The sequence below is a fragment of the Balaenoptera musculus genome, chromosome 16 (genome assembly GCF_009873245.2).
Source record: "Balaenoptera musculus isolate JJ_BM4_2016_0621 chromosome 16, mBalMus1.pri.v3, whole genome shotgun sequence".
NCBI lineage: Eukaryota > Metazoa > Chordata > Mammalia > Artiodactyla > Balaenopteridae > Balaenoptera > Balaenoptera musculus.
In genome coordinates, this window is record NC_045800.1 from 19,319,970 (window position 1) to 19,561,269 (window position 241,300).

A 241,300-nucleotide genomic window follows, 5' to 3' on the forward strand; every position below is an offset into this window, starting at 1 on the left:
AGCAGAGTCAAATGGAACATAGTTTGAAAAGCTATGGCTCTTAGGACCACTGGGTATGACCATGTAGGGTGTGCACTGAACAGCTTCAGTGGGACCACTCACATAGACTACCAATCCATGGGGCCCTGGAGTTTTATGACAGTGGACCTGATCTCTGTAACCATAGGGCAAAGCATGGGTAACACAGGGTTCATATGGCTATCACTCAGCTACCTGCCACTTGGCTCTTTCTCATAAAACAGGCCAAGCACAGTACCCAGGAGCTGGGAAAACTGACCTAGCTGCAGAGATAGCCTTAGGGAAGGTCGAAGCACAACATTCATGTGAGTCTCTGGGTAGAAAGCAACCAGCAGAATGAATTTTTTTAAAAAAGGACCACACCAAGGTACAATACAGTGATGTGTAAAACTCTGAGGATATAAAGAAGACCCCAAAAACTTCCAGAGGAGAAAGAAAAATCAGGTCACAAAGAAACAATTATAAGAATGGTATGGGAGTTCTCAAAAGCAACACTGGAAACTAGAAGACAATGCAGCAATGTTTTTAGTATTCTAAATGAAAATGATTTTCCACCCAGAAATCTCTACCTGGCCAGGCTCCAAATCAATTTTGAGAGTGGAATAAAGACATTTCAAGAGCTGAAAAATCTCAAAACTATTACTTCCCATGCTTTTCAGGAATTATTTGAATATATGCTCTACTGAAAACAAAAGTAAATAAAGAGAAAGGTATGGGCTCCAGGAAGTAAGACATACAACACAGGAGAGATGCAAAGGGCATCTAGGATGATGGCAGTGACAGTCTAAGGACAACAGCTGCATGGTAAGTCTGGAGGGTAACTGGTTCCTCCTGAAACTGGGTGACAGACAGAAGTGGGGAAAGAGTCCTACAGAGAAGATCCAGGCAAAAAAAAAAAAAAAAGAAGAAGAAAAGAAAAGAAAGGAACCAAAAGATTACTCACCCTATGGTTAACTCTATTTACAGAACTGGGTTCAAAGGACACTAACGACAACAACAAAAAGAGGTAATTATTAACCAAAAAAAAAAAGTGTAAGAAAGACAGTGTGATCACAGCTTTCTACTTGGCTCGGGAGTGATTCATATTTAGCTATAATAATAAAAACACAAATATCAATTTAGAATGGGAGGGAGGGAGGTTGGGAAGGGGTAGTGTAAGCAAGCTAAAATTCTCCTCTACCATACCAAGAAGTCAGTGGAGAGTGTCTAAAACTCATTTATCAAGAGCGAATGCATTGTATGCATATTATTTAGAAACATGGAGGACTTCCCTGGTGGTGCAGTGGTTAAGAATCTGACTGCCAATGCAGGGGACATGGGTTCAAGCCCTGGTCTGGGAAGATCCCACATGCCGCAGAGCAACTAAGCCCGTGCACCACAACTACTGAGCCTGTGCTCTAGAGCCCACGAGTCACAACTACTGAGCCCCCATGCCGCAACTACTGAAGCCCATGCGCCTAGAGCCCGTGCTCCGCAACAAGAGAAGCCACCACAAGGAGATGCCCGTGCACCGTAACGAAGAGTAGCCCCCGCTCGCCGCAACTAGAGAAAGCCCGTGTGCAGCAACAGAGACCCAACGCAGCAAGAAAGAAGGAAGGAAAGAAAGAAAGGAAGAAAGAGAAAGAGAGAAAGATGGAGGAAAATAGAAGAAATAGCTGAAACAGTGGGGAGTGGTTAGAAGCTGGTTGTAGGTTGTGGATGGGTAAGCAGGCAACACAGGGAACTGCCATTTCTTTAATAAGCCTTTTAGTGCAATTTGATTTTTTTGTGTTAAGTGTATACATTACTTTGGTTTTTTAAAATGCAGTTGGTAGGCTGTTAACCAGGTTGTCACTGGCTAAGCAGCTTATACTATTTGTCAGTTTCAAAGCTTGCCTAATTAAAGTTCATGGATTAATAAAATGACAAATCACTGCACATTCTGGACCTTTGAGACTTCCAGGGAAGAGTACAAATTCTGAATGTCAAACCTGAGAATAATAAGCGTTTATTGCCTCAGTACTTCAAGTGCTACCCACGGACCAGAAGTATGGGTATCACCTAGGAACTTGTTAAAAATGAACAATCTCAGGTACCATCCCAGACCTATCGCATTTTAAAAGATCCCTAAGTGATTCATATGCACATTAAAGTTTGTACTGGGATGAGGATGGTGTCAGGGCAAATGGAGTGGGGGGCAAGTATACAGGCCCATGAGAAAGTCAATGGTGATAGATCAAGAGGATCATTTGGTGGATGTTTTAAGGGTTCCCTGGCTTTAGAGGTCCTAATCCACATTCTAACAATTCCACATTGAAACAAAATGTATATATCTACATACAAGGTGGGTTGAATTATAGGAGACTGGTTGACATATGTCACATTTTGTAGGCATTTAAAAATTAAACATTTATCAATTAAAATCAACAAAAAGTACAATGTCCAGAGGGCGTCCAGTTTAGGCATAAGCCAAGGACAGAGAACCCTGGGCCAGCTCATCTGGCAGATGGGGCTATTGTCAGAACCCTTGTTTGCAAGTGACAGAACCCCAACTCAACTGGGCTGAAGAAAAGAAGAAAATTTAAGTCAGTGGAAGTCATATCCTGTAAGACATCGCAGTTCTAAAATGGCATTTGCTCAAATGCAATTCTACCTGTCTAGGCTGTTTCACATTTACCATTTCATACTCTGCCTCTTCTACTTGTTTATGCTCAGAGGCACTCATCTAATATAATCTATCAGGGTTATAGATTATCAATTCAACCATTCAGCTCTGGTGACCAGTACTTCCCTTTTGAAAGACTTTCTTACTTGGGTCTCCTTGATGTCATATTCTCCCAGGTTTCCTCCTAATTCTACGGCTGCTTTTTCTCAGACTCCTTTGCACATCCCTTCAATGATGGTAGTCTTTTGGGGCACTGCCATAAAACCTCCTTTCTTCTCTGTAGGCAACGTGATCTGTCCCTGTGCTCTCAATTACTGCCACATTTCTTTCTTAAAACCACTGTAAAACCACCCCCTCCTCCCTTCAGCAGGCACAAACACATTCTTTGTGTGCTAAGCCCCCATCTATACTTTCCTCAAGAGCCTGGGATAATCAGAGCAATTGGTACGCTGCTGGCACCAAGGCCATATCATAAACCCACACATACAAAGGAGGACTGAAATCAGGTCACCTGGTCATCCAGATGTTCAGACTGTGGTGTGTGTGTGTGTATGTGTCTGTCTATCCAGCTCTCAGATTGTCACTTAAGTGAAAAATATGTATAGGAGAGGAACTAACTGCAGCCCCCTGGGAATATATGATTGCTCCATAAAATTTAATTGAGTAAATGGGTTCCTATGATGTGCCAGGTGCACGTAGTAAATGTTGTGAAGGTTATAGGGTGAAAGAGTCAGTGTCCCTCCAAGGGATGGGCTAGCGTTGGGGGGACTAACAAATGCAGGACTGTAGTCAGAATAAATTTAACAGCCTGGCACTGCCTAGCCCCAACATGTTGCTGCATTTTAAAGAAGCTAAAGTAAAAGTACTGTATTCATGTATTTTAATACACACAGTTTTTCACATTTTAACATTCCTTAAAGTCAGGTTGCATCTAACAAACGATTTGATAAGAATACATGTGTTAGAATTTAATTGGCAGTGTTTTTTCTTTCTTAGTTGTACAAAAAATAAAGATAAAATTTATAATTGATGCTGTCTTAGATAAGATGAAAAATATTATTTGGGTCTCTCAAAGAACTTTAAGATCAAATTTGTAATCCACGGCAACGTGTCCTGAAATCCCTGCTATCTTTTGGTTTCCAACTCTCAAATACCTACAGCTGCCCAGAAGCCTCTCTTTCCACCCCAAACTCTTTACTCTCCACCAAAACATGATGAAACCACCCTGACATCTTCCCCAGAGAGTGCATCCTCTTTCCTCCTCTCCCTCCTGCTCTCTCTCCCTCCCTCCCTCCCCTCTTCTGAGAGTCAGCCTCAGGCATCTTCAAAGGACATCACCCCAGGCCCACTCCTGTTTCTTCCCCAGCCTGGCAGATTGACCTGTTTTAGCTAATAAGAAAGAGAGGGAGGGGCAAACGCTTGGCAGTTAAAATTTTCTTTAGCAAGGAAGGGGAAAGGCAAAGAGGCTTTAACTAATCCCACAGAAATAATTCTTGGGCCAGGAGCGAGAGAACAGGCAGATCTCAGCGTGGGTTAAAACAGAGGTCGGTGCCCTGGGCCGCAGCAAGGGGCAGGCTTGGAGTGCTACCTAAGGTGGGGCAACCTGGGAAGGCTCAGATTTTAAGACCTCCAACTGTGAGCACTGTTCTTCAGAAGCTTCACATACATGTATCACACTTGCATGCAGGGAGGCACAAACACATGTGCACATACGCACGTGTGCTTAAATAACAGACCGAGGCCTTTCTGTCCCACCTCACAAAGCACCAGGAGGGAGGAAGGTGGGGTGAGGATGACTGCCTGCTTTCCTGGGTTGAGGAGGCCCAAAGAGAGAGGTTAGGCTGGCTGGCTTAAGGCCAGGGCACCACGGCGGCTGGAAAGCCCACTCCTCCCCACCCAGTCCAAATAAAAACTAACCACAAAAGGCTGGACAATGTACTAAAAGAGTGGCCTCCACTGGGTGGGAAAGGCCTCTTAGCTCTGGGGAGATGCGGAGCAGGAAGGAGGAAGGGTGGGGAGGGAAGGTGGCCTCTGGGGAGGAGATCATGCTTCCTTAGGATCTTGGAAAAAATAGGGGACAAGCTAGAAGGATGATCTGCAGCAGGGGAGGGAATGAGGGGGCCCCACTTTGGCCACCTAGCTGAGCCCTGGTGTGTGGGTCCTCAGCTTCCAAGTTGCCCAGCAGGCACGCAGAGTCTTGGGGTTCTTGTGGCCAGAAAAAGGACTGTTGGGAGAACTCAGGAGGCCCCCAGTGATAAGGGCAGAATGCAACCCGGCTGACTGGCTCCCACCTCCCTGAGCTGAATGCTTTTCCCGTGCCAGGATCAGACAAAGTGCCTAGTGTACCCTGCCCTTCATAGAGCTCTGGGCAGCGGGAGTATAAATAAGAAAGGGGAGAGGCTGCAGAAGTCAAGATGGAGTTGAGGAAATCAAGTGTCAACACAGGTGGAGCCCAAGTCCAATCTGATCTGCAAATTCCACCCCTGGACAGAGCCACCCAGGCTGGCTGCAGTCTAGGAATTGCCCAAGGGCCTGCCTGGAGCTCAGAGCCTGTGGGAAAAGTCAGGAAATATTTATTTAGGAGGTGGACTTGTAGGACCTTAGGTAGGTGAGAAGGAGGAGCCCTAAGACTCTCCCAAACCCCCGGGGGGTTGGAGCTGGGCCCATGCTGAGCTTCCAGGCCTCCTTCTCTGCCCCTGATCTCTGCTGATTCCTGGCTCGGGTGTGTGTTAGCTGGGAACAGGTCACGTTTAATTATTAATCATCAGACCAGCCTAATCAGCCTAGACCAAGGTCTCTCTCTTCCAGAGCTGTGAAATCCCCACTCACTTGCTCTCCTAGCTTTCCAGATGCTAGGAGAGGAGGGTGTGAAGAGCCTCCCTGCAGCCCCTGGGTCTTTAGGAGGCATTGATTAGGTGTGGGCAGCAGGCAGCAGGCAGTTTCCCAGATGCAGGATGAACTGAGGCCATCTACCCAGTGTTGACACAACTGTCATAAACCGTGCTTTGTTCCCAGCTCTTCCTGGGAAGGTCCCTGAGAACTGGGTGGGCCTGAGTAGGTGGGGATGCGGAGTGAGAACAGATGGGTTTGGAGAGGGGATGCCCCTGGGGGCACAGAGAAATGAAGCTGGCACAGGAAGCCCAGCTCTGTGGCTGTAGAAGAATCTGTTAAAAGGACAAGCTTTGGGCAACACAAGCAGGGTTTGTGTCACCAACTGTCAGAGCCACCTCCAAGTCCTCGGTAAGTGGGAACCCGGAAGGAAAGGATGCACAGGGCCAGGGCGGGGAGGTGGGAGGTGGGTGCTCCCTGGCACCACTCCAAGGACACACCCTGTTCCTACAGCGCAGCTGGCGGCTGGGCAGAGATCCGGGGCTCAGGCACCTGTTGCTGCAGCCTGCCCCAGGGATGCGCGAGGGGGCTGCTTAGCCCTTCAACTAACAGTCACTGGTGCCTGTTCTGTGGTGGGCACAGGGCAGCAGAGTGCACTCCCTGCCCTTGTAGACTCAATGGCTCATGCAGAGACAAACCTATAAACAGATCACAAGGCAACCTGATAAGGGCTATCAAAGCAAGGTGTGCGTGTGCGTGCGTGTGCGTGTGTGTGTGTGTGTGTGTGTGTGGTGCGGGACTGTGTCCTGGGACACAGTGCAGGAGAAGTAACACCTGTGGGGAGAAAAAAGAGGGTCAAAGAAGGCTTCATAAAGGAGGTAACGCTTATTTAGAATGAATGCTAAAGAAAGTCATAGTTTCCAAATAGAGAGAAAGGAGAAGGGCATCCACGCAGTGGGAGGGCCAGGCGCAAAACTGAGGGGCTGAGAAGGGGCCTATTTGGGGACTGATGTGGCACTGAGCATGGCCGGACCACAAGTGGAGGCTGTGGCGGTGAGACAGCAGGTGGAGATGAGGCAGGCGGTGTGTAGGTTCAGCTGATGCCAGCGGAGGCACACGAGGAGCCAGAGCCCAGAGGCCAGGATGGCACAGGAGTCAGCCTGCCCCACAGACGCACCCGTGTTTGCTCCTGAGAGGGACCTGTCCCCCGCAGACGGTGGACCGCCCCAGCGGGGATGGGAAGATGGTAACAGGACCAGATCTCCCGGCAGGCCTGTGGCACGCAGCGCTGGGGCTGCGGGAAGTGCAGGACAGAGACGACCATCTCCCCCTCGTGACCGACCTCGAGTCCCGCTCAAGTCCCACTTTCCCTTCAACAACCTCGGGCAAGCTCAAGACACACATCAAGTGCAGATGGGAAGACTGAGGTGGCGGGAGGTCCACATTTGCCCAAGCTTGAGTGAGTTCATTGTGGATGTGACACAGGGGCTCAAGGCCCTGAGACCCGGCACAGGGAGTGGCCCCTGAACCAGAAAGTTCCCTCCCTCCCGGCCTTGTAGACGGCAGCAAGCATGAGAGAGCTCACAGGCGGGTCCTCTGCGCCCCTCCTCCCCAGGGCTAGTCCTTATCAGGCAGGTTTGAGGTGGTTTCCAGGCTCAGCCTGAGGGGGTCAGTGCTTCCCAGTATGGCTGGGTTCCCTTTTGGCTGAGGTCAGCCCATGGGGGAGCCCCAAAGAGTAAACGCCCTCGAGATTTTCCCGGAACCCAGACTGGCAGGGTCCCCACCCAGAGTGCTCTGTTCTCAGGTGGGTGTGCTGAGCAGTCAGATGGTAGCAATGACAGTGGCCCCCTTGTCCTGTGGACACGGCTCCTGGAAGCTCAGCCAAATAACAAGAGAAATGTGAAAAAGTTTGGAAAAAAAGCTGAAACACACCAACTCAAACCAGCACACTGGCTCACGTGGGCTAGGCAGGCATGAGCAAAGGTCAGGCATTTGGACACTTGGGAGGCCTAACTGTGACATCAGGAACCACTTCACACAGAGCAGGGACCATCCTAATGTCCCCTCCAGAGTGGCCGCCACTGTGTTCTTTTCCAACTTTGGGCTGCCAGCTACCTAAGGATATTCTCCAAGCCTCTTAGTGCCTCTGCCCATACCACGTACAGTCTCAAAGGAGAATTCTTCTAGAGTCTGGAATCGAGTAGAACAATTTTCCCAGATTAACTGGCATGCTCTCTCTATTCTAAGAAGGAGCGCCAAGTAAGGGAGCATGCTTCCCCTTTTTGCCTTGGCTCCCAGGAGGCTCCCAATCACATTTCATGCTTCTTCACCACCACCACATCAGCCTTTACCGCTCACACACTTGCTGCCTCCAGGTTTCCTCAATCCTCACTTAAATCCTCGGCTTAATCTGGTCACACATGGCCTGTGTTGTATATTATCTCAGCTCCTTGCTGTTAAGAGGCTGTGGGTAAATAAACAATGAAGTTCCCCTCAGGAAAGAAGGGTTGAAAGTGCAAAGCCTGGCCCGCATTTTGGGGCAGTGGGAAATCCCCTTCTGATCACGCCCTTATACCCCTGAATTCCCCAGGAACACAAAACAAGGCACTTTCCTCCCCGCCCTGAAGCAGAAGCAGCACCCCCAGCACCCGGCCCTCACCCACTGGACCCAGCTCCCCGGGGTGAAAGCTCCTGGGTAGGGAGAAGGAAGAAACAGTGTTTCTCTGGCACCTTCAGCCTTCCTGCCTGTTTTCCTGCCATGCGTGGGTGGAGGCCTTTCTTTAGCTACATTCTAAGGAGGGGAAGAAGTGTTGAGGAGATCAGTTTCAGGAATTTAACAATCAGGAGGTCAGTCATAAGCACCTGAGTCTAGCTAAATTTGGCTCTGTAATCCTCCCAAGCTGGCTATTCCTGGCCCACCCAGGGTCTAGAGGTTTCAGCAAGAAGCAGGAACAAGAGAAGACCCCAGCCCTGAGATGGGCGGTAGAGAATAGTGGTTAAAAGCATTGTTTGAGAGTCACGTGGACCTGGGTTTGAATCCCAACTCTGCCACTTACTGGCTGCCTGTCCCTGGGCAAACCGCTTTGTGTTTCTGAGCCTCATTTTCCCCATCTGTGAGATGGGAGAATAATGGTGCCTGTCTCTCAACGTTGTAAAGAGGCTAAGAGACAGTGTCCCTACAGAGTGCACACTGAGTGTGGCGTGCAGACAGGCTTAATAATCTGCAGGGCTAATACTGGTATTCGTGGTGGCTCATGGAGTGTGGGAGAGAGTGGGTGTGACCCCAGGGTTCCCCGCTGGCAGTGACAAGGCCCTGGGGAATTCCCCTGCTGCCTGTGACTCCAAAAGGCCTGCTGACTGCACAATGCTCTGCCCTGAGGGGGCCAGCCTATCACCAGGAGTCTTCTTAATAATCACAATGCGTTTGGCCATTAACCAGGGTAAAGAGGCCATTGGAAGACTTTTGCCTAACCACGGTAAGTATGAATTCAACTGAAAAAAATCCTGACACATGCTCCAAACCCAGTCTGATGACCACCCCCTACCACCACCAGCTCCCACCATCTCCATCTGCCATGGCCAGACCGTCGCTCCTCCCCGCTCTGTCCCCCATCTTGAAGCCTTTTCCACACTGGAGTCTTCCCTACCTTGAATGGTTTCCATTCACATCTGTTCTGTCCTTCCCCTCGGCAAAATAAACGTCCCTTCTATTCCAGGAGCTGCTGGGGAAGTCCCCAGTTGACATCTAGGGCAGCGTTTGCGAGCGGTGTACTCCACCTGCACTGAATCACCCACGAGGCTTGCTAAGATGCACATGCCTCACCCCCAGCCCCCATGACCTAGTGAGGCAGAATCTCCACGCAGGGGGCCGGGAATCTCTAGTTCTAACAAGATTCCCCAGGTGATCCAGATCCATGCAAAGCACAAAAACCAATGGTTTGTTTTGAGTCCTTGCTGATTGCTGGAGTCCAGCTAGGGCTAGACCTAGAAAATTCATGAAATAATTTAGCTGAAAAAATCCAGACTCCCCATGTGTTCCCAGTAGGACCACCCAGGAGATCTCGATTCCATTCTTACCTTATACCAATAAGTGCTGTTACCTTAAGCAAGTCACTTCCCCTCTCTGGGCCTGTTTTCTCACCTGTAAAAGGAAGGGCCAGGACTTGGGGGTCTCTGGGGCCATCCTGCTCTAACATGTTTGGAAATCCACTTGGGTTAGGCTGCTTTGTAGGGTCGGTGTGGTGGGGAAGGAGAATGGGGAGCTGTTGAGGGTGAACCCAGGTGTCCCATGACTGCCTTGGGGGACAGTCAACAGTTGCTGTTGATGTTCAGAGGGGCACAGAGATCTCAGGCCAGATGAGGGCCAAGGTCAGTACCTAAGCGGCCTGGCCTGCGAGGGCTTTGAGGAGCAACTCAAGTGTCTGGGGCCGTGGCGGAGTCAGGCTGGGGCAGTCTGGTGCTGATCCTTGGGGAAAGGAGGGAGCCTGGAGAGTGGGTCTGAATGTCAGGGCTCCGGCCTGGTAGACTGGCTCAGAACCTGGCTCTCAGGCCCTTAGGAACACGAGACAGCAAACGGGAGCCCCCAGGCATGGCAAGGAACGGCAATTCAGGGGGCCCCCTGGCAGGACGGCTCCACTGCACAGCTCCGGGGGGCGGGGGCATCTCACAGAATACAACGTGCGTGGTGCCCCCAAGAGTTGTGCCACATGGAGGGACGCACTGGGACTAGGCACCAAGGGTACCGCCAGCCATTCTGGATCCTGAACTTAGGGCAGCAGGACGAGCTCCAGGCCCACCCACTGCCTTGGCCTGCTAGGGCGCAGCCAGCACTTGCGGGGAAGGATGTTTCTCCACCCGTCCTGGTTGGGAACTGGAGGCCTGAGCTCAGCCCTCCCATGGCCACAATAGGTGGGGGGGCAGGGGGCGGGCAGCAGCAGGCTTGACGGGAACTTACCTCAGATGGACAAAGCTGCTCCCACTAATTACAGGCAGCCCCACTCACTATGCCCTCTGGGGCCAGACTGCCCAGCCCCTCCCCATTGACTCAGGAGCACTGCCAACAGGAGGGGAAGGCCCAGAGAAGGTTCCAGGCCATTCAAAGGACTTGCTAACTGGTCCCAGGAGATTGGCATTGTTTTGCTAGAAGAAATGGTTGAGAAGGAATTTAAGAACCACTGAAAATTGGAGGGTTGTTGTCCTGAGCACAGACTCCCGAAACAAAAAAGATTCAGGGCCATGCAGCATAGCAAGTGCTTTCACCAGCAATCATCTTAACCCTGAAACAACCAGGGAGGTGATTAATACCATTACCCGCCCTCACACCCAAGGAAGCGGGACTTCAGAAGCCACAGAGCTAACAAGTGCCCAAGCTAGGCGCTGACCACCTCACAATGATGGAACCTCTAGAAACAGCCTGACCCTGGTGCAGGACAACAAAGTTTGGCCACTAGAAGATCCGAGAGTACTGGGTAGAAGGGCCGGGGGGTATAAGAGGCCAAGAGATTTTTCTATCTGACCCTTCTGGCATGGAGAACAGCAGCTCCCCACTTTCCCGGACTCAACCCTCCTGGAGGTTCACCCCTGAGAAGCTCTGATCCCCGCAGAGGCCTGAGTGTAACCTCTTGTGTCCTCTTTTCTCAACTCTTCAGAAACATTCCAGATTCAGAGAGGGACCAACTCCCAACTTCCGTGCTCGCTGAGCATCCCCCAGCCAAAGGTTGAGGGATCCCTGTGTGACAGATGGCTACTCACTCAAGAGCTTTCAAATTCTCTTTATTAAAAATCTTTTTTTTTCCTTTTGTAAAAACAAACACTTGCTGTCAGTTATACAGATCGGGAAAAGTGGTGACGATTTATGAGACACTCAACAAATTCCAATACTTTACAAGTTCAAACTTAAACGAACTAATGTTTTTTTTTCATAAGCTCAAAAGTCAAACTCTGGTCCAGTTCAAGTATAATCTAACAGATCACAGCCTCAGAGTGTCAAGGGAAACCCTGATACTAACAGCTGCTGCTCACACCAACATCAAATTTACCAAATTCTTTGGGAATACTCTGTGGATACACTTTATTTCAGGTGTTTACGATAAAGAGAAAGTATACAGGCCTTTTGTTATGTTAACCCGGGGTACAAATAAATTTGTTGCTCAAGGCAGCATTTGCTCTTGAACAACCTTTTCGGGGAGACATTTTGAAATGGTTAACAAACATTGAAGAAAAGCTTTAAAAAAAAAAATCAATATTTTCCTGGTTGCTTTTAATACTGCGTTGTGTATGACACACGTAGGAATAAAAAGTGCAAATTATAGAGTGGGTGAAACTATGCCAATGGAATTGTATAAAAATAAATAAAAATAAATACATATATACACACAAAAAAAGGATCTTAGATGATTTTTTAAACTACAGGTTCTGATTGAATGCAAAGAGCCTCTTCTCTCTCCTTCACAGGGCCATTCTCCAGCTTTAAAATATGGGGAAGGTCAGTCTATCAGCAAGGGAGCCATTACGTTACTAGGGAATTCAGCTGTTGGAACAGCCATCCAGATTTCCATGGAAACGCTGCTTGGGGGTATGAGCGGGCAGGGTCAGCTTCCACTTTGCTGGGAGAAAAGACTGCCAGCATCTCTGAAAATGCAGTTTTAGCCTTTAGGTTTTTTCCCAGCAAGGTTCAGTAAGGAGGCCAGAGAGCTGTCCCCTGACTTCCCACCAGTGGGAAGGAAGACACACAGGGTCAAAGGTTTCCAAAAAATGGAGGAGGTGGGTTTCCAGAGCACCAGGTAAAAAAAACAGAGGAGTCAGCCAGGGGACCAGGTCTGGGCTGAGTCACCACTTTCAAACTCTACTCTCTCTGAGACGCTCACCTTGCTGAGGCCCCCAGCTGCTTGACGCCAAGTTCAGGCTCCCTGCTGCCTCCAGCCTCTCCCTACACCTGTCCAAGCTGGTCTGTTTGCCTCTGGTGCTCGCCTGAACTCTTCCCTCTCACAGGTCCCCAACAGTTGTCTCCTTGCCAGCGACCACTTGCCCCAAGGTTTACACGTGATCCTCTTATGTTCTGTTTTTCCTTCCTTTCTGTGCCTCAGTTTCCTCACTGATAAAACGTCAGTGTCGAACTCAGATAATCTCTCTACCCTTCTGCCTTTAGTGCAGAGGACAGAATGCGCAGTATAGTCTTATCTACCGTTGAAAGAAAAAAAGCAAAAAATTAAAATAAAACACACAATCTCAACCTAGTCTACCTGCCTGTGGTCAGGAATAGAACTAACAGGAACCGTCTTCCAGGGGCTGAGCTGGGGCGGCCGCCTCCAGGCGAGTGTCTCAGCTTGAGGAAGTAGCACCAGGCTCCCCTCTGACCTTCTCAAGGGTTTCTCCAGGGCTGCAGCTGAGCCTCATTTCCCCCCAGCACCTTTTCCCAGACCCTTCCAATGGATGGCAGACCTTGCAGCCTGTTCTGTCTGGGGCCTGAAGCCACTGACCTTTCAGTATCGCAGAGCCTGGTGGGAAGGAGCTCTGTGCTGCATAACATTTAATATCAAAGTCTGCACACGGGGTCAACTCTGAGATGCCCTTGACCTTCTGCCCAGTTGGAAAGGGTCCACCTACAAACACCTGGCAACCCTCAAATGCTCCTCAGTCCTGCAGTCTTCTCTCTCATTTGTGTCCCCTGCCTCCAAGAGACCATTTAAAAACCATTCTGCTATGAGGCTGCTGGAGCCCAGAGTGTAGGCCCCAAAGGGCGAGTCAAGGGCAGATGCCACTTCCTCGTTTTGGTGTCTCTCAAGCCAACCATTTACAGCTGGGAGGCCAACCTTCAACGGAAGCCCTGACCTTCTGCTGTTTTAACTGGAGGGGGAAGACGCTTCTGTTTTCATTTTTACTTAAAGTGAGTCTAGACCAAATTCAATGTCCAGAGTAGAACAAACCCTGGCATCTCCTGAAATCAAGAGGAAGGAGATACATTTGGGGGGAACTTAGCAGAGCTTCCAAAATGAAGGGCTCTTTTCCTCCTCAAATTTTATTTTAAGGCATGAATCTGGTGGGCTTCTAGAACGATGGAGAGGATGAAAGAGTTATGAAAATCAGGGCTTTTCAGAAAGGTGGTCCAGCTGGAGGAACTCCCAGCTTCTGCCCACTGACTGTCTGGGGTTCCCCCCTCCAGGACTGCAGGACCCATCTCAGCTCCCCACACACAGGATGCCAGGCAGAGAAACTGCTCCAGGTTCACTGGCATGGTTCTCAGCCCAGGAGTCTCCGTGAAATCTTTTTTTTTTTGGAAGACTCAGCCTGGCTTGACCTGTCCTATCCCATCAAGAATCGGAACACTGTGAAAATCCCTGAGAAGTTGGATTTTATGAAAAGAAAATGACCCTGGGCACAGGAGGGAGAGGGGGATGGGGAGGGAGAAAGAGAGAGAAGCAAACTGAAAGACTGTTTGAAGGCAACAGGAGTCAACAGGAAGAGAGTGGGTGCCCCTCAGCAGACTGGACACACCGCGGTGAGGACTCCGGCAGACGCTTCAGGGGCATTTCATGAGTCTCTGAGGACAAACCCAGGCCACGTGGCCTGCCTGGTCTTCCTTCCTCTCTGGCCTTAGTTCCTGTCCCCGAGGGCAGGAAGGCCCCACCTCTCATGCCCTCCTCTCCCCTCTTGCAGCAGTGGCAGGGATGTCAGAGCTTTTTCCTTTCAAAGTGTGGCACGATTCCGCTGTCCTCGGGCCGAGGGCTGCCTGCCCCCTCGGTCTCCATCAGGCCCTCCTTGGCCAGCTGGGACAAGTACTTCTGTGGGACAAAGACGGGGATGGGGGGGGCGGAGAGAGAGTGGTGAGCTGCCGGGAGAGGAAGGGGGTGTGTGCCTTGGCCCCCTCTCCTATCACCTTGCCCAGTGGGTGGGACCCCTCTTCTTCCTCCCCAGATCCTTCCAGGGCTCCAGGACCCATGCTAAGTGATGAGCTCTGCCCCCTTTATGTTAGTTTACAAATGACCCATAGAGAAGGTAGAAAGTACAGATCCTAACCATAGCAAACGCATCCATAGGCCGTATCCCAGACCAAGTGCTATTCTAACTGCTTTTCTTCCGTAAACTCATTTAATGCTCACAACAACTCTACTTGTTTTCCAGAAAGGTTTCTAGTATCCAGGCAGCACATCACGTGTAAAAGGCAGAGGGACGAGAGGGAGGCTGGAAGGGTGGGGAGGGGAGCAGCTCTGTCCTATAGTGACTGTGAAAGACGAACCGCAGCCTGACGTTGGAGACTCCAGCAGACAGGCTGGCAGCCTCTGTGTCTCGGAGGTTCCGTGGTGGGGGGCTACCTCCGCCCTGCCCCAGAGCACTCACTGCTCCCGCTGGCCCCCAGCCCAACTCGGCGAGCCTGTCGGGCTGCTCCTGGGATTCTGGATTCACCGCAGTGAGGTGGAACCGGAAAATGCCTGGCGCCCCAGCTGCATATCCTCTGATGGCTGGGGCAGCCAAGGGCAGTGCAGAGAGCACAGCATTACGAGCCAGCAGGGTTAAGTCCCCTGCGGTGGTCAGGCGTGTGGGCTTTGCCATCAGATGGCCCGGGTTCAAATGCTCGCTCTCAGCAGGCAAGTTCTCCGATATCTTCGACTGTAAAGTGTGAGTAATATAGTAACTACTGCGTAAGGTTGCGGTGAAGTCCAAGAGAGGTACCATAAAGGACTGAGCACACTGCCTGGCATGGAATAAACACTCAGCAATGTTGCCCTTTATCATTAGTGGCACCAGCTGTCTGATTTGGGGAAAGTCACTCATCTTTTCCCAGCTTCAGACCCGAAACTGTTAAATGGGAGAAATGATATCTTCCTCCTTCCTCCTCCAGGGTTGATTCTGAGGGTCAGACAGGATGATGTGCTTGAGGTGACGGGGTCGACCTGCTCTCTCTAGGAGAGACTGTGGTTGGCTTTGAGTGGTGGGTGAGCCTGACGGGGAGAAGGGCAGACCGTGGATCTCTCCAGGCTAGGCTGCTGATGGAGGGCCGGGTTTCTCCTCCACCTCGTCTCAGGGAAGGCAAGCGGGTGGGTGTACCACCAACTGGACCGAGCAGGCGTCTAGTTTTCCCATCTAGCACTGACTCCACCTGCTATTCCGATCACTCTGGTGGGTTCTCTCAGAGCATGACCAGCAGTGGGCACAGCCAGGATTGCAGAGAGAAAATGAAGGTTCCTTCTACCCTGCCTCAAAGAACAACCCGACTCCTACCTCAAGGCCTCCTGGGGGTGCTAGGTTTACAAGTTGCCTGACTTAGGTGTCACTCAGCACCTGCTACTTGGGGCTGAATTCCTCCCTTTTCACACGTGTAACATGGAGTGTGGTGCGGTGGGTGTGACTGTGTGGACAGAGACATTCTGTCAAGGCCATTTCCCAGATAGGCAGAAACACTATCTGGGTAGCCTGCGATGGAGGCTCCCATCTTCAGGACAGGTGCGCCAGGGCAACCTGAACTGCAGTTGGTGGGCGTAAGGGGCTTAGCCAGCATCTGGTCCTGACATGCCTGGGACCACAGGAATGGTCTGCTGTGGGGAGGCGAGTCTGCCTGGGGGTTTGGCCCGGAGGCCCAGAACACAGTGCAGTCGGCTGCCCTGCAAAAAACACAGGGTTTAGAATTCAAGGCCCTGGCAAGTCTGCACTCACTCTTCCTACCTTCCTGGGTGACCTTGAGCTGTGTGTCTCCTTGGGGGCTACACAATCCAGCCGAGAATGCCGGATGAGATCACAGGTTCTCATGTTGAAGTATCATAATCTGCTGGAAAGACTTTTTAAAATGCAGATTCTCAGGCCCCAAGCTAGAGAGAGAATGAATAAGCACGTATAGGGTAGGTCCAAGAAGCTACATTTTTAAAAGATTCCAGCTGGTGTGAAGACCAAGGTTTGGGAAAATCAGGACCGGATGATCTTCAAGACCCCATCCAGCCGTGCCATTCTAGAGGTTTAATCTTGTTGGGGGTGAGGGACGATGATGTCTTCAGGGTAGACAGCTGCCCTCGGCTGGCGCCGGGTAGCCCAATCTGAACCCTTGGCCTGGCCAAGTCACTGCCCGCCCCCAGGAGAGGCTGGGACCTGGGCCCCAGACCTCGTGGCTTCCTTGGTCATGGAACAGCTGCTTTCCAGAGGGAAATGAGAGGCTTAAATGACCTGAGTTTGGGCATAGCCAAGGACAGTCCCTTGCAGATGGTGACCCAGGCCATGACAAGGGTCTCAGTTTGCAAGACTAGCTTAGTAGAGTGAAAAGAGGAAAGGGATTAAGAATCAGGCAATCTGGCGCCAGGCCTAGTAACTCACCGTCTACATGGCCTTGGACAAATCCAAGGCTTGGACAAATCCTTGGCTTCTCTGGGCCCCAGTTTCCTCAATTATAAAACGAGAGAACTGGCCCATATCTGAGTTTTCTTAACTGGGGTACACATTCAGATCATTTGGAGAACTTTCTCAAATTACATATTTGAGAAAGTTCTCAAATTCTAATGAACACCTGGCCTAAGTAGTATAAATACTTTTGAAACACTGTCTAGGGGATTTTGGTTCACATCCCTGGTTAAGAACCACCAGAGCGGCCATTCTTTAACAATTAAAGTGATGGTAATGCCTGCTCTGGCATTAGGTCATGCTGCTACCACAAGGGTCTTCTAATGTCAAGGCCTTGTGCCTCAAAAACGTAGTTTGATTCCTTATAGTAAAAACAGGAGGTGCCTTGATATACTTACCCCTGAGTGTCTGATCTTCCATGATTTTTATTACATTACTAATCCCCAGCTTATACCAGAAGTTATATGAAAATCACATTCTAATATGCTATATATTATATAGGTATATATTATAGGATATATTGCTATATCTTGTGATTTTAAGAAGTGTTTTTTCCACACATTAACAGTTCTGAAATTGAGATGCATTTTACAGTTGATGGAGTCTCACCGTTTAATTTGTAACATTTTTTTCCTTGTTGATATCAAAAAATAGTGGTGTGTCCTACCACTGATGGCACCTTAGATTAGATAAAATATGGTATATAGGGTATTTTTTATATGCCACAGTTAATATACTATGAAACGTACTTATTTTATTTTTTGCTTATCTCCTACGTTAGAATGGAAGGTCCATGAGGGCAGGGATTGCTGTCTGCTTTTTTTGTTGTTGTCTACCCAGTGCCTAGAATAGTGTCTGGTCCATGCCTGGTATGCCTGTGATAATAGCTGCAGTATGGACGGACATTTCAATAGAACATAATAGTGGGTTTTATTCTAGCAAACAAGGATAGTGCACAGGGGAAGAGAAACATAGAGAAATATCTGCATCTGGAACATCCAGGTGAAAAGGGACGAGACCCAACCAGGGGCCAGGTGAACGCTAACGAGTCATTCGGTCTAGAGGGAGAGGCAGTTACAAAAAAACCCAAGCCAAACAGAATGCTTTGTACCAAGGTGGAGACAGATGTTCTGAGAGCACGTGGGAAGCCGCTACCATACGGAGCCACCTGGTAGAGTCAGGACTGAGAGAACAGGAGGAGTTTCCCATGAGATGGAAGGAGACAGCAACGCACAGAAACTGAGACCAGGGTGCACTCCCCACACCCTCCCCGGGCGCTAGGCAAGGAAGGCCGACGGTTACCTGTAAGTTCCGGTAGTGGATGGCACTGCGACAGTGGGTCATCTTTGCCATCTCCTCGCTCGTGTAGAACAGCCCACACAGTTTGCAATAAAAGCCGGTCCTGGGCACCACGAACTCCACCCCTGCAGAAGGATTGGAGGTGGATAGGTAGGCAATTAGGAAGGTGGAGGGAGGCCCCCGGGGTCCAGACAGCAGTCAGGTGGTAACAGGAGCAATGCACTCCAGCCCTCGATTACTGTTGACTTTGGCTGGTTACCCAGTTTCTTCAGGCCTCAGTTTCCTCATTTGAGAAACAGGCACGAAGAAAATAGCATCAACTTCATTCACAGGCAGCTGTGAATGTGAGGGATGTACTCCCTGAAGTGTGATGGAGGGCTTAGCAATTATATGCTCTGCAACTGCCTTTGGGAAGTAGGTCCAGGCTCTACTACAATCAGCCTATTTCCAGGGAAAGGAGGAGGAAGGAGGTTTCTTACATTTCCCTGGGTGGATTTTGTTTCTCCACACTGTACCCCTCTCTGCACCTGTTGTGGCCAGGACTCTGGAAGAATGCTCTTTTTTTTTTTTATAAAGTGAATGTTTTTTTAAAAATTTATTTAATTAATTTATTTTTGGCTGTGTTGTGTCTTCGTTGCGGTGTACGAGCTTCTCATTGCGGTGGCTTCTCTTGTTGCGGAGCATGGGCTCTAGGCGCGTGGGCTTCAGTAGTTGCGGCACGCGGGCTCAGTAGCTGTGGCTCGTGGGCTCTAGAGCGCAGGCTCAGTAGTTGTGGCGCACGGGCTTAGCTGCTCCGCGGCACGTGGGATCTTCCCGGACCAGGGCTTGAACCCATGTCCCCTGCATTGGCAGGAGGATTCTTAACCACTGTGGCACCAGGGAAGCCCAAGAATGCTCTCATTTTTGTTTGCTTATTTTAGAATTATGTTCATTAAAGAAAAATTTTAAAGATAAACGTGAGGAAAAATCACCCAGAGTCATTCCAATCAAAATATTTTCTTCCACACTATCTATATAGAGAGCCTTTTTTGGGGGGAGGGGGACATTTTTAATCACACCCTAAGTGTAATTCTATCTCCTCCTTTTTTCATGTGATGATCTATCATAAACATTTTTCCATCTTTCTCCAGTCTTTACACCTGAATCATTAATTAGTAACATTTTATTTATGATGCGTTAAATAAAAGTGCCAGGATTCTGGGAGGCGTTCTGATTCTGAGGAAGGGAAATGGTGGCCCAACAGCCAGACAAGTGACAGTGTCACAGCCCAGAGGATTCATCTCTGAAGTGGGACGGTGGCCGCTCCAGCCTCCACCAAGGTGTTTGAGGGTCACAGTTCTCCTCTTGAAGACACGGACGGCAGACTGGAAAGAGCCCAGGTCTGAGAAGGCACAGACCAGAGGCTAAGAATCTGTGTAGCCTGGGGAGAGCTGGCTGAACCCCTCCTGGGTCTCAGTTTCCTCAGGCACCTGATCGTGAAGCACCAGCTAAAGAACAGGGTGTGAGGGCCATGATGAGCAGGGCCCACTGCGGAACTAAAGGAAAGGGGCTAGCCGCTCAGGACACCCAGATCCCGCCTTCAGACGGGGGCCGCTCCCTGTGTGCTGACACACTTCAGCTGGGCTTTGCTGCTGCCCGTCTGGTTGGTTCTGCTGGGGGCGGGGGAAGGTTGGAGATCTGGCCCCAAGGGGCGGCAGGGAGAGCGGGGCTGGGAGCGGCACACCAGGGCCAGAGCAGCTTCTTGCAGAGAGGGGGACAGGCCAAGGCACTGCGTGTGACCACAACCCTGGGCCTCGCTTCACTTTCCTTCTCCTGCCTCCTGACAGACAGAGCTAAGTGCACAGGAGACCCTGTCATAGAGGAGCAGCTTAGACTTGTAATTATAACTTTTTTTTTTTCCACTTCAAAAGAGCCACTTATCAGTGTGGAGGGGCAGGCCTGGAGGGAGGAGGGAGCCTGGGAGGCCTGCCTTGACTGACGGCTCCTCTGTGGTCTGGGGCCTGGGCGGCCTCAGCCGGTTCTAACTGCCACACAGCAAGCCCGCTGCCGTGCCCTCAGCAGTCTCCAGCGGTCCCCGGGGCGGGGGTGCCCAGCTGCCCAAGGGGAGGCCGAGTGTCCTTCCCCTCCCCACCATCCTCCCACCCTCACTGCAAAGGATGGGAAAGCGTTGGCTTTGCCTGTGTGTGGCCAGCCCACCCCTCCACCTCCCCCGGGCCCTGGCTCCTGGCTGTGGCTGGCAAACGAGCATTAAGCAAGGCCTGCCTTTGTCCTCTGTTCCTGCAAAATACTTCTCCCCTTTGCTGCTGCTCTATGGGGAGCAGAGGCCCACACAAGACAAGAGAGAGGCAACCAGAAATGGAGAAGCACCACCCGAGGCCACGTGGAGCAGCGCAGGCCTGTGATCAGAGCCTCTCCCTGTGTCCCGTCCCAGACCCTGCAGGATCGGCCAGTTGGGTAAAACCAGGAAAGAAGCCTTGAGGTTTTCACTGCAGACCCTGCTGAGGCCTCCAGAATCTTCCAGGTTTCCCAAGAGGCCTCCTAGTCCCTGTCCTTGGCCCCCCAAAAAGGGTGCAGCTGCCTCAGAAGCCACCACAGAGGGTGAAGCAGGGTCTCAGCAGTGCCCCTTTCGACCCCAGCAGCACAGCTACCATCTGTAGTGAGATTTCACTTGAACAAAGGCTTCCACTGGGGAAAACAAAACAAAACAAAAAAGCTCGGAAGCCACAGTATACTGGAGAGAAAATGGAATATGGAATTTAGAGTCAGATAGACCTAGCTCTTTGACTCACATTGTGTGATCTCAGGTATGTTATTTAACCTCTCTGAGATCAGTTTCTTCATCTATGAAACAGGAATAATCATACCACAAATGGTGTTATGGGGAAGCACCTATCATTTTGCCTGGTGCTCAAAAAATATTAGTTTCCATGGGGGCTTCCCTGGTGGCACAGTGGCCGCCTGCCAATGCAAGGGACACAGGTTTAATCCCTGGTCTGGGAAGATCCCATATGCCGCGGAGCAACTAAGCCCATGTGCCACAACTACCGAGCCTGCGCTCTAGAGCCTGTGAGCCACAACTACTGAGCCCACGTGCTGCAACTACTGAAGCCCGCGTGCCTAGAGCCCATGCTCTGCAACAAGAGAAGCCACTGTAGTGAGAAGCCCGCGTACTGCAACAAAGGGTAGCCCCCGCTCGTCGCCATTAGAGAAAGCCCACGTGCAGTAATGAAGACCCAATGTGGCCAAAAATAAATAAATAAAAATAAATTTTAAAAAAAAGCATTAAAAGAATATTAGTTTCCAGACACGTGTTGAACCTTTCTGCACAGAGGCCAGAAGGCCCTCCAGCCTTTCACCAGAGCCGCCTGGAGAACCCAGACTCCATGGCTGCCAGCAACTCTCCTCCCTGCCTCCACTGGCCTCTGGGGCTCGTTGGGCAGGTGGTCAGAGACAGCTCTGAGGAAGGAGAAGCTGGGGCAGGATCCCCAAACGCCTGGGAACTCACCCTTGAGTAACCGGCGGTTGCACGGGCACTAGGATACCAACACTGCCTCAGGATGCCTCTGGAATGTGAGGGCCAGGGGAAGCAGCAGCGTCAAGAAAAAACTGCCACAGCCCCAGTGAGTTCTGGAGCAACCTGGTCCTCCCATTTTTCAGCCTCTCCTAAGTACAATAACTAAAGCTACATCTGCCTTCTAATAATAGCTCCTGGCACTGGTAATTACAACTCTGTCATCCCAGCAAAGCCTGGGATGGGTGGCGGGGGAGCTTGCATTTTGCAGGCAGTGCCCTTTGGTTCTGGGAAGAGCAGGCCTTGTCAGGCTCACACTGGCTGGGGTCACCCAGAGCTGGCCTGAAACACATAGGGTGCCCTTCCACACCCCCATGCCCAGTCCAGCCCCTAAGCAGCAGGACTCTGCCCCCCTCTCCTCCTCATTCTGCCTCTCTGCTCTCCACAGGGACCAAGCCTGAGTTGTTCCTCCACCCCCAGAACTCTCTCTGCTAGGAACAGACCATGGAGGGTGAAGGGTTATGTAGCCCCCAGTGAGAGGAAGCATAGTAGGTCTCAATAACTATTTCATAAATGAATAATAACAATAGACAACCTGTATTAAGTACCTTCTACTGGAAGACACTGAGACCTTACCAGTACTCATTCAACTAATCCTCAAAATAACCCTACATGGTAGGCATCTATTACCAGCCCTTATTTAGAGATGAAGAAAGCCAAGGAGAGAGGTTAAATAAGCAGCTTTTTGTCCCACAGCCAGCTGGGATTTGAACCCAGGAAGTCAGATTCCAGAGTCTGTGCTCTTAACCACTCCACCCAATTGCCTTTCCTCCACTGTGCTGCCTGAACTGTAGGAACAAGAGGGTCTCCAATTAGGAATCCTCAGTTCTGACATGAGCCTGCTGTGTGATCTCAGGTAAGAAAGTCTCTGGGCTTCAGTTTCCTCACCGTCAAATGCAGAAAATAGTACCGTATGCCCCCTACTGAGATGGATGAGACAATAGGTCTCAAAGCTAATCAGAGGGGAGACCTTCAAGATGGGGGAGGAGTAAGACGTGAAGATCACCTTCCTCCCCACAAATACATCTACATGTGGAACAACTCCTATAGAACACCTACTGAAAGCTGGCAGAAGACCTCAGACTTCCCAAAAGGGAACAGACACCTGAGGGCGGCCTACATGCAGAGGCGGGGCCAAACCAAAGCTGAACCCCAGGTGCTGTGGGAACAAAGAAGAGAAAGGGAAATTTCTCGGTGCAGCCTCAGGAGCAGCGGATTAAATCCCCACAATCAACTTGATGAAACCTGCATCTGCGGAATACCTGAATGGACAACAAATGTTCCCAAAATTGAGGCGGTGGACTTTGGGAGCAACTGTAGACTTGGGGTTTGCTTTCTGCGTCCGATTTGTTTCTGGTTTTTATGTTCATCTTAGTTTAGTTTTTAGTGCTTGTCAGCACTGGTGGATTTGTTCATTGGTTTGGTGGCTCTCTTCTTTTTTAAAAAATTATTATTATTTTTTCCCTTTTTTCTCTTTTTGTGAGTGTGTATGTATATGTTTCTTTGTGTTATTTTGTCTGTTTAGATTTGCTCTTACCATTTGTCCTAGGGTTCTAACTGTTTGGGTTTTTTTGTTGTTGTTTGTTTGTTTTCTTTTTATGAGTGTGTGTGTATATGATTCTTTGTGTGATTTTGTCTGTTTAGTTTTGCTTTTACCATTTTGTTTCGGGTTCTATCTGTTCATTTTTTTTTCTTCCTATTTTTTCTTCCTTTTATTCCGAGCTGTGCAGCTGGCAGGGTCTTGGTGTTCCAGCTGGGTGTCAGGACTGAGCCTCAGAGATGGGAGAGCCGAGCCCAGGAGGTTGGACCACCAGAGACCTCCCAGCCCCATGTAATATCAATCAGCGAGAGCTCTCCCAGAGATCTCTGTCTCAACACTAAGACCCAGCTCCACCCAATGGCCAGCAAGCTCCCATGCTGGACGCCCCATGCCAAACAACTAGCAAGACGGGAACACAACCCCACCCATTAGCAGAGAGGCTGCCTGAAGTCATACTAAGTTCACAGACACCCCAAAACACGCCACTGGACATGGTCCTGCCCACCAGAAGGACAAGATCCAGCCCCACCCACCAGAACACAGGCACCCGTCCCCTCCACCAGGAAGCCTACACAACCCACTGAACCAACCTTACCCACTGGGGGCAGACACCAAAAACAACGGGAACTATGAACCTGCAGCCTGCAAAAAAGGAGACCCCAAACACAGTAAGTTAAACAAAAAGAGAAGACAGAGAAATACGCAGCACATGAAGGAGCAATGTAAAAACACACCAGACCAAACAAAAGAGGAGGAAATATGCAGTCTACCTGAAAAAGAATTCAGAGTAATGATAGTAAAGATGATCCAAAATCTTGGAAATAGAATGGATAAAATACAAGAAATGTTTAACAAGGACCTAGAAGAACTAAAGAGCAAACAAACAATGATGAACAACACAATAAATGAAATTAAAAATTCTCTAGAAGGAATCAATAGCAGAATAACTGAGGCAGAAGAATGGATAAGTGACCTGGAAGATAAACTAGTGGAAATAACTGCCACAGAGCAAAATAAAGAAAAAAGAATGAAAAGAATTGAGGACAGTCTTAGAGGCCTATGGGACAACACTAAATGTACCAACATTCGAATAATAGGGGTCCCAGAAGAAGAAGAGAAAAGAAAGGGTCTGAGAAAATATTGGAAGAGATTATAGCTGAAAGCTTCCCTAACGTAAGAAAGGAAACACTCAAGTCCAGGAAGCACAGAGTCCCATGCAGGATTAATCCAAGGAGAAACACGCCAAGACACATATTAATCAATCTATCAAAAATTAAATACAAAGAAAAAATATTAAAAGCAGCAAGGGAAAAACAACAAATAACATACAAGGGAATCCCCATAAGATTAACAGCTGATCTTTCAGCAGAAACTCTGCAAGCCAAAAGGGAGTGGCAGGACACATTTAAAGTGATGAAAGGGAAAAACCTACAACCAAGGTTACTCCACCCAGCAAGCATCTCATTCAGATTCAACAGAGAAATTAAAACCTTTACAGACAAGTAAAAGTTAAGAGAATTCAGCACGACCAAACCTGCTTTACAACAAATGCTACAGGAACATCTCTAGGCAGGAAACACAAGAGAAGGAAAAGACCTACAAAAACAAACCCAAAACAATTAAGAAAATGTTAATAAGAACATACATATCGATAATTACCTTAAATGTAAATGGATTAAATGCTCCAACCAAAAGACATAGACTGGCTGAATGGATACAAAAACAAGACCCATATATATGCTGTCTACAAGAGACCCACTTCAGACCTAGGGACATGTACAGACTGAAAGTGAGGGGATGGAAAAAGACATTCCATGCAAATGGAAATCAAAAGAAAGCTGGAGTAGCAATACTCATACCAGACAAAACAGACTTTAAAATAAAGACTATTATAAGAGACAAAGAAGGACACTACATAATGATCAAGGGATCAATCCAAGAAGATATAACAATTGTAAATATTTACGCACCCAACATAGGAGCACCTCAATACATAAGGCAAATGCTAACAGCCATAAAAGGAGAAATCGACAGTAACACAGTAAGAGTAGGGACTTTAACACTTCACTTTCACCAATGGACAGATGATACAGAATGAAAATAAATAAGGAAACACAAGCTTTAAATGACACATTAGACCAGATAGACTTAATTGATATTTATAGTACATTCCATCCAAAAACAACAGAGTACACTTTCTTCTCAAGTGCACATGGAACATTCTCCAGGATAGATTATATCTTGCGTCACAAATCAAGCCTTGGTAAATTTAGGAAAATTGAAATCATATCAAGTATCTTTTCTGACCGCTACACTATGAGACTAGATATCAATTACAGGAAAAAAACTGTAAAAAATACAAACATATGGAGGCTGAACAATACGCTACTAAATAACCAAGAGATCACTGAAGAAATCAAAGAGGAAATCAAAAAATACCTAGAAACAAATGACAGTGAAAACACAACGACCCAAAATCTATGGGATACAGCAAAAGCAGTTCTAAGAGGGAAGTTTATAGCAATAAAATCCGACCTCAAGAAACAAGAAAAATCTCAAATAAACAACCTAAACTCACACTGAAAGCAATTAGAGAAAGAAGAACAAAAAAAAAGCCAAAGTTAGCAGAAGGAAAGAAATCATAAAGATCAGATCAAAAATAAATGAAAAAGAACTGAAGGAAATGATAGCAAAGATCAATAAAACTAAAAGCTGGTTCTTTGAGAAGATAAACAAAATTGATAAACCATTAGCCAGACTCATCAAGAAAAAAATGGAGAAGACTCAAATCAACAGAATTAGAAATGAAAAAGAAATAACAACTGACACTGCAAAATTACAAAGGATCATGAGAGATTACTACAAGCAACTATATGCCAATAAAATGGACAACCTGGAAGAAATGGACAAATTCTTAGAAAAGTACAACCTTCCAAGGCTGAACCACGAAGCAATAGAAAATATGAACAGACCAATCATAAGCACTGAAATTGAAACTGTGATTAAAAATCTTCCAACAAACAAAAGCCCAGGAAGAGATGGCTTCACAGGTGAATTTTATCAAACATTTAGAGAAAAGCTAACACCTATCCTTCTCAAACTCTTCCAAAATAGAGCAGAGGGAGGAACATTCTGAAACTCATTCTACGAGGCCACCATCACCCTGATACCAAAACTGGAGAAATATGTCACAAAAAAAGAAAACTACAGGCCAATATCACTGATGAACGTAGATGCAAAAATCCTCAACAAAATACTAGCAAACAGAATCCAATAGCACATTAAAAGGATCACACACAATGATCAAGTGCAGTTTATCCCAGGAATGCAAGGATTCTTCAATATACATAATTCAATCAATGTGATACACCATATTAACAAATTGAAGGATAAAATCCATATGATAATCTCAATAGATGCAGAAAAAGCTTTTGACAAAATTCAACACCCATTTATGATAAAAACTCTACAGAAAGTAGGCATAGAGGGAACCTACCTCAACATAATACAGGCCATATATGATAAACCCACAGCCAACATCATTCTCAATGGTGAAAAATTGAAACCATTTCCACTAAGATCAGGAACAAGACAACGTTGCCCACTCTCGTTGCTATTATTCAACATAGTTTTGGAAGCTTTAGCCATGGCAATCAGAGAAAAAAAAGAAATAAAAGGAATCCAAATCAGAAAAGAAGAAGTAAAACTGTCACTGTTTGCAGATGACATGATGCTATACATACAGAATCCTAAAGATGCTACCAGAAAACTACTAGAGCTAATCAATGAATTTGGTAAAGTAGCAGGATAGAAAATTAATGCACAGAAATCTCTTGCATTCCTATACACTAATGATGAAATATCTGAAAGAGAAATTAAGGGAACACTCCCATTTACCACTGCAACAAAAGGAATAAAATACCTAGGAATAAACCTACCTAAGGAGACAAAAGACCTGTCTGCAGAAAACTATAAGACACTGATGAAAGAAATTAAAAACGATACAAACAGATGGAGAGATATACCATGTTCTTGGATTGGAAGAATCAACATTGTGAAAATGACTATACTACCCAAAGCAATCTACAGACTCTATGCAATCCCTATCAAACTACCAATGGCATTTTTAACAGAACTAGAACAAAACATTTTACAATTTGTATGGAAACACAAAAGACCCTGAATAGCCAAAGAAAAAGAAAAGAGAAAGGGAAAGAAAAACGGAGCAGGAGAAATCAGGTTCCTGGGCTTCAGACTATACTACAAAGCTACAGTAATCAAGATAGTATGGTACTGGCACAAAAATAGAAATATAGATCAATGGAACAGGATAGAAAGCCCAGAGATAAACCCACGCACACATGGTCACCTTATCTTTGATAAAGGAGGCAAGAATATACAATGGAGAAAAGACAGCCTCTTCAATAAGTGGTGCTGGGAAACTGGACAGCTACATGTAAAAGAATGAAATTAGAACACTCCCTAACACCATCCACAAAAATAAACTCAGAATGGATTAAAGATCTAAATGTTAAGGCCAGACAGCATAAAACTCTTAGAGGAAAACATAGGCAGAACACTCTATGACATAAATCACAGCAAGATCCTTTCCGACCCACCTCCTAGAGAAATGGGAATAAAAACAAAAATTAATGAATGGGACCTAATGAAACTTAAAAGCTTTTGCAGAGCAAAGGAAACCATAAACGAGACAAAAAGACAACCCTCAGAATGGGAGAAAATATTTGCAAACGAAGCAACTGACAAAGGATGAATCTCCCAAATATACAAGCAGCTCATGCAGCTCAATATCAAAAAAAAAAAACCCAATCCAAAAATGGTCAGAAGACCTAAATAGACATTTCTCCAAAGAAGACATACAGATTGCCAACAAACACATGAAAAGATGCTCAACATCACCCATCATTAGAGAAATGCAAATCAAAACTACAATGAGGTATCACCTCACACCGGTCAGAATGGCCATCACCAAAAAATCGACAAACAATAAATGCTGGAGAGGGTGTGGAGAAAAGGGAACCCTCTTGCATTGTTGGTGGGAATGTAAATTGGTACAGCCACTATGGAGAACAGTATGGAGGTTCCTTAAAAAACTAAAAATAGAACTACCATAGGACCCAGCAATCCCACTACTGGGCATATACCGTGAGAAAACCGTAATTCAAAAAGAGTTGTGTACCACAATGTTCATTGCAGCATTATTTACACTAGCCAGGACATGGAAGCAACCTAAGTGTCCTTCAACAGATGAATGGATAAAGAAGATGTGGCATATATATACAATGGGATATTAGCCATAAATAGAAACGAAATTGAGTTATTTGTAGTGAGGTGGATGGACCTAGAGTCTGTCATACAGAGAGAAGTAAGTCAGAAAGAGAAAAACAAATACTGTATGCTAAGACATATATATGGAATCTAAAAAAAAATGGTTCTGATGAACCTAGGGGTAGGACAGGAATAAAGACGTAGACGTAGAGAATGGACTTGAGGACTCGGGGAGGGGGAAGGGTAAGCTGGGACGAAGTAAGAGTAGCATTGACATATATACACTCCCAAATGTAAAATAGATCGCTAGTGGGAAGGAGCTGCATAGCACAGGGAGATCAGCTCGGTGCTTTGTGACCACCTAGAGGGGTCAGATAGGGAGGGTGGGAGGGAGACTCAAGAGGGAGGGGATATGGGGATATATGTATATGTATAGCTGATTCACTTTGTTATAAAGCAGAAACTAACACAACATTGTAAAGCAATTATACTCCAATAAAGATGTTAAAAAAATTCTAATCGGACACTACAATCAAGAATAAAAGTACAATATGTAATAGCCCCACACCAGAAACAACCCAAATGCCCATCAACAGCTGAATGAATAAACAAAATGTGATCTACCCATAACCACAATGCAATACTCCTCAACAATAAATAGAAACCAACTATCCATACACCCAACAGTTCGGATGAATCTCAGAATAATTATTGAGTTGAAAAAAGCCAGGTGACAAGAGTACATACTGTATAATTCCCTTTATATAAAATTCTAGAATGCAAACTAATATTTAGTGAAAGGAAGGAGGGCAGTGGTTACTTGGGGACTGAGGGTGGGAGCGAGGGATTACAAAGGAGTATCAGGAAATATGGGGGGTGAAGAATATGTTCACTACGTTGGTTGTGGTGATGGTCTCACAGGTGTGTACATGTGTCAAAATTCATCAAATTGTGTGCCTTATGTGAACTTCATTATCATCAATTATACCTCAATAGAACTGTGTTTTAAAAAATAAAATGAGCTACCATTTTCCTCCTAACAGGTTGGTAAAGATTAAAAACTGATAAGATCCAAAGTTGGCGAGGATGTGGAGAATGAGTACTCTCACTTGAGGTAGCGCTGAAAACTGGTATAATCTTTTTGGGGAGCAATTCAGTGGCAATTATGAAAATATGAAATACAAATATATATGGACATCCCCCCTCCCCCGGGCCAGGACGTTATCCTCCAGAAACCCTGATTCACACACAAAGGTGACAGTGCGTTTGGAAGGCAACAAAGCTCAGAGGCAGCATGGCACAGGGAGTCAAAGTGTTGGGGTTTGAATCCTGACTCCAGTCTGGGCTGTTCGTTAGCTTTGTAACCCTGCATCTCATTTCTTATCTGTGATATAGGGATAAAAATATTACTTACCTCACAGGTGTTTTGAGAGTTCAATGAGAAAAATACTAGAAGTGGTGCCTACATGGTAAATGATAAAAGCCTAACTATTATAGCATTTTAATAATGGAACACAAAATGAAAACATAATGTTCACCAGTAGAGGAATGGATCGATAACGTATGGTACAGCTTTTAAGATGGAATATTTGCGGTGGTTAAGAAGAATGCATTCTCTATGTACTGATGTGAAGAGCTCTCTAAGACCCACTGTTACGTTATAAAAGCAAATTGCACAACATTATGTGTATAGTTTGATCCTGTTTTTGTGGGAGAAAAACTATCTGTGGGTATGACAGTGGCTACCTCTGGCGAGGGGGAGAGACTGGAGGGAAGAGATACAACATTTAATATTTACTTCATATGGTTTTAAAAATTCGTTATAATAATCTTTCACACCTTTTATAATAAAAAATAAAATAAAACATGAATTATAAGGTAGCAGAATTTATTCTTAATTTTTGCCTGTGTGTGTCATATAGATTTCTAAGTTCCTAGATGCCAAGAGACTTGTGTTCCATTTCTCAGTTCCCCCTGAGCGTCTCACAGAGTGCCACGTTATCCAGGAGGGGTTGCTGACTAAGTGAATGCATAAATGAACTGTCTGGCACCTTTTTCCTGAAAGGCAGACTTTGCAACTATTTTCCAGCATTAAAAAACCCAGGGCCTTCTGGCAATCATCTTAGTTCATTCTAAGGTCAGTGTGTATTTGCTTTTTTTAGTTTTTGTCCTGGAGCATACTGGACGCTATGCAGCAAACTCATCCTTTAAAAAAAAAGAAAGTTTGCTCTTCGATCTGACTAAATGGCACACTTGGAGGACAGGAAACAGTACGAAATTTTTAAAAGCAGATGAAAAGGAAAAAAGGAAACCTGATGGAAAGGGTGAGCCTCCATGTTGACTCGCCCCTCTGGGGCTAATTGACTTGTTAATAAAGGACTTGCAGTGACTGGGAAAAAAACCCCCAAAACATTCCTGGGTATGACTTGTTTGAGGACGTGCAGTTACCCAGCATGGGAAGGACAGGGGCCCACGTCTCTGTTCAGTGCTCTTCTATCAACTATATAGGGTCTGCCCCAGACGCAGTCTATTCGGCGTCAATGGCTCAGAGAAGCTGGTCTCTCAAAGAGAAAACAATGCAGCGTTGTTTTGAGAAGGGCTGGGGCCAGGAGGGCAGGGAAGACATTAGCAGAAGAGGTGCATTTCTTTCTTCTTTTTTTTTTTTAACATCTTTATTGGAGTATAATTGCTTTACAATGTTGTGTTAGTTTCTGCTATATAACAAAGTGAATCAGCTAGTGGCTTTATGGCAGCTGTTGGCCTCTGCTTCCCTGGCTGAATAAGGGCTGTGTGGTCAGGAAAAAAGCACTTCCTGACAGGGAAAACAAGTCTCTGCTCTGGCTCCCAGGGCAGTGCCGTTCAAAGTCTGGCCCCATGAGGTATCTGGTCTACTATGGGAGACTGAAATTTCAAGAAACTTTAAGGCAGCACACACATCTAGGTAACTGCATCAGACACGAAAGACGACAAAATGACAAAAAGCCCTCTCAAGCTCTTAGATGTTATTACAGGACTATCGTTTCCTGGAGCCAGATTCTCAGGAAGGACTGTGTATTTCACCCACCTAGAGGAATGCTAAGTTCTCTGAACACATCCTCAGGTTCCCAGGAAGGCAAAGAAAGGGGCTGTTTCAGCTCCACTTCAGCATATTCCAGTGACCTCAAGTCCAGAGATTTCATTTCCATGTACCTGGAGTTATCTGCAAAACATGAGCCAGGGCAAAGTGATAATGAAACACAACATGCCTCAAAGAATCCCTGCAACTGTATTCCTTGCACTGTGTGATGGGAAACAGTCCCTTGTGCTGCTTAATAACATGAGACTAGGCCAGGGCTGCTAATTAGAACCAAAGTGCTATAACAAAGAGCCCTTTCCGCTGCCAAAAGAATGCCACACGCAAGAAAACTTGGCAAGCAGCTGCATCAGGTCCGTGGGGGGATGGGCTGCTGACGCCTTCGGTTGGGATGATCCATCCCCGTGTCCCCGGTTCAGTAACAACTCCATCTCTGCAGGCAGAAGAATTATTGAAGTGCAAAAATTGTGCTGATGTCCCCAGAAGCACTGAGGCGGGCAGAAAAGGCAATGCCATTCTCACCCCAAGCCTGTCGAGCAGTGTTATTAAATATGAACTCCAAACACTGGCTAAGCTAACAAGCCATTAACACCAGTGCATGTCGAGACCTATACCGCAAAATACAAGGGGTTCAATCAGAGCAAGGTGAACACCACTTCGCTCCTTTATTCTTGCCTTCTCTAGACACAGCCCAGGCCTCAGCGTTTCTCTGGCAACAAGGCAGCTCACAGCAGAGTTTCCATGGAGACTCAGATCCACGCAGGTGAAAAACAGCTCAGGTCAGCTTGACATGGAGGGAAGTCCAAGCCGCCAGCTCACCTACCAGCTCGTGCCAACCACAGAGCACTGGGTTGACATGTTTATTTTTAAGCCTTTCCTCTGTGTTTTCTGCCCTCGACTCTTATCCCCCTTACTTCAAACTCTGGAATACTGCAGGCTTTCTGCAAAATGAATTTCTAGCTATTTTCATTGAGAGAAAAATGAGGACTACTCTTCCCTCCCCCACAGTCCTTGATGGATCTTTAGTTTCCACTTGGCACAGAAAACAGGGCTTAGCCTATTTTAAACTCTTTCATGATGTCATAGTGCCAGGCACAGACACACATCACCTCCAATGGAGGTGGAGGAGCTCCCGGGACAAGTCTTGCTTCACTGTCAGACGCTGGAGAAAAGTGGGTCTGAGGTGGTGAGAATGGGAACCGGCCATGCCCCTTCGTGAGCCCCTCATTCTTCCCTCTGCCCGTTCCCTTCTCGGCCTCCCACGCTCCCGCCCCCTCACTCAGGCCTCACAGAAACAACGGCCTGGGTGGTCCTCGGTGGTGCAGACAAGAGAGGCTGCTTGCTGATCCTTAGGAAGCAAAGCTCCTTTGATAACTCCAAACATTTGCTAATTTAGTTGGCAGAGTCCATCTGGGATCCTGTAAATTCAGAGAAGTCCTCCTATCTGAGTCTGCTTCTCAGAAACGTGTGGCCTCCCATCCGACTTCCTTTACACCAATTGCCTAAAAGCTCTAACGATTTAGCTAGGCTGTTAAGCTTGCCTTCTGCACCAGCTTTCAGGCTGGCTGAAACCTTACTTCTGTCCGGTCCAGCCTGCACATGCCCATACACTGCTCTAGGGAAGCAGTGGTCCGGTCAACCCAACCGCACAGGAGAAAAAGGAGGTAGTTACCCTGGGTCGACGCTCCTTGGCAGGCCTGGCTTTGGAGGTCTGTTTCGGTGAAGGGGCTGGCTTTCTCCTCCAAGGGGCTGCCTTCACCAGCCCCATCTTCCAGGGTCCCTCTGGCCTTACAGTCATCAAGAAGGGGGCCAGGCTGCCAGGCCCTCTCCTCTGCTGGCGTGGGGGAAGACATTTGCTGGAGTGTGGGGGCCAGACGAACATCTGAGCTCTCTGCTCCCTCTGCCTGCTTCTCGCAGCGATCTGAGCCCTCCAGTGAGAGGCCCGTCTCGCGTTCAGTTGGCTTCCGCTCAACATCCAGATTTAGGCCAGGCGTTTCCACGTCCATGTCACTGGGACAGCTCATGGAAGCAGAAGGCAGTGCTTTGGGCGACCTGAGGCTGATTTCCGCAGCCTCATTACCTATGGTCTTGACTCCCTCCTTGGCGAACTCTTTGGCTAAGTCCAGGTCTAAGGTGGTCGTCACACAGGGACATATTTCTGGACAGATTCTGTCCTTCTGTTCGATGGGCACAATTTCCTCCAGTTCTGGGATGTCCGGTTCCATGATAAAATCTTCCTCCTCCCCCACCTCGTCCACTGTAACCAGCTCCTCCATGTTCGTGGGGTACCAGCTCTCCCCCTCTGCCTCACTTCCACTTTCCGAATCTTGCTCCTGAATACAAATGAGGAATGGAGGTCAGAGGGTGGCTGAGGAGTGGGTCTTGGTATTTAAGCAGAAGAGGGTGCAAACCTTGACCACAGGACCCCTCAAACCAGAAAGATGCTGAGCAATCTTACTCCTACCTGGGAACATTTACTGGGTAATTAGGAGCTGTAAACCACTGAAGTCTCTCATCACTGATTTATCCCTAGGATGAGGCTCCAAACAGCACAGGAGTTGGAATAAGCCCTTAATGTTTAACCCACCAAGTGGACAAAGAATTTCAACTCCTGGTATATAGTAGGTGCTCAATAAATAGTTTTTTTCCTTTTGTTTTGTTTTGTTGTTTTTTTAGTTGTGGGCAACACATTTTTATTCAGTAATGTGGCTTAGAGGTGTTTCTATATCATCGGATCTACATCTACACCTTAACTGTTAATGCCCATGTAGGATTCCAATCAAAGTTATTTAGCCTGCTTCCTATTAATAGATATCAATCTCTGCTCATCTTTTTCTGATCAATTTCTGGAAATTTTATGTTTTTTTAATTCTGAAAACTAAATAGTTTTTGAACAAATGAATGATTGAGTTGTAAGCGCTAAATGCATCAACTTGCTGGAGCTATTTCCTTGCATGTAGGGCATCACTAAATGTTAACTGCAGCAAAGTCCCTACAAAATTCCCCCAAACACCCTCTCCCAGCAAGGGTGCAACCCTCCGTAGCCATGGCTCAAACTTGGCCCCTCCCGAAACTTTCCCGTTGCGTCCCCAGCAGCCCAGGGACCCAGCAGCCAGCTTTAGGAGATCAGCTTCCCTGCCAGCGATACTCATCTCTCCGCCTCTCCTGGCCGGAAAGTCACGAAGCTGGCCAAGTTCCAAGGACACTTCTTTTTGCTGTGGCAGCCCCAGCCCTGTAACTGGGTTTTTCATTTTAATTAAGTAAAATAATCTTTACAAGCACGGTAGATGTTTTGTTAATCCCAGGGTCAGGGCCTGCTGAGGTCAGGGCCCCAGCTTGAGTACCCAAAGCCTCCTTCCTCCTCCAGCCCCTCCCAAGGCAGCTGCCTATTTTGGGAGCCTGGCTCTGAAGCCTGAGTCTTTTTTGGGCACATGTTTTCTCTTATGAGTGCAGCCAAGTTACTGAAGACTGAGGCAGAGCCCAGGCATGTGGTAAAGATTTCCTCAATAAAGACTGTGCAAAGATCCCAGGCAAAGCCATTCCTCCAAGAAGTGCTGGCTTCATTCACAGACCCGCTGGTGGGGTCTCAGACACATCCCATGCAGCAAGCAGGTCATCACCCGGCAGGATGGGGATGCCTGTGACTTGGGGCCCAATGGCTGTTGTGTTGATGTGGCTACGCTGCCAGCATCTGGGACAAAGTTTACCCTCCTTGCCTTTGTGTTCTCTGCATCAAAGGACTCTGTTTCTTTCTCCTGCCTGCCCAGATGCAGGGGGCTCTCTTCCACGCTGTCCTGTTCCTCTTTTTCAGCCTTACCAAAGGAAGAGCAGAACAAATCAAGTCAACAGTGAGAAGTGGCAGAGGGCACGCCAAGAGGAAAACAACACTATTGAGCACAGCTAATGCTGTCGGATGTGTTTCACACACATCACTTCCTTCATCCTCACAAAACCCCTCAGAGGCAGGTGCTATTATCATCTTCATTATATAGATGGGGAAACTGAGGCTCAGAGAGGTTAAGTAACTTGCCCAAGGTCATACAAACGGAGGCACAGATATGTCTTCACGGCTGGCCTCAGGGCTTTAGGGAGACAGACATCCCTGGCAAACTGGGTACTTTTTGCAGCTGTAAAATCTGTAGACAGTGAGGGTGAGTAAAGGGGCCAAGGGGGAACTGACCCTGGGGTTCACAACCATCATGGTGACATCTCACCAACAGATCAGTCTTAGCCATAAAAAATATCACCTCCAGGCCACTTATGGGTAGGAAGGGTGTTGTCACCCAATCAGGGCCCCTCTCACCTCTCTTTTGCCTTATGTCTGTCCTAGAGCTATAGCCCCAACTAGCAATGCTGCCCCGTCTTCCTTCCTCCTATTCCCTCCCTCAGATTAAGTCCCTCACGCTAGTGCTCATGTCTGGGAAATTGAACAACTGAAAGCAGATATTTGCTTTGAGAATTAGGGTCTCTGACCAGCCTTGAAAACAGGGGTCAGCCAACGATAGTCCTCAAGCCAAATCTGATCCAGTTCCTCTTTTTTGTACAGTCTGCGAATTAACAATGCTTCTCATGTCTCTAAATGGCTGCATGTTAAATGCTTATATTATATTACCTACATAATATCCTCAATTTTGCCTCTTGGCCCATATGCCTAAAATAGTTACTCTCTGGTGTTTTGTAGAAAAAGTTTGCCAATCCCCATTTCAGAAGTTTGAGGAGGACATTCTCCCATGACAAACTTTGGCCACCAAATCAATCACTGTTCCTGGGCATTCTTGGGAGCAAGTTGCATTTTCTCGACAATTTTGGCCGAGGTTGGCTCAAAGTAAACCACTCTCGCTCTGATTTCTTATGAGCAGACACACCCGTCTTTGCCAACAAGGAGGCAGCCGGGGCAGGAGCTCAGGGCTGACGGGTTTAACCAGTTGTTATGGGACAGGGAAAGACAGTTTAAATCCTCGAGTCTTTGCTCTTTCCGGCGTTCGGAGCGGAAGCTCTGCTCCAGCCTTCTGAGCTGACCTGAGCTCAAAGCAGCTCCAAATGCCTTTTTAGCCCTCAGAACCCAGAGCTTCTACCAACAGGGGACCCCTTTTCTTTATTTTTGTCTTCCTGAATAAATTATCCACGGCCCTCCCTTGTCAAAATAAATAGCCCTTACCCTTCCCAGGCAGTTCCTGCAGCACACGCCCAGGTCAACACAGTAGAGAGACTCCCTCCAGTTCAAGCTGGGAGAGGCAGGGACGGCCTGGCCGCCGAAAGCCCCCCGCCAGGCGGACCTGCTCTCCCTCCCTGCAGGCAAAGGAGACAGAGCGGTGCCCTTCAGTGCACCCCTGGCCCTGGGATCCTTTCCAGGTGACAGCAGCTTACAGGGAACAGACAAATGCAACCAAGGCACTCGTCCCACCCTGCCACCAACCAGCTCAGGGACCGATGTGTTAGGTCCCAGCTGCTGCAAGCAGGGCTGCCACCACAGGGCCGGGGTTACTGCTAAACCACCTCCTAACTGGTCTTCCACTTCTGCTCTGTAGCCTCCTCTCAAGTGTATTCTCCCTGAGGCGATGAGGAATGATGACTCCAAAATGCAAAATCTATCATATCCTCACTGCACCTTCTTGCTTGAACATTTCGTTCGCTTCCCCTTTGCTTCACCCAGTAAATACCCACCTTTCCTTTCAACCCCAGCAGCCACATCCTAACCAAGGAGAGCCTCTGATTCGTGACAGGCAGTGGTCCCCAACCTTTTTGGCACCAGGGACTGGTTTCGTGGAAGACAATTTTTCCATGGACGGGGAGGGATGGGGGGGGGCGGGGGATGGCTCAGGCGGTAACGCCAGTGACGGGGAGCGATGGGGAGCGGCAGGTGAAGCTTTGCTCGCCTGCCCGCCGCTCACCTCCTGCTGTGCAGCCCGGTTCCTAACCGGAGGTTAGGGGACCCCTGGTTACTGGCACTAACAGCACTGTATCCTCCATCTCCTTAGCACTTCACACTCACACTCGGGTACCCATTTAAGGAATTATTTGATTAGCATGTTTTTCATTAGACCATGAGCTCTACAAGATCAAGAGTCATTTTAGCTTTGACTCACAACTGCAGCCCCAGCGCCAGGTGCTCCACGAACACTGGTCAGTACAAGAATGGAGACTGGTAGGAGAGGGTGGAGTGAATGACAAGTACACACCTGCCTCCCAGCATGCTTGGGTCTCTGTCTGGGCTTTGAACTGAACATAAGTGGGTTTGCTATTTCTGTCTCCTATGGATTGTTTATACTGGGGGCTGCGTTCTGGGGACGCCTGGGGCTCCATCTGGCCCACAGACATGTTTTGTTCTATACAGTTTCTAAAACGTGGGAAATTTCATACAGATACCTGCATCTGGACTTTGGTCTTGCTCTAAGAAGTGGGAAATCTGACGACACAGGGCAGCTGTGGCTGAATGGCAGCCACAGAATGGAGCTGAGCAGTGGCTGCCCCAACAGACAGGTACCTCCTGCTTGGTCCACCACGGTCCCAGCTCTCCACCTCGGCTTCAATCATGCTGTCTGGTCTGTGTCAGCTGCCTGGCTTCCCTTCTCTAGGCACCTGGTTCTATAAACTCTGATGCCCCTTCCAGGAAAGTGGGGGAGCGCTTCTTTTCCAAGACTCCCTATTCAGTGACTTGACTTCTTTTTTTTTACCTCTGGTCTCATGGTCAGGGCTGGGCCTCATGTCTGGCTGTGGCCACCCAGAAACACTGAGCAGTGCACACACTGGCTTCCCCAGCACTGGGCACTCTCTCCAGAACCTCCCAGGGTTTCCCGTGAGCACAAGCTTGTTAAAGTCCTACAGCAGCCTTGTGATCACACCCATTTCACAAACAAGAAAACTGAGGCTGAGAAGAACAGGGTGTGACTTGGTTCTAAGAAGCCAGGCCTCTACCTCCAGAGTCTGGGTTCAGTCATTCATTCCTTCAACAAATACTTATTGAATGTCCACTCTGGGCCAAGCCCTAATCTAGGAGCTGGGGGCAGGGCAGTGAGCACAGCAGACAAAAATTCCTGCCCTCATGGGGGTTACATGGGGGATGGGGGTAGGGGAGGGTTGGGAGGGAGAACAGACTCTAAATAAAATAAATAAAGACATTAGGGGATAGGTCGGAAGGAGACAGATGCCACCGAGAAAAAGAAAGCAGGGAAGGAAAAGAAGTGGGTTAGGATGTTGTGATTTTATGTGGTGGCCAGGAATAAACTTGGGAGACTGTGACAGTGAGCAGGGAGCCACATGGACTTTGGTGGGGGAGGGACTCCCAGGCAGGGGAACACGTGCAAAGGCCCTGTGGTGGGAGGTGCCTGGTATATCATAAGAAAGGCAGGGACCCTGTCCTCAGCCCTGCTGCCTTCATTCCCCAAGTTTAGTTGCCGCCTGTTCTCGGACTCCTGGGGCAACCCTGTGGGTTCTAGGCTGTTCTCAAGATTGTGATGAGATCAGTGAGGAAATCTCTTTGTTCTGCTGTTATTCCAACAAATGGTATTGGGCTGCCTGGCTCCAAATCCACAGAAACAATCTGTTGGGGACCCCAACAAGTCCCTACTGACCCCGCTCTAGGGCTATTAGAGGCAGAACCTACGAGAAGGGCAGAATTGTGGGGAAACCCACGGGGCCTTTCTGGGAAGCTTTTTTTTGCAGCAGGGGCTCTTGGGATGATCCACAGCGTGCGTCACCGTGAATGAGCAATGTTGTGCAAACCAGTGAAAGCAGGGTGGGTACAATAGGAGAAGTTACCAAAGAAGAGTCTCAAAAGTGTGGGTAGGAGGGCAACGGGACAGCTCCGCCCCTTTGCCATGGGGGACAGAGGGTTCCAGACTGGTGGTATGTGTATGAGGCCTTGAGGCCCTGCTAACTCTTGCTCTCTTTCCTTCTTTTCTCAAGGTACTGACCCATCACCAGCCCCTTGGACACCTCTGAGCATAGACACTCTTCTTAAAAACATCCACTGGTTCACAGGTCCTCTGGATCCAGTTCAAGTACACACAAGAGGTCCTTCATGGGCCCACCCCACCCACTTCCCTAATCTTGTCTCCTGTGCTTCCCTTGCTCTGCCAGGGGAAGTTGTGGCAGACTTTGAGATGGGCAAAAAAGACTGCTGGGAGTCCTTCCAGTGTAAGGCTGGGCATTTGTCTAGCACCCTTCCAGGGTACCTGATTCTATCGGAGTCTGCACCTTTCATTAGCTTGAACTGAGCTATTTCACAACTTTGTAAATTGCCGAAATAGGATAATAGTACAAATGATTCTTGTTCATAGAGATGCGAAGGAACTTTATCTGCTGGAAGTGCCACTGATTCCCACAGAAGAGGCCAGTTTCACATCTATTAGCAAATTCATCTCAGCATTACTGAGTGCCTCTATATGCCTGCTCTTTGGATTCTCCTCTGAACAGCCTTTTACATCTTACTGGTTCCCTCATTAATTGAGTTAAGCAATACCTTTGACAGGTATTCATTTTATGTTTGTATGAGAGCCATGATTTTACTTCTTAAAAACATTACCCTTTAATATGCCCTAAAGATGCAGCCACGTTGAGTATCTCCAGGTTCTTCAAAACAGTCTTCCCTGTTATGAAGAACCTGGAGTATTACTCGGCCGTAAAAAAGAATGAAATAACGCCATTTGCAACAACATAGATAGACCTGGAGGGAATTATGTTTAGTGAAATAAGTCAGACAGAGAAAGACAAGTACTGTATGTTATCACTTATGTGTGGAATCTAAAAAATAAAACAAATGAATGAATATAACAAAACAGAAAAGAGCTCACAGATACAGAGAACAAAAGAGTAGTTACCAGTGGGGACTGGGAAGGTGGGAGGGGCAAGATAGGGGTAGGGGATTAAGGGGTATAAACTGCTATGTATAAAATAAGTAAGCAACAAGGATATATTGTAAAGCACGGGGAATATAGCCAATATTTTATAATAACTTTAAATGGAGTGTAATCTATAAAATAGCAAATCACTACATTGTAAACCTGAAACTAATGTATTATAAATCAGCAATAAAAAAAGTCTTCCTTTCTCACTTTTGCCCTTGCTGCTTCCCAAATTGCTTTTTTCCCCACTTTCGATGTCCAGCTCAAATGTCACCTCCTCTGTGCAGCTTTCCTTCTCTCCTGTGCAGAGCTGACTGTCCACTCAACTCCAGCAGGGGCCCCACTGTATGTAAATTATTTTTGTAGGTTGGCTTCCACCACTAGAACTTAATCTCTGCCATAACATGACTACTTCCTACTCATCTTTGAACCCCTGTGCCTAGCACACCCCCCGGCAATGCATGTAGGAATAAAGTCGTGGCCAAAGCACGGCCCTTCAGTGTTCATGGAGTTGAGGCCTGGGATTCTTATTTGGACTTAGTCACTGTCAACAGCTCCTGGGTCAGACGAGAAAATATGCATGCAGGATTTTTTAACTGGATTCTTTATGCAGGCCACCCCCACCTCCTCGCCAACCTCCACCACCCCATTCCTACTTAAGTGCAGGCGGCTCTGGCAAGAAGGAACTGCAAGCCAAACTAGAGTATAAACCTGGTACCCAGAGTCCTCCTTGTGACCCACTGTGTGAACTGAAGTCGTGCAGCACGCTGTGAGCCCTGGATGAAGCACTTGGATAAAAGGTGCCAGCCAGCTGCTGAGCACTTTTATTCCAGCGGAAGGAAGACACTGTGGACTGGGTCTAGAGAAATACATCAAGCCCTGGGTGCCCAGTATCACTGAATGGGTGGTGGCTGCTTCTCCTTTACCACCTCTCATCAAAGCCCCAACACTGGTAGACGCTTTTGGCAGGAGAGAGGATGGAGCGAACCAAAGGTCTAATCTCCCCCGGCACAGTCTGTGGGTGCAAATACCTCAGGGCCGTTCCACTCTAGACAAACAGACAAAATAGAAGGACTTTGCATCACGTCCCTGCCTAATTTCTAGTAAAGGTAGCCGGGTGCTGTGGGATTTGGAGCCAGATCACCATTCCAGCTCCACCATTTCCTGACTGTGTGTCCTTGGGCAACTAACTTAAACTCTCTGTGCCTCGGTTTCCTCATCTATAGCAGTGATAGTATTATTACTAGTATTACCTCATAGGCTTGCCGTGAGAATTAAATTGAGATAAAGTGTTTAGCACAGTGCCTGGTACAGAGTAAACGTTCAGTAGACGTCTCATTCACTCAATAAACGTTCATCACCATTCTATTAATAGTATTCTCCCGTGGGACCTGCCTCTCCTTACCTGGCGGAAGGGATTACATCATTACCTCATTCTCTGCCATTCTGCTTTCTTTCCTATCAGCTCCTTCTTGGTCTCTATCAGGTCTCTTGGTTCTGGTTTTCTCACTCTGCTTCGACTTGGTGCCCTTCGGTTCCAGCCCGTCTTCCCTGCCCGAGTCGTCAGGCGGCGGGTGTCTGCCTTCCCGCAGCCTGGCCTCATTTTTCCTCCTGGACCTCCCAGGGACATCCTGCTGCTGCTTCAGATACTTGTCCGATTTGCCCTTGGACTCTTTGCGGTAGTAGCCGTCTTCTCGGCTTTTGTATCCCGACGTGGAGTGGAGCGGGTTGGGGGACCCAGACCTCGGGTGCCTTTCTCGGTAGCCCCTCCCTCCTTCCAGTCGCTCATCTAACTCGGCCTTGTCCAGCTGCCGGGGGTACTGTTTGCGGTCATGCGCCCACGTGTCCGTCCTCTCCCTCTTGTCCTCCCCGTTCTCCCTCCAGGGGACCGGGCCTCGCTCTTCCTCCCTCCTGGCGTAGGGAGAGTGCTCCCACGAGTCCCGGCCGTTGCCCCAGTCGGCCCGAGAGGGGCCCAGGGGGCTGTGAGAAGAGCTGCAGGAGGTGAAGCTCGGCGTGTGGGACCTCGGGGACAATGAACGGCTCACCGGACTTCGAGATCTTGGCCTTTCTGGGCCGTATCTGTGAGGGAGCAAAGGAGCCGTTTTAGAATCTGCACCTCCCTCAGCCTCCATCCCCAGATACACCCCGTCTCTGCAACAGACATACTGTGCACGTGACCCCACCTGGCCATGCACGTGACCCCACCTGGCCATACACGCTTCACCACAACCGCGAGGAGTGCACAGAGAGGTCCAGGAGCAAGCTCGTCCTCCCTCCAGGCTTCTGGGAGGGATTTTCCCTGAGCACGGTCCTGGGGGCTTTCTGCCCCTTTACTCATGCTGCTCCTAGGAACTGGGATGAAAACTTGGGCTGTTTTGGCTCACCCCAGCTCTCCTCCTCTTGGAAATGAGCTACACTCAGGGAGCAGGAGACTCTCCTGGGGGTGGGGCGGCTGTGGGCCAGGTTGCCCTGGTCCAGCCTGGTGGGCAAGACTGCCTAACCCCGGGGTTCAATCAGCTGACCTCTTGACTATGAGACGGAAGCCGCCCCTCCACCTGGCCTCTACCGAAATAAAGGCCACCTCTTGGGCTCCATTTCCCTAGGAAGGCATTTTGGGGTTGGAAGAATCCTTAGAGCTCTGACCTGCTCATATATCAGACGAAGAAACAGAAACCCAGAAAGAGACCCCAGCCCGTATAGCGTTCAGAGCAAGACCTCTTGGTCATTTGCCCCCCGACTCTACCACAGAACTGCAGGGTCACGGTGTGCTTCACACGTCTTTTAAAAACCCAAACAACCATAATATTAAAAACAAACAAACGAACAAAAATCCCAAACCTGAACAGCTACATACGATACACATACATACACACACACACACACACACACACACACACAGGTTGTTATTAAGCAGGTCAACTGAGTCATCCACCTGACATTCTAAAAGGACAGGCAACTTTCATTTGGTTCCCAAATACAGGAAAATCACGCAGTCCTCACTGACCAGGGGACAAGAGACATGGCTCACTGGGACCAGCCTTGACCTCCACTGGGGAAGCAGCCTGGGCTGGGCCCTCTGCAGCGAGGTTAGAGTGCCATCTGCGGCAGCCCTGGGTAAGAACTACAGAATGTGCCGGCCAGGTGCCGCTTCTGCTGTTTTCCACAGTGGCCTCTGCAGGGACTGTCTCCATAGGGCAGTGACAGTGGTGAACTTGTAGCCTGGGCTTGGCAGGGTCACAACTTCAGCTGGGAGAAATGAGTTGGAAATGTGACTGCACTCAATGTTCAGAGTAAATGACTGGTCAGGTCATGGATGTTTCTACACCTACATTCAGCTCAAGAAAAATCAAGGGCTGGCTGTAAACAGAAGACACCCACACCACACACCACACACACACCCACACCACACATATACACCCACACACGTACCACATACACATATACCACACACACACAACACAACACACACCAAACACACACAACACACAATACAACCACACAACACACCAACACACACAACACAAAATGCAACCACACAACACACACCAAACACACACAACACACCACACACACCAAACACAACACACCACACACCACACATACACTCACACCACACACACATACACACCACACACATACACCCACACATGTACCACATACACCACAGACACACTACAACACAACACACACCACACCACACAAACACACAACACACAATACACATACCACACACACACAAAACACAACACACAGTACAACCACACAACACACCAAACACACATAACACACACACCACACTACACACACCACACACACAATACAACCACACAACACACCAAACACACACCACACACACACACAAAACACACCACACACAATACAGCCAAACAACACACACAGAACACACCACACACACAATACAACCACACAACACAAACACATACCACACACACACAAAACACAACACACGCAGTACAACCATACAACACACACCAAACACACACACACAGAACACACCACACACACATACAACACACCACAAACACAATACAACCACACAACACACAATACAAACACATACCACACACACACAAAACACAACACGCACAGTACAACCACACAACACACACCATACACACAACACACATACATACAAGACACCACACACACAATACAACCACAACACACACCAAACACACATGCACAACACACACAACACACAGGCACACTTTCAGGCTGTTTTAAGAGCGTGTACATTTGCCCCTGAGAGCCATATATCAGCAGATCCCCTCCTATACTCCTTGACAACAAAGGAGGAGCAGCTGAGGGGAAGCTTAGCATCCTGAACTTTTCTGAGGTTTAACCTGAGCACTGGACTGGACTGATGCGTTCCATCAGGCACGTGGAAATATAGGGCCCAGAGAGGCTGATGGACAGGGCAGAGGCAAGGGCAGAGCACAGAGTGACTCAAATACCCCTAAGAAAGAGAAAGGGCAGAATGTTCCAATGACCCAGAATCTGCCCTGAGACCTAAGACCGGGCCTCACCTGTCTGCTTCCCGGAACATGTCCCTCTCCCTCTGGGAATGGATGTCCTGGATGATGGCAGCCACGGTTTTCCCAGGTTTCTAGGCAAAGTCAGAGGGGTCACCATCAGACCAGAGACGGCCTTGCAAACACCAGAAGGAAGCAGCTAGGACTTGGGTTCATTGCCCTGTCCACCAAAGGGGGGAAAGTGCCTTTTTAGGGGAAGAAAAAGTTTAATGCAGAGGCTGAGGAGTATGAGAATAATGCTGAATGGTGGTGGGGCTGAGTGGTCCAGGGCACGTGGCATCCACTGAGCTGGGAAGGAAGGAGCCTGAGGCTCACCATCCACACGCTGGGAAAAAGCAGCATTTGTTAATACCCACCTCCCACCTCCTTCCGAATAAAAGAAAATATCTAAAATGTGAAAGGAAGGAAGGGAAAGAGGGCGGGAGGGAGGCAGGCATTATAACTTGGAAAGAGACTTGAAGATCACTAATATGCAGCCTCCACATTTTACACCTGAGGAAACTGAGACCCAGAGAGGTCGCTGAGGCAGAGTTCTGCCTGGCACAGCTCCAGTCACCAGCCTCATTGTGTTCTAGGGTGACTCCTGGGGTTGTGCTGTGTTAAGGAACACATTCAACGTCACAGAGATCATTAGAAAATCAGGACTTGACAACAGGCATTTTAACTCCAAGGTCCTTTCTATGCCCCACGCTTCCTGCAACTCCTGACTTCAGTGCGGTGCTCCGCAGGGGTCATTTGGTGCTCAACGTAAATCTGCAAGGTGGGCAGTGCAGGCTGTGAGCCAGGTTTCACAGCTGAGGATGCCAGGCACCCAAAGGCTCTGCCCTTCCCAGAAGTTACCACGGAATGACTGTGCCAGGACAGGACCAAGCCAGCTCCCAAATCCCAACCAAAGCCCTTTCCTAAACCCAGAATGGCCAAACGTTAACAAAACAATAAAAAATAAATGATTAAAATAAGAAATTCATGAGCACAGAAGAAAGGATGGAAGCATTTTCCAAAAGACTACACAAAATTCATCCATTCAATTAAAATATACGGAACAGGCTGAATTTATGGTATGTAAATTATATCTCAATAATACTGATGTTAAAACAAGACCTAAAAACCCTCAGTCTATGATGTCAACTTTTGACAAAGAATTATTTTAAGAAACTTAATCAACTGCTCTTTTTATCCTCAATTTTTTTCCTACGTACTTAACAAAGGATAATGAAATCTTAGAGCTATACAAATGTTAGGTCTCATCAAATATCTCATTTTATAGGTGTGAAACCCAGGACCAGAGATATGAAATGAGCTCTGTGATTAGGTGGGACTAGAATTCTGTGAGTCCTCTGAGTGCGCAGCTGCTTATCTGTGTTATTGTTAAGATTGAAGCTTGGGCTGGGAAAACAGTTCAGGAGAGGATAAAGGAGGAGCTGCCTGTGGTTTCAGGGGAGACGTCAGAGCTCGGACTTAGGGAAAGGATGTAAAATGTTCAAGCAAGGGAGGGATCTCTTGTCAACTCGAAATGCAAGAGGAGAGAACATCAAAGAGAAGGAAGTGGTCGTGAAGAAGGAGGAGGTCAAGAAGGCAGTCAATCCCCGTTCAAGAAAAGGCCCAGGAACTGAGCACTGGTCAGGATACCCACCTGAAAGGAGCCTCACACTTTTGGCAAATGGTCCCTTTCGTCTGACTGTAGCTATAAAGGTTGACCCTCTGTAAGCATATGGAAGTGTCACCTACAAGTAACCAGATCACCCAAGCCCTGCGCTGTCAACTGGCACCTGAGCTGCTTAAACTGGGCCAGAAGCAGAGACTGAAGGCCAAGCAAGAAAAGAGCTGGGGCTGTGGGCCTGGGCGGAGAAGAAGGCTACTGCCCAGGATGCTTCCTTCCACCCCACCCGAGACCATCTGTCCTCCCGCCAGCGTTGTTGGTCACCACCTGTGGGTAGAACGAGAAGGTTCACGTGGAGGTGATTCCACTGAGTGGGTCTTCCTCCTGCCTCCCCCCCTTGGGCCACAAGGTGGAAGTTGCCTACTGCACCATCATGGAAGAGGCCCGCCTGGGATGGCTGGTCCCCAGGAGACCCACTGCAGCACTGCCTCCATGCCGGCCAGCTTGGGGAAGCCGGCGGGAGCCATCAGGATCAAGTGCAGGGACATGTGATGAGACCTCCTGGCACCGGGGAGGCCACATCCCAAGTCCCAAATCTGTCCTCACCCTACCAAGCTGGAATAGGCGAAGGCTAAAGAATGTGCCCCCAAACCGGGTACAATATACCATGGTGACTTTTCAGAACACACAAATTCCCTGAGGGGGTTGGATCAGGGACTTTCTGTGGCAAAAAAGAGTCCCCAAAGTCCCCAACACTTTTCTTCTGCTCTCTGGAATCTCAAACCCTCGTGATTGTTCCTTCCGGTCCAGATCCAGGAGAGCCTGGTGTGAGAGCAGGGGGCCTGGTCAGGGAGCAGCTGAGGTTTTGCCGGTTACCCAGGGGTAGCATGGGTGGTGGGGTTGAGACCTGCAGGGACGGGCAGGGCAGGCCAACGTCAGAGCCAGAGGTGTTCTAGGAGCTCATGGTGCCTTCTGCACCTCCATCACCACAGACAGCAGCCCCTCGGGCCCTTCCCCTCTGGGTGCCCCCTGATGAGGGCAGAGCAGCCAATCAAGCACCACAGATGGAAACATCCTCTAGTGGCCTAATGTGGTCCCCCGGGGGTCAAAGAGATGCATCCAGAGTTCTTTGGGGGCTAGAAGAGCGTCTTCTGGGCTTAACTATTTCCTTGCCCCTTATTTTCCCAATCACAGAACAGCCTCCTGGGGCCACTGTCAGCCCAGTGCCCCCTGAAGTTCCTTCTGTTCAGGTAGCACGGCCCCGGTGAGGCAGGGAATAGGGTTATCGATCACAGCCGTTAGTGGCACAGGGCCCCGCATGGAATGAGCGCTCCACGATGACTGGCTGGAGAGATGGAGGGATGGGCTGACGAGAAAGATCATGACAATCTGCAAATACTATACGCTGGGGCTGGCGGTCACAGGCACTATGACCCCCCTCTGAGGACCAGAGGTCAGTTTCTCTCTTTTAAGTGATAATTCCAAATTGTTGGCACTCTCTGGCCCAAACACCCTGCCAGCTGCCATCTGAGAAGGAGTCAGAAGTGGCCAAAGACTTTCAAATAACAGAGTCAACTTTTCACTCTAAGAAAATCCTCTCAATCTTCCTCTTCAGGCCTGGCCTCGTTATCCTGTGGTTAAAGGTATAAAGGAGGCAGGTACAATAAAGCTGTAATCGCTGCAGGGGAATGGAAATGGAAGAGAACAGAGTAGGTCTGCGATGATGTTTGGAGGTACCTTTTTATTGCAGAACATTTCAAACACACACAAAAGTAGACAGAATGGTATACTGAACCCCCCCCCACGGTAAATCCATTTCCACTGTCAACAAGCCCCCAGGGGACCATCCACAGTGCTCTTGGTCAACACATCTTGCTACTTTAGGACAAGGGTGAGCTTCCAAGCCCCATACAGTCCCAGGGAAGTGTGCCCTCAGAGGGAGGCAGATGCTGGGCCAGCATAAAAGAAGCTGCTAGAGAGCTTCGTGCCTTCGGACCCCTCCGTGGCTGTTTTACATGTCTCCAGAGTCCCAGGAAGATGCTGAAACCTTCCAGATGAGCCCTGAACTTGTCAGAGCCAGATCCTGTCCCAGCAGCCCTGACTGTTTCTGACATGAGTGTGCTTTCCAGGCTCTACATCTCTTCTCACCCGACTGCTGCCCAGAAACCCCCTCTCTGTTTCGTTAAGTTGCCTCATCCTTCAAGGCCCTACTCAGGAATCTCTCCCTTTACACAAGCAAGTCACACTGCCTTTTGCCACTGAACTTCTAGGAGCTCCGTACGTATGCACTCAGGTTGAAATCACGAGAATTGTTTATCTGCCCAGTTTAACTCCGCCAGCCCCAGCGTATAATATTTGCAGATTGTCATGATCTTTCCCGTCAGCCCATCCCTCCATCTCTCCAGCCAGTCATCGTGGAGCGCTCATTCCATGCGGGGCCCTGTGCCACTAACGGCTGTGATCAATAACCCCATTCCCTGCCTTACCGGGGCCGTGCGACCTGAACAGAAGGAACTTCAGGGGGCGCTGGGCTGACAGTGGCCCCAGGAGGCTGTTTTGTGATTGGGAAAATAATCACAAGTGAGACAGCAAACTTTCCCCAAGTGAGGACCATTCTCATATTCATTGTAGCTCTCGGCACCACATCTTATATGGAAAAGACCCTCAATCATCATTTGCTGATTTATTCTTCCTAGCCAAGAGCATCATGGACCACTCACAAGACTGCTTCCCAGGGCCAGGGACCATCTCTGTGGCTAGGAGGCTGCCAATTTACCAGTGGCTCTGAAACCAGGCCCGCTGTCCCCAAACCACCTGGGAGCTTCAGTCCCACCCCAATCCACTAAATGAAAACATCTGGGCAAGAGGACTTGAAAACTCCCCTGACAGTTCTCTGATGGAGTGACTGGAACACACAGGTTCAAACTATTCCAAGTTCCCTTCTGCCGGTAAGACACTGTGACTCTGGGGAAGTCTCTATAGAATAACCAATCTTGTCACGCAGGTCTGCAGGCAGGAAAACACTCACTTTTTATTGTTCCTTCAGATTTTCTTTCTCATTCATTTCACACATTTGTTGGACACCTATTATGTGAAAGTTTCTGCCCCAAACGCCCTGAGGAATAAAATCTCTGCCACAAAGAGTGAGACAAGATTACTGGCATGAGGAAATATTCAAGAGAGGAGAGGAGAAAATGCCTTAAAATCTCTCCTTCTTCTCCCTCCACTTTGCCTGGTGAGCAAAAGGTAAAGTTACAGGACAGAGACCCATCAAAATTTCCCCCACCTCTGCAAGCCCTGGCGGGACCCCATGTGATAGCCCTTTGGCCCAGAGACACACGTGGATACAGTGCTTTGCTGTCTGCCTCCCCAGGAACCATCCTCTCTTCTGCAGCCTGCTCCCAGGACGTAGCAGGTGACACAGGCCTGGCCAGTCACAGCACGGCCCCAGAGACTGGCTCAGGGAAGAGCACGTGTCCAAAGCTAGCCTGATTGGAATGACTCTCGGGACTTCTGTGGGAGCTACTAGGAAAAACTCTGGCTTTCTCTTGGTGGAGGAGATGGGAGGCTGAGGAGCCAAAGCTGCTGGAATCACTGAAGCCATCTCGCCACCTAGAGGAGAGAGCCGGGGGCTGTCAGGGGCCATCGCAGGGAGACCCCAATGACAAAGCCAAGCGAACAGAAAGCAGAGTGGAGAGAAACCAAGTCCTAATGATAGCATACGGGCCCTGAATCCAGCCATGCCTGCAGCCAGGGCTACTCCTTGGTCTTTTCAGTTACATGAGTGAAAAAATTCCTTTTTTTACTTTAGCCATTATGCTAAAGTTCTAGCTGATTCAGGTCAACATAGGGACCACAATGCACATATTTCTATGCAGTGGAAATATGCCTTGAGATGCCTTCACATAGAGGCAGTGTGACTGCTTGGGAAGCAGAAAATCCTTACTAAAGGCCAGGAACAGTGTTTTCTAGCTGCTCAAAGTGTGCTCTGAGGACCACAAGCTTCAGCATCTCCTGGGAGCTTGTGAGAAACGCAGAATCACCACCCCGCCTCAGACCTACTGAATCCGAAATTTTAACGAGATCCATAAGCGATTTGTTTGCACACTGAAGTTTGATAAGCTCTATTAGAATACCATCTCTGCTGCTTACTGACTGGATGACTGTAAGCAAATTACCTGATTTCTCTGTTTTTCACATGGACAATAGAGATTATAAAAACACAATATAGAGATGCAAATACAGTGCAAAACCAAAACAGTCCTAGGTTTTAATCACGGCTCTTCCAGTAACTATGATCTTGGGCAAGTTACTGAACTTCTATGAGCCTCAGTTTCCTCATCTGTAAAACTGAGATAATAATACCTGTCTGACAGGACTGACGCCAGGATCGCAGTAGATAATGTATTAAAGTGCTTGGCACATTACTTGACCCAGGACTCAATTAAAGGTACATATTCTTGTTATTATTGTTGGTACTATTTTAATTACTGTTATTATCCACCCTATACACCTCATAGGGGAGGGTGATTGTGAGCCTCAAAGAGACCATGTATGAAAAAAAAAATGCTTAAAATCAAAGAACACAAGGTATAGTCCTTTACTGATCTGGAAACTGAGGTTCACAGAGGTTAAGCAATTTGCCCAAGGTCATCAAAGAGGGAAGGCATAGAGGCTAGGCTGGCGCTACCACTCTGCAATCTAGTGTAGGTCACATGGCTGTTGATGGTTCTATGTTTATGCGTTCTGCCTCCCCAGACTTGCTACCACCAAATGCGTGGGGCCTGGCCCAGTTCCCACCCATGGTGAGCACTCACTGAACATTTGCTGAATGCAAACTTTGACCATCTGACCTCTTTAACCCACAGTTTTTGCACCACCCCAAAGGACCTCTCTTGATAAGGGACTACAAACGCCTTGGTACTTTAAGAAGCAGAGTACTGCAGTTAATCCTAATTAGAACCTTATGACAACATCTCATTTGGAGACCAAAGCTTCCCTGGGAATTCAGTGCAGTAATTCAATGCTAAGCCCCCAGGGCAGAATCCAGCGGAACAAGAACTTTGGGTACAGAATGGGGTGGGATCGTTGACTTGTCTGAGAAAAGCAACAGGCTTTCGTGAGTTGGAAAAAAAGTGCCAGGTTCTGCCTGAAGCAGAACTGTTGGCAAAGGAACTTCAGAAGCAATAATGCAAGCAAAGCAGAATCAGGACTTTGACAACTGGTTGACACGTTACCGATCTACATATGTAGACTTGTCAGAATGCTAGTCCTAGCTAGAAACAACCACTGAGCCTTTGTCTTCCGACTTGAACCTTGAAGGCAGATTAAGGGCTGTGAGCCTTGAACAAAATGGACCCTAACTAAATATGGAATGAGCTGAACTCAACAGGAAAATCCCATTAAATAGGACAGTAGAAAGCACAAAATAAGAAGTTAGATTTAACCACAAATATGGCATTAAATACAATAAATCCAAACGGACTAATGACTCCAGCCAAGAGAACTCCTGCAAACCAATAGGAAGATACAATCGAAAAGAAAAGCATGGGCAAATGGCTTAAAAAGAAATTTCCCACTGGAGAAGACCTAGATGGAATAACCAACAAACACATGAAAAACTGCTCAACCTCAATTAATATAGAAAATAAAAAATAAAATCATAATAAACCATTACACTCTCCCCAGAGAGGCAAAAATTAAAAAGTTGGACAAGACTAAGTGTTAGCAAGAAGGCGAGCTATTGAAAACTCTCAGACATTACTAGTAGGAATGCTATCATCTAGTACAGTTGAGGGTAAGCATGCCTTGTGATCCAGCAATTCTACTTCTAGTTATGTACATTTCCCTGGTTATACGCACATGTACATGGGTACTGGGATAACATGTTTGAAAATGTTCATAGTAGCAGTGTCTCTAATACCCTAAAACTGGAACCCAAATGTCCATCAACAGTGGAATGGCTAAACAAATTTATAGTCATACAATGGAAATTTATATAACAATGAAAATAAAGATGCACCCAACATAGATGGCATAACGTTGAATGAAAGAACACAGTATGATTCCATTCACATAAAGTTCAAAAATAGGTAAAACTAAACTATAATGTTAAAAAAGGCATAGAGAGGGGGTAGAATAATAAGGAAAAGCAAGGAAATGGTTATCTCAGGGTCAGGAGAGCGGAGAGGGAGGGGTTGAGCACAAGAAGGGACTTACAAAGTCTTCTTGGTGCTGTCCGTGTCCTATTTCTTGACTTTGGTGGTGGTTTTGTGGGATTTATGGGAGTTCACCCATTATTACTTTTTCAACTGTGCAATACAAAATTAGTCACTTTTCTGTCTGTATGTTATACTTCACGATAAAACAAAAAAGAAAGAAAAAAAGAAGAGAATGGTAGAGCAAGCTGAAACAAAAAACAAAAGCCCTGTTTGGAATTACCTCAATTCAATCCTGAGTTCGGACAATGGCCAACTCAGTCATGTGCTGCTTAGAAGGCTTTCTACGGGGCTTAAGACAATAAACGTAGAGAGGATGGAGGAGAGAATAAAAGATCAAGGGGGCGACAGATGAAGAAACAGTTACTGAAGACCTGTCTGGGTTTCATTCAGGGGTTTATGCTTGGAACTCTCACCTCTGAAAAGCAACCATCTTTCCCTTCTTTCTTCATCTTTCAAGACTTCTCTTAAAATCCTCCTTGGGTCCCAGGTAGGTAGTCATCTTGCCCCAAGCATCCCTTTGCATCTTGTACTTACCTCAATGAGCACTTTTCTTGCCATGTTATAATGGGTTTGCCTTTCCATGTGATATCCTCAAAGGCAGTGGGTAATTTTTGGATCTTTTCCTGTGCTCTCCTTCCCACCAGCACTTAGGCCAGTGGCTGACAAGGAGGAGACACTTAGCTGTTGCTTGTTGAATGACTGAATGAAGGAGAGAATGCTTTACCTTCAGCTGCAATTCCTTGTATCTCTTGGACATCCGAATGAGCAACTTCTCACCATTGATCATCGCAGATTTTTCTTGGTAATACTGGACCATGGCCTGGGCAGCCTCTGTGTAAGCCATCTCTAAAAAGGCCTAGGAAAGAAAGGAAGGACAGACATTGGACTTGACTTTAATGGTCTTAAAGAAAATTCTGTTCAAGGTATGACTCCATGTATATGAAGTTCAAGAATTAGGCAAAACAAACTGATGGTGGTAAAAGTCAGAGCTGAGCTTCCCTCGGGCTTGGGGGTGGGATATTGACTGGGAAGGGAAATGAGGAAACCTTCTGGAGTTCTGGAAATGTTCTATATCTTGACCCGCATAGCAAATACATAGGTGTGCACATGTAAAAAATTAATGGAGTACACTTAAGACTAGTGCATTTTAGAGTATGTGTTTTATACCTCAATAAAAAGGAAAAAATTCAGTACAAGGAAGAGCTTTCTTTGATCCCATCTGTTCATAGAGATATTTATTAACTTCAGCAAAAGAGCTCATTATAAGATGGCCCCTCTCCTGATCCCCATGGTTACCAAACATTATTCTTACTTACATATGTCCATCCTGGGCTACACCATGCCACAGGAGTCCCTCTGGATGGGAGGGTCCATTAACCCACAGTTCCCCCGAGGGAAGGGGGTGGGGGGGAGTGAGTCTGCTGCACAAGTGACCTTGGGCTTATCCCTGAAAAACTTGCTATTTGGTGGTGGCGATGACAGGAGACAGACACAAGCCCTGGGTATCTGAGCTCTCAATTTCTTTGCAAAGAAAGAAATACACTAAAAAACTCGGGGGCTCCCCAGGCTTGAAGGAAGGCCATGTCTTTGTGAGCTGGAGAGAGAGGAGACCCTCAGTTATGTTTCCACAGCACCTCTCCTCTTTAACTTTTCTGATAAAAACCCTTACATAGAAACGGGGTTTCCACTCAATCGGTGCCTACAGGGAGTTTCTAAATAGCCTGTTTTGACTGACCTGTCAGTTGACCCCAGGAGCTGCTGTGGCAGATTCATCACTGTTATTGTCTTAGATTTGTTGGATTTGTACTATACTGACGCTGCACTGATCTGGTCCCTCAGTGTTGAAAAGGAAACATGGCCTGTGGCAAGGGAGCCCTTGCTGTGGGCCCTCATCTCCCATTTCCTTGAACTGCACGGGCTTAACAAGCTCATCCTCCCTCCTTCCCTCACATCTGCTTTTGAATTTCAGACATGCCTTTCTCCGTGCTGTCACAGTCTACGGCAGAAGCATGGGAAACCAAAAAGTCAGGGTTCTTTTACTCTAAGATCAGGAACAAGACAAGGTTGCCCACTCTCACTGCTATTATTCAACATAGTTTTGGAAGTTTTAGCCACAGCAATCAGAGAAGAAAAAGAAATAAAAGGAATCCAAACCAGAAAAGAAGAAGTAAAACGGTCACTGTTTGCAGATGACATGATACTATACATAGAGGATCCTAAAGATGCTACCAGAAAACTACTAGAGCTAATCAATGAATTTGGTAAAGTAGCAGGATACAAAATTAATGCACAGAAGTCTCTTGCATTCCTATATACTAATGATGAAAAATCTGAAAGAGAAATTAAGGAAACACTCCCATTTACCATTGCAACAAAAAGAATAAAATACCTAGGAATAAACCTACCTAAGGAGACAAAGACCTGTATGCAGAAAACTATAAGACACTGATGAAAGAAATTAAAGACCATACAAACAGATGGAGAGATATACCATGTTCTTGGATTGAAAGAATCAACATTGTGAAAATGACTATACTACCCAAAGCAATCTACAGATTCAATGCAATCCCTATCAAACTACCAATGGCATTTTTCACAGAACTAGAACAAAAAATTTCACAATTTGTATGGAAACACAAAAGACCCTGAATAGCCAAAGAAAAAGAAAAGAGAAAGAGAAAGAAAAACGGAGCAGGAGAAATCAGGTTCCTGGGCTTCAGACTATACTACAAAGCTACAGTAATCAAGATAGTATGGTACTGGCACAAAAATAGAAATATAGATCAATGGAACAGGATAGAAAGCCCAGAGATAAACCCACACACATATGGTCACCTTATCTTTGATAAAGGAGGCAAGAATATACAATGGAGAAAAGACAGCCTCTTCAATAAGTGGTGCTGGGAAAACTGGACAGCTACATGTAAAAGAATAATATTAGAACACTCCCTAACACCATACACAAAAATAAACTCAAAATGGATTAAAGACCAAAGTGTAAAGCCAGACACTATAAAACTCTTAGAGGCAAACATAGGCAGAACACTCTATGACATACATCACAGCAAGATCCTTTTTGGCCCACCTCCTAGAGAAATGGAAATAAAAACAAAAATAAACAAATGGGACCTAATGAAACTTAAAAGGTTTTGCACAGCAAAGGAAACCATAAATAAGACGAAAAGACAACCCTCAGAATGGGAGAAAATATTTGCAAACGAAGCAACTGACAAAGGATTAATCTCCCAAATACACAAGCAGCTCATGCAGCTCAATATCAAAAAAAAAAAAACAGCCCAATCCAAAAATGGGCAGAAGACCTAAATAGACATTTCTCCAAAGAAGATATACAGATTGCCAACAAACACATTAAAGAATGCTCAACATCATTAATCATTAGAGAAATGCAAATCAAAACTACAGTGAGGTATCACCTCACACCGGTCAGAATGGTCATCATCAAAAAGTCTACAAACAATAAATGCTGGAGAGGGTGTGGAGTAAAGGGAACCCTCCTGCACTGTTGGTGGGAATGTAAATTGATACAGCCACTATGGAGAACAGTATGGAGGTTCCTTAAAAAACTAAAAATAGAACTACCATACAACCCAGCAATCCCACTACTGGGCATATACCCTGAGAAAACCATAATTCAAAAAAGAGTCATGTACCACAATGTTCATTGCAGCTCTATTTACAATAGCCAGGACATGGAAGCAACCTAAGTGTCCATCGACAGATGAATGGATAAAGGAGATGTGGCACATATATACAATGGAATATTACTCAGCCATAAAAAGAAACGAAATTGAGTTATTTGTAGTGAGGTGGATGGGCCTAGAGTCTGTCATACAGAGAGAAGTAAGTCAGGAAGAGAAAAACAAATACCGTATGCTAACACATATATATGGAATCTAAAAAAAAAAAAAAATGGTTCTCACGAACCTAGGGGCTGGACAGCAATAAAGACACAGATGTAGAGAATGGACTTGAGGACATGGGGAGGGGGAAGGGTAAGCTGGGATGAAGTGAGAGAGTAGCATTGACATATATACCAAATGTAAAACAGATAGCTAGTGGGAAGCAGCCGAATAGCACAGGGAGATCAGCTCGGTGCTTTGTGACCACCTAGAGGGGTCGGATAGGGAGGGTGGGAGGGAGACTCAAGAGGGAGGGGATATGGGGATATATGTATATGTATAGCTAATTCACTTTGTTATACAGCAGAAACTAACACAATATTGTAAAGCAATTATACTCCAATAAAGATGTTAAAAAAAAAAAGTCAGGGTTCTTTCAAATTCCGCCACTCAGCTTTCTAAGTGCCTCTTTCTTTTTTTAAAAATTCTTAAATTTTTTATTTTTATACAATTTTTAAAGGTTACTTTCCATTTATATTTATTACAAAATATTGGGTATATTTCCCGTGTTGTACAATACATCCTTGAGCCTATCGTACACCCAGTAGTTTGTACCTCCCACTTGCCCATCCCTATATTGCCCCTTCCCCGCCCCACTTGTAACCACTAGTTTTTTCTCTATATCTGTGAGTCTGCTTCTTTTATGTTATATTCATTAGTTTGTTGTATATTTTAGATTCCACAATATAAGTGGTATCATACAGTATTTATCTTTCTCTGTCTGACTCTAAGTGCCTGTTTCTTCATGCAAACATTTTAGCACCTCGAGCTCTCACCGGTCACATGGGAATAAAACGAATTCAGTGAATCTCACTGCATTCATGTTGCAAGCTGAATTTTGGAAATTTGCCCAAAATAGAATTCTGAGAAGGAGGAATGAAGAGACTAAATGAGTAGTCTAAGCCCAGGTTGACAGAGGAAGACCACTGATGATCCAAGGTGGCTTTGAGTCTCCAGAATTCATGCCTTAATTAAGAAAAGAATTTCTCCTATGCCTGTTCCTCTGATTCCTAAAGTTAAAATAGTTATTAAAAATAAAAGACTAAATATTCTTACTTCTGACTAGTCACTGTATAAACTACCCGCTTTAACTTTAGAAATGAAGACAAACATATTAACCCCCAAAGACTCAGTCAATCCTCATAGGTTAAGGGTTCTTAGTTCCGTAGATTCACCAGGCATCCATTAATTCCCACCTACTCTTCTGCTCTGAGAACCAAGAGCCTCAGTTGCTAAAACCAAGGATCAGTGAAAATAACCTGTTCCCTGTCAGTTGTTGGCTGGCTCAAAAATCCATGCCCTCAAGAGATGAGAAACTTAGAAAGTAAAAAAGACAGTAGCATTAGCTCAAGGGGTGGGTAACACGGTGAAAAGACTCAAGTCCATGGATTTCTGTTTTAGGGACCTGCTAGCTTTTCTGTGATAATGAGTACCTCATTCCAAAGCACATCCTCACCTCTAGGTAACTCACAAAGGCCTGGATCCATCACAAGAAGGGTAAGGTGAAACAGGAGGAAACAAAACACCACCATCAATGAAAACCTCTGTGCTGTACCAGCTGGAGGCCAGCTGTGTACTACCCCTTTATGTTATGAACAGCTGCTTTTTAAAAAAATTACGTAGTTCCCCTCCACCAATGTGTGGTCTATCTGGTACATACCAGTGTGAAAGTGCCCAGACCTACCTGATTAGTAGACTTCATGAGGATGTAATTAGTGACCTTTCCAAAGGGCAGCCCCAGGTTAATGACGTCATTCTCGGTGCAGCTTCCCTCCGGCAGATTGCAGATGTGTACCACGCGGCCAGCACCCGTTTTCCGCTGCGCAAACTAACGGGAACAGAGAGCAGTGGTTTGGTCTTCAAAAGACATTTCCTTCTTGCCCTCTATCTATTCCAGATGCTCCTACTGGCTATGTTCCCCCAAATAATGATCAAAAAACTATAATTTACAAAATGAATGCAGAAAAAGAATCCATTTGCAGAGAGATATAAAACATTGATTTTATGCCATCTCTTTACAAAAAAGATTCGTAACAATTTTAACGAGATATCACATCCAGGGCTGTCAAAGAGATAAGGAAAAGGGCATATCCATATGTTGCTGGTGGGAGGTTGTGTATCTACAATCTTCTGAGAAGATACTTTAGCATACTGAATAAAACTTAAAATATATATAGCACAGGATCCTGCCATCCCACTTTTGGAAATCTAGCCTACAGAAATAAATACACCAATATGTAAATACTTATGTACAAGGACATTTATTGCAGTTAATTTATTATAATAAATTTATAATTTATTGCAAAAATTTTTGGAAACAGCCTGAATGTCCAAGAATAGGATAATGATTGAGTAATTGATGGTTCACACCTACAATGGAAAACTATGTAGCCATTGAAAGAAGGTGGTAAATGAGCTGATCAGGAAAAAATGTTTAAGATAAAGTAAAAAGCAGGTTGCCAAGTACAGGTGTAATATGATGATATTCTTGTAAAACAAAGCAAAAACCCAAAAATATATAAGAAAAAGATGAAGCAAATGTAAAATTTTGATAATTATTGGAATTGGGGGATGAGTACACAGGGGTTAATTACACTTGTCTCTACTGTTCTGTATGTTTGAAATTTTTCACAATGAAAACATTTTAAGGGATATCAGCACAGACACAGAAAGGTATGGGACAGTACATATCAACCTATCAGTACTGGTTATCTTCAAAGAGCAGAATTGGAAGGGAGTAAGGGGGAGATGTTTAACCTACTTCTTATATGTCTCATATTGTTTGACTTATAATTTTTTAAAAACCCAATAAAGAAAAAAGAACATAGAAAGGATTTGTGAACTTAATACATAGACATAGACATTCACAGCAACAACCTTTGGTTTAGGGCAGTGGCTTCCAAAATTTTGTTAGCCTTGAAATCCTTTCTTCAAACAAAAGCTTGCCCACCAGCCCAACATATTCAACAAATAAAGAGGTGCTGCTCTAGACAAACCTTGCGATCCAACACCCTGCTGCCACCCCCCATCCAGCAGTCCCAAAGGCATCTCTAAGGAACACAGTTTAGAAACGAAGACCCGGGCCTAATCAAAGCTCCTGGAGGGAGGAAGTGTGTCTGTTTGGTCTGTGCAAACCTTAATCAGACTGGAGTCTCCAGGAGGTTCAAGAATTAGTAGCCATAAGCCAACCCAATGTGGAAGAGAAGGATGCAATTTTCTAAACCCGTACTAATAGCATAGCCCACATTTGCATGATCACCATCTGCTTTCTATGATAAAGTGAACTTCAGCATCTAATTACATTTGATGTGGGTCCTACTCTACTATAGTAATACAGTGGGAAAGTCTGAGGTCTCATCCCTAACAAGGGCTAATACTTGGGTAATTCTACCATGAAAAGCCCTCGTTTGTCTCATCTGGGCTGAGGACAATAATAGTCAATAAGAATTTCCTTGGACGGTTCAGCCCTGAATTGGAGAAACCCAAGTGGCCCTTTCAGACCTCCCTCTCTGCAGTGTCCAGAGGTCAAGCACTTTCCCAAAGGGAAACAGTCTTCAGTGTGTGGCCCAGGCAGCTCCCAGAGCATGCCCACACCTCCCTAAAGTGCAAACAGTGCTCTCCATAAGCTGGGAGACTTTGAGTATGAGCCTGGCTAAGGAGGACCGAGCCCTTCTCCAGGGAAGACAGGAGGAGGGCTAAGAGGCAGGATCTTTGCCTCTCATTAGGGTGAGGGGCCACACAAAAATGCAGACCCAACTAAGCTCTCGGGCTGGGCAAAGTGGCCAGTCCTCTGAGTTTATCAACGGGAGGGCTGAGGCTGGGTGCTCTGCTGGCTCCTCTTAGCCAGGCACGTTTCTGCCCATGTGACTCTGCTGTGGCCGGCCCGGGCTCATGTGTGCTTGGACAACAGAGCAGACACGCAGGGCAGTTCTGGACCGATCCTGCTCCTTGCCTGTCCCGTTGCCTAGTGACTGGGCACGAGGGCCAGCGCCTCTCTCATCGTCTCCTCCAGACTGAAAGAGCAACTCAAGAGGCTTTTATCCAAGCATAAGTGTGGCAACTACTGCTGAGAGCAGAGCATGTCCCCCGAGGAATAAACACCCTCACCGCTGCTGGTCACCAAAGAACCATATGAAGTCACACCGCGGACAAGGTAGAAAGGCGCTAAAATGAGTGAGTCTCAATTAAGATTTTCATTTAAATTTAAAAAGTACACTGCAGCAACATGGATGGACCTAGAGGATTGTGACACTAAGTGAAGTAAGTCAGAGAAAGACAAATATCATATGATATCACCTATATGTGCAATCTAAAAAAAATGATACAAATGAACTTATTTACAAAACAGAAATAGACTCACAGACATAGAAAACAAATTTATGGTGACTAAAGGGGAAAGGGGGGAGGGGGATAAATTAGGAGTTTGGGATTAATAGATACACACTACTATATATATAAAACAAATAAACAACAAGGACCTACTCTATGGCAGAGGGAACTATATTCAATATCTTGTAATAACCTATAATGGAAAAGAATCTGAAAAAGAATAGACATATATATGTATAACTGAATCATTTTGCTGTACACCTGAAACTAATACAACATGTAAATCAACTCTACTTCAATAGGAAGTTGTTTGTTTTGAAAAACTAAAAAAAAAAAGTATCTATTTTTAAAAAATTTTTTTTAAAAGTATCTATTTACATAGGAAAAAAAAGTACATTTCATTGGCTCTATTTCCTCCCAAGATTTTAATCAGCAATAGAAATTGGATTTTATTGACACCCTTGTCATCACTTAAAATACTCATGAGATTTTTAGTAATCTTCCAATTAATCATATTAATCTGGAGTTTCTCCACTGGTGAACTGCAGATGGGTTACAGGTATGCCAAGATACTGGCCCCTTGGGGCAAAGCACCTCCAGTGGCCACAAGCAGCTTCTTCACTTTAACCAGTTCCCTTCAGTGTATCATTTTCTAAGGGACCCATGAAATGAAAATCTTGCCCATCAGAAATCTGTGTTGTGTCTGGTGTCAGGGCATGTGAGAAATCTTAACCAGTTAGAAACATTTTTTATGTGTGGTATTCTTTTGCAAATATTTGATTTAGGATAGTTCAGTCTACTTTCCTTTCTGTCATTGACCTAAAGTATCTTTTTGCTAAACTCAACTAGGTTCAAAATCATATTTGATTCATAAAGGGTGTGGGGTTATATGTATAATCACTCTATCCTTGAACAGTTCATATAAACATGGCTATTATTTGCCTTACGTCCTATGGGAACTCTGGACGATGGGGGAGGAAGGCAGAATACGGTCTAGGTGGTACTCTTGTAGAGTAAAATCTGTCCACTGGGGTCACAGACAATCCTGAGTGCCTTGGAGCAGGCAGCATGATGCCTTATGCTAATTCCCAACCTGGGTTCTCTAAGAAGTCCAAGTCCTGAAGGGTCTTTGAAGGTAATAATATATCAAGGAAGGATTGTTATTTTTGACATTTAAAAAACCGGAGTTGAGGGACTTCCCTGGCAGTCCAGTGGTTCAGATTTCACCTTCCAATGCAGGGGGTGTGGGTTTGATCCCTGGGCAGGGAGCTAAGATCCCACATGCCCGGCAGCCAAAACACCAAAGCATAAAACAGAAGCAATATTGTAACAAATTCAATAAAGACTTTAAAAAATTTAAAAACAAACAAACAAACAAAAAAACCTGAGTTGAGATCATACTTTGAGTTTCTTTACTGAGATGCTAATCTTGGTTAGATCCTTACCCTGATGAGAAAGTCTGGTGTATCTGTGTTTTTCGATTCATAGAAATGGGGAGCTAGTTAATTACTCACTAATGTAAGTGCTTTGGCAGATACAGTACTTTTGCCAAACATGAAATGCAGGACAGGTGCTGCTTGAGGTAGGAGTAATAACTGAAAACAGTTTGGGCTGTAAAAAGCACAAGACTTCCTGACGTAGTGAAAGAACCTGATCTTGGAAGACAGAGGACTGGGTTTCAGTTCCAGCTCAGCAACCGATTAGGTACATGACAAGGACAAACTAATTTTCCTTTCCTTAGTTCTCCAGTGTCTGAAATGAGGAAGTTAGTCTATACGTCTTAAGTCCTCTCCAGACGTAAAATATCCATGCTTATGTGGCTCAAAGTTCTAAAATTCCACTCCTCTCAGAAGCCTTGCCAAGCTAAACCCTAAGATCCAGGTTAATGATAAGCTTCCCCAACTGTGTTGGGCAGAAACAGGAAGTCTGTGTTTTTCCCACTCCCTGTCCCAATGAATGTAATGTTTGTCCTCCCGCTCTGCGTGATCAGCCGTTTCAGCAAGCATGCATATGTGCACAAGCATGGCCATCGTTCAGACAGGCCTGTATGTGTTGTTGCTGGTTTCATCTTTACAGGGCTGAAGATAAGCTCCAAGCAGTGAACACCTTGCCAACGTGCTCTGCCCTGAGAAAGACGCTGCTCCCTGAATGAACGAGAGGAGTTGAGATCATATACTGAGATAAACGAAAGACAGGTGGGACCGCTGCCTCTCTGAGGACAGACACACATCAGGTGTGTGCCTCACGGTCTTCAGGCACCAGTGCCAGGCCAGTGGGAATATCAGACAGACCTGGGTCTGTGTCCCTGCTCCCCAGTGACTACCGTGGGCAAGTTACGGAATTTCTCCAAGCCTGAGTTTGTTTGTCTATAAACCAGGGAAAATAAACATTGATTCCACAGGACCGTTTAGAAGACAAAAATGCCACAATGTATGTAAAGTGCCTTTGTGCAAGGCCTGGCATCAGCAGGCTTCTATAAATAAATATTTGTCTCCTTCTTTCCTCCAACAGTTAAAGGATGTGCTATGATGCTCCTGGACTGGGAAAAAATGTAACTGTACTGTGATTATGTAAGAGAAAGTCTGTGTTCTTAGGAAATTCATGCTGATGTAGTTAGGAGTGAAGAGGTACCATGTCTCCAATGGTTCAGGAGAAATATGCATAGATCATTAGATGGATGGATGGATGGATGAATGGATGGATGGATGAACAGATAAAGATAGAGATGGATGGATAGACAGATGATAAAGAGACAGAGACAGAAGAGACACAGAGAGAGAATGATGAAGTAAATGGGCCAAAATGTAAAAAAAGTAGTAAATCTAGGCAAAAGGTATATGGGTGGGGAGTGTTCCTTATACCTTTCTTGCAACTTTTCTGTAAGTCTAAATTATATTAAAATTAAAAGTTACTAAAATAAATTTTAAAAGATGTGCTCTGCGGCAGAAGAGCAGCTGGGTTTAGAGAGAATTGTGAGACCTGGTGTTGATGGGCTCCGCTAACATCCCACCTGATGGTCTGCCTGCTGAGCTCTCGGGAGGCACACGTGCGACAGTGCATTTGGAACTTCCCAGTCCAAGGTCAAATCTCTAAGAGAGCTAAGGCATCTGGGCTGTAACTGAAGCCCTCATTACTAACCTAAGGGGACAATCATCCTTCACCAGCCCGGGGGACGCTTCAGTCAGCTCATAGACTGGCATGACCCGAATGCCCCGATGTGCAATCAGGCGCCTGGGCTGTACATTTTCACAGGCTGGGGTCACTCATTTAAAACCAGATGCTGCTTCTAATGGTTCATGCAGCCGAGTCCAAGACCTCTCAAGTCACCCACAAATCTTTTATAGATGGGTGGAAATGTGAAAAGAGCAGACTTGTGTAGGAAGATTCTGAGACCTTTCAATGCCCTCCAATGCAGGTGGGAACAGGCTTCGCGGATGAGTTCAAAGAACAGCCCCAGTTCAAATAACTCACAGAGTTGCAATACAAATGTGGCTCAGGGCAAGAGGCCTGCGGGGTGAGAGAAGTCTCTCAAAGTGCTTCTTAGAGCTACGAAATGTAGATTCGATCTTCAATAAACAATTTTCTCTGCTCCAGCCTGATCTCCTTTAGATGTGACCTAATTTACTCTGGCACACAGTCTGTGGGCCTCTGCTGGGTTTGTGCTAAACAAACCTGAGGACAGACACAGGGCAAATGTTTATTTCTCATGGTGTTGATTTCGAACATACTATGCAGAGAGTGAATGGGTATGAGTTCCAAAGCTATGGATCTTGGTGTAACTTGGAGGATAGAAACAGATGTCTTTATTGATACTTTCAAATATTTTATAAAGCATATTAGCTTTGACTTAGAGAAAATCTACTTTTATTGGTGCCGGATTGCCTACGGGTCTTGGGTGGCTCATGTGCCGAGCAACTTCAACATTACTGTAAACTTTAGAGTCACGGAACCTTAAAACCAGGAGGTCATCTGGTCCACACTCATCAATGTGTATGAAGACACTGATGCCTGGGAGAAGGTAAGGAACTTAATCTGTGGGCAATGAAGCAGGGGTAGATGTGTGATAACAACTCTCCCTGAAAAACCAATAAATCGCAGACTTGATAAATTACGGTAAACGTATACAATAGATGGTGTTACAACATCTGATAGTGTTTTATGTTCAGATGTGAAAAGATGTCTATAAATCAATTAAAATGTCTTGAGAGTTTATGTTAAGTGAAAAAAAACCAAGTTGCACAACAGATGATATGGGGTAATCTGACTTTCCCCCAAATATATACGTTTAGTAAATAAACATGCACACATACACTAGCTAGAGATAGATAGCTATAGGCAAAGACATTTACCTTTGGCTTTCTCTGCAGGGTTAGATTTTCTATTTTTTATATCTCTGTTACTGTTTAAAATTTTTTACATCAGTTTACTGTTTTTGCAACAAGAAAAAATAATTCGGATTTGTAAAAAGAAAAGGAAAAAACCCAGAAAACAAAACCCACCCAGGTCTCCTGTTTCCCCACTCTCTGCTCTCTTCGAAAATGTACAAGGTGACCCCTGCCCAGGGGACAAGAGCGAGGACAGAGTTGGAATGGTGAGGGAGGGTGCCACATCAGTTAAGAACTCTCCATGCTCTTTGGTGGTCAGGAGACCAGAGTGCTCTGAGCCATGGACCCAGAAGGCCAAGGTGGACAGATAGATGTTCAAGAAACAGCCAGCAATCTGAGGGACAACCTGTGACTTAAACCTTTCACAAACACTTCTATTTTCCTGTGCCTCGGTTTCCTTATTTATACACGTTTTCTGGTGTGCAGGGTCCTGGTGAGAAAGAAACCATAAAAACAATGTGTATCGTCCCAGGCCAGGGAGTCCCCATCTGAGGCACCAGCACTAAATAACTCCAAGGTGGCTGTGAAAACTACAAGGTGGTTTTACGGGGACAGCCAGCAGGCAAAGTGCATCTCAGGCAGGCGCAAGAAAACTATTTACAGCCTGAGAAGGCCCCTATGGCCCCTTCTAGAAACCTGATTACTCTGTTTATGACAACTCAGGCAGCAAAGGATAAAGTGCCTCTGCTCTGTCAAACAGCAGAAGCTTAAGTGAAAGTGAACGCTCCTCTCCCAGGACCCTGGGGCTGGAGGACCCTGGGGCTGGAGGACCCTGGGGCTGGAGGGGAGGGGGTGGGGACAGACACAAAGCACCCACCCTCAGCAAACGCAGCACACGACTGTCACTTCAGTGCCCCATCTCTGTCAGAAATAAACATGGAAACGAAGGGCTCGCATTCCCACCGAGTTGAGACAAATGTAAATTCAGCCAAGCCTGGGCTTGGGGGAGGTGGTAGATAGGTCATGTGGTCGTTATAGATTTCGTGGCAGTTCAGATACCCTCTGAAGCCACAGTCATGACACGGAGCCCCTTGTCACTGTGTTCCCCTGCTTAGAAACAGAGGGCTTTAGAAGGAAGCACTGCTCTTTGCTCCACAAACAATAGTGATATGACAATGGCTGAGTCCTGGCTGTTCCGGCTTTTACTCAACAGAATGTGTTTCTGAAAAGACGCATGTAAGCGGAATCAGGCAGAAAAAGCCCTGGCACTGGACTGGAACACACTTCTGGGGAAAAGGCATCAAAGCCTTTATGGGTTCTCTACGGTAGCTGGAAGGGGGGAAGTGGGAGGAATTTCACTGTCCTCCTTAAATATTTCTTTTCTGTTTGAATTTTCACAAAAAGCATAAATATGTAAGCAGAAAGAACCAATAGAATGCAAAAGGAGCTCACTGGGCACTCATGGAGCCCAGAAAAGCATCCTCTGGTAACACAGTAACCACCCCTTGATGTATCTGCTTATCTTGGGAGGTCAGCATTTGTAGGCAGAAAAAACCCCAATAATTTCTCTGAGGAACTCTCCTGCTACTTAAAAGAGCCTTGCAGAGCATCGTGGCAGATTCATCAGCTCTTCATTTCTTGGCTTTTCTCCAGGGGTCAGTATTTTTGGATTTCAGGTTTTTCTAAAGAGACATACCCACGTTCAATAGCATTTGCCAGAAACGGCAACAAGAGGACCAGAAGCCGACAGAAGCCTGTGACCATCCAGGCACTAATGATGCAGGGAGTGGCTGGGGCAAACTGTGTCCTTGGCCCCCAGATTATCCTTGGGAAGCGCACGTGACCAGCAAGGCTTCGCAGAGCTTGTAACGATAAAACCAGTCAGATGAGAGCTCTTCACCTCCAATGGGTGTACAGCAATGCCTCCAAATGTTGGGTTCATCTTGGGAGACGCTGTCACGGTACACAGAAGAATTCGGCCGCTGGGTCTGATGGCCTTTTCACCTTTTGCTCCACGGTTGCTGCTGGCCAAAGCCTGAGAAGTCCTCATCACCCCCAAGGCAGCCTCAGAGCCTGCTAAGCAGCTTGTGGAGTGGGAGTGGGGGAGCGGGGGACTCACTAACGAGAGAATCATCACGAGGGAGAGAACTCAGAGACCCTCAGAGACGCGCAGCAGCACTTAGTGGTTGAAAATGAGGCTTCTAGATAGAGCCGGGTCCCCTGGGTTCAAATCCCAGTGCTGCCACTTACCAGCTGTGTGACCTTAGGCAGGTTACTTAGTCTCTCTGTGCCTCAGTTTCCTCCCCTCACAGAGTTGTCTGGAGGATTAAATGAGCTAATACATTCAAAAAATGCTAAGAATGTGTTGAGCACTATGTAAAGGTGCTATTATGATCACCATCCGACAGTGTCTGGGCTCTCCATCACCTTCCTGCTGCTGCCAATGCTGAAAGCAAAATGTTTCTTGTGTTGCTTCTCGGGCTCAAGCCAGATGAATGCCCATCTCTAGGCGTCTGGAGGAAACTGTATTCATGAATGGTCACGAGTCAGCAGATTGCTCGTGCCTGCCCCTCACCTAAGTAAAGCCCTTCCGTGGGAGCCTCTCTCAGCCTCTCTCGGGGTGGGGAGGGCAGATACGACTACAGGGATTCCCAGACAGATTCGCACAGGAGGAATCCTGACACTGAGACCGGCCCCAAATCACATGACCGGCAGACAGAGCTGGCCTTAGCATAGGTTTCCCCACAGCAGGCTAAACGGACTCGTTACTCAATAACAGCCATTATTACTTCTTACAGACTGCACGGTTCACAAAGCGTTGTCACCTACACGGTCTCATTTGACCCTCACAAGGGCATCGAATCAGGAGACTGTGCTCAAATGGCCACATGAGATGTTCCAAGATTAGAGGCATAATCAGAAGGATCACAAGCCAAGTGAGAACCTAACTTCAAAAGTCATTATTACGGGAGTATTTTCCCCGTTTAAGGAAACGGAGCCTCAGAGAAGTAAAGCCATTTGCCCGAGGCCACTCAGTTTCAGGATCCAGAACTGGGACTTGAACTTAGGGCCTCTTGCCTCCACATCCACAGCAAAGGGCCTCTGGTTCACTGGTCAGCGCCGGAGGACGCAGCTGAGGCACAGACAGACACACAGTCCTCCTGCCCTTGCCTCTCCTCGCCCCCTCAGCCCCTGCCCCTTCATAAAGGGACTTAGTTGACACGGGCTCTCTCTCCTGTGCCCGGACCCCTGGCCCATCTGGCACCCACCCCTGCCTCCCCTGTCTGGGTCACAGCCCCTTTCCGCTCAGTGCTGGGGTCTCAGAGCTGGCTCCGCGGTCCACAGTGTGGGAAACAGGCCCTGGGGGGTTGGGGTGGTGCTGGAGCAGCCAGTGCCCCCATCGGACACGAGGTCAAGTAATCGGGCGTCTGACTCCAAGACAAACGCCAGGTTCACTGAACCCAGCCATTCTGCTCTCCTGGGACTGACCCCAAGCTGTCCCTGACCAGCCGTGGCTCTCAGCCTGAAGACTGCAGAGGGAAACCACAACATTCCTTCACACACGGGCTTGCAGACAGGGGCTCCCCCTTGAAGCACGTCTCCCCGAAACACAACTAAACAGACACAAACAAAGGGAAATCTCAGCCCAGACAGGCCTCACTTCTTATCACGAGCCTCTTCACCTCCCCACTCACTCAGCCCCCAGGGTCTAAAACCTACACTTCTCTGCTTGCTCTTCCTAAGTTTTGCTCAAATGCCCCGACAGACACGTGGAGGGGACGGCACGTGGAGACCCGCTCTGCTGAGCACAAGAAGAAAGAGCCTGCAGCTGCTCACATCACGAATTGGAAAAATGCAGGCACACACATATTGAATGATTCCATTTCTATGAAATGACCCAGAGAGGTAAATCCATGGAGAGAGAAAGCAGAGCAGTGGTGACCAGGGACTGGGGTGACAGGAGTGAGGAGTGACTGCTTACCAGGGGGCGGGATTATCTCTTGTGTTGATGAAAATGTTCTAAAACTGGTTCTGGTGTTGGTTGCACAAGTCTGTGAATATACTAAAAACCATTAAAAAAAAAAAAATGCAGGCACAGGCAAAACCACACAGACACACGCCCTCGAGCAGGGTTCAGCCAAACACAGTTTGCTTTACAGGGGGCTCTGCAGCTCCCACCCCCTTCCCCGCATTTCCCAGGGAGGAAGAGAAGCTGGGCAGCTCCTGGGGGACCAGGCTACACGCAGGGGGAAAACTGAGGGGGGAGAGCAAGTTGTCACAATTGCTGGAAAAAGGAGGAATGAATCTTTAGAGCTATGGGGGACGAAAGTGCCCGTTGTAGAGAGGAAGGAACACAAACACAACTAAAAACGAAGTATTGATATTATGCAGATGTCACCATTTCCCCAAGGGGACAAAAATACCATTACTGTACGGTCCTTAGTTTTCAAACACATTTTCTCTTTCTGTTCAAGTTTCAGAATTACCCACTCACAGGAAATGGTCCACTTCAATAAAATGTCCAAGTCTTAGAAAACACACAGCACACACACACACACACACACACACACACACACACAACCCTCATACTTATTTTTTTCTAAACCAGTGTTGAATGCTAGAAAATCTTTGCATGCTTTCAATTTTAAGAAATTATGTCAGCTTTTTAATCTATGTGTTTCAACACCAGCTGGAATGAATTAAACAACTCGTTTTTTAAAAAAATATTCATCCATTTATTTATTTATTTGGCTGTGCCGGGTCCCAGTTGTGGCATGTGGGATCTCCAGTTGCGGCATGCAAACTCCCAGTTGTGGCACACAGGATCCAGTTCCCTGACCAGGGTCCGAACCCGGGCCCCCTGCACTAGGAGTGCGGAGCCCCAGCCTCTGGGCTACCAGGGAAAACCCTGAATTAAACAACTCTTGACCTCTGCTTTCCTGCACTGCACTAAGTCCCATCTGTGCCAGCTTCACCCCAGCCCCTTCTGTATCTCTACACCCAGGCAGAGCAGGTGATACAAATGCGTTGATGATGACAAATGACAGCGGAGAAAATGCTTCTGTACTCACATTTGTCCCTGGGGAAGCTGAAGGGAATGCGGGATTTGACAGAGTAAATGACCTCACAGGAATGGCCGCATATGATGTTCCAAGATTTGAGGAGTAATCTAAATGGTAAATTACACAAAACTGGGTGAAAACCTAGTCATTTCCTTGACCTTCAAAAGCCATTATTTATGGATATGTGCAAGAGTAATGTTCCTCCTATTTAAAACTAAAAATGACTTTTTTACCAAATGTTCTTTTAAAAAAATATTAAATTTAGCTTTTCTTTCTTGAAATAAATCATTCTTTTTCATAAATGCTTAAAAGTCGTAAGGCAAACGTAATAAAATAACTGGTTTAAGCCCCCAAAAAAGTCATTATTAGGACAGAAGTGGGAAGAGAAAAGTGAAAATTCCATTTTAACACAGTGATTAGTGATTGGCCTGATTATACTTCTGGGCATGTTGATAACCAGCAAAGCTTTACGTCTAAAGCACGTAGAAAACACTGAGGAGCCCAGAGAGCAGGCCCAGTGCATTTTAGCATCTTGGGATCTGTTTGCTTTATAGATGTGTCCACAAGGGCACATTGGGGACATTTGGTTATTAAAGATGGGGAGTAAATGTAAAATAGATAGCTAGTGGGAAGCAGCCGCATAGCACAGGGAGATCAGCTCAGTGCTGTGTGACCACCTAGAGGGGTGGGATAGGGAGGGTGGGAGAGAGACGCAAGAGGCAGGAGATATGGGGATATATGTATACGTATAGCTGATTCACTTTGTTATAAAGCAGAAGCTAACACACCATTGTAAAGCAATTATACTCCAATAAAGATGTTAAATAAATAAATAAATAAAGGTTGGGAGTAAGAAGGCTTTGGAAAACTGATTTCTGCTTCAAGCTGCTGATCTGTGGGCCCTTTCTCACCTTCGTTCCCAGCAGGGTTATAAACGGCTGTGCTGTTGGGAGAGGCACACAGTGTTCCCTCTGCCGAACCGAGTACACACTGGACAGCGGGGCTGGAGAGGGGTGAAAAAGGGGAACCAGTTACTGAATAAGTTAAACAAAGAATTGCCATGTGACCCAGAGATTCCACTCCAAGGCTTAGACCCCAAATAGTAGAAAATACATGTTCAAACAGAGATGTTCACAGCAGCCCTATTCATAATAACCAAAAGGTAGAAACACCCCAAATATAGATCAAAAGATGAATGGATAAACAAAATGTTATATATATATATATGAATATTATTCAGCCATAAAAAGGCTACAATGTGGGTGGACCTTGAAAATATTATGCTAAGTGAAAAGGCCAGTCACAGAAGGTCACATGTTATATGATTCTATTCATATTAAATGTTCAGAAGAAGCAAATCCATGAAGATAGAAAGCACATTAGTGGTTGCCAGGGGCTGGGGGTAGGGAGGGGGAATGGGGAGTGACTGCCTAATGGGTATAAGTTTCCTCTGGGGGTGATGAAAATGTTCTGGAACTAGAGACTGGTAGTATTTGCAAAACCTTGTGAATGTGCTAAATACCATTGAATTGTACACCTTAAAATGGTTAAAATGGTGAGTCTTATGTGAGTTTTATCACAATAAAAGAATGGGAAGCCAGAAAAGAAATGTCTTTTTAAAATCACTTTTTAAAATTGTGGTAAAATACACATAACATAAAACTTACCATCTTAACCATTTTTAAGTGTACGGTTCGGTGGCATTAAGTACATTCACACTGTTTGGCAACTGTCACTACCCTCCATCTCCCGAAGAACTCTTCCCATCTTGCAAAACTGAAAGTCTGTACTACCTCCCCAGCCCCTTCTCCCAGCCCCTGGCAGCCACCCTTCCACTTTCTGTCTCTATGAATCTGACTACTCTCAGTACTTCCTGTAAGTGGAATCACACAGCATTTGTCCTTTTGTGACTGGCTTATCTCACTTAGAGTAACGTCCTCAAGGTTCACCCATGTTGTTGCCTGTGTCAGAAATTCCTTCCTTTTGAAGGCTGAATAATATTCCACTGTAAACACAGACCACATGTGTTTATCTGTTTATCTGGCCTGGACATTTGAGTTGCTTCTACCTTTTGGTTACTGTAAATAAGGAAGGGAGGCCTTTTGGGTGAGCTCATTTCAAAACACTTAACCCTGTCCTCTGTTCTACATCCCTGGGCCCAGGCTCCTCTCTTCTGTGCGGATATCTGGAACCCCCTCCTCACTGGTCTCCCCGAGTCTGCCTTTGCCCCCACCACCTATTCTCAGCATGGCAGCCAGGGTCCCAGTCAGTGAAGCCAGAGCACATTCCTTCTCTGCTCAGCCCTCCAGGGCTCCAGTCCCATTCAAATCAAAAGTGAAAGTCCTCTCCACAAGCCCGAGTGCTCAGCATGGGGCCCCACTACTTCCCGGCTCCTCCCCCCAGGTACTCCGCACCGCTCACACTGATGCTGCCTGAGCATCCTTGGACCATGCCAGGGCCCTCAAACTTGCTGTTCCTTCTGCTGGGACTGCATGTTTCCCAGATGGCCACGGCTCATTCCATGCCCTCCTGGGGTGTCCTCAGTAAGGCCTTCCCACCACCAGCCCCTCTGAGTGCGCACACACACACACACACACACACTTCCTGCCCCTGCCCTGATGCCGTTTTCTGCTTAGCGTTTACCACCAGAGATGCTATAGAGTTCACTAGTTTATCATCTGACACCGCCCCCCCCAACCCCACCATTAAGTGTAAAGCTCCTTGAGAACAGGGATTTGCTTGTTTTGTCCTCTGCTTTTTCCCCAGCAAGAACAAAGCAAGGCACACAGTAAGTGCTCAGTGAATGTTCGCTGAGTGCATGCATGAACCTGTCCTCCTGGACAGCACTTACTTTTCAGAGAAGAGCAGGCGTTTCTGAGCATGTAGTTTCCCTTTTACATGCAGCTCCCAGTCCTAGGCCAGAAGGAAAGAAAAATGACCGAAGGAGAACTGAGCCCCCGGGAAGGCAGTGGACGAGTACAGGCTTCCTCCTAAAGGCAGGGAGCGCAGAGTGCCCAGATGCTGGACCAGCCCTGCTGATGCCTCTCCCTCCCCTGCTCCCCTCCCATCCAGGCTCCTCCCCCGTTCCTGCCTCCCGAACCAGCCGTCGTCGTCGTCATCATCATCATCATCATCATCATCGTCGGCCTCCACCTGCCCATCCCATGCCTATCTTGGACAGGAGCCCAGATTCACAAGTCCGATTTCCTCTTCCCCTTTCAGGGGGCCCCTGGTCCCACCACACCTCCGATGTACTTCCATATGAGAGTCTGGCAGGTGGACTCCCAGGGTGTTGCAAAGCCTTAGAAAAGACTATGAGAGACAAAGTCCTCCATCACCTCCCACGTTAGCCGGCCCCCTCCTGAGACAGGAGGTGAGAGGGTATGGCCCACCCAAGTGACAGGGATGCGTTTGCATGACATAACCCAAGCAGAGGTGAATGACACACTGTGGTGTGTTGCCCGCTAAACAAGGATTACTGTGCTCTGCAGACAAGATGAGAGACAAGAGGCCGTACAGCTCAGTGATAAGAGGCACAGGCTCTGGGAGGGTCAGACCCACGTTCGAATCTCCACTCCACCACTTTCTGGCTATGGGGCCCTGGACAAGTCATTTCATCTCTCTGGGCCTCAGTTTTTGCATCTGCAAAATGAGTATAATAATAGTATCTACCTTGGAGAGTTACCGCTGACACAGAGAAAGGGTTTAATATATGCTAACTGCAATTATTATTGCTTTGGAATACTCCACTGCATCATCAATACATCTTGGGGGAAAATTTATACTACCATGGACTTTTGTTTGCAGGGGCCCAAAGCACTTTACAACCACTGAAAAGGTGTAATAAGGCTCTACCTCCATTTTGCAGATGCAGAAGCTGAGGCCCCTCTATAATAATTTGTCTAGGTCCCACCTGAGAATTACTCCCTTGCCCCACTCAAAATTCTGCTAACACTTTCCCCCTTTTGTACTCAGTACAGTATACATTCTCAAGGAATGTAGACAAGGAGGCAGAGGCTAATTCCTGAGTCCCTTTCCCATAACCCAAGTGGGGTCACTTGATCCTCCACTCACCCTCATCTCTCACCTATAACCATGGGTAAGAATCTCTTACTTGCCTTAAAGCAAGGGACTGGCCCTGATACATTTCTGAAATTCCTTCTGGTTCTAATACCTAGGCTTTTCGTCAAGGGTACCGATGGCAAAATTCTGTTACCCAGTCCCCAAATGTCATAGTTCCTGGCCAGTGAGCAGCAAGGGTTGGGCTGTGGTGGCGAGCCCACAAGGCTCCAGCTGTGGCCCCCAGCCGGTCCTGGATGACTCACCTTCAAATCAAACACCTTCTTGTCGCAGATGCTACAGACGTGGGGCAGGTGGAGGGGGGCCACACCGTGAAAGTCATTCAGCTGGTGCGCCTGCAAGGGCCGCACGGACAGCGTCGCCTTCTCCTCCGTGGCCCGCCGCCAGGCTCCGCTGAAACCCTGTTTGCTGTTGTTGAGCCGACCCCCGAAAGAAGGAGGGGTCCTGTCTGGGGTGGGTTCCTCGGGGTCATACAGCTCATAGGGCTGGCTGGGGGCTGGAGGCCACACGTTGGGGACTGCTGTAAGATCGGGCTTGCTTTGGCCAGAGAATCCATGGGGGCTCTCCCACTGGCTGTTTGGACCCTGCAGCAGCGGACCTACCTCGCCTTTCAAGCCCCCGGCCGGCTCAGCCGCAAATCCACCTGCCACCTGCGATCCTTGGGCGTTGGGTCCGTAGAAGTCCTTGGGAAAGGCGGCTTGGCCATCTTGCCCCGAGTGGCTGTAGTGTCCTTCATAGGTCACGCTGCCCGAGGTAGAGGCCGAGGCTGGCAGGAAACTGGGCTGACCATCAGTTTCAGAGCCATATGCCTGGCCGGAGTCGGCTTTGCCATACTCATAGAATCCCGCTGCAGCTGGGGCGGGCGCAGTCTTGCCAATGCCCAAGATGACTGCTGGCTGGGCAGGGGTCTGAGGCATGACCCCGCTGAAAGGGTGCATCACGATGGCATTGGGGGGCTGGCTGGGAAGGCTCACAGAGGGCCCTGGGCCTCGTGTCTGGCCCGGGGGCGAGAAGGCAATTGCATTAGAGGGAAACCGGGCACTGGGCAAGGTTGCTGCATGTTGGGGCACCCCGGTGTGGCCATGGGGGGAGCTGATCATGGACGGATGCCTCAACTGGTTGAAGAGAGGCTGGGACATGGCCACTTTGGAGAGGACTTGGTTCAGCACCGTGGCGGCCGCGGTGTTGTTGGTGACGGCGGTCTGTGCCAGCTTTAGCCGGTGGAGGGTGAGCTGAGCTTGCAGCTGAGCCAGCTGGAGGCTCGCGGGCGAAGGAAGCAGCGGGTTTGGGTTACTGACCGAGAACGGGGTCTTGTCCAGGAGCTTGGCGGCACTGCAGGGAGACAAAGGTCTAGATGCACAGCTGCTTTCCACCCAGGGGGACAACAGGCTGTTTGTTTGCTCATCTGTGGTCGCCCCTCCCATACAAACAAGACCCTCCCACACAGGCCCCACATATAATCGAGTCCGCAAAAACCTATGCTCATACACATCAATTAAACAATTATTTTAAAACTCCAACAGAAAAATTCTTATATAGCATAATGTTCAATCTCACTGGTAATCAAAGAGATACCAGTTAATCCATTAGAAATAAATATCTGCCTAGCAAAGTAGCAAATATATATGTATATATATAAAACTATATATATATATAAAAATATATAAATATATATATATAACTATATAACCATATATATATCTCACAGCACTCAGTGCTGGTGAGATAAAGCAGAATGGATACGACATCAATGATAGTCTAAACTCGTGCAACTTTGTCCAAAGGTAGTCTGGCGACATGCATTCATTACAGCCATACTCTTTGACCCAATAATTCAGTTCTGTAAATCTATCCTAAGAAAATGAGCTAAAATGCAGACAAAACTTGATACCCAAAGATGTTTAATGATACTACATTATTTAAGAGTCCAACATTGAAAGTTACAAATAACTGATAACAGTAGGGAAGGGAGTTTTAAAGTGAGTAAATTATAATACATTTATAGAATGAAATGTTCAGTAACCATTCACTACTGGTGCATAAATTTCTATTGTATTATGTAATATTTAAGACATTCAAAAAAGTGTTCCCATCACCAAGCTTAAGACAGAAAACATTCCACCACACTAAGTCCTCCTTGGGTATCTGCTCTCCCCATCCTCATCCCACACTCGTCCTTGCCAGTGATAGGCTCCATTTTGAATTTGGTAAGGTCATCGTTTACAAAGAAAAAAAAAATTAGTGACATGAGAAAAATCCATATACTCTAATGTTAAATGAAAAAAGTAGTCTTCAAAATTGCACACAGAATGAATTGTGTGTGTATATTTGTGCCGAACACATTTTCATCCTTGTCCTCATTTCACATCCAAAAGCAACAAGAATCATGTGCCCTTCAGTTCACTCTCAAACCCAACTAGCATAGGAAACAATCACAAAATTACAAGTGAAGAATCTGAATTTGAGATCATAGGCAGTGGTGGGCTCTCACAGAATCTTATTTCGGGGGTGTTCTGTCTGACATGTGCCTTTCACGTGACCCCTGTTGGTTGGTTACGGTGTTTTCTAGACCAAAAATCAGGACCCGTGGACTGGAAAGGGAACAGACTTTCCCAGAAAATCTGGGATACGTGGTTACCATTGTCAGGGCTCTTTTGTAAGACCCTATATTTCCTGGTCTTAAAGTCCCCTTCCGAGGAGTGGGTGCAATCAGGAAATGTGTTCGGGATGTTGATAAACTGGAATTCTCAGAACATTTTAATGGGAAGAATGGGACCTTGCAATTGAGATTGGGATTGCCATGGACAGCCCAGGCTGCACGTTCAGCATGTCTACAGCAGCGTGGGATAGAAACTGCAAAGCTGGGACACTTTAGACAAGGTGTCCACTGTCACATGCTCTGTACCGTACAAGTCTGATGATAATGAAACAAAGGAGAAGGGCCAGAGGCAGGGACACGAGAGGGAAAAAAGGGAGGTGTGTGGCATGTCACTCCTCTCCCACTTTGGGTTGGCGCTTTGCATTGGTCCGAGAGAATGAGGGGAGGCGGGTGGGGGAGGCAGGTGAGTGGGAGAGATTCTCACATTTACTGCGACACTGTGTGACCAGTGCTTTGCCTATGTTATCTCATGGGATCTCGCCATTAGTCCTATGGGCTATGGGTAACTTCACCCCAATTTTGCAGGGCAAGAACCTAAAGCTCAGAGAGATTAGGTGATCTACTTAATGAATACCCATTGTTGGTGAGTACAGACCAGGGAGTCAAACCCCAGCCAAGCTTTGCAAAGAAGAGGAGGGGCGCAAGTGGTTAAGTACACAGCTCCTCAGCCCTCTTTGAGTACTTCTTCATGGGCTGCTTCACTGTTTTGCCTGAAGTGAGTTCTCAGAACATTAGGCACACCCACATTCAAATTCAAGTACAAAACACATTTCGCAGCCAGACAAAAACGACTTTGTCTTACTCTTTCTCATTCTATGAGAGATCAAGAATTTGCTGTAAGTCATTAAAGAGACAGGACCTTCACCCAACCAGCAGCCCTGCTGTGCTCCAAGGACAGAAGAGGATGGCTGCATTTTAAGATACTGGAGCATTGGTTAAAGGTGGTGACAGACCCTTTCTCCTCTGGGTAGTTGTGCTGGTTGCAGCCAAGCCTTGGTGGCCCCAGTGTGGCCCGGGCACAAATCGCGGCAGCAGCAGAGTTGCGGAGGTGTTAACTGTCCACGCAGGCAAGAATATGAAAGAAAAAGGGGGATGGTCTAGAGTCTGGTGATAGATTTCTACTTGTGTAGTATTAAGTAGCTGAGCTTTGGAGGAGTAATTAAGCTTAACTCAAAACCCTGCCCACACAGGGCCAACCCTTCCTACCAGGGCTGTCCGCAACGCGGCCTGTCCTTGCTAACAAGGCGATAATGAGGTGCCAACTTGGTTTCCATGAGAGAGTAAGACAAGGTTGGTTCTGTTTTTCCCAGAGAAGTCAACTGTATTTTCTAAAACTGTGCTCTGGGCTGGAGGGAGCTCTTGCTGGAGATTCCCCTTTGCCTCTGAAAGGACACGCAAGAAAGAGCTGTCTTTCCAACTAGGAGAGCCAGCCTCGCTGGGTATTTGTAGGTCAGCCACGGGAAACGAGTGCTTTTCTGAGGACAGTCCAGGTTACAGAAGTTTACTCATTCACATGCAGCATGAATTAAGAAGACTGGCTAGATTTTCTTCCCAACTTCCGCTTTGCCTAGCAAATTCCTATTGTCCCTAACTTGAATCAACCTTGAATGGAAGTGATTTCACATGAATCATCAGAGTTAGAGAACTTTTTGAACCAAAGACCCTTAGATAAAAAAGAAAAGACACTTTATCCTACTTTTAAAAAGCGTTAAAATTCTTAGCCTATCAGCATTAATAACTTAAAATTCAGGTGCATATAACAATCATACTTCTGAGCCAAAAATTGGGGCATGTGGTCTGACACCCTAAAGGACAGAACGGAGGTCACCCTCCTGTCTTCCTTGGTTTTTCACTGTCGCATCACGGCCTTATACTGAAAATAACTGCTTATGTGCCTCTCTCCCTCCACTAAACGTAAGCTCCACCAGGGCAGGGAGCACGTCTTGGAGATTCTCGCATTTTCCGGGCACACTGCCTTGCACTTGGTGGGTACTTGGTAACCGCCATGAACAGAATGAAGAAGATAATGGATGCATTATAGGAAGGAGAATCTAAATATATGCAGAAAGCAAATGGATTTTGCTGTTGTATACAGCTTAAACTTCACTCAGGTACAGAGTCACTGGCCTAGGGAGCTGTCTACAATTCCCCATTCGAAAGCAAGAGTTCCAATACTCTCACTCCCTGTCCAAATCTAGGTTTTGAAATCAAATGGATAATCCCTGTGGTAGGCTGAATAATGAACACACACCCCCCAAAAAATATCTCTACATCCTGATCCCCAGAACCTGTGAATCTTACCTAAAATGGTAAAGGGGACTGTGCAGATGTAATCAAATTAAGGATCTTGAGATGGAGAGATTATCCTGGATTATCTGAGTTGACCCAATGTAAACACAAAAGTCCTTATAAAACAGAGGCAGGGGGATCAGAGTCAGAGAGAGAAGATATAAGGATGGAAGCAGAGTCAGAGAGGAGAAAAGATGCTATGCTGCTGGCTTGGAAGATGGGGGGAGGGGCCATGAGCCAAGGAAATGCAAGTGGTCTCTAGAAACTGGAAAAGGCAAGGAAAACAAAATTTCCCCTAGAGCCTCCAGAAGGAACCAGCCTTGCTGACACCTTGACTTTGGCCCCGTGAGACTGATTTTGGACTTCTGATCCCCAGAATTATAAGAAATTTAAATTTTAAATTTAACTGTAAATTACTAAATTTGTGGTAACATGTTACAGAAGCAATAGGAAACTAATAAAATCCACCAAGAAAATTAGATGCAAAAGAGGCTTCCACTCAGAGAGGCAGCAGTGGGTGTGGGGACATTGGCTGGATCTTTCTGGTATGAACTCTTGCCCCCAGAGATCCTGGGGAGCACAGACCATCTGACCCAGGATCTGAACACCCTCTGGGAATTTAGCCAAGAGCCAGAAAAACCCAGAGGTCTCTTCCTTTTCCGAGTCATATTTCTCTAAGCAGCTGGAGCAATGGCACCCTGGGAAAGCTTAGAATTACAGACCCTTAGGGATCAACTCATCCACCCCTCTCATTAACAAAGAAAGTGACTCGCCCAAAGGCACACAGTTGGGTGGCAGTAAAACCTTAATGAAAATCCAGAGCTTTCAAACCAGCTTCTAGTGCCTGACAGAATAGCCTTGCCTCCAAAAGCCTTAAGTTCCAGAACTTATCTATTTCATCACCAAATTATCATCTCCACCCGTATTTCCCTGTGGTCCTCCCCTCTGTTCAGTGAGATGCTGACTACCTTCCATATGCAAGGCACTTGCTGAGCACTGGGGAGATGCAGAGATACAGGCCCTTTCTGGAACCCCTGTCAGCTCCAGAAGTGAGAGCAGGGATGCCCACTTGTCTGGGGAACAGGTGGGGGGCACGGTTCTGTGCACCTGCCACATCCTCTCTTCTTCTAGGTTTTGGTGCAGCAGCTCTGTTTGCAGTCACATGGTCAAACCTCATCTCTGGGCAGGAGGGAGTGCAGCCCAGCCAGGCACATGACCTGGGCATCCGGCACAGAGCTAGAATACCTACCACACAACCCCACAGAGGGCTGGTCCACATTCGCAGAAGAAACAGCACAGCCACTCTGATTCATCCAGGCCTCCACGAGGCTCACTTCCCCCAGGGCTGAGGTTTCAGTTTCCTTTCCTGAGCCGTGAATTGTAACAAAGAATTCACAGTGCAAAAAAAAAAAAAAAGAATTCACAGTGCGTAATTACATTAAAAACTTTGGTTCCCTGCTCACTTAGAAAGTTGGTTTTTTTGTTTGTTTGTTTGTTTTTTGGTTTTGTTTTTCAATTAAAGCAGAATTTCTCTCAAGAGTTTTAGAAATAAAATACAACATAAAGGAGAACGAGTTGCCTTTATAATACTGGGAGATTTACGAGCTCCAGATGAAAACTGTTCTAATGGTTTAATCCCATAGTGTCAAAAGGATGTGTGACATATTGCACCCCCTGGGACAGCCAACATCTGTCTCTAACCCTCACTCTTTGTCCCAAAGCTCTTTCACATTTTATTCTGAGTCCCCAGCAGGATGTCATGATGGATTAGTATTTGGGCACAAGAAATGAGGCACTGTCCTTCTTCAGTTTGAGTCGGGGTGCTGGAAATTCAGCAAGATTTTTGTGACGTAATCCATCCTGTTCCGAAAGGAAGGGAGAGTACCCACGACACAGACAGGGGCCGCGGGGCCTCTGCTCTGAAACAGACTCCAGCAAAGGGGCCAACGGGGCTTCACGAGTTTGATTCAGCCCACAGGGACTGAGCATCTATTATGTGGCAGGCAAAGTTGCTAGAGATGGAAAAAGAGAAATCTTCCCGAAACCACAGGGGAGACAGGTCAACACAGAGCGGATGAATGTTCCGAGGTAGGCACAAAACAGCAAGGTACACGAGGAAGTGGTTCAAGCCTCAGACATTTCAGAGAAATGTAACAAGCGAAAGAAAAGGCCAACTCAAGGGCCGTCCCTGAACTCTGAACAAAAACTTACAAACATTCTGGGTTTATTAATCAACCTACAGATGCAAAGATGCATCAGCTGTTGGTGAAAGGCAGCTATAGGGTGAGTTGTGGTCAGAGACCCGGCTTCCGTCTGCCTGTTACTGGTAGTATGATGGGGGAAAGTCGCTTAATTTTTCCAACCCTTAGAATTTTCTCATCTATACAACAAGAATAGTAATGTCCACCCAATGTGACCCAGTCCCGGCCAGTCAGAGCCCCTGGCCACAGTGACTGGCTCAGGAACGGACACTCCTGGATACTGCTGGAGCTGTCAAGAGAGAGACACTTGTCTTCTTGTCAGGCCATGGCCAGGTTGCTAAACTGGCAGAATTTAAGCCACCACTTAAGGATGCCTGAGAACAAAGCCCACCCAAAGACACTGGCCTGGAGACAGGGGCACAGGCTACTCCTGAATGTCTGCACAGGGATGCCTCATGCCGGCTTCCCCTGGATCTGCTTGGACTTTTCTTTCCATGAACCAGTGCATTTCCTTTATGTGCTTAGTAAAAATAACAATGTAAAAAGAAAGCCAACCTACTTGAACCACCTGCATGGAATTCAGACGGTTCCCTCCATGGCCTCACGTTGACTCAGGAGCTCCCTGTCACGCCCCAGCTCCTTCTGCAGAGCAGACTGACCGTACGGACCCAGCGGCTGGAGGCGAGGGGTTACTCAGGGGACGCTCGGGCAGGCACTCTGGTGTATCTGCTGACCAGAGAGACCTGCTTGCTGGAGGTTCGGGAAACAGAATGCTCCTCCATCCTCGGGGGACTAAGACCCCGCACCGTGGTCACGAGGCCACGTATGCATAGGGTGCCAGGGGAGAGGCCCCGCAAGGGTGTGGGCTGCACAACTTTCTACAGGTTTGGAGATCCGGCTGTGGCCACACAGGTGCTCCTGTGCGAGGGGACATAATGCCTCGGCCCTCACCTGGGAGCAGTTTCTAAGCCACGCCTTTCATTCCTCAGCACCTAACAAGCCATTTTTTGTTGTACTAAGAACTGGCTTTATTATGCAAGGCATTCATTTATCCCCCAGGAGGAAAAGTTCTTTATTACAGATATGATGGTTCTCTGGTCTTCTTTCACTTGGAGGAGAGGTGAGTGTACATATTGGGCTGTGGGCTGCCCTGTACGAACCAGGATAGGAAATCAGGCATCCTGGGTTCCAGTCTTAACTCAGCGCTTGTCAACTGAGTCACAGTGGACAACAGACCTTACCTCTCTGAGTCTCCGTGTCCTCATCTATTAAAAGAGAAGTCACAGTCTTTCCTCATTTACATTATGAGGGTTGATGCGGGATTCACTAAGGAGTTGTCAGAACGCTCTGGAAACTGTGCTGTACAGACGTAAGGATGTGGCACTGGCCGAAGATTACTGGAAAGAGAACATCTTCTGTGTGATCACAGCACACTCACCCCTTTCAGAAAACATTCCTCTACAGAGGAAGTGATATTTGTCACTCACGTCCTTGGAGATAATCTCATTGCCACTAGGATTCAGAGTAGAAAGAGGTAAAATCGATTCAGCCATATTAATGGAATACCAACCATACCGATGTGATTGAGCTCTGCATCACACATGGGGGGGGGTGGCGGGGATGGGAAGGGGCATTGCCCAGAGGCTAAGGGCACAGGTTTCAGAGTTTGTATCAACCTGGGTATGAATTCTAGTTTGCCACATATCAGCTGGCGACTGTGGGCAAATACTTATTCTCTCTCAGCCTCAGTCCTCATTATTAAAGCAAAGACGGTTATATCTGAGCTATAACCTAAGCTATAGGTTTGTTCTGAGAGTTAAATGACAGGGTAGGCATAAACTGTTCCACACAGCTCCTACACACAGTAAGCAGTCGCTAAACCAATGCAGCAGCAAGCGGCACTACTACTAGACTTCTTACCACTATCGTTACCATTACTATTACTATCATCACCGCCATCGTGGTCATCATCAGGGCAAAGGGCAGGTGAGCTCTGTCAAGGCAGAGAGACGAATCTTCCTTAGAGACAGACAGAGATGGATGACAGAGAACACAGAGAGATGTAAACACAGAGAGAAAGGAAGCAAAAAAAAATAAGAGTGGACATGTGCTGGGAGAGGAGGGAGCAGGAGTGGGGACTGGCACTTGGGGGGAACACGGAGCGTCAGCACCGCTGCTTGGTGAACTGGGTAAGTAGTCAACAGTAGATCTAAAGGCCATGGAATAACACAAGGACGCAGCTGAAGTTCAGCACTCGCAGCAAGCTTTTCCCTGGTAACGTTTGGCCATCCAGAAGCAGAAGCCAAGAACCGCAGCTCAGAGCATGGTGGCACCTACCCCAACGGGACCGGTCACATTTTCAGTAAGCACCATAACTTCCAAGATAAACAATCAGGAATTTAAATTCACTTCCAGTTCAACACAGTCCCCTTTCCAGGCCAAGCAATGAATATGCCATTTCTTCTCACATGGTAAGATACAAAATACAATCCGGATGAGAGAGCTCATGACCAGGCAAGAGAGTGTTTTCCAGGTTTGTTCACACTTTACGGAGCAACCAAATCAAATCAAGTGCAATGGTCAGGGTCAGGGTCAGGCCTTTGCTGGGTCCTGCCCTTCCATTGCCTCCTCGGAGCTGAACCTCAAATCATAAATTCTCAACTCGCTGTAACACTCTTAGAAGCTAGGTCAGGATATGAACCCCAGGGAACATCCCTAAGTGTCAGGTTACAAAGATGACAATGATGATACCACAGTAATATTGGGGCTGAAGTTTAAACTGTAGCTAATTATCACAAATGTTAAGAGCAAGAAGAGATCTCAGAGACTATTTAGTTTAACACACTCATTCTACAGAGGAAAAAAGGGAAGCCCAAAGAAGTTGCCATAATATGTGAATCAACCCAATCACACAGCTAGATAGAGGAGGGCTGGGACTGAGAGCCAGTCCTCATCCTCGTTCCTCGGGGCTCATGCAGCCACTAGGGTGTACCGTCCCCATCAGCATGCACCAGGTGAGTCTTCTTTGTGGGAGAAGAGTGAGATCACACACTTTTTTGACAGTGCTGTCTTCCTGGTAACAAGAGAGCTCCTGGATTATCACTTGAGAGGCCTCTGTGACTAATTTTTGAGATGACTGGGTTCATGCTGGCATTACCCCGTGTTTTGGTTTTAGCCTGACATTATCATATGATGATTCATATCACCATGATACCTCTTGGAATGATTCATAACAGCAATGATAATCCTATCATCTCTCTTTTGTTTCACATTTTTTAGTTGGAGCATTAGTGTTTTCACCTCATTAGCTATCTGACCTCTAGGACAACCATATGGGTAGGTAAATCAAATATGAACATTTCCAGTTTATATTAAGAAGACTGAGTGAGACCAAGAAAGGTCAGATGAATCACCAAAGGGCATCCAGCAAATAAGGGACTAGGCTGGGACTTCAATGAGGGTCTCTTTACCATAAGGCCAGTTTTCTATCCTCGGTTTCCACATTCATTAAAGGGAGCTTCTAAAACCACATTCCTGTACCTACTTCCTTGGGTGCAGTTTTTTTGCTTGGGGGGGAGTTGTTTGTTTAAAGGTACTAAATATAAAGCTATTTCCTTTATTTTGTGTTTTTTCTCCCGATTTATCATTTTCCAGCTTTATGAGTATATAATTAACATATAACATTGTATAAGTTTAAGGTATACATGTAATGATTTGATACATGTATATACTGCAAAATGATCACCACAATAAGTTTAATTAACACATCTCGGATGTGATGTTAAATAACACATTTGATATCAAATCACCAGCCTTTTGGTCCATTGCACTCTGTACCACTTTAATCAGTCAGAATAAGATTCTAGGAACCTGGGGGACGTGCAGTCACAAAGGGGCAGCTAGTGATTTTATAACTGACAAGAGAGGGCCTGCCTTTCCTGCCGGAGTTATTAGAAGTGCTCAAAATGTGCAAAAGAGACCTGATAATGCAGCAACTGCAGAGAAAAGAATACACATCCTGCTAGTGTCATAACAGGAAAAGACTTAAAGCAGAGAATTAATGTCAACTTAACCACCAAGAGCCAGATACTAGCTTTGTTTTTTCTTTTCCTTCCTTCTGTACCAATTTTCTTTCTTTAAAATATCCTTTATTTTATAAAATGATGGTATTGTAGGTGGTAATTTATTTTTCATATTCATATTTGTTTTGTTTTGAATTATAAAACTACAGAAATCTAAAGAATATAACAAATACTTATTAATTAATTGCTCATCACTCCAAATTAACAAATGTTACCATTATGGGCATTTGGGGCCCAATGTTTTTTATCAAAAAAATAAAATGATACAGATAAAGCTGACATCCCCTTTGAGGCACTGCCTAATTCCACCTTCATCTCACCAATAACATCTACGTATGTGTGTATATCTATTTATCTATATATCTGTCAGTTTACCCATCTATATATAGAAAAATTATAAAAGTAAGAGACTTTTTCTGTACCTGCATGAGCTCATAAAACAGCGTGCAAGACTGGTTTCAACATTTCCCTTAAAGAAACAAATGCATATTCTTCCAAGTTTCTTTTCACACACTGAAGATGGAAAGCAGTGTGGTAAAGTGAAGAAATTGGCGAGCTAGAACTCAGAAGACCCAGGCCAGGTCCCACAGCCACCATTTACTCCCAGTGGGATTACATGTCAGTCAACTTCCCTTTTTTTGTAACATGAGAAAGCTGGATGAGAGGATCTCCAAGGCCTCTTCCACCTTTGAAATCTGATGACTCTAAGGTTTAACTTCCTCATCTGTCAAACGGAGATAATAATGTCCACCCTGCTAGCTGTTACAAAGATCAAACATAACGTACAGGTGTTCTGCAAAGCACAGTGATGATAATAATAACAGTTGAATAATACTGAATTATTATTATTATTATTACTCACAAATTGAGCTATTTTTAAGCTCCCGGGAATGCTTTTAAAGAAACTATTGTATACTGTAATTGTTATATATATCTTGGTTCAGATAGATGTGCTGCAGTCCAGCCGGCATGAAATAATTTAATTTCTTCTAACCCTCCTTTCTTGGGCAGGCAGTTCTACACAAGGAGAGGCTCTCAACTCTGTCCATGAAGACTAAGTGAATGAAATACCAAAAGAGCCTCGCCATAAGACGCTCTCCTCCACGAAGCATGCCACAGACAGAACCAGCTTTCACAGTAAAATGCAGCGCAGAGCCATTCGGGACTGGAGTTGGTTTGCCTGAGATACAATTCTTCAGGAAATTCACGCAGACTTTCACTCATTTTGTGCAGGCTGAAATCAAGGGGGGTGATTTCACTTCCAGGGGTTAGGAGAGATCTTTCTGTTTTCTCAGTGACATAAGTTACGGTGACCTCTCAACCCACAAACTTTTCTAGGGAACATCAGGGTCTTTTGAGACGGAAAAAGAAGCTGTTTGAAATGTATATTTAAGGGAATTCCTTGGTGGTCCAGTGTATAGGACTTGGTGCTTTCACTGCAGCACTTTCACTGCTGTGGTTCAAGTGCAATCCCTGATTGGGAACTAAGACCCCGCAAGCCGTGGGCGTGGCCAAAAAAAAGTTGAAATGTATATTTTAAAACTACTATATAAGTTCTCTATGAAGCCAAATGTTAATGCTTATAAAAGCAAATGAAATATTTAGGGGTTTATAGGCCACTACAGCCCCAGGGAAGAACAATGGGCACACGAACACCTTTGCAATAAACTGCTCCTTCCAGCTGGACAACCTCCCCACTACTCCCCCTCACCTGGGTAACTACCATCCTTCAACATGCAGCTTAGATGGCACCTCCTCCAGGCAGCCTCCTCTGACTCCTGCCCCCATCTAGTGTGTGCTCATGCCCCTTCGGTGAGCCCCCATAATGCCCCGCTGTTCTGCTAAGCCTCAGTTACACTCTAACCCCTACCACCCTCGCTACTAATTGTCTACTCCATCACTCATCTGATGTCCTCACACCCCACGGTCATTTTGAAGGCAGAAACTACATGGACATTTCATGTCACAGTGCCTGGCACACAGTACGTGTGTGGAGTCAATAAACACATCTATACATGTACACACCTGCTCCGTGTGTGTGTGTGTGTGGACATAATAGCTGTGTATCACATTCTCAATTTGTTTTCCTAGCTAAATGTGCCATGTGTACGCTGCTAAAAGGCTTTGAAGATGAAGCTCCGTGGAGAATGTAGATTAGACTCCGTCTTTGAACACTGTCAAAATTATGTAAATACCACCAACCACATCAAGGATAAAATTCTAAAATATTCAACAAACAGACTTGTTGCCACATTTTTCCTTTTAACTAAATCTGAAGAAAATGCAATTTCAGTGTGTGATCTGAGGAGATATGTGCCTAATCTACATGATTCTGAAATGAAACACATGTTCCAGGAATGGTCCCTATGTTTTCTAAACTTTATTTTCAGTAGTTTATACCACTGAGATTTTTCTGGTAAATGTACAAGGATGATTATAAGACTCAAGCCAATTTTAAATCAAAATAAAAATTCAGATTAATTTTAAAGAATTTAAATTCTCACTCAATAAAACTGGTCTTTTCCTAGAGTTACCTGATTATTACCTGGACATATTAATCAATGTGATTTAAGCCAAATACTAGGAGTCCATATGAAACTGAAGAGGCAGAGTGGGGTATTTGGGGAGGAGGCCAGGAGAGACACTACTTTGGTTGTAAGTAGACCCCCTTCTTAGACAGGCTCTGCCACCAATAATCGTACATCTTATTGCAGTCAATTTACCCTGCAGACCTTAGTTTTCTCATCTGTGAAACGGGAGGGTCAGATGAGACAACATTTAAGGTTCCTTTATGCCTTGTGATTTCAGGATGGTGGGTGTTTTCCTAAAGCTGTTATTTATGGACACATGGAAAAGCAAGGATGATCTGGCCACAGTGTAGAGACAGATTTCAGCCCGAGAGATCTGAGTTTCTAGCCTCTGTTGCTCCTCTAGTCCTGGGTGACTTCAGAGGCACTTAATCTCCACTTAGATCTGTCTGTGAAATAACAAGGTGAAACCAGAGCAGTGATTTTCGAGTGTTGAAAATCAGAACATCAGGAAAATCAGGGGCATCAGGAAAGTTTCAAAACACAGATGCTGAGCTCACCCCAGTCTCTATCTTAGGAGGTCTGGGTTGGGACCTGAGAATTTGCATTTCTAACAAGTCCAGGTGATACTGATGCTGCACTTTGAGAACCACTGAACTAGACCATCTTGAACCAATCTTCCAACTCTAAGAATCTATGGTGAGTTATAAGGAATTTAGTAACAGCTGTATTTTTTAGGAGCCACCTCTATCTACTAGTCGTGCAGTACCCCAGGAAGGGGCTTCCTTTTCCATGCAAAGGAAAAATGTGATTATTCTTATACCTACCTTCCTTTAAGAGACTCAGCCGACATGTTCAACAACATTTGGCCTCCTGGAATCAAAACACTCAAGGTTCACAAACCTCAGGTAATTTAGTTGGTAGATTGATTGGCTCAGTGTCATGTTATCTTTGTTGAATAGGAAGAAAACATACCTCCATTTACACTGAGTTCACTAACACAGAGAACAGAAGAATCAGACCCCAGAATGTCAAAAGTTCTTTAGTCAAGCAACATCATCATGAGAAAGTCCACCTTCCAACTCACCTTAGGCTTAAAAAAAAAACAGTCTTTGATAAAATCATCTATGTCACTAGACTTCAATGGCACTGCAATTACTTGAGGTGTTTTTTAATGTACTGATGCTTGGGTCCCATTTCCGGAGATTCCTTTTCACCCTAGGCATTGGAATTTTTAATAGCTCCCCGGGAGACGTATTGTGAAACGAAGTTTGAGATTCACCAATTTCTAAAGGAATAGAATCAATCTGTTCTTCATTACTCTGATTCCCACAAGCCATTTTTGTCACTACAAACAGCATGACCATTTGTCTTAAATTACACTTAAGAATAAACACTGAAATTTTTATATGCCCACAAAGGGTCACAAACACGGTGGGCAATCAGTCAATATTTCTTAGCTACACTGAAGCGTCTTTCACACAGTTCAAAGAATATTTTTTGTGGCAAGACTGCCCCAGAGTACATATACAGTTTCTGCTGTAGGAAGCCGGGTGAGGTTTGCTGGGGGATGACTGTTGCCTTCTAAATTATAAGCACCTTGAAGACATCATCCACATCCTAAAATCTTTCCAATTCCTGAGTGTCTGTCTGGCTCAGGGCCGGGCAAATTAGAGGCACTGAACAAATACTTATTCAACTCACTTGAATTTACGACTGTCTCTAGGCCTATGGGAACAGAGACCTTGGCAGAATATGCTAAGTGATTCATTGTGGAATATGAGGTATATGTTTCGGTGCATGTGCTGGGAATGTGCCCTGTTTAATTCTTTTAAATTCCTTAGAGTAAATGAGAATATTACGGTTGGGACTTTTTAAAATACCATATAACTATTTATTTGAGAAAGCAGATGGAAGTTTCTGGTGCCTTAAGAAACATACCTTTATGACTACAGCCAACAAAACACAGGTGCCACCCAAGGCAGAGAATATTCTATGTAGGTGACTTCTGACTTTTGCCTCTGTTTTGCAAAGCGGTGGTCGTATGAAAGGTACTGTGGAGAGGAAACAAAAAGCAGCAACAGAGGGGCAGGCCCATCTCGGTTACACGTGCACATGCCCTTGTAGGTATTTTCTCAAATCGCCACAAATTAAACCTGTGGTTCAGATCCAAGCAGATTGAGAACTGCCTTGGCTGAGGCAGAAAAGAATGGTTAAAACCCGATGGCTGGCTTTTCACTCAAAACTGCTCTCCAGCCCTTTCCCCTGCTACCCCCATTGCTAATTAGGGGCAGCCGAGGCTTGACATGTACACAGTTGTCTATAGTGAAATTGATTATTATATTACTATGGAAAATAAGGAAGTCATTTTGTTCAAAATATCAAATTCCACAAAATCATAACGTGGCAGCTGTTAGTGTATGCATGTGGGGGAGGGGTGAGTGTGTGAAAGTATTAACCTCTCCCCTTCAGTTTTCTGACATCTTGGCAAAAACGTGCAAAAAAGAAAGAAAGGAAAAAAAAAAAAGATTCCAACACATGTAAGGCAGAAACCAATGGCAAAGCTACATATGGATTTTTTTAAGGTTAAAAAAATTCCCATGATGTAAGATACATCATATGCACCATTTTACGAGAGTGTGGATTTACTTTGACACGCTTGCAAGCAGAGAACCAGTATTCCTTTCCCGAATGTGTCAAAGCGACTTTTAATTGCATCAGATAAAGAAACGAGGTGAGTCATGTTTGGTTGTGCTTGAGCCTGCTAACAGATCATCACATCCATGTCCAAATATGTCCCCTGAACCTCATGACAGAAGTTTATATACCTGCTTGTTTGCTTGCTTGGGGACTATTAAAATAGTTGTGTTTTGAAATGTAATTTACTTAAAGATACCTAAAGTTGCTGAAATGCATATCACGGCTCCTTCAGAGGTGCTCAGAAGCAACTTTCATGCATTCTTTTCTGGCAAAATATCCCTGCTCATGAATCCTAACACAGCACTCCCCTCCGGTTCATGAGTCTGACTCTACACTCAACAGATACGAGACATTTCAAATGCCTTAAGGTTCATTTTCCATCATAGACAAATTCCAGCAATTAACACAAAACACCTCAACCTTAGGAAACCCCCATTATTCACAAGGTTTCAGGATTTCGAAAATGTCCCCTTACATTCCCTCCGATCTGGTGATAATGCGATCTGGTGTTAATGCAATCTGTTTTCCCGTAGCCATGCGACTTTTCTTTATAAAAGAGTTTAGTAACCAGCATAAAAAAAGCATCTACACTTCCTTCATATTGGGATCGCTGATTTCACTGGGGTCATGAGGAGAAGTTTTAGGTCACATGTTACCCTGCTGCTGTGAATCATTTATTGCAACTTTTTTAAACAGGAGGGGGTGGGGATACAGACAAATAGCATACTCATGCACAAACGCTTAGCGCCAAGAACATGGTCAGAAGTGCTGCCCGGACTAAAGAATTAAACAAAACAAAACAAAAGAGAAAACAAAAAACCCCACCAAACCCTTGATTTCCTGCTTGGGCTGGGGAAAGGTAGGATGACGTCATGCAACCTTACCTTTTCGAAAAAGATCAGGGCTCCTGGCATGGAGCGCTCACCTGAGGCCCCTGAAGCCGGGAATCATTTTGGGTGTCGCGCATGTGCCTCCCTAGAAAATTCCAATGACATTCTACCAGCTTTCCGCATGCCAGTCATGACAAGCGTCCACTTAGACTCTCCCTCCCGAGTCTGGGAAGGGGCAGAGGAGGGGGAATATGAGGGAGGGAGCCAGCGAAAGAGAAACAGCGGTCCCAGGCACCGCGCACCCGGCTGGAAGGGCAGTCACATGCCGCCAGGAGCCATTCCTGCTGCATTACACATGCTGAGTGTAAATGGCAAACAATATCAGTCAATGTTTATGCCACATGTTCTCAGCCTCTTCACATATCAACACCCAGGCCAGCTCTATGCAGACAGGACTCCTGAGACCGCTTCTGAAGGAGGGAGTCTGGTGCTAACCATGAGTCCATCTTTAATAAAACTCCAAAGCCTTTGGTCCTGGTTTACTTTCCTGTTTTTTGTGGGTGGTGGTGGTGATGGTGGTTTGTCTGCTTGTTTGTTTACTTGCTTGTTTTTGACTCTGGGTTTTCACGTGTGACGATTTAGTCCTGAAGGTCCCCAGAAGGACCCCATAAGGACCCTTAGTGATGTAGCCACCTCAGACAGCACGGTCACACTGACTCCCAACCCACAAAACTGCTGAACAGCTGGCCCCTCTTTTTTAAATTTTTGTGGAACAGGAGGAGATGGAGTGAGGTGACCCACCATTTCACCTTCCCAAGTAGTAACTGCAACACTTTTCAGCAGGAGAAACTGGCTGTCTTCTGCTCTAAGCAGGGGCCCTTAACTGGGGGAGAATTTCCCCCAGGGTGTGCTGCAGACGTTTTGTTTCAGAATTGGGGGCGCTACTGGTGTCTACTGGGCAGAGGCCAGTGGTGTTACTAAAATCCTAAACGCTCAGGACAGACCCATAAGCAAGGATTACCAGCCCAAGATGTCAATAGTGCTGCAGCTGAGAAAACATCCTACAGCTAAGTACTTCTAAAAGTCTTGCAAAAAATATGACACCAAAAAAAAAAAAAAAAAAAAAGGAAGGAAGAAGGAAAGAAAGAAAGAAAGGAAGAAAGAGAAGAAAACAAAGCCAAGAAGCCCCTCTCTGTGAGGCACTGACTGAAGGTCATGGGTCCCGTGATGGGCTTGGCCTGACTTACCGGTTTAATTACTTAGGAACTTGCTCACTTTTCTCTCCCGGAGCCATCATTCTCCTGCCACTTTTCTTCCTCTTTTCTTTCCAAATCTCACACTGTAATACTTAATCAAACCATCTAAACCTTCACGTGATTTTCTAAGTCAAAAGCTGCTGTCTGCAGGTACCTCACTGCCAGGTTACACAGAGCAGCCATGGCCCCTCTGTGCCCTGTCTGGACCATCTGATGTTCATCTGTGATGGCCACAATCCAGTATAACACCCTCTCAAAACTATTCAGGAGGGTGCACTTTCTACAGGGTAAAACCTCCCCAGAAGAGCTTAGAAAGGACTAGAGGTTAAAGCTCACGGCATTCTCCTATTTGACTGAGACTCCTTGGGTGGGTGGGTGGGGGGGGGAGGCGGGGATGGTCACCAGCGTCAGGGAGGCTCCCCTCCTTTTAGGACTCAGCTTGTGACGTTCCTGCAGCCACTGAGAAGCCTGTCTGAACAGACGGCTCCCAGCTGCCCACCAAAAGCCAGTCCACTGCCCACTTGCCCACTGAGCTGCTGGAGAGCCCGAGGGCTCTTTCTTCCTAATTTAGTCACAGCCCACAGGCTGCCCCAGGCACCCTGGCTCTCTGCCGCTCACTAAGTCACAGACACCTAAAAGTGCCAGTCCCAGATCCTGACCCACGGGATCCAGCCAACCTGGCCACAGCCGCACTTCTGCTCAGGCCTTGGGCCCCTCCCACGATCTACTAGGTCTCCCCAAGGCACGAGGCTAGGCTCCAACCAACCATTGCACATTCTGCCCTTCCTCTGTCTCTGTCTCATTTCATTATACTTGGGACTTTCTTAGAATAAGAGTTTACTAAAAGGCACTCCACCACACACATCTCCCGAAACCCGTATCTAAGCCTCTGCCCTCACTTGTCCCGAAGGAGAAGCAGTGGTGTGTGGTGGTGAAGAACGCAAGTCCTGGAGCCAGACAGCGCAGGCGGCCACGGGAAATGGGACGAGGACTGTGCCTGCCTCCAGGATTATGGAAGAAGGTGTGTGTCCAACAGCCCAGGGCCCGGTGCGAGCGGCGCCGGCTGAGGATGTGCAATCGTGAGCTCCACGGCATGACACACTGATGGTGAACTTAACTATTAAGGAAAAAAGTGCCCGATACAGGGCCTGGAATGCAATTCCCAGGAGAAGAAAAGTCAGTCCTTAGAATGAGCCCCTGTGATTGTGCAGTCCTAGCTCTTACCCAGAGATTAGGACACAAACCCTGGCCCCACTTGGAAATGAAGAGGCACAAACTGACCATCACAAACTGAAATGTAGTAAGCATATGTTGAGCACCTACTGTATACCAGCACTGTGCCAGGCAAGGAGGGAAGGGGGGACAAGAGGTAATACTGAGGGTGGATATGCAAGACATTACACTACCCACACATTCTCTTGATCTTCACAAGTCTTAAAAGATCAAGATCACTATCCCCACTTTATAGATGAGAATACTGAGGCTGCAAGCGACTGGGTAACTTACCCGAAGTCCCAAAGTCAGTATGCGGTGTTTTGAAAAAGGTCTGCTTGATTCTAAAGGCCTTGTCCTTCCACTAAAACACCTTCCGGTGTGCAAGGTGAGTTGTAAGTGTGAATAATAGAGTAAAATAAGATGAATGCTGCAGGTAAGGTGTGTTCCAAATGTCATAAGAGCAGGACGGGCTCATAATTTGTGGGGCCCAGTGAAAAATGAAAATACAGGATCACTGTTCAAAAATTATTAAGAATTTCAAGATGGCAGCAGAGGAGCATTAAACCTTCTAAGCAAAGGGCCCTATGTGAACCCATACCCACGAAGCCTGTCCTGAAAGGGAGGAAAGAGCTCAGAGAGGGAAGAGGAGGGGTGGGAGATCATCATCCACCCACCTTGATGGCAGCGATTCCCAGAGCACCACAGCCCAAGGCCGTTTGCTGGACATCCAAGCCTGTCCTTGTTTTCTCGGCTAATCCTTTCTCCTGCTACACAGCCAGCATTAACACAGGGGATGGGAAGGGTTCAGTGGTGGGCCTTGGGCTGGGAGAAGCAGAAGGCAAATCTGGCCCAGATGAATGCTGCTATTTATTATGAGACTATGAGTTCCTTGAGGTGACACGATGGAAGGGGATAATTTGGCCTCTACTCCTGCGGCGACGTCCCAAAGCGGGTGGTGTAGTGACCCTCAGTGGAAGGTGGGCGAGGGGTTACACACAGTAACATAACAAGAGACACACCTGACAGGGGTATACAACCCATGGGTGAGGGATGAAGGCAGTGGAAGGTTGAGAATCGAGTATAAGGAACTCTCACCTGGGAGGAGGGAAACGTGGGGTCTGCACCTGGCTTCAGTGCGTGATCTCCACCCCATTACAGAGTCCTTGTGGCTCAAAACACCCAAAGTGCCAAGCACACAGGAACTTAAGGGCATACCATGTGGCCGTGAAACGTGAAGTCTACGGTCCACTTGCTATTTAATGTTAAATTAAAAACCAGTGCTGTTGGGAAAGCTAGACAGATGCATGTAAATCAATGAAGTTAAAACACTCCCTCACACCATACACAAAAATAAACTCAAAATGGCTGAAAGACTTAAATATAAGACAGGACACCATAAAACTCCTAGAAGAGGACCTAGGCAAAACATTCTCTGACATAAATCACAGCAATGTTTTTTTAGGTCAGTCTCCCAAGGATATAGAAATAAAAGCAAAAATAAACAAATGGGACCTAATCAAACTTATAAGCTTTTGCACAGCAAAGGAAACCATATATAAAATGAAATGACGACCTATGGACTGGGAGAAAATATTTGCAAATGATGCCACTAACAAGGGCTTAATTTCCAAAATAACAAACAGTTCATACAACTCAATAACAAAAAAACAAACAAACAACCCAATCAAAAATGGGCAGAAGACCTAAATAGACATTTCTCCAAAGAAGACATACAAATGGCCAACAGGCACGTGAAAAGATGCTCAACATCGCTAATTATCAGAGAAATACAAATAAAAACTACAATGAGGTATCACCTGACACCGATCAGAATGGCCATCATCAAAAAGTCTACAAATAGTAAGTGCTGGAGAGAGTATGGGAAAAAAGGAACCCTCCTACACTGTTGGTGGGAATGTAAATTGGTGTAACCACTATGGAAAACAGTATGGAGGTTCCTTAAAAAACTAAAAATAGAGCTACCATATGATCCTGCAATCCCACTCCTGGGCATGTATCCGGAGAAAACTCTATTCAAAAAGATACATGCACCCCAATGTTCACAGTAGCACTATTTACAAAAGTCAAGACATGGAAGCAACCTAAGTGTCCATCAACAGATGCACAGATAAAGATGTGGTACATATATGCAATGGAATACTACTCAGTCATAAAAAAAAGAATGAAATAATGCCATTTGCAGAAATATGGATGGACCTAGAAATTATCATATTAAGTGAAGTAAGTTAGCCAGAGAAAGACAAGAATCATATGATATCACTTATATGTGGAATCTAAAATATGATACAAATGAACTTATTTACAAAACAAACAGACTCACAGACGTAGAAAACAAACTTATGGTTACCAAAGCGGAAAGGGCAGAGGAGAGATATTGATAAATTAGCAGTTTGGGATTAGTAGTACAAACTACTCTATGTAAAATAGATAAACAGCAAGGTCCTACTGTATAGCACAGGGAACTATATTAAATATCTTGTAACAACCTATAATGGAAAAGAATATGAAAAAGAATATTTACGTATAACTGAATCACTTTGCTGTACATCAGAAACTAACACATTATAAATCAACTGTACTTCAATAAAAATAAATAAATAAATTTTTTTAAAAATTAAAAAAATTAAAAGCCAGCACACAAAATTGCATATATGTTATGGTTCCGGACATGTAAAGGGCAAAATAACCCTTAGGTAGGAAGAAAAAATATTAAAGAACACACCAAAATGTTAACAGGAGTGGCTGTGTTTAGATGGTAGAATCTCAGGTAACTGTTTCCTCCTTTCTCCTTTTGTAAATGTTCCAATTTTTCTCTAACAAACATGCTTATTTTTCAGGGCCAAAAAGTAATTTTTTAGAGACAAATGAATTCAGTTGGGCAGATACTGCCCCATCTAACTTACAAGGACCTTCTAATGAGTTCCCGCATATTAAGTTGTCTATCACGGCCTCTCTCCTGGAGAACCAAATGCCAAAAAGTAAGGGCAAGACACCTGGAGAAGCAAGGCATCCGCATTTGTCCTCTCACGAAGGCCCAAGCGCACAATCCAGGTGCGTTTTCACACTTGGACCGGGAAGGCACTTGTACAAAGCAGCCAGAGCACGTTGCTCAGGGGTCAACAATGGGGCATTTTATGACCTCAGACTTCTCACTAGAGAGATCAAGGTTGCCAGCATCGAGACAGCTTCATGGTACCTGCTGCAGTTCAAAGTCCGCAGCCTCTTTCCCTTTCCCACTGCTGGCTTGGGGGTGGGGGGGGGGGAGCTCTGAGTTCACTGCAGATGGTCAGGCAGGACCGAGGGGAAAAGGCAGGGTCACAGCTCAACCCCCGGAAGCTGGCTGGGGCCCACGGCCTCAGTCCTATGTACCCGTCAGGGTGGTACTAAGTAACTGTACCTCCTTTGGGGTGTGCAAGTGCAGAGAGAGTGGTAACCAATGGGCCTCCTCTAATCTTCAGCACACTGACCCTGGAGCGGCCACCTCATCTCTGTTTTCAGCTGAGAATCTTGCTGGAGACGAATCTCCACCCGCACTGGAGGGGCAGAGCTGGTCCCTGCCACTCCCCGCCCCCCAGCCCCCCCAGCCCCGGGATAAGCCAAGAGCTGCTTGGAATAGCCCAGTGCTTGGCCAAGCGGTGCAGAGGTTTCCATGGCCTAGGAGATCCCAGTGCATGTGCGGCATGTGAGAAAACCACTGCAAACATTCCTGGAGCCTTTCTTTGTCACTCCTCTCCTCTCCTCTTTTCTTTCTTAACCCTTTCAACAGAAGTGGAAATTCATGGTGAAACTCTCTCCAAAGACCAGTTTCTCTTTATAAGCAGGGCTGACTATGCCATCTTCAGCAATAGGGTTGGGGAGGGGGGAGCTAAGCCAGAAAATATTCAGCAATAGGGTTGGGGGAGCGGGGAGCTAAGCCAGAAAAGATGGGGCCTCAGGCCCCTGGGATGAATGGAAGGCAGTAAGAAGAATGCACAGGGACCCCTTAAAAGAGCAATAGTAGAGGTTCCAGCCTCTGGTTACAAAAAGATGCAAGGAAAGAACAAAGACAGGATTCATTCCCAGAATGAACAAGCGAGGCCTACGTAACAGCTACATCCTGCACAGACAAAGGCCAGCCCCAGGCCGTGAGTCGAGGAAACCAGTTAAGAGTTGTGAGTCAGACAATGTCGGAATGAGCTCTTCTTAAGAAAGGAAACGGGTTCTTTGTTGGGCAGGGGTTTTTAATTCCCATCTGGTTAACTGCTGTTCCTCTGTGGGTTCTCCAGGGACCCACAAAACACAGGCAGGAAGCAATTTTAAGTTTACCAGATTTGCTCTTTGAAGACTGAGCCCAGCTTCCAGACATAGATCCCATGCTGGGTTCTCAGGGGGACCATGTCCTCAGGACCTTTGCACAATCTGTTCCCTCTCCTTGAAAGTCCTTCCTCTAGATCTGCACTGTTCATGAGGATAGCTATTAACACACGAAGCTGTTTAAGTTATTAATATTAAATACAACTTAAAACTCAGTTCCTCAGTTGTACTAGCCACATTTCAAGCATTCAATAGCCACATGGGACGAGCAGGTACCACACTGGACGGTATGTAACATCGCCAGCACTCAGAAAGTTCTACAGGACAGCACTGCTTCAGATCTTCATGTGACTGGTCCCTTCTCAACCTCAGGTTCCTGTGCTACTGTCCCCTTCCCAAAGAGGCCACCTCAGACCTGGAAACCTAAAGGACATATGGTCACTCTGTCCCCTTATCCTACCTTTGTCAATATCTGAAATTATCTTGTTTATTTTGTGCTTTATTGCTTGTCCTTCCCCTGGAATATAAGCTCCATGAGAACAGGGAGCTTATCTGCCTCTTCTATTGCTGCCTGCCCAACGCCCGTACCTGGCACAAGCAGAAGCTCAGTAAATACTGCTGTATAAATGACCCACAGTAGGGTTTACCCCAACACTCAGGGGCCAGAGGACGCCAGCCATCCAACAAAGCTGCAGCTTACCTTCCCATGGGCCAAGATAATGTCCAAGCATGGGCCCATAAGAGCACCTGGGGAGACTGAGTGTTGCAGGGTGCCCAGGTAGTAGCAGAGAAGCCAAAACCCAACCTTGTCCTGATTCTCCTCCAAGAACACTGGTTACCTTGTGTCGCCGCTATCGACCCGTCAACAGTGCTGTGCCCAACACACTTGCACTGCCTTCCTTCTCTGCTTTTGTAAAAGATCAAAATAACCTCTAACATAGTATTAGATACTCCCCAACACGTGATCACTTTTCCTCCACATGTACATACAAAAGCAAGTAATAGAACGAGATTTATCCTAAGTTTAAGGAGTTGGTATTTTAAGACTCTGCATACTCTATGAGTGCTTTCTGATGTCTCCTCCGGGAGAAGAGAAGAAGGAAAGGGAGGAGGAGGAGAGGGAGGAGAAGAGGGAGAAGGAGAGGGAAGAGGAGGAGAGGGAGGCGGGGGGGAGAGGAGGAGGGGGAGGTAGAGGGTCCAGTCTACTACAATTGTGTTTTACTATTTACATCAATTAAAATTTAAATGGCAAGAGTATTACATTCAGCAAAACATGATCCCCATGGCCAAACGCCAGAGGAGTATAAAGATATAAAAGTTGGACAACATACCATGTGTCACACGTTACTGAATTTTCACAACAAGTTGAGTACAGAAGTCGCCCTTGTTTGGGATCAAAAAACTCAGCAAGACAATCAGAGGAGCAGGACATGGAAAAAGAGCAAGTGCAATGAAAGAAGAGTAACGAGCAAACAGAAAACAAAAAGAAAAGCAAGCGGAATCTGTGCTCAGAATCAAACTAGGAAGGAATTCCCGTAGTCAAGGAAGTTGGGGGCTGGAAACTAACAGCCTGATGACTGCTTGCCAAGAAAGAGAGGGGCAGCTTGGTGAAGCTTTCGAGTGTATCCTCTAATTCTTGCTGAAGAAACAAATCTGATTTTAAGCTGGTTTCTCCTTAAAGGCACATGTGGCATTTGTCTACTGAAGTTCTACCTGCTCTCTTAGTGGCATTAATTAAAAAGTGCATCAAACTCATCTGTGTAGAACAATGCAGAACAGTGATTTTTGAGCGAGCTGGTGAAGAGAACACATCTTTCACTCCAGCCATGTTTTATTAATCAAATTCCAATATCCATTCTAAGATGATTTCCAGGAAATTGAGTCTATTCTGACGCATAAATCATGAATTAATTTTTGTTTCTTTGCGTGAAGCTTGGTGATAGGCAGCAAGATTGGTTTCCAGCTTTCTCCACTTTGTCTTTTGCTAAGTCTTAAAAAGAGAAGCACAGTCACCTTTATACTTGACCAAAGGATGGGCCTCCTCCAGGTGGAAAGGTCACACTCACAGATATGAACCCAGATTGGGGAGGGGTGCTCACTGAAGTGTGGGGAAGGAAAAGAACCCCAGCAACCAGACCAGCCAAATCAAACCTCATGAGCAATGGGATGACAAACATCACAGATGGCTCTCACAGTCAGCCTCAGGGCCCCCCCCCCCCAAATCTCAGTTTCTTTCTTAGGTGACCATTCTTACTTAATTCTTTGCAAGATTTTAAGCATCCTGGGGGCAAGGATACCACAATACCCAGCATGATGCTTTCCAGACAGTAGAAGTCCGTTAAATGTTTTATGAATCAACAAATGACTTACAAGCTTTTCCTCATGTTGACTGTCATTTCAGAGGCTTCCATCCAAATCTGGGATTGGAGGACCAAGGGGTCAAAAATTCATTCTTGACATTTGGGATTTAAAGTTTTGAAAGCTTGATCCAAGACCAACTGGCCAAAGCGTGATGCCGAGGGTTGGCCAAAGATTGGACTCACAAACCTGGCCCAGGCATATCTACTTGTCCACGGCCAGAGTCAGGAGTCCACCTTCACCGTCACAGACACACGTTGCAGTGCTAAGGCATCAGGCCATGAGAGAGGAGGCTGCTGACTAATGCTGTCTCTACCATCTGAATCAAAGCCAGCTGCCCTCACAGCTGCCCCGGATTTGAAAAAGCTGGACCTTGGCCATTACAGGGCAGCTCAGGACCAGGCTGAGGTGTCAGGGAAACCAGCTAAGAGTGGTGTTCCTTTGGTGGTTATTTTTTCAAGGCAAGGATGCAACTTATTAGCCAACCAACTGAAGTTACCCCTTGAGGAAAGAACAAGTGGTGTCAAGCAAGATGAGCTCTTCAATTTCATAATGTCACTGGAACAATCCATCAAAGTCTCACACCTTTTTTCCCCAAAACTCTACACCAGATCAGTCTTCCACAGGATGACTACTAATCTCTTAACACACACACACACACACACACACACACACAAAACTTGTGGGTGCACATCCCCTTGATCTTTTTGCACTATAAATTTCCTAAAGGTAAATATAGTGCATAATTGTACACAATAAACATGGAACAGCTGTTTCCCATAGGGCAGGTTAGGTAGGGGGTTATTCAGATAAATCCTCTGGCTGAAAAAAACTCTGGATAATCACCTTTAAGCACTCAGGAGTTGAAAAGATAGTGCAGCCCTACCAGGCCAATTTGGGGGGGGAAGCTTGAACTCGAAGAAACTAGAGAACTATTTGAGTGCCCAAGTTGCTTTCACCTTGAAAACACTGGAGGGGTAAGGGCGACAGGCAACCAGGCAAAGAGCACATTCAATGGAAAGACTTATAGGATACTTTTTCCTGCATGAAGCAGGGTCCCAGAGTACACTCTCAGAATTAGGGTAAACCTGAACTAATGTGTTACTTCCTATTCCTCCCCAACCCCACAGGCCAAGAGAAGGTTGCTCTGTACTTAAGTAGAGCAGGAGAAGGAAAAGGAAGGGGGATAAAATAATCTTGAGAAGATGTGACCATAGACCTGTCCTCACGCACATATCGCCCCAGGAATGTACAGCATAGATGGGCAATGAATTTGGTTTGATGTGGTCCCCAACTTGTAGTGCCCCTAAAAGCCAGCCATAAGGAGGAAAGTACACTTATTCCAAGCCTCAGAAAATCTCCACAAATAATGTTTTAAGGGCAATGACTAGCAAAACAGTTAATGATAATCGGATGCATAGGGAAATAAGGCAACATGAGTGAGAACCAGTATAAACAGCTGAAAGCAGAAACACACCTGGACAGGCTTCAGATACAGACTTATTAAGTTTAAACATGCTTACCACATGAAAAAAAGGAAACAACAAGTTTGCAAATATCTGCAGGGAAAAAAGCTGTAGAAGATGACTTAGCAGATCTGGAAGAGGATCAAACAAAACTTCTGGAAAGGAAAAATACAGTAACAAATTAAAATTTCTATAGAAGCGTTTGGCAGCAAATTAAAAACAACAGAAGAGAGAATTATAAACCAGAGGTTAGATCAGAGGAAAATGTCCAGAATATAGCAGAGAAGAGTAAAAGTATGGAAAACAGAGAAGAGTGAGTTTACAACATGAAGGATACAGTAAAAAGGTCCAACATACATTTCACTGGAGTCCCAGAAGAGGAAGAGAGTGAGGTCGGGCTGAGATAATTCTGAGGAGATAACAGCTAAGGATTTTCCTGAACTATTGAAAGACACCACGGATTCAAAAGACCCACGGACTCCCAGACAGAATAAATACAAAGAAATGTATACCTAGACGCATCATGGCGATCAGTAGTCACAGCTATCAAAACCAAGATTAAAATATAGATTACCTTAAAACAAATGATGGTTAGACTGAGAGATGATGTCTCAACATCAAAAATGGAAGCCAGCAAGAATATACAATGGAGAAAAGACAGTCTCTTCAATAAGTGGTGCTAGGAAAACAGGACAGCTACATGTAAAAGAATGAAATTAGAACATTCTCTAACACCGTATACAAAAATAAACTCGAGATGGATTAAAGGCCTAAATGTAAGATGGATACTATAAAACTCCTAGAGGAAAACATAGGCAGAACAGTCTTTAACATAAATTGAAGCAATATTTTTTTGGATCTGTCTCCTAGAATAATGGAAATAAAAACAAAAATCAACAAATGGAACCTAATTAAACTTAAAAGCTTTTGCACAGCAAAGGAAATGATAAGTGAAACGAAAAGACAACTTACAGAATGGGAGAAAATATTTGCAAATGATGCTACCAACAAGGACTTCATTTCCAAAATATACAAACAGCTCATACAGCGTAATACAAAAAAAAAAAACCCAATCAAAAAATGGGCAAAAGACCTAAATAGACATTTCTCCAAAGAAGACAAACAGATGGTCAATGGACACTAGAAAAGATGCTCAACGTCACTAATTATTAGAGAAATGCAAATCAAAACTACAATGAGGTATCACCTCACACCGGTCAGAATGGCCATCATCAAAAAGTCTACAAATAATAAATGCTGGAGAGGGTATGGATAAAAAGGAACCCTCCTACACTGTTGGTGGGAATGTAAATTGGTGTAGTCACTATGGAAAACAGTATGGAGGTTCCTTACAAAACTAAAAATAGAGCTACCATACGATCCTGCAATCCCACTCCTGGGCATATATCTGGAGAAAACTCTAATTTGAAAAGATATATGCACCCCAGTGTTCATATCACCACTATTTATAATAGCCAAGACATGGAAGCAACCTAAATGTCCATCAACAGATGCATGGATAAAGATGTGGTACATATATGCAATGGAATACTACTCAGTCATAAAAAAAGAATGAAATAATGCCATATGCAGAAATATGGATGGACCTAGAAATGATCATATTAAGTGAAGTAAGTCAGCCAGAGAAAGACAAAAATCATATGATATCACTTATATGTGGAATCTTAAAAAATGACATAAATGAACTTATTTGCAAAATAGAAATAGACTCACAGACATAGAAAACAAACTTATGGTTACCAAAGGGGAAAGGGGGAGGTAAATTAGGAGTTTGGGATTAACATATATACATTACTATATTAAAAACAGGTAAACAACAAGGGCCTAGTGTATAGCACAGGGGACTATATTCAACCTCTTGTAATAACCTATAATGGAAAAGAACTTGAGAAAGAACTGAATCACTTTGCTGTACACCTGAAATTAACACAACATTGTAAACTAACTATACTTCAATTTTTTTTAATGGTTAAAAAAAGTGGAAGCCAGAAGACAGTTGAATCATATCTTTAATGTAGAAAATAATTATCAACCTATAGTTTTATACAGTCCTGTGCAAAGATGAATAATGGCCTGCAAAGATGGTGAGGTCATAGTCCCTGGAACCTGTTGCCTTATATGGCAAAAAAGACTTTGCAGATATGATTAAGTTAAGCATCTCCAGATGGGTGGATTATCCTGGATTATCTGGGAAGGCCCTCAATGCAATCACAGGTGTCACTACAAGAGAGAGGCAGGGGGAGACTCAACACAGAGAAGGTGATGTGAAAGAAGGTGGAGATGTGAAGATGCTACAATGCTCGCATTGAAGATTCGGGAGGGAGTCATGAACCAAAGTATGCAAGGAATGCAGCTCTAGAAGCTGGAAAAGGCAAGGAAACAGATTCTCCCCTAGAGCCTCTGGAAGAAGCACAGCTCTGCTAACACCTAGACTTTAGCCCAGCGACATGGGGTTCGGGTGTCTGGCCTCCAGAACTATACAAGAATAAACTCTTATTGTTTTAAGTCACCAAGTTTGCACAGCAGCCATAGGAAACTAATATAACTGCCAAGACTACCCTTCCACAGTGAAGGTGAAATTCAGGAGTTTTCAGGCATATAAGACCTGAGAGAGTTCATTACCAGCAGAAGAAATTCTAAAGGTTGTACATCAGGCAGATGGAAGACTGGAAACGCAAAAAGGAATGAAAAGCAAAGACAGTAACAAATGCATGAATAAATCTAATTGAACGCTGACTGTGTAGAACAATTTGTTTTGCAATGTTCTTAAAAATGCACAGGATTAAAACACACAGCAATGAGAGAAAATAAGTGAGAAGGGGGTAAATGTTTTAGAGTGTTCCAAGGACCTGGTATTACCCAATGGGAAATGAAAGTTTTGATCAACTTTAAACTCCAAGTACAAATATTGTAATTTTTAGAATACAAAGAGCATATAACTTTCAAAGCAGTAGAGGGAAACACGGGCGGTAAAACTATAGAGAAAAGTAGGAATTTACCATAAAAGCATAAGTGAGGGAGGAGGCTGGGATGGGTCAGGGCCCCTCAGAGACTCCGGGAGACAGCAGCATCCCGTTCATCGACCTGGTGATAGTTACACAGGTGTTTAATTTATTTGTCGAATTCTGCATATATGTTTTAATTATTTTTTTGGTATATACACAATATTTTACAATGGAAAATAACTGCAAACAACAATCACAGATGTATCCCTTTCAACTATACTCTATGTCCAGACTCTTCTATCCCAGCTCAGTGTTTAGCAAGTCAAAAATCCATAGGTGACTTCTCCAGAGACCATCTCATCCAGCCTCCTGTCTATAGACAAGTATACTCTTATTTTACCTAGGTTATAGGTGAGCAACTGAAGTCTAATGAAGTTGAACGATTTGTCCAAGGCAAATGAAAAAAAAAGTGATTTTATCCGGACAGTTAACCGAGAATAACTTTTACGTCTGCTTTTCAAAAACAAGCAGATTCTATTTTTCACTTGCCTCCCCCCAGACACACACTCCATTTGTCACAAACACATCTGAAGATTTCCCAGGGTTGTATCTGTTGCACTGAGAGAGCCCCAGAACTGAGTCTGCATCCTCTTGCCTCTAACTATTCTGCATATTTAAGAAAGACATGCTAGTGGTCAGAAATGTGAGAGCGCTTGTAATTAACAGTGCTTTTGCAAGACTCTCCCTTAATATTGATGCAACAGTGCAAGACCAGGGATTAAAAAAACAGGACACATAATCAAGCCTGGACTTGAGGTGGATTCCCAGTGAGATGCTCGCCAAAACCAACACTGCTAAAACCGCAAGTCATGCATCAAACCGAAGGAAAACAGCACCATAGTAGGAGGAAGCTGCCACTGCCCCAGAACAAGGCATTCACTCAGGGAGGAAGTATCACACAGCCCTGGGAGGTGGGTGGGGAGAGGTGGGCAGGGAGGGTGGTGGAGAAGGAGAAGCACAAATAGTAGCAGTGGCTTAAGAAATAAATCCGGGGACTGCCCTGGTGGCGCAGTGGTTAGGAATCCACCTGCCAATGCAGGGGACATGGGTTCGAGCCCTGGTCCAGGAAGATCCCACATGCCACAGAGCAACTAAACCCGTGAGCCACAACTACTTAGCCTGTGCTCTAGAGCCCGCGAGCCACAACTACTGAGCCCGTGTGCCACAACTACTGAATCCCGCGCGCCTAGAGCCCACGCTCTTCAGTGAACTCACTCAAATAAGGCCGCTCTCCTCACTGATGTCAACAAGCTAGTGATGAAGCTTAAAAGCTACAAAGTCAAATCACAGCCAGTACTTTGGGAACCATGGGTTTCAAAACGCATGGCCATTTTCACTCCAATCGTTCAGGTCACAGAAAGCCACAGTGGATTTGTTTTAGGGCATCTCTAGAGCCTACCCTACAAAACACTGTTGTGACGACAGAATGAAGCCTCTGAAGGATTTCTCAAACCACCTCGCAAGGAAAGAACCTCGAAGATGCAAAGAGGAGATGGCTAAATGAAGTAAAGAGTGTAAGAAACAGAGGAGAGAGGAAAAGATAGGAGTTAGGCTGTGGTAGAAAATGAATTTCTTTAGTACTTGCAGCGGAAAGATCAAGAGGAATGTAGGGAGAATGTGTGCCTACACTCCCAATCCGATCCTGCTACAACCAGCTCTCCATTTAGATCAACCGAGTCTCTTAAAATTCATTCCTGTTGCAAAGAGGGGCCATTAGAGGATGCCCTGCCTTTCCACTCTGATTTTCTTGTCATTAAGCACCCAGACCGGTTTTACAAGGACATCATGTGAAGTCTGAAGAATGTGTCCACACACGGAAATTATTTAAGATGACTGAGATCTTGGTTACACTCCCTGCAGGGATTGAGAGCAGCGATAACTGTAATTATAAATACTCAGCCCGTGAAAAACTGTTCCCCATCCCGTCCCCCGCCCCCCCGCCTTCTTCTTGTTTGCAAAGCCCTCTCTCTCTTTGCAGGTAAAAAGGAAATGATCCCCTCCATCACTCTGGTCTCATTTGGTCAGCTCCATTTCACAGGTGAGAAAACTGAGGCTGACAGGCCAGCAGATCCATAGGTGAGAGCTAGGATTCCAAGACTCCTGTTTCTAAATGACCAGCCCACAGACAACCACCTTGATCAAAGCACTGGTACCTCCTTGGAGACCCCTGACATTCTTTCTTGCTCCACCCCACCATACCCGGGTGAATTTCTTGGTTCTTTTTCAGGCTCTGACTCCAGAGCAATAATGGAGACCAATTAAGCTGAGACATCCATGTCAGCAGCATGCCGCTCCGATTCAGTCCCAGCTAATTAAGAATCTCTGCCACTTGATAGGGAACACACTTATCACTACAGGGCACCCAGATCCACCCTGTCGAGGAAACCAGCAAGGTCAAGGGTTTAACAGAAATCAGGCGGGGCCCATGAATTAAGAGGTCAGGCAAACAGGAACTGAATGCGGTGATAATCACCTCCCTGAGCTCATACAGAACTTATGCTTGTGAAAATGCTCTTCCCTGTGCATTCTTCCTTTTCTGCTCCTCCAGCAGTTGTAACCTCTCCCAAGAAAAGAAGAAAAAATGTTAGAGCTGGTAAGGGAGAGGACATGAGCAGACTTTTGTTTTCCAGAGTGAAAAGCCCTGGAGACAGAAGGTCTTACCCATGGACACAGCTTGCTGATGGCAGTGCCAGGATCAGAGTCAGACTTTTGGGTCCAGGCAACTTCCCTAATACAACTGTACCTTCCACACTGCTTGCTGATTTGGGTTGGGAGTTGCTATGTGTTTTCTTGGAAACAATTTTAAATACAAAAATACTTATAAATAGGTGGATAGGGAGGGTGAACTGGAAGACGGCAGTCAAAAGGTACAAACTTCCAGTTATACGGTAAGTAAGTACTAGGGATGTAACGTACAACTCTGCTGTATGTTATATACGAAAGTCGTTAGAGTAAATCACAAGCAGAAGCTTTTTTTCTATTTCTTTTATTTTGCACCTATTTGAGACAATAGATGCTTACTAAACTTACTGTGACAATCATTTCACAATGCATGTAAGTCAAATCATTAGGCTGTACACCTTAAACTTAAACTTATACAGCGCGGTATGTCAATTTATCTCAATAAAACTGAAAGAAAAAATAAAATTTTAAAACTTTATAAAAAATATTTATAAATATAATAAGCTTTATGTTCCCACCATCCAAAAGTAACCAATGTTATCATTTCCTCGCTTTTAACATTATGGATAAAGTTGAGTTCCCTGTCTCATCCTCCCCCCTCCCTCACTGTCCAGAGACAACATCTGTGTATATACTTCTAAGCCATATCCTTATACTACACATCAGTAAATAATAATACTTTAACATAGTCAAATTTATCAACCTTTTTACTTCTGAGTTGTGTGTTTTGGGTCTTTTCTAAGAAATTCTTTTTAACCCCTGAGGTCATAAAGAAATTCCCCTGGGGTTATCTTCTAACAATGACTTTTAAAGTTTTAATTTTCACATTTAGGCTTGGCTAAAATTTATCTTTGTACATGTTGTGTGATAAGGATCTAATATTCTTCTATAGAAAGCCAGTTATCTCAGCATGAGTCACTGAAGGACGCAGACTTTCCCACTGATTTATAATGCACTGCTACCCCACGCCAAGTTACAGGGATCCTTAGGTCTGGTTTTTTGCTCTCTAATCTGTTTTATTCATCTCCTTGTTCCTTTTTTTCCCAAAAAAATCAGACCTATTTATGTACCTTACTTTTCCAAAAAAATTTTAGAATTGGTTTTTGTAGTACTAAGAGAAATTCTGTTGGGATTTTTATTAGAATTGTCTTAAATGAGATGCTTTTATGCTAATAAGTTGTCCTGTCTATGAACATATCATTGTTCATTTATTTTATACTCTAATAATGTTTTATAATTTCTCCACTAAAGCCTTATACATGTTTTATTTAATTGATTCCTAGGCACCATACAGTTTACTTGTTATTATGAATAATATCTTTTTTCCTACAGCATTTCCTATAGGTTATTGCTATACTGAAATGCTATTGCTGTTTGTATGTTGATACTGTACTCTGAAACTATGTTTACGTCTTTTGTTATATATAATGTTTTCAAAATTCTTGAATTTTGAAGGTAAGAAATCATGTAATCTTCACATAACAAAAACTTTGTCTCTTATTTTCCATCCTTATGCTTCATTTACCTTTCTCGTCTTGTTGCATTGGCTAGGTCCTCCAGCACAATGCTGAACAGTGGTGATATCTAGTATCCTTATCTTTGACTTTAGTTGGGAAGGTAACTAAGGTTACCCTAGTAAGCATGATGTTGGCCATAGGATGGCAGTTGCCTTTTTTATGTTCTCAGATGGCATCTTCTCAACTAGTAAGCTCCTTCAGAGCAAGGCCTAAATCGCATACATCTTTCCACCCATTATAGCACAGTGCTTGTCACAGAGTAAGTGCACAGTAAATGTTTGCTGTTGTCTATATGCTTTTAAACTCTATTAATTGGTGTTTATTTTGACACTTCCTGCTTCTCTAACCCTAGTGAATGTGGTAGACACTGCAGCAACATTTGGCTAGATGGTTATACGATGAGTGTTCTTCGTGTGTGTGTGTGTGTGTGTGTGTACTTAACTTTATGAAGATGATAGCTTTAGTAGTGAGGCTCTGAGTGTTCATGAAGAAAACAAAGGATTCTGGTTTTTAAAAAGTGAATTCTTCCAAGGATTTGGGATTTGATTACCCTCTGGAGACTGTTTATCTGCTCGTTCCTTGTTCATCCCATACAAGACAGGATTAATTGAAGAGACTAACTGTCCCCTGAATGGGTCACTGACTTTTTCGGATACACAAGGACCTATTCCTTTGTGTAGAGCAGCAACTCCACAGGCAGGAGGGAGCTGCCCTCACGGTTCAGTTGGAGTGATGCCACACACCTCTGGCTTCTCAGCAAAAATGCAATTCCTGGGAATGTGGCCAGCATAGTCCCCCTGAGGCTATGCACACAAAACCACCAGGAACTCCATTCAGTCCTGACGAGAAAATGCCTATGGTGAGGAAGAGAGAAACAGAACTGCAGTCTGTGCTTCCTTCTCACGCTCAAGTTCCTGCTCCCTTTGCCCCCGGCTGAGCCACTGGCTGCATCCCCGAGTCATTTCCCCAGCGATAAGCTCATTTGCCTGACATACATGGAGGAACGTGAATGTCGGGAGATGAGATGACTATCACCGCCAGCCCAAACTCTCCTTAGCCTTGTCCAAGCAAACAGCTGGAAAGGGAAAACGGGAGTGACGCTGCACATCCGGGGCAAAGTGAGAAAGGCTGAAGGCAGTGACCCGCTCCGCGGCAGCAGGGTGCGAAGGCGGGAGCAGGCACAGGTGGTGAACAGAGGACCGTGCTCCTCTGCAGGCAGGGAGCCTGGGCTCAGGTCTTGGCCTGACCACTTACTTGTCATATCACCATAGGCAAACTTTCAGTCTCTAAGTACCTCATCCGTAAAACGGGGACAGGCACTATGGTCCCAAGTTCAACTGCAGCATGGGCCAGGGTTGAAGGACAGTCTGCTTAGTCCCTGAAACATCCGAAGCCCCTGAAGGAAGCTTGCACTGAGGCTAGAGATTGAAAACAGATTGAAAATCCCTGAATGGTTGGCTTGAGGGACCAGGGCAAGCTGAGAAGACTGGGGATAAGTTATTAGCTGGGCTCCGCCAGAAAGACCCATAAAGCCTTCCCTCACAGTGTCATGAAAACTCCTTTATTACTTAGCAACCTGTCTCAGGATACGTCCGGCTCAATGTGGAACAAAGCAGAAATGAGAGAAGCTGAACAGGATGGCTGGGCCGCAGGGCCTCCTACAGGATCCCCTTGGGCCCACCTTCACCTCCTTACCTCCCTCAGACCCCAGAGCCACGCAGAGGCCAAATCCTTTTGAATCCACCTCCACTACAAATGGCTAATTCACCTGTTCCTCGCTGTTCCCACTGCCAATTCACCGTTCGGTATTCTTGCCTGAATGATTCTAATACCCCTTCCCATCACTCCCAGCCCCACACGGAGCTCCATAATGCCGCCATGCTGTCCTCCTAAAGAGCAGGGTGGAGCACGTCACTCCTCTGCTCAAAACCTTCAATGGCTCCTACTTGACACTGAATGAATCCAGACATTCCAGAAAGGCATTCAGCTCTGAGCTGGGTTCATCTCCCACCTTGTTTCCCTATAGGCCTCATGCGTCAGCCACCCAGGCCGTCAGCAGTTACCCAAACACACCTATACCTTTCACCCCTGAACTTGAGTGCTCTTTCCTGTATCACTAGTGTCACCACTTAGTGACAGAATGAACCAGACACACGCCTCTCTTCTCCAGCAGACAAGCACCCTTAAGGGCATGAACTATGTTTCATTCTTCTAGTCATACCCCACAGTGCCCTTTACATGGTGACCTTTCAGGAAGTAAAACTAAGGTTAAACAACATGGATGACCTTTGAACACACTATGCAGAGTGAAAGAAGCCAGACACAAAAGGCCACATACAGTATATGATCCCATATATGAAATATCCACAGTAGGCAAATCCATAGGGACAGAAATCAGATCAGTCGTTATTGGGGCTGAGGCAGGAGGGAGTGATTGTTAAATGGGTGCAGGGTCGCCTTTGTGGGTGATGAAAAGGTTCTGGAACTAGACAGTAGTGATGTTACACAACATTATAACACTGAAATGTATACCTTAAAATGGTTAAAATAGTAAATGTATGCTACGGATATTTTACCACACACACAAAACTGAGTCTGAAAGATGAAAACTCTAAAGATACGTGCACCCCAATGTTCAGAGCAACACTATTGACAATAGCCAAGATATGGAAGCAACCTAAGTGCCAATCAACAGATGGATGGATAAGGAAGATGTGGTATATATACACAATGGAATATTACTCAGCCATAAAAAAGAATGAAATTTTGCCATTTGCAGCAACATGGATGGACCTAGAGATCATCATACTAAGTGAAGTAAGTCAGAGAAAGACAAATATTATATGATATCACTTATATGTGGAATCTAAAAAATAATACAATGAATTTATTTACAAAATAGAAACAGACTCACAGATAAAGAAAACAAACTTATGGTTACCAAAGGGGAAAGCCAGTGGAGAGGGGTGGTAAATTAGGAGTATGGAATGAACAGATACACACTATTATATATAAAACAGATAAACAACAAGGATTTATGGTATAACACAAGGAACAATATTCAATATCTTGTAATAACCTACGATGGAATAGAATTGGAAAAAAATATATATATATATATACACATAACTGAATCACTTTGCTATACACCTGAAACTAACACAATATTGTAAGTCGACTATACTTCAATTTTTAAAAACTGAGGCTGAAAAGATATAAATTATTCTGAGGGCACAGAGCCAGTGAATATGACTGTAAGAGTTGATTTTAAGAGCCTAGTTTTTCACTGCAATTTTAAGAGTCAACAGAGGGCTATCCCCCTACATCTCCACATCCTGCCCAAATCCAGGGCATTCTCTCTGACGCCCCCTCTGAGTGATCCAGGCCTCAGGAGCCTTTGTTTCCAGAATCGCCCATGGTACACAGCTCAGCACAAAGGCATCACTGCTCCGTGTTACTCTCTGGCGGCTTCATGCACACTGGTCTGGGTCTCCACAGCTAAACCCTGAGGTCTTTGAGGGCAGGACCCGCGGCACAGCCTTCCCACCCAGCTTACTGACCTCACTGGTGTGGCGGATACTGACAAGCATGCTGGGCACTGTTATATTTTTTCAAGGTTTTGACTTGCATTTGAACGGAAAAGTTCCCATGCTCTTTGGTCAGCAAAACATCACAGTCTCCTTTTGCCAGTGAGTCAATCTCAGGAAATACCTTTTTGCCACAGATCTACTAAGCCAATTGCTACCTATTGTTTTCTCATTGGTGGGAAAAACAAAAGTTAACACCACTTTCTCCACTTATTCATAAGAGAAAGTTTCATTTCTCTACTTCAAACACTGGGTGAACATCATAGGTTGCATTTTTGTAGAGCAAGCCAATAAATAAAAACATGTAAAATAATGGCTTAGAGTTTAAACATGGAAACTTCAAAACAAGTTTTATTACTTCACTTGAAAAAGTTTTTTCTCGTTTTACTCTATTTAGGAATTGGCAAGGAAAACCTAGGTTAAAGTTTAAGGCTCGCATGTTAGCCTCGGATCCGTCTCTTATGACCTAGGGCAAGTCCCTCACCCATCACAGTTAGTTTTCCTATCCACAAAACGGGACTAAAAGTGCCTTCCTATGAGCCTTGGAGGAGTGTTGTAAGACACTATTAATACTCCAAATGGGAAAGTGCTTAATAAAAGGCAGAGCCCTGAATGTAGGAGGCACCCGGAACAGGACCTCAGTCCAGAGGGGAAGAAGGAAGGTGAAAGCACCTCCACGTCCTTGGCTCTCGCCCCTGTGCACAGCTGGTCAGCTGGTCTAGCAGGTGCTCTGCGGAAATGGCCAGTGGATCTGAGGGGGGAGGAGAGGATGCTACTCTGGCAGAACAAGCAAAAAAAGTTTTTTTAAATCGAGGCTCAACTCTCTTCTCTCAAACAATAATGCAAATACGAGTAAAACACAAGCAGGTGGGGGTTATTTATAGAGAGGATTTTTTTTCTCACTTTCTATTCTGAAATAATTATAGGCTTACAAGAAGTTGCAAAAATAGCACAGAGAGGTCTCTGTCCCCATTACTCAGCTTCCCCCAGTGGTAACATCTTATGTAACTGTATTACATTATCAAAGCCAGGACCTGACCTTGGCTCAATACGATGAACTAGACTACAGATCTCAATCAGATGTCATCAGTTTTTGCTCACACTGTCGCTTTTTTTTTTAATAGATCTTTACTGGAGTATAATTGCTTCACAATACTGCGTTAGTTTCTGTTGCACAACAAAGCAAATCAGCCATATGCATACTCACGTCCCCATATCCCCTCCCTCTTGAGCCTCCCTCCCATCCTCCCTATCCCACCCTTCTAGGTCATCGCAAAGCACCGAGCCGATCTCCCTGTGCTATGCTGCTGCTTCCCACCAGCCAACTATTTTACATTCGGTAGTGTATATATGTTGATGCTACTCTTACTTCACCCCAGCTTCGCCCTCCCACCCCAAGTTCTCAAGTCCATTCTCTATGTCTACCTCATTTATTCCTGCCCTGCAACTAGGTTCATCAGTGCCATTTTTTTTTTTTTTTTTAGATTCCATATATATGTGTTCGCATACGGTATTTGTTTTTCTCTTTCTGACTTACTTCACTCTGTATGACAGACTCTAGGTCCATCCACCTCACTACAAATAAGTTTACAAACAGCTATAATGGTACAGGATAGAGAAAACACTGCTATAGAATAATTTGCAGTAATTATTGTAATGAAATTACTGTAATGAAATCAATAAATGTAATTTTGATGGGTAGCTCATGAGTACGCAATTACAAACAATATTCCTTCGTGTTGTGCCCATTGTGATGGGATGATATTTGAAGCATCTTATTTGCTTATATTTACAGAATCTCCCATCCTAGGAGGTAAAGAGGCTTCACTGATCTTTGTTCCCTCAACAGTTCTGTAAGAATAAGGAAGAGCTGGTGTTTCCTTTTCCAAAGGGGTAGCCAACGCCTATTAGGGTCCTCATTCCAGGTCCCCTCTGCAATCAGCACCACCCAGCCCTGATCCACCCAGCCCAATTACAGGAGTCCTCAGCTTTAAGGGCATGTCCAGGTGGAATTTGGTGCTGACCTTGAAAACTCCAGGTTGATTTAGCAATGCCGCCATCTGGTGGTCAAAGAACTAAGAAAATCGGTGATAATGGGTAGCTCTTTGTAGACTTTGAGTTACCTACTCACTTTTTAAATCTACTCCAGAAAGCTCTAATTAAGGCACGGAATATTCTAATAAGGAATGTTTTGTAATGAGAAATACCTACTCTGCTGTAGATTAAATATGGCCACAAATTCTTTGAAGCCCTTTCCATGAAGAGGTGGCATCTGTCTCTTGACTCTGGGCTTGGCTGGTGACTTGCTATGGAACAGGATGCACAGGAAGTGACGCTGCTTGACTTCCAAGCCGCTGCTTCAAGAGGCGTCAGAGCTTCCCACCTCCTTCTCTTGGAACACTGCCACTTTTTGAACAAGCCCAGGCTAGCTTCCTTAAGGATGGGACTCCACGCGGGGAGAGAGAGAGAGGAACGGCTATCTCAATCATTTCTTCTAAGGTCCCAGACATGTGAATGAGGCCATCCAAGACCAGGCAGCTCCAGCCGAACCACTACCAAGTGTAGTGATGAATAAGCGCAGGCAAGACCAGCTGAAGCCAACGCAATCATGAGAAATAGTAAATTGTTGTTCTAAGCCACTAAATTCTGGGGTGGCTTGTAAAAGAGCAGTAGATAACTAACACACACTCTCAAATTTATGTTTTAAAAATATGTATTCTGAACTATAAGCTTAAGATTTCTTATTACTATTTTAAACTGGGGGAGGGAGCATACATCAGTATTTTCACATGATGAATCTTGACTCGCACAAATTTTGAATGTTGTATACTTTGATTTTCTTATGCATTTTTCAGACCCTGCCATGTGTTATCATTCATTCACTCATCAAATATTAACTGAGCATGTCACAAGTAATAGCTACAGGGGAGGCATGAAAGACTTGGCATTGAATTAGACATGATGCCTACCCTTAAGGTCACGGCTATTGGAGAACACACATATACAAATGCATCATAACATTGTGGTATGTGTTAGGTTAGAACAGAGGAGCAACTACCCAAACAGGGGTAGGGAGGGGGTGGTTGGATGGATATATTAGTCAAAACCCAATTAGGAAAAGAGAAACCACTCCAAGTATTTAGAACAAAGAGGATTTAATCCAGGGAATTTGTTATACAGGTGAGAAGGCAAACAAAAGATGGTGGGACAGGAAGAGGTGGGTAGAGCCCTGGAAGATAGTCAGTTACTGCCAAAGATGCCACCAGCCATAGTGAAGGAAAGGCAGAAATGCCTGGGTATCTCCCCTTCTCCACCCTCCAATCTCCCACCAGTGCCTGTCACTGGTCAAACCCAGCAGGAGCCAAGGAGATGCTACCCGCAGGGATCACCGTCCTGCGATGTGGAACACAGCACTGGAAGAACAAGGGAAGAATGCCAGCAAACAGGCTTAGGATTTGCCACGTGAGGTGCTGTGGGCTAGAAAGGCTTTACAACTGAGGAGATGATCAGATTATTTCATGCCATCCATCCATTTCTCTACCTGCCTCTCCCCCACCCTCGGAGCAGCATCACGGTCTCTGATGATCTTTCATCCTGGTGCAATTCTAGCTCTGCCATGAAAGATGGTCAAAGGCCACCACAGTAGAGATGACACGATTCCTTTTGTGTCTACATGGGCCCTTTTCAAAGGAAAATCTCAATGAACATTTGAATAACAAGCATTAAACTATGTGGGATAAAGGACAGAGTACTTGGCTGAGTCAAGGTCTCAGCCAGAAGAGAAACCTTGGGGAAACATGGGCAGCTCCCTGAACGATGGCAGGCTGGGCTAAGAAGGGTTAAGGGCTCTTTTGGGTCTCACGGTCTTAGACAAACCTGGAAGAGAACCCTGAGCACCTCCACAGCCCATGCAACTTGTGAGATCTGGGAGACACTGTGGCTTGATGGTGGACAGCGGCTACCGGGGCTGTGGGTTCAAATCCTAGCTCTGCCGCTCACTAACCATGACCTGCAGCAAGTTGTTCTCTCTCATAGCCTTTGTTTTCTTGTCTGTAAAATGGGGCAATAATTCCTGACTTACAGGGTGTTGTGAGGATGAAGTTAATCCCCTGAGCACCTGTCAGATGATCTAGGGCTGTGGCTTTCAGAGTGGGGTCCCTGGACCAAAAGCATCAGCATCACCTGGGAACTTGTTAGAACTGAAACTTCTGGGGCTCCCGCCCAAACATACTGAATCAGAAACTCTGGGGTGAGCCCAGCGATCTGTGTCTGATTCTACCCTCTAGGGATTCTGATGCCTGCTAAAGTTTGAAAACAAATGACCTAGCTAGAACATAATGGGTCCTCAATAAATGGTAGCTGTTACTGTTATTTTACAGCTTTAAGGAATGATTTTGGAAAAGGAACATCTGGATGTATCAGCAACTGCTGGAGTCATTTGGGAGGAGCTGGAACATGAGGAAAAGCCTTTAAGCTCCAACACCAACTGTGAGTGGCATGAGGAATCCCCCTGCCACCCCACAGACTGGCCCCGCTGCCCAGATAACCTCAGAGCCACCCTTCCCAGGCTCCAGCTGTAACAGGCCTGCCCAGGGCTGTTACTGATCCGACCTGCTCAAGATGAGATATTCTTTCACATCCCGGAGGAGTCTGGGAATATCTCAAATCAGGGAGAGGGAAAGGGAGAGAGGCTTTCTGAGGGAGGGAGAAGATACGAAAGAAAAAAAAGAAGAAATATTCAGCCCTAATAAAGTAGAAGAAAATCTGAGCAGAGAAGATCTCAGGCCCAGAGATTTGGGGGGTAGAAACGTTGATAGAAGAGGAAGAAGAAAAAGGGAACAAGTAGCCTAAAAGATTCATGACAACCCAAAGAAAGTATAAGAGGGTGATGTGATGGCTTCAGAGGAGCAGGAAGCAACAGAGACAACATACAAGGAGTTAAAGAAAATATGTTCCATTCCTTATCGCCCCTTCCTTGCAGATCTTGTATTAGGAGGTCTTATCTTCCTGTGGAGAGCATTGTGATATTTGTTCTGTCACAGATACAGCCTGATTCCACCAATTATTGTACAAGCTACACTCATGTAGCTCAGACGACTCCACTGCCACTAGATGGGGGTATTTTGCTGAAGTGGGTGGGAGACGCTGAGATAAATATGACTATTTTGAGATGTTCTGCAGTCACCATTTGGGCTTGCCCAGGAAGAACAAAGATGACAAGGCAGAAGGTCTGTAATTGAGCAACTGCTTACAACACTGACCCCAAGAACAACAGTGACAGAGAGGGTGCAGAAGGAAGATGCTGGCGCACCGAAGAAGCAGAAAGAACCTCTCACCCCGGGCTCTCGTTGGCGCTGGGAACAGGCGAGTTTTGAGGCCACTGTTTTCGATGTCCCGACTGCGGCTTCTCTGTCCACATGCCGGCCACTGTGTTTCACCACAAGACAAGCAAGGATGGACTCAACTGCCTTTGCTAGAAACAGAGCTGAGCCCCCTATCCAGAGATTCCTTTCTTTTCTCTTCTTGGTACAAGTGAACGTATCTTTAGATTTCTTCCTCAATTGCTACATGTACATCTAAACTTATTTGAAATGAAATAAGGGATTGGCTCAATTCTAAGGCACGGCTGACAAATTTCAGCAGCATCAGAATCACCTGGAGGGTGCGTTAAGCACAGTATTGCTAGCATCCACCCCCAAGAGTTTGTGAGTCAGTAAGTCTGGAATAAGGTCCAAGAATCTGCATTCTATCAAGTTCCCAGGTGATGATGCTGCTGGTCCAGGACCACACTTTGAAAAAGAATGTTCTAAGGTAATAGCTTTCCTCCAAGTTCTTTTACTTTATATATCAAGTCACCTTCATATTCTCATCCCATTGGTAGCCACCCCCATCATCCAGATAATAAGCATCAGCTGGCTGCTTGTGAAACTACACTTTCCTTGCCACTTTCTCCCCACGACAGGACGTGAGAGTCTGGAATGCCCTCCTCATGGGCTCCTGGTTAGCTGCATCAGGACCACTGGCGTCCTGCAAGCCTACCGTGTGCCAGGCATTTGCTAAGGGACTGACAGGCGCTACTTCATTTACTCCTCCTCGTACTCCTACTTGCATTTCCTCTTAATGGATGAGGTATCTGAGACTCACAGAGGTGAAGTAACTTGCCCAAAGTCACACAGTTGGCAAGTAGAGAAGCTGGGGTTCAAACTCAGGATGTGTGGCACCACGGCACCAAAGTCCCAAGATCTTGATAATTCTGTTCTATTTCCTCCACATTAAAAGGGGTCTGGTTCTCCTCCTGCCCATCTCTACTCCTCCTGCTCAGAGCCACCTTGTCTTCTTCCAGCTGACTTTACATTTTTGAAGTTGAGAGAGAAGGCATCATAGTGTCTGCTAGATTCATGCATGTTGTTGCATGCTTCAGCAGTTTGTTCCTTTTTATGAAAATCCCAGATTAGAGGAGGCTCTTCAAGATGGCGGGGGAGTAAGACGTGGAGATCACCTTCCTCCCCACAAATACATCAAAAATACATCTACATGTGGAACAACTCCTACAGAACACCAAATGAATGCTGGCAGAAGACCTCAGACTTCCCAAAAGGCAAGAAACCCCCCACGTACCTGGCCGTGTGGCTGACAGGGTCTTGGTGCTCCAGCCAGGTGTCAGGCCTGAGCCTCTGAGGTGGGAGAGCCAAGTTCAGGACATTGGACCACCACAGACTTCCCAGCCCCACATAATATCAATCAGCGAGAGCTCTCCCAGAGATCTCCATCTCAACACTAAGACCCAGCTCCACTCAACAACCAGCAAGCTCCAGTGCTGGACACCCCATGCCAAACAACTAGAAAGACAGGGAACACAACCCACCCATTAGCAGAGAGGCTGCCTAAAATCATAATAAGTTCACAGACACGCCAAAACACACCACCAGAACGCACTCCTGCCCACCAGAAAGAAAAGAATCCAGCCTCATCCACCAGAACCCAGGCACCAGTCCCCTCCACCAGGCAGCCTACACACCCACTGACCAACCTTACCCACTTGGGGCAGACAACCAAAACAATGGGAACTACAAACATGCAGCCTGCGAAAAGGAGACCCCAAACACAGTAAGTTAGAGCAAATGAGAAGACAGAGAAATATGCAGCACATAAAGGAGCAATGTAAAAACACACCAGACCAAACAAATGAAGAGGAAATAGGCAGTCTACCTGAAAAATAATTCACAGTAATGATAGTAAAGATGATCCAAAATCTTGGGAACAGAATGGAGAAAATACGAGAAACATTTAACAAGGACCTAGAAGAACTAAAGAACAAACAAACAATGATGAACAGCACAATAAATGAAATTAAAAGGAATCAATAGCAGAATAACTGAGGCAGAAGAATGGATAAGTGACCTGGAAGATAAAATAGTGGAAATAACTACCCCAGAGCAGACTAAAGAAAAAAAATGAAAAGAATTGAGGACAGTCTCAGACCTCTGGGACAACATTAAACACACCAACATTCCAATTACAGGGGTCCCAGAAGACGAAGAGAAAAACAAAGGGACTGAGAAAATATTTCAAGAGATTATAGTTGAAAACTTCCCTAATATGGGAAAGGAAATAGTCAAGTCCAAGAAGCACAGAGAGTTCCATACAGGATAAATCCAAGGAGAAACACGCCAAGCCATATATTAATCAAACTATCAAAAATTAAATACAAAGAAAAAATATTAAAAGCAGCAAGGGAAAAGCAACAAATAACATACAAGGGACAGATAGCCTCATCCACCAGAGGGCAGACAGCAGAAGCAAGAAGAACTACAATCCTGCAGCCTGTGAAACTAAAACCACATTCACAGGAAGAAAGATGAGATGAAAAGGCAGAGGGCTATGTACCAGATGAAGGAACAAGATAAAACCCCAGAAAAACAACTAAATGAAGTGGAGATAGGAAACCTTCCAGAAAAAGAATTCAGAATAATGATAGTGAAGATGATCCAGGACCTCAGAAAAAGAATGGAGGCAAAGATCGAGAAGATGCAAGAAATGTTTAACAAAGACCTAGAAGAATTAAAGAACAAACAAACAGAGATGAACAATACAATAACTGAAATGAAAAATACACTGGAAGGAATCAATAGCAGAATAACGGAGGCAGAAGAATGGATAAGTGACCTGGAAGACAGAATGGTAGAATTCACTGCTGCAGAACAGAATAAAGAAAAAAGAATGGAAAGAAATGAAGACAGCCTAAGAGACCTCTGGGACAACATTAAACGCAACAACATTCACATCATAGGGATCCCAGCAGAAGAAGAGAGAGAGAAAGGACCCGAGAAAATATTTGAAGAGATTATAGTCGAAAACTTCCCTAACATGGGAAAGGAAATAGCCACCCAAGTCCAGGAAGCACAGAGAGCCCCATACAGGATAAATCCAAGTAGAAACACGCTGAGACACATAGTAATCAAACTGGCAAAAATTAAAGACAAAGAAAAATTATTGAAAGCAGCAAGGGAAAAATGACAAATAACATACAAGGGAACTCCCATAAGGTTAACAGCTGATTTCTCGGCAGAAACTCTACAAGCCAGAAGGGACTGGCATGACATATTTAAAGTGATGAAAGGGAAGAACCCACAACCAAGATTACTCTACCTGGCAAGGATCTCATTCAGATTCAATGGAGAAATCAAAAGCTTTAGAGACAAGCAAAAGCTAAGAGAATTCAGCACCACCAAACTAGCTCTACGACAAATGCTAAAGGAACTTCTCTAAGTGGGAAACACAAGAGAAGAAAAGGACCTACAAAAACAAACCCAAAACAATTAAGAAAATGGTAATAGGAACATACATATTGATAATTACCTTAAACGTGAATGGATTAAATGCTCCAACCAAAAGACACAGGCTCGTTGAATGGATACAAAAACAAGACCCATACATATGCTGTCTAAAAGAGACCCACTTCAGACCTATGGGCACATACAGACTGAAAGTGAGGGGATGGAAAAAAGATATTCCATGCAAATGGAAATCAAAAGAAAGCTGGAGTAGCTATACTCATATCAGATAAAATAGATTAAATTAAAGAATGTTACAAGAGACAAGGAAGGACACTATATGATGATCAAGGGATCAATCCAAGAAGAAGATATAACAATTATAAATATATATGCACCCAACATTGGAGCACATCAATATATAAGGCAACTAACTGCTAACAACTATAAAAGAGGAAATCGACAGTAACACAGTAATAGTGGGGTACTTTGACACCTCACTAACACCAACGGACAGATCATCCAAACAGAAAATTAATAAGGAAACACAAGCTTTAAATGACACAATAGACCACATAGATTTAATTGATATTTATAGGACATTCCATCCAAAAACAGCAGATTACACTTTCTTCTCAAGTGTGCATGGAACATTCTCCAGGATAGATCACATCTTGCGTCACAAATCAAGCCTCAGTAAACTTAAGAAAACTGAAATCATATCAAGCATCTTTTCTGACCACAACGCTATGAGATTAGAAATCAATTACAGGGAAAAAAACGTAAAAAACACAAACACATGGAGGCTAAACAATACTTTACTAAATAACCAAGAGATCACTGAAGAAATCAAAGAGGAAACCAAAAAATACCTAGAGACAAATGACAAAGAAAACACGACGATCCAAAACCTATGGGATGTAGCAAAAGCAGTTCTAAGAGGGAAGTTTATAGCAATACAATCTTACCTCAAGAAACAACAAACATCTCAAATAAACAATCTTTGTTTCTATTGCAATCTAACCTTACACCTAAAGGAACCAGAGAAACAAGAACAAACAAAACCCAAAGTTAGCAGAAGGAAAAAAATCATAAAGATCCATAAAACTAAAAGCTGGTTCTTTGAGAAGATAAACAAAATTGATAAACCATTAGCCAGACTCAGCAAGAAAAAAAGGGAGAAGACTCAAATCAACAGAATTAGAAATGAAAAAGGAGAAGTAACAACTGATGCTGCAGAAATACAAAGGCTCATGAGGGATTACTACAAGCAACTATATGCCAATAAAATGGACAACCTGGAGGAAATGGACAAATTCTTAGAAAAGCACAACCTCCCGAAACTGAACCAGGAAGAAATAGAAAATATAAACAGACCAATAATAAGCACTGAAATTGAAACTGTGATTAAAAATCTTCCGACAAACGAAAGCCCAGGACCAGATAGCTTCACAGGCGGATTCTATCAAACATTTAGAGAAGAGCTAACAACTATCCTTCTCAAACTCTTCCAAAATATAGCAGAGGGAGGAACTTTCCGAAACTCATTCTATGAGGCCACCATCACCCTGATACCAAAACCATACAAAGATGTCACAAAAAAAGAAAACTACAGGCCAATATCACTGATGCACATAGATGCAAAACCTCAACAAAATACTAGCAAACAGAATCTGACAGCACATTAAATGGATCATACACCATGATCAAGTGGGGTTTATCTCAGGAATGCAAGAATTCTTCAATATATGCAAACCAATCAATGTGATACACCATATTAACAAATTGAAGGATAAAAACCATATGATAATTTCAATAGATGCAGAAAAAGCTTTGGACAAAATTCAACACCAATTTATGATAAAAACTCTACAGAAAGTAGGCATAGAGGCAACTTAACTCAACATAATAAAGGCCATATATGACAAACCCACAGCCAACATCATTCTCAATGGTGAAAAACTGAAACCATTTCCACTAAGATCAGGCACAAGACAAGGTTGCCCACTCTCATTGCTATTATTCAACACAGTTTTGGAAGTTTTAGCCACAGCAATCAGAGAAGAAAAAGAAATAAAAGGAATCCGAATCAGAAAAGAAGAAGTAAAACTGTCACTGTTTGCAGATGACATGATACTATACAGAGAGAATCCTAAAGATGCTACCAGAAAACTACTAGAGCTAATCAATGAATTTGGTAAAGTAGCAGGACACAAAATTAATGCACAGAAGTCTCTTGCATTCCTATACACTAATGATGAAAAATCTGAAAGAGAAATTAAGGAAAGACTCCCATTTACCATTGCAACAAAAAGAATAAAATACCTAGGGATAAACCTACCTAAGGAGACAAAAGACCTGTATGCAGAAAACTATAAAACACTGATGAAAGAAATTAAAGACGATACAAACAGATGGAGAGATATACCATGTTCTTGGATTGGAAGAATCAACATTGTGAAAATGACTCTACTACCCAAAGCAATCTACAAATTCAATGCAATCCCTATCAAACTACCAATGGCATTTTTCACAGAACTAGAACAAAAAATTTCACAATTTGTATGGAAACACAAAAGACCCCAAATAGCCAAAGCAATCTTGAGAAAGAAAAACGGAGTTGGAGGAATCAGGCTCCCTGACTTCAGACTATACTACAAAGCTACAGTAATCAAGACAGTATAGTACTGGCACAAAAACAGAAATATAGATCAATGGAACAGGATAGAAAGCCCAGAGGTAAACCCACGCACCTATGGTCACCTTATTTTTGATAAAGGAGGCAAGAACATACAATGGAGAAAAGACAGCCTCTTCAATAAGTGGTGCTGGGAAAACTGGACAGCTACATGTAAAAGAATGAAATTAGAACACTCCCTAACACCATACACAAAAATAAACTCAAAATGGATTAAGGACCTAAATATAAGGCCAGACAGTATAAAACTCTTAGAGGAAACCATAGACAGAACACTCTATGACATAAATCACAGCAAGATCCTTTTTGATCCACCTCCTAGAGAAATGGAAATAAAAACAAAAATAAACAAATGGGACCTAATAAAACTTAAAGCTTTTGCATAGCAAAGGAAACCATAAACAAGACAAAAAGACAACTCTCAGAATGGGAGAAAATATTTGCAAATGAAGCAACTGACAAAGGATTAATCTCCAAAATATATAAGCAGCTCATGCAGCTCGATATCAATAAAACAAACTTAAAAATGGGCAGATGACCTAAACAGACATTCTCCAAAGAAGATATACAGATTGCCAACAAACAAATGAAAAGATGCTCAACATCACCAATCATTAGAGAAATGCAAATCAAAACTACAATGAGGTATCACCTCACACTGATCAGAATGGCCATCACCAAAAAATCTACAAACAATAAATTCTGGAGAGGGTGTTGAGAAAAGGGAACCCTCTTGCACTGTTGGTGGGAATGTAAATTGATACAGCCACTATGGAAAACAGTACGGAGATTCCTTAAAAAACTAAAAATAGAACAACCATATGACCCAGCAATCCCACTATTGGGCATATACCCTGAGAAAACCATAACTCAAAAAGAGTCATGTACCACAATGTTCATTGCAGGTCTATTTACAACAGCCAGGACATGGGAGCAACCTAAGTGTCCATCGACAGATGAATGGATAAAGAAGATGTGGCACATATATACAATGGAATATTACTCCGCCATAAAAAGAAATGAAATTGAGTTATTTGTAGTGAGGTGAATGGACCTAGAGTCTATCATACAGAGTGAAGTAAGTCAGAAAGAGAAAAACAAATACTGTATGCTAACAGATATATAGGGAATCTTAAAAAGAAAAAAGGTTCTGAAGAACCTAGGGGCAGGGCAGGAATAAAGAGGCAGACATAGAGAATGGACTTGAGGACATGGGGAGGGGGAAGGGTAAGCTGGGACGAAGTGAGAGAGTGACATTGACATATATACACTACCAAATGTAAAATAGCTAGTGGGAAGCAGCCGCATAGCACAGGGAGATCAGCTAGGTGCTTTGTGACCACCTAGAGGGGTGGGATAGGGAGGATGGGAGGGAGATGCAAGAGGGAGGAGATATGGGGATATATGTATATGTACAGATGATTCACTTTGTTATAAAGCAGAAACTAACACACCATTGTAAAGCAATTATAATCCAATAAAGATGTTAAAAAAACCAAAAAACCAAAAAAAAAGGGCTTCCCTGGTGGCGCAGTGGTTAAGAGTCTGCCTGCTAATGCAGGGGACACGGGTTCGGGCCCTGGTCTGGGAGGATCCCGCGTGCCGTGGAGCGGCTGGGCCCGTGAGCCACAGCTACTGAGCCTGCGTGTCTGGAGCTTGTGCTCCGCAACAGGAGAGGCCGCGATAGTGAGAGGCCCGCGCACCGCGGTGAAGAGTGGTCCCCGCTTGCCGCGACTGGAGAGGGCCCTCGCACAGAAACGAAGACCCAACACAGCCATAAATAAATAAATAAATAAAATAAAAAAAAAAACAAAAAAAAAAAACAAAAAAAAAAAGACGATTAAATACTTAGGAATAAATTTAACCAAGTAAGCAAAAGATGTACACTGAAAACTATGAGGCACTGATGAAAAAAACTGAAGAAGACACAAATAAATGGGAAAAGATTCTGTGCTCATGGATCAGAATAATTAATATTGTTAAAATATCCATACTACCCAAAGTGATCTGCACATTCAAGGTAATCCCTATCGAAATTCCAATGGCACTTTTCACAGAAATAGGAAAACAATCCGAAAATGTGTATGGCACCAAAAAAGACCCCAAATAGCCAAAGCAATCTGGAGAAAGAAGAACAAAGCTGGAGGTATCATACTTCCTGATTTCCAACTATGTTACAAAACTGTAGTAAAAAAAACTGTTCCCAGCTAACAGGTCTTTCCTTGGATCTGGGGGATCCAAGCCCCCCAGAAAGCAGATCTTACATGGGGGGAGACGGAGGCAAAGAATGTGGTTGAAGAAGATGGAAATGAATGTTTTTGTGTTTCTGGTATCAGCCCTGTGCTCAATAATCAGAGGAGTCTCTACTTTCTGCACATGCAGCTTGGGGCAGGGGGTGGTAACACATTAACAGAGCCTCCCAGCTACCACCAGGTGCTTTTAAAACAGAAAATGCTAAGAAGAGTTACTAAAATATAGTTACTGGACCAGCTGTGCCTGAGTAGTGGAAGACTACACTACTTGGATTTCCGTCTAAAGTTGGGGTTCATTTTCTTTCAATATGTCCTTTGTAAAAGAAAGAAATAGTGTTATGAGAAACTAGAACTTTTATACAAGGAAGTTTGTGGATGAAGGAAAAACGCTGGTTCAGCTTTTTTCTTTTTTTTTTTTTTTTGCCTTAACAGATCCAGAAAAAGTCCAGATGCGCGTACTGCAAAGGAACTGGGAACTGGCCCAGGCCGCACCCTCTAGACAAAGGTCCAGGGGTCCACCTTGCTAAGGTTCCAGAGACTTCAGTTGCTCAAGCAGCAACGCTATCCATGTCCTCTGTCTTGGAGGCTTGTATATGGGGGACCTGGGGAAGGGCCTCCAGGCTGGGAGCTAAGGAAGGAACGGCTCAGGAAGCTAATGAAAGGCCAAGGTCTCCCCTCTCCCCAGCCCCTGATCTGGGAGAGGGTGGTGCAGAAGGCTTCTCTGACGAGGAAAAGCAGATGGAAGAGTCCAACTGGCAGCAGTGGACACCCGCTGGCACAATCTCAGAACATGAGGGCAGGAAGGGACTTTGGAGCTGCTCCTTGGTCTATCTGGTCAACCAAAATGGACAGGCATTCTCCAGGTGGCTCCAGGGTCCAGGCAGCACCTGGTGTCCCAACTTTCCATCCACTGGTGTTTCCTCTATGTTCCCCTGCCTCCCTTGAATCAGGCAAAGACAACTTTAGCCACTTCTGGGCTCTGCCCTGGAGGAGTGGCTGATCTGGGGGGAGGCAGGTATGTAAACTGACCATTCCCACAGCAGTGGGCATCTAGAGGAGCAGGAGCCTGGAAGAGGGTCCCACTGGATGCTCCTGGGGAGAGAGCGGGGAACATGGGCTTTTAGTCCAGGAGGGCTCCCTAGAGGAGGTAAGGTCTGAGCTGAGGCTTGGTGAAAGAATAGGACAAAGACAGGCAAGAAGCAGGGTTTGGGCATCTGGGGAAAGGAAGGGAAGTGGTGGGGGTGGGGCAGGTGGATAGTGCAGGCACGGGGAGCAGCACCTGCACAGCTGCAGGGAATTGAAAACAACTTCAGCCTGCTGCAGAGCTGTGAGTCCGTGAATGCCAGGGGGCTGGGGGGGTGGGCAGTCCTGCTGAAGAGACAGATTCATGAAAAATTTAGGACAAAAAGCTTGCAGAACTTGGACGTGGAGGAGTGGGGTACAGGTAAAGAGATAAAGGGTAAAGAGATAAAGGAAGGAGTCCAGGATGACTTGTAGAGCCCTAGCCTTCTGAGTTGGCGGTGGTATCGTGTAGAATAGGAGGAGAGGGGCCAAGAGCATGATGAGTTCAAGTTCAGACACGTGAAGTTTTTGGTGCCAGGGGACATAAGATGGAAATGGCTGCAGGCCCCTGGATGCCCAAATCAGAAGGTCGGGAAGATCACAGAGCCAGAGACCCATGTTTCCTTAATAGTTGTGCTTTCTGTGGTACCTCTGTAGACAGTTTCTTCTCATTTGTATCCGCTCTAAGGTAACTTAAATACCTGTGCTATACGATCTAGCAAATCCACTTCTGGGTATATACCCAAAGGAAGTGAAAACAGGACAGTGAAGAGATAGCTGCACTCCAATGCTGATTGCACCATTATTCATAAATAGCCAAGATAAGGAAACAACCTAAGTACCTATCAACGGATGAATGGTTAAAGATGTGGTGTGTGTATATATATACATATATTATATATGTGTGTGTGTGTGTATATATATATAAAATATTATTCAGCCATAATAAGAAAAACGATACGCCCTTTGTGACAACATGGATGGACCTTGAGCACATTATGTTAATGAGCACATTATGTTAAGTCAGACAGAGAAAAGCGAGTACAGTGTGATATCACTTATATGTGAATCTAAGGAAGCCAAACATAAAAACAGAGAGTAAAACGGTGGTTGGGGTTGAAGGCTAGGACAGATGCTGTTTAAAGGTACAAACTTACAACGAGTAGTAAATACGCTCTAGAGATCTAATAAGCAGTACGGTGAATACGGACAACGATATTGTATTATAATCATCAAACGTGGTAAGAGACTAGAGCTTGATGATTCTAATCACTAAAAAGAAAGGATAATTATGTAACATGATAGAGGTGCTAATTATCACTACAATGGTCATCATATTACAATATATAAATGCAGCAAATTAACAAGTTGTACACCTTAGATTTACACAATGTTATAGTCCAATATATTTCAATTAAAAATTTTTTTTAATGTGTGTGCTTTTCAGCTTATTCACAGGAGCCTCTGGCATGGGGAGGGGTGGAAGAGGCCCCAGATGAAAAATGGTATGGAAGGCAAAGACAAAGAATGCACTGAGGGGGATGGGAGACACTGGAGAAGCAAGACAAGCTGGAGGACGTGCCGGGGAGCTACTGAGGGAAGCACAGCCTACCCAGAGGAGGAAGTTAAGGAAAGCCCAGCTGAATACCACAGAATCAAAGGAAAAGACAGGTGCAGATAGTAAGGTAGAGAAGGACCTGGACTTCAGATATGAGAGCCACGTTACCTGAGACACAAGCTCCCAACACGGGGACCACAGAGGATCCAGCTGGCTTCTGAATCCTCTCTCTGAACTCACAAGAGCTATCGTGCATGCCCTGTGCATCTGCTGAGCACCGTCTGCTGGGTTCACTGTGTTACAGGTTTTCACACGAATAAGGATATCATACCTGCTGCCGTTCTCCTGACTAAGGTGAAGAAACCAAGTCATCTTAGCCCAGGAAGGAGCCCCCCGTCCATTCCCAGTGGAGGTCAGGTTGGCCACAAATTGCCCTCCAACACTCCCCACCGAGTCCCACGGGAGGGGAAGCTGTGGAGGGGAGAGGAGGGAGGGTGGGCTCCATCTCTCTGGCAGATGCTTATCCTGGCTCTGCAGAAGGCAGCCTCCACCCTGGGCTCCCACCAGCCCCCCTGCAGCCTTCCTCTCCAGCTGGACCTTGGCCGACCTCCTCTCCCCAGACCCCACCCTCACCCATGAAACACTCACACCGGCTGGTACCAACTCAGGGGCCCGGGTCTGCCCGGCCCATTCAGGTTTGGCTGGCTCAAAAACACCCAAGCTCAGAAAAAACATTCGTTTTCTCTCCAGCACACAAGCCTGGTGACCTACACTGGGCAATTCCATCAGAGACAAAAGCATCCTCACCTTCCAAGGTCAACATTATTCCATGCCAAGGCCATCAAACACACACCCAAGCAACAGATTTTTACAAAATCCTGAACAGCAATCTTTCCAGAACTCTGAGGCGAGCAGCCCTGGGGCCGCCGACCAGACTTCCTTCCTTGGCCACGGCATTGACTGCAAACCTTGTCTCAGCTCAGCAGTTGGCCGAAATGCCAAGCTGCTTTAGCGCCCAAGTTCCCAGACAAGCCCGCATTGCTGAGGATCAGGGGAGGCTGGAGCAGGCCTGGGCGCTGGAGCAGGGAGCAGTGGAGGGCAGCCCAGCCTGGGCTGAGAACAGCAAGAACAGGTGGGGCCACTGGGTGAGGTTTTCTTGTTGCTGTGAGGGGTGCATTTGCAAAGCCTTGACGGCCAAGACAGCCGCCCACCAGTCCTCAGGCCAGAGTCTTGACCTACCTCCGCAATCTCAGTTCATCTTCATAACAATCCTGCCAGTGGGGATTACTTTGTCTTTTATAGACCAAAGATGCCCTAAACCATACCTCCAGGAAGTCACCCCCTGAAGTTTAAACTGACGCTAATGTTCTTTCCTCTACTCTGCCTTCCCAAACAGATGGGTCCTCTGAGTTCTATCTGGAAGGCTTTCTAATTTCTTCCCTTCTTTCTTTCTTCCTTATGCATATACATAAGCACTTTTTCCTAATGTAAAGTTGTCTGAGATGTTAAGAAATCAGGCAGTTCAACAAAACACCCCTATTTTGAGAGAAGACTATGGATGAATGCTGCATCACAAGGATGGGAATTTTGTGTTTTCTCCACTTCGGAATGTCTAGCGTCTGAGACAGCGCCCAGCACATACTGACATAGAGAAGGCAAGAAGGCACCCAATCAACGTTTGCTGAACAAACACCCTCCTAGATCGCAGATTCTTGCAAAGTTATCATGGTTCCTGGCCAATCCCCTTCCTGAAAACAAGGCAAGGTTTCAAGCACCCTCAGCTGGGCTAAAGCAGTCACGTGCCAGCCTAACTCAGATGTGTGCAGATACCAGTCCTCATGAGGCCAGCCTACACTCAACAAACAGAAAGACATCTATCTGACTTCCCTCGTCCAGCCAGAAATGCCCCCTGCAACAGTGGGATCCTGGGAGGAAACTGACAAGCCCCACCCCCTTTCAGTTCTGTGTCAGCTCCTGAAGGATTCTGAGCAGTTGTGGAACACTTCAAACACTTCCCACTAATTCTGCAGCAAATGGGCTCTTCCCATGCAGTCAGTGCTGCCGGCCTGGGCTCCCAACACAGGTCTCCTGAGTCCCACCGGGAAATGACAGACAGATGGGCCCCTCACATCTCACAAAGTCCCTGAGCCAGATTCCCTGTAGCGCTGCTGTGGCTGAAGACCCTCCAACACCACTTATTTCCTTTAGGAGAAGAGCAGCCTGATTGCTCCGAACCTCCTGAAACTGAGCAAGCTGCCCCGGCCCCCACGTTATTTCTGCTGACCTGCAGGAAAACCACAGCTAAGGAGCTGGGCCACCCGTCAGCTTGGGAACGGGCCCCCAGATAGGAATAAACCAAGGTCCTGGTGTCAAGCAGCTTGCAACTAGTGTGAAGACCAAGACAATTTTTAAATCGGTTTACAAATGTTTTAAATTTAATTAAAACTTTTAAAAATATTTTTAAAATAATTTTAAATTTTTAATAAAATAATGCTTAATTTTTTATTGTGAAATAATAAATGTACAATAAAGTACATAAAAGGCACTAATTTTGTTAACATACATGTATATCCATCTAACCACCATGCTCAAGCTCACCATGCTGGAACTATAAAATAGTTCCAGTACCTCAAAAGATTCTCTCATATACCTCCCTCCTGCTTTAAACCTCCCCAACAAGGTAACCATTTTTCTAATGTCAGGTATTAGTTTTGCCTGATTTTTTTTTTTTTTTTTTTTGGCTGTGTTGGGTCTTCCTTTCTGTGCGAGGGCTTTCTCCAGTTGCGGGGCGCGGGGGCCACTCTTCATCGCGGTGCGCGGGCCTCTCACTGTCGCGGCCTCTCTTGTTGCGGAGCACAGGCTCCAGACGCGCAGGCTCAGTAGTTGTGGTTCAAGGGCTTAGTTGCTTCGCGGCACGTGGGATCTTCCCAGACCAGGGCTCGAACCCGTGTCCCCTGCATTAGCAGGCAGATTCTCAACCACTGCGCCACCAGGGAAGCCCTATAATAAGAAATATGTATTGGGTCTTTACCCAGTTTCTGGCACAGAGCTCCTAAAACTCTTGGAATTCCCTGCGATGAGAGTGATAACGATCTCTTCTGTTATGCTAATGAGGTGGGTTTTGGTGGCGGTGCCTATGCAGGGCGACTGGTTGCTAGGAGAACTAACCATGTGATTGGAGGGTTGGGACCTCCAGGGAGGGGAGAAGGGCTGGAGGTTGAATCAATCACCTATGGCCAGTGATTTAATCCATTGGGCCTATGTAATGAAGCCTTGATCCAAAAAGGATAGGGTTTGGAGAGCTTCCAGGCTGGTGAACACGCAGAGATTCAGTGAAAGTGGCGGCCTGGAAAGGGCATGGAAGCTCCCCAATCTTTCCCTGTGCCTTGCTCTATGCATCTCTTCCATCAGGTCTGTGAGCTGCTGGAGCTAATTAATCAAACCCAAGCAGGGGGTCGTTGGAACCTCCAATCTATAGCCAGTCGGTTAGAAGCACAGGTGACAGCATGGCATCTAAAGGTGGGCGACGTTGTGAGGGGACAGTCTTGTGGGACTAAGCCCTTCACCTGTGGGATCTGACACTATCTCCAAGTACAAAGTGTCAGAATTGAGTTGAAATTGTAAGGCACCCAGCTGGTACCAGAGAACCATACACACACACATACCTATTGTGCTGAACCTTTAACAGCCTAAGCTTGTGGTTAAATTCCGAAGTCTCACTCCCTGGGCTGAATGCTCAAGCCATGAAATTGGCAATCCTAGGCAATCATGCCAAACTCCTACTAAGATGCATGTTAATTAGCAACTTTGCTTATATACCTTTTGTATGTGGGTCAGTGTCCTGGGTTCTATATGTGGTAGCAGGTGTTTAGAAGGCATAAAATCTAGAGACAGTGGCAGACTGGGGGGCAGACAGGCACTCTCATACCTTGGATAGTTATTTTTATCAAACTAGAGAAGCATATTCCTTCCACCCAGCAATCCTACTTATAGAAATGTATCCTCCGAGTAGACTCACACAAAAATGCATGTGCTAGCATGCTCACTGCAGCCCCGTCAGTAACAGCAAAATATTAGAAACAACCTAAATCAACAGGGACTCTGCAAATAAATTATGGTAACTCCTACAGTGGAACATGATTCAATCAAGACAAAAGCACAATGTGCCCACAGGCAAACTCTTCAGAGACATATTGTTAAAGCAAAGTGAAATAAGGTGGCTAAATAGTGTGCATATGTTACTTTTTGCATAAAAAAGATATGCACGCAGATACATGTTTTTATAAGTAGAGAAGAATATCTCGAGAAAGAGACCCAAGAAACCAAAGAGGGGAAACAGAGAAATGAACAATGTCTCAGAAAGAAGGAAGATTTACTGATTATTATTTATACCTTTGCACCATTTGCATTTTTATCATATGTATGCAAGTTTTTCAAATAATAAATTTAGTTTAGTTTTATTCACTGGAAAAATATACATAACAGAAGACAGAAACTTGATTTTTGCCCAAATCAATATGAGCCAAATAATAACTTAGATACACAGCTTGCGAGGAGACATAAAAGCAAGTGGAGTTATTTGGGGTGTTTGGGGATGACTCCAGAAGCAAGTCAGCTCTGAGCAGGGGCCAGAAGGATACAACAAAATTAGATGCCCCTCCCTCCCCAAAATATATAATAAATCTCTGAAATGTTTTATACCTTTGGTCTGCCTGTGAAAGAGCTCAACCCACTTTCCCTCCTGGCCTCAGGTATCTTGGTGTTATTATTATATTCATTAAATATACATTTCTCTAGGGACTAGTAAAGATCACACGTTTAAAGCCAAATGGGCTTGGGTTGAAATCCTGGCTTGGCCCCTTACTCGCCATGTGTCATCAGGCAGATGACGCTTTCTGTTTCCTCATCTGTAAAGTGCAGACAGTAACACTTCCTTGTAGGGTCCTCTGTGAAGGTTAAATGAGGTCCTGGAGGTAAACTTGCTTAGCCCAGTGCCCCGATCACCGGGGCAAAGTGAGCGCTTAGTAAATGGTAGGGAGTGATCACCATCACTTTCCCCATTTTGCCTCTCACTGAACCAGCCACTCGTGAGGACAGTGGCGGTTAACGTGGAAGCATGCCTGGCTTCCAACGCTTTTCCATTTGGCTTTCCAGTGAGGTAGGCAAGTGGAGTCTGAGTGCTGTCCCAGGGACCTGGGAAGAGGTAAGGCACATCACTGCCCCAACCTCACCAAGGAGCCTCTGAGGCAGCTGGGCACCCAGTTCTGACACTCAAGCTTCAGAGAGGCAGGAAGGGACAACTGTGCCCTGCCATGGATGTGCCTCAAGGGCCACCTGAGGCCAGCCCAATGCCCACAGGGCAGACAGCCTGGCCTGGACTTCCCTCGCTATAATGGCTGAGCTGGGCTGAGCAGGGGCCGCTGTGGGGAAGACGATAATGACAGAGCTACGTGAGAGGTGTGCGGCACATGCATAACCTCACCCCATCCTCTCAGCAACCCTTTTCACAGATGAGAAAATATCCACCATTAAGATTAAGAGCACTACTCATCTCAGTGGGTTGGGGTCTAGGTATATTTAGGACCTGCCTGAAATGGGAATATGAGGGAATTTTTATATAGGATCCATGCCAAAGTTTTAACGTCTTGGCTTATAGGATAAAATGAATTCACCCACAGGATTGAATAAAGTAAGCTAAAATGTAAAAAAAAATTTTTTAATCTCCATACTTTGGTTTATTTTAGAAAATAGTTTTCTTACATGTATGTAAACTAGTTTTAAGGAAGAAGATTACACTGGTAAATATTTTAAAGACTCGAGATTAATACAAAGTTTAGGGAATTAATGGAATGTAGTATCTGCTGAAAATGTCCTCTATTGAGGTACATTCCCTCCTATTTGAGGAGTTGTCAATTTGGGGTTTATTTCTCTCTCCCTTTAGCTTTCAATTTCTTCCCATACTTTTTGCCCCAACAACTGTCTTCCCACCAACAGTGCACAAGGGTTCCCTATTCTCTGCATCCTAGCCAATATTTGTTATCTCTTGTCTTTTTGATGACAGCCATTCTAACAGGTGTGAGGTGATATCTCACTGTGGTTTTGATTTGCATTTCACTGATGATTAGTGATGTTGAGCATCTTTTCATGTACCTGTTGGCCATCTGTATGCTTTGTTTGGAAAAATGTCTATTCAGGTCCTCTGCCCATTTTTAGATCGTATTATTTGGTTTTTGTTTGTTTGTTTTTGTTTTGTATTTTATTTTTTTTGCTATTGAGTTGTATGAGTTCTTTATGTATTTTAGATATCAACCCCTTATCAGATACATAATTTGCAAATATTTTCTCCCATTTCACAGGCTGCCTTTTCATTTTGTGGATTGTTTCTTTTGCTGTGCAGAAGTTTTAGTTTGATGTAGTTCCAATTGTTGATTTTTGCTTTTGCTGCTTGTGCTTTTGGTGTCATATCCAAAAATCATTGCCAAGACCAATGTCAAGGAGATTTTTCCCTATGTTTTCTTCTAGGAGTTTTATGGTTCGAGGTCTTACATTTGTCCTTAATGCATTACAAATAATTTTTTGTGAGAGGTGTAAGATAGGTGTCCAATTTCATTTTTTTGTATGTGAGTATCCAGTTTTCCCAGCACTATTTATTGAAGAGACTATCCTTTCCCCACTGAGTATCCTTGGCTTCCTTGTCAAATATTAGTTGACTATGTGTGTGGATTTATTTCTGGGCTCTCGATTCTGTTCCATTGGTCTACGTATCTGTTTTTGTCCTGGCATTATATTGTTCTGATTACTACAGTTTTGTAACATAGTTGGAAATCAGGAAGTATGATGCTTCCAGCTTTGTTCTTCTTTCTCCAGATTGCTTTGGCTATTTGGGGTCTTTTGTGGTGCCATACACATTTTCGGATTGTTTTCCTATTTCTGTGAAAAGTGCCATTGGAATTTCGATAGGGATTACCTTGAATGTGCAGATCACTTTGGGTAGTATGGATATTTTAACAATATTAATTATTCTGAGCCATGAGCACAGAATCTTTTCCCATTTATTTGTGTCTTCTTCAGTTTTTTTCATCAGTGCCTCATAGTTTTCAGTGTACATCTTTTACTTACTTGGTTAAATTTATTCCTAAGTATTTAATCGGTATTTTTTTTTGTTTTTTGGGTTTTTTTAAACATCTTTATTGGATTATAATTGCTTTACAATGGTGTGTTAGTTTCTGCTTTATAACAAAGTGAATCATCTATACATATACATATATCCTCATATCTCCTCCCTCTTGCGTCTCCCTCCCATCCTCCCTATCCCACCCCTCTAGGTGGTCACAAAGCACCGAGCTGATCTCCCTGTGCTATGCAGCTGCTTCCCACTAGCTATTTTACATTTGGTAGTGTATATATGTCAATGTCACTCTCTCACTTCGTCCCAGCTTACCCTTCCCCCTCCCCATGTCTTCAAGTCCATTCTCTATGTCTGCCTCTTTATTCCTGCCCTGCCCCTAGGTTCTTCAGAACCTTTTTTTTTTTTTTTTTTAGATTCCACATATATGTGTTAGCATATGGTATTTGTTTTTCTCTTTCTGACTTACTTCACTCTGTATGACAGACTCTAGGTCCATTCACCTCACTACAAATAACTCAATTTCATTTCTTTTTATGGCTGAGTAATATTCCATTGTATATATGTGCCACATCTTCTTTATCCATTCATCTGTCGATGGACACTTAGGTTGCTTCCATGTCCTGGCTATTGTAAATAGAGCTGCAATGAGCATTGTGGTACATGACTCTTTTTGAATTATGGTTTTCTCAGGGTATATGCCCAGTGGTGGAATTGCTGGGTAGTTAAAATGTAAAATTTGATGCAGATGCAAATCCAGTTTTAATGGGGGGAAAGATTAAACAGAGGGAATCATTCCCAATGACCCGTGAAGTTCAAAAAATACTCAAAACCATACCTGAAAGTAAATTACTTAAAAATTACAAATACGTATGAGCTCCTTGAGCCAAGTCTTGAGTTCATTTCTAAACTGATAAGGTAGTATCTCTGGACCTAATTTTCCCTGTTCCAGTCTCTTCTCCCTTCCTCTTTCTTCTCCCACAATCTCACCATCCTTTTTGCTCAATATCTCAAGAGTAGGTCAGCATCAAAGGAAACACACATCAATTTCTTCAGGGACATAGATGAGACCTTCTTATCACACTCTATGACATTATAAAACCTAAATCAATCAAGAAGAGATTTTTGAGTTAGCATGCTTCTTTCAAGTCCTTGCCCAAAGACCAATAATTCAAGACAGAATGAAGACTTTCAGTAAACCATGAAAATGATCTCTTCATCCAATAGAAGGAAGGGGTTGGTTTTACTTTTATGAAAAAAGGGAAGGAATGAATCTAGTGAATGTGGTTTAACAGACAGTCCCAGGTACACTGAAAAGACAAGGAAGACAGGTATGGCTAAACATCACACCCACACAAGCTGCTTAGCTGAAGTCACGTGTGAGACCGCTTTTTTGAGAAAGCACTCCAGAAGGGAAAACCGAATTACTGAGAATAAAATATGTCCATTACCTTGCTTTAGAGGTGATAATCTTTAATGTGAGAGTGAAGGTAGCTGAGCGAGCAGTTCTTGGTCATTCTTGGGCATCAGGTGGCCAGAAAGTGCTGAGTCACAAAAGTGTGGGCAAAGTGTAGCCAGAGCAAAGCCAGTATTTCTAGGGCTAAACAGAAACCCCAGACAAGATCCCCAGGGAGCATACAAGGGGCTGCACCCCTGATTTGCCATGACCTTAATCAAGGCGCACACACCAAAGAGCTTGCCGTGCATGGGCAACTCTACTCATAGTAACCACAAATCACGGTGTTTGCCTCCTCAGTGTATCTGGAGATCTTTGCCCAGAGGCAGCTTCCTCCAAAAGACACCCACCTGGGTAGACATTTGGAAGCCACATGGACAATCCTCTCATCCATACGCCTGGCTCTGTGCTTTGTGGTTTCATTTCATAATTCTGCTCATCCCTACACAAGAAGCATCCCCAGCAAGGGGTGAAGGATGTGAGGGGGTCACTGATTCTGCCCTAGAAGAAATGTCAGGGTGGGACAGGGATGGATGGAATTGAGACACCATGAACCAGCTGTGGAGCTAAAAGGCTGGAAAGAGGCCCCAAGAATGGCTTCAAAAAGAACTCCATTTGCTGCAAGCAAATGGCCTGGTCAAGGCACATCTCACGAACAGGTAGTCAGCAGAAAGGGGAATCAAACTTCGGTCTTTGATGGTAGCAGTAGTAGCAGTAGCAGTGGTAGCAAGTTTCGGAGCAAATAACATTTGGGTGAATAGTTGTGGAATCCTCTGATCTTAAGAAAGTACATCTGATTCAATCTTTATTAGTAATAAAGTATTAGAAGTCACAAAAACCAAATCCCTGCACATGAGTAAGTACCTCCTGATATTGTTGGATTTTGCAGGTGATTGAGAACCCCAGGGAACCCTCAGGCTTCCCTGCCACTTTGGATAGAAATGCACTCTGGGGTTGTTATTGTAGAGTGACATTGTTTATTCCCCAAACTAGTATGGATGACACTACAATTCCTCTATCATCATCATCATCCCTTAACCATTACCATCATCGTTATCCTCATAATTGCTTTGTGAGAAGAGTAAATTCGCATTATTTTACTGAGACATTATCGGGTATTGACATTTTAAAGACTTAGTGAAGACAATAACAAAATATCTTATTATAATAAATTGGCCCTTTATTTATGTTGTTTCAAAAGAAAAAACCACTCCATTTGCCAAAAGGGCATTGTTTGTCCAGGGTGCATCACTTTAGAGCCTTACCGGCTTCTCTATTGCTGTATTTTTAAGTGGTGATGTTGCTAAGACAGAGACAGGAAGGGAGCAAAGACTCTTGACTGAGGTAGGATATCCAGCAGGGATTCTGGTACCCACAAAAATTGATTCCATAAAGGAAGTACTGACTTAAAGGAAGTTTTCTGAGCCTGGTGAATAGACCTGGTAATACAGGGAACTGAGATAGGTCATCACTGATTTCAGGCCAGATCCTGCTGCCTGGGAAGGTTTACTAGGGCTTCCTGGGGTCTGTTTTAGGGAACTAGGTACTGCGGGGGAAGGGGCTGCTGATGGTTCCAAGGGTGAGAGATTTCCAGCAAGTTCCTCAAGTCTCCTAGGCTCAGAAGGCCAGGTTCCCACCCTTACCACCAGCTCAGTCTTCTTGGGGCAAGAAAAAGAGCAAGCCTCTCCCACAGAATTTCTGCTCCAGAATCCAACAATGGGGTGTCAGCAACCGGCAAGGACAGACCTCAGTGTCAGGGATTCACACTCAGCCCAGAAGGCCCCTGGGCCCCAGGAGGGAAAACTGGCATTTGGGAAATAAAATAAATTTAGGGAATGATTTCAGAACCTATCAAAGGATGAACCCCAACTCTTGGGGACAAACAGTGAACTGAATGTGCCTTTGAAAACCCAGTGTTACCTCTGTCAGAAGTCGGTGGCCAAGTGACATTGCTTATACCTGGTGGAGAAATGAAAGCTTCCCCCAAATTCTTAACAGAAATCTGAGAGAGGAGACTAAGGGCAGAGATGCCTGTCAACACAAGAAATGCTTCTTGCAGAAGCAAGTACAGACTAACGGTGGGTCAGGGAAAGAAAGTCGACGTTAACTTCCCAAAAAGCAACGGCAGGGAAGAATAGGAAAAGGCAGACATAACAACCATTAAAAAGATAAGTAAACAAAATTACAATATAGAAATGCTGGAGGCTGCTGCGTAAAAGAAATACCCTGGAGAAAAGACAGAAAGGGGAGGAAAAGACCCTCAGAATCAGAAATAAAGCATGATTATTAACTCATCAGAAGTGGCAGTTATTTGAGATACATTGTCCTTTTAGAAAAAAAAATAGGTGGGAAGATTAAGAAGACAAGAAATGGCTCTCGAGGTGATGAAGGTAAACCCATGGCGTGAGATCCATCTTCCTGTGAGATTAAAAGGCATCAAATGCCAAGGGCAATGAGTGAGCATGCACTGGATGAAAGAAGACCAGATTTATACCTCAAATCTTACATTTTGCAAATTCAGCTGAAGAGAACACTATACTCAGTATGAAACTAAGGAAAATCCCTGCAGAAGCCCAAACCCTAAGGAAAGCAATTTGAGGTGGACAAAGAAAGGTAGCTTTTGCCTTTGGAAGCCACTCTACCATAAAGATTTCTATCTTCATTAGCACATTCTCAGAAAAGTCTAAGTTGAGTCAGCCTAGACAACAAAACAAAGGGGGAAAAAGGTACTATCTACAGGGACTTCCCTGGCAGTCCAGTGGTTAAGACTTTGCCTGCCAATGCAGGGGGTATGGGTTCAATCCCTGGTTGGGGAGCTAAGATTCCACCTGCCTTGGGGCCAAAAAAACAAAACATAAAACAGAAGCAATATTGTAACAAATTCAATAAAGACTTTAAAAAAATGGTCCACATCAAAGAAAGATCTATGAAAAAAAAGATATTACCTACAAATGTGTAAGATAAAGGGCTGCTGAAACATTATTTTAAGGATCAGGATGGCAGCACATATAAAAATGACAGAACTGTAACTAAAGCAGATTTATAAATTCAGCTAAAAAGCACGGATTCCTGGATTTTTCAGAAAGATATGGGATATGACAAAGGAAATCTGTGGCCTCGTGAACAAGTGTAAGATAATATGGAGGGGACATCACTGCTCTAACTGAAATTCCAAACACGGTTTCAACTTTTTCCCTCATCCATCCCATCCTTTCATTGTTAGCTGAGAAATCAAATGAGATGCCCCCTCTTCCTTCTTTCCTTCTCTCAAGGAAAGGAATAAAGCAGGGACACTAGCAGCTTCTTGGCTTGCTTGCCTGTGTTGTGTCTGAGTTTGAGGACAGGCATGGGGAAGGCGAGAGGAAAGCAGGAAGGAGCCTGGCTATTTTCCAACAGGGTTAATAACCAGCTCCCGAATATTGAGAACTGGCCGCGCTCAGAGTAACTGAGAGGATGATGACCTTTCATACCAAGAAAGGCTAAAACAAAACAATTTCATGCCTAAAACTTAACTTAGTCATTGAATGAAATACTAGGAGGCTTAGAGACCACTCAACACAAAGCATGTACGCTACACATTGAAGGACAGATCTAGCACACTGGTTTACTAGGACAGTACGGGGTGACTAAGCCTACATGCCCACCCTAAGCAGGAGGGGACTGCAGGGGAAAGGCAGGTGGCACTTCAAGTACAAGTGTGGGGAGGGAGGAAGAAACCAAAAAGGATGCCTCCCTTCTTGCCTCCTGTTTTCCCTGCCTGCCGGCCTCTGACACATGATTTTGCCCTTGCATTGTTGTTAAATAGGAAGAAGAGAGAAGAAAGAGGAAGCAGGTACTGAGCACAGGGTCCCAGGGCTCTTTGTCCTGGCTCAGGAAACGGAGAAAGACTGGAGGGGGCGGTCTCCATCCCACTGTGACGAGCTTCGTAGGGGAGGATATGGTGACATGGCCCGAGGGCCAGCCACAGGCCGGACACTGTGCATTTTACAGATGAAGCTCTGAGCAGCTTAGAGCTTATTCAAAGCGCGGATGTACCAGCACAGCCAGAAGGGAACCCCAGCTTGTCTGAATCCAAGGTCTGCACAGCACTGCCGCCCCTTCCGAGGCTGGAGAAGGAGCTCTCAGGACCAAGCTATGTTCATTCTGCCAGAGGACTTGCAGAAGGGGTGGAGGTGTTAACGGAGTTAAGACGCCCAGGGTAGGGAGTGGGGTGGACAAGCCAGGACTCACGAGGTTAAAATTGGGAGCCTTCAATTTGGATGTTCTTAAATCTTTGCGTAGAGACTTTGCCTGGGCGCTGTCGTGTGAATGCACAACAGGGAGGACACCAGTGGTAGGAAACCATGTCAAATGCGGTACAAGCTACCACCTAGCTGCTGTCTCCCATCCAGGAAGCTGCTCCTCCCGGGCAGCATGCAGAGCTAAGAGCCAGCACAGGCGAGCACCTGGCACTTGGGGCTCCTCGAAAAGGAAAGGAAATGATGATAACATTCCCCAGAAAGAGGGGGTCAGCGGAGCGTTCCAACATCCTACATGGGGCGCAGTCCCCCTAGGGCTGTGGGCACTGCAGCCAGGGCGCCAAGGCCAGTGTCTCCAAAGTGGGAATCAAGCCCTGGAGCCCGGAAGAGATGCCTCCTACCCCGGCCGTTATGACTGCGGCACATCACGATGGATCTGGGAGATCACATCCCAGCTTCCTCCCGCGAGGGGCTCAGAGCCTAGCAGAAGAGATAGATATTAATCAAACTGTCAAAGAAATGTGAAACTGTGACTGGATAAATGCTTCAAAGGAAAGTGTAAAATGTCGGGGTGTGAGCCTCCACTGGGGTCAGAGTTGGGCTGAGGAGGAAGCGGTGGGGCTTCCCAGGAGAGAGGAGAGGCCAGGTGCCTGGAGCTGAAGGTAGACACACCTGGTAGCAGGACGGAGGTTTGGGAGCAACAAATATTGTTTTATAGACTATTTAGCTAATTACCTGGTAAATATCTAAAAAGGAGGAATGATTGTGCCATGAGCTGCCTTCTTTGTATTCAAGGTACCTTCTCATACAGAATTCCTTACACACCTAGCAAAACGCTTAAGTTATTCCTGTCATTGTGACAGTAGCAATAATAGTGCCAAGTGTTAACTGTGAGTATCGATGTTCCACATCAGCTACCAGTATTATGAGTCTACCCTTTACCTGCTTGACCTCATGTGATTCTGACAACAATCCTACTGGGCAGGGGAGCAATGAAGGAATCTGCCCAAGATCACGCAGCCTGGGTGTGGCAGGGAGCAGATCTGAACCCAGGCCCATCTGGTTTGCGGCTGTGTAACTGAACCAGAGAGGCACTGCTCTGGGGTTTGGCAGGAGAAGCTGACAGATACCCCGGACTGCTACCCTTGTCCCTACGGTCTGTCCTGAGTCCTGGAAACTCAGCAAGCCTCCTATGACCTCACTGCTTCACCTGTAAAGTCAGGATAATAACACCTATCTACCCACCTCATCGGGTTATTGTGAGGTTCAAACAAGCACAGGTGAACCTCACAGGTTTCAAAGCACCACATGAACAAGAGGCCTGATTATTTGGCAAAAACATACCCCATATTAACTTCAAATAGGCAAGGTGAGTGACACCCTCGCAAGACCACAGACACAATCAAAGAGAAGGGAGAAAGAAGGAGAATTGAGGCCACTCCCCCTCACCTTGACCCTGGGGCATAAAAATGAGAGCCAACAGCAATTTGCTGAAGTCTACCCCATAGCAGGCGCTGTCTCTGTGTAGTAAAGAATCAAGCTTCACAAAGAGAGGTTTGGCCTTCATCTTGCTCTTGGTTCTGAGAGGCGATCTTTAAGCCCTTGCATTGTCCTGCCTAATAAGAGTGTCTGTTACCTGGGCGCCCGGGGCCTCACTGGACAGTCTAACAACGTGACTTACGGTGGGGGCTCTGGCCCATATGGTATCAGCTTGACCTTCAAGAGGCTGGAGACTTGAGGTCAGCCTCGCGGGCAGACGACTGCGTCTACAGCAGGAGACGACAATCAGAAGCTCCACGCCTGGAATTTTCCTGGACTCTGCCCTGTGTTTCTCTTCCCTTGGCTTATTTTAATCTGTAACCTTTCAATATAACTGTAATTATCACAGCTTCCAGTAAGTTCTGTAAGTCTTTCTAATGAATTATTGCACCTGAGGGTAGTCTTGGGCTCCGCTGAACTTGCAGTTGGTGTCAGAAGTAAGGGTAGGGTCTTGGGGACCTCCAAACTTTGGAGTCCCTCTGCATTGTCATTTCATTTGCACATAAACCTAAAGAAATAGGTGTTATCATTCCCACCTCACAGACAAGGAGGATGAGTAGCTGAGGCCATCACTTGCCCACAATCCCATATCCAGCAGGTGGGGGACCTGGGGTTAATCACTCAGCTGCAGCATTAGTGAAACTCTCACCTGGGCACGAGTGGTCCTGCCGCCACCTGCCAGACCACATCTCAGGCTACCGCGAGAGCTGCAGACCAGTGAATAGAGGGCCTCTCTTTGAACAGCAGGCCACACCGTGGGAGGATAAGGGGAGAACTTAGAAAGTGTTAGTAGGAAAAATAAAATACTGTGCTGTTTATAGATGCTGGGTGGTATTGTGACCTTACCATTGCAACCTTGAGACATGCCACCTAGGACAGAGACACCACAGCAGCCCTGAAACCCAAACCTCAGCCCTTTCATGGTCAGAGTCACACCAGCCCTGGGAAGCAGGAGCCTGGACAGAGTGATGCAATGCCTCCCAGGACAGGACATTCTACCAAGAGGCCGGTGGAGGGGCTGCGTCAGGGGAGCAGAGAGGAGGGTGTGCGGAGGGAGGACTCCGGCAGGAGGGGGCGGATAGGGTGGCCAGCAGGGGGAGGGGCAGGAAGGAGGCTGCACACACAGCAGATTCCCCCCCAGCACCGAGACCAAGCTGTGCCTGTCAATCCTGCCCCCGCGTCTCCGGAAGCCTGGCATGGCCAATGCCCTTGGCCTCCTACATACACGCCACCCCAGCTCAGTGCCATACGATCAGTTTGACAAGAGCAGTAGATTTAACACTGTCCCCTCCAGAAACACTTCTGTGGGCTCTGCAGCCCCCAAAATACACAACCAAGCAGGATGTCATACCTAAAATCCAGATTTATGTGCTTTGTATGTATTCTTTTTTAAAGTCTGCTCCTATGCCATTGTCTTCTACTTTATTTTATACATGTATACAAGGACAGAAGAAAACTCTAGTCAATCACGTTACCCTGCTTTTGCTTTATCCTTGGGGTTCAAGAATCTACAATAAGTAATATCTCGTCATAAGCAACATTTAGAAAATGGTATTTTGAAGAAGAAAGGTTTTTGACAAAGAAATAACTGGGCATCAGTATTCTAAATAACAGTAATATGAATTATCACCTGGGATTTTAAAAACACCCTTCAGGAAATAAGCTCTGAAACAGGTGTTAGCCTCATGGGGGTCCATGGATGGGTTTCAAGATATGCATAAAAGCCATGAAATTGAAATTGTCTGCAAAATCACATGGGTGTGTGCCCCAGAGTAATTTTTCTGAGGTGAAAGTCCAAAGTTTTCATCATCTCTTTAAACGGATCTCTGACCCCAAAATGTGAGCGCTACTAGCACATTCAGGGCTGGCACATCCTTGGTCTCATTTGCTCTCAAGACATCCCTGTGAATTAAACAGGGAAAGAATGAGCAGGAGGGAAAGGGCAGTGATGGTCCAAGTTCACAAGGTTATGTCTGTCACTTTATCAGCAGCTCAGGACCTCTTTATCACAGCGGTGGTCCACAGACGTTTCTCCAAACCAAAGACTTAACACTTTTTGAAAACAGAGACTGGGCCTCAGTCACCAAACACCCAGCACATGCTAGGTGTGCGATCAAGGGCCGACAGGTCAAGTTCCTGGCGGTGGGGAGAAGCCGGGCACAGCCATACTAAACCAGGCGCACACACGCAGGGTGCTGGATAAATGCTTTTCTGTGATCATGGTGATCCTGTCTTCCTTGCCTGCTGTTCCGACTCCTCACACGCAGCAAAAATATCTGCTTTGGCTACAGAAAAAGAATGTACCCTCTCTTAGTCTCCAAGTGCCAGGCTGCCCGCAGGGCGACAATATGACCCAGCATGCCAGTGGCGGCAGGGACGTCACCAGGCATTGCACGGCAAACATTTGGGAGGAAGAGCCCAAGAGTCAATGGAAGGGTGCTGCGCAGCCTGAATACTGACCACTCTCTCCACTCACAACGGTAAAGTGAGTCAGTGATCGAATGACCCAACCATCTGTCTTCTGCCCTAGAAACAGAACTGAGGACATCCTGACAAAGCACTCCTGCAGAGCAGCAAGGAAACACCTTCACACTCCCTCCCCTTCAACAAAGAAGTGGTGACCGGCTGTAAAGCCACCTCTGCGCTACAGCTCCCAGCTTTGAGCTATTTCAGCTGGAGCAGGCTGCAACCTGTGGGAACAACTTACACGCCACAATGTCCTTCTGGGTATGAAAATGTTTGGGAATGAGACAGCGGTGATGGATGTAGAACTCGGTGAATATACAAAAAACAAACAAACAAACAAAACACTGAATGGCAAACTTTAAAAGGGCGAATTTTATAGTATAGAGTGTGACACATATTCCAGTAGAGCTGTTACCAACTGTAGGGTACACACCTCCTACCTCCCAGGGTTGCTGGGAGAATTACCGAGCCTGTTGCTGCATCGCCCCTGGAACCCAGGTCCTGGGGCTCCTTTGTCAACAGTACTCAAGGTGGAATTAGTACTATCGCCCTGTGCTCCAGGCTCCCTGCGGAGCAAAGCAAAGGATACACAGGGGTAAGAGGATTGGTACTGGGACAGGTTCTGAGATTGTGGGTGGTGGTGAAAAAAAAGCACCTTAGCTTTATATGTAATGTTTTAATATTTTAAAGCAGAATGTATTCACATACTACTTGAGTAATTAAAATTAAATTTTAAAATGCCCGCTACTATGCTTAAAATACCTTTTTCTATTAATCATTTCAAATCGTCTGTCCTAACAGTCATTTAAGCACTAATAGCAACTAAGAGCCAGGAAGGCTCTATAGAGGAAACACTGCCACTGAAAGAAATACAACTAAATTCATTGCTCCGAACTACTGACAACAGTCCTCCCCAGCCACCAAAATTAACCAAAGGCAGACAAGAGGAAGTGGTCAGAGGTAGGGGCAGGAGCAGGTGCCCAATGGGAAGCCCTCCTCTCCCCACATGGGAGGGTAGACAAGACCCTGCCCCCCCACATGCCTCATTCTGACCTCTGAGATCTTGGGATGCACTGAACTGAGAAGGTGTGGGAGATCCAAATACCTGGCTACATTAACATGTCTCATGAGAAGCAGTGAGACGCTTTCACAAGCAAAACCAGAGTCGGATGCCACAGGGTGTTTTTGAAGATGACACCAATTAGGGAGGCTGCTGAAGAGCTTGCTGATTTGCCCTTTGGTCATGTGCGCAGGCATGGTCTGGGCAGCGATGATTTACTGCTGGGAGGACTCTGCCTGCACAGACCCAAACATGGGCACACACAGGCAAACGCCAACCCCTTCTGTCCTGGCCGAGCCTACCTGAGCCCAGAGCCCGCGGGAAACGGCGTTACCAAGAGCAAGCGTTCCCATAGCCCGCATCCTCTAGCTGACCAATGAGAAGGCAGCCAAGCTTCTAACAGCAGCCTTGGCCCTCATCAGGAAGAGCCCAGGTTGGACATTTCTATGTTCATTCAGCAAATAAGTGAGGGACTTGGATATGCCAGGCATTGCTCTGTGTGCTGGAGATTCATTCGACAGAAAACAAAATCTCTCTTCTCATGGAAATTACACTGCAGTACAGAAAGAGAGAAAAATTGATAAATGCATAATGTGTCAGGCATTGGTAAACGATAAGAGAAAAACCGAAAACGGAAAAAGGGCCTCTGGATAAGGTGACAGTTGAGCAGATGCCCACATGAAACAAGGGAGTGAGCGCATCAGGCATCCGGAAGGAGAGGGCTCCGGACAGCAGGCACAAAGGCCCTGGGGCACCGGAGGAAGAGCAAGACACCCAGTGGAGAGTGTCAGAGAGAAGACAGGAATGAAAGAAGAGGACCGTAGGTAAAAACCATGGAAGGCCTCCAGGCAAGACCGCTGGATTCTATTCTGAGTCACCTGGGGAGGGGCTGGAGGGTTTTCAGCAGAGGAAGGAAGTGACTGGACTTGCATTTTAAATGGTCCCTCTGGCTGCTATTGGAGAGCAGACTGCAGGTAAGAGGTCATGATGGCCTGGCCCCAGTGGTGGCAGAGGAGGTGGTGAGAAGTGGTAGGTTCTGACTGTGTTTTAAGGTAAAGCTAATGGGATCCGCTGATGGATTGGATGTGGGGGAGAAAGATGAAAGTCCCAGATGACTTTAAGGTCTGGGGTCTGAGAATATGTTTGAGTCTCAAAGTTAGGGTGCAATCTGTGCACTAAGAGAGAGGACATGAGAAGAGGTTTGCTTTTCGAGGATAGCAAGTGAGGTCTTGGGTACTCCCTGGAAGCAGCTAGTCACCCACTAGTGGCAGGATGGACACAGGATTCCCAAACATTGTGCCCAAACTCCGTGGCATCAGAGAAACAACTCTGACAACACCATTATGAAGGAAGGAGGCTTCAATGCAGTGCTTGGAAAAGTAGGAGGTTGGAGGAGGAGACAGGAGCCTTTGCACATTATCTCATTCAACCCTCAGGAGGTACATATGTCTTCATCTATAGATGACAATGACAGTGCTGGATGAAATATCTGAAGTTTTAAAAAATACCCATAGGAGAAACTCTTTGTAATCCGGGATAGGAAAGGCCTTCCCAAGCAAGATGCAAAACTCTGAAGCCATAAAGAAAAAGATTGACAAATTTGAATGCATAAAAATGTAACAGGTCTGCCTGATCAAAGATTAAAAAAAAAAAAGACAAAACTTAAGGCTACACACATACCCAATAGACAAAAACAAACACAAACTCAAACCCATTTGTAAACAAAACTAAAAGCAATACCTACGAGAAAATATTTACAACGTCAATAACATAGGGTTGGTTATCTATAATATGCAAAGAATTTATTCAAATCAATAAGAAAAAGACAAAGAACCACATTTTTAACAAGCAAAAACTATGGATATCAACTAACACAAAGGAAAAATTCAGAACTTCTGTGAAAGGATGCTCACCTTGCCAGCATTCAGAGGAATTCATGAGAACAAGGACCTCATGTTTTCACTTTGGGGATTAGGAAAACAGAAGGGTTCTCACCTTCAGTGTTGGGAAGGGGGTGGGAAACACTCTGAGTAATCAGTCTTCCCTTTTTGGAACATGATTTGGCAGAATCTGTCCAAACATTTCACGTGTATGTCCTATAACTCAGCCATTTTACTAGAAGGCTCTACCTACAGATATATCTCCGTTATGTATGCAAGAAAACACGCCAAATTATTCACTGCAGCAGTGCTGTAACAGAAAGAAAAAGGCATGACAGTAACAATTAAATGTCCATCAACATGGGATTATTTAAGCAAATTATCCATGCTATCAAATACAATGAAATCTTTTAAAAAGAATGAAGTAGAACTATGCGTAGTAGCATTAAAGACTTCCTAAAAAAGGTGAAAAAAGTTACAGAACAATATACATAGTATGTACTCTACATGTTAAAAAATAAAACACAAAGTATATATGTGTGCATACATGTATACGGATGTAAATGCAAAGACAAAAGGCTAGAAGTATATACCCCAAACTGTTCCCAGCAGTTAGACTTTGGGAGAGGGGGTTCATATCAGGCAGGGGTGAGGAAGAACGGAGCCCCCCACTTATTACTCAATGCCTCTAAGGAAACACTAAGCTGTTTGAATGTTTCTAATTAGGAATTCATACTGCTTACACATTTTTAAAAAAACTAGAGGATGATGATACTTGTTCAAACTCTTTTAATTGCACATAACAGAAACCCAGCGCAAAGTCACTGAAACAAAAAGAGGAGGTGATGGAACTTGGGAAGCTGGGGTAGCACCGACCCCAGGCCCCCTTCGTGCAGGGGCTGAAACAGTGTGGCCAAGCCTCTATCTCCTGCCCCAGCTCTCACTCTCCTCCTCTCAGTTCCTCATCATCCTCAGAGGATATGACCACATGACAAACAAGAGGGCTGCCTAAGCCCCAAACACACATCCTCTCTGCAGAGCAGCCCTAGTGCAAAAGGAACTGTTTCTCTCCATCGATAAGTCCCAGGGGAAACTTGACAATGGAGTACTTTGGGTCACCTGCCCACTTCAGTGAGTGAGGAAGCCCCTCTTCCAGATTCCATGATTGACAGCCCCCAGGACCATGTGGAATGAATGGGTGAGGCATGTCCCCAAAGGAACCCCAACCAGAGGAAGAGGGTTGGGGAAGTGTGACAGGCAGACCAAGCAACAGACAACACAATCCACGACAGACTAGAAATGAACAAGATCTGAAATTACTGCCCAATGTTGCACAGCTAGTCAATGGCCAAGGGACGTCACTCTCAGTAAGCCCTGTGTGTGTGAAGGGGATGCTGGGAGCCTGTCATCCAAGAACTCAAGTAAACCTATCACATTCCTTAAAGTTCCCTCAAGATTATTACCCTTAGAACAAAATGAAATTTGCACAGATAGAATTTTGCTGGAAAAAGAGAAGTAAAGGGCGAGAGAGGGCAGTAGAATATTTATGAGCTATGAGGGAAAAAGATGAGATGGGTCCCAAAATTCTTTGAAAGAATACGAAAGTATGAGGGTGTAGTGAATTAAATATAAAGACCATTCCTCAAGACCACCTCACCACCTTCATCATTTATTAAACACTGCGTTTTGCATTGCAGAAGTAGCTGTGTAAAGAGAATGGAGCAGGTATATCAATGCTCTGTCTCCAGAAGCTTGCACTGAAGATGGTCACATGGATGCAAGTGACCATCACGGGATACCCAGACAAGATAAGCATGACATCAATATAGCCAACCAGCTTTTCTTTATACAGAATCCAAATGCAAAAGGAAGAAAGCCCAGCCAACAGATAATTTCAAATACACTTACAGGAAGGATAACAGGCACAGTTGCAAATTCAAGTTTTCCATATTGTTTAATCCTTTTACTCCCATACTCCAGACATTTATTTAACAGATATTTGCTTACTCAAATACTCATTGCCTTCTGAAATCCTGACCACTTTTATGCTTCATTCTAAATTAGGACATAATCTACTTCTTGTATTATTGAATCAACCAGATTACCCCAAACCCAAACCACACTCTTTCAGTGGCGGTTGAATGTATAAAGGTAAACAATGCATTTTTTAATTATGTTGGCTGCCACGTAATTAAGATTGGTTTCACCCAGGCCTGGCGAGCAAGAGAAGCCAGCACTCTGGTGTCCAGGCATGTGGTGATGCTGCAGTTCCTGCCCTTGTTCCATGGTAGGAAATGAGGTCAAACCTTGCCTTGGATCAAGGGATCTGGGCCTGCTCTAACCACCCTCCTCTCTGTTAGTAGGAAAAATACCATCACGCAGAGGATGCCTAAACTACTTGTTACTAGTCTTTTCCAAACTGGGCAATTAGCAATCTATACTTCATTCTTCTTACTTCTTCTTCTTACTTACTTACCCTTTTGCAAATTGTACAATATATTAAATATATTATTATATTTTAAATATAATAATATATTTAATATATTTAGCAATATATTAAATATATTTAATTTTTAAAATTCTTTATCAATGTCATAATTACTCAGATTAAGGTACTAAATTATTAAATAACTATTCCGGCCCTTAAGTATGCAAAGTATCACAAGGGACCCAGAGAGGTTTAAGGCCTGGTCCTTGTTCTTTAGTGACTTATCCTCATCAGGGTTATAATCTAATTTAAAATATGAGTGGAGAAGACTCAGGATATCATCCCAGCCATGTTCCTTGCTTAACAGGGAGGGAAACTGAGGCCCAGAATGGTTAACTAATAACCAACAGCAGCTATAATGCTAACACTGCATGTTACTCTGTGTCAGAGACTTGCTTAGGATGGCGCAGCAGGACTGAGGCCCAGCCTGGAACCCGAGTGTCCAGACTGCTTGGCCGGGACTACTCCCATGTACCTATAAATCCACTTCTGTGCCTCTGCCCTGTTAGGCCAGCCTCTATGTTCACTACTTATCTTTTGTGATTCTCATATTGAAAGTCCCAAAGGGGCTTCCCTGGTGGCGTAGTGGTTGAGAATCTGCCTGCCAATGCAGGGGACACGGGTTCGAGCCCTGGTTTGGGAAGATCCCACATGCCGCGGAGCAACTAGGCCCGTGAGCCACAACTACTGAGCCTGTGCATCTGGAGCCTGTGCTCCGCAACAAGAGAGGCCGCGATAGTGAGAGGCCCGCGCACCGCGATGAAGAGTGGCCCCCGCTTGCCGCAACTAGAGAAAGCCCTCGCACAGAAACGAAGACCCAACACAGCCATAAATAAATAAATAAATAAATAAATAAATACAATACAATACAATACAATAAAATAAAATAAAATAAAATAAAAAAGAAAGTCCCAAAGAACAGAGAAGAAAAAAGCAAGAACTGAGATAGTGGGCAGAACAAAAGAAGATTACAGGAGGTAGCCCAGAGGAACCAAGGCACTCAAAGAGGATGAAAGAAACACTCAAAATAGGGAAGCCGAAGTGCAGATGACCAAAACGACTGAAAATCATTTTAAGATACTCTACAGAGAGTATAATAGATGTGCTGGGGAATTACAGAAAAGCCAAAAAACTGTTTCTGCCAAAGAGAAACATATATTTGAGTCCAGGTGATAAAGTATACACCTATGACATAACAGAAGAGTAATTTATTGGGGCCTCCAGAACAATTTATTAGCCTCAATCAGTAAAGGCTGAAAAATTCTAAGAAGTCTTCTCATGCCATGATTGGACTATTATAGTAGCTGCTCAATTGCAGTAGCCTTTAGTTTAAAAGGACTCAGCTCTGTTCACAATTACAACTACTACTACTATACACACACACACACACACACACACACACACACACACACACACACACACACACACAACGAACTCATCTGTGGTCTCTGGCCTCAGGAACACTGACAAAAGCCTCCCTCCCAAGCCACTCCCCTAGAGGAACCTTGGGAAATCTGGATGCCCCCTTCCAGGGGTGACATCTCATGACAACATGTCCATGTGGGAGCCTCCTTGTTTCTCAAGCAATGTCAGTCCCACAGACTGTGGTCCCAACGTCACCTGCCCGCCTCCACATTCTAGGGTCTGGGGCTCATGTGGGACCTGTCCTGGAGCTGGGGGACCTGTCCTATCCCCGCTTCTCCCCCTGGGCCAGGAGCCCAGAGCAGGTAGCAGTTCCTGAGGAAGCAGATATCCAACTGCGAAGCCAGCCTCTGGGGTGCCTGGTCTCCATGAGAGACTTTGGGAAAAGGAAGCCCCGCCCCTTCTCCCCCAACCCAGAGAGGGAGGGAGGGGCCAGCCTCTCTTCAAGAAAACCTGCACTCCCCCAAATGTGAGCTTCTCTCTCCCTCCTCAGCCCTCTCCCTACTGGTGAGGTAGGCTCCAATGGGGCTGGGGGCTGGGCTGGGAGGCAGAGAACTGAAAGTGGAAAGCAGCTCTCAGGAGCCCCAATATTCAGTTATGCTCTAAACTCAGAACCAGAGGTGCTGTGAAATGGGGATAAAAACACTATTTACCTCGTGGGGTTGTCGTGAGGATTAAGTGAGTGAAATGGGAAGTGCTTAGGCCAGTGCCGAGCACACAGTGTCTGCTACAGAAGTGTTCGCATTATTTTCCTCCTCACTGGAGTCCTGGCTACATTTCCAGACTATTGGGGAATAATATCCTGCTCAGCTTGACCACCAACCTGCTGTGCTAAAAACCACCTCAAATACAAAGCACAGTGTTCAATATGGTCACAGCCCAACTGTTGGTATCTGCTTTCACTCATCAGCACAAATGTCAGTGCTAAAGAGATGGCAGATGTTACTAAGGGTCAAACAGCATCGTTAAGAGATGGGTCAAATTCTGTAGTTTTCACACTTCCTGCTTTTTAGCAATGAACACTTTCGTCATGTGAAATAGTAGGTGGAAGACTAAAATATAATGCTGATGTGATTGAAGGAGTTCTGGGAAATGTGAGGGGCAAGAACCTAGAGGGGACCCTTACCCTACCCTGTCCCTTTGCAGCAGCCCCCGGGGCTCCAGGGGACACAAGTTAAAAAACAAACTAGCTGAATGGATCGAACATTACATTCTCTTAACCTCAGATGGGTTTTCATTCTGCTCTACTTTGAGTCTTATAATTTTTGAAATTATAATTTATCTTTAAAAAGCACAGCAAAATGTCCATTGGCAGTTGAATGGGTAAAGAAGATGTGACACATATATACAATAGAATATTACTCAGCCATAAAAAGCAACGGAATTGAGTTATTTGTAGTGAGGTGGAGGGACCTAGAGTCTGTCATACAGAGTGAAGTAAGTCAGAAAGAGAAAAACAAATACAGTATGCTAACACATATATATGGAATCTAAGGAAAAAAAAAAAAAAGGTCATGAAGAACCTAGTGGCAAGACGGGAATAAAGACACAGACCTACTAGAGAATGGACTTGAATATATGGGGAGGGGGAGGGGTAAGATGTGACAGGGTGAGAGAGTGTCATGGACATATATACACTACCAAATGTAAAATAGATAGCTAGTGGGAAGCAGCCGCATAGCACAGGAAGATCAGCTCGGTGCTTTGTGACCACCTAGAGGAGTGGGATAGGGAGTGTGGGAGGGAGGGAGACGCAAGAGGGAAGAGATATGGGAACATATGTATATGTATAACTGATTCACTTTGTTATAAAGCAGAAACTAACACACCATTGTAAAGCAATTATACTCCAATAAAGATGTTAAAAAAAAAAAAAGAGATGGGTCAAATTCTGTAGTTTTCACACTTCCTGCTTTTTAGTAATGAACATTTTTCTCATGTGAAATAGTAGGTGGAAGACTAAAATATAATGCTGATGTGATTGAAGGAGTTCTGGGAAATGTGAGGGGCAAGAACCTAGAGGGGACCCTTACCCTACCCTGTCCCTTTGCAGCAGCCCCCGGGGCTCCAGGGGACACAAGTTAAAAAACAAACTAGCTGAATGGATCGAACATTACATTCTCTTAACCACAGATGGGTTTTCATTCTGCTCTACTTTGAGTCTTATAATTTTTGAAATTATAATTTATCTTTAAAAAGCACAGCAAAATGTCCATTGGCAGTTGAATGGGTAAAGAAGGTGTGACACATATATACAATAGAATATTACTCAGCCATAAAAAGCAACGGAATTGAGTTATTTGTAGTGAGGTGGAGGGACCTAGAGTCTGTCATACAGAGTGAAGTAAGTCAGAAAGAGAAAAACAAATACCGTATGCTAACACATATATATGGAATCTAAAAAGAAAAAAAAAATGGTACTGATGAACCTAGTTGCAGGGCAGGAATAAAGACATAGAAAATGGACTTGAGGACATGGGTTGGGAGGGCAAAGCTGGGGCGAAGTGAGAGTAGCATCAACATATATACACTACCAAATGTAAAATAGTTGGCTGGTGGGAAGCAGCAGCATAACACAGGGAGATCGACTTGGTGCTTTGCGATGACCTAGAGGGGTGGGATAGGGAGGGTGGGAGGGAGGCTCAAGAGGGAGGGGATATGGGGACGTGTATGCATACGGCTGATTCGCTTTGTTGTGCAACAGAAACTAACACAGTATTGTGAAGCAATTATACTCCAATAAAGATCTATTTTTTAAAAAATCAAAAATAGAGAAATAAAAAAGAAAGAAAAAAAAGAAAAGCACAGCATAGGGCTTCCCTGGTGGCGCAGGGGTTAAGAATCCGCCTGCCAATGCAGGGGACACGCGTTCGAGCCCTGGTCCGGGAAGATTCCACAGGCCGCGGAGCAACTAAGCCTGTGCGCCACAACTACTGAGCCTTGCGCTCTAGAGCCTGTGAGCCACAACTCCTGAGCCCACGTGCCACAACTACTGAAGCCCACGTGCCTAGAGCCTGTGCTCTGCAACAAGAGAAGCCACAGCAGTGAGAAGCCCGCACACCACAACGAAGAGTAGCCCCCACTCGCTGCAACTAGAGAAAGCCCGTGCGCAGCAATGAAGACCCAACGCAGCCAAAAATAAATAAATGAATAAAATAAATTTATTTAAAAAAAAAAAAAAAGCACAGCATAGACCAAAGCATTTCTGCCCACAGACAAAAAATAAAAGATGACCCCCTAAGGTCAGGGCAGAACTTCCCTTTAGTAAAGGGACTGGACAGAGGCTGGCTGGAGTGGGGGTTATCCCAGACTGGCCTGGTGTCTGGTCCAGTGTTCCCAGCACGCCCGCAGAGTTGCCCTCTCGCAGGCAGGCGTCCAGCAGAAGAACGACCCGGTTACCCCCTAGTTCTTTTACTCTCAACCCGGCATTTAATTCCTGGCCATTTCACAAGCAGCAGGAGGGCTTTAGGGGTGCCACCATGCATAGCAGTGGGGTGAGATGTCAACAAGAATTTTGAAGCCAAAGCTGTTTATCTCACACTGAATCTGACCGCACATCACAAGAAGGACAGCCCTGCCCTGGTACAAAGGCCAGCTGCAGCTCTGGCCAAAAGCGATGCATTTCTGGCCTACTATTAAACTGTGAGAGGAGCATTTAAAACAAGAAAAACATATACAAGACTATAGTTGATACATACACACACACACACACGAAAAACCAAGAAACACAAGAGTTGATAGCCAAGGACTTAAAATGAAATAAGATTCCATCAGTGCCTCATGTAAAATTGGATACCAGGTCCAGATTATCCCCAAGTTTACTAACACGCACTGAACATTTCTGCCAAAATAGTACCACCCACTCTCAGCCATACTCAATCCAAGCCATCTCTTGACCCCCCGCTAACATTTCTGTGACTTCTGTGACTGCCCTGCAGGAATGGGAACCCCAGCACCCCAACTCTGCAAGGTTGCCTGCCAGAATCAAAAGGAGCTGCTCTTCTTTTTAAAGCTACAACGAATGAATCCGGTTGGGTTTTTTTTTTAGCTTTATTGTTTCTCCCCCCCTTCCCACATTACAAAAATAATTCCTGCTGGTCACAGAAACTTGAATTCAGAGCCATAAAACAGAAAAAGTGAAAATCCTCTAAAATCTCAGCCTCCAGAAACAGCCACTATTAATAATTTGAGAAACAAGAGTGTCACTTCACTTTTTTTAATCTAGCAAAAATATATGGAACCTACGTATTTTAATAGATATTAATCAAGAAATGGGATTTTGGTTTTATATCATATATAACAAAATTAAAATGTTCAAAAACACAGCCTTATCCATTACTTAGAACTTTGAAAATAGTTGAAAAGAAATATATCTAAATGAAAGGTCATTAGTCCTTTATGGTCCTGGTCCTTACAAATTCATATTTAGGGTAAAAAAGCTGGTAAACATCTGGTTAGGATTAAGGTGGCAATTCAAAACCCCAAAACTAGTTTAAGGTGAGTTACCAGGTGGCTGATTCATGGGACCAGCTACCTAATTTGCAGAGCTCAGTGCAAAATAAAAACGTGGAGTCCCTTGTTCAAAAATGATGAAGAATTTCCAAACAGTGACAAAGGAGCATAAAGAAGCATAGGACCCTTCTAAGCATGGGGCCCTGTGTGACTGCACATGTCACATGCCAGTGAAGCCGGCCCGGCCTACGCACGTTAATTTAACCATATGATTACCAAATGTTTACCTTTCTTTGTATTTTTAAGGCTTCAGATCTATCATGTTTGCCTTTAAGACCATTCATTCTGTTTTCTAAAAATGTTTACCATTCTCTAAAGAATGAATAAGATGAGAATAAGGCCAGGAAGAATGTTGAAAAAAACAAACCAAAAAAAAACCAGTATATTTTTAGCTTGACCTTGATTAAGTTACATGTTTTCTGACATATTTTCCAGTCAAAAGGCATTTGGCTATGCAGCTAATATTGGAGAAACACAAAACATTCTGGAATATCAAGTTAGCAAAAATAAAATCTTAAGCTCCATTTCACATTCAAAAATCTACATTTGAGATTATTTACAACATGAGATAATTTTCTAGGATAAATTTTGTAATATGCTTTCAGCTTTTTTAAAACAACAAGATATGTACTTCCTTTCCTATACTCCAATAAGCCATCACTAAACAGACTTCCCCTAAAAGCAAAGGAAAAGAAAACCTTATCACTTGGCAGATTAAACTGTATAAAATTAAGAATTCTCTTTAGTCCCTTTAAAGTGCAACAGGTTCATGTTACAACAAAAAAAATTGCTACATAAAATAGTCATCCTAGCGCCTCCCTGGGTCATTTAAAGGTATTTCCATGTTTAACATCAGCTGGGTCATGAATAAAAATAGCTTGATCTTTAATACATGATAAGAATACCAAAAATTCTTTCTAAACTTCTATAAAAGGCTCACAAAAGCCAACCAAAGGCCTGGACCACATTCCTTGGCAATTATCAGTATGAGGAGGTGGCAGACAAAGAGGGGGAAAGTAGTTTGTAAAAGGCCCCGACTATACCCAAGCCTCTTCATTTAAGAGAAACAGCTGCAGAACCTCTTCTCTCCCCAGCAAAGGAGAATCACTTGTGTTCCTGAGGGTTACCCTTCAGATAGACAAGCTGGACACATTGTCCTGAGATTCCCCACCTTTCAGCCCAGGAGAGACCAGAATAGCTGTCCACACCCAAACCCGCATTCTGATGGACTCATCTGGGAATCCCAGGGTGTGTGTTCAAGCTTCTCCTGGGCTTCAACAGAGTCGCTCAATGAACACTGCTTAACCAGAACAGCGGCTTTTCCTGGGGGAACGTCAGAAAGAGGACGAGAAGGGAGGCAGGTCTGTGACTGGCCAGCCTCAGCTCCCTTCTCAGGGTCCAGGGCTAGCCCCAGAGACACACAGATGTTGCCCATTCCAGATGGAGGAGGGAAGACAACTCACATTTCTTAAGAACGTACTGTGCCCCAGAGCCTACTTCAGGTGCTCTATGCAGATTACAGTATCAATATTAACCTGCACAAAACCTTACCATTTTGCAGATAAGCAAGCTGACTATGGCTAGTAAAGTAACTTGCTCTAAGTCACAGGGCTACAAACAGGCAAAGCCGGGCTTCAAGATCTGTTCAACCGAACTCGAAAAGCCCCCGCTTTTCATCAGTGCTGAAACCCAATGTGGGGCTTGCCCGGTGCAGGCAATAAGGCAGGGCTTTGTCTCTAGAGAATTTAAAACAAAAACCATGAAAAGTCACCTGCTTTTTTTATCACCAAGCATCAGCAATTCTAAACAATGTCAGTAAGAAGCTATTCCTCCTGGAAAGCATATTTTGCTGGCTTAAGTTCTAAAATACCCCTGCAGTTACTGCTGAGTTTGAGTAATATATTTGTAAGCTTCAAATGAGCATATTTGTATTATTTATCCTTTGATAAACATTGTATTTACATGAAAGGTAATTTGGAGCATCCCTAGCTTTGCAGTTGGCCCCCATCCATGCAAACCAGACTCCTACTGATTTCAAAAATAAATTCATAATAGGTCAGAATCTTTTGATTCCAATTCCGACACAGTCCATGTCTCCAATCCCTGCAGTACTATATATTCCTGTGTTTAAGCCGATTTAAAATAAACAGCGATAGCAGTGCTTGTAAAAACGAAGAAACAGAACTTGAGTTACTTCAATTCAGTCACACTACGGGACCACTTGGAGCTTTTGTTCGTGTTTAAAATTCAAAACAGTAAAACAGCAAACTGCAAGATGTGATAATTTTGCTTGGAAGCATAAACTTTAATTCAGATGTGAAATATCTTATTAAATTTGAGTAGTATCTTTAAGCCTTAAATGTATTCTTTTTCAATCTTTCATTGTTTACAAACTAAAGAAAACAATCAAGAAAATAATGACTACTGATTACATGGTTTTTACTGGAAATAATTTTGTCATTCAGAGGACAGGAATGTGAAAAATTATCTGCTCCAGATGTCAGACATGCTAGGTGAGCTTTCACTGCACTCCACTGAACTGACCCCCCTCCACAGGAAGAACCAGCATCCTTCTAGGGCCTGGGAAAACCAGCGTGTGACCTGGCCAGGAGTCCAGCTCTTTGTCCACAACGGTGAAATGTGAAATCCAGCTGGTTTTCCAGCAATGCCATGCTTCTATTCTCTCTTGTAAGTAAAGAATGCCCTTATGAAGGAAGTTGTGATTCTACAATGATCCTATCTTTGACCAAAGCAAATATTTCATGCAAAATTGATGCTTTTCCTCAAATTCAAATATTTCCAAATTTTTCTCAAATACAAAAGACCATGAAATTCCTGATTTCAAGCACTGGTGGCACCGACATTGACAACCCTTTCCCAAACCTCCACTCTCTCCCCATCCTGCACTTCCCACCTCTGCACTGTCCACTGGGCTTTTCCAAACTGTCTATAGTCAGGCAGCACACAATTTTTATATTTGGGCTCTTATTTGCAACTACTCAATTCCCACACCCAAGATGAAACATTTCCTAAAGACAAGAACCAGTCACCATACCCTTGCCTGCCTCTTACACAGTCTTGGATACACTGTAAAAGTCAGTGGCCCATTTTTACTTATTTAACACATACTAATACAGTGCTTACTATAAGTCAAAGAATTGAACATAAATTTATTGTTGGAGGTGCAAATTTAAATAACAAAGTGTTATACCTATTACAGTAGCAAACCTAACATATACCATACAATCCAACAACTGCACTCTTGGGCATTCCTCCCAGAGAAATGAAAACTTATGTTCACACAACAACCTCTACACAGATGTTCACAGCAGCTCTACTTGTAATAGCCAAAAATTGAGAAAAGCCTAGATGTCCTTCATTGGGTGAATGGTTAAGCATCTATGCCATGGAATTCTATTCAGCAAGAAAAAGGAATGAACTATTGATATACTCAAGAACTTGGGTCAGTCTCCAGGAAATTAATGCTGAGTGAATAAAGCTAATCCCAAAAGGTTGCAGACTGTATGATTCCATTTATATGACTTATATGACATTCTTTTTTTTTTTTTTAAGGCTGCACCACACGTCTTACAGGATCTCAGTTCCCCGATCAGGAATCGAACCCATGCCCCCTGCAGTGGAAGCCTGGAGTCTTAACCACTGGACCACAAGGGAAGTCTCTAACATTCTTAAAATGACAAAATTTTAGAAATGGAGAACAGATTAGTCTTTGCCAGGGGTTGCTGGAAAAGGAGGGATGTGGGTGTAGTTACAAAAGGGCAACATGAAGAATCCTTTTGATGATGGAGCTGTTCAGTATCTTGACTGTGGTGGGCAAACATGAGCCTACACATGTGATAAAACTGTACAGAACTAAATGCATACACACATACAAATGAGTACACATAACAGTGGGGAAATCTGAATAAGAGAAGTGGATTGCATCAATGTTAATTTTCTGGTTGTGATACTGTATCACAGTTTTGCAAAATGTTACCATTGGGGGAAACACGATAAATGGAACATGTAACATGATGACTCTGTATTATTTCTTACAACTGCATCTGAATTTACAATCATCTCAGAAAAGTAGTAAGCCAACAAAAATATCTCAAACTAATAAGATTTATTTATTTAACACTTATAAGGAGCTTACTAATTGCCAGGTAACATTATAAGCGCTTAAATGTTAACTCCTTGACTCCTCCTAACCACCATAGGGTGTCATGACTATTATTATTCCCATTTTACAGACAGAAAAACTAAAGTACAGAGGAGTTAAATAGCTTGTCCAAAAGACACGTAGCAAGTAGGTCAACTGATTGAATTGATCCCAAGGCAGGCAATTAAGATCCAAAACTCTGGGACTTCCCTGGTGGTGAAGTGGCTAAGAGTCCGCCTGCCAATGCAGGGGACACGGGTTTGATCCCTGGTCCGGGAAGAGCTCACATACCGCAGAGCAACTAAGCCCGTGCGTACAACTACTGAAGCCTGCCTGCCTAGGGCCCGTGCTCCCCAACAAGAGAAGACACCGCAACGAGAAGCCCACGCACCGCACGAAGAGTTGTCCCCGCTCGCAGCAACTAGAGAAAGCCTGTGCGCAGCAACAAAGACCCAACGCAGCCAAAAATAAATAAATAAAAAATAAAATGTTTTTTTTAAAAAAAAAGATCCAGAACTCTCCCCTCAGAGATATTTGCATTTCACCCTAGAAGTCTGGGGACCACCAAGCAAACTCGATCCTGAATGCTGACAGTGGCTCTTCTGGAGGATTCCCCAAATCCAAGCCGAAAGTTTGACAAATCCTTCTGAGCATAAAGCCAATCATAAACTTCACATGCTGTCAACTTTAAAGGCAGTAAACAGAATTACCAGATTCTAGTGTAAAAATCTTCCACCGGGTGAGAGGATGAAAACTTTTAACACAAGAACAACTTGCCACAGAGTAAAATCTACTCTTCGCTTTGTCACTTTTGCCAGCAGAGGTAGGAAAATGGAGAGAAGAGTTGGGCACATGTGGGAGCACATTTCAGGGAAAGAGTGAGGAGCTATAAAAAGCAAAATGTACCTGGGAGTAGATGAAAGAGGAAAGCTGAAACAAGACCATGTGATTGAGTCAAGCTCCACACACCCTGGCCCCAGTTCGCAGCCCTGCTGCCCTATCTCTGGCACCGTGTCTTTCCTGGCACTCTGGGAATGGCCCTCCGTGAGCTCCCCACCTTATCAGCTTCAAGCCCACCAGCTCTTACAAATGCGAGCCAATGAGGACCCTGGCGATTGAAACCCAGAACCTATGTGGCATTCCAGAGTTGCAGGTCTATAGCAAGGCAATCTGTCTTGGAAGATTTTCAGATTATCAAGTGGGGAAAGCAGGAATGTCACGGCCTCTGTGGGTGGACATGGGGACATCCATCAAAAAGATAGCTACCATGAAACCGCAGTCTCCCTTTCCCACTGGAGCGGCTCAGAGCTGGGGTATGTGAATGTGCGTGTGGGTGTGGACATGCACGCATGCATACAAACCAAAGTTATTTTAGCACAGAAATCATTTCCCAAGACTCAGTGCTAGAAAGGGCAAAGGGAGGGCTAGACCCAAACTTTTCAAAAGACAGACTCCCAACCAGAGGGCACTCTAACTTAACACTAATCGTGAGAGCTCTGGCTCAGAGTTCCCACTGGGTAAATGATGTGAACAGTATGTTACCCGTGGTCCAGGCTGATACGATGCACCATTCAGAAAAGGGGGAATGGGTACCAGACCGTAGGGGCCAGACTTTATTGGTTTCTAAGGCAAGGGCTCATAGACATTCTCGGGTGAGCCTTGGCTCATCAGTTGACGAAAATTAAGCCCAACTGTGAATTCTGGGCTGGAAGAAACTAGGAGAAAATAAAGTTCTTCTCAACCTGTGATTCTGAGAAAGAACAATTGGGAATGGAGTTGGAAAGGGGCACGGGAAAACGGAGTCTCAGCTCACTCTGCCACAGATAGCCCCAAATGACTCAGATCCACGTCAGTTTTCACATTTAAACAGCATTTCCTTTGCAATAAGGATCCAAAATTTTCTGCTCCCAATTAAGAGAGAGGTAAACAAAGAGATCATTCTGTTGCCCACCCTCCATCCCCACTTCCTGCTTTGGTTGCTGGCATAAAAGTACTGTACATGATACTTGGAATCTGTGTCAGCCACCCTGGGAAGAGGAGGCCACGGACATGAGAACAAAAACACCATTGCACACGGAGAGGTGGAGGGATGGAAAGACCCTGGGGTCCCTGAAGACCCTGTTGAACCACTAAAGCAACCCTGGGCCACCTGTCTCCAGGCTTCTTGTTAAGAAGATGATAAATGTCCCTCTGGTTTAACCCAGTGTTTGCTGGGTTTTCTGTTGTCAGTCAAACATTTGTTAATTGGCATAAAGCTCCCATAATGACTTTGCTCAACAACTGTATTATAGCTTCCAATGTCACATTCCCTAATTGGCCCATGGCTGAAACTTGGATGAAACCTGTAGATCTCTTGATCCTTGTATCTAAATCTGAAGCTCCCAAGTAACAGAATGTAGCACCTATAAACCTAGTCAGCATTGTCACCTGGACATCGGGGGTTAGTGTCAAAGGCACAACAAATTAACACAAAGACATGGAAAGGAGGGGGAAAAGGAGAGTGGAGAGAGGGGAAAAACAGGAAGGGGGAAGTATAAGGGAAGAAAGAGAGACAGGAAACAAGTGCCCTTTAAGGATGTGCATTAATTTTTTTTGAGGGATGCCCTCACACTTTCAAAATCAGCACACTCTAAGTAAACAACCACTGTGTGCCTGATCTCCATCATCACAGAGCTCTGGAAAGGCCAGATCCCATCAGTGGAGCCCCTTGGCCACATGGTGCAGACATGTGAATGACCGATGGGTTTCTTGCACTGCCTGTGCATGACTTGGCGGGGCAAAACATATTTTACATTAGCTTAGGTCCTGACATTCTATCATGTTCCCTGTCAAGAGGCCAAGTAGTTCTTGGAACCCTTCACACCAAGTGACATATAACAGAACCTTAGCAAATGAGATGGCTATTTGCCAAGCACCCTTAAATTAAAGGCTCCTCTTACCTCTCCCACCTCCACTGCAGTGGTCTGGCTGGCTGAGCTGGGCACAGAAGTCCACTAAGGAAAGGTCATCATCCTTTGCCAACATCTAAGGTACTTTTCAAGGAGGCAGTGTTACAAGGTGTGGGGCTATTTGCCATTAGGTTGCCATTAGCGATTGGTATCACCAAGTTAGGAACTAAAAGTGGGACAGAGTGAGGTACCCAGGCTCTCGATGGAGCACAGCTGGGGGTACAGCCATCAAAATGCTACTTTCCCTTTCTAGCCACAGGCCGTCTTCAGTGAACCTTGTCCTGCCACCCCCAGGGACACTCTGTCAGGCTGTAAGGGGAGAACCTCAAAGGCCACCTCACATGACACTGCTCGGAATGCCTGCAGCCTGACGGCCAGCTGGAGTGTGTGTCTCTCCATGTGTGTGTCAACGCTCTCACAAGGACAAGCGGTCCTCAGGCTGGATTCCTACCAGGCGGCTGCCAGTGAGGGCATCTCCTAGTGCTTTCCCCTCTGCCCCCTCACCCCAGGTGCTGCCATCTGCAGCCTCTTCTTTTGGGGCTCCACTTACTTTCCCAGACCATCTCCTGTATTTACTGAGCACCTTCTGTATGCTCAGAACCACGCAGGGCATTATGCAGCCATGTCAGGAATTATGAGGCAAAGCCATTGCCCACAGGGCATACCACCTATAGTTTAAGAAAAAAGGCCTTTCTTTTTTAATTTGAGGGAATCAATGACACAGTCCATTGTTTGGTGGTGTAAGAAATACACTGATGAGGAATTCAGAGGAGGAAAATGTCCCAGGACAAAGGGATGGCCAGCGAAGACTTCTTGGAAGAGACAGGACTTGAGCAAATGCTTGAAGGATGGGTGAGGGCCAGACAGGGAAGAAAGAGAGAGGGGGATGGTGATGGCAGAAGTGGGACAGTTATAAGTCCCTGGGCTCAGGGACCAGGACACAGCCAGCATGGGTGGCACCCAAGGGGGTAGTGAGAAGTGAACTCACAAAGATGGGACATGCCACACATCTGGTGAGCTTCACCGCAAGCTAACAAACAATGCATCATCTTTCTGCCCATGAACACCTCTGTACTCCCAACACCTGGCATGTGCCTGACTCACAGTCTGTGCTTAATAAATGCTGATGAATCAACGAATAAAAATTATTAAGTACCCTCAGCCATGCTAGAGGCCCCAAACCAAGAAACCAAACAATACCTAATGGCAGGGACCACAAAGTCAAATGCCCACAGGACCAGGCAGGCAACAAGGGTAGCCAGCTAGGAGTGAGCATTGGGGGCAGTGGGAGTTACTAAGGAGGGGACACCCATCTTCTGGGGGGACAGTCCCCACCCAACTGCAGCCCAGCATCACTGCCAAGGTACGTGAGCCCTGTGTTACCAGATCTTTTGATTGCTATGAGAAATCCCCCATTTTGGGGCAGTAAATTTTTTTTAAAAAACTGTGCAGTCCAAACAAAACATAATTTGGAGCCATATCCAGCCTGTCAGTGACCTTTGACTATCCAGGATACATTTTCTGTTCAAGAAGTTTATAATCTAAAAAAGTCCCCAATAGAAATTAATCTATGGTGACAGAGGCGAGAATGGGGTTTCCTTTGGTAGCAGGGGCCTATGGGCTAGAATGAGTACAGGGAGGCTAGAAATGTCCCATGTTTTGATCTGGGTGGTGGGTTATAAGAGTGAGGACACATTTAAAAATTCATCAAGCTGCAAATCAAAGAGCTGTACCCTTTATTATATGTACGTTTTAACTCGATTTAAATATAGAGTCCCCAAAATCTGAGTAAAGCACTCTCTAGAGTGTGCTGCTCCTTCCATCTAAAATGCCCTTCTGCCCCTCCCTCTTTGCACCCTGCTGTCACCCTACCTACCCAATAAGCGGTGGCCCAGGCAGAACTTCTTCCAGGAAGGCTCTCCTATCCCAGGCTCGCCCCGGTCTGAGCTGGGCTCATCTGGCTACTCCCAGACACAGCCCAGTGACTGTCATCTTCACACCCCACCCCCAGCACCTGTCACCTCCTTGTCTGCCTCCTGGGGAGCTCCCAAGGTCGTGTCGACAGAGGCTGTGTACTGTTCACTGGGGTCCAGGCCTAGCACACAGTGGGCGTTCAGCAAGTGTCTGACATTATAGCTCATCCTCCATCTGGCAATCGGCAAATAGAAGGATGCCTCCCAGCTCACCCCATCTCTATGTTCCTAAGGAGACTGAACACAGAATCTGGAAACGTGAGATCTGCAGAAAAAAGCCAGGAGACTAGCTGCATCCTGGGTGGGAAGCTGTGGGGGTGAAGAAACACATGCATGTAAGGATTTTAAACGTGATTCTCTTGCAACCAGCTGTGGTGACTTCCTACTGAGAGAGGAAGTGGGTATGTGTAAGATTATTAAGTCGCCTCTCTGGTTGAAGCACCTCTAGGCCAGGGGTGCTCAAACTTTAGCGGGCATCAGAATCTCTGGAGGGTTTGTTAACAATAGATTACTGGGCTCACCCCAGAGATACGGATCAGTAGGTCTGAAACACGGTCTGAGAATTTTGACTCCTAACTAGCTCCCAGGTGATGCTAGTGCTGTGGCCCAGGGAGCTCCCTGGGAGCGGCACCAGACAAGACCACAGCTGGGAAGTGTGAAACATCACGATGCATCAGTGTTCTTTCCTTTGCATATTTAACAAACTTTCATTAAGTCTCTACCAGGAGCAAAGCCATATAAAAGATGCAGACATAATTAGAACGAGTGGCTGTCTTCTCACCTTTGGTCACCAGAAAATGGATTGCTACTCCCCTGTGCCCTTCACAAGATTTGCTGTTGAAGCAGAAAATGACACCAACTTTTTTTTTTTTCAGCCACTCCCCAGTGCTCAAATGGTCTCAGGTTCAAACTCCTGACTCTGAGAATAAAGTTTTCAAGGTCCACTCCTATCAGTGAACTCATCTGCTTCTCCAAATGTCTCCAATTAAAGAAGCGATTTTCCTGGGTCTCCCTTCAATATATCACCTCCTTCATTTAACCAGCTGAGGAGTTGGTTATAGATTTTGTACTCAGGGCTAGACGCAGGGAAGATGAATTTCCCTGGAGACCAAGCCAGCAAAGGGTCTCCAGAAGAGTCAGAGGGTAGAGGCAGTCTTCCAGCAGACAGGCAAGCACACTTCTCTGAAATAGCACCCTCTCCCTGTCCCAGGCGGGAGCCACGTTCTGACATATTCAGTCACGAGTGAGTGCCTGGGCATTAAATCGAAATGGCCCACGGTATGGAATGCCTGGGCAGCACGCGGTTGGATTATTTATGCCCTCTGCACTTGTGGAAGCCGAGATTTAATTATTTATCTCGTGTTAGATTTCCAATCCTGGGCTTCCAGTCTGCAGATGAATAAAGCACCTCAGTTAAACTGCAGGGGGACTCTGGGTCACCACTCAGCAGGGGCCAGAAAACTTAGCAATTTCAGCACCCTGGGATATCATCTCACTCTCCAAGGATGTCCTCACGAAATTCGATCATGTGTGGAACAGTTTTAAGAGTGCTTTGAAGTGACAACCCTGAAAAATTCAATTCTGTTCTCTCAATGACAATGTAACTCAGGAGGTAAAGCACAATGTTTGAACCGTGGACATGGTACTCTTGCTGAAATGTCTTTCCTGACACTCTCCTGACTCGTGGTAGGAGGCCACTGGCCAGAAGTACTCAGATTCCTTGGGTAGAAGGTATTTCAAAATTGCAGGAATTCTCAAATTAAACGCCAGTCAGCTTCTCATGCACTGTGATTAAAATGCAAAACCAAGGTCTGTTCTAACAGAACGAGTTCTCTTAGGGTAAGATCCAGTTCGCCGTTGTTGAAAGGCCTATGGCTTGGAAATTACTTTATAACCCAAACCATCCCCGGCTCTTCACTTCAAGCAGAGCAACTCAGAATTCAAACCTCAACTCTTCTCCATCTGTCTGCCCCTGCATTTGTAGCTTGAATCCAATCTTCTGTTTCAGTGAAATGGTTAGATTCCCATTTTGCCATATTTCGCTCTGCGGCGACAATATCACTTTTCACATATAATTCTGGAAGGCTTCCAAGGCCCTGCACAAATTTACCTACTGCTTCATCACAGTCTCCTTCCCCTTCAAGGGGCTACTCAAGCTTCCAACACAAGGGCCAACCCAGCACCAACCAAGATGACAGCCAAGATGACAGCACCTGGGGATGGAGTCAGTTCATTAATAGGAACAGGACGAAAAGGTTCTAGACTTTACTGTTTGCACGGCAGAATCATCTTCTTTTTGAGGACCAACCCTGCCTTTTGGTTTTGGTTTTATCCCTTGGTTCTCCCAAGACACAGGAAGTTGCCCTTTTTGTGTGCTTCTGTGTTTTGCATCATCAGGAGAACTATGGTTACAAAAGTGTGTGGCACACAGCAGGTCCTCAGTAAATAACTCTGAATGAATGACTTTCTACCGGAAAACACCCAGCCTGAGGACCAGATGGAAGCACAGGGGAAAGTCACAAGCTCTCATGCCACACAGATGGGGGCTGCTTCTCTTGGCTCTGTCAGACCCAGTTACTGAAAAGAAACTTAAGAAATTGAAACTTGAGCCAAATATATAACTGGTTCATTCTGTTGTACCAATTATATGGGATAAAAAAAACTACACGAAAACAGTTTATAAGAGTAAGAATAATTTTTAGTCTATTCTGATATTGTACCAAAAACTCCACAGAAACCCCGTAATCTAAACTATAAGTAATTAGTCTGTTGGAAATAGTTTTATATACCCTGATAATCTTATGTATACTTTTTCACCTTTAATGAGTCACAAAACACAGAGTAAAGTATTTTATTAAATATCTGACAAAAATAGAATACACATCAACAATAATATATACAACCAAAACTCTCATATTCCTTTGGTACTTTACTTTGTAAAGAAACAACATGTCATTTAAAATGAGAGTTTCACCCAGGCAAGAAAGTAATAAAATCAAACAGACAGAAATAATCTGCCAAAAGTTCAATTTTTAAATGGTCATAACTGAGATGGACAAATACCTAGCAACATACAATTTGCCAAAACTGACCCATGAAGAAATAGAAAATCTGAGAAGACCTATAAAAAGTAGGAGATTGAATCATTAATCTAAAACCTCCCAACAAAGAAAATCCCAGGACAAAATAACTTTATTGGTGAATTCTATCAAACATTTTAAGAATTAACACCAATCTTTCTCAAATTCTTCCCAGAAAAATGATGATGAGGGAACACTTCCTAACTCATTCAATGAGGCCAGCATAACCCTGATACCATAGCCAGACAAAGACACTACAAGAAAAGAAAACTACAGGCCAATATCCCTTATGAATATTGATGCAAAATCTTCAATAAAATACTAGCAAAGTAAATTCAGCGGCATAATCAAAAAACTCTACACCATGAGCAAATGGGATTTATTCCCAGAATATAAGAATGGTGCACCATAAAATATCAATCAGTGTAATACATGGCATTAAAAATATGAAAGAAAAAAACCATATGATCACCTCAATTGATGCAGAAAAGCATTTGACAAAATTCAACACTCTTTAATGATAAAAACATTCAGTAAACTACTAATAAAAGAAAACTTCCTCAACATGATAAAGGCATTTCTGAAAAACCCATAGCATGGGACTTCCCTGGTGGCACAGTGGTTGGGAATCCACCTGTCAATGCAGGGGACACAGGTTCAGGCCCTGGTCAGGGAAGATCCCATATGCCACAGAGCAACTAAGCCCATGCGCCACGACTACTGAGCCCGCGTGCCGCAACTACTGAAGCCCGCGTGCCTAGAGCCCATGCTCCACACCACCACAATGAGAAGCCCGCGCACCGCAATGAAGAGTAGCCCCTGCTCAGCGCAACTAGAAAAAGCCCACGCGCAGCAACGAAGACCTGATGCAAAGAAAAATAAATAAATAAATAAATAAATCTTTTAAAAAACAAAAAAACCCATAGCTAACATCATACTCAATGGTGAAAGGCTGAAAGCTTTTTCCCTAAGATCAGGAACAAGACAAAGATGCCTGCTTTCACCATTTCTGTTTAACACAGTACTGGAAGTTCTAGTCTGAGCAATCAGACAAGAAAAAAAAATAAGAAGCACTCTAATTGGAAAGGAAAAAGTAAAATTATTTCTGTTTGCAGATAGCATGATCTTATATGTAGAAAATACTAAGTAACATCGTCCATGAATAAAACTGTTAATGCTAATCAACAAGTCTGCAAAGTTGCATGATACAAAACCAACAAAATCATTTGCAGTAGCAATGAACAAACCATAAAGGAAATTATTAAAATAATTCAATTTACAGTAGCATCAAAAAGAATAAGATACTTTGGAATAAACTTAACAGAGAAGGTAAAAGATTTGTACACTGAAAACTACAAAGTATTGCTGAAAGAAATTAAAGAAGACAGAAATAAACAGAAAAACATTCCATGCTCATGGATTGGAAAACTTAATAAAATTGTTAAGATGTTAATACTACCCAAAGTGATCTACAGATTCAATGCAATTTCTATCAAAATCCCAATAAAATTTTTGGTAGAAATAGAAAAATCCATCACAAAATTCATATGGAACCTCAAGGGACCTTGAATAGCAAAAAAAGGGCAGACTAACACTTCCTGATTGCAAAACTTACTACAAAGCTATAGTAATCAAAATAATACTGGCATAAGGACAGACATATATACCAAAGGAACAAAACAGAGAGTCCAGGGAAAAACTCTCACATCTATGGGGGAAAGGCCATCTTTTCAACAAATGGTGCTGGGAAAACTGGATATCCACATGAAAAAGAATGAAGTTGGACCCTTACGTTATACAACATACAAAAATTAACTCAAAATGGATCAAAGATCTAAACTTAAGAGCTAAAACTATAAAACTCTTAGAAGAAAACATAGGGGAAAGCTTCATGACACTTGGCAATGATTTTGTGGATATGACACCAAAAGCACAATCAACAGAGAAAAAAAATGGATAGACAGGACTCCAAAATTTAACTGTTTTGTGCACTGAAGGACATCATCAAGAGAGTGAAGAGAAAACCCACAGAATGGGAGAAAATATATGCAAATCATATCTCTGATAAGTGGTTAACATGCAGAATATATAAAGAAATCCTACAATTCAACAACAAAAAACAAACAACCCAATTCAAAAATGGGCAAAGGACAAAGGACCTGAATAGACATTTCTCCAAAGAAGATATGCGTGTGGCCAATAAGCATATGAAAAGATGCTCAACATCATTAGTCATTAGAGAAATGCACATCAAAACCATAATGAGGTATCACTTCACACCCACTAGGACGGCCATAATAAAAACAAACAAACAAGCAAAACAGCAAGCATTTTTTGAGGATGTGGAGAAGTCAGAACCCTTGTTCATTGCTAGTGGGAATGTACAATGGTACAGCCACTGCAGAAAACAATTCAGCAATTCCTCAAAAACCTTACCATAGAACTGTTATATGATCCAGCAATTCCATTCCTAGGTATATACCCAAAAGAACTGAAAGCAGGAACCCAAACAGATGCTTTTACACCAATGGTCATGGCAGCATTATTCACAATAACCAAAAGATGGAAACAACCCACGTGTCCACCAACAGATGAATGGATAAACAAAATACATACAATGCACGTACAATGGAATATTATCCAGCCGAAAAATGGAATGAAATTCTGACACATGCTACAATATGGATGAACCCTGAAAACATTATGCTAGGTAAAATAAGCCAGACACAAAAGGACAATACTGTATGATTCCACTTATACAAGATACCTAAAATAGGCAAATTCACAGAGACAGAAAGTAGACTAGAGCTTACCAGAGGTTGGGGGAAGGAAGGAATGGAGAGTTATTGTTTAATGGATTCAAAGTTCCTATTAGGGATGATGAAAAAGTCCAGGAAATAGATAGTGTGGATAGTTATACAACATTACAAACGTATGTAATGCCACTGAATTGTACACTTAAAAATGGTTATGTAAAAAAATGCTTATGTTATGTATATCTTACCACAATAAAAAAAAATGGCTTGAGTGCATTTGAAATCACTCATTTCCAGGGCTGTAAAATAACTGACATCATTCAGTATACTGAGCTGAAAACCCTTTTTCAGTATTTTTTAATACTCATGATGTGGAAGCGCTTAAAATGACAAAATCACTTTTAGAGAGTGACACAATTTGACAATCAGATGAAAAGCCCATCCTAAATATTTGCAATCCAAAACCTTCCCCCTCCCTTTGATCGTGCCACAACCTCCTTAGGTACCAAGAATACTAAGAAGTAAAAACACTGTAACAGGCTTTTTACACTTTGTCTGTTGTCACTAAATGCACAAAACGCCATCACTGTGAAGCCAGACCCTACACTGTGGGACGAGAAGCAATGGAAACAAGGCTCTCCCTGGAGTTTCACTTAAAGATTTTTAAAGACCCATTACCCCCACAGAACACCAAGGATTTCCAACAAATGGGGTGTAAAATAGTTATACATGATTTTAATGAGAAACACAGATTAAACAGTTACCCTGTCAAAAGCAAGCAGCTGCTCTGAGGCTCCCGCCCCATGTGACCAGGGCTCTGGATTCTCACAGGAAGCTGGAATTCTGGATGTCCTCCTCTCTCTCAGTCCACAGTCTCTTGATTTTTCTTCATGGCACTGATTAGCTGCCATCCTATTATCTCTGCATGTGTTTCCTTGTTCATGTCTGTGTCCCGGAAGCTAAGCCCCAAGAGGGTGGGTTTGTCTCTCTTTTCAGCCCTGTCGCCCCAGCACTCCAGCAGGGCCTGACCCACAGGAGACCTCAGTCAACATGCACTGAACCAAGAGGGTCCAAGAGTTGGGCTGGATGACAGATACTTGTACGGGTGGGAATGTTCTGTAACTTGACTGTATCCACATCCTGGTTGTGATATCAGACTGTGGTTTTCAAGGTGTTGCCATTGAGGAAAACTGGGCAAAGGGTCTCTCTGTATTATGTCATACAACTGCATGTGAATCTACAATGATTTCAAAATAAAAAGTTTAATTTTAAGAAGCTTACCAAAATTTAAGCAAATAACACAAATGCCTAAAAGACATCCTATAAAATACCTGGCCAGTATTCTTCAAAGATATCAAGGGTATGAAAAATAAGGAGAGACTGAGAAACCGTCACTGGAGGAGACCAGAGACATGATGACTAACTGTCATGTGGGATCCTGGACTGGATCCTGGAACAGAAAAAGGACATTAGTGCAAAAACTGGGGAAATTTGAATACTGTCTATAATCTAGTCAATAGGATTGTACCCAACGTTATTTTCTTAGTTTTGACTAATGTAAGCTGGTAACATTAGGGGAAGCTGGGTGAAGGCCATATGACAACTCTCTGTAGTATCTTTGCAACTTTTTATTAAATCTAAAACTATTCCAAAAGAAAAGTTTATTTTTAAAAAATGTAGTGTGATAAAAAAAAAAATGTAGTGTTGTAAGAGAAACATCTGATAATGCACCAGGTAGTTAACTAGAAATGCACCTGCTTACTTTTCAGATAAAATCATGTAAATTTAAGCAATAAAAATGTCGAGGTGTCCACTCTTATAAACAATTATGCTGTGGTTTGAATCCACAGTCCTTCACCCCAAATCCTTGGGGCCAGATTTGCTTTGGAATTTAGAATCTATCTGATTTCAAAGAAGAAACATGACACATGTGCTGTACGTCAAACCCCCAGCAGAGTCCAGGCAGCAGTTTATTATCAAACACATGAAGAGTTCTTCAGCAAGATGCATGAACAGTCACACCATGCAGGGTAAATGAAGACCACAAACAGCCACCATTCTTCAGGTAAGATTTTGTTGCCAAAAAATTTTGCTAAAAACTTTCAGTTTTCAGAGCTATTTGGATTTCAAAATAGCAGATAGGGGATTATGGATTGCATTAATAGGATTCCAAATGAAAAAAGTTTTGACTTTTAATGTTAGACTTACAAATTTCTAAAAATTATTACCACCTCAATTCTTTTTTCTCCCTCTCTCTCCCTCTCTCTCTCTTTTTTCCTACATTTAGGAGTCGCACTCAAGCCCCAGGGTGGCTTCTAGAATGCTGATAACATCAACATTTTATCTCATAATCCATGGCTGGTTAGAAGTGTGAAAATTCAACGAGCTATGCATGTATGATTTGGCCACTTTTCTGTGTGTACGTTAAATGTTGACAATATTTTCTTTTTCAAAAGCAGCAGTCACAGAATTAAATTCAAAGTCACAAAATGTTAACACTGCAAGAAATCTTCTCTCATTTACGATATGTAGTCCCATTTCCTGCATTCCACAGCTCCGCAGTGGTGATGTGAGCTGCCCAAGGTCACAAAGCAATGCAGTGAGAGAGCTAAGACTCCCAGCTCGACTCCTAGTGCAGAGTTCTTCCCGTTTTGCAAAAACATGAGATTTCTGTTTCAAACATTTGTTCTACAATATTTGTTACTAATTAACTGGGAAAACTGGTAATATCATCACATTGGAGTTAATACCAAAACATTTTTAGCTCATTTAGATTTATTTTTTCCCACGGAATTACTGAACTGATGTTTAGATCAGATGTCCCCGTCTAATTTGGTGTAACTATGCTTCTCTCTAATAATGTGTAAAACCATCAATGACCATAAATACAATTTAAGTGTTTTGTCACGTCCTCCAACTTAATCATTCGGCTATAAATATATCATGGATGACTTAAATCACATTGATTGGGCTTGTCACTAAAAAAAACAAAAATAAAAAACCCTCTGGTTAACTATGACATTTTAAGGATGGAGAGGGAAACATGATTTGGGGGCCTTTGATTGATATACTTTTAATATCATACTACTTTCCTGGTCAGCACCATGACTCAGCTTTTCCTTTCGTTGCATTTATAATCTTGCTCTTGATAGTTTATAATCTTGCTGCATGCAGCTGAACTGCGGCAGTCCTGGAAAAAGCACTGAGCTTGTAAGGACACAATTTAATGATTTCTTCCCCAAGAGAAATAAATGATCTAGAAAGATGCAGAAAATTCCAAATGCCAGGCATCTGTAAAAACCTAGTTCTCTCAGATGGAATTATAATTTCCATAAAAGAAAAGCACAGTCACATCAGAGGTTCTCAACTGGGCTTCAAACTATGAACCCTTGACATCAATGCTAAATTGTGTGTGTGTGTGTATGTGTGTGTGTTTCTGGAAAGGAGGCCCATATGTCAGAATCTCAAAGGGAGCCACAACCTTAAATAAAGGAGGGGTGAGGGAAGACTCACTAGCTACTATAAATAGCAGAAAATGAGGTCTGGGCATGAGACCCCTAGGTTCTATTGCAGGTTTTACGAAATACCTAAAGAGCCTTGACAACGTAGTATAGCACTGTACTGTGGACCCTCTTGCAGCTCTGTGAGGCAGGTAGGAAGACCTGGCTCTGCTTCACAGATGAGGAAAGCAAAGAACTTTGATTAGCTCCATGGCTAATAATTGTGGATGCAAGATGATGGGAATTCATAGAGCATTTAAACCGATCCCCATCAGAGCGACATGCACATTTATGTTAAAGTACAGCTGAGGAGTTAAAAGTGTTCCCATCACATCAACCCGCACCACCATTTTTGAAACAAAATCTTACATTATGTAAAAGAATTACAGAAATGCAATTTTCAGTGCATGAGTTTTAATTTTGTCTTATACAGCACGCAAAAAAAAAAAAAAAAAAAAAGCCCTGCTTTCTCATCACCTCTATCCCCTCTCCGTCCCCTTCCACTACCCAAGGCTACCTCAAATCCAACCTTTATTTTCCATTTTCCTTCCAGTCATCCCCTTTCCAGGTGCTAAATCCACCAATGGTAGAAATGTCTCTCTCTCTGTGCTTTCCAAACCAGGAGTGGGGTGTCTTTTCCTGCCCACCCTCCTGGAGGTCTCCCCCTCACCTCTTTACCTCTCGTTATGGATGACTAGGGACTTGCTAACCAAAATAGAAAAGAAAAATACATTCCATCGCTCCTTCCTATCTAGGTGTTTAAATGCCAGAGCTATCTTCCAGCTACCCTATGACCATCCTGCACACAGACACAGCTGTCAACAGAAGAACAGAAAACAAGAAAGTCCGTGTGAGTTTGACCTGACAGAAGACAGGTTTGTCACCAGTCTCTAAGTTGAAAATAGATCACCCACCGCTCAGAAGGGCACAAGGCACTTTTCCACTCTTATCTCAGTGGCCTCCAGCAGTTAGGTGAAATGCGCTGAGCGCTTGATGGAATGAAATGTACAATCAGCGATATGCTTTCAAAATAACTTCTCTTTGACAGGCCTGCCAAGGACAAGAGGACAATGAATCCATAATGTCGCAAGTAAAAGCGCTGAGCTTCCACTGTGATCACAAACCCCAGAAAGGCCAGGAGTGGCCCACACAACGTCTTTCCCAAATCTACAGCTGGTCCAATCACCTCATTTTACAAACAGCATCCCCAGTCTGCACTTCATTTCAGACAGAGAGGCAGATCCAGGAACCCGTGCTAGAGCTTTTGTGAATCAACTCACTTCCCAAGATGTTAGGAGCTACCACGATCACCCACAGATGTCATCAGCAGTTCTCTTTCCTTGTCTCCTTCACAGTATTTTTTGGGAGTAATTGTTTGGGGGGCTCTAAGTTTCAAGAGATCTACATCTGACTCACGTGTGTGACTTTATTAGGCTGCTTCACAGACATTGATAAGGATACCTGGTGACAAAGTCTATGATTCCCTTTTGTAAATTTTTTAAAGTATTAATATCTTGGCTTTTCATTCAATCCTACAATCAGGCAAGATGACCAACTTATGGAGAAATGGCATGCCAGCGTTTTGGATGCATTTTCTCAGTACTAGTGGGAACCTGCCTAAACTTCCCCAAGACTTGGAGCACACATGTTTCTACCCTAAAGAAGGCAGGAATTAAGCTGCAGTTTTTGAGGCTCTGTCTCTTAGTGAATTCTGTCCAGGACAAGATCAGAAGCTCCCATATTTCTTGACTCTAACAATGTCTTGGGCAAATGAAAATTCTTTTCTTTCTGTTTTGTTTTTTTTTCAAGTGATACTGTAGGAGAATTCTTTCTATGAATTTCTTTAAAATCTGAGTTAATTTAACTCTTTCCCCCAAAATCAGTTAGTTAAAAAATCTTTCAAAGTGAGGAATACAACCCCGTTCCTCGTTACAGGACGTACCTCGATTTTTCTCTCTTCTTTCCATCATCACTGACTGAAGAGTCCTAAGTAAAGACCATTTTCTGAAATCATCTAAAAGACTAACAAAAATGGAAGAGCCACACTCACCACTGTTCACTTAATCTTTCATATGGTGCTAAAGGAATAAGTTTTACAGGGAAAAACAGAAGTTTCTCCTATTTTAGAAAGCTGACTCAACATACTCATTTTGCGTTTAAAAGCAGATCAGACTGCTTACATTTTGGAAGCCTGTTTAACTTTCTAACTGAGGCAAAATCATTTAAAATGACATTTTACTTTAATCTAGTAACGTGCATGCAAAAGCAATGAAACTCTATTTACTTTAAACTCTGTTCCTAAGCCAGCTTTTTCACCCTTAAAGTTTCCCAACAAGTAGAATAAAAAGAAAGCTCTTAGTGAACAAGGAGGAGGAGCTAGTAACTTGGACCACACTCACAATTCAAACCCGATCTAGAATGTACCAGAAAATACTACAAACTCCTCCTCCACCCAACAAGATTAATGAAAACCAAGTGCCAGCTCCCAACCAGCTCCAATTGCCCTAAGGCTGACACTCCCACTGCAACTCAACCAGCTGTGTGGTAGACTCAGCGTGTAAACTTGGCCAGTGCTTTGGGCTGAAAAGTAAAATCGCCTCTGCCATTAAAAAGTTAATGAGGGCTTCCCTGGTGGCGCAGTGGTTGAGAATCTGCCTGCCAATGCAGGGGACACGGGTTCGAGCCCTGGTCTGGGAAGATCCCACATGCCGCGGAGCAACTAGGCCCGTGAGCCACAACTACTGAGCCTGCACGTCTGGAGCCTGTGCTCCGCAACAACAGAGGCCGCGATAATGAGAGGCCCGCGCACCGCGATGAAGAGTGGTCCCCGCTCGCCGCAACTACAGAAAGCCCTCGTACAGAAACGAAGACCCAACACGGCCAAAAATAAATAAATAAATAAATAATAATAAAAAAAAAACCCAACAAACAAACAAAAAAACCTACACCTTTAACATTAAAAAAAAAAAGTTAATGAAATGCAAACCTATTAGGTCTGAGTACACCAGATGCCCACAAAGTGGAAATTAGATAGAATAAAGCCAGCTATGAAATCAAGAGGGTGGTCAAGAGTTAGATGAGACCAAAGAAGTCCGAAAGAGGAGATTTTGCAGCCACCTCAAAAATCATGATCACCGTAATCCAAAAGATAAAAGAAATATCTATGAGTCCATACTGATATAAAAGAGCAGCTCTTCCTTACAGAAGAATTCCAATCAATAAAGGTAGAAGAAATGAGTGAAACAGAAACTCATCATTAGAATACCACAGTGATAACTGTTACAGGCAAGATCCGCTCATGGAAGCTAAAATGAACAGGTGAAACTTTAAGGAGAAACAGGACATCTGCATAATCTTAGAGTATCTGGCTTGAGAGTCTTAACTACATAGTGGGGGAAAAACACTTTTAACTTGACAGTTAATGCCACCTTAACCAAGTGATTAAGAGGTCACTGAGACGGTCACATCCCTTCTGTGGGGTCCTATTTAAAAATGTGTAACCTCACTCTGATTATGAAAACACATCCAACAAACTCAGAGGGTCCTTCTACAACAGGGGTTGCAAACTTCAACCTGAGGGCCAAATTGAGGCCTCTGCCTATTTTCATAAATGAAGTTATATTGGACCACAGCTGAGCTCATTCATTTACACAGTGTCTAAAGCTGCTTTGGGGTTACAACCGTAAAGCTGAAGATTTACAACAGAGACCATACAGCCTGCAAAGCCAAAAATATTTACTATCTATCTGACCCTTGACAGAAAACCTCGGCTGATCCTTGTTTTTAAAAAATAACTGACACTTCAAAAGTGTCGAGGTCATGAAAGGCAAGGCAAGAGTGAGGATTTGTCACACACTGCAGTAGACTACGGAGACATCACAACTAAATGCCATGTGGGACCCTGGATGGTCTCCTGGAATAGAAATAACATTCGTGGGAAAGCTGCTAAAATCTTAAAGAAACTCTACAACTTGATTTCAAATATTGTACCAATATTCCTTTCTCAGTTTTAATAAATGGATTGTGCTTATGTAAGATATTAACATTAGGGGAAGCTAGGTGAAAAGTATACAGGAATTCTCTGTATAGCTACTTGCTATTTTTGCAAATTTTCTGTAAGTCTAAAATCATTTCAAAATAAAAAGTTAAGAAAGAATTGTGATGAACTCTTCAGCCTTGGTCTGAGGCCGAGGGAGCAGCAGGCAGCAGCCGTCTCGAGACCAGCATCACCTCCCAAAGTCTGTCCTTTTGGGGCTTAAAGGCAACTGTGAAAATAATTCCAATGTCACTGACACTTCATGCCAGTGGCCTGAAGGCAGACGGGATTAGCAGAGAGTATTATCGATACTGCCTTTAAAAGTATATTATAGCTTGGGGATTCCTGCACTTAAATACAAAGTACTTAATAAAAGGATGAACTTAGACATCTAAATCTCTCCCATGAGGTCTGTCAAAGGCCAAAGCAACTCTAAGAGGTAGGTAGACAGGAAGATCGTCTTGGAAGAGTCACAGGGAAAGGTTCGGAGCGGACCCCACCGCAGAGGACACTGGTCTGACAGCAGGGGGAGATAGTGTGTTCCTAGGATGCAGGGCCAGTTCTGTCACCAGCTCCTCATGCAGCCCTGATGAGGGAGGGAAATGACTCCAGCAGAGATGTCCCTCTTCATTTACTCAAGGGCTTATCCCTGCAGGGTCAGTGAGGAGCGTGAGGGTAGGGACCCCTGTTTCTCGCCCATCAAGCAACTGCCCCCGGACAGAAACAAGCCAAAGAGTCAGGATTTTCCATGAATTTTAACAAATCACATCTTATGATTTGCCACAAATTATGCCACGATAGAGAATCGGAGACAGAGATTACAAGAAAGAGGAGGCAAAAAGAAGCAAAGGGGAGCAGGTGTGAGGTCAGGGGGAGCACACGTGAGGAGCAGGAAGGAGAAGTGTGGGTGCAGCTCTTCCCTGCAAGTAGCAGACAGACAAACGGACCCTCAAGGACCACCTGTCTGCCCCCAGCCTTAGGATCAGCCCCTGAGCAAGTGGACCAAGCTGGGCGGAGGGGAAGGTCCAGACAAACCGGGCCAGGTGGGTCTGGCCTCCCCCAGGGGCCCACTGCCCCGGGCCCCCGTGTGAGCTGCCTCTGTGACAAGCACCACGGGACAGAGTCCCGGAGCCCAGGCTGGGGCACCGTGTGTGTCCGTCCTGGAGCTGGCCAGGCCCCCTGGGCAGGTGCTGGCTCCCAGCTGACCCCGCGCCCCGCGAGGAGGCCAGGCCATCTATCACCACGAGTCTGCTGAGAGCGACCCGGCAGAGCCTGGAGAACCAGGCTCTGAGTGCCTTTTCAGCTGACAGCGTTCCTCCTCCCCCCTTGAGAGAAATGAACCCTTGAGGTGGGGAAAACCAGGCTGTGGCCAGGGCCATGTGGAAAGGAAGAGGAGGCGTTTTATGAATGGGCCATCTGGACAGGAAAACAGCCCTTCGGGCCCTCCCCGGGTGAGGCCGTCCCTCCTCCCTCTGGAAATTCTTTGAGTCCCATCTGCTCGTAAGGAGGCAACACACCCAGGGAGCAAACCCACCACCCACTCCCCAGCTTCCGCCCCCACCAGGAACATTCCAGTGGTTCTGCCAAACAAACTAATTGCTGTCTGCCCCGGGCCAGGCGGCGTGACAACAGGTGCCCAGCTCCAGGGCCACCACTCACAGTTTCTGGATTTTATTGTTGTTAACTAGCCTACATAATTGTTTTCAAAGTCACTTAAAAACAGCACTGTCCTACTATGTCCTTCTCTGGAAGCTTCAGACAAAGAGGCTGGAGGGGGCAGGGTCAGTCTGGAGATGAAATTGAGATGGAGGTGTCCTCCGACTGCCTCTGGCCTGAGACGGCAGGAGCCGTGAATGACAATCACCAAGTGAATGACTCGGTGGCCATCTGTGGGCTGGGCCTGTCTGTCTGGATGGGAAGTGTGTCTGCATGTGCCCCAGTCCATCAGGGCGGGGGGAAGACAGACCTGCTTTCCAGCCTCAGCCAAGCCCTCCCTCAGAAAACAGCCACCCTGCAGACAGACAGACCTCCAGCCTTCTGCTTTTACCTGCCCAGTCCTACCAACTGGCCCTCGGAGAAGATCTCAGCGTTCACAAAGCACGTTCACATAATCACATTTGACTTTCCAAACAATCCCAAGAGACAGGCACCACAGGCAGGACACCAAGACAATGGGGGTTATGTGACGTGCCCAACTGGAGAGCTACAATAACTGAAGCCATAATAATTATTAATAAGAAAAATGACAGCAGTAATGGACATTTATCGGGAGGAACATTATGAGGAAGAGAGGAGGACTTATAGATGAAAAAAGGAGGCTCCATTTCACTGATGCAAAAGCCAAGGCTCAAGAAGGCCAAGTTTCCCACCCAGGTCCACACGGCTGCTTAGTGCAGTGTTCTGGATTTGAACCCAGAGCCTGCAAGCATACCCACTATGGAGCCCCCTTGTCTCGGAACGTGGGCTGCAGCTGACCACAAGCTCATCTATGCTCTGGGCCTGAATGAGCACAAACTAAGTCATTCCAGGAGTCCGTGGTACTGTTGAGCCCGGAACTTTCACACTTCTGGTCCAGGGCTCCCTCTACTGCATCGCACCATGAAAACGTCTTAAGTATGAAGTGATTCTACACAAACATTCTCCTACTGCCCATTTCTTCTAAAATAAAATTTGGACCTAGAAAGATCCTTTAAGGACATCAAGTTCAACCCCTTCATATTCCAACTCCCCTAGTCTCAGGGAAGCCAAGCTCCTTGAATAAAGGAGATGCAGCAGAATGGAGAGTAGACCCCCATACCCCCCTGGCCTTGCATGCTCAAGGGTGCTTTCCAGAACCAAAATGCACTTTACCAGAAATAAACAATGAGGGGGAGTCACCCAATCAGATGTTTTCCATGATGGCCCTGACTCCAGTGGGGGACATTCTCCAATGACACTGCAGTAGGTATGATGCTGCTTTAACTAAAATGAACCAAACTATGAGAAAATTCACTGCTAACGGTCTCAGCATGGCCATGGACTCAAATGCGTCTTCAATTCATTTAGTGACACCTTCGTGGTCAATTAATGGCAACTTGATGTATTTAAACACCTTGACGCTCACATTTTTTGCATAATCATTCTTAATCTTTGTTCTTTTTTTTTTTTTTTTTTAAAAGAGGGACACAGAGTGTTTTTTTTTTTTTAAAGTATTTATTTATTTATTTATGGCTGTGTTGGGTGGGTCTTCGTTTCTGTGCGAGGGCTTTCTCTAGTTGTGGCAAGTGGGGGCCACTCTTCATCGCGGTGAGCGGGCCTCTCACTACCGTGGACTCTCCTGTTGCGGAGCACAGGCTCCAGACGCGCAGGCTCAGTAATTGTGGCTCACGGGCCTAGTTGCTCCGCGGCATGTGGGATCCTCCCAGACCAGGGCTCGAACCCGTGTGCCCTGCATTGGCAGGCAGACTCTCAACAACTGCGCCACCAGGGAAGCCCTTAATCTTTGTTCTTTGTTTAGGTTTTTATAGGAAACTTTTTTTATACGAATAAACTTTTTAGGTTTAGTTCCCATAGCTCTATTTTCCCACCGTGGGTAGAAAGAACTCCTTTCTTTTCCTTCCTATTACTTATCTCAATTAATGCTTTTATAGTTATCTGTATTTTTTTTTTTTTGGTTTATATTTGTTTTCTCCATTAGACTGTCGTTTCCACCCACAAAGACCACACCTGTTCTGTTCATCACTCAGCACCTATGACAGCACCTAGCACTGGTAGGTGTTCAATAAATACTTCTCTTAGTTGAATGAAGTGTCCCATGTGTTAGATGGGGAAGCAGCAGGCTCTGGAGGATGTGAACCCCCTTTTTTTAAAGTAAAACAATTCAGAAAGCCATTATTTTACCAACCGGGTTGACATTATTACCTTTGGACAGTCATCCATTACATGAAGAAAAGCAATGTGAGATACATGCCCATCAAAATAACCAACTATTTAAGACCGCCTGTTTTAAAATGCACCTATCAGGAATTTTGGAAAATGAAACAGTGGGCAACACTCTGGTTTTTCCAAAATACCCCTTAGCACCAAATAGATCTAGCACGTAGCAATCTGACTCTAGCTGTATTCGAAAACTTAAAAATTCTACAGTGACTCTGGAATTTTAATAACTTTTCACATTTTCAGAAACACTACATATTTTTTAACACTTATTTCCCCTTTATACCTTCTTGCATTCCCAAATTTCAAAACCAATAGTGGATTAAGAGCAACAAAGAACATTTGATAGTTCCAAAGAAACCAAATTGGATTATATCAAGGATACAGGCAAGAACAAATAGACTTATCACAACCAAGGAGACTGAAAATCAGAAAAAAACTAGAAACTGTTCTTTTTTTGTAGCCCCTTGCATTGAGGCTTTTGCAATTCTTTGAAGAAGTAATGTTAAGAAAAACTACAGCCACAGAATATCACAGAGAAAAACTACCATGTGAACAGTTTGAAATGTGCAGGGATTCAAGTATGAGAAGCACGAAGTGCTGTTTCTTCATTAGTTCTGAGAGTCATATTTCTAAACAGCATTTCATCTTAGTGCACGGTTTTTTTTCTACTGTTCCTTTTAAATATTTTGTTCAAATGTCCCTGTCTTAGTTATAATTATTCCATGCATCATTTAACTTTATAGACAATTAAATATGCAACTTTCACATATTTATGGTTCTTTCTAAGATGAAACCCAATTATCTGCGGTCAGCACCATCAAGAAGCAGGAAGCAGCAGAGCAAGGACTCCCATAATTTCAGCAGATCCCAATTTCAGCCCCTGGAATGTACAACTGGCACTTTCTGGGTGCCAAATTTCAGTACAATGGCAATGTCCTGGTTTTACCCTCCAAGTTTTGGAGGACAAAGAGAAATGCAGTCTGTTCACAGAGCAATGCAGAACCACCTTTGGAATTTATAGTCCATTCCTGGAATGCTCCAGAAGGAATCCAGCATCTGGTATCTGTGTTGGCTAATTATGATTGCAAGTGACACTAAATAAATTCTACCTGAATCATGTCTTACCCTCATTCCTTCTCCTTCTCAGAGGCCTCTTTATAGCCCAAGGTATATCTGAGAAATATAAGCCTGTAGTATCTATCATTTCCCGCCTGCTTACTCCTTGCTGGGTATTCTGCTAGGTGATATGTATATTTATTATCTCATTTAATCCTCCCAACAACCCTGAAGTAAATATTATTATCCCTCCTTCATAAATGATGAAATCCAGGTTCAGAGAAATGACTTGCAAGGTTATAGCTACTAAGTAGTAGAGCTAGAATGTAAGCCCAGGACTGTCTGACTTGAAAGGCTGGGATCCTCCAAAACCTAAGGGGAAGCGGGGACCATGTTAATCTCATCAAGAGCTCTTAACTATTACTAAGAGGTAGTAACACACTGTGGTGAAAACACAGACTCTAAAATCAGGCTGCCTGATTCAGTCCATTGGAATCCCAACTCTATCATATACGAGCTGGAAGTTACTTAACTTCTTTACATCTCAGTTCCTCTGCTGTAAAGTGGACATATTAGTAATTGTTTCATAAGGTTGTCTGAGGGTTAAATAAGACAACATATGTGAAGTCCTTAGAATTATGTAGTAAGCACACAATGAAGGCTAGCTGCTAACACTACGCTGTTGATGATGATGGCGACGGGGGTTTCAAGGATCAGCCTCTTTTCCTGACCTTGGGCTCCTCCCAAACCTAGACCCACCATCCTATCGAACCTTTCCCCAAAAATATTAACAAAAATCTTACTCTCCTGACCAGGCTCTCATCTCCTTTATTCCACAACAGTCTCCTCTGGGTATAAATTCAGTAACTTCACTTCCACTATCCAAAACCTGCTCATTCCTTCAAGGCCCCTCAAAATTCCTCCTCCTCCAGGAAGTCTTCCCCAAACACTGAGACCCCACTGGTCTTCTCCTTAGAGACAATTTGCACCCCGTTAACACTGGCACTTAGAAATCATCATCAATCAGCAATGCCCCATGAATACAAAATTATATCCTGTCTTGAAGCATTCATTTAATATTTCAGCTTTATTTGCCTTATTCCCACAACCTGGTTGCAAGCTCCTTGAGGACAATACGTGAGATACTTCTATATCTTCTACAAGTAATGACACAGAGAGCTAGTGTACACACACACAAACACACACACATACCCACAGCAATATAAAATGGGCATATCCCCTGGTGGGGGAATCCTAAAACTATTGGCTTAAATTATTTTAAGATACTTAATATACTTACTTGAGATAATTATCTCCAAGAGTGGAGAATGAACTCAAGAAAGAGTCTAAAGAATATCGTTCATTGACAGCCTCAAAAATACCAGACCCTATGTTTGATCTCGAAGCCTTAAGCAGTATCAATCTTAATGCCTACTCTTACTATCGTCTTGTTAATATGCTGGCTTCCTTTATGCAATTGAAATTATGTGCATTAAAAAGCTTCATTGGGCTTCCCTGGTGGCGCAGTGGTTGAGAATCTGCCTGCCAATGCAGGGGACACGGGTTCGAGCCCTGGTCTGGGAAGATCCCACATGCCGCGGAGCAACTAGGCCCGTGAGCCACAATTACTGAGCCTGCGCATCTGGAGCCTGTGCTCTGCAACAAGAGAGGCTGCAATAATGAGAGGCCCGCGCACCGCGATGAAGAGTGGCCCCCACTTGCCGCAACTAGAGAAAGCCCTCGCACAGAAACGAAGACCCAACACAGCCATAAATAAATAAATAAATAAATAAACCCAAAGTTAAAAAAAAAAAAAAAAGTAACACTCAAGATTCCAGCTTTTCTTGAGCAATCACTAAGGATTTAATATGTGGCCATTTCTAATGGGAAAATAATAACTATCTCATGGAGTTGATTTGAGGATTAAATTAGATAATGAACATGAAAATGCTTTGTAAGGTTTAAAAAAAAAAAAAAAAGCTTCATTAATCCAGTGAGTTTCTAAGTGTTCCACAAAGAATTGGGAGACACTGTTGAGCTTGTATAATCATGACACAAACATCCAGCTACAGGTTACATAATTCAAGTCTGCCCATCATCTGGACACGTGCTGGGAATTGAGAATAACTCTAAGAAGATACTCGCAACTTGTTTAAAATGCAGAACATTGAACCCCAGCTCTAACTCAAAAGCGGTAGGGCAAATACAGCAGCCTTGGATTTAAGAGCTCACAGTTGTAAGCAAAGTCCCAGGAACATGAGAGCCAGGCACAGAATATGTGAACTGCTGATACAGTTACAGGTTTTCTAGTGGATTTTACAGAAAATAAGAATTGACCATGAACAATTCAAACAAGAATACCATCCTACACAGTTCACTTGTTATTAAACCCAGCCCTTCTGAGACAGGCTGGGACCTGGGACCTGGGACCCTTTGCTGCAGGGCTTGCACCTGGACAAACATCTCCTCCAGCAACAAAATACAAAGAAACTATAAGGGACTAAAAAGTACTGCGTGCATGGGCAGTTGGGGAAAATTATGAACAAGATACAAAAAACCCCAAAAACCCCAACTGCCACTTCTGAGGTACTGGGAGCAAAAGCAGGGTACTGCGCACGCCCCCTGCACACACCACCACCAGAGGGGTGGGCAAACTACCTAAGCCACCCTTCCAGCAGGACCCCTGGACCTGCCCTTACCCTTACCCCACATAAAGAACCAACTCGCCCCCCACTCAGAGAACAAGCAAGGGAAACTGTTACTTGTTTTCGCTCCCCACTGCTGCAGCAGGAGGCCCAGTAAAGCCTTGCCTGAATTTCTCATCTGGCCTCTTATCAACTTCTACTGGTGAAGGAAGGCTAAGCACCCTGGTTGGTAACACTTCCAAGACATTTGCAGACTGATGGCTGTAAGTGATTTCTGCATGTCTTCCCATCGACCTGACGCACAAAAGGACTGACGTGCACCCTTGAAGAGAGACCCTCTCTCTCCAGGCAACAGTTATAACAAACAACTGCAGTATAAACCTCTGGGGCTGGTTAGGGTTGGGAGAGCACACATAACGATGTCAGATCCAGCCCCTGCTCCAAGAAGACACATCCTCAAACTGCCGAGGGAAAGCCAAGCCCCCAGAGGTGTGTCACACACAGAAAATGGTGTTCCCTTTATATGTGACTCAAGCTCCTGCCTTACCAAGCCATGACAATTTTAGATGGTGCCCTATTTTAAACACATCAATCCAAGAAAACCTCTAGAACCACTTCAATCCCTGACACACAACTAAACTTCATTTCCTCGGGTTCAGTAGAGGCTGATGTCCTCAAAAGGCAGGGAGTTGGAAATAAGTGGGTTACAGAAGGCAGGCTTCCACAGTCAGTACTTCCTAATACTCTCTGCCTGTGGCCTTGGCCTCAGTATCTGATGAGGATTCTCATAATACTCAGGGCTGGTGAGGCTGGCACAGAACATACATTCAGGCATAGCTAGCAGGAGTGAAAATTGGTACAAACTTTTTGGAAAGCCACTTGAAATACACACACACACACACACACAGAGAGAGAGAAAGGCTTAAAAATATCCCCACACTTTGCTCCAAAAAATTACAGTAATGAGACTACAACCTAATACAGAGAAAGCTTTAGGCAAAAAGATGTTTACCACAGAATTATTTTTTTTTAAATAAAAAGAAAACCCCAACCATATAAATATCCAACAGAGGAATGGCAGTTACACAGCCAATATGCATGTTTGTAAGATAATGTTAAGTGCAAAAAAGCAGACTTCAAAATTCAACATTATAGTACAATTAAAACCAGGAAAAAAGGAAAAACTAATCTACGGATAGAAAAGGCAGGCAAAGGGACTATCCCAAACAGCAGCTGATATTGGAGAGTGGACCCATAAGAGTTTTTTTTGCCTTCTTTTCTACTGTCCTATATACTAAGCACCTGTTAAGCCCTATTTGAAAAACTGGTAAGGTACAGGTCCATGGTATGTCCCAGCATGACGGGGGCATTGGCGCCCCAAACGAAAGAAGCTGCTTTCCCAATCCTGGAGGAAAGACCATCTCTCTGGGGCCACTATGCCCCTTCCAGGCCTGGAAAGGTCTCCAAGCAGGGGGCAGAAGCTGCGGATGCAGCAGCTTCGGGGGCGATGGCGAACCGTGCGGGAGTGCGCGCACACCTCCCGGCGCCCTCCCAGGAAGATGTCAGGGGCCCAGACCACCATCCGGGGCTTTCGACCGACGACCCCCGCAAAAGCTCCGCGGGTCCGAGAGAGGGCGGCCGCCAGCCGGTAGAGGCAGTCTCGGCGGAGCGAGGACGCAGGGTCCCCGCACAAATGACACACGGTGCACGGGAAGTCTCGCCTTCGACCGGCTCGCGGAGATTTCTCAGGCTTCTAGAGCTTTTAAACACACACAAGGATTGAATTATTCGGAGAGCTCAGCAGAAACAATCAGGATTAAGGAGAGGAAAGCTGATGGAGCCATAAAGTGACAAGTGCTGCCACTTCTCCCGCCCTCCAACCCTGGCCGCCCAGTTCGAGCTGAAACCCCACCACCGCCGGCACCCGCATGGTCCAGGGCATCGCCACCAGGCGCGGAAGAACCCGCTCCACGTGCGCCAAGAAACGCGGAAGCAGCAACGAGGGTCCCCTGCATTTTCCCAGGTAAAAGCAATCTTGGACACCCAAACCCGGATTCTACATTAACAGCCATCCATCCAACAAGAGAGGAAGAAGATTCCCTAATACAGGCCCTAAAATACACATGTGTTTGCCCACTCCACTCCACTCCCAGCGTGGCGGAAGGAGAGGCAGAGGTTCCATTTAAGCATTCCAATTCCTCCGAGACGGGTGGCTGACCTTCAGCCTCGGCACCTCTCCCACCCAGCTGACATCTGACCTTCAGACGGGAACCTAAAGGGACACAGGATCTCTGTTTTAAAAGTTTAAGGACTCCTGGGACTCCCCTGGTGACGCAGTGGTTAAGAATCTGCCTGCCAATTCAGGGGACATGGGTTTGAGCTCTGGTCCAGGAAGATCCCACATGCCCGGGAGCAACTAAGCCCATGCTCAGCAACTACTGAGCCTGCGCTCTAGAGCCCGCGAGCCAAAACTACCGAAGCCCATGCGCCTAGAGCCCATGCTCTGCAACAAAGACAAGCCACCGCAATGAGAAGCCCGCACACCACAACGAAGAGTAGCCCCCGCTCGCCACAACTAGAGAAAGCCCGCCAGCAGCAATGAAGACCCAACGCAGCCAAAACTAAATAAATAAATAAATTTATTTAAAAAAAAAAATTTAAGAACTCCTAAATAATGTGAATAATCCCACCAGAATGGGTCTGTTCTGTAAATTAACATTATAAAATCTACCTTTTCCAAAAAAGAGATTTTAAAGGGGGTGTTACTTAGAAATACTGTTAATAAACACGTTTAAATATAAAAAGAAAGTGTTAACATTATTTCTATTAATTTTTAAAATCTTGAACTAGAGAGATGTGTTTTACAAACAAGCAGTGCATAATACTTTGAATACTCTTCTAGGCACTATACAAATATTAACTCATTCTTAATAATAGCCCCATGAGGTAGGTACTATGGTTATCCCCACACATGGTTATACAGAAGATGTAACTGAGGCACAGAGAGGTTAAATAACTTGCCCAAGGACACACAGCTGGTAAGTGGCAAGTGGAAAAGCTGGGATTCAACCCCAGGCAAAGTGGTTCTCCTACCTCCTCATGAAAATCATGAGTTTCATATGCAATTCATACCCTTGTAAGTTACTGCTGACTTTGTAAACTGGTAAAACTTCATTGTAAAGCAATATGGCAAATATATCAAGAGCAAGGAAAATACTCATACCCTCTGACCTAGTAATCCCATTCCTGGGAAATATTCCAAGGCTCCATGCATGAAGATATCCATTACTATAGTATTAAGAGTGAAAAAGTGAAACCATAATTATCTATCATTTGGTGAATAATTAGATACAATTTTGGTAGATCAGCTCAGTGGGATATCAAGCAGTCATGGCAAATTAAATTATGAAGATGATGCAGCTGCAAAAAAAAAATACTTTTACAATATATTGTTAAGTAGAAAAAAATAAAGTTGCATGTACTATTTCAAAATATATGCACATGACCGAACATTAAAGGAATGAAGACAAAACAGGCAAATAAATGAGACTGACAGATCACTGGTAATTGTTTTCTTTCAAAAATTTCCCTTTATATTGTTACAGTAGAGCTGTTATAAATAAAATCTGGAGAAAGGGAAGTATGTCTTAAAGTATTTATGAGAATAAGCCAGATTTGCACAAGCCTTGAGCATTCAGAAGGAAACTTCTGAATCCTCAGAAGCTTCAAAGGGATGGTTCGATTGTATTTAAATGGTCCCTGAGCCTGGCTCCCCCTAGCTAGGGAAGGAGGAGGATCCTGCTGGCAGCTGGAATTAGCACCGCTCTCAGCCGCTGTGCTAGGGAACTCCAGCTGAGACAACACTGTGGGGATTCCAGGCCTAGCCTCAATCCCACAAATCATGATAACAGTGAAAGAAGCAAAGGCTAATGCCAGAGGCTTTTCACATACAAGCACACGATCTAAAGACGTGAGAAATTTCGGACAACTTCAGAATGTGCCACATTCTTCACTTCCTGATCTATCTGTGATCTATCTGCCAGGTACCACCCAACAGTCCCTGGGAAAGAGATAAGAGTGATCCTGACCATTTCTTGGATCCACCCTGAAACTCCAAGATGTGAAATCCTTAGCTTCTCTAAGGGGTCAAGTTGAGGCAAAGAAAAAACAAGACAAAAATGCTCTCCTTAACAAGAACAACCAAAGTGATACTGAAAGGTTTCATAGTATGAATCATTAAATTCACTAAAGAATAATGTTGAGTCAAGGTCAAAAGTAAGACAAATATCTGGAACAATTGAATAGGGTAAAATTGAATGGTTTCAAAGAAATGGCAGGGAATTCCCTGGAGGTCCAGTGGTTAGGACTCCAAGCTTTCTCTGCCAGGACCCGGGTTCAATCCCTGGTCTGGGAACTAAGATCCAACGAGCTGCGCAGTGTGGCCGAAAAAAAGGAAAGAAAGAAAGAAAGAAAAGAAATGGCATGTTATTTTGAATTCAGGAAGTCTGTTTATGAGGGGTTTGTCCGTTCACCAAATCCCAAGCAACTGCCTTATTCAGACCAGAAGAGCATCTTTCAGTCATTGTACTTAAAGACTGAGGCAATGTATACCTCTTCCCACCCCTGCCCCTACCTTCTTTCACTAAATGGACAGACCCAAAAATATCAGTCTGGCTGGGAGAGCCTGTCCCTTAAAATTTACTGCAACCAGGTGAAGGTACAAAGTTTTCAGAATTGAAAACAACCTTCTGAGCCTAAAAGTGTTGTAATTTAATCCAAAATTTTATTGAAAAGATCATTAAAGCATGCAAATGGCTTGCTGCAGGCAACAACTGCAGGCAAAAACCCATTAAGAGATTTTCTCTGACAGACGGTAGTGGCCTATAAACACATCATACTTCATTTTGATTGCTTTTAACAGAAAATGCAAATAACATATGGAAGGAGCTCATTGGTCAAATATCTTTCCAATTCCCCAAAGTAAAATGACCACACACACACACACACACACCCCCACACACCTCTTCCCCATGCTCCCCTCTCAGACTCTCTCTGGAAACATTTTCAAAGTTCTCTAGCCATAAACAACCTCACCATCAGCAGATTAGCAAAAGTAACTGGTATTTTAAATTAATCTTCTGCTTATCCTCAACGATGGCTTTGCTGCCATACCAAAAAAAGAGAAGGAAGTTTTCCCTCTGCTTAAAAATGACAACACCTTAAAAGGGGTTCAGGACAACAGGAGTTGAATTCGTGTAAAACTGCAAAGAGAAATGACACAACCTGTACAAACTGTCAATGTTTTTTCACATAAAATCACCATTTAAAAAATCGCTTTTTGTGAATTCTCTGGCGGTCCAGTGGTTAGGACTCGGCGCTTTCACTGTCGAGGGCACGGGTTCAATCCCTGGTCCAGATCTAAGATCCCGCAAACCTCGCGGCACGGCCAAAAAAAAGAAAAAAAAAATCACTTTTCAAAAAAAAAAACAAACAAACAAGGGCCAGGATTTATCATGATAAACAGGCTTCTCTTCCAAAAAATGTCCACAGAGAACTGCCCTAGGAGGAAGTTCAAAAGAGAGCCTTTGTCAGTCCCTGCCTTCCAGTGAAACTTTAGGCCAAAGAAAAGTTAGGATCAACCCTGACCTCTGCCCTCCCTTCCCTTCACAGTGCTCAAAGAGCAGACATTAAAAAGATTTCAAAGAGAGAATTTAAGAGGGTTTCTGACAGTTTTCCCTAGCATTCTCATTACTCATCATGAACTCTCTGCACAGGAATGACACTTGTTAAGTTTTTTTCCCTCTCCCTCCCTCCACCTGTCGTCCCAAGTCTCTGTTGGTATGCTGGGGCCCATCGCACTTTCTGCTTGAATGACAAAGTCTCCCCTGCAATCCCATGTCTCCCCTTCCACCACCCAAGTGGCTGCTTCTAAATTGGGGGCCCTAGAAAAATATGTACCAATCAGGGGCTACGTGATAGCTAAGCATCACAGAATGGCCACAGGTTGGCTGGTGGGTTTTTCCCTTTGTTTTATTTTTTTCAGTATAATGACTAGCTCCACCTTGACCTTCCCTAATAACTTTCTGTGGAGTTGGGATGGACAAAGACAGGCAAACTCAGACAGCTGGGGATCAGCAAGGTGCCCCTAATTTCCCTTTGGGCCTCCCCCTGTAGGTAGACCCAGCCACAGCTCAGGAATTCCAGGCGGGATGCTTGGCATAAGTAAGTAATTGAGTTAAGGGAGATCTAAAGAAAGACTTCACGTTCACATTCATATGCTAAACTTGGTTAAAAATAGGCTCAAGAAGGACCTGACTTCACTTTTAATTTTAGCCTGGTGATGCGAACATGCCCTAAAGACAGAAAGTCACCAGGCATTTTCCTGAGGGCAGCGATCTTCATGTTTTTATAAAAAGGAAATGCAGCATGTTCTATTAATAAAAGTGCTGTAGCCTCAGTTAAATCTGGACAGTTTGTAAATCAGGGCTCCCTCTGGCTGAGCTTCCCCAGGCCAGCAGCTCCCTCACACCCAAGCCCCCAGCAAGGGGGCCGGTCACATGCAGTGGCGGAAAGTGAGCCCGACACCCAGGGATCAGAGGCCACACTCGATCAAAAACCACAAGGTATGGCTCCTGGACACTTCACAGGGGACCAAGTGCCTCAACCAAGAGCATTCGCCAGGAACTCTTTTAAAAAGGGCTCCTGAAAAGATCCTCATTGCCAGGATGGAGCCCGGTGTGTTATGAGATTTAGTGAGGCAAGGGGGACAGGTTGTGATTGTAGGAGGTGCACAGGGTAGAAGGTAGAGAATATGTGATGCTTCCTTCAGAAAGGACAAGCAATTTCACCTTTTCCTTCCAATCTCAAAGATGGCGAAGTTAAAACCGGCCTCTGGCTATCCGGCTGGACCTTTCCATGGACCCACCGAAGAAGGATCCTCTCCAGCTGCCCTTGGCTATCAAGCCGCATAACAAAATAAAATGTGGCCAGGTGGGAAAATTACCACCCCTAGAGCACTGAGCCTCCTCACCCAGGCTAACTGGTAATTCCAAACTTGGGCAAGGCTGCCCCAGGTCCTGGAGAAAGTGCTAGGGCTGGGGTGTGTGTGCGTGTCCAGGTCACAAGGCACTTCCAAACACACAATCCCCAGCCCAGCTTAGGGATTCTTAGGATCTCAGTGAATTGCTCTTCTGCTTTCTTGTCTGAGTAAACATTTGAGGCCTTACAAACTCACATAATCCTCCCAACAACCAGATGAGATTGGTTGAAGAAACCGAGGCACAGAACAGTAAGGTCACACAGTTAGAAAGGGATGGGCCATGCTTTAACCAGGTCTCTCTCAATCCAAAACCCAGGGTAGTGCAACAGGAAAGGCCCAACAAAGTCAAGGTGGAAGGTATGCAGTCTTCTTCCACCTTCTTGCCTTTCACTTGGGTAAATTTCCCTCCCTCAAAGGAAGACAACTCTAATGTTTTGGTTCCGATTTTTGGTTCTTATTTTGCTTTCGCCCCCATTTTTCCACGTTTATATTTTGGCCACTTGTAAAATCCTATAAACCCTCAACCTAAACAATGCCACGATAGCCTGAGCCATAGAAGGTCATAACATACAGGGAAAAATGGAGAGACCTTGATTTGAGCTTTGTGGCCAGACAGATGTGAGTTCGCACCCCAGCCCTTCTTCTTGCTAGCCAAGTGACTTCAACAAGGGTGTACTCCACAGCCCCAAATTAAATTCAGGAGCAGCTGAAATCAGAATTGGCCAAATGACTGAGCTGGCAGCTTTTTTTTTTTTTTAACTTTTATTATGGAAATTTTCTAACTATACAAAGGTAGAGAAAACAGTATAATGAAGTCCCATGTACCCATCACCCAGCTTCAACAATTACTAACTTCTGGTCCGCCTTGTTTATTACTCTGTACCCCTACCCATTCCCACCCTCCACACTATTATTTTGAAGCCAATTCCAGATACATCATTTCATCTATAAATACTTCGGTATCTAGCTCTAAAATATAATATCATTTCAATTTTAACATAATTTCAGTATCTTTATCACAACTATAAATAAATAAATAAATCTTTAGCATCAATATCCAGTCTGTTCAAACGTCCTAAGTGATTTTTGTTTTGGATACTACTTTATTCATATGTGCATACTACACTTGATTTCCACCCCATAGCAAGCACCAGCCAGAATGAAAAACTGTAGAAATCAAAGTCAATTCTATAACCTGTAAAAAATAAAGGCCTTTATTTAATCAAACCTAACCAGTAGCTTTCATGGGAGCTTTTGATACTTTAGAATTTTTACCTTTAGATCTTGTGTTTCTCTGGTATAGCAATTTTTAAAATATTTATTTAACACCTACTATGTGTTAGGTATTCTAGACCTGGGGCATAGTTTGTTTTTTAATAGTTGGTTTGTTACAGCTAAGATCCAAAGATTATAGGCCCCATAGATAAAACCACCTGCAGTTCTTATTCTTGTAATTTATTTGTTGAAGAAAACAGGTCTCCTGGCCTAAAGAATGTCCACGTTCCAATTGGTGGATTATTACCTCCATGGTGTTGTTTTAACATGTTCCTCTGTCCCCCGTATTTCCTATAAACGGATAGTTAGATCTCAAGCCTGGCGTAGATTCAGGTTCTATTTTTGATGGCGCTGTGTACTTCCTGCTGCATCAGTAGGCACATGATGCCTGGAAGTCTTTCTTTTTTGTGACATTAAGGTTGATCAGTAGGTTTAAATGTCATCAGCCTGATCCATCCATTATAAAGTTTCCCATCAGCTTCACCTAATGTTTTAGCAGCCATTTAATAACCATGTTCTCTAAATTCATTGTTTCACTAAGGGTTACAAAATAGTGATGTTCCAATTCTATAATTCCTTCTGCATTTATTAGATAGAATTCGTCTACAAAAAAGAACTTTTCCTCATCTACAGTTTGGATACCCTAAGGTAACCAATAAGAAAGGACAGAATGAATGTCTGATTCTTTCCCTTTCTTGGCCAGTGTTCAGAATGAGTTGGTTTCCCAACCTCCTCCAGTGAAACATCATTGAATTTTTAACTCATGAATTTTACACTTTGGAGCAGGTTTGGTATATGTGAATCCACTATAGTTATTTGTTTTAATGCTCAAATTATTCCATATTTGGGCACCAGGAGGCCCTTCAACTTGTCTCCAAAGTGCTTCTGACATGACACAAGTGGTCTTTGATAGCTTCTTTGCTTTCTGATGCAAGATATGCCAACTCATTTTGTACATTTCCTGTCCCAGACCTGGAATCAGCCATTTTTCTCAGGATTCTTAGTCCCTTTTAGTGGGGAATTGTATTTAGAGGCCACAATCCGGATGTTACAGGTGCTCATTGCTACTGAGTTGGTCCTTATTTCTAGGCTTTTCAGTGGACAAAGTTAGGAAATACTTTTGCATTTGTTAAAGAGAAAAATACATCAGGAGTTCATACCAAAATTTTCAATTCAAATTTAAGATTACAGGATTTTTACTTAACATCTTTGATTATAAAATTGCTGTCTCTTTTCTATTATGCTAAAAATATTGCTTTCTGATTTTAACATAATTACTATATATATATATATACACACACACACACACACACATATAAGTGATCGAGTCCAAATAGTAATACCAATATTATTACTAACAGTATTACTGAAAACAGCTTAAGATTTATTTGAATTTGTTTTGCCCTTAAGATATATTCCACTAGAGATGTATAATCAAATTACTGTGTTTTAAAGTTGTGTGGAATAATTCTTTGTGTGATTAAGCTACCAACTTGACACATAAATTTGTTTCATTTTAATCTTGATTTGGGGGGGTTATTTTTTCTATTTTAATTAAATTTTGTTTATAGTTAAGGAAAACATCTATAGGGTTCCAAAGTCAAATCTATAAAACAAAATACATTTTAAAGAGTCTAGATTCTATCCCTGACCCATCCATCCATTTCCTCCCTCCCTCTATTTTATTGGTTTACTCTTTCATTTCTTTTAATTACAAGCAAATATATATGTATTTCTCAGATAAGAGGTAACATGCTATCTATTATTTCTGCACCCTGCTTTTTACACTTAACAATATACCCAGGAGATCATCCCACAGCTGTAGCTGGATACAGAGATCATTCTCCTTCCTTTCTATAGCTCTATAGAAACCCACTGTATGGATGTCCCATAGCTGACTTAACCCATTCCCTATTGATGGACATTTGGGTTGTTTCCAGTCTTCTGCCATTACAAATAATGCCACCACAGAAAGCCTTCTGCATACGTCTTTTCCTATTTTTGCCTGTGTATTTTGGGGACATATCTTATAAACAGGATTGTGTGGTCAAAAGAAAATGCACATGTAATTTTGCTAAATATATTGCCAAATTCCCCTCCTTAGAAGTGGTACCATTTTTATATACCCACCATGAGGTGATAATTTTTACATGCTGACTTTAATATTAAAAAATCTCTGAAATCTCAGGGGCCTTAATTAAAAATCCCTGAAAGGGGTTTTAATGAAGCCCATCTAATTCAATTCTCCACGTTCTGGACAAAGGAAATTTCTTTTGAGAAAGGGCAATGACATGCTCAAGGAACTGCCTTCATCCCTTGCCTTTCTGACTTAAATACACAGTTTACACATAATTCTTTCTATGTCAGGGAAGTTAGGCACAGTATTAAATATTCGGATTGAAAATATCATAGGTTAGTTTAGGTCTTTGTGAACTACAAGTAGTTCCCTGAACTGAAAACTCGAAGTTCATGGGTGGGGAGCAGGGGGTTTCTCAGTGCTCTCTCCTTTCCTGGTCCCCTTTCCTCCTTTTAACAAATCACAGATTTGATGAGGATTGCGATGGTACCACAGGCGGGTGCTGGCTCCTATCTGCACCCACACCACTGAAGAGCATCTCCCCTGAGCGTCCCTTTCCCTACAGTATCCTCCCAGCGTCTGAGATTAGGCACTTATCTCATTCACTCCTCACAATACCAGTATGAGGTGGATGCCCTATCGGCCCCATTTTACACCTGAAGAAATGAAAGAGCAGAGAGGTTAAGTAATTAGTTCAAGGTCACACAGCTAGCAAGCTAGCCAGGATGCACACCAGGCATTCCAACTCCAATACCTACCTTTAACGGTTGTGCTGCAGTGCTTCTATGTTTCAGACCCTCAACACCTGTCACCCAACTAGTGCAGGGATCTCCCAACTGACATTCCCCATCTCTAGGGGCACGCGTACACACACACACACACACACACACGTGCACACATGCACACAACTCTGCCAATTATCCTCCCTTCTCCAATACCCATGTAATATTTCCAGAACACCAGTTGCATTACATCAGACCCCTGCTTACAAATGACTACTCAAAAGATAACATCCAAACTCCTTAACTTGAGAAACACAGTTCTGTATCACCAGCATCCTGCCTTTTTTTACATCCTTAGCTCTCGCCATTCCCAGCCACTCCATCCCATATCCGTGCCCATTAGTTAAAAACACACTCTGACCTCCAGTCAAGTGGAATTACTCTGAGGCTCCCAGTTCACCATGTTTTTTCTCATCTCTGAAAATGCATCTCTTCTCCCACCTCCATCTAGACCCCACCCTCCCCCATCCACTTGACAAGCCCTTAGGCACAGACTCAGAATCAGCTCAGGATGACCTCCTCAGACATCTGGGCTGGTCTTTCCTGGACCCTCCTCCTCCACCCTCCATCCCCACTACAGTACCTGCTACAACAGAGTCTCACTCTCACACCCTCTACCCACTCAACCCTCTTCTCCACCTGCACTCAGAGGTAATCATTTTATCAGGTCTTCTTTTTGTTTATTCTTCCAGTAATTTTTATGCAACAAAGGAAGATGTGAATATATATTTATATATTTAAGAATATATAAATGTTAGACATAATATATACATATATTTTACATAATAATATTATATATGTTCCTATTCTCCCCTTTTCTTACACAAAAGCTAGCCAACTATGCACACTTTCTGCACCCTGCTTTTTTCTCTTGATATATCTTTGGGATTTCTCTGTTACAGCACACAGAGATGATCCTCATAGTATGGGAGGATACAGCCATATTTATTGATTAATCCCCTGTTGCTGGACATGGAATAGAGTACATCCCCTGTTTCAAGGGACTGAGTGAGACCTCGTCCTGCTGCTCTTTGTCTAACATCAAGATTCCACCAAGTGCACAGCTCTGATCTCTGCCAAAGAGAGTCCAGTGGGACTGGCCACTGCTGGAGCCAAGCCATGATAAGAGCACCAAGTCATGGTGCCAGGTCCAGGGGGAGCAGCCCAGGTTCTGCACCTTCTTTTACTTCCAAGAACCACACAGGAGCAGAGGTTATGATCCTCTAACTTCTTGCACCTTCATTTCAGTTTCCTGAATCACAAAACTCAGATCCTGCAGCCCACAGAGTTCACATCTTAGGTGGGCTCAGACAGGAAACAGATGCCACCATGTGTCAATGACTAAGCTTGGCATTTCATCTAGTCATTCAACAAATATTTGGTGAGCTGCTTCTAGGAACCAGGTATTGTTCTTGGGGGCTGGGGGTGTAAATCACTGGATAAAACTCCCCAGCACAGGCAGGATGGGAGGAAATGTAACAGACAATAAAAACATAATAAATAAGTAAAATAAGTAAATGATAGTTTGTTTGAAGATAACAAGTGCTATGGAAAAAAACAGAACAAAGTAAGGGAGTTTGGACTGGAAATGCAGGATGCAATTTAAATAGTGGTCAGAGTGGATCTCAGTGGCAAATCATGGCACATAACTTATTTTCTGGGCAACTCCTTTTTGCAGCTGCCACAGGTCAACTGTCATTACCATTGCCACAATTAAACTGTTGTAATCACAATGTCAAGGTAATAATAAAGTATCCGAATGCTGCAGTTGTCTTGAGTTGTGTTGTTCTAGAAATTGCTTGAAATAAGGAGAGTGTTCACTTAGGGCTTAAAAACCTTTTTTGTCATAAGAATTTCTGTTGTTGAAAACTTTGATGCCATGGGGCTTAAGGGGTGTCCCAGGTGGTCACGTCCACCATCTCCCCTATTTGAACTGAATCTCACAAAAGAAATTCAGCCTGGAAATTGCCTGTACCTTTAAAGGCACAATTAGACCCCTGGCTGGAGATGGCTGAGTGACACAGAAAGCCAGGTTACGCTATGACAAACATGTATTCAGCATGTCCTTCCTACATTCCTGTCCCTGTGTCATGTCACTGACTGTTACACTCAACCCCACTTCCTGTAAGAAGCCCACACCCCCTCAGAAGCCCCGCACCTCGGCTCACGTGTGCCTTGAAGGTGGAGCCCAGACCAGAGCTTGGGCTTCTTGCTGCCTGAGTTTGTGGCTCCCACACACACCACCACTTATCCCACCTCTCCAAACACAAAGGCAGACTAGCTGTATCTCTCTAGCCCTTTCAGACTGGCAGCCCAAACAAAGCGTAAGTTGGAGAAAACCAAGCTTTGGTCTCACATCAATTCTCAGCCATGAGACCCTCCTGAGTGGATTTTCTCATTACAGAGTCACTGAGATCAAAAGTTAGGTTGCAGATAACTTGCTCCTTTTCTCAGGTGTTCAACAAACTATGTGCCAGGGACCCTGCCAGATGCTGAGGACACCAAGATGAACAACAGTGGCCCTGCCTGCAAGGACGTGGCAGGGTCTTTAGAGGAGATCAACAAGAGGTGAGCACGGGGTAAATGCTACAGTGGAGGCCATGGGGCATGAGAGGAAACAGGCACCCAACGCCCCCTTCCTGCCTGGGGCCAGGGAAATCTCCCTAGAAGAGGGGAGTCGGCAGAATCCATGAAGACAAAAGGAATGTTCCAGTTGAGGACAGGGAAGGTGGTTCAGGTGGACGAAGCAGGAGGGCAGCCAAGACAGAACAGCAAGTCCAGACTGGAGAGCTAGTGGGGGCAGGGCCAGAAGGGGCTTCTCAGCATCTGAATCTCGAGCTACAGGCAATGAGAAGGTACCGCAGGGCTTTAAGTAAGCAGATGACAAGGCGAAGGCTGTGCTGGTATGGAGAAAAGAACAGTCGGAGGACAGGCTCCATTGGAGGCAGGGGAGAAGCTGAGAGGCCTGAGGCCGTGGCAGTGGGCAAGAAATGTGGGTAGGGAGTTCTGAAGGAAGGGGAACAGCGCAAGTTGGAATGGGTCAGAGGGCCTGGCTCTGAGCCTGGGCTCTCCAGTCGCTGGCTTGAGGACCCTGAGCTACTAGTACTTATGTAATCCCTACCTACTTCACAGGGTTGCTGGAGGATTAACAGTGCCTTGTGAACCGTACAGCATGGCAGGAAAGCAGGGCTGTCCACTCACCCCCTGCACTGTTGCATCTGTAGACCCCTCGTCGCTAGGAGACTTAAAGTTACCCTCACAGGCACATATGTTTTCTCTGCTCACTTAACTTCTCTGACAGCTGAGTGGTCTTTGGTAAATCTGGTCTTCCTTCTGGACCTGGCTTCCTTTTCTACAAAACAAGATCATTGAATTAGAGGATCTCTAGGGTGCCTTTCAGCTTGAAGTTTTGTTTTCTTATTCATCTTGTATCCCAATTTCCAGGGTAATAATTATTTGTAAAATGAAAAATTATTGAAGGAAGAGTCACCAATAGAAGGAAAATAAACTAAGCTAATGAGTAACTGACACTGAAAACTTAGATGATAAAGTGTGTGTTCTTTAAAAGCCTTGAAGGCTCATATTAATAAGTTCCATTCAAAGACACAGTCATGGGACTTCCCTGGTGGCGCAGTGGATAAGAATCTGCCTGCCAATGCAGGGGACACGGGTTCGATTCCTGGTCCGGGAAGATCCCACATGCCACGGAGCAACTAAGCCTGTGCGCCACAACTACTGAGCTTGTGCTCTGGAGCCCGCAAGCCACAAGTACTGAGCCCGCGTGCCACATCTACTGAAGCCCGCGTGCCTAGAGCCCATGCTCTGCAACAAGAGAAGCCACTGCAATGAAGACCCTATGCAGCCAAAAATAAATAGAATTAAATCTTTAAAAAAAAAAAAAAAAAAAAGACACAGTCATAAAAATTCAAAGGTGTTTTCAACCAAAAGAATGATTCTTATGTATAACATCTGTGCTCCCAAAAGGTTAAATTATCATTGGCCTAGATGTTTACCCAAGAAAACTAAAAGACATGTCCACATTAAAACTTGCAAAGGAATATTCATATAGCTTTATTTGTAATAGCCAAAAAATTAGAAACATCCTAAATGTCCATCAACAGGTGAGTGGATAAATAATTTATAACATATCCGTAAAATAGAATACCACTCAGCAATAAAAAGGACCAAACTTTTGATATATGCAAAAGAACAGATGAACCTTAAAATCGTTATGCCGAAAGAAAACCCACAGAATGGGAGAAAGTACTTGCAAATCATCTATCTGAAAAGGGTCTCATATCCAGAATTTATAAAGGACACACAATTTCACATCAAAAAGACAAACATCTCAATTTAAAAAGAGACAAAGGACTTGAATAGACATTTCTCTAAAGAAGATATAAATACAACAAGCACATGAAAAGATGCTCAACATCATTAGTCATTAGGGAAATGCAAATCAAAACCACCATGAGATACTACTTCATACCCACTAGGATGGCCATAATTTTTTTAAAAAACAGAAAATAACAAGTGTTGGCAAGGTTGTGGAGAAACTGGAACCCTCATTCACTGCTGGTGGGAATGTAAAATGGTGCAGCCACTTAGAAAACAGTTTGGAAGTTCCTCAATAAATTAAACACAGAATTACCATATGACTCAGCAACTCCACTTCGAGATACATACCCAAAAGTATTGGAAACAGATGTTCAAGCAAACACTTGCACACAAAATTCATAGCAGCATTACTCACAATAGTCAAAAGGTGGAAACAGCCCAAATCCATCAACTGATGGATGGAAAAACAAAACACTGTCTATCCATACAATGTAATTTTACTCAGCAATAAAAAGGAATGAAGTACTGATACATGTTACAACGTGGATGAACCTTGAAAACATTATGCTAAGTGAAAGAAAGCCTGATACAAAAGGCCACATATTGTATGATTCCATTTATATGAACTGTCTAGAATAGGCAAGTCCACAGAGACAGTAAAAAGCAGACTAGTGGTTGCCAAAGGCCTGGGAGAGGAGGGAATGGGGAATAACTGCTTAATGGGGACAGGGCTTCCCTTCGGGGTGATGCAAATGTTCTGGAACTAGATAGTAGTAGCTGTTAAACAACATTGTGAATGTACTTAAAACCACTAAATTACACTTTAAAATAGTTAAAATGGTTAATGTTACATGTATTTTATCACAGTTTTAAAAAGTATTATTTCCCCAGAAATCATTATGCTGAGTGAAAGAGCCAGGCAACAAAAGGAGTGCATACTGTGATTTCATTTGTATGAAATTCTAGAAAATGCAAACTCATCTATAGTGCTAGAAAGCAGGTCACTAGTAGCCTGAGAGGAAGGGGCTTAAGGGAAAGAGAGAAAGATAAATTATAAAAGGCATGAAGAAACTCTTACTATCTTTATTGTTTGATTGATGCTTTAAACATGTACAGCTTAGGGTACTTCCATTATACCTCTGTAAAATTGAAAAAAAAAGACCAAAAAATGTTTTAAAAATTATCACTGGATGTCTAAATTCTTAGACTTATTAAATTTCTAAATACACTGAGGAATTCACTGTTTAAAGGATCTTTGCTATAACCCCTTTCAAAGGTCAAAAGCAAACAGTCTTTCCCTGATTTATTGATTCTATTAAGTCTGCTTTTTACATTCTACGGTTTATTAAAGCAAAAGAACACCTGTAACAATGTCTGCTAAAACCGTTCAAGAGTATGTCTGGTGAAGGCTAAGCGAGCTTGATGTGGCCAGGTTTCAAGTCAGAAATTCCTTTTGCTATTAATAGGAGCCTAGGACACTTTAATCACTGCTGAATCCTGGTTTTCTGAATTGGTTCAAAAATGGTCTGGCAGAGGCTCACTTTGCAAATCAAACGATCATATGTTATTATTTTAGCACATGCTGAGTGGATTATTAGTGTTTATATACTCTCCGTAAGCATCAAATTCAGATCTTGCCTAACATGTATAACAAGCAGAATAAGACAGTGAATCAAATGCCAGAGTCAGATTTGCTCATGGAATTTAAATTGGGATGTGGATTTCAAAACCAAAAAGGAATACTTAAAGCTACAAGAAACGGAAAAAGGGGGTTTTTAATTGGACTGCTTAGTTTGTCTCAAATTAAATTCAGCAGTTCAAATTTATTTCAGCAGTTTCTTCCATAATATTTTCTTTGCAAATAATGGGTTTTCTATAAATTATTTTGAGGATGTAGATATTTACATAGAGATGACATGATCACCTGTATTATATAACATCCTCCCATCCCAGCCCCACCCCACCAGTTCTTTCATAAATACTATTTTTCTTACTTTGTTGAGTGCTTTTAAGTTTGTGACTTGATTTCTTCATCTGTAAAATGGGGAGAATAACAGCACTAGCCTCACAGGATTATTGTTGGATTACATGATTAAATAGATTATACATATATAAAGTGCTTATTAGACTAGTAGCTGACACACAGGAATCACTCAATGAGTGTTAGTTGTTATTCATGTTATTATTACTATTCCCTTTTACAGATGAGAACACTGAGGCTCAGGGTTAGTGGTGGCAAAGCTGAATGTAGAACATACAGCATGCCTGCTCCTGATTCTTTTCATTACTCCACACCACTTTCCCCACCCATACATATTTTGTGCATGAAAATAAGAGTACCAATCTGGAAAAGGCAAAAATAGCTGTGTAATTTAAATCTGAAAAGCATGAACAAACTGGTAGTCACAGACCAGCTCCAGGACTCATCCAGTTTAGGTTCCAGGGCAAGTCATCAGTCATTTTTAAAATCGTCTTCACATAGTGATTTCGAAAAGGGGGATAAAAGGTTTCTGCAAAGAGTCAACAGACCTTTGAGGATGCCCCCAAAATTGTGCGAGCTAGCAAAAATTACATACTGCCCATTCACTGCCTTCAGCATTAAAACAGATTTATATATTCACTTTGTATGGACATTAAAAAGTATGGCAGCCCGGGATAGAATGTCTGCTGGAGGGGTTAAATGGAAAGTGGCAGGCCCATCAATTAAGTTCCTATCAAGTCGAGAAAAAAACCAGAGGATCCAAATCATATCTACGGGCTGGTACAATGCAAACATATTTGCAAGGCTGTCTGATTTAACCTACATATCCAAACTAATCCATTCTAAAGTGATATGTAGTTATTGTTCCAGTTCCACAGATTTCACTGAGGAGTGTTTTTTTTAAATATGGTCAAATTAAAAGATAACACCACTAGCTGAAAGTTTGTTGGGAAACAGGATATTCAGAGGGTCTCACGGTATCACTCCCAAAGACAACTTACTAATCACAAAGAGAAAAATGTCCCATAGTGATAGAGAGATCTGGCGGTGACCACGTTAACCAAGGGATCAAACTTAGCGGAACACACATTACCCCGTTGTATGTGGATCCTTGCCAAAGTGCTTAACCTGAATCTGGTCATGAGGAAACAACAGACACATCCAGATCATGGTTCATTCTACAAGACAAATAGCATGGAATCTTTGGACACGAAGAGTAGAAAAGAGCAGGTAACACTTGCTACATTAAAAGAGACATCATAAACAAACAAATGCACTGTGAACTTGAACCAGGGGAGTTTAAAAATCGCTATATAAGACATTTTTCTGACAACTGGAAAAAGTTAAAAATCAAGTGTTTATCAGAAAACTCATTTAAGTAAGCCTAATTTTCTTAGATATGATAACAGAATTATGGTGATGCAATTTACTTTCAAATGCTCAGGAGAAAAATATGTGATGCTCTGCTTCTGTTTGGAAGGATGGAACAGAGCATGAGACGCCCCAGAGAGACCCAGTCTACCCCCACGTGCAGAAAGACCTTTGGGGGAGATATGGGAGGAGATAACATACCCAAAAATGCTTTTCAAAATTCTCTTTCAGGGGCTGAGCAGACTAGAGCCGGCAGATAAAAGGTCAGTTTATGAATGTTCTCCATTTCTCTCTCTCCCATTTCCAGGCAGTAAAAAGGGCAAATAGCAGAAAACACCGTAGACGGAAATATGAGGATTCTTATCCCAGCCTGCCCATTACCTTGCTGTGTGACCTCAAACAATTCTCTTGACTTCTCCCATGCTCACTTGCCTTACCTAGAAAAACAGGAGGGCTGGGCTAAAGCAACTTTCAGATGCCTCCCAGGTCTAATATCTAAGATGCTAATGGCTCATTCAGTCTTTAAAGACAATGTGCAATGCCAACGTGAAAAGTCTATTCCTATTTTTGTTTTTAAAAATTCTAAGTAGTGGGCTTCCCTGGTGGCGCAGTGGTTAAGAATCCACCTGCCAATGCAGGGGACACGGGTTCGAGCCCTGGTCTGGGAAGACCCCACATGCCACGGAGCAACTAAGCCCATGCGCCACAACTACTGAGCCTGCGCTCTAGAGCCCACGAGCCACAACTATTGAAGCCCGCACGCCTAAAGCCTGTGCTCCACAACAAGAGAAACCACCACAGTGAGAAGACCACGTAGCACAACGAAGAGTAGCCCCCGCTCACCGCAACTAGAGAAAGCCCGCGTGCAGCAACGAAGACCCAATGCAGCCAAAAATAAATAAATAAAATAAATAAATTTATATAAAAAAAGAAAGAGTTTTAGAAGAATAATTAGAGAGCTCATTTAAATAAATAAATAAATAAATAAATAAATAAATAAATAAATAAAATGCAAGTAGTTTTTTTCCTCTGATTAGAAAATTAATACATGCTCACCAAAAAAAAAAAAAAGTACAAAAAGAAGGGATTCCCTGGTGGCACAGTGGTTAAGAATCCACCTGCCAATGCAGAGGGACACAGGTTCAAGCCCTGGTCCAGAAAGATCCCACATGCTGCAGAGCAACTGGGCCTGTGAGCCACGACTACTGAGCCTGCGCTCTAGAGCCCACAAGCCACAACTACTGAGCCCGCAAGCCACAACTACTGAAGCCTGCGTGCCTAGAGTCCGTGCTCTGCAACAAGAGAAGCTACCACAATGAGAAGCCTGCGCACCTCAACAAAGAGTAGCCCCCGCTCCCCGCAACTAGAGAAAGCCCGCGTGCAGCAACGAAGACCCAACGCAGCCAAAAAATTAAATTAATTAATTAATTAAAAAGAAAAAAAATGGAAAAAAAAAAAGCACTATAATTACGCCACCTAGAGTTAGCACCACTGTTACTGTCTTTATATTTGTTCTTTAGATGCTTTTCCAGGCTTGCAGGCCCTGGCACAGGCTCATACAAGTTTTTTAAAAAACATGAGATCCCTGTATGCATGCTGCTTCTAATTTTTTTTAGTTAACAATATTATATGGTTTATATTCCATATTCATAAATATAGAATAATGGCACCATTCTAATGGCTGAATGGTACATGATATTATACATGCACATGATTTATTTTCTCAGTGAGAAACATGTGGGTGGTTTCTAATTTTCTGCTCTTCTAGACAATGCTGCAATAAATATCTTATGTTCATCCTCATTATGTAAAGTCTCTAAATCAAGATTTAATCACACAACCCCTCTCCCTTTTCATACAGAAAGTAAAAAAATCTCTTTTCAAGTATCAAATAAAGGTTCTCCATAACTCCAGACTGTCAGCAACCCTGCCAGCCCAGGAGGACGTAGGGGCCCGAGGAGACCCGGTCTTTAGAAGGCTCTGGAAACAATATTTGGTCTCTTCGATTCAAGGAGGCCACACGGAAACCTGAGGCCCAGCTTTTGGATAACCGTGATCTCTTTGCAAAGTGTTTTTTGGCTGTGAGCTCTGGGTGCAGCCCATGCTGTGGTAACTGAGCACACAGCATCGTTTACCAAGTCCTACTTGGGGCAGCTGGTAGGCTCTTAGAAACATCTGTCAGCCTATGCTTATGTTCTCTGCCTCTAAAAATAATAATGTCACCAAACACACTCCCACCTGCCTGTGTTTAATACAATCAAATTTAGACACGTGAAAATTACTGGATCTTTCTCCTGAATTGAGAACAGTACTCTTTTTGCAAACTCAACTATTCACTTTAAGATTCCAAAATAATTAACATTCCAAAATAATTGTTTTTATTTTTTAAAGTTTGTAATAATTAGAAAACAGTATGAAACGCCCTCCTTTTCACTGACATTAGTGTCTACTTTTCCGTCTTAAAATTATGTCACTGATCCAAATATACTTTGCAAGTGTTGCAGAAAGCTTTTAATTCTCTTTTTGTGGTTATTGTTGTTTCTGTGAGTGATCAATCTCACAAACATGTACCTATGCCCTTGATTAAAATGTAACTCATTCTCCATCAGATGTCTAGGAGGCGAGGGGAGGCATTCTACAGTGATAATCACTCAGCAATATTCCCGGGGATTCACATAATTTTATTCTTGGAAGGAACTGACACCAATCATTTCCAATCCCTGGGGAAGCAGGATTAGGAAGGTTAATTGGCTTGTCCAGATCACCTCCTCCCAATCCAGGGTTTCCTTTTCCTCTCTGACCCTCTTTGTCAGAAACCCAAAAATTAATTTAAAACAAAGACGCTCATTTTACACTTGACAACACTGGGAAGATCCTACCTATCATTCTATTCAATAATGAATTCAAAATAAAGCAAAAGAAGTAACCGTGAAATGAATACATCTTTAAAATATATATTACCTTGTCTACTCTTTCAGCATCATGACACTGGAGGTCAGGTTTAAAGGCGGGTCCAATAAGAACCAAAAACATATCTGGAAGACAGTCTATAGACAAGCTGCACAATTGAAAAGCATTTAAGATGTTCAGACAGCTGTGAATGGAGGTTTCTAGGTTCGGACCAGAGTGGAAGTGGCAACTGAGAACTGGTGGGTCATTACTGTGATGGAGGGAAAGCAGGTGCAAACAAAGGGCAGTAGCAAATGGCCCTGGTGCATCCCTGAAGCAAATATCCACGTTAAAGAAGGGAAAAGTGGCGTGAAAACTATCTTCATGGGGTGAAAACCACCCCCAAACATAGGCACGACCCCGGGCCTTTTGTTTCTGAACACATGGAAAGATTTATTTGGCAAACTGAGCTACAAGTTATTAACACATCCTCATACAACTTGCTTAACAGCTCCCTTTTTGCTCATAAAGTACATTCACATCAATATGTACCATCCCCCTGACGGAGCTGCTGTCAGCAAGTTGGAAAAGTTGCCTTGTAAACCGTCAGGGGACTTATTTATCTTATAAAATCCAGCAGGAATTGTAGGAAAGGGGAGGATGAATTAACTTGGCTGTCACTTCTGCCACTGTAAAGACTTTATCCTATTAGATGGACATACGCATTAAATCCAAAATACCCCAAACTTGCTGTCCTGTAAATGTCGAAGACTGAAACCTTAGTTGGGTGGAATTTAAACAGTGACCACCCGCTGAGCCAGGCAAAATACCAGCCCACCGCCAATACCCCCTTGGTGGTGGCGGGAAACCAAATTCACATTCCTGATGGAAAAATGTGCCTTCTTAATTAAAGTCAGGATTTCCCAGTCTTCTCACTGGTGGGAACAAGAAATATGAGGCTTCCAGAACAACACACACATCACCAAGACCTAGCCAGGTTCATTAACCAGAAAGGGAATTGCCATGTGCTCCTTTCTACAAGCCACTAATTACGGTCTTTTGCCCCGATTCTGGAATAAGGACCACTTTCCTTTCTGCAAAACTTTTCAACACGCTATTCTAAACCCAGCTACCAGTCACTCACACCAGCTGTGGATCCACAGCAACTTCCCCTGTTAAAATACACGAAATTGTATCAGCTAGACCATCCCAAACAAAATAATTACTGTGGCAGGAAAACAAAAAATCAGATTAAGTGGGATTTTTGTGGCACAGGAGACCCCTTCAAGCTTTTGCCTAACAGGGGGACCAAGGAGGATGAAGGGAGGGGGAGCCCTACCTCTGAATTTGTCTTTGGAGTTTTAACTCCACCATCTCAAGCTTCTTCCATTCTTGCTTTCCAAGGTTAGTTCAGTCTGTTTTGAATTCTATCCCTTGGTTAGATCTCAGTTCCTAACATTTTGTAGACTCTTGTTTATCAAAGCTTTGAATTGAGCTATATTGGTTTGTTTACTTGAGGACTAGCTGTTGTGGGCGGGGAAGAAATATTAGTTTAGTTGGAGTCAAGAACCTACAGCCTCAAGAAAAATAAATCAGAGAGAGAGAGAGAAACTGGATGATGGGGGATCATTTCACTGTGAGTCAATCCTGGTGGGGTTTTTTTTTTCCCCCCTGGTGACTTACATGCATAGGCAAAGAGATCTTAACAGATCAAGAGTCCACATTCCAAATGACAGATATGGGCTTTTTAAATAATTAATTTGATAAACGGCTAAACCGGTAACAAAAGAATAAATGGATAGAAGAATAAAATAGGTAACAAAATTTGACTTCTTTTTTTCCTCCTGCAGCACTGGCATTAGAACAGCTCTTTGTACACCATATGTATAGTCATTTACTGTGACTAATGGGAATAATGTACTACATTTCATAATACTGATCTCTTTGGCAATTTGAGAAAAACTCATAACTGGATGGCTACACTTACTATCTAAAAATACTTATCACAACAACCCCTCAAGCAAAATTTCTTAAAAAAAAAAACAAAAAACCCTTAATAGGCTTTCTAATGAAGCAAAGAAACTTTTCAGAATGCTAAGAAAAGAACCCACCCTCTCTCCTTCCCTGTTTTGTGTAAACGCTTAATCTTCTCAGATGTTTTCTCCTGCTGAATGCTTGTCTTACGTGCAGTTTAAGACGGTGTTTAAAATTTTCAAAATTCCTTCTAAAAGTGTATCCTTGTTTCCCCTAAAAACGGACTCAAACTAATGTTAGAAAGTGGCACTGATGTTAGAAATTCCATCCTTTTTCCAGAAAAGGACCAACTATGAGTTGAGATAATGTCCCTTTTTGGCAAATTCTTATTTCCTCTCCGATTCTGGATGTAACTGTCAGCATGGCCATCACAGTGGGTGGACATCACACACAACTTGCCTGTGTATCGCTCTCTAAGAGTTACATGGAGATCCTTCCAAATGCAAAATGTCTGTAGAGGGCTTCCCTGGTGGCGCAGTGGTTGAGAATCTGCCTGCCAATGCAGGGGACACGGGTTCGAGCCCTGGTCTGGGAAGATCCCACATGCCGCGGAGCAACTAGGCCCGTGAGCCACAATTACTGAGCCTGCGCGTCTGGAGCCTGTGCTCCGCAACAAGAGAGGCCGCGATGGTGAGAGGCCCGCGCACCGCGATGAAGAGTGGCCCCTGCTTGCCACAACTAGAGAAAGCCCTCGCACAGAAACGAAGACCCAACACAGCCATAAATAAATAAATAAATATTGAAAAAAAAAAAAATGTCTGTAGAATTATCTGCGATCAGAGTGACTACTTGTAACATTTTCGAGACTGACTTAAGGAGCACTTTGCTCTGAAAACACAGTTGGCCGGTGTCCTAACACGGATGCAGAAGACTATAAACTTCAGCAATCGAAGCTGGATTTATATCTTCGTAGTCACAAACACATGCAGGTGATGCTAACTATCAAATGCTAAACCAAAACTTCTTCTATTTTCATAATTGATTTTTTTATTCATTTCATACCAAAATAATCTGTAAAGGAAAAAATAAGTCATCTATATGCAAATTAAATATGCAACCCGATATCAAGCATTAGCCAGGAGTATTTCACTGCAAATCAAATAATTTAGGAAAATCACCTGTGTGCTCACCTCATAGATGTGTGTGCTTGTTTGCTTAATTTTCACCATGATTAGTACCACACTTTCTAACTGCATCTGACAAATGAATTCAACACAGCACACAGAACTAATGGCTCTGTTTTCATTCTGAAGAGAGTTTTAAAACTTACAACCTAAAATTGTAATTTCTGATGTTCATCATGGTTAATAAATAACTTGTTATAAATCAAGAATTAGGTTTGATTAAAATTAGAATATAAAATACTTTTGGAAATAAAATATTGTGAATATTTGAGGAGATAAATCCTCGTAAAATGTTCACCAACAACATCAATGTCTTACTTCTGCTTATATGAAGATATTTTTTTAAGCTTTCAAGTTATTCTGATTTCCTAAACTCATCCCAAATCTCTTCTTAAGGTGTTATTTATATTAGTTGTTGCCCAAATGGCTTACATAATGCTTCACATTTTATCCAATAATGTCTCCACATTGACCATCTTAGAGAATGCACGTTTAAAACAAAGATCTTACAAGATATTAGTTATATGTGTCTAACATGGCTGATAATCTTCATAGGTAATGCGAATATTGGCCTGGAGTCAGAGGTTAACAAGAGCAGAGAGGTCATGGACCATGCTTGACTGAAGCTAACAATGTAACAATGAGAAAACTAAATATACCTGAACAGGCCAAAGGAACTCCACAGTAGTTAACTTTTGGCACGATATTCGTAAATACCGAGACTGGATTCCAAAAGACAAACATCAAAGTCAGTCACATTATTCACTGTCACACCTCATTCTCTTAAGACCAAATATAACATAGGTGAATAGGATTCTGTTTTTATTATGATTATGACTATTATGATCATGACTTTACCCAAAATGAAAACCGTGATTAATGAAGATCAGTAAATAGAGACATTAAGCAGTGAAAAAGGGACTTCCCTGGTGGCACAGTGGTTAAGAATCCTCCTGCCGATGCAGGGGACACGGGTTCGAGCCCTGGTCTGGGAAGATCCCACATGCCGCGGAGCAACTAAGCCCATGCGCCACAACTACTGAGCCTGAGCTCTAGAGCCCACGAGCCACAACTACTGAGCCCACGTGCCACAACTACTGAAGCCTGTGGGCCTAGAGCCCGTGCTCCACAACAAGAGAAGCCACCGCAATGAGAAGCCCACGCACCGTAACGAAGAGTAGTCCCCAGTCACCACAACTAGAGAAAGCCACATGCAGCAACGAAGACCCAATGCAGCAAAAAATAATTAATTAATTAATTAATTAATTTAAAAAACACAAAACTTCTCCTCTTATGAATTACATAATAACCTTACTCAAGTAACTAGAAAAAGTGCAGGTTCCCCAATACAATGTAGTTAACATGCCATCCACTAGAGGAGAATTTCACCCAAAGCTCTAGCTCACACAATTCTCAAATCAAGAGGAGGACAACTCATTTCACGGCTGAGGGCAATCTCCCCGCTACATTTCTCAAAGATGGCTGATACAAACAGCACCTCATAACTACATAAAATGGTTGCTCAGATTAAATTATGCAAACGCAGTTTCAAAATAACCTGCTCAAGTTTCAGCCCATTAAAGATGGACCTGCAAGGCGTTTGCCATGTTATGTCTGCTTCCAATGGAATTTCAGTGGTTACTGAGGGGAGTGCAAACCCCAAATCATCCTTATAAATAAAGACGTTGAAACATAAGTGCAAGGACACGGGGAGGGGTAAGGGTAAACTGGTACAAAGTGAGAGAGTGGCACTGACATATATACACTACCAAACGTAAAATAGATAGCTAGTGAGAAACAGCCGCATAGCACAGGGAGATCAGCTCAGGGAGATCAGCTCGGTGCTTTGTGTCCACCTAAAAGGGTGGGATAGGGAGGGTGGGAGGGAGACACAAGAGGGAGGGGATATGGGGATACAAGTATATGTATAGCTGATTCACTTTGTTATACAGCAGAAACTAACACAACAATGTAAAGCAATTATACTCCAATAAAGATGTTAAAAAAAAAAAAAGAAAGAAAGAAACATAAGTGCACAAACATCAAATCCCATGAGCACATTCACCAGCCTTGGACCTGGTGCCTGAACACTGATCTGTCACCAATGCAAAACAAGGCAGAGCCATCAGGCACCTCTTTGAGGTCTCCATCCTGGACTGCTAGCCGAAGGGGCCATCTTTGAAGAGCTCAGGCTTATCTACTAAAGTAAAATATTCCAGGAGTGGAATTTTCAAAATGGGGGTGAATTTACAGGGTAAATTATTTATTACATGAGGTAACTGAAACACACTTGAAATGATCCATCTCCCACAAAAACGGCCTGTATTTTCAACCTGGCAACATTTCAAAATCAGTCACCCTTCTACAAAGATTTTTCTATGAACATAAAATTCTTAGTTTTTTCCTAATTAAAAGTAAATGATAAGAAAATGCAGGGTGACTACAATACCAAAGCAAACTCAATGTGCACCTTCAAGTCACAAGACACTGGCCAGTAAGAAGCACATGAGATGTTTCCCAGTTAATAATCAGTCAATTAGGTTTCTTTTTTCTCTTTTACTAAATAAACCTTAGGTTTTAAACATTTTTTTTTCTGTTAGTTTATATTTATGTTAAGGACTAAAGACAAATTTTAAGCAATGATGTACTTAAACTGTCCATCATATTTAGTAAATCTTAGCTGAAATTTGCAAAACAAAGGGAACAGAATAACAATATAAAATATTTTCAGTTTCAAATAGTTAGCTACTTGTAAGTAGTTGAAAGTTATATAAAATCAAACTAAAGCAAAAAGTTGTCATAAGTGGAGCTTTTAATATTCTACCAGTCAAAAAAAAGGGAACCATTTTGTTCTGAAATACGATACCAGCGTTCTTTGATGTCAAACTTAAATTTTCACTATTCTATTACATAAGTCAGTCTTAAAAACAATATTTACTTCCATTTATGCCCCATCACTGGTTATTTCTCTTACATTTTAATAAGTTTATGTAACTCAAAGCAGTGCCGAAAAACCCCTGCTTGGTTCCATAGGACTGATTTTGCTGTGCTTGTATTTCTTTAATTTTCTCCAGTTTCGCCCAAACACTCATCATTCCGACTTTCCAACACTAATTACACTAGTTTTGAGGACTTCATTACAAGCTGAGGGAAACTTTTCGCAGAATAAAGATCCTTCAAACAAACCAACATTCTAGGCCTTAAACTGTCAAACAAAATCTCGAAAGAATGAACGAAGCCTCACCGTTTTACTTTTATGTCTCCCAAATGGGCTGAAAGAGCTTCTCAGAGCCTACTGACCACCCCCAAACTACTCGACGCATTGGGACGGCCGGCCCGGAAAACTCGCGACCCACGTCGCACAGTTTCAACCAAATCACAAGATGGTAACGTTAATGGAAAACGGTTCCGCGGCTAAAAACTCTTCGCAAGGGCCTTCTTGGAAAGTGTAAACACTTCTTGCAGGACAAAGCAAAAATACGTTGTCTACAAACCCTCACCACCCTTTTCACCCAACATCACTGTTTGACTTCATGGGCACCATTAACGGTGGTTTCTTCGGGCGGCGTTTTACTCACACGCCCTCCAGCACGCGCGCGCAGACACTCACGCACGGTTCTCCATACGTTCCAGCGGCCTCTTGGGACTAGAAAGATGAAATATAGTCCCTGGGCCATTTCCCCCCAGTTTGAGTTAATTTAGTTCAAAATACCCGGTAGCGTCCCCGAAGAGAAGAGACAGGGGATGAGGAAGAACAAAATTATTTTCCCCAAATAGCTTGGCTTCCCTCTCCCCAAACTCACAAACAGCCAGAATGACACCGACCCTGCCGAGAGGGCGGGCAAGAAAACTTCAAACGCAAGGCGGCCGAGCGAAGTTTAGCAGGAACGGGAGAGAGGAAGCCACAAAAGGGGGCGCCCGGGGCATGTCCCCCAAGCGCACCCGGGTCCCCGCTCCCCCTTTCCTCCTCTTACTTTTGGATGATCTGGGGTAGGCCGGCTTGGGGCGGAGGCGGTGGCGGCGGCTGCATCCCTCTCGGGCCTGGGGGCGCCGGGGGCGCCGGGGCACCGGGCACGCTGCGGGCATCTCTGTCCGGTTGCTCGGGGCCGCTGGGCTCGGCGTCCTGGCTCATGGCTGCGGCCAGCACCTTGCGAAACGAGACCGGCCCGGGCTCGCGGCGGGAGAGCGCGCGCGAGGGGCGGCCCCGGGGCGCGGGCGCTCACTGGCCGGGGTCCCCGTGCCCAGTCCCCTTGTCCTTCCCGGTGGCGCGGGGAGGAGACGCGAGGGGCGGGGAGGAGGCAGTCCCGGCGGCGCCTCCTCCTCCTCCTCCTCCTCCCGCCGGTCCCGCTTGCCCGGCCGGGCCAAACAGAGGTAGGGGCCAGGGGGCGTCTCCCAGCCAGCAGGAACCCCTGGGCGCCCGGGTGGTCGGGGGAGCTCTGCCCGCCGCTCCTGGGCCCGGCGTTCGCCGTCCGCCACCGCGCGCCCCCTGGGTCCCCGGTCCGGCGCCCCGCAGCTCAGCGCAACCGCGTGAGGCGGCGAGACGCACGCCAGTCCGCCGCCGGACGCCGAGTTCTCGCCTCTCCCGCTAGCCGGGCGGCCTCCGGACTATCCCCGGGGACCGCGCGCGCGAGTTGGCGCGCTCCTGACAAGCGGGGCGGACCCAGCGCGCCCCGGGCGTCTGCGCTCTTCGCCAGCGCAAAGTGCGCGGGGCTTGGCACCTTCCCGCGACTGGAGCCGGGCCAGCGCCACTGGTGGCTGAGGGGCCCGACCCCGCGGGGGAAAAGCCCGGAATTCCCGCATGTCGGTGGGACTGGTAACCCCAGGTCTTAGATGACCGGACCCGAGGGCTCTCCAAACTGGCCATTCCAGCTGCTGATTTCAGGGGTCCCCAGAAGCAGCGGGCGAGGCCGCCGTGATTTCTCTTCATTTATTTCCTCACTTCTCTAAAGGACCTGCCACGATCCCGCGAGCGCAAAGACAAAACCACGTATATGTTTTATTCTTGTTATTTATTGCCCAGATCTCAGTAGGAATGTAAAGGCTGGAAAGGAGTTCGGTGACATCGCACCCCCAAGATCACCGCCTCTGAAGCTCTGTTGGTTGCTGGGAAGCCAGTGTGCGCCAGTTCACCTGCACACACCGGTTCACAGTTGTGGACGCAGGCATCCTGCGCTGAGGAGTCACCCCGCAAAGTGGTAGCACGGGTAGAGGTCTGGGGAGGCACCTGGTGCCGCAGAAACATCTAGAAGCTGGGCAAAGACCTCGGAGAGTGGTTACCCTGGAGATCCTTACCCTCCGTCGGGCACACGGCTTTTTAAATCCTGACAGGGGCAGCACCGAAAAGCGTCCCTTGGGTGCGTTGGAAGCCAGAGCGCACGTCAGGGTGCCCCACGGCCTGGAAAGAAGTTTGCTGAAGGTCTCAAGCCAACCCATCCTCCTCCCGCAGCCACGTGAAGGAAAATTCTGGAGATGGGTTCTCCGGGACTGGCAACTAATTGAATTCCCTGAAAGATGCTTTCTTCTCTCCCTAGACTGTGAGTTTCTGTCAACTTCCCTGCCAGTTTCAGGAAGGTAAGCCTCCCTTGATTGCTGTCATCCTACTTAGATCTTTGCCGCTCCCTCCCTCTCTCTCTCCTATACATAAAATGCCCTGTCCACTCTCACCCTTCCTTCTTCTCTCTCTCTCTCTCCCTCCTTCACCTACAGATAAAATGGTACATCAGTTCCTTGTATTCATAAAAGTAATCACAATTCGCAAAATTGAATCTCACCAGAAAACCCAGGTAAAGAGGTACTGATTGTTTATTCATTTCACAAATGAGGCAAGTCAGGGTGATTTTTCCAACTATATATGGCTAGTAAGAGGCCGTCCCAAAAAGAGTCTTCTCGGGCTCTGGGAGTGGTTAGTTCATCATCTTTAGTTTCTATCACTGAAGTCCTGACTATGGTTTCCATAAAACTTCACCTTGCACTGCTCCCCTACCTCCTTGGTTGAGGGAGATTATCTGAAATTAACATTGCAACTGTCCCAGAAACTAAAACTTTCCATATGCTTGCATTAAAATATCACTCTGAGAATCCCCCAAAACCTTTGTGAAAAAAGCTTTGTAGTCAAAAAAAGACAGATCAGCAGTTTTTACTAGAGAGGTTGAGTGACTCAGTCTCTCTGAGTGTCAGTTACCAAATATGTAAACTGGCAGGGATGAGACCCGGACTTGCACAGTGTTAGGATTAGAGATAATGTATCTTGCACATTTGGTGCAAGAGGTATTCAATCTGGCAGGTCTCACAAACATGATTCCTTATATTCCAAACTTGTAGCCAAATGGAACAACAGATCTCAAACTCCAGGAAGCTGAATGCCTGGAAGTCACAATATTAATATAACTTAATCCATTCTCATAACATTTTTACTGGCATAAAAAACAAAGGAAGAAAGGAAGGAAAGAAGGGAGGGAGGAAGGAAAAAAAAGAAGGAAGGGAGGGAGGGAAGGAAATTCATATTATACGAGTGCACCTCTCTACATCTCAAAAATGATGTATTAGTTTTGTGACAAAATAATAACAGTGGGTAAATCTTGGTTATTCATTAGACTTTTCTCTCATCCTTTCTGTAAATTGAAATTTTCAAAAAAAAAAAAAAGGTAAAAAATAATAATTCACAAGGTGTTTTTAAGAAGCCCCATTTCCATGAGTATAGCTTAATGTTTGCAGTTTATGTATTATGTAAGAACTGAAATTTGAATTGAAGCAGATGTGAAGGGTGAGGGAAACACTGCAGCAAAAACCTAAAGCTAGTTCCTGTGCTATCTCAGATCCCCTCAAAATGTTGTCCAGGATAATAATGAACAAGACTTTCCATTTTGCAAGTCAAACATTAAGTGTGTTAAGCAATTCCAATGAAAAATATTTATTAACTTAATGTCGTTTCACTCCTTTCCAGGAAAAATGAGAAAGACCCCTGGCTGGGGTTGCAGCCATGTAAGAATCTTTAGCAGTCTTGCTTTTGTGGGTCTGCCCTGTGTCATCACCACCCCCATCACACTAGGATGTGCTTTACAGTTACTGAAGTGAGGGAAAGGCTGGGGGGAGGGGAGAGGTCGCCCGACTTGACAAATGGGGAGGGGAAGGCTGGTAACATCTCTGTTCCACTCTGCAGAAGCATTCTGTCCCTGCTGACATACCAGTAAACTGTGATCAGGAAGTGAGGCTTTTGCTGTCTGTGAATATATTGAACATTTCACAGGAGTCAGCTGCTAAATGCTTTCATAGATTATTACTTACTTCATACTCACAATAATCCCATGATGTAGCTACTGTTACCTTGTTTTAGAATTCAGGAAACTGAGACTAGAGGGCTATAAGAACTTGCCCCAGGTCACCTGGCTTTTAAGAGGCAGAAGCAGGACTGCAGTTAGGTCAGTCTGATCCCAAACCTCTCCCACTGCCTCAGTGGCACACCTAGACCTAAGATGCCACCTGTCTTCTTTTGCTGTGATGCTGCCTGCATCTTCCAGTGAATGTAAAATGCCCCCTGCATTGTGATTCAACTCTGCCGCTCATATTTATCTGAATCAGTAAATTAATAGGCTGGATCCAAATTGACGTCTTATAAACAAGAAAATTTAAAGAAATTAAGCAGCCTAGCAGTGGGTAGTAGAAAGGAGCAGGAAATAGAAACCAGGTCTCTGTCACTCTCAAACTTGCCAGGGACTCTGGCACTCTGGTTTGTTTTGTAATATTAATAAATGTTTACTGGGTTCCAGACAGTGGTTCTAGGAGCTTTCTTATGCCTTATTTCATTTAATATCACCAGTTTGCAGACAGAGAAGCTTGATGAACCTGTCCGAGGTCACAGGGATAATAAATAGTGGAGCTGAAGTTCAGACCCTGGTCTGACTCCCTGCAACTACCTGCCCTCTGTTCAAGGTGATTGTGAGCATTCATCTCTGCAGATGGAATCACTTAATATGTCCTGCTATTCCATATATGTATATTACTACTATTATTTTAATGACAATTTACTTAGTAGATTATAAAGTTTGATAATACTCAGAACTGGTGAAAATGCAGGACACAAACATTCTCATATACTGTGGGTGAAATTATCAGTTGCTGCAACCTCTTTGGAAGTGAGTTGGCACTGTCTATTACAGTTACAACAAAGGAAACTGACTCAGTAGTTACCCTTCTAGGAATTTATCCTATAGGTTTATTCGTAGCAACAACCAAAGTTCCATGTTCAAGGAAGTTTATTGTGGCATTGTTCATAATAGCAAAAACCAGAAACAACCAGAATGCTAAGCAAAGGGACTGGTTGCATAAAGGATTGTCCCTACATGGAAGGGATTACAATGTAGCCCTCAAAAAGAAGGGGGCAGGTCTGTATGCACTGCTAGGAAGAAATTGCCAAGACCTGTTACTAAGGAGAAAATACAAGTTCCTCAGCAGTATTGCAGTATGATTAAATTTGTATAAAACCAAAGAGTATAAAACATTCCAGGAAAATTATACAAGTAATTAATTATTAACAGTAATTACCTCTGGAAATTGGGATGGGGCAGGAACCTTTTTCTTTTATGACCTTTTATATCGTTTTTATTTGAAATAAAATTTTATCGAAGTACAAAATATATAGTGTTTGAAATTTTTTTACTATAAACGTGTGGTTTTTTTAATTAACTAACAACAGAACAATTCTTTCTTTCTTCAACTAGTAATTGTTAATAACACTTAGCACATGAATAGGATTTTATTTTTAAGGTAAAACTTCGTCTGGAAGAATGACTGGACAATGTATTGTCCAGAGTAGCCTTTTGTTATCCTAACAACCCCAGTAGAGACAATTGAATAATTAACTCATTAAGTTGCCATCAGTCATGTTGATACAGTTACAATCTACTAGTTTGATAATTGTGGATAAATATTAAGCAACCTATCAACATTAGCCATAACATATTAACAGTTATCTGGGTATTAATAACAACAGTTATCATTTCTTGAGTATTACTCTATGCCAGACTGTCCTGAGCACATAATATTTCTCATTTAATCCTCACAATTACCTTATTAGGTGGCTGTGTTTATGCCCATTTTAAGGATAAGAAAACTAAGGCCCAAAGAAGTTAAGCCGCTCAACAGCTACTAAGTGGAGGAACTGCAAATCTAACCCCAGTCTCTATTCCTCCTAGGACAGAGCTTTTAACTGCTCCACATAGTGGCATGATGTTTCTTGGTATAATGGGGCTTCTGAGACCAGACGTTCCTCTGCTAAATGCTGGCTGGTTTGACGCTCTCTGCTGTCTCCAGTACCTCATCCTTTGGTTTCCTGTCTCTCCACAAGACCTGCCTTCTCTTTTCTATCCCCCTGAGGTGAGCTTTACCTGTTTGCTGGCTTCTCTCTCAGAGCTACACCCTAATCTTTTACTTAAACTCCATGGAATCCCTGCAGATGTCTCAAAACAATCGTAAAATAAAATCCTGTGCTAGCTTCACAAAGGATTGCCTCTCTGAAAGCGCAGGAGAGGCAGTGGCTGAAGGATGCTGTTTAAAAATAATATGGTTACTCATGGATCTGGATGCACATTTGAATTTGAAGGAGACAGTCAGGGAACTTTAGCTGAGGAAAAGTGAGGACATGACCCAAGAGGTTCTTTTCTGCCTAACAACTCACGGAGAGCATCACTCATTGGCTGTAGGGACGGGCTTAGCCTCCATCTCTCTGGTGGTGGATTTATCAGCCAGGCCCCTTGCCCTCTGATGAGCCGCACAGGTATTGTACTATAATCAAAATAACAGTTGGCTGGGAGTCAGAAAATCTGGGTTCTGGACCACTAGGTGTATCCAGTGTTCCTGAACAGAAAAGCAGTCATCTAAAACGAGGAGTGACATCAACATCTTTGCCTTCCCTAAAAGCATCACTGCCCCAAGCCTAGGTAGCTTGACCTCTGTCTTTCCACTGCTTGCTCAGTACCTGGCCATGAACCAACAGTGGACTGAGTTAGAATCCTAGGCACTCAGAGCCGGGTAGGGCAGGGTTACCTGCATCTGGCTTTCAGGAAAAGAAGAATTTTGAGCTGTGCTTTGAAGGATCCAGAGAATGGCTTTTTCTCTTTTGCTATTACCAAGAGAAAGCAAAGCAGCAGGGTACAATAAGGGGTGTTATAAAACAAGTTGCAGCTGAATTTTCTTGGAGGGGGGATGGGAAGTGATGGAGGTATGAAATGAATGTGGGAGAAATGTTAGCTGGTGGCTAGTTGCATGATTTAACTTCCATGGGGCCCTGCACCCCCTGTGGAGACCCAGCTTCTACACTGCAAGTTTAATCCCTGGGGAATGTCACTGTCATTCAGAGGCTGGTAGTGTGACTCGGGCCAGAGCCAAGCAAAACAGCACTTCTCAGAGGCAGGGGATTCCTTTATCCAGCCCCTCCCCACAGGTGCCTCCTCCGTCTTCCCTTATCACCAGGGCTGTCTGTCTGTCAGGCCAGTTGGTCAGCAGGGAATAAACATCTCAGGCTGTTTGCCCACAGGCTCGGGGATCAGGTGACCATTATGGAAGGCAACACCGGAGGCCTTTGCATGCCAGTGTGATGCCAGGAACAGTGAGAACCTGTGATATGCTGACCTCACTGAGTGGGCACCCATGCAGCTGGCCTGGAGTGGGGAGACTGGTGCTACTCCCTGATGTGGCACCTATGGTCATCCCAGGGTCACCCGAAGCAGGACGCCCTGCCCAGCCACCTCTCAGCATAGACTCTGGAGTCAGAATAGCTGGATTAGAAACCCAGCCCCATGACCTGTTAGCTGCATGACTTTAGGCTACCTTACCTCTCTGAGCCTCAGTGTTCCCATCTGAAAAATGGGAATAATAGTGCCCCCATCATAAGTGGGCCCTGATCCAATATGACTGGTGTCTTACAAAAAGAGGGCAATTGAGACATAGATTACACAGGGAAAATGCCGTGTGATGACAGAGGCAGAGACTGGCGTGACACAGCTGCAAGGCTGGGAACACCAAAGATTGGCAGCCACCACCAGAAGCTAGGGAGAGGCAAGGAAGGATTCCCCCAGAGGCTCAGATGGCCCTGCTGACACCTGGATTTCTGACTTCTGGCCTCCAGAACTGTGAGAGGATACATTTCTGTTGTGGTAAGCCACCTAGTTTGTGGTGCTTTGTTACAACAGCCTGACGAAAGTAATATAGGGAGGAAAGGGACTGGTGGAGAGGGAGGAGCTGAGGGATTTTGTTCCCTTGGTCTGACAGCCCAGTAAGCCAGGTGAAGGGATGCACAACCAGAGGGGACTCGGGGGCTCTCCACCTTATCCCCCAGCCCCTGAGGGCTTGAGCTCAACTCCAACCCCAGGGCCACCAGGGAAGGCAAGATATTTGCACCCCGTGAGAATAGGAAGTGGGGAGAAGCCAGGAAACAAGGATCCATGGTCCAAGAAGGAAGGACTCTGACATCCAGAAACCTTCACAGCCTCCCCCTGGTCCAGCCTCCAGGCTCAGCTCCTTTCACACTTGAGTCTGGCCAGGCTGGTCTGATCCTTTCCCTGGAAAACACCTTATGCGCTTTGCCCCCCTGCACCTCTTCTTCTGTGCCCTTCTCCCTCTGTGCCCTGCCTGACTGAGCCCATTTCCATCGCAGGAGCGCCTTCTAGCCCAGGAATGTCTCCCTTCTTGGAGACCATATTGCACTGCTGGTCTGCACATCTCACTTGGCAATTAATCACGTACTCCCAGTAAGTGTGTATATTTTTTATTTGATAATGTGATCCTTTTTTACTGTTCTGTGGTTTAAGTTTTCATGTGTCATGCCTTGTTCTCCTGACTATATCAGGAGTGCCTGGGCTGCAGGGACTGGGCATGCCTCTCCTAGTAGCCCTTTCATCCTCAAACATGGAGATTTGCCCACAATAGAATGTATATTTGTTTCTTTGATTCAGCACAAGAATGTTGGCTATGAAGACTTGGAAATCTGGAGTGGTTTTTAGTTCTGCCATTGGCTTGTTTGTAGCAGTATCATTAGGGGCATGGCCTTTAGAATCAGACGGACCTGGGCTTGAATCCTGATTCTGTCACTTAATACCTGTGTGACCTTCAGTAAGTTACCTAACCTTTGCGTGCTTCAGTTTCCTCTCCTCTAAAATGAGGTTCATAGGTTGTGAGTGTCACAGCGCTGTGTGTCTGGCACATAGTATGCCTTCAGAGTTCATCTGTGGATGAACAATATATGTAAGTGCTTGGCACCATGCCTGCCAAAATTCCCTGGGAAGCAGACTCTGAGACGGAAATGGGCTACAGCAGGTTTATTAGAGCCTGCTCATGGGATCAATACATGTGGAAGAGAAGAGAAGGAAGCAGGATTGGGCAGAAAGAGAAGTCAGGCTATAATAAAGTCTCAATGGAGACCTCAGCCAACCCCATGGAAATTCTGAGGCTGGGCTGGCCCATCAGAAGTGGCAAATGGCTCTCAGCATTTCCACATCTACACTCCCCCTTGGTTCAAGTCTAGTAGAAAAATGAGTGTGCCTCTCCCTGTCATCTAACAAAATCCTTAATACACTTCTTTGGCTCTGATTGAGTCCTGTGCCTATTTGTGAACCAATCTACAGCCAAAAAATGTGATAATCTCACTGGCTGAGCCAGAGATCATGCTCACCCCTGGTGCCAGATGCCACATCCACTCCACCTGAAGCAGGCATATTGGAGAGCCTGTGATTCCCCTAGTGGAAAATCTGAGGGTGCCAGGAATAGGTGGATGCCGGACTGTGAAAGCCTGACAAACGTCTATTCTTTAACTGAAAAGGATGTTAGCATAGGAACAGCCTCTGGTAGGGCAGGTGTGTACTGAGAATGAAGGACATGATGATGTGTGATGCAACGTGCATTGCAGGGTGTCTGACTCAGAGGAAGGTATTAAACAATGTTCGCTGAAAACAATTAAATAAATATTCCAAGTAAATGGGAAAAAAACATCCCCTGAGTGATCCTCAAGTTGAGTTTTAAATCTTAGTCCTAGCGAGGCTTCTGAGCTGTTGGATGCTCTGGATGGTTTCATAGATGGATTCACTTTGTAGAAATTCCACAAGCTATACATTTATGATTTGTGTCTCTTTCTACACATATGTTATACTTTAGTGAAAATGTTCCTTAAAAAGTAAAAGAAAAAAAAAAAGAAATCTCACATAGTCTAAGGCTAAATAATAAGACTGCATTCTTTCTTCATATTCTAGTCTTTCCTTTCTGTCCATAATCTTTGACAAGTTATAACCACTCCATTCCTGGGTGTTCATTGCCTGAAGAACTATTTCATCCAGGATGATTTTTATCATAACTGAGTGTCTCTACAACCTTCACCCCAGACCTCCAACAATTAGAATTCAGATTTCTAAGGGTGTGTCATGAAGATGAAGATCATTACTAAAGCAACAGGTTTTTTGGGTTTTTTTCTTTTTTTGGGTGTGCTGCGCGGCTTACAGGATCTCAGTTCCCTGACCAGGGATTGAACCTGGACCACGGCAGGGGAAGCCCGGAATCCTAACCCCGAGGCCACCAGGGAACACCAAGAAACGGTTTTTTAAATGTGTGTTTCATATTAAGCTTCGAGGATTCAGATAATTATCTAATATTTTTGTTGTTCCTGAACTAGTTAAAAATAAGTGGTAGACACCATGACAGTTCATTCCTAAATGCCAAGTATTCCCAAAGAACAAGGTTGTTCTTCTCTACAACCACAATATCATTAAGACACACAAGAAATATAACGTTGATACAATAATATATAATTTTCATTTTATATGCAAATTTTCCCAGTCATCTAAATAATGTCCTTTATATTTGCTTTTTTGTTTCAGTCTAAAATTCAACCAAATTTTTGCATTGCATTTGTTATTCTCTTTAGTCTGCTTTATCCTAGAACAGTTTCCACACCGTTTTTTTTTCCATCATTCACGACATTGACATTTTTAAAGAGTCCAGGTGAATTGATATGTAGAGTTCATATTCTATATTCTGAATTTGTCTTATCATTTTCTCATTACTAGATTCAGGTTAAGATTTTTTAGCAAGAAGACTACATAGGTGATGTTGTATGTTTTCCATTCCTCACATGAGAGGCCCATTTTTTTCAGATTGTACCATTATTAATGACACTAAGTGGTTGTGCTTGGTTAAAGCAGGTCTCATCTCTTTCCCTTTGTAATTAGAAATCATCTTTGGGCTGACACTTTGAGACTATGTAAGTGTCTTGGTCACCAATAGTCATTCACCCAATGGTTTTAGCGTCCACTAATGACCCTTGCCAGAAGCTGTTATAAATAAAGGCTTTTCTAATTGAATCAACCCTTCTATGTTTGTTAGCTGATTCTGTTTTCTTCTAGTACCTGTATGATTTTATTTTTTATGCTTAGACCTCTGATCTATTTGGAGTTTATTCTGGTGTACAGTGTAAGGCGTGGATCCAACTTTATCTGTCTCCAAATAGCCATCCAGTTGCTCCAACACCACTTATTAAAAGAACCAGCTTTTCCTCAGTGATTTGAGATAAATATCTTTATCATATGCTAAATTCCCATGTGCACTAAGGTCTATTCCCGGACTTGCTATTTTATTCTAATAGTCTGTCTATTTATTTACCAGTTTTAATCATAGATCTTTTATAATATCATTTACTATTTGAGAAGCCTAGTCTCTTCTCACAGCTCTTCTTTTAACAGTGTTTTTTTGTTTTGTTTTTGGCTGCACTGGGTCTTTGTTGCTGCACGAGGGCTTTCTCTAGTTGCAGCAAGCGGGGGCTTCTCTTCTTGTGGTGCACGGGCTCTAGGGCGCACGGGCTTCCGTAGTTGTGGCACATAGGCTCAGTAGTTGTGGCGCATGGGCTTAGTTGCTCAGCGGCATGTGGGATCTTCCCAGACCAGGGCTCGAACCCGTGTCCCCTGCATTGGCAGGTGGATTCTTAACCACTGCGCCACCAGCGAAGTCCCTTTTGAGGGGTTTTATAGCTATTCTTGCATGTTTATTTTTCTACATGATTTCTGGAGTTGACTCCTCTAGAAAAGAATATGGTATTTTTATTAGGATCATGTTAAAATTATATATTAACTTCAGGAGAATTAGAGCTTTATGATGTTGAATGGTCCTGTCAGAGAACAAGGGATGTCTCTTGCTTTGTTCAAGTCACCTTTTATGCCTTTTGGGAGCGTTTTAAAGTTTTCCTCAGAGAGGTTTTGATTATTTTAGTGGTAGCAAATAAAACACTTGACACTCCAACAGATCAAAGCAAAAGTTTTATTACAGAAAAAGTGATACCAGAAGAGAGGACAGAGCCAAGAAAATCACCACATTGACACCAGCTGCCAGTCTCATAGCGCAGAGGCACAAGAGACCTGGAGCCAGATGGATAACCAGCCAAGGCAGAAAGTGCAGCTGTAGCACCTCTCCTGAGACTAGACACTGCCCTCCTGATACCTGCGCTTGTGATAAACTAGGGATTCAAAATTACTTACATAGGTGGCTACAAGGAAAATATCTGCCTTCGGTTTCTATAGACGCTACATAGGAAAATATAGCCTGTTCACTGTTTCCAGGAACAGGGATTTTTGTTCCTGTCATTGCTTTTGTGTATTTTGCCTTGCTCCTTTTTCATATTAGGTTAACTAGAGGTTTAAGTATTTTGTTGATTTTTCAAAAAACAAGCATTTGGGTATGTTCACTATTTCTGCTGTCTTTCTACTTTTTAAACTCATTAATTTTTGCTTTAATAGTTCCGCTTTTGGCCTGGTGGGCTAAGCCCACTGTAGCCTACGTAGACTATTAAAAGTAGTTTTCATTCACATGGGGCAGTCAGCAGTATACATCAATGGTCTTGCTCCAGAACTTTAACTCTCCTGTCATCTGTCATAAAATAGCCCAAAGGATCTTGGACAAGCTGGAAATTCTGCAGGATATCACAAGAGTCCTCTATTTTGATAATATCATATTAATAATAGCAGATGAGCAAGAAATATGTTGGAGTCCAAATGGTGAGATAGTGAACCTTATAAAGATTCAGGGGCCTGCCACATTAGTGAACTGTTAAGGATCCAGTGGTCTGAGGCCTGCCAGACATCCCCTCCAAAGTAACAGACAAATTACTGCATCTTGCATCACCCACCACCAAAAAGGAAACACAACACTTGCTTGACCTCTCCCTGTTCTAGAGGCAGCATATTTATTTCACACTTGGGATACTGCTCTGACCCATCATCTGTCAAGTGATACAGAAGGCTGCCAGCTTTGACCAAGGCACCGACTAAGAATGGATTCTGCAGTTATGTCCAGGCTGCTGCTTGGGTCACATGACACAGAAGACCCTATGGTGCTGGAGGGGTTTCTGTAAGGAGGAGATGCTGTGTAGCATTCATTACAAACCCCAATAGGAGAATCATAATGTATACACCTCAGTTCTGGAATAAGCCATGACATGTGCATCAGAGAATTATATACGTATGAAAAATAGCTGGGCCCTGGTAGAGACAGCATCTCTGACCTTGCTGACCATGGAGTAACAAGTGCCTATGTGGCCAGAGATGCTGTAATCTATTTTTGTTGATGTGTGACAAATCACCACAGATGTAATGGCTTAAAGGAACACACATGTATTTGCTTACAGTTGTATAGGTCAGAAGTCCAGAATGGCTCAGGTGGGTTCTCTGCTTAGCATATCACAAGGCCAAAACCAAGGTGTTGACCAGGCTAAGTACTTATCTGGAGGCTCTAGGTAAGAATCTGCTTCCAGCCACGTTGTTGGCCAAATTCAGTTCCTTGCGGTTGTAGGACTGTTCTTGTTGGCTGCCAACTGAGGGCCTTTCTCAGCTCCTTAAGGCCCCTACATTCCTTCTAATGTGGCCCCATCATCCTCAAGCCAGCAACAGTACATCTAATTCTCCTCCCACTTCAAATCTCTCTGACTTCCTCTTTTGCTACCAGCCAAAGAAAGCTCTCCACTTTGAAAGGCTCATGTGATTAGATCAGGCCCACCTGGATAATCTTCTTATCTTAAGGTTAAATGTGCTGGATAGCATAACAGAATTATAGGAGGCATAGCTCATCATATTCACAAATTCTGAGGATTAAGATAGGACATTTGGGGGCCATTTTAGAAATGGTCCCTACCACAGCTGCCTATCATGAACCGGATTATCTTAAACCCATTAAGTCAAAAGCTCAGGTAGGTCCACCAGCAATCCATTGAAAGATGGAAGTTGTATGGCAGGTCTGGGCATGACCAACACCTGAGCACACAAGTAAGCTGCCCCAGCAGGTGGCTGAGACCCCTTGTCATCCATCACTGTTGCACCAGTGCCTCTCCCTCAGCTCATATCTATGTTCACAAGGGAAAGTCCTTTATGACCAGCTGACAGAGAAGGAAAAGTCCTCATAAATGGGTTGTTTGGTACATGGAGCCAAAAATGAACTGCTGCCCATGTAGCTCTGCTCTGGTGTAGCACTGTAAGAGCACTGAGAGGAAGTCCTCCCAGTGGGAGGAGCTTCAAATGGTACACTTGGTCATTCACTTTCTGTGGACACAGAAGTAGCCCAAGACAAGAATATGCAGAGACTCATGGGCAGTGGTGAGTGACCTGGCTCATTTGACAGGGTCCTGGAAAGAGAAGGATTGGAATATTAGGCACATGGGAGTCTAGGGTAGAGGCAGATGGGTGGAGCTATGGAAGTGGGCATAAAGTGTGGAGATCCTTGTATCACATGTTAAGTGCTCACCAGGAAGCATTCACCATAGAAAAGGCAGGGAACATCCAAGTATCCAGAAAGACTTGGCCAGTTAATATCAGTCAGCCTCTGTCATCAGCCACCCTGGTACTGTCACAATGAGTATATCAACGAAATATCTAGAGTACCAGGAATGAAGGTCATTTAACAACTCAACAGCACGGGCTCCCAATCATTAAGGATGATCTAGCTAATGCATTGCTGAATATCCAACCTGCCCAAAACTGAGACCAAAGCTGAGTCCCTGATATAGCACCATCCCTGAAAAGAGAACAAAAACTTGCAGGCAAGTCATCTTCTGTGGGGTCATTATTCTGCGTACCATGGATGAAGTGTGTCAGTTGCAGCTTTAAGACCATTTCTAGCAGTGGGGTCTGTACTTTGTCTCACTAACATTTCTCTTGTAAGTTTTCTGCTCAAAGAAACCACTAGAATCTTGGAGGAGCTGTTCCATGCTGCGATAAGTTTGTTGTACAAAAGCAGGTGCAACTGAGAGACACGAGGGGTGGATGGAAATGGTTGCTTCCTATAGGCTCAGAAGCATGACAGCTCTGTGGCAGTTGCACAGCAGTTTAACTTCCCCTCTGCACAGTCCTGCTTCTCACATTCCTCACAGATTTTGTTACTCAGAGCACTCCTCTTGCACACAAATAGCAGTCTTAGAGTCTTTTTTTGGGGAAACCCAACTGAAAATATCTGCCTTTGGTTTCTATAGACACTACATAGAAGAATATAGCCATGGGGATTCATCTTCTGCTTTCCCCCAAAAATTGTTGAGGATATTATACTTTACATAATTTAGTGCCATCATAAAAAATAGCTCTTCTGGGACTTCCTTGGTGGTGCAGTGGTTGGGAGCCCACCTGCCAATGCAGGGGACACGGGTTCGAGCCCTGGTCTGGGAAGATCCCACATGCCACGGAACAACTAAGCCCGTGCACCACAATGGCTGAGCCTGAGCTCTAGAGCCCCTGAGCCACAACTACTGAGCACGCGGGCCTAGAGCCCGTGTTCCGCAACGGGAGAAGCCACCGCAATGAGAAGCCCACGCACCACAGCGAAAGTAGCCCCCGCTCACCACAACTAGAGAAAAGCCCGTGCACAGCAACGAAGACCCGATGCAGCAAAAAATAAATAAATTAATTAATTTTAAAAAAATTGCTTTTCTAAATTAGTGCCAGGAAAAGCATGCACCGTATTCTCCATAATAATAGCTTTGCAACTTACAATACCTCCATTTTTACCATGGCTGCCACGAAGCTCAGAGCCTATCTGAGCAATCACAGCAACAGTTAGCACGTTGGCTTTAATTCCCACTCAGTAGTACCTGTTTTTAAGCCATATTGTAATGCTTTTATTGTAAGCTACCTCAAGCACTTTATTAAGAGCAGCAGGGTATATATAATTTAAACACGATAACCCACCACTAGCACCCTGAGGGGAAAACCAACACACTCTCACTGTTCTTAACCGTCTGAATGGTATAACTCTTATGGTTCGAGAACTGGTTCCTTCTGTTTATTAGTAAGTTGAGCTCGAGCAAGTTACCTAACCTCTCTGGTTTAGTTTCTGACCTAAAGAAATGAGGGTAACAATACTACCTATAGGACTGCTGTGAAGACCAATGAAATAACATTCACAAAATGAGCATGTAGCTGCTTAGTTATTGAAAGCTGTCAAAACCAGCACCAGCACCACCATCATTGTCATCACCAATGTCATCACCACAAGGACAATAGACGCATGACCATTGCTGTTTTAGGCCCCTTTGGCCTAGGGAATGGCAAACAAGACTCTGATGAAATTACCATGGAATGAAAATAGTTTGGGGCTCCAAATCCTAAAGTACCTGAACCCCTGAGACCCCTAAATTTCCAAGTTCTATCAAAGAGTCATGGATGGCTCTTGTCTGGTGGCCGTAATGGTTTTGCAGATGGTAACTTGTGACCATTCAACTCATTCCGGTCTTCCAGGAGTGACTTAACCTTAATTGGCAGCTGTTCTTCTGCACTTGCTGGCATGGGTTAGGCTCCCTGGTCTGTGCTCCCACAGCATCCAGGGCTTCCCCCGTCCCACCCTTCCTTGTATTTGCCTCTTGCAGGCTATATCCCCTGGAAGCTGTGGGCTGCTCTGTGAAAGTGAATGTTTTTGTCTTGCTATTGTATCCCCTGGATCTAACACAGCACCTGACAGCATCGGAGGAGCTAACTAAATATTTGTGCAACAAATAAATGAATAATGCTCCCCCCAGCTCTTTTAATCATCATACCTAAGAAGGGAAAAGGAACTGGGTGAGTTAGGAAACATTACTGGCCTGTAGCAATTAACAACCCCAATCATGAACACTATATGGGAACTTAGGAAAATAATTACGTGAGAATGTTAAGCGATAGACAAGTTAAATTTCTTTTGGCCTCACCTGGAAAATGGGGCTATTAACATCTACTATACTGGCTTGTTGTGATGATTAAATGAGACAAAACAGGTTTATCCTAGCGCCTACTTACTATGAACATGTGTTTGATAAATGATGTTTATTTTGTTGTTGTCATTATCATTTACAGTGATATTCAGTAGTCAGTGATAGAAAAAACAGAACAAAAATAATTCTTTTAGGCTGATTTTGACTAATAAAACAAATTTTAACCATTTCTTTTAATGTAGCAAAATAAGGTTATTTTTTCTATAATTTCAAAAATTTTGTGATTAAAGTAAAAGTGACCAGGGTTTATTACCAGCTCCCTGAAACTCATTCATAAAGTAAAAATAAGTATTGTGTCCTCCTTGCCTTATAAGGTTTCAGTGAATTAAATGAATTTCCAAATGTGAAAGTGCATTAAATGTAGTCACATACCTTTTTCAGTTCTTTCTCTCTTGCCTTAATTTCCCCCTCTGGTGTCCTTGTGAAGGATGTACTGGCCATGAGGCAGACCCTGAAAAAGAAGGGAGAGTCAGTAATTCAAGTGAAAATCCGTGTGGGGCTGGCCATGACTTTAGGAGTCAGGTGCCAGGCTGGAAGGGATCTGGTGAGCACCTCCGACGGAAAGGGAACCCACAAAAAGAATCTTGGAATATCTGGGAAGTGGAGACAAATGCTGGGTCCTGGGTTTGGAAGTGCTCCAGAAAAATGCTATCAAGACTCAAGAATTTAATTTTAAAAATGCCAAAGGAAGGCAGCCTCAGATCTTCACCAGGGCTCATCTGTGACATTTTTTCACTCAAAACTAGCTCTAATATATGTATATGTATAACTGAATCACTTTGCTGTACACCTGAAACTAACACAACATTGTAACTCAACTATACTCCAATAAAAATTTTTTTTAAAAATGTAGCTCTAGCTTCTCACCTCCCACACCTAAACATCCAATATCCTCCAGCTTCTTATTACTACTGGCTGTTTGGATCTGAATGACAGGACCCTTTGACTCTGTCCCTAAGAAAGACATAGGTCCTGCCTAGTTAATTTCTGCAAGTTACCAGAGCTCCAGCAACTGATCAGCACCAGAAAGGTTACTTCTGCTACTGGATTTTTCACTTTCTGGCTCCAGAAATAACATACATTCTGACTTCGTTGTGTTCTACTTACTCCCTCTGAGAACACACAGACAGAAATTGGATTAAGGGACCACTCAACGTCAATGTGAGCAGTCACAGGTATCTGGAGTCCTTTTGTTTAAAGTCCAGCAGCCTCCTTTGCACCTGTTGGCAGAATATCAAATTGCTCTGTTTCATTCATGCTGTATGGGAGAGTCAATCACAGTTTCAACTACAAAGTCAACATTTGGGAAGCCGGGCCAGGCACTTTTCACTTAATCCTCACAAAAAACTCTGCAAGGCAGGTGTTATTATGCCCATTTGTTGGGAGAGAGAACTAGGTCTCAAAATTCAGAAGCATGAACAAGATCACCCAGCAGAGCTAGGATTCAAAAGTAGGGCTCTGGCCTGCTGAGAGCCTGGCTCTTTCTACTACATCAGAGTATAGACAGAATGTTGGACTTTAAAGATTTGCTCTATAAGTTCATATTTTAAGGCACTACTGCTGCTTCAAGTACAAAAGAATAATAGATAAAATATCAAAAAAAATTAATCCTTGCTCCAGAGCACAATGAACACCTCTGTGGACTACTGAAGATGAACCTGAAAACCAAAAATTTTGAGCACATCAAGAAATCTAACCCTAAGAAAGAAAGCTAATAAAATCAAATAATAGAAAGGAAATTTTTAATACAGATTAAATTAAAATAATAGGATTTTTAAAAAGATGTTAGGATTTCTGACATAAAATTTCAAATGATATATTTAGTATGCATTTTTCTCATTGCATCTTAACAAGGTGCATGGTTTCAATTTGTCCCATTAACAGTGATGTTCATTTGGACCACCTGATTAAGATGACGTCTTCCAGGCTTCTATACTGTACAGTCACTCTTTTCCCCTTTGTAACTAATAAGAATTTTGTGGGGAAGCCATTAGGATGCTGCTGCGTGTGTGCAAACTAGAGTCAATGATGTCTTCTACTGAGATAACAGCAAAGGAGGTGGGCATATTTCATAAACCTCAGAAAATTAAAGCCACAAGCCATGGTAGTTATTTGGATATGAGGAATGAGAGAGGGAGAAGCTAAGGACAGTGTAAAAGTATTCTGGCCTAGGCAGGTGGGTGGATGGAGACGAATTATGGCACACAAGAGAGAGAGTAGTCAGGGGAAGATGGAAAGTTCAGTCTGTGGGTAGATTCTCACCCCTAACTTGTGAGTCATTATTCTTATTTTAAAATTATTTCAAATTTAATTTTTGAATAAGTAATATATTCATATCATATGAAAATATTAAAGAATACAGAATATTTGGAAATTAAACAGCAAAGTTCTAAATAATCCATGGGCCAAAGTAGAAATCAAAAGGGAAATTAGAATATATTTGGAAATGAATGAAAATAAAAGTACCACATATCAGGGCTTCCCTGGTGGCGCAGTGGTTAAGAATCTGCCTGCCAATGCAAGGTACATGAGTTTGAGCCCTGGTCAGGGAAGATCCCGCATGCCGTGGAGCAACTAAGCCTGTGCACCACACTACTGAGCCTGCGCTCTAGAGCCTGCGAGCCGCAACTACTGAAGCCCGCGTGCCACAACTACTGAAGCCCACATGCCTAGAGCCCGTGCTCCGCAACAAGAGAAGCCACCGCAATGAGAAGCCCGCGCACCACAGCGAAGAGTAGCCCCCACTTGCCACAACTAGAGAGAGCCCACGTGCAGCAACGAAGACTCAACACAGCCAAAAATAAATAAATAAATAAATTTTTTAAAAAAGAAAAGAAAAAAAAGTACCACATATCAAAATTTGTGGGGTGCAGTTAAAGTGGTGCATAGAGGGATATTTATAGCTTTAAATGCTCATATTAGAAAAAAAGAAAAAAGGAAAGCTCTAAAGTAAATTATCTAAGCTTCCATCTTAAGAACCTACCAAAAGAAGAGCAAATTAAATTCAGGGTAAATAAATAGAAGGAAGAAAATAATAAAGACCAGGGCAGAAACCAAAGAAATAAGAAATGGACAAATGGATAAAAATCAATTAAACCAGAAGCTACTACTTTGAAAGAATCAATAAAATTTATCCCAGGGATGCAAGGATGGTTCAGTATCCATAAATCAAACAATGTGGTAAACCATCTTTAACAAGAATCAAAATTATATAGCCATCTCAGTAGATGCAGAAAAAGCTTCTGACTAAATTCAACATCCATTTATGATAAAAACTCACCACAAAGTGGGTATAGAGGGAACATACCTCAACATAATAAAGGCCATATATGAGAAGCCTACAGCTAACATAATACTCAATGGTGAAAACCTGAAAGCATTTCCTCTAATATCAGGAATAAGGATGCCCACTCTTGCCACTTTTATTCAACATAGTTTTGGAAGTCCTAGACACAGAAGTCAGGCAAGAAAAAGAAACAAAAGGAATCCAAATTGGAAAGGAAGAAGTAAAACTATCACTGTTTGCAGAAGACATGATACCATACAAAGAAAATCCTAAAGATGTCACCAAAAAAACTACTAGAACTCATCAATGAATTTGGTAAAGTTTCAGGATACAAAATTAGTGTACAGAAATCTGTTACATTTCTATACACTAACCATGAACTATCAGAAAGAGAAACTAAGAAAACAATCCCATTTACAATCACATCAAAAAGAATAAAAAGGAAAAATAAACAAACGGGACTATATCAAACTAAAAAGTTTTTTGCACAAGGAAGGAAACTATCAACAAAACGAAAGGGCCACCTACGGAATGGGAGAAGATATTTGCAAATGATATATCTGATAAGGGGTTAATATCCAAAATATACAAAGAACTCAACATCAAAAAAACAAACAACCTGATTAAAAATAGGTAAGGGACCTTAATAGACATTTTTCTATAGAAGACCTACAGATGACCAACAGGCACAAAAAAAGATGCTCAAAATCACTAATCATCAAGGAAATGCAGATCAAAATCACAATGAGATATCATCTCACACGTGTCAGAATGGCTGTTATCAAAAAGAACAAATATCAAGTGTTGGTAAGGATGTGAAGAAAAGGGAACTCTTGTGTAGGGTTGGTGGGAAGGTAAATTGGTGCAGCCATTATAGAAGACAATACGAGGATTCCTCAAAAAAATTGAAAATAGAGCTACCGTATGATCTAGCACTTCCACTCTTGAGTATGTATCCAAAGAAAACAAAAACACTAATTAGAAAAGATATATGCACCCTTGTGTTCATTGCAGCATTATTTACAATGGCCAAGATATGGAAGCAGCCTAAGTGCCCATCAACAGATGAATGGATATAGCAGCCTTGGACTGAGCCTGGGAAGGGCCTGAGCTGGTGGGGAGGGGACAGGGGCTCAAATCCTTTCTCTGCCACTTAGCTGTGGATTCTTGGGCAAGCTACCTTACCTCACCTTGGCTCAGCCAGTTCTCTGCAAAATGGGGATAAATGAGGCCCGGCTTAAAGAGTTTTCAGAGGTAAGTAAGAGAGTGTAGGAAAAGCACCTGGCACCCGCCTGGCACAGAGGACAAACCCTCCATACAAGGTACTTCTGCTCTCTCTCCAAATGATGTGTGTGCCGGTGTGTGTGTGTGTAAAGGTGTAAATACACGTGTGTGTTCGTGAGTGAGAAAAGGCAGGGCCGGCTGTGGGATACAGCACACAGTTGGCTCAATTACTCATGGCCTCAAAATAAAAAAGCTGCTCCAAGCATGTATAGGCCCCAGGATGATTGTAAATCCCACAGCCCTGGGCCCAGGCCAGAACACTTGCCAACCCTACCCCACCTCCTCTGCTGGTGGCCAGAGCCCTGCTGCCTTCGTCTCTCCCCACGTGGCCTGGTCCATGCCTACCCAGGGCGCTGGGAAGCCACAGAGCATCAGGGGCTCCAGAGTGGTCCTGAAGGATCCAGGGACTGGGTCCGGGGCAGAGGCTGGGACCCCGGTTGTCTGCAGGGCTTTTTGGAGACTCTGCACTGCTTGCCTGCTCTGGGGACCTCTCCAGGTTAAGGAGATCCATCTGGAACCAGCGAGTGGAGGGAGGCACAGCCTGGGCCTCTCGCCTTACATGTGGCTCAGCCAGGGGTGTGGATCCTTAGTCCCTCCCACACGGGAGCTGGCAGAGCAGGTGAAGCACTTTAGCCTCAGCGTTTCTGAGGAGGGGTCAGGAATCCCCTTCCTGTTCTGGAGCTTTGGGAGAGCTGGCCATCTAAAGGACTCGTGCTGTGACTTTATTTCTAAACAGACAGCCCCCTCCCCGGTTGAGCTCTGTAAAGCTGTTTTTCTGTGACTTTGTTAAAGGTGAGAGGCACACAGACCGCTCTGGAAGGTCAGCAAGAAGCCAGCAGGGCTCTCTGTTTCCCCAGTAGTTCTAGTTAGCCCTGGGAGTGTTGGCAGGGGTGGTGATCCTGGGGAAAGATTCAGTGGGCGGCAAGTCCAGCCTCCTTCCATTCCTCTAGACAGGAAAGTGGAGTGCCAAGAAGGGACAGGACTTGCCTGAGGTCACCCACAGTAGAAGCAGGTGCAGGCTGAGGTCTACAACCCAGGAATACTCTCCTGCCCACCTCTGTGTTCCCAGCGTCAGATCTAAGGCCCCAAGAGTAACAGGGGCTCAAAGCGATAGTGGGCTGAACTCAAACCCAGGTTTCCTGGTGGTGAGCCCAGGACTCTTCCTACTCCCCCAAGATGCCACTGCAAAAGTTCTACATGAAGAAATAAATATTTTATAAGCTCCTACTTGAGGGTAAGTGCAGTAGATTAGAGATGGCTGCAAAATCTTGGCTATTCCTCTCGTGCAGAGGTGGGGCCCTCACCTTGGAACTCGGCTGGGCTCTGTGGCTTCGTGAGTCGCCTAACAAATGAATGATGTGAGAGTGATGCTCTGGGACATCTATGGTTAGTTTCCCTTAACTTCATACCAGATACAGGAATGAAGCCACCTTGGACTCTCCCAGGTGATCCCATCTTCCAGCTGAATCCCACTCAGGGGACTGCCATTGATGCCACGCAGAGCAAAGAATCACCTAGCTGAGCCCTGACCAGATTCCTGACCCACAAAATCATGAGATAGAATAGAATGGTGGTTGTTTTAATCTACTGAGTTTGGTCTCATTTGTTGCACAGCAATAGATAACTGTACGGTAACTTTCCATCTTGAACATATCAGAGAGCAGCTGGCTGTTGACTACTTTCAAAAGCGAGTACACACACCCCTGAATTATATACATGTTGTCAGCATGGATTTCTTTGGAGCTTTTCTTAAAGCTAATTTTGGCCCCAAATATTACAAATGTAACTTGGATGCCAACTGGCATAAAAAAAAATTAAACCTAATTCTTATGGAGCAACCAAGGCGTGCAAAGCACTCTGTTCTCATTTAATTCTAGAACCACCTTTTAAGATTGTTTCATGTGGTATCTCCATTTTCCTAGAGAGGAAATGGAAACAGAGGTTAACAAGCTGGCCTAAGACCATACAACTAGCAAATGCCAGGGCTGGGATTCAAACCCCTGTTTTTTTCCAGAACCTCCCTCAATGGCGGGTGCTTCCCTGGGGCCCTCCCCACGTCTGAGACAACACACCTGGACAGGCTGTGTTGGTGGCACTAGGAGCTCTGGGCAGATGCTGGAGTGAGGGTCCCAGGGCCCCAGGAGAGCTGCCTCTAGGATAATGAATGAGCACAAACCCCGGGCCCAGCCTTTCTCCACCTGCCCAAGCCCCTTCCTCAGGCCCCTGGCACAGCTGTCACCAACCCAGCCTCTGATCCGATTACAGACCCCAGAGCCCCTGGCCTCCTCCTGCCCCTGCTGCTGCTAAAGGAAAGCAGAGGCCCAGCCTGCCTGCGAACAACGCGGGAGCCGGAGGACGAAGCTACCCAAGGCCCTGCCAGCTGCCGTCATCACTGTGGCCCCCGCCCTCCGAGCTCATTCTCTGGGGTCTTAGGCGGCGGCTGCTGAAGACGGGCAGGAACGAGGGCCCTGCAGTGAGGATGTGAGGAATCCTGCAGTTGGCTTTGTTTAGACGGGTGGTAGGGCCGCCTCCTCCCTTGCACCAGCATGCGGACAAGTGCGCACATGCGCACACACAGAGGAAGCCTCCTCCACCTCCCACCCAGTGGCCTTGCACAGGAGGCCCAGGCCTGGATTAACTCTGGGCTTCACCAGTTATGAATTTGGCGACTCTGGGCCTGCTCCTAATCTAAGCTTCAGTTTCCTCACGTGTAAAATGGGTCCATCATAGCACATAACTCGTAGGTTTTTACATCCCAGGTCCTCACCAAACGCTGGTTGAGTAAAACCAGTCCCCGCCACATTGACCCATCCATTTCCTGTGGTACAGGCCCCGGACCCCACTCTCCTCTGCACTTCTTTCCTTCCTAGCACCCCTACACCTACTCAGCTGGGCTTGACCCGAGGTGCTCTTTTCTAGGCCTCCCCCTTCCAACCCTGCAAGTCCGTGAGCTACTTTCCTCAGGGTCACATTTCTGAGGGCTAGAGTGGGGGGTCCAAGAGGCTTCGGATGTTTAGAAAATGTACCCAGTTCTTGGAAATAAGGCGTAAGCCTACTGAATGCTCTTTCAAGGTCACACTAGAGCAGTGTCCAACAGGCCCCCTAGGGGCCTTCTGACTCTCTAAGGGAAGGTCATTTTGTTTGACACACTGTCTTCCACTGATTAGGGTGTAGACTCTGCAAAGTTAGATGTTAACTTAGAAAGAAACAGGATTAGGAAGTTGGAAATGATCCTTGTAGGCTAGAAAAATAACCCCAAAGATTATAGTTTTATTGACCTATAGAGCCTTTGTCATGCTGCTGGTTCCCTCATCAATGAGATAAATCTCTTAACACATGCTCACTATATCGTGTATGAGGATCGTATTTTCAACTTTTCAAAAATGATGCTTCAACACGGATCTGACGTTATTAGGAAGAGGCCAGGGTTGGGGTGGGAGGACCCCTGAGGGTGGAAATTGGAAAGAATGCAGCCCCTGTGGAGGATGACGGGCTGTGGATGGAGAGGAAGGCTAAGCTTAAGGCCAAGTGCACCTGCGTCCTGAGAGCGGTGATGCTTAGGATGCCGGTGGTGATGTGTGTGGGGGGCGCAGAGGAGAGGGGGTAGATGGAACTACAGAGATTGCTGAACATAGTGATGACGCAAAGTGGCAATGGAGAGCCCGGAGCTCACGGGTCCCTCTTCCTAAGCCTGAGAGAAGAGACAGGTGAGAAAATGTGGTCTCCATCAAA

General features: G+C 44.5%; 1 protein-coding gene and 1 long non-coding RNA gene across 4 annotated transcripts; one reads left to right on the forward strand and one right to left on the reverse strand.

Moving 5' to 3' along the window:
- Positions 1-11,242: 11,242 nt before the first annotated feature.
- Positions 11,243-217,044, reverse strand: RBM20 (RNA binding motif protein 20). Of its 2 annotated transcripts, XR_005016809.1 has the most exons (15): positions 216,719-217,044; positions 74,765-75,851; positions 73,291-73,352; positions 71,351-71,442; positions 70,449-70,546; positions 58,407-58,541; positions 53,527-53,658; positions 44,976-45,055; positions 41,859-42,507; positions 35,293-35,397; positions 33,258-33,918; positions 31,577-31,711; positions 18,116-18,237; positions 13,861-14,271; positions 11,243-12,670 (listed from the first exon to the last, which is right to left on the reverse strand). XR_005016809.1 is itself a non-coding variant. In XM_036828612.1 (14 exons), the coding sequence occupies exons 1-14, from the start codon at positions 216,874-216,876 to the stop codon at positions 14,161-14,163; spliced, it is 3,627 nt and encodes a 1,208-aa protein (XP_036684507.1). In that variant the 5' UTR covers positions 216,877-217,044; the 3' UTR covers positions 11,243-14,160. The 2 variants fall into 2 exon arrangements, 1 of the variants encoding a protein (XP_036684507.1); XM_036828612.1 differs by having other exon boundaries at positions 11,243-14,271.
- Positions 217,045-217,063: 19 nt separating this feature from the next.
- LOC118882602 lies at positions 217,064-221,323 on the forward strand. 2 transcript variants are annotated; one of them, XR_005016811.1, is made up of 3 exons: positions 217,064-217,115; positions 217,765-218,315; positions 218,451-221,323. It is a non-coding gene; the product is annotated as an uncharacterized LOC118882602 (long non-coding RNA). The 2 variants fall into 2 exon arrangements; XR_005016810.1 differs by lacking the exon at positions 217,064-217,115 and having other exon boundaries at positions 217,125-218,315; positions 218,451-218,527; positions 219,688-221,323.
- Positions 221,324-241,300: the final 19,977 nt, after the last annotated feature.

What these genes read in the sequence shown, in the direction of transcription:
- RBM20 (XM_036828612.1), bottom strand. Translation starts at nt 216,876, where the DNA reads ATGAGCCAGGACGCCGAGCCCAGCGGCCCCGAGCAACCGGACAGAGAT. An exon ending in AGAAGGTGTTTGATTTGAAG is followed by an intron (nt 73,353 to 74,764) that starts GTGAGTCATCCA and finishes CTTCTGGCCTAG; the next exon opens with GACTGGGAGCTGCATGTAAA. An exon ending in CGCCTGCTCTTCTCTGAAAA is followed by an intron (nt 71,443 to 73,290) that starts GTAAGTGCTGTC and finishes ACCCCTCTCCAG; the next exon opens with CCCCGCTGTCCAGTGTGTAC.